Source organism: Amphiprion ocellaris, chromosome 16, assembly GCF_022539595.1.
Source record: "Amphiprion ocellaris isolate individual 3 ecotype Okinawa chromosome 16, ASM2253959v1, whole genome shotgun sequence".
In the NCBI taxonomy this organism is placed as follows: Eukaryota; Metazoa; Chordata; class Actinopteri; family Pomacentridae; genus Amphiprion; species Amphiprion ocellaris.
Window position 1 is genome coordinate 5,015,965 of NC_072781.1, and position 266,014 is coordinate 5,281,978.

Consider the following 266,014-nt stretch of genomic DNA (forward strand, 5'->3'; position numbering starts at 1 on the left):
CACCAGTGTTAGTCTCACTCCATTGGCTCCCAGTTCACGCTAGAGCTGATTTTAAGATACGTCTTTTAACATATGAAGCTGTAAATGGAATTGGGCCATCATATTTAAAGGAGCTCTTAGTCCCATATCAACCAACAAGATCCTTGCGCTCTAAGGGCCTGCTGACTGTCCTTAGAGTTAAAAAGAAGCTTTTTATTTCCGTGCACCGTCTGACATTAGGCAAGCTTGCTCAGTAGAGGTGTTCAAAGCAAAGCTAAAGACCCACTTATTCTCTGCTGCATATGAATCATAACTTGTGAGGAACTGTGTCTTCTTAGATATTGTTTTATCAGTTTGATCGTTGTTATTGTGTCTTCTCAGCCATTGTTTTTATCAGTTATCATTTTATTGTAATCTATCTGTTGCTTGCCCGGTAAAGTGCTTTGACTTGAAAGTGCTATTGTGACGACCCTCCACCTGGACACCAGGTGTGCCTGTTCAGAAGCTGAGGGTCATCAGCTGATTGAGCCACGCCTGGGATCAAGTGGCTCAAACTGCATCAAACCTCCCTCACTTCCAGTGTCTGTCTCTCTCTGACAGGAGCTGCTTCCTTCTGGAGCTCCAGCAGCCTGGGTTTGGTTTGGTTTGGTTTGGTTTGGTTTGGTTTGGTTTAGTTTAGTTTATAGCCTTCCGTGCACCTTGTTGGCTTGGTTTTGCATTACAATAAAACCTTTTTTTTAGTCGCCACCCTGTTGTCTCCCTGTTTTGTTGCAGCTTCAGAGCTGAGTTGCAACACTATACAAATAAAAGTTATTATTATTGCTATTATTACTACTGTCCAACACGCTGAACCGACAGTGTCACCAGGACAACATAACTTGTGCTTTGCAAAACCCTTAGGCCTCCAAGTCACTGTTAAAAGCCTATGTTGTACCAACGCTATTGCTGGGGTCTCGTTCAGTTTAGGCACAAAGACTACTTGGCTAGGTTTATGGAAAGCTCATGGTTCGGGTTAAAATGATCACTTTCAATGTGGTACATAGTCGTCATGGCAACAGTAAATATGTCAAAGCAGCAACATGACTTGAGGACAACGGGTAGCGTTGTCCAGATAACGGGTCATCAGGGCGTTTGTATTCTGCCTGTTGAAAGCTAGACCTAGACAGATGTTTCTTACCACACGCTGCTATGCATGTCATCCATCTCAATATCCTCCCACATTTCTCTCTTCTTGTTGGTCTGATTTCGCTGTTTCTGTGAATGGTCAATAGGCCTGTTGTGTATCGGCCTACTCCTGCATTTGCACCTAAAATGCTGTCAATAATTTCCACCACAACCTCCATAATTCTACTGGGAAAGAGGTAGAAAAAGGCGTGCAATAAAAAAAAAAAAAAACAACTAAAATACCCCCAAATCACTGAGATGCAGATTCACAAAGGAACTAGTATTGTCACAGGAGGTCGGTGTTTGGGCAAATATGGTAGTTAATCTGTGGTGGAGTTTCAACTTTACCAATCACAGACATGGTGCAATTGGCATGGGATTAAGATCAGACATCCTCTGCAGTTATTACAAATCACCATGTTAATCTAGTGCGAATAGGGCTTTATTTAACATCATTTGACCATTTATAGTTTGCAGCTTTTTAAAACTGTTCCCTCTCCAACATGTTGGTGAAGAGAGTTTTTTCCCCTCCCAAAGCCATTTCCCCTTGGCGATTGTTAAATATTTCTGATTCTGAATGCGATCCGGATTTTTAGCAGAGGGAATATGTAATATCTGCAAACCTGTTGAGTTGTAGGTTATTGTTCCCACTGAATGAGGCCGTGCAGCTACAGTAACTGGACTTGTATTGCCACGTTAACCTAAATGCATTCAGTTAGTGATGCATGAATATCGAAAATGCATAAATCTCTTTCTATGCTTGGTCCTGATTTGCTGCCAACACCGTTTTACACTAGTAGTGCTGCAGATAATAGAACACCGATCAGGGAATTGATTAGTCCACCACAGAGATTCAGTCTATACCATTAGTTTCACTTTGATTTGGACAAAAACTAATCTCCACATATCCTTCATTGTGGGACAGTGTCAGAGCTAAATGCACTTCAATATGTTTAAATGAATAAAAGGTTAAAGTCTAACAGCTCTAATGAGCAGCTGCTACATGAGAAACAAGCAGCTGCATTGAGAGCACACTTAGTGGTAAATTATATGTATTGACTTACATGATTAACTCTATTCTACCAGCATTCCTCTTTTGTATAATGCAAATAATTTTCATATTCATTATAGCAACCTGTTCCTCTTCACTGCAGTAGTAATCATGCCTTTTGTCCATTTTGTGCAGAAGAAAAGTCAAACAGCACATTAAATGCTCCTTTTTATGCACAAAACCTGGTAAAAAAGAAATTAAAAAATCTGGCTTAAAAGATGATAACCACCACAGTAATATCTCAGGTTGGGGTTTAGGTTTTGTTGAGTCAGCGAACACAAAGAAAGCCTGACGATGTCAAACTTGCTTCATAGTACGACTCTGGTGTGTTTATGTTGACGCAGCCATGTTGTATCTTTAATTACAGTTTATTAATGTCGTGGAACTTCAGTGAGGTTGTGAGAGGAGGAGGCAGACACAGTGGAAACTTAGACAGCTTAGTTTGTGAGTAACGTTTACTGACATCAGGAGAAGCAACACCGACAGAGCAGCAGTGCATATAAGCAATGCCAGCATCAGTTGTGAGGATTCTCTCTGATCGCTGGGTATGCGTTGTAGTTGGGAGAAGTCAAATTTAGACGACAGATCAATGGAGACAAGTCGTCTGCTTAGTCACGTCAGAATAGACAGCATCTAATCTCGACCAGAGCAGAGAGTCCTGGCATATTTCCCTCCTACAGCGTCTGCCTGTCTGACCTTAGAGTAATTTTTCCCTTCACAATTAAGAAAAAACAACGCATACAAATGATTGAATGTCAGAACAGCTAAGTTGTATTTTCACAGCACTGAAATCAGGAAATTAGAGACATACTTTCAGAAATAATCATCATTCAATAGTTGAAACTAAGTGCAACAAGGTTGTTCGATGTTAACTAAATGAGATTGAGAGCAAAATGGCTCTGAAAGTAGGTAATGCGGTATAATCCTATTACATGCAAAAAAAGTAGGACTTTGTTCAGACAAAAATTGGAGAAAATGTGTTTGCTGGGAGTGAGATGCATTTTTGTGCCACTCAAACAGCCACATAAGGACTCCAGTGTTCATGCTGTGACCCAAAATGAGAAATCTGCTGTTTTTTCTGAACACATCAGGGCACCATCTTCCAATACTGTGTCCAGTTGTCTTCAAACATTCATGGTTTTTAACCATAATGCTCCATTTTTTGTTTTGTTTTTTAGCAGGAAGAAGTTTAAAGCATCAGTTTCTAGTGGTTCTGCAGTATTTTATAGTAAAATTTATTTTTGGAAGTGATGATTTCATTCTACTCTTTTGTGCCAGGGAGCTTCAAAGCTGCTTTCAAGCCTCAGCAAGGATTTCAGAGTGTCCTACTACTGCTGAGTCAGACTAGGTGCCCTCTAATGAAGCGCGGTGCGTGATGTTTGCTCACATTTACGAGTCAGAATTGTCTTCTACCTGTAAATGGAAATATTACTCATCCTCCCCCTCCCTTTTGCATGTTTGATTTCACTCAAGAGTCTGGGCATAAAAAGATGAAAAGCAAAGGGCTGAAGAGATGCAGAGAATACTGAAAAGCATAAAAGCACCTCGACAGTGTTGACATGAATACAGAGAAGGATGGGTGAGGTAAGAGAGGGAATATTAGATGATGCTGGTGACAGAGATGAATGAATAAAGGAACAGTGAGATGGTGTAACACTATGTAACAGTGTCGAGAGAACAAGCGCAACAAGTTTTGCGTTTTTGGTTTCATTAAAGGATCTGTACAGCTGCTCTGTTGCTTTCTGTTCTCTCCATTCATCTATCAGTCTCTTGTTTTCTTGGACATTTATTGTACAGGTTTAGGTAATTTAGGATGCGAAGCACAATTTGTAGTGTGACTCATCTTAAAAAAAATTTTAAAAGTCTCATCCAGGCACAGAAAATTGAGGGTGGAATATAATTTATCAGTTTTGTAAATAGCAGTTACAGTGTAGAACTGGACCCAGAAGCAGAAACAGGAACAGGAGTGAAGCAAAAATGTTTTTCACTGGAAATGTGGAATTGATGAGGGAGGCTGGTTGGAAGCTTTGCATGACGTGACCCTTTTTAGAGATGTGGCACAAAGAAACAGCAACCATGAACAAAGCATGGCACAAAAAAGAGGGTTTTTATAATAGAATTTAGTGCCAGGCAGGAATAGCAGTACATCTGCCAGAGAGTGGCTGCAGAACTGGTGTTTTATACTGCAGGAGCTGAATGTAGGATTCAGTACAGAGCAGAGAGGAGAGGGAAGAGAGGCAAATTATTTGTCTATAAATGTATATGGACACCAGCTGGTTCAGAATATCTTTTTATTCCAACTTCTTTTCTGATTTTGCATGCATTTTGCAGAAATGTATTCAGTCCCTGATTATGCTCACTGTTTCTTTGACAACATGATTGCAAGCAAGTGTTGTAATTCAAGTTGTGGCACCGCAGTGTTTTCAGCTCAACGCTTATCCTCAAATTCCTCAATGGTTGAGGCCCTACAAACTCATCTGAGTACCAAAGTGACATATTTTCCCTTGAAAATGATCCCTTCCTGCCTTTAAAGTGTCAACAGTATTCGTCAATTTCAATGCCTCCCCCATTTATTGTCCATGTAAACTTCCCCACAATGCATTCTGGTAGTGTTGCATTGCATTCTGAGAGATGATGCATCGTGCTACCCGCTCTTCATTTGCATGAAGTTGAAGTCTTGACTACTTTATGCCAATGAGGTGCATTTAATGGGGTCCGACCTCTTGCAAAAACCTTTGGAAAACTTGGAACAAACTGTTGTTGGTCTAAAATCAGGACAGAGTCAGCAGCTGTACAGCTCATTTCTTGCCTCAGGTGTTTTTAGAACACATTTCAAACTGTTTTCATAATTTTAAAAAAAGAAGGTTTTGGAGCGATCCGCCATGTTGGTCCAGCTTAAAATCCATCTACCAAGTGAAATATCGTCCAGTCAGATGGAGGAAATATTTAAGTGACTGTAGGAGGATGAATCCTGTTGATGAGCTCCAATGTTGGGAATCTGTGCGATGCCTCACATGTAAAGATGCTTGATTTGATGTGACTCTAGATGGTTGCCTTCTTTAAAATTGTGTAAATGCATGACGTCTGACTTTCTCTCAATGCATCCCTCCACTGTTCACTGCAGCTTGTGCACACCAGCTCACCTACAGCTCTGCTCGAACCTTGTAAAGCTACTCTGCAGCACAATGCCAAGTTGTAATATTGTAGTGTTACGATCCAACCTCTAGGGTCAGCTGGATGTAACAAAATAACCATGTTATTGGCTCAGGTAAAGAAATTTATTGCTCAGTTGCAAATTCAGCATAAACATGATCAAATGAAGCAAAACAAGACTGGTGGGTGTTGCTAAAGCAAAGATCCAAACAAACCCAAACGAAGGCTAACAGTATGTAATCTAGCTAAGCACAAACAAAGCACCTAAACTCCTTAGCCAAAACCAAAACACAGTTTTTCTTTTCCTGATGCGTGTCTGCATTATTTTGGCTGACTTGGTACACTTCAGGTGTGGTGATGGATGCACCTGGTTGGCTGGAGGTGGAAGGAACTGGGTGGTGGCCCAGTCAGACCAGTCGGGAGGCGGGGAGAACAAGGCTGGAGTGCAGGTCGTTTACTCTGGACTCATCAGTTGAGATGATTAGCAGCTGGGGTTCCAGAGAGGCTCTGAAACCAGCCACAGCTGAACCCACACAGGCCATCTATCCAGACGAAAGTCCAAAAGGAATCCACCCCAGAAACAAGAAGGCCCACAATTACCTGTGGCTTTAACAGGAGTCATTCAATCATAGTTGTTCTGACAGATACAGGAAGCTGCAGGATGCAAGTAGGCAAGATTGGTTCCTTAAGTTTGTCACGTATGAAACCACAGGGAGTTTTTGAGACTGTCATCAGTAAACTCCAGTTTAAATGTAGGAATATTCAGCCGTGATTCTGACAGCTTATTCTGCTCATGATGTGTCTTTCGGTTTACACAAAACATCACATGAACATCAAGCAAAAAAACTGATTTTCATTGGAAAGCGACTTTCAAGTATTTTCTGAGAGAAATCTAAATTACCATAATTATAAAATATCACAACCATCTGCTCGGAATATTCTGTGTTAATTACAGTCTTTCATCTTGATTCATCAGTGACTAAAAAAGGTTGAATAACCAATTTTAAATATGAAGACAGAGAATCTAGTTTTAAAAAATTCACAAGTGTCTCCCTTCTCTCAGTACTTATTGATAACTGAAAGGGTCACTCTGCCCAACATTCACCCTGTTAAAAAAGGTATAAAACCCATAATACTGTAGAAGTCATGAACACTGGGTGAATACAACATGCCAGTTTTATCTACATCTTCTCTTTATTTTCCTTTCTCCACCCTCAGATTGCATCACCTGTTACTGACTGTACGAACCAACTCACCTGCTGCTCGTCATCCCATCAGCATGCAGAGCTGAGCTGCACTCTCCTCTCAGTTGTTGCCAGATTGTTCTGTCCGCTTGTGTAGAAATGCTCAAACCTCCTGGTCGTCCCTTGTGTATCTACTTTCACATCTCTCCTGTGGTTGGGGTTAACGTTTCGTCTGGTCTACCTGCTGCCCAGCTTTAATCTGCTCCATTTAACCAACCACACCAACTCTCTGCTTTCTACTCTTCAGCTCCCTGCCTTCCTGCCATCGACCACCTTCTCACCAATTTCATCTCCATTATGTAGCAATAAACCCTGTTCAGCTTTTTATCTAGCCTGGTCAAAAATCTCACTGCTTCTGAAATAAAACAAAACAAGGAGCAGTCTGAAGATAAGTTCAGTATTCTATTCTAAATATGTTTGCAGCTGCATATAAACATTATTCTAAGAGTCAAAATTATTCATGTTTACATTCCACAAATGTATCTGTAAAAATAACAACAGTGAGACCTCCGGTTCTGAACACACGATCTGCATACTAAACCAAGTATTCCTCTGTTTTTGTTGTACAGCAGGATGGAATTTCTTTTTCTGGACACAAAGGTGCATGCAGTTTATTAAATTAAGAACTGATTATTCATTGTTATGCAGGAGAGGGCTAATTGCAGAAGACTGACAGCACTGATGATGCTCGCTCAGTGCTAAAAGCTCATTCATACGTGACATTGACATGTGAATTAATTAAAATTGAACAGTTGCCTGAAGCCACTGTCAAAACTGTCAGATTGGGAATGAGAGCTCCAAAGCTACGTTGCTGTAATAGTGACACAAGGTCACAATACCTGCGAACACACTGTCAAAGGGCCTTAAAAGATGATGCCGTCATCACGTTACTACCTCGAGGCTGCTTCACAGCCACTCGCTGCTGAACCCACTCAGACAGCTTCTTTCACAACAAAGGACACATTTGTGGAATAGAACAGTGCGCACAAGCTTGTTGATGTAATTTTTCACACCCCTGCCTCTGCCATGTACCAAAACCATACACAAAATATGACAGGAATAGCAGTGTCCCCCCTCCCCCCTTTTAATTTATTTTATTTATCTTCAGGCGAGAGAGTGATAAAGGTTGCGAACCTCAAATGTTCCTTTTTAGCTTCAGTTTATCATTGTTTATGGCTCCTGCCTTTTTCATGTGAAGCCCAAAAAGTGCAGTGAGTTCACACAAATTATTAGACATGCTTTCATCTTTGTGTACGTGTGTGTGTGTGCGTGTGTGTGTGTGTGTGTGTGTGTGTGTGTGTGTGTGTGTGAAGGAGCCTCTTGTTAATAATGATTTACTGCGGGTGTGTGTTTGGTAGGGATGGGAGCTTTTACACCTAATAATCATGTGTTTCACCTGGATGCAGGAGCGTCTCAGGAACTGGGCAGCAGTTAATTTTGGCCGTCGTCGGTTTTCCAGCACAGAACTGCTTCCATTAACACGCTCAGTCAAATAAACTACAAAAGACAAAACTCAACATTAATGCACAGCAACAACCTCCACGATGAACAAACAGCACAGTAATATAAAAGTAACCGGGCCATGTTCATCCATTATACTGGAAACTACAGCAGCAACTGATTGGCTGATTTTTTTTTTTTTTTTTTTTTTGTCATTTCTGCACAGAATCTAAAGATGTGAGAGCAATAGTGAGCTACTAATTGTGTAAAGGACTTGACATTGCAGCCTGGCAGAGATTTAACAGATGCCCAGTGTTGTTTTTTTTTTAAAAATTTGTGTTTATTTTTATTACACCAGGAGAAATCCCGTTGAGATTAAGTACCTCTTTTTCAAGGGAGTTCTGGCCAAGATAGGCAGCAGCAAGTACAGAACACAATCATAAAATCACACAGTTAAAACATAATTAAAATACAAACAAAATAACAAAAAAATATATAAAATTTACAAGCAAGTTATGAAAAACAAGTGCATGTTGTTGAATCGGCCTTAAAAACTCGCATTAACTCGATTAACTCAGTTAATTTCCAGTGTTTCTGCAACATATTCCATGCAAAAGGTAGAGTAAACAAAGCATTTTTGCCCAGTTCAGTGTGAACATATGGAACAGAAAGCAACAAATGATCTTGTGAACAGAGCGAGTGAAGATGAGAACTTTTCTGTGCAGTGGTGCTACAGAGAAAAGTAGAAATCCTGAGTTACTAACTAGGACCTCAGTGCTGAAAAAGCTGTTGTATACATGGAAAGCAGATGCATTATTCTATTTAAGGGTGAGAAATCAAGTCTTCAGAGCAACAAACACTGAGGTATAACATTTATCAATCACAGCGTTTTCTCTGGTTCAACTTCAGATTCATAAACCAGATTAAATATTCTTTCGTAAAGCAAATTTTACGTTTAAGAGAAAGACAGACTGAGTAGCAATTGTAGTTGTGAGACTTTTTCATATTTCCACATTCGTATGCTGCATTTAAGTGCTACTGGAGAAAGTTCTGAGCCACATATACAACTTACAGATGAGAGAATAACAGGAAAGTGGGTGAATTGAACATTGAGACTTGTATTTTTCATGCAAAAATGTAATTATTGTCTAATCATAGTGACGATTTATTAAATCTTTTACAAGAAGAATATTTCTTACTTTGCAATTGTGCATGAAAGTCTGAAGTTTTCACTTGTACCTAAATGCAGCATATGTTTGTTGATCCCAATGTGTGAAAAATAGATACAATTTCTCAGATTGTTTGGTATTTGTTTGTGGATTGGACAGTGTATTCAATCAAACTTAAGTCTTTAAACACTCATCTGTTATCCTTACTGACATTAATGTCTATGCATATAGGAGTTGAGACACCGTCCTACCTGAATCTAATGGTTCCTACACTTTTCTGCACTTCTGTCTGCATTTTGTTTGGAATAATTTGTCCTAAACTCACAATTACCTCATGCTATAACAACACCAGGCGCTTTCATCAGAGGTTGTTTTGTGTTTTCTAATCAAACATCAACACAGACAGAAAAAGACACATAAATGATGAATTCGTATAGATATTTAGTGAGTTATTTAGCATTTAGGCAGGTCATAGGAAAGAAAGGAAGATGAACCAGCCTGAGAGAGGAATTGCATCTCATCACACATGTCTGGAGGCTCACATTTATAGAAATCCTGGCGTCTCTGTTCCATGAGCCACACCAGTGACAGACATTAAAGCGCTATAGAAAAACTCCTCTTCAGTGTGTGTGTGTGTGTGTGTGTGTGTGTGTGTGTGTGAAGCAGACTGACAACGCTCTACCGCCACCTGTTATTAAATCCACCTTCTGGAATTACAGCTGAGAGAGAGTCAGAGTCAGGTTCATCTCAAAGAACATTATAAAGGCATTTCCTGGGCTGAGAGGCAGCGACACTGAGAGGGAGGGAGAGAGAGGTGGTGATGGTGAGGAGATAAAGAACTTCTCTTTCTTTTTTTGCCAGAAACAGATAATTGAAGACCTTGCTCGGGGTTTGGGAAGCTAAAGGAGGGAAGACGGAGGCGTAGTCATCGAGGGCAAAGAGAAGAAAGAGAGAGAGAGAGAGGGAAGCCACGTCCACATGTAGGACTCACTCTGCCTCCCTCCTCCTGCTCTCTAACTCTTTGTCTACATCCCAGAGCAGCAGAAAATATCACCACTGGTGCTATTTAATGGGAGCACCTTGAGTAGAAGTGATAAACGTATCAATGCTCCCTGCAGCTGTAGGTTCAGTAGCAGTAAGTGCTTTATTTACAGTAGCAGTCACTGTATAAGTAGTAAAATGTCATAGGTGCACATAGACACACACACACACACACACACCAAATTGTTTGTTTTTGATGTGCCTGCCAAGGTAAACGCAGACAGACGTGAGGAGCACGTCTGGCATCTAAATATATGCCAAATGCTTTATGCTCCTCTGCTAACCACAAGACATAAGTGAACCATAAAACGATGACAGAAAATCAAAAGAGGTCAAAATCACGCTGGTGTGTATGTAAAGTGAAATGAAAGCACTACAAAGGCGGCTTCTAGGGGTATGTGGAGAAAGATTTTGCATTTTGTTGCAGTTTGCTTTTGGAAAAAGCAGCTGTATACACATCCATGTCAGCACACAAAGCTACAGATTTAAACTCAAAACAGCAGACTTACATGTATTTCTATACATTCTGCAGCACGTGTATTAGAAAACATGACTGAGGCCTCCTGGTAGCAATAAGAAGAGCTGCTTTGTTTATCATGTTTGGCTGGACAAGGTGAAAAAGACCAAAAGATAAAACAAGATTGAGGTCGAGGATGCAGAATGCAGAACAAAACATCTGGATCAAATGAATGACCTGCACATCAAGTGCACTGACTGCATATGCCAGAGGAGTAAACCAGACGCTTGTTTTTTTGCACCTTATACAGAATATGTCCTGTTTGTTTTGCATTTCACATCCTTGGACCTTCATGCATATGAACAGATGAGAAAATTTACAAGACTCTTGCAGACATGTTGATGCAGAACTGGCCTCAGTTGTACTCAGTCTAGCCTGGTGTTATTCATCTAACTGATGTCTGAACTCATGAGGAAGTCACATTCTATGGATAGAAATTAGCCTCAACAAGGAAGAACATTCATATTATATGATCTACAAATGAAAACCAGATTTACAAATACTGACAATAATTTATGAGTAATTTGTGCTCTAAAATGCATCCAAACATGCCAAACAATTATTGAGTTAATCACACCTTTAATACATATCAGTAGTCAGGTCTGTAGAGGTAAATATATACATTATAAATGCATAGAGTAAAATATCTCTCCTCAGGATTTGCAATGACAAGGACTGTTGACCACCCTGCAGCTACAACACACATAGAATCACACACATTCATCACCTCCAAACTCAAAAATACACAAAATGCAGATTATATTATGTACGCAATATTATACTGTTCCATGTGTGATTCTGTACCTACCATGTTAATTAACCCTTGGACTGTATTATTTATTGTTTACACTCTATCACAGATATTTACACCACCTTTCAGAAGTTTGGGGTCACTTAGAAATGTCCTTATTTTTGAAAGAAAAGCATTTTTTTTCAATGAGGATCACATTAAATGAATGATAAATCCAGTGTAGACATTGTTAATGTGGTAAATGACTATTGTAGCTGGAAACAGCTGATTTTTAATGGAATATCTCCATAGAGGTACAGAGGAACATTTCCAGCAACCATCACTCCTGTGTTCTAATGCTACATTGTGTTAGCTAATGGTGTTGAAAGGCTCATTGATGATTAGAAAACCCTTGTGCAGTTATGTTAGCACATGGAGAAAAGTGGGAGTTTTCATAGAAAACATGGAATTATCTGGATGACCCCAAACTTCTGAACAGTGGTGCATGTTCGCTACCATGTGTAACTGTCATTAACACTATACTGTATCTAATTAGCAAAATAACTCATCATTCAGGGCTCATGTACATAATACTGTGTATAATAACGGATTACTGCTGTTGCAATAATTTCACCGATTTCTCACCTAGTAGTGTGTCTGATGTATGCTTGTGTTTTTAGTTTGGTCTTTAAAAATTGCCTTATATTTATTCTTAGTTATTTAGCGTGCTAACACTTTGATTTCTGCACTGTGAATGGATGAGAGAAACGTCACTTTGTTTCACTGTGGACTACATGCATTGCAGAATGATAATAAAGCTGAAGTTGAAGTTATTGTCTTCTGCCAGTTTCTCCAGCATAAATTGTTAAGAGCCTCAAATTAAAGCTACTTCACATTAGGATCTGATGAATGTTTAGAAGCCTCCAAGCAGTTGATGATGATGGAGGAGAATCTGGCTCTTCTCCAAGAGCAAACCACAGATAGATAGACAGACAGACAGACAGACAGTTCCTGTACGTCAGCCATGGGAGACCCTCTGGTCACTAGTGACATCACCCAGCAGCAGCCAATCACATTCTCCCAGTAAGCGTTCAGAACGTCTGACTGTGAGGTGTGAAGCTGAGGGTCCAACACTAATGAGGCTTTTCTGGCAAACATACAAGTGAAGCATCCTTGTATAGAAAGAAGGAGGAGAGGAGAAATGATGAGGAAAAGAAGGATTAAAAGATGGAGCAGAGAGTGAAGTGTTAAATGGGTGAAGTGGGTTGGATTAAAGAGAGAACGAGGCCAGCTGAGAGTGAACGAATGGAAAAGTAGACCGAGGGGTGACTCAGTACAGCCAGAGAGAGAGAGAGAGAGAGGAATGCTTAACACACTTTATGTCTCTCTGTTACTTTCTCCGTTTCCCAACATGCAAACAGTATCAAACCCATCCCCCCTCAGAGTGCAGACGGGCTGAGGATGGAAACTATGAGCACCGAGCTGCTGCCAGACAGCAGAGAGAAATGATCAACAGGAGGAAAATATCCAGTAATGATCTGACTCAGGCTATTCTCTTCTTTTCTTTATCTATCAAGTGGATTTTGTATACTTGTTTTACTGGTAACTGGGAATACACAAAGGGCATTAAATTATACAGTTGCACATGAATTCCACAGACTGAACCTCAGGTGTTTACTGAACATCCATCTCATTGTGTCAGTCTGTGCAGTGGAAGTTGAGGGAGCATCCTGCTGCTGTCCAGCCATGCTCTGTTAAAAAGGATGAGAATGTGCAATACTTCAGTGTCGGCTAAATGTCATGCTGTATCTTCCAGCAGAGTGTGAAGGAATGGTAAGGGAAGTGTTAGTAACATACATCTGTATGCCTTTGTGGATCCCCTTCAGTAAAGGCAGCAGACACAGTTTCATCCTCTTTATCCTAGATGAGTGTGTTGTATGTTTCAGTGGGCTTAAAGTATTATTTGGCAAAATCTTTGGAGTATTGCATACTTACAGTTCCAAGGTGTGTTGTGGCATGAAGGGGCTCGAACAGGCAGACAGCACCATCAGAATCTGTTGGGCCAAAAGAAGAAAAAAAGACCCAAAAGAGAAGTAAATATTTGTATAAATATGCTTTTTAAACATACATACATATATATATATATATATATATATATGGAGAGAGAGAGTTGGGTGAGTAGAGGTCTGTTGGTTGAAATGGGGTTAATTCTTTAATGGAGCTTGATATGGATGCAGACATTTAGGGTGTGTTTGATAAAACCACTGTACAGGTCAACAGCCACTTAATATTCAGGCTATTTGACAATGTAAGGCATGATCAAAATGAGGTAGCTGTATGAGATTATTCTGATTTGTTAGTTTTATTAAATATGGTGTTATATGTTATCTTAAGGTCTTGTTATATGTGTTTCTGTACCATAGGATGGCAGTTAAAGGAAATAATGTAGTAGTCTGTCATTGAAACAGTTTTGTTCTGTAATATTATTGTGATTTAAAGTTACACAGTGAGCTGGGCAGCAGTGTTCTTTTATGTTTGTCTGTTTTGTGGCTGTAGTGGTGTATTTCATTTGAAAAAGGTGTTTAAGTGTTATGTAGATGCATTCAGATGTTCAATTGAAATGGTGCAGTCATTTGTTTTTCAATTGGTGTGGTGAGTGGTTGAATAGGAGTGCTGTTGATGCTGTGTTGTTGTAGTGCATGTTTAATTCTGGGTGAAACTGCTATGAGTTCATTAATGGAGCTGAGTACTAAGAGTTTGTGGTTAAATTCAGAGTCAGTTGAAATGGAGGTTTGTTTATGTGAGGTTAGTGTGATATTAAGGTGACTTAGGGAGATGTGTGTATGTCAGACATGGTTGGTATAGCCATTTGTTGTAGGAGGTAGTGTCATGTTGCTATCCAATGTGACAGCTAGTATAGTTATCTGTCTAGAGAGACGTGCCACAGGCAGATAGCACTGCTACAATAGTCAGTCCCGATAGATAGATGAGCAATAGACTGCAATGTGCTAAGCTGCCTAAAGATTTTAACAATATGATTGACTTGTCTATGTTCTTTAATATACTCTAATGTATCCAGTGTACATTACAGGAGAGTTTGATGGCCTTCTGCTGGGTGATAGAGGTTACCATGTCAAGCCAGAGTGATGATCTTCCAACTTGAGCCCCAACAGAACTTCAATCAGGCTCATTGTAGGACAAGAGCACAGGTGTAGATGATCATAGGTTTGGTGAAAGCTCATTTATAGTGTCTATGTCACCTCAGGGTCACTGTTGAGAGGGTCTGTGATATTCTTGTGTCCTGTGTTGTTTTTCCTTGTGTTGCTGCAATTAGAGGAGAGCAACACTTTGCTGTTTAATTTGAAGATGTGGGTGATGACTCTTTTCTTTATTTCATACAAATGAATGAGCTACTTTAGTTTGTTTTTCAATAGTTTACATAAGTTAACTGTGAACATGCAGTCATGTCTAAGTTGTGTTGCAGTATTTACATTTTTAGATCTGGCCTTGTAATATGGTGGTTGAAGTATTGCATATATTTATTTGTGTGATTTGTTTTCAGTAAGTGGTTTGTAAATTAGTGTTAGTGATAAGTCAAAATATATAGAGGAAATTAAAGTATGGAGTTGTACATAAATGTCACAGGATGAAGTAGTTTTCTGCAGTAACAAGGTCTTGATTAAAGGATATGGTTTATTTAGCTTTCAGGTCAACCTATGAGAACTGGGTTAAAGACAACAAATATATAATATTAAATCACATCTGTGTGTTAATGAAAGCTTCTGTGCATTTTCATATATTGTTCAGGTTTTGCTGTCTGTAAATATGATGTGCAGAAAACTTTGTCAATTATAGCTAGCTCTGATAGCTGTCTAGCTATCAGTGCCACAGGTAGATAGGCCGACACAATAGTTCAGATAGATAGATAGATAGATAGATAGATAGATAGATAGATAGATAGATAGATAGATAGATAGATAGATAGATAGATAGATAGATAGATAGATAGATAGATAGATAGATAGATAGATAGATAGATAGATAGATAGATAGATAGATAGATAGACCGACATGTCATCTCTCCTCGTTCCTGTCTCTTGCTCTCCCTGCTTCACCTGTCTGCACTCAGCTGATTACTGCAGGTGACTCACATTGCAGTAATCAGCTCACCTGCCCTCAATATCACCTGCTCACTATTTAAACTCTGCTTAGTCACTCTTTCCCTGTTTGACCATAAACTACTGGACACCTGCTTCCCTCCAGGCTCAGATTCCCACAAAGACTCACATGGCTTCACACGCTCTGCTCCCTCATGGACTCTGCTTCCCCACTTCTGGACTCCTTTTTCCCCGACCCTTTTTCTCCGTCTTGTGAGTATCCCTCCTTAGTTTACTTTTGTTAATCCAGTTTAGTATTGGTTCACTTCCGTTTCTGTATTGTAGTGTTTGCTGGGTTTTGAATAGTTGGGTTTAGTTTTGTTTCCCCAGTTCAGCTCTCCATTTATGTACTAGTTTCGTTATCTTTTTAAATGAAACTCTTTCCATTATTCACCTGTCTGGAAGTCTCTCTGTGTCTGTGCCTGTGTTGTCCAACTCAGGGCCCAAACCGTCCCTTAAATAACCCTGGGTCCGTTTCACGAAGCAGGTTCAACAAACTCTGTGTAACCCTGAACTCTGAGTTGATCTACTCTGAGATACGAAACTCTGAGTTTTCGGTTTAACAACGGCTGATTGGAGTTGGTTTAATCAACTCTGAGTAGTTTCACCCAGAGTGCACCGCAACTATAAAAAGACAGCATCAATGGAACCCCGATTCGACGACTCACCGTGGTGACGGGGGAGCGGAGAGCTACGTTTTTTACACCACTTGAACTGGACATCTTAATGCGTTCATATGGCGACTTCGAACACGTTTTTAGAAAGAAGTGCAGCAGTTGCAAAAGAGAGGGAGACGGCGTGGGAGAACATTGCTGCCCGAGTCAATGCGTAAGTTAAAATCACAATAATATTACAGGAAAACTGTTTAATAGTAGCCTATTAAGTTATTTTATTTAGGTGCAATCCCGCGGGGGAGAAGCACATGTGGCAGCAGCTGAAGATGAAATATAAAAACATTGTTCAAACAGGTTAGACGTCGGCATAATCTCATGGAGCTACCTCATTTTGATCATGTTTTACATTGTAAAGTAGCCTTAATATTAAGTGGCTGTTTGACTGTGTAGTGGTTTTATCCCACACACAGCCTAAATGTCTGCATCCATATCATGTTCTGTTAAACAATTAAGCCTATTTAAACTAACACAGACTTCTACTCAGCCAACAGAAAGAAAGGAGATGCCTGTAAAAAGGGAGGAGGCCCAGCACCACCACCTCTAACGGAGGCAGAGGAGCTGGTCCTAAGCCAGAATTTGGGAAGGCCAGTGGCTGAGGGAATCCTTGGAGGGAGCTCATCCTCTGAGACCACATCCCAAGACACAAGTGCTTTTATAAAATTGTGTGTAGGTGTGTGTTTGATCCCGTTTAGAGTTCTGTGATAATAAATGTCAACAATATAACTCTCTTGAACCGCTACTCTCATTTCTCTGGAGAACCATCTGAGCCACAGCAGCAGTGGATAAAAGAACCAATGGATGCAATTTAAATTTCATTAATTCAATATATTTTCATTTGTGTGGTAAACAAAAAATAAGATGACTAAAGGCAGTCTCAGAATGAAATTCAATACGTTTATCAAGGGAACAGGTTGTATCAGGAGGCCAATTACTTCAGCAGGAGAGCTGCAGAACAATGACACTTACTGTATGTGGAGTTTAATGACAGAAGAACCATAAAGCAGCTTCAAGGTGACCATTCATCCCTGAAGTTTTTTTTTCCATAGTAATTTAGTGAAGAGCTCTAAATCAGTTTCATGTCAAAAACCTGTTTTGCATTTCACAGCCTTTGTGTTATAGTCACGGATGTTCTTTTCTTTAGAGACAGGAAAAATCAAGCAATATTTGACCCTGAGGTGTTGGGAATGTAGAAGAACTAAAGAGTGACTGGAATTACAGCTTTGTGGTATTTTATACAGCACCAAGTCATTCAGTTTGCATCAGTATTTCTGTCCAACCAACAAACTGCATAAGCTACAGGAATTGGTGTTTCCAAGGTAAAATTGTCCAGACATGTTGGATAGAGGACAGAAGTTGAAATTCTAAACTCAAGGTGACAGAAAATCAAGCTATCAGGCTTTTTTTGTTTTTCTTTTTTAGTGGCCTCAATTTAAGTTTAGTTTTAAATTGACAAAATGCCCTTACATACTGTGTGATTTTCAGCCGTCCCAGACGAAAGATAACAATTGAGAGAATCGTGGTGATATCTTTGGTCGTGACTCTAAATCGGTGGTCCTCCGTCGCACCGTGACACAGGTTGATAAATTTGGAGTGATCATCTCACAGTGCAACTGCTGCTGCGACCTACGTCAACTAACCAATAGAAATGCAGTATGAAATGACGTAATGATCAGCTTGCCACAGTTTCGCGAAACCCAAATAGATGATTTGCGGCGACAACGGCAAAACACATCAAAACAAGCATGTGGGATTTAAACAAAGAAGACGGTCTAGTAGAGTTGTGGCAGCAGAAGCCTTTTGCAAAATTGGCATCCCAAATGGGCCTCTCTTTCTGAGCCACGGCTGCATCATATTCTCCTCCTCCTTTTGAATTTCTCTCCAAACACATAAATGTCACCAGCGTGAGGGCTCCGTTCATGTTTCGCTAGATTCACTGTGATTGTAGGTGCTGCGTTTGTGCTTCGGTTGTTTATTTTTCAGGGATGGAAGGTGCACGCTCATGACATTTTATTCTTGTGCATTCACATTGACTCAGGCACATCGTAGGCTGAGATTCAGCTGCGTTTTCATCCTGCAATCTGCACAGAGCAAACTTCACATTGTGCCCAAAGATTATTAGATTCATGTTGTACAGTGTAGCAGGCTGTGACCTTGTAAGATTGTTAAAATCGCACAGTGTGTAGAGGCCTTAAAGCAGATATTTGAGTTCCTATTACACACAATATTGTTGATGCAATAATGAACATTATTTAGTCTAGCCAAGCCATGAAAATAACATTTACAACTTTAAAGTTGGATCTAAATCAATAAAATTTAGATGTTCTATTTTGCAATCATGCATTTAAATGGTATAAATACGTCTCTTGAAACATTTAGAGGGCAGTAGGTATCACTACTAGATGTTACCATGGGTGATTCAGTACACTAAAAAACATTTAATACAATAAACGTTGACTTTCATTGTTTCTGTCTTTGTGTCCATATTAGTAGTCATTGCTGCATTAAGACTACATTAAACTGGCTGAACTTAAAGACTTCAAGGTTGAGACTTCCATAGCACACCAACAAAAAGTCCAGCATGTAGGAATGTCTTAACTTTATTTACAGTCATGCGACAACTTTCGCAAAAAAGTTGGTGACTAATACAAGCCCAAACGTTGACAAAGTGAAGTGAAATAAAATGCTGACAACCCATCTAACCTCTTGGTGATAGCCTGTATCATCCCTGATGCTAATGTTTGTTTACGTTCTGTGGTTGGTCCCTGGCACCTCCTTCCTGATTACATCATGCGGGTTGTAACAGACGAAACGCTGTGATTGGCCGGTAACCAATTGTTAGTTATTTATGGGCTTCAGCCAAGTCATAGGAAAAACATGATTTTCTGGTCTCCTACTGGCCACATAAATGATGTATGTATAGTCTGATCCCAGCATGAAGCTTTCAGACTAGCTGGTCCGAGTCAAAGACAACCTGTGGATAGTTGTGTTTACATTGTTGTGCACCATGAGGTGTGTAATTCATTGAACATTCCCAATGCTGCAAAACAAAACAGATGGACAGAAAAGCATTGGGCTTTATGAGATGAATAAAACACAACAGGGTGTATAAACAGCAGCGTATAGAGGCTGAAATAAGAGTGATGAGCTCACGTTTCTGGTTCTGGTTTAAAGCCTGCCAGCTGAATTCTGAACAGCTGATCAATAACTTCCTCTTAAAGCACACATGAGATTCTTGACTACAGGCTTAACATGATCTTAAAGACAACCAGTATATGTCAGAATATGTTTTGTGATGTGCTGTTATCAAAAAAATGAGAATCTTTTTTTTGTTTGTTTGAATTTCAGCTGAAGTAAATGACTTGACATCCAGTTTTTGACAATAGAAATGCAGTCAATGAGAGAACTCAGGTACATCTGTAAATACAGCTTATCTATGAAGAAAAGTTAAAAAGAAAACGGGCTTGGTCATTGACAGTGATCTATAGCAGCTTTAGTGGTTAACAACTCCAGTAAATGTTTTTTTGAAGGAGCAGTATGTGGTCTAAATGTAAATACAATATCCATATAGGAGAGAAACACTTATCAGCCACTTATCTCTTCAGTAACAACCAACCAAGTCCTTCGGCTGCCTGAATTCTTATAAATATAGGTAATTATGTATTTTTAGATTGTAATTTAGCCAGTGCAAAGACATGTGGTTGCAAACCATTGCCTTAAAGCAAACTGAATTGGAGCCAGTTCATATATCCCACAAATGAAAATCCATCATTTGCCTCAGGGGGTTTTATAGTCTGTTCAGGATGCAGTGAATGTCCTCAGAGCCCCAATTTGAAAGAGGAAAAGCCCAGTAATGAGGAAAATGGACGTTTAACCTAAAAGAAATAAGTGTTTTCCATTGAGGCGACCTGAAATTGAAACTGAATTCAACTGCAAATGAATGTATTAAAATGAAGAGTCAAGCCGTTTTGAACTAAGAATGAACAGGAAAGTGGAGAGAAAATGGGCTGCATGGGTTTATTTTACAGATTTACTGGAAGTGCTGCTCTTACAGAAAGAAAAGGAAGAGCAACTGGTAACCCCCCAGTCGCCCCTCCGGCAATCCTCGCTGTGTTTGACAATATTTACCCCACAGAAAGACAAAGATTGTACACAGGCTGATGTCAGCTGCTTCCTGATGGGAACAAATAAGTACCTGGATGTCGTTTGTTTACTTTTGCTAAAAGCATTTGTTAGGTGGTGTTCCTGAATGTGACGCTAGCAGTGCGAGCTCAGGAAATGATAAAAACGGGGTCCTGGCTTTCATGTTTGGCTAATCTTCTATGAGGCTGCTTGTGCAAGAGATGATGCAGAAATTGGAATAAAATTACTATGGTTGCTTATTTTTTGCTAATGTTGTGGATCTGAGGATGGAAAACTGATCTTGTTGGTCATTCATGGTCACCAGAGAATGGTCCCATCTGCATGTTGAGCCTTATATCCTGACAGAAATAGCCTGGTGAGCGACTATGAGAGACTTCAGGGGCTCTAAATGTTAGAAATAGAAATAATACATCACTTTGCTGCATATAAAATCACATTTATGACACCAAAACATGGTTCAGACTGTTGTGAGTTTGAAACTTTAAGTATTTTTAAGCTGCTTCATGGCCTGGTCACTTAAAGGAAGTGATATTTATAATTCATCATGATTCCATTACAATACAAACAGCAGCACACAGTTCTGGCTATGAACCACAAATGAGCTGTGTGTTTATACTCGCATGTAAACGTCTTCTTTTTTCTTGTCAAATTGGGATTGATTGCTTGTTTGACCTTTTTTTTTTTTTTAAACATTTCTGGGCTTGCCTGGTAACCTCCTGCTTAATATCACAACAAAGTCTGTAGATATACAAGCAAACTGCATTCTTAAAGTTTTAGAAGAAATGTTTGAGTGTTTCTGATGTACCACAAATGTTTTAAATCCACACGTCTTTAGCATTATTTTTATAGCTTTACCAACAGATGGTACTAGTATGTTATATGGGTTGGGGCTCGTCAGCCTGGAAATCCAGAAAATGAAGGAAAAGCTTCAAACATGTAGTAAAAAAACATTGGATTTTAACTAGGGCTGTCAAAATGAACGCATTAAGGCTGATTAATCCATCATCATGATTAATCTGATTAAAATTTTTAACGCAATTAATCCATCTGTAGTGCAGAATGACTCAAAATCCCTGAAACATCTCTGGCAACGCATTTCAAGCAGTTTGTCTGAGTAGACTTACCGTCGCACATGCTCAAATGGACAGTTGGTCAGTTAGTGGCAGAACCAAGCAACTTCAACTGGAAGACACTAAACAACATGTTTGCCATCTTGGTGAGAAATGTGAATGTTGTGTGTATTTATTCCCTGCTTTTTGAGTGTGTTTGCTAATGCAAAATGAAATACGATTAATATAGATTAAAAATGAATGATATTTAAATTGCAATTAATTGAAATTAATCCGTAGCAACCCTGTGATTAATCTGATTACAAATTTTAAGCTTTTGACAACACAAATTTTGACCCAAAGCATGATATTTTTCTAAACCTTACAAAGTAATTTGGTACCTAAATCGAACCAAACTCCCGACATGCACTTATTGTGAAAATGTTATACTACCAAAGGATTTATGAAACTAAACTTGTAGTTTTGGTGCCTAAACCAAACCATGTACCCAATGAGTGAAAACAAAACTTAGAATAATGGTTCAGGGTGAGAAGGTTAAAGTCCTCCACTGAGTTGCCTCCTTACAGGGACTTTCCTTCAAAATAAGAGCTTTTCCTCCATCATAAGCAATAAAATGTTTACTTTGGAACAAAATTAGGTTTCCAGTTTGGTTGTAGAGGAACGTAAGTGCGAAGACGTTATTGGCTGGACGACCATCATGCACCTTTTGACACTGAGACGGCTGTAAATCCTCTAAGTCTGATGCTGTGAATATGAAGATTGAGATTTGACCTATAAAGCTTTCAGACTTTATTGATCCACTGGTTTCTTCTTCCGGCGCCACCAGCAGGTCAAATTCCTGTGAAACACGTCAACCTTTACCGGATGGGTTGGTACAAACTTAAACATTCCTGCTTCCGTCAGGATAAATTACAACTTTGGTGACTCCTGGACTAAAATTAGCATTTCTGGAAGCCATTTAGATGAAGCATATCCTTTTGATTTGTCATTCACCTTTAACATTCAGCGTTCCTTTCTCTTGCATTCACACTCTTCTATCAGAGCCTTACTCATAGTGCTTTCCACCCCGTCAGTGTCTATCAATGTCAACATGTTTTGTCGCGCTCCATTTAAAGAGGTAATATATCGCATCAAAGTGACAACCCATAAATCTATTGGAGGAGAGGGAGGAGTAGTGAGGCAGGAAGAGCTTTAGAAAGGACTTTAACTTCAGGAGAAGAACTTATTTTAACAAATTTCCTTATCAGTAGAGAGATGCTACAACAGATCAACATGGCTGTTCAACCTGCTACTGTAAACTGAAATTAACCTGATTTGAAGACAATTTAGACTTAAATTAACTTTGTCGCCATTCAAGCTATACATGACTGTGCACGTTCCAATGATATTACATTGCATTTGCTCATTGTAGTATAATTAAGACCATATACTCTCCTACGATTAAGACAATTACATTTTCTGCAATGTGACAGGCGGTATGGGTGGGACTGTGTGGGTAAATGAAATGGGGGAGGGGGTTTCACATTTATTTGATTGTTGCAGTGAGACAGGAAAAACGGAAATGAGAGGTTCGGCCGAGTCGGGAATTGAATCTGAGACTCATTGTTTGAACGATATTTGCAATTATGTGGCATGAGCCCTAAAGACACAGCATTTGGATCAATGTTCTCTTTAATTTCACTGTGAAAGTTGGTTTGAAAGACTGAAAACAAACTTAATTTTCATCTAATTCAAATTGCTTTTGTACACAAAAGTGCAAAGCTAGCTTATAACCCTAAACTGCAGTCTATCAGACACCCCAGTCACATGGCGTTCACTACAGTCAGGTGGTTCCACACCATCCTTACTATTCAAACTTCAGCTTACAGATACAGCTTCAGTGACTCAACAGAAATCTCTACATACTCTGCAGCATCATTATTGTTTATTATCCAGATTAGAGCAGAGAGGAGCTGCTAAAAATCCCAGAACTCGTCTGGATCGCCTTCAGTTATTACTGTGGACTCACAACAATAATCTTTATGCGTCACTGCCAGCGTTTGTGGCTTTTCTTGCCCTTTTGTTTTGCATACAAGCTGACTAATTTGGCTTGTTGGCTGGAGCTGTATGAATCCTCAGAGGAAAGTCTGCAGTCTTTAGAAAAAAAAAACACTAATGACATCTGTTCTGCCTGCCCAGTTATTGTATCTGCAATAAACATGATCTTTCCCTAATGTAACCGCAGTCTCCATGCTGCCATTGAACATAATGTGGGCTTCTGCACAGTCGTCTGTTCGTAGTGTTTCCTCCGCATGATTTTAAGGTGATTTGTATAAATCTATAGTTCAGTTTAAAGCCATAAAATGATAATAAGGCAGTAAAGGATGACTTTATATGCAACAGTATGATATCAAAGCAGGTGTTTATTTTGTATTTCTTTTTTGTTAGATTATGATTCATACAACATGAAAACAGTTTCCTCCTCATGTGCTCTTTGTTTGTTATGAATGTGCCTCCGTATAAATGCTAGAAACAGCATTCACGTTGTTCTGCTACAGCTAATGTGACATATTACAGAGTTCTATGTTTTTCTAATTGCATGTTTCTGTATTTTACTGAGGGCTGCACAGTGGTGTGGTGGTTAGCACTTCTCACCTTGCAGCTACAAGATCCCCGGTTTGCATCCCGGCCTTCCCACTGTCTTTCTGCATGCAGTTTACATGTTCTCCCTGTGCATGTGTGGGTTTTCTCTGGGTACTCTGGCTTCCTCCCACAGTCAAAAAACATGCTGAGGTTAACTGATTATTCTAAATTGGCCGTAGGTATGAATGTAAGTGTGCTTGTTTGTGTCTTTGTGTAGCCCTGTGACAGACTGGTGACCTGTCCAGGGTGTCTCCTGCCTTCGCCTCAAGTCAGCTTTGATCGACTCCAGAACCCCGCGACCCTAATGAGGATTAAGCGGTGTGTGGATAATGGATGGAATGATGGATGGATGTATTTCACGGAGTAACGGGAAGTTGTCAATATCAGGAAGTAAGTCAGTATGCACTTGAAAATGGCTGTTCTGGTTGCTTTTGGGCTGATGCAGCATCGTGAGTATGTAGCGATTTATATTGCCTTTATGTACGGTTGCAAATGTTTATTTCTGGGACAGTGTTACATTTGGGAAGTTTGTTGTTAGAAACTTTCTCCAGCTACTAGCGTTAATGGTTGCTAATTGATATTCTACAATAAGTAACCCCTGGTCCAGGCTCTTGTAATATCAGGGATCGACTACTGTAAGTCATTACTGCACAGTCAAACCTTTGCAGAAGATCCAGAATCCAGCAGCACGTCTGGTTTTCAACCAGCCAAAACCAGCACGTCACCCCGCTGCTCAGATCGCTTCACTGGCTTCCAGTTGCTTCCCGCATTAAATTCAAATCTGTAATACTTGCATTCAAAACTCCAATGAAAACAGCTCCCTCCTACCTGAACTCTCTCATTCAGGTCTACACTCCCTCCTGTTCACTATGCTCAGCCAACAAAAGGCAGTTGATCCAACCACAGCAGAGCCGATCCATAGCTGGACTCTTCTCCTCTGTGGGTCCCCAGTAGTGGAACAAGTTACCAAACTCTGTTCGATCTGCAGAGTCACTTTCAGTCTTTCAGAAAAGACTAAAAGCCCAGCTCTTCACTGAACACCTTTGCACTTGACAGACTGCAAATATATATATTTTAAAAAAGACGCTACGGTCCTGTTATGACTCTTGTGAACTATTATGAACTTGTTTCATGGCTCTTATCCAGATTGTTTTCTCCTGACTAGATCCTTGCTTGAGTTGCATCTACTCTCAGATGTACATTGTATTGGATGAAAGTGCCTGCTAAATGAAATTGTAGAGTTGTAGAAGCTCCTATGAGAGTAATTACAAATAAATCGATCCAAAGACAAGTGATTTATGTTAAAACATGTTGCCGTATATTTCATTTTTAGGTTGAGAAAGATAGAGTTAGTACATACACCTTGTAATCTTAAAAAGTACATCTACTAATGGATTTCATTTATTTTAGATAAGTTGTGTTTACAGTGTATATTTGTACAAGTTAAAAGCCAGCATGGCATTTATCATGCCTTTGTCTTTCAGTTTCTCCCTTCTCTCAATGTCAATAAACCTGTGGACAAGGAGTTGAATGTCTTCAGAGTCTTGATGTTTGGAAGGCGTTTATCTGACTGTCAAGTTATATTCAGCACGTATACCGAGGACAGTAGCCATGTGCTTCCCTTGTTCACATGTTGTGATCATTTCTGTCCTTTGTCACATGCAATCATGATTTTCAATTCTATTCCTCTTGACCTACTAAATCAAAATGCAGTTTTTGACCCACTTTTTAGGCACAGATGAGACTCTGTTGTACTGATTGTCAAACTTTAAATGGCTGATAAATATTGCTAATAAGCAGTAACTAATGTTTTCTTCTGCATCCAAAAAGCTTCAGATTTTTAGTATTATCCATCCGCTTTCTCACAAAAAAGGAAAATCTACTCTTTAAACATCCATTAGGATGCTTTTGTAGTCACTTCCAGCAAACATATTTTAATTTGGGCCGTTGTTCTGGAAGCTGAAGTCACCGCTCAGTTGAGATAACATCACAGAAACCACGCAGTGTGCAGACTCATATGCCTTGAGATGGTTACATAAACTTCCCCGAATGAGACTTATTTCATCAAATTCAAAATGACAGATAGGTGTAGCCAGCTAGAATGAATAAATATTTGTCTTGTATAAATAGATATGAGTCTGAGCATCGTAAGAAGAAGTCTGACGAAACACTGGAGGCTCCTCAGAGAGAACTTCTGGCAAACCGATGATGCATGTGTCTGTTTCTGTGTTTCGTAACAGATACCAGTCGGAGGACGGCTGTGCTCTGCTCAGGAGTCTTATGTGGCCAGTTTAAGGTATTTAGGGACTACTTCACATCAATACATCTTCAGGAAACTACATGTAAAAGTTGCTGGATTTAATGCAGCTGTCTACATAGAAAAGGAGAGCTAGAATTGTCCAGAAAAATGAAAAATTTGTCTACATTTCCCTTTGAATAAACAAAGACATTGGAGTGGCTTAATGAACTGTGTATAGTTCATTGACTATATGCGTAATAACAGCAGCTTTAGAAGTCAGACTACTTGCTCAGTGTTTTCTCAAGGGGAATGAAACACAAAGACACAAAAGCAACACTAGGGAACATTAAGACTCTTGTCTTTGCATTGGCTGAATTTACAGTCACAACCGGTTTGAGGGTGGTTTCTCCAAATGTCCACTGGTAACCAAGACTGAAATGAAGGCCTGAGTTGGTCCAAGCATCTAACTGGGTCACGTAGGGTCTTATTGTGTCTGTTCTCTGTATGACGTCATGTTGAATATCAAAGTGGATCCTGAAGTGTCTCTTCACTGCAGGAACTCAGCACAAATATCGACAGGAACAGCTCCCTATTATTGGCCCTTCCACCCTCTCTGTTTCCATTGCAGTGTTGGATCCACCAGACTCATGAGGTGACGTTACAGTTTTGGAGGAAAGAGTTTTTGTAACCAGCTGTTTTATGGTGGCGTATGAGTTCCTGCAGTGTAAAAGCAAACTATGTTGTGTTAATATTGCAGCAGAAAGTGTTGCTTGTCAGGTGCGATGGAACATGTGAAGGAAATGGGGGAAAATATGTGGCTACTAATTCTGATTGTAGCTGTTTGTCTATTGTTGGTGGCAAATTTACCTGCAGTTTAAATGTCAGGGAATGTTTGAAGCTGGTTGATTGAGATAAACAGTTGGTGGTGCTGATTCTCCACTCAAATACCATTAAAAACAGCTGCAGAGACGTAGTGCACTATGAGATGATGTAATTAAGACAGCCTCTTTATTCTGAATTATGTTTGTCTCTTACATTAATGTCAGGAATGTTGCAGTTTTATTGTTGCTTTACACATCAGATTGTTTTATCTGCTGCTGAGGAAATCATGTGTCTGTCATCGTTTATTCAAAGTTCGCTTCTTTTGGTACTTTACTACACTTTCTTCTTATTGAAACAAACTTTATTACCTGAGCTAAATGCAGAAATTGAATTATTTCTGTAAGTTCTATAAGTTTTGTTAGTTTTAACCACAAATTGACAACAGGAATGGACACACTTGGGTATAATTATGCTCAGGTTCTTTTTAAGTTTGCTTTTTTAACCCCTTTTTTCATTTTAAAATGTTTTTGTGCGTTGTCTTGCAGGTTTTCTTTTCAGAAATCTTTTGTTGTCGTTTTTAATTTTTCTAGATTTGTGGTCATGGTTTGTGTGACAGCTCAGGGTTGAATTATTTTAACAATGGATAGCAAACTTCAGTTATTTTCTTGGATTTCCACCAAATCCTATGCTGTCCTTTGAAGGATGGCAGGAAGTGAGAGTAAAAAGAGTCGGGAACTGTCATTTACAGTAGAAACCTCTAACCCCTGAAGGCATCAGGACACCCCAGTCGCCTCTCTCTGTTCTCTTGTCGAGCTGAGTATTGATTTTCAGTTTTCTAAAGCATGTTCAACATCAGTTTGCCTGCTAGAGTGACTTAATGCACATTTCTACTGTCAGAGGATTACCGCCTCCAGCTTTCCCTCCTTAGAACAAATAGACTTATGCTTTCTCCTCTTAAATGGAGGCACTTGTTGCAGTTGGCTGTGCTTATAAAAAGCACAAATAGCAATAATTAGATCTCTTTGACTCGACACCTCCAGATGTCTTTCTGTTTAAGCAGGCAGGTAAAGTGCTGTGAATTTTATGTGTCACTAAAGGAAACTGGACATGCTGTGACCACCTGTAGCGCCGGCGAAGTTGTCGTGATCATCCTCACCATGGCAACAGGACGAAGCCCCCGTCTCCGAGCGCTTCAGCCGAGACACACGACGAGGTGGCATTGCTTCAGAGGACTTACAGCATTACAGAGTGAGAATTTTACAAACGGCTTCAACATCAACAGCGTCTCTCTTCAGATTCTTTAATCAAGTGTCTCTGAGGGAAGCGACGAGAGGCTGCACCTTGTAAATAATAGTTTATTTATGACGCTGAGCAGCAGAAGTAGAAATAGTCCTTGGAGTTTGTAGCAATTATACTGACAAAGACTGGAAATGTATTCTCATTCTTACTTTGCTGTTAAATCTTTATCTTTGAACAAAACTCACCATAAGTATTAGTGATCTCTAATCTTTTCTCCTTTGTAAACACTTGCTTTGAAACAGAACTGATTATGTATTTTTCTTCCCAGATAGTCTTTTTTTTTAACAAAGCAGCTCTTCTAGAACTCTCTAAACTGTTTGTAAAATCATCAAAAGTAACTAAACTCTGACTAAAATGCACTCAAAGACTTATTTTAGCATTTTATTGGAGGATAATTAACATTTTTATCTTTTAAAGATGATCTTTCTGTACTTCTTTATTCCAATCCCTATTACAGGTATTTATTATCAGATATTAAACCTTAATTTAACATTATAGTAGCATATTTTTTTTCAGTAAATCTTCCAGGGAACTTTCAGGTCCATGTGGTGTTACTCAGCAACTCTCCATATGAAGGTTCCATTGGATCCTGGTGGAAAAATACTGTGTCTAAAATCTGAAATCTTGATTAAAAATGCTAAGTTTATAAGATATTAACTCTACTCCAGATGCTTAAAAAAATTAATTCAGAGAAACTACTGAAGACATGAACTTGACATGTTTCCTTAAAAGCAACTGCAGCTTTTTATTATTATTATTATTATTATTATTTGATTCCTTCTTAAAATGACTCTAACATAAGCGATGGAGGGCAAAAGTGTAAAAATGCATGAAAAGTCTGAATTAGACGAATGACGTGGGCGTCTTTCAAAGTTTTGTGTCCTCTCTTCTATTTAGTTTGACTTGACAAATATGTGCTTATCTTTAAAACTTAGCCTCCATCTGTGCCCTGTTTATGCTAACAGAGCTCCTTCTGAAACACTTCTCCGTCTTGCACCGATGAATCAAATACCTATCAGCACCGAACACAGCCGGCATGAAAGTTGACCTTTTCCTAAAGGGTGCTCAGCCATAAACTAAAAAAAAAAAAAAAAAAAAAAAAAAAAAAAAGCTTTTAGCTAAAGAGGAAAATCTCTCAAAGTCAGAACTGAAGAACTGAAAGGCAGTATCTTTTTTTTATGTGAAACCAAGCAGTGGGACAGCAATGGCAATGCTTGGAATTCTCCAGGAATGTATATTAACATAATTTGCAGCAGTGGATTATGTTTTCAGCATACAGTAATTAGGAAATGTTGTTGCTGTACAATATCCCCTTGTGGCTGTAGAGTATAATTTTTTATTTGTTTATTTTTTAGTGTTTAGAGACTAACAGCTTATGGTTTTTGCTACAATAATGACATTTTATTGGCGATTGTCAAACAAATGACAACTATAGTGCTATGTCATTGTTATCTTCTGTTAATCTGATGCCTCTATTAGTTTTAAATGGTTGGTATTTGTCCCTATTGGCTGCAAATCTGTCTCCAAGTTATTGGCCCCCCCCCCCCCCCTTTTTTTTAATCAGAAAATCAAAAAGCGCCCACAATGTCATTGTCAATAGATGCTCATAGAGATTCAATCACTTGAAAAAAAGAAGTTAAGCACCTTCAGATAAACAGCCGGTGTCATTAAATCATAGAAGAAGAAAGGAATGCAACGGTGGAAAACACTGTGAAACGTGGCTTTTCTGTTTGTTTCATTCAAATGTTTTTTTTTTTTTTTTTTTTTACAGATGAATGAAAAGGATTGCAGCGATGATGGAAAAATTCTGACGGTCAGCTCAAATAATTGCAATCAGTAATCATGTAGTAGTTCTGACAGACCTATTTAATTTTAGAGAAAGATCATGGTCTGGTTTTAGGAAAAAATCCAGAGACAGGCTTGAGGAAGAACTTTTTTTCAAAAAGTTAACACAACCATGATCTTTCACTAACCTCAACTGAAGTGCTTTTGTTGACCAAACGTAAAAACTGATGGGATTCAAGATCTAGTCATTGGACTGTTAAAGTCATGTTCTTTGTACTTCCACCACTGACTCTGATCATCTCCTTTCGACTCCTCTGTAGTAAATAATTATAGCACTTCAGTAGTCACAAAATGGGAATCTCATTCTAGGAACATTCAGAATCGCAACTCTGCTTTTTGCAGATGACATTGTTCTGTTGGCTTCATTAGGCTACGACCTTCTGTGCACAGTTTGCATCTGAGTGTGAAGGTGAGAAGTTAAAGTATCTCGTGATCTGGTTCATGAGTGTTGGGAAAATAAAGCATGAGATGTACAGACACATAGGTGATGTACTGGACCATTGTGGAGACGAAGGAAGCTGAGCTGGAAGACGAAGTTCTTGACTGATGAGTTTCTCTTCGCTGCAGCTCTCACCTGTGGTCATGAGCTCTGGATACAGACCAAAAGAAAGAGATTATGAGATGGCTGAAATGGATTTCCTCTAATGAGTGACTGGGTTTAGCCTCAAAGATGGGCTGAAGAACATCTGGAGGGAGGTCGGAGTAGACTTGGAGGAACTTTGGGTTGATAGGAATCAGCTGAGGGCATCTGATTAGGATACTTTCAAGGTGTCTTTTTCTGGAAGTTTTGGGGCACGTTCAACTAGGAGACCCAGAACTCAGTAAAGAAATTACATATCTCAACTGGCCTGGGAACATCTTGAGATTCCTCAGGAGGAACGGCAAAGCATTGCTGAGGAGAAGGACATCTGGAATGACCTGCTGCTTTCAAGACCTGATCTTGTTTAAGCAGATATAAATGGATGGATGGACTTCATTCCTCATGATTTTTTTTTCTTCTTTATACACGCTGATGTAGGTAGAACTCCACGTTCTGCCTCTGAACAAAATCCAATGAGCAATTACATTTTTCTTCACAGTGCAATCAGGAAAACAATTAAGTAATAAACATAATTCGTACGACACTTGGTTGAATTTTTCACATCTCAGCTGATTGAGGTTTGAGTAGCAATAAAGCTTTTCTCCATGTTATTCAACTAACTCAAGGACATAATAAGGAAAGTTGTTTTTCTTTAATTATGTGGATTTTCTTGATTAAAGCAACTGCTAAAACCAAAATTACATCAGTGACTTTGAACACTAGTGATGCTGAAAAGTTTCACTCCAAACAAGCCTCCAGCACGTTCAGTAAATGATCTTTGCCCATTTTGTGCCTCTGTGAAACAGTAAAGAGACAAGCAGGGACATTATCTTGATTAAAATCAATCCCTATTGGATTACACGGCGCTGCATTCCCCTGCTTGGCTCAGCTCATTAGAATAGAGCAGAGAAAACAGAAATCAGAAGTGCGAAGCCTCATCAAAGCGTTACGTGTACATGCATGGAAGACTTGACAGATAATCCCTGGAGTCCTCCATTAGTGTCCTCAGCTGTTACTCAGACTACGTGTTGCTGTCGCTGTGTTTTACTGTCCAACAGCTTCTACATGATCTAACTTTACTGTATTTTTGGATTATTGGCTGTTTAAGAAATGGGTCGATATATAATTGAGGGACTTTTGAAGTCCATAGGATATATCTGGCATACATTTTTATTAAAAGTAAAAAAAAATGCTTTTTATGTTCATTATGATCATGTCTTTACAAATTCCATAATTATTTACTATGGAAACAATCACTTAATAAAAAATTACTGGATATCACTGTAATGTCAACCAAATAATCATCCAAATTTAGTAACAACTACCTTCTAATTAGCTAAACAATAATAAAATGATTTTATATGGAAAACAACAAATTGTATCTGTGTCGGAGAAATCACTTTCCACTAAGTTCCCCATTACAAAACACCTCTCAAGGAAGTGTGTTAATTCCAGATCACATGACCTGCTCCACATGATGTCATTTCCTCCTGAAGAAAAGACTGGCCAGACTCCAAGGCTTTCTGACTTATTTAATATAAAATAGTCAACAGGTTTACTACAACATCTTTAGAAATAACTTTCAATTTCAATTTTACTCAATTGTGTATATAATATTTAGAAGACCTTTCTGTAAAAATGCCATGTGGTGTTTGGTTATAGGCGGCCATGTTGATTTTGGGCCTGAAAACAGCAAAAATGTCAACTATGATACCTGTCAATTATGTTAGAAAAAGTCCCGCAATTATATATTGACCCATTTATGAGTATGTGTGTGCAACAAAACAAAAACAAATACACAGATATTAGAATCAACAATTGAAAGGAGGCATCACAAAAAGAGGCAAAGAAACAAATGAAAATGGATGAACGGATGTTAGACAAAGGGTCAGATGAACAATTTTTTAGAAGTAGAGAAAAGGGGGAGAAAGGAAGAAAATATGGAAAAGAGAGGAATGAATAAAGTTGAGCAAAAGCAAAAAAGAAAAAAGATAGACATGGGAAAAAGCATGAAGAAAAAGTAAGAAATGGAGAAAAGGCTGGGAAGAAGAGAAGATGGAAGGAATGAGAAAAGATAAGTGAGAATGAAAGTGTAAAGAAAAGGATGAGAAAGGAAACAAAGGAATGATGGAAACACGGAAAGAAAATGAACATGGACACAAAAGGAGAGGTGGAAGTATAGGGAAGAGGGGAGAAAGGACAGAAATTTAGAATACAGAGGAAAATGAAGGATTGGAAGAAGGAAGAGAAAAGGAACCAAGAATGAAAGATAAAGATGGAATAAACAAAAATTAAAGAAAGGATGGAGATGGATAAAAAAGGAGGGGAAATAGGGCCAAAAAGAAAGAAGGAAGCAGTGGAAGGAGAAAGGAAAATTGTGGAGGAAAGAACTAATAAAGTTGAACATAATCAAAGTAAAAAGAAATAGACTGGGAAGAGAAGAAGAAAAGGATGGAGATGGATGAGAGAAAGGAGACATTAAAGTTCAGAAAAGGGATGAAGAAAATCCTCAAAAGGCCAGAGGGATCGAATGAAGCAAAGGAAAGAGGAAAGGAATCAAGGATTGGGAAGAGAAAATGAAGGAAAGGTGGAATAAACAAAGATAAATAAAAGAAGGGAGGAAAGGAAGAAGTAAACAAACGTGAAGTGAAGGAGGGATGGAAGGAGAGGAAGAGAGGAAAGGGGAGGAAGAGGAGAGGAAGGACGAACTAATTCATTTTCACGCCGTCCCTTCTGTCCCGTGCAGGCTCGCCGCCGTGCGCCCTCCTCCATCACAGCAGCACATTCTTCAACACGGTCAGCGGCGTCGGTACCGGCGCTCAAAGCTCACCGAGCGACCGACACACAAGCAACCCAGCGGGGCTCCGCGGGCACCGAGTCCGCCGACAGACACCCAAAAAAAGGGCAGCGAGGGGGGAGAAAAACACACGCACCGACCGAGGACCATGGAGAGCGCCGGGAACGGCTCGGACGCGGAGCACCGGAGCCAGCTCCCGTTGTTTTACAACAACACCAGCTTCTGCCGGAACTTCACCGAAAACGCGAGCTTCTCGGAGCCGCTGCCGCCGTGTGACCTGCAGCGCGAACTGACCGGCAGCGGACTGGACGTGGACGCCAACCCGGTGATCATAGCGATCGTTATCACGGCTCTGTACTCCATCGTGTGCGTCGTGGGGCTGGTGGGCAACGTGCTGGTCATGTACATCATCGTCAGGTAGGACTGAGAGAACTCTAAGCCACACTGAGGCGAGCGGACGCGTGTCCTCAGCCTCGATGCGCATAATTAAACCGTTTTCACACCTTTTAAAACAAACCACACACGTGTGTAACCTGTTGATTTGTCGAGCAGAGTGGACGTGGAAGTGTGTTTGTGTGTTTTGAGGCCGAGTGAAGCCATGTGAATGTTGACAGCGCTGCATGCACAGCTGCCGTTCGTGCGTAAAATGCCTCCAATCTCGCTGCAAATTGCTCCAGAGGGGCAGGGAGGAAAGGAAAGCTGCTGCACTAAAAACCAGCCGATTATCTCCAAATCTGTTGCTGTTTTCATCCAGGTTGCATCATACACCTAAACTAATAAACCAGCTGATGTGGCCATATTATTCCCATGTGAGTGCAAAACACTGCGCGCCAATCAACCCCTCTGAAGCCACAGTGCACATGAAGGCAGCAGTTGTCCTCTCCCTGTGGACGTTATATTAGAGTCCATAAAGCACAGCAGATGAGTGCGGAAAGTTTGCCAGATGTGTTTCTCCAGACTCAGCTAACTATTTCTGATGTTATGCACAACATTTGGTTTGTAAGAGTCAAATTATATGTTCCAATGTAGAAATTTCTTCTTAAATCTTCACCTCTTTCACCTCTCATTAATATTTCAAACTTAGTTTCAAGCTAATGTCACACTGTCAAGATCTCATCACAGAATGAGCCTTTATCCTCTTCAATCACCGACCTAATAGGCTAATCACACATGACAAGCGGCCACTTGCTCTTCAATGGGTGAGATTTCAGTTGTTTCACACACTAAATGAACTTTGATCAGCTGGGCAGTCAGGCGAAGCACTCACACAGGCAGAAATCATGTCTTTTAGTCTCACACAAGCTGGATGTTTCCTGTTGACATTCACTGACTGAAAAACCTTGACACTCATCGAAGGAATCAATGAGAATCCATTTTTATTGTGCACAATCACCTCAAAATATCACCCATTATCCTGATATCTGCTCTCTGAATTGGATTTTCATTGTGAGAAGCTGGTCTTTGATTGCACACGAAGACCAGACACGTGTGTTGGTTAAACGGCTGATGTTTTGCCATTTCACACGAGGCTCTTTTAGGTATTAAAGGGCACTAGATTGGTGGAGGAGATGGGTCTGTGGAAGGGGAAAATGAGGATGAAACAAGTGCACTTAGAAAAGAGCCGGACAGCTGAGGGGTGAATCAGAGAGCTGAGATGTGAGGAGGATAAAAATGAGAGTTTTCCACCCAGTGATTACCCACTTTATTGGTCTGATAAAGTGGCCGGGTGCAGGATTTGCTGTGCTGAACTTGTGGGACAGGTGTTTTAATGGCGTTATAATTGAAATGCCACCTCTTTATTGGAGAAATTAAAGAGGAGACTTCTCGGTTGATTTACTTCTTTATTGCAACAATGATCTGCTGCGTGATTACTTTGTTATTCCTCTCACTTAGCTCACTGTTTCCAGGGCAGATAAATGTTCATTTGCCAGACTGAGCACATTATCCCACATTAATCCGAGTCTCAGTGCTTCCTGAAATGCATCTGTTTTGCTAAAGAATGCACATTTGGATGCAGGATGTTGTCGACCCTAAATTACTTGCAGTAGATCTGCTCCCCGGTAACTCCATAGCAACAAAATGAAGAGGAAGCACTGCAAAAAGAAATGAAAGTAAAATCACCAGCATCGATTTAACACATCCATGTTTGTCTGTTTATGATGCATGAGGCGGCTTGAATAATGTATTTTAAAGGGGGTTGTCTATAAAGCAGATGACGGATGGTGCAGGGATCTACTTGATCTTAAGCTTAGGGGAGTTTCATGGGTTTCGTGGGAGCACATTCAGGACAACCAACCATCCTCCTGCCTTTTGTCCGTGGTAATGAAGTGAGCATCAGGCTTTATAGTGACACACAGCCAGGAGTGTCTGAATGTTTTGGGCAACTTTTGGAACAAATGAGACTTTTGAGGCAATTAAAAAGAAGGTAAAGGATCTGTCTTGTTTCTCTGAAAAGCACAATCCATCAGGGTCATTAACATTCATCAGGATCTTTGTCTTTCTCTCTCAACAGTACCTCTCTTGGTCTTTTCTCTCTGTTGGCAGATTGAAAGTGAGCTGCCATTTAGCTAATGACACACTGTGGATATTCACTCGTAAATGGAAATGCAGTCTTGAACTGTCTGTCCCCGTTTTACAGTCGGGGCCTTGAATGCAGTTTGGCTAGATTAAACAGAGACAGCAGTGGATGAGAGCTGTTTTTTCCTCCCATACAGTCTGACTAATGATGACCTGAAAGCCATAAAACACTTCTCTCTCGCTCCTTATCTCTCCGGCCTTTCGCTGCCTCCCTCTGCCGCTCCGCAAAACTCTGCAAACATCCGCAAACTTCTTGTGAGCAAACACGGCCGGTGATCTGCACGCTCAATTGGAAAAAATGTATTGAACCGAAACCGCTTGGTTCCACGAGGAATATGCCATCGGTGCCAAATGCTTTCTGTTGCCATGGAAACACTGGGAGGTGTTTTGAGCCTGATGAGTGCAAAGCGGCTCCCCCACCTCCCCAAATCCAGCCAGACCAGCAGCTGCACCTAATTGGTCCGATTGAGGAGTTGAAGCGTTTTCTGAAACTTTGGATGTGTTTGTTTCAGGAGGTCAGGAAACATCTGCATCCGCTGACCTGCATCAACCCGCAGCCCCACAACTAATGTGATTGTGGACAATTCAGTTGTTTTCTGTTAAGCAGCTCCCTGAGGACAAAATAACTTCTAAACACGCCTGCAGTTCATACGAGTTTGAACCCAGTAACACAGAACATGAAGTCATGACGGCAATCCGCCTCACCAAACTGATGACACAGAGCCGAGCTAATGGGCTTCTTTAAAGCTTCTGACGGAGTTTCATGTTGTTTCAGATGACTAACCTGCAGTCACCTGGCCGCCAGGTGAACCCACTGAACCCCAACACGCACCAGCAGGTTTCAAAGATGTGTTGTCGTCTAAAACAAAATGCCAAAATGGCACAACGGATTATAGACAACTCTCAGATTTTCAAACGTTCTGACAGTCCTTGAACAACTCGCCCGTGGCATGCCATTCTGTATGAATAAATAACCAAATCTTAGCTCAAATTTGCTTTATTCTATATATTTCATTAAAATCGAGCCAAAAATAAACCGTTTGTACAAACTGCATTGTGTAAAAAAAAATAAAATACTGCACTTTGCGGTACAGTCAAAATGTTGATGACCAGCAGTCAAATGACAAAAAATTTAGAATTTTTCAGCTGAACTGCAGGATGTGTAAATGGGAAACAAATGCTGAAACAAACTTAAAATGTGAGTAGTAAAATATCTGTAGCTTGTCACCATTTTTTTTTTTCAAGCGCTGTTAACACCTGCGGGAACTTGGAAAATGTTGGATGTGTTGATTCCAGGTTTTTAAATTATCCTAACTTTGTCATACTGTACAAAAGTCATTTTTGACTTGTCTCTACCTCTGGTCATGGTTATACTGTTTCCATAGTGACGCAGCATTTCATATTGCAATGTGAAATGTGTCCATAGTGACTAAAAATGAGCAACAATAACAAATAACACTAAGGCTAAAATAAGTTCATCTTGCAACGTAAGAATCCTTGTGTTTTTTAAAGGACAGATTCCTATTTCTTCTGGTCCATCCTGACCTACCCATATGAATACTGAAAGGGTTATTACTCACTGTAAGTGACAGGGACGCTAAATCACTTCGTGTATATATGAAATTGGAGGTTCATCTTCAATTAATACGTTTTAACAGACTAAGCAGTCAAGTGGGTGCCTTTCAAAATTATGTCTTTCTGTTAATGACCCTGCAGAGAAAGAAGTGCTGAATTGAAAACACAAGTTCTGGAGGATCCCCGATTGATTTGTCTGGCTCAGACGGCACAAGCCTGATTAGGTTTCGCCTGATGTAACAGTGCATTCTTACGTGGAACAAGGATGGAGGATTTTGTCTTGGCTTCAATAGAGAGGTCTCTATAGATCCAATCAGTTGTGCCTGAATTAAAAGAGAAATGTTGGAGTTGGGCTCACGCAGAACTGAGTAACGTCAGATACCGGACATAAACCCAGTCGACTGAGATTCCACTGCTGATTTATACTAACAGGCTAATTGTGTTATGTCTAATGTAGCCGTCTCCCCTGTGGCCGGCCGTGCCACAGATAATCCATCCTCGTAGCCCAGAGAGTCGGTCACTTACATGCAGGTTTCCTTCAGTTACAAATATAATGTTGAACAGACCTGGAACCAGAGGTAATAGAACGGGACCCGACTGAAAGTATAAAATGTGGATCCAAACTCATAGAGGTCTCAGATGGAATAATTGTAACCCATTAATGTATACATATGCATACATATACGAGGATTGTTATTTAAAACAGCTATATTTTATTAAGCCTGCTACTAAACACTAATTTAATCTAAATGATTAGAAATTTTCATTGAAAAATGATCCCATTTAATGACTTTTCAGCTTCAGTGTGTATTTTGCAGCTACAAGGACATAAGATATTTAAAAACTGCCCCTACTAATGAACAGACAACACTTAAAGTGGTTTTACCTTTCCAAGCGGTGCCTTTGGTTCATTTAACTGTCATCTTTTTACATGTGTTTGCTGTTATTTGAAAGAAAATTTGTATATACTAGGAACTGAAAAACGCAACGTTTTTACAATTATTAATTTGTTCTCTTACAATATGTAACTGTTAAATTAGTTTTAATGTATTTATATTGGCTACAAAATATATTTTTAGAGACATTTACCGTTATTCAAAAGAAAAATCATGTATGCTAGGAACTGAAAATTGTGGAATGATTTTTTTTAAATGGTTATTTTACACATGTTCCTTGTTATGTTAAACTATGGATAGTATCAATTAGTATTACAGTTATTTTTTTAAATTTAGATGAAAAACTGTAAATAATGTGCAGATCAAACATTTGTATTTAAATCTGTCACTGTAAAAGTACACCGTTTTACTATATTTTAATCTGCTAGTAATTTAAAAAAATATGCCATTTAAAAAAAATATGTTTAGCAGATTTTTTTCCCAAATCCCCCCCCCTTTTTTTTTTTTACATTTTTTTTTTTTTTTTTTTTTTTACAGGTATCTTTTTTCCAGTGTGTTGATCTTAATGCATTTCCAGTTTTGTCAATGATGCAGACTAATTGCTGCAGCTCTACACTACAGGATCAGGAGTTTTGGACTGCCTGGATTTGAATTCTTGAAATTGTTCTGCAGACTACAGTTATCGACGGCAATAAACAGGAGGTGGGTTGTGTGGGATGAAAGAGAAATAATTTCCCCGCATTAAAACAAATTAGGTACGCGTGGTGGAGAAAAACAAAGCAAAAACACGAGCTCTCGGGATCATTCACTTCATTTTAAACCGTGCCTTTGATGTTGCTTGGGAAGCCTCTATACCTTTCATGTGAATTCATAGGTAGATGGTGGATGTGAGTCCTGCTCATGTGACCGTTCGGTGCAGAAACATCTGGACTGTCTCGTGGACATCCAGCTGCTTTGAACCTGCTCCCAGTTCACAGTAACATCTGTCATTCAGGCTTGTATTCCACGACAAAATACTTGACACAAACTTCATAGTTGAGATCCAAAAACCTGCTGCCCTCACCTCCGTTTTGTAACATCTCAACATGCAGTCATTGTGCACCATCTCAGTCACCGTTAATCAATGACGAGCTCGATAATTGCAGCTCGCATGAGGATTTCACACTGCAATTACCATGTTTGCTTTAGCGTACAGACAAACTCACCTGCCGCGAAATGAGTCAAGGCAAACGTATTCGTGCGCTAACCTCCGGACTCGGAAACAATAAAACTATCAGCTGCTAATGAAGCGTAATTGTTTGACTGCGTTTACGAGAAGCTACCAGCGATCATTACTAATATCAATATGACAGAGCCTGACAGCACAGTGACAGATAGGAAGAGAAGGGAACTCTGTGTCCAGCTTTTTACTACATTTGTGTTTCTGCACACAACAGGGGAGCACAGAGTCCTATTTTCTTGCTAAGTAGACAATTATGAGTAAAGAGTGCAGCGAGCTAATTAGAGTGTCCTTCCTGTTTGGTAGTAATGAGCTCTTTAACGTTACTGGACGCTGCTGGAGAATTACAGTCCGGTTTTAGCAGGAGGTCTTTCTGTTCAGCTCAAAGACAGAGTGAATCTGAGAAAACCAACATCGCAGAGGAAAGGGAAGTTCAAAATAAGGCTTTCTCCGACACACAACTGAGCTCAATTTAACACCAATATGTGATTTTGACCATTTTCTCTGGGTAAAAAACTTACTCTCATTTTAGCCTAATCCCCAATTTCACACCCTAAATGTCCCTTTTTGTCTCTCACTGCACTGATCTTTACTTGTTAAAATAATCTGCTCTGTAGAAAACCAAAAGAAAACTTGAAATATGAGCCTCCTCGTGTCAGAAATTTGTCTCCTTGACTGGATTCATGTCTCAACTCTGTTGCCACCTCAAAGATCAATGTATAAACTTAAGTTTTTCACTGATTTGTTAAAAATCTAACAGATAAATGAAGGAATCTTTGTCTTGTTGCATGTGTGTGTGTCTGTTTGTCGCATATCTCGACAACCGTACATTCAATCTTCTTCAAACTTGCAGAGTGTGTTGTCATCCACCCAAGAAAGAGCAGTGTCAGGTTTGAAGTTGTTTGGGTCGACAGTGGCCATTTTAGGACCATTTTAGGGCTGCTGACTGTGACATCTACCTTTACCGCTGTCAACTTAATTGTGACAACAGGATATCACTAGTTTTTTTAATTTTCTGTGTAAAATTGAAGCTTGTGTTTCATTTTGTCTGTCTGGATGTACGTTTTATTCAAATTTCATTAGAAATATTAAAGATTTTGTGTATTGTGATAGCTTCTCGGGTTAGCATGGTGATACAGCGGTTAGCACTGTCACGTCACAGCAAGAAGCTTGTGAGTTTGAAGCTCCTTGTTTGTGAGTGTGATTGACTGTCTGTCTCTTTGTGTTAGTCCTGTGATGGATTGGAAACCTCTCCAGGGTATTTCCTGCCTCTCGGCCACTTTCAGCTCGGATTTGTCTATTTATTGCCCCATAAGGTTGTAAAAAAAAAAAAAAAAAAAAAAAAAAAAAAGAGAAAACTCAGTGAAGCCTACAAGCACTGCAAAAGATCCCCAGCTTTACTTGTGTTTCTCATGTTATCCTCAAACTAGACAGGATAATTTCTTTTATTGATTAAATTTTTGCTCCATATTTCTCCTAAGAGGGGAAGTTCAGGAGAAAAATGTTAAGAAATCGCCAAATAATATGATGATTTATTCCTGATGAGATAGATAAAAGGCTGATGTGAGGGTAATATTTTGAGGGATTTAGTGACAGACGATGTTACTGTATGTGCTAAGAAAGAGTGGGAACAATGATTAATTAAACAGAAAGGAACAGAAGCCAGAGTTTTGTCTTTTTCTGCTCCATGATTGATGGCAGCTCTTGGCTCTTTTGTCCATCTGTCATTTACAGAGTGAGTCACACACTTACACTGATTCTGCTCTTTATGTTCGATGACAGGTGCTGTTAAACATTGTTTGTCTTCATCAGCGCCAGCATTTCAGAGTATCAACTAAGAGCTGCAGATCTTTCCGTCTTTTCACACTTGCTTTTTTCCCCTTTAGAATAGTTAATTGTCGCACATTTCTAAATATGAGCAAACCAAACATCCCAAAGAGGTCAAATGATGACCTCATCCGAAGTGAAATCCATCAGTTTGACAGCCGTCGCACCTTTTTCACTGCTAACACAGTTGCGTCTCCTCAACAGCAGAGTAAGGCTCTTTGCAGAAAGTCCTCTGTAAATTAAAAAAAATTGTTCCTAAGCAACAAAATGAAGATCTGTGTTTGACCTCAACCGGTTCTTTTTATTGCCGTTTGTCATATTTCCAGAGATTGAAAACCATTACAGGACTGAATCACATTGAAGTGGACAAACATTGTCAAACCCACGAGCAGAGCACAATACACTGGTTGCTGAATACATGCAGCATGTGTGATTTATGTTATTGCAGTCTAGATAACCCCATTTGCAAGTCTTTGCAAACTAAATTTGAGCATCTTTCATGTAGGCCAAATGGTTTTCACTGCAAGATCGGCAGCAGTGTTCTAAAAAACATGGGCTTTCCCCTGTAATTCCTCATATAATTGGCAAAATATCAAAATCTCACACTAATTTTCAGCTTAGCTACAATTTGACAACAATTTCAGCTATCTTAATTTGCTGTTTTCAGTGTTTTTGCCTGTTGTATTGAAATTGCACATATTTCCCATTACTGCTGCCAAGTTTCCACAGACTGATTTAGTCCTTGGTGTGATTTAATTTCCGAACGATGTGACAGTCAGCTTTCAGGGACAAGAAACTTTACTGCTTCTGCACTCAAGGTTGAGAGAAATCACATGAACACTATGAAACAAACAACACAAAGACTAGATGATGAGTCATGATTGCTTAAAGAATCACTGAGAGGTGATGCGTTGCAGTAAATCGTAAATGCTGTGAGTAGATTTTTTCTTTCAATGACATTTTCCACTGTTCGTGTGGTTGAAACTGAAGATGATTTGAATGTAAATGATTTACCAGCTGGAAGATTGGCTCAGTTGTACATCTGCTGAGCTTCCAAGCCCATGGGAGTTTGTCTTTGTGGGTTCGTGGATATTGATCTCTTTACATCACTTTCAGTTGATCCAATCAGGAGCGTTCCAATACCTCACCTCTCACAGTTGATGGATGCTTTTATTAAACGCTTTCGTCACTGAGCACAGGTCTGCAGAGGACACAGCGAGAAAGAACAAATCACATCACCTTGTGTTGTGTTTTATGCGGTAGGGCAACAATTTATGTTTTAGGACATTGAAAAAAGAAAGAGCCTTTCTGAGGATAGAGGTAGAGCCTGGCGGATACTGAACTTTTTTGGCCAATACAGATTTAAATATTCCAATATTGGTATAGCAGCCATACTGTTTATGTACAGGAATATGTGGTAGATTAGTACTGAGAAGGGACAGTAGTGGAGTCATTGTTGATGATTACCTTTCCAGCAATGTATCTGAGACAGTAATTAGCAGCTTACCGTGAGAACACCAGTTGACTCCGCACCACCGTCTGTGATACTCTGCTGCATGTGCTACAGACAGTGCTGGGAGTACTGTAAACAATGGAGCTGCTGCTGCTCTGCTGGACAAACTGTACGATGACACCATGTCTAAATAATCCAAAGCATTTTTTTCTACATTATGGTTTTTACCAAAAAAATCTTCCATATCGGACATAGATGCTCATACCGAGGATGTTCCTTTCAAGTTTTTTTTGCTCCCGATCTGATCTGAGTCATTTAAGTTTTAGTATCTTCCAATTCCATTATTCTGGAGTAAAAACGCTTCAAGTAATGTAGATTTGCTGTAGTGCCCGGTTATGCCACTAGGTGGAACCTGTTTACTTTTATAGCAACCAGAGAAGATGGGTCTCTATGCAGAGAACATTGTGGGAGTTTAGGCAGTAAAGGAACACCATGACAAAGTCTTCTCTGAGGCTCAATGACACCCAACCAGGTCACGAATTTTAAATAAAGCCATAATAAGCTAGGACAATGTACAGGGGCTCCTCGACTCATGTCAGAGTTCCGTTCCTACGGTATGACATAAGTCGATTTTTGCCGTAAATTGGAACTCTGGTGAAAATGTAAACAAAGCCGCTACATGCATCAAGATATCGATCAGGTTACGTATTTGTATAACTACAGTAATGAAAACAGTCATTAGCTAACACTGAAACACAACTCGGTAGGAAAATATCGATGGCAATTAATATGTAAGTCTGACTTACGCTTGGGAACCACAATGAATTTAGTGAATGTAGCATAATCCAATGTGGCAGCAAATGTAAACAAAGCTGTCTTATAGCTGCGTGACCCCTGTACATACAGTATTCATCCGCTCCAATCGCCAGCTAGTTCCACTGAACCAGTTACGATGTAATGATGAAACGCCGTAAGTCGAGGACGTCGTAAACCGAGGACCTCCTGTACTTGCGTACCAAGGGTAGAATGGCCTAAGTTTGCTGCTAAAGATGATTAGCATTAGCTGCATGTAGTGTCCATCCATTGACTGTCTGTACACGGCTTAATCCTCATTAGGGTCGTGGGGGGCTGGAGTCTATCCCAGCTGTCTTAGACTGACAATCTGTGCAGGGTGTCCCCTGCCTTCACCCTATCGCAGAGCTACATATAGAGACAAACAATCACATTCACATTCACACCTATAGACAATTTAGAATCACCAGTTAACCTCAGCATGTCTTTGAACTGTGGGAGGAAGCCAGAGAACCCAAAGAAAACCCACATATGCACAGGGAGACATGCAAACTCCATGCAGAAAGATCCCAGGCCGGGATGCAAACCAGGGATCTTCTAGCTGTAAGGTCACAGTGCTAACCACTGATCCACTGTGCAGCCATTACATGCAGTAATCTAACATAACATAATTTATTGACTGTACCAGCAGGTGTAGCCTAAACTCTACACACATGTCCACTTTGCCCTTGAAAATATTCCCAAATTCTTTGCTTTAGTGAAAATTATTTTTTAAAAGAGTCACTACTTACCTTGAAATGTCATTTATGTCATGTTTATTAGCCTACAGGCTCCCTAACACACAATCCTCAGCATCTCAAATTGTTCAGGGCTGTTTATATTCAAGCTAACGCTTGAGCTCCTGAACTGAAACTTGAGGGAAAAATGAAATTATCAGAAAGTCACAACTTAAATTTAGTTCTTAATCAACAAACAGTGAAATTTGAGTTTAAATTATGCACATTAAGTTGATGTGATTACCAACATTATTATGTCAAATCATCATCATAATAATGTTTGCAATCTAAAAAAGAAAAGAAGCGTATCTAAATCAGAAAATTTGAATTTGTATCATGTGATTATGCATTTATATAAGCAGTGGGGATAAATCCTGTGAATTATTTGCGTACTTCTGTCATTTTTCTGATTTGAAAATCGTACTAAACATCCGCAGGAAGTTTTTGGAAAGAATGTTTTGGAGTTCTTGCATCACATTGAGCCTCCGAGTGTCGACCCCCAGCTGGAACATCTGTCACCACGCCATCCATCCGTCTCTGACAGGCAGCTTGCTGAGCTGTTTGTCCCTCTGACTTATGGATCTCTGATCATTCATCTTTTCTATTCATCTCTCAGTTTTGTACGTGTGTGTGCGCATGTTTTCCCATCTGTTTATTTGTGTGTGTGTGTTGTAAATCAAAGCAGATGCTCTGTGACAGCTCAGGGAATGCGAGTTGTCGAGCAGAATCAAGGTTTTGTCAGTCAGTTTCAGAGTGGACTGTATGCTTCGTAGTGACAGGTCCACTGATACTCTGATCCACGCATGCACACAAACATCATCCCCTGCAAACCCATCGCCCTTTCTTCTTTTTATGAGTTAAGTTTATGAGTTTATTCAGTGGATTTATCTCATGTGTGCCTTGATATCACTGTTTGTCTGCTCTGTTAAGCTCAAAGGTGAAGAGCAGTGGAGACATGAAACTGGAGATAAAACAATCCAGGACAGAGAAACGTGACATTTTAAAAAATAATGCAACTGTTGCAACATAATAATAATGATGATATTTATACAGCACCTGTAAGAACAGCATTCTCTCTGCTTTGACAGTTAAACATGCAACACAGAGACAATCAAACAAGCTATAGAGACAAGTCAGAGCAGATTAAAATAAATAGTAAAAGTGATAATAAATTAAATGAATAATTAGCTAGATTAGCATTCATAACACACAAAGGCACTAGGCAGTTTTAAAAACTAAAGAATAAGATTGAGGGTTAAAGTTAGAGAGAATTAAAAATCAAACAGAAATTAGAGAGACGACATCACACCAAGGAACCAGGCAGCTAAAAGTCGAATAAAACAAGAGAGAACATCTAAAATAAACAGGACTACAGGAATACAAAAGGGAGCACTAAAACTAAGTAAAGCTAAAAGTAAACATAAAACATAAAAGCAAGTCTATAAAAGCAGGTTTTCAGAAGTGACTTTCCTGATCCTGGAATACACTTTGCCCGTAGCTTTGATCTTGGCTGAGACTAGAATAAATACCAACCCCCTCCTGTATTTGGGTCACTTCCACCAACCCTTGTGCACATTTCACTGGTGCTTGGCTACGCTCTCACTGAGTTTGCACATGTGATCTCCGGCTTTGTGTTGTATTTGTGATCGCTCTGCTAAAACAGACGCCGGCGAGATAAAGTCCTCAATCATTAAATGCCATCTTTCCCTCTTTGTGACAAAACCCCGGCGAAATAATTTCAAACAGCGGGTTCGGCATAATCATCATCGCCCATCGTGAGTTTCTATGACAACGCAGTGTTTGCCATGATAGAAGGTGAAAGTGTTTAATGAAGTGGCTAGCCCAGACGTGGAAGTGCTGCTTAATGACTGACAATCCATGAATCTCTCTGCATGTTTGTGTTCAATGTCGTGATTTAAAATTAAAAAAAGGACATCAGACTGATGATAGCACATCAGCAGCTACTCAGCGTGGTGTCTCAGCAACGCTTCCCACTTCAAATACTTAATTATGTGCTAATATTCCCATGCTCTCATTATTTTTCCTTTTATTCAAGACTATTCACTAACGCAGCATTTATCAAAAACAGAAAACCTGTGTTTAAAGATAGTAAAAACCCTATGAAGAAGAGGAGACAAATGAATCATCGTGCAGGACAGGAAGTGGTCTTTGATCATTTTTGGACAGTATTTCTTATTTTGACTACTGTTTCTTGATTCAAACTTAACGCAAATTGACCATGTGGCTCATTAGCATCACGGCTAACGCAGTAGAAGACATTTAGCAGCTTGTTGTGGACATCTAGCTCTTCTTCACTTCATGTCCTCCATCCTCCTTCCAATGAAATCGATCTTAGCGCAGCATCTTGAAGGACCTATCTATTACTGAAATGTATCTCAAGGAGTGAGAAGAAAGTGGGCTTGATGGAGGAGCTGTGAGGAGCGAAGACGCAAAAGGACATCCTTGTACTCCACTCCATTCGTAATGCATAAAACACCAAGCTGGAATATACAAACCACTGCAGGAAAAAGACTGACAAATGTGTGAATGCAAAATGTATCAGTCAGTAACATGCTATGTCATGTCATGTGCTGTCTGGTGCATCACTCATAGTTCATGGGATGTGTGTGTGACATCAATACTTTTTTTATGTTATTATACCATGTTGTGAATTGAATTGAAAGCAAATGTATACTGTAGGTTATCATGAACACTGGAGATCATAAATACAGTGCTAATGTTGTGGAGAGAGGATGCAGACCTGGAAGACATTGTGTTTGATTTCTGTTGCTTTAATCCTCCTGTTGTCTTCATTCATGGGCACCAAAAAAAATTGTTTCCTTGTCTGAAAAAATCCAAAAATTTTGCAAAAAAAATCCCCAAATTTCTGAAAATTCGCAAAACCTTCAGGAAGAAAATTTCAGTAATTCCTTAAAAATTTCCCTTAAAAGTTTATTTTTAAAAAATCCCCCAAATTTGGCAAGAAAATTCTGTGAATATTTTCAAAAAATGAGTAAAATCTTCCCAGAAAAATCCTAAAAATATCTAAAGTGATTACATATATATCAGTGGTTGATTTTTTTGTGAATGTTCTTAAGAAACATTTTTAACATTTCATTAGTTCCACCAAAAAATGTTCACAGATTTCCCAAAAATGTTGAAAATGTGGACATCTGAAGTTTCACTGTGAAAATATATATTTTTCCACATTTTCAAACTTTCAAACGGGTCAGTTTTGACCTGCAGGACAACATGAGGGTTAAAATGATGACTCCAAGTAAAGGATGTCTCATTTTGTCACATACTTGTTGCTTCAACTCTTCTCTCCTCGTGTTTCATCCTCGCCTTCTCCACCCGCATCTCAGGTGGGAGGAGAGGAGGTGAAGAAAGGAATCGAGGATGTACAAACTGAGAACATGATAAGAGTGGAGCCGCATCCTGTTAGAGTCCTCTTTACCATCCGTTATTGAATGTCATAAGAATAGAAACTGCTCCACTCGTACCAAGAACCATTGTGCGAACTTTGACGGACAAGCATAAAAACAAGCTTCTTCTGCCAGATAGTACTTTCCAGTGCTTCACAAACTGTCAGTGACCCTAGAGCTGCTTCACCTTGTGTACAGTTTCACTCAACTCCCAAAAGGTTGTTCCCTTCATTCACTCGTCCACTTTCTATTACTTTTCCTGTCAGAAACATCACTAATGTTTCACTTCCAGCCACTCCCATCGTCCCTGCAGTTTGTGTTTCCACCTCCTGCATCATCTGCAGCTCATTCCCTCATCACCTCTGGTGTATCTATAACCATCCCTTTGACGCTTGTCAGTTGCCAGACCATCTTTGCACTGATAGTGTTCCAGGGTTTTCGTGTTTCTTGCTCAGATGGATTCTGACCTTGGCTGAACCTCATTCTTGCCTGCTTGCTCCTCATCCATTTTGTCAACCTCTTCTGATTTATCACCAACCCGTTAAAAGCTGCTGGAATCGAGGGAAGAGCCTCTTTGACTTTGACTATTGCTTTTAGGTCTTCCTCTCCAGAATCCTAAAATGGAGCCATTAGTATCAATACTGAAATGACAGGCAGGTTCTTTTGTCCATTTAAAACTGATGGTCGATATGTCCAGATGTACAGTCATGGAAAAAATGATTAGACCGCCCTTGTTTTCTTCAATTTCTTGTTCATTTTAATGGCTGGTACAACTAAAGGTACATTTGTTTGGACAAATATAATGATATCAACAAAAATAGCTCATAAGAGTTTAATTTAAGAGCTGATATCAGACATTTTCCATGGTTTTCTTGATAATAACCTAAATCTCTTCAGCTCTTCCATCAGTAGCTATGGAATTGTTCTGCCAAAAACAGCTTTTAGGATTCCATGTTTTCTTTTCTGTCTGTTTTAGTCCCATGATCCACACAGGAGTTAGTACTGATTCATAACCATTGTTTCTGATGACTGCATCCATGCGTCTTGGCTGCTCTCCACCAGCTTCTGACATTGTTCTGCTTCACAGCAGCCCATTCCTGTTGCACTAATTCTAACCAATTTGCTTTGTTTTTTGGACTTGTGGTTCTCCATTTTCCATTTGATGATTTTCTACAGGTTTTCAGTTGAATTTAGATCCAGAGTTTAATTTAAGTTCAATTACTATTTGAATAAGATTAGAGGAGCTTTTTTCTCATAGTCGGCATAATATTTGTTGTAAAAGTGAAGAAACAATCGTGGTTATGCTGTAAAATGTGAAGCTTTTTTTTGGTTTGTTTGTTTTGATGCATGTATCCTGAGAGCAATGTAAGCCAAAAATAAAAGCAGGGACTTGAGCCTGAAAATTTGATAAAATCACTATAATAAACACACATTAGTTTTGAGTCCCAGAGCCTAAAACAAATGCTGCAGCTTTAATCGTTAAAGGCCTAATCCTGTTTGCGAACCACATTAACCCCTGTGACACAAACAGAATTGAAATACGCTCAAATCGTTGTTACTTTTTAAATTGTCTTGGAAGTAATTTTGGTAAATGGAAGCCATTATGTCACTGGATACATGCTGCAGCAGAAACACGTTCCAAAATAGCTTTAAGTGTTGGTAAATGTTCGTCCACAGGTAGTAAGTGGCCATGACAGGCTGAGTGAGGTGTAGCACTTATTCAGACACTGATATAATGGCTCCTGTAAAATGGTTGAGGAAAGCTAGAAGCAGTGAAAGGCTTGAATAGTGACATAAAAACACTAAAAACAGAGTTAATATGAAAGATAGATTACGCTTTTTTTCTTTCATACTAACACATAATATGAGTGGCTATGTAAAGGGCAGTCTGGGGCTGAAAGCTAGAATAAACAGCACCTTTTCACAGCTTTCAGACACTTTATTGTCCGTGTTATCAGAACCGACAAACCAAAACGATCTGGGCTTTATATGAAACTCAGGAGATGTGAAGGAGCCAGAGTGGACAGATGGCTCGAAAAAACTCTGAATCAAGAGTTGTAATGTGTTTTTATTAAGCTTTTTATTACATTTAATGTTATATAGAGCATAAACTACTTTATCTTTCATTAGATACCTTACGAGTTGTTTTATAGTGACAGTTTTTAAACTTTTCTGCACTGCTGTCGACCTCTTTGGTGTCCATACACGAGCTTAGTTTGCTTTAAATCTAATTATTGTGCAGCTCACTAAACCTTAATCGACCGATGCTAATAGAGCCAATACAGACGATTTGGCAACAAACACAGGACAGACACAAGTCACAGTGTTTGGTGGATTTCTGCTGGATGAATAGTGAGTTATATTGGATCATAAGGATGATTTAAAAACATACATAAACTACATTTTATTACAAGTACGCAACATTTTTATATGTATTTTGCCCTTTCCTAAAGTAATTGCTTCTAAATTAAACGGGAGGACACTGCTTGCCTGCACACCAGTGTTATTAATTCCGATATTCCAAGGTCTTGTGCCAGTTGAAATGATTTTTGATCATCAACATGATGCAGTGCTGCGACTCGTCAGAGATTTGAAGTTTATTACCAGAATATTTCAAGATGGCGTATTTCCCATTAAGGTTGCTCTATGTGTCATGCTAATGGGGAGTCGCATAAAAACATTGGGGCAACTTGGACAAGCTCTCTGCAGATTTCCCGAAAAACCTCAGATTTTTACATGAATCATTTTAAAAGGCTGTTTTCAAGCCTGACTAAGAGTAAATGTAGAAATTAGTCACCCGGATCAGGCTTTTAGCGGCTCTGTATATTAATCCCAGTTTGTTTACAAAATACAGTCGGTAGAAATATACTAGAACCATCCTTTTTAGGTCGAAAAACATATATTGCAGTCAGAGTATTTTCTTAGAGTTTGTATATTGATTTTCTATTATACAGTCATGGAAAAAATGATTAGACCACCCTTGTTTTCTTCGTGTTCATTGTATTACCTGAAGAATACAATAAACACAACAAAAAAAATGCAGCTGATTCCATAATACTTTATGTCCTATTTGACATGCTTCAGCTTCATTGTATTCCCAGGGTGTATAAGAGGACATTTCATGTCATCAGCAGCACATGTAAAGGCCTAGAGTGGTTTCCTGCTGACATTCAAGCCGTAGCACAACTCAGAAGCTGTCAGCTTTGACATAACGCCTAAAACTAAAGAATTATGTGAAGCCACAAAGGCAGCCATCATGAGTGAGAGACAAGTAGCGGAAAAACTGAAGATCTCCAAGACAGCCGTTTATTACACCAAGAAAAACAAGCCCAACATGGTTCTACCAAACTGCTAGCTGGTCAGTAAACGTCTTTCTACCCACCAGATGACCGTCACTCATCCATTCCTGTGTCAGGAATCATCATCAGACCTCCAGGAACCTTAAAAATGAGTGGACACTGTAGAGAAATGGGACTTGTTCGGCAAGAACAGTTGGAAAGCAACTTGTTGAAGCTGGTCTGAAGTCCCACAGTGCAGGAAGAAGCCCTTCATCAAGGAAAGGCAGAGGAAAGCCTGGTTACTCTTTGCTGGGATCACAAGGATTGAACTGTTGATGATTGGACTAAGGTTCTCTTCAGTGATGAGTCCAGTTTTCAGTTGATGCCCACTCCAGCCAACTTACTGGTTAGAAGGAAGCCTGGAGAAGCTACAAACCAGACTCTCTGCCCCTACAGTAAAACATGGGGGTGGATCAGTGACCATCTGGGGTAGTTTCAGTCTGGGTCGAACCGGACCAACGAACCAGGTCATGTTTGGGGCTACTCTGGAAAACAGTCTTCTTCCATCAGCTGGAAAACTCTTTCCTGCCTCCAATGACTGGATTTTCCAACAAGACAAGGTCAGTTAAAGCCTGGACAGAGAACCAGAACATTGGAACCATGCCTTGGCTGCTCAATCACCAGATCTAAATCCAACTGAAAACCTGTGGAAAATCATCAAACATAAAATGGAGAACCACAAGCCCAAAAACAAAGCAAACTTGTTTGAATTTGTCCCACAGGAATGGGCTGCTGTGACAGCAGAACAATGTCAGAAGCTGGTGGAGAGCAGCCAAGACGCATGGATGCAGTCAGCAGAAACAATGGTTATGAATCAGTACTGTGTGGATCATGTGACTAAAGCAGACAGAAAAGAAAAAGTGGAATCCTAAAAGCTGCTTTTGGCAGAACAGTGTCATAGGTATTGATGGAAGAGCTGAAGTGAATTTGGTTATTATCAAGGAAACCATGGAAAATGTCTAGATATCAGCTCTTAAATTAAACTCTTATGAGCTATTTTTGTTATCATTCCAAACAAATGTACCTTTAGTTGTACCAGTTCCTCTATTTTTATGCAGGAAGTGATATCTGAGGTTGTTTTTTCATCCAGTATTCTTTAATTTTCCTAACATGCACACATACAGTAGAAGCACAGGTAATTCTCAACATCCTCCCTCCACTCAGCACATGCCCAGCAGTCAGACAGTCCCTCCCTGTGCAGCCTCATCCGTCATGTTTCCTCACGGCGTGCATGGACAGTGTTACCGGTCTGAGCCAGAGGCACACAGATGTCTCTTCACATGAGCTGCCCCTGTTTCTGCAGCCGGGACTTAATGGTTTATCTGCAGCCAGCAGCAGCCCATGAATCATACACGAGGCTTCGAACATAGCGACCAGCTTCCCCGGCTCATGATGAATTATGTTTGGGTTGCTGTGTAGCAAAAGCCATAAACGGTTATCGGTTTCTGTTCCAAACTTGACTGTGAGTGTGTGGGTTTCATTGTGACATTTGTTGAAATATGGTGACAAGACTGTTGATTCGCCGCAGACTCGCTACAAATCAAAGCTCATACTGGAGCCGTAACTATCTGCCAAGTTATTAGTCTTTTAATATCTGTTACCAATCCAAAATAATCAGTTCGACACATCAAACACCAGGCATCCAAAACTCCCAGAAAACTGATGAGGTTTATTTTAATCCATCAAAATGTAACATTCTGTGAATTATAAATGAGTGGAGGTAAAATTCACTGAACCCAGAAACACATGAAGGCAGAAAAAAAGGCAAACAAACCTCCAACACATGCCACATGCTTTCTAGCCAGGAAGAAATAAAAGCTTTCTCTTGTTACTGCCTCGTTACATTTGAGCTGCTTTTTTTTCACATGGAAAATTAAAGTCAAGTAATGCTACAGAAAATGTCATGCTTCCTATTATGTAATTTATTTAAACAGTGTCTGCTGTAACGTTCTCCCATTCCTGGTCACAGCTGTTACCATGGTGAAGGCCGACCTTCACACGTGCAAACGCCCAGTTATTGACTAATTAACATACAGGAACATGTGAACGGCTCCATGCTGAGTACAATTTTCATGAACTGGGGACATGCTGCGGGGACAGAATGCATTTCTGTCCTGCCTCTTGGTCCCACATTTGCTCACATCTGTCAACACGGTGGTGCTTCTTTAATCTAAGCAGAAGGAAACGAGACTCAGACATTATTGGCGGTGCTCATCCCGTGTTATTGAACACCTGGGGTTAGCCTGATTTAGACCAATTACACAGCCGGCTACTGCAACAATTTTCGACACTAGTGGAAGGGTTTTGCATTGAAACAAACCCTTGCTTTGCACATTTCCTCATCTTTTCCTAGTTTTTTAGCCACACTTGCAACGACAGCAGTGTTGGTTTGGTCCAGAGTGAAATATCTAAAAAAAATATTGGAGCGATCGCTGCCATTAAATGTGTACAACGATCATAGACCAAGTCTTTCAATGCCATAAGGACACAAAACAAGAAAAAAAAATCCTCATTTAGAAGAATAATGAACAATTAAGTTGCTGTTGTGTTTCTACTTCACAGTTTGAGCAATAAATGAGGCTAATTAGGAAGCCAGGCTGGAGGTTATTCTCATTTTCTTTTAAATAATTTGTCATAAAACGCTCAGTAATTGTAGGTTATTCAGCCAGAGTCGGGCTAAAAATTGAAGTACTTTATTATACAAAAATATTTCAAATTGACCATATTATGCTCTATTGAATTTATGTATATTAAAGCAACTGATCCTCGACTGCCACCTGTTTAAGAGGCTTTTATGGAAAATTATTCAAATGAGGAACTCACCAGTTGAACTGACACAGCTGGATAGCTCCGTATTTGTCAAATGATTTGAGTGTTTCAATAATGAATCCTCAAGGGCAGCTGGCATAATGCTTTTTATGTGAATTGTCTTCAGGCATAATTTGCGATGATTATGAAATCAGCTTTTTCTCATGTAGGAAGAAGTAAAGATGGAAAAGGAACGGGAGAAATGAAATGATTTCCTTCCCCTCCAGGTGGGAACCACAGCTAATGTGTTGATGGAAGCCTATGAATTATACATTTTTCACTGAAAGGACCGCTTTAGCTCATTTTAAGGTCCATCTCTGCATCTTTTTGCTGTCTCTGGGCTTTAGTGGTCCAGGAAAATACCAAGTTAATGCAGTGAAGTGCTAGCTGGAAAACATCTGTTGCCAAGTGCTGTTTACTGACAGAATCAGCCTAATGAAGGTTTACTCTTCGCAGATAATTACTTCTGTCTGATCGCTCTGTGGCTTCACTGTCACATTGTCTTCCAGTCAATAATAGGCTGAATAATTACTGTAAACATTGTTATATGTGGGCTGTTTACTGACATTTAATGAGATGATCTTCTTATCGTCTGTTTGTGTGAGCTGTCAAAGTTTCCTTTCAAAATGAGGAACTATCAGCAGGACATCTGTATCAACTATGAATGATACTTATCAAATAATCAGTGCTGGGAAGAAAATAAATTTTAAAATGCATAAAATAATATGTAGTTTCCCTGGTAAATATCAATTTTGTGACTTTATGTTGCCAGTACAAAAGTCACACAGACAATGCACAACTACTGTCAGCCAGACATGTCAAGTAAATGACATTAATTATCTCATTACAGTGGCTCCTGTCAAGTGGTGCAACACATTAGGCAGCAAATGAATAGTTGGTTGTTGGAAGCAGGAAAACTGGGAAGCATGAGGATCTGAGTGACTTGACAAGGACCAGACTGTGATGGTTAGACGACAGTGTTGCCAGAATGGCAGGTCTTGTGGGGAGCTGCAGCTCGCTCCGGGGAGACACACTGCAACCGGACCAACATGCATCACAGTACATTATCAATGGGATGCGGGAAATTGCTGGATCTAGTGGATACGTACCTTAAGACCCCTTGATGGAAATCTAAGGCTGGCTTCTGTGGTGGATCAATCCTACAGGAGAACAGCTGTACCACAAACTCCTAAAAACCTCGACTTGCTTATGATAGAAAGGTACCAGAACATCTCAGTTTAAGTAGCTGCAGACTGATCAGAGTGCCCATGTTGACCCCTGTCCATCACTGAAAGTGTCTACATGAGCTTTGGAACTGTATTTAATGTTCATCTGGGGAAGAGATGGCGACAGGATGCACGATGGGAAGAAAGCAAGTCATCAGAGTGATGCTCTGATAAATGTTCTGAAACTTTGGGTTCTGGCATTCATATGGATCTTACTTTAACACATACCATCATTGCATACATTAGCTATATTCTGTAGTTTTCAAAATCCCCTTCACTATGGGAAACAACAATAACAACAATGTCGGAGCAGCAACCTGCCAAACTGGAAATTTCAAGTTTTGCTGTGGATTTAAGTCAAACAATAAGGCAGGTTTTTTTTTTGGTGAATTTTCCATTTTAATTACAGTGCACACCACTCCACATGCAAATGTTCCACCATAACTGTCACTATTTAGAGGGGAATACCATTGTTGCGTCCCGTTCTTAGCTCCACTCAAGACAATTGTGGTTGGTTTAAAGAAATACAAACACGTTAGAGCATTTTTTAGTAGAATGATAGTACGGTGCAGTCAGACCATTCTACACAGCACTGCTTCAGTACTGGAGAATGGTCTGATTATGAGAGACTAATTGAAATGTAATGGCAGTTTAATGACATTTTTAATCATCATAATGAGAAAACATCAACAGAGCATATTGCAGTCACACGATGATGACTATTAATTTTCTTTCAGTCATTTTAACTTAAGCCTGATTAGCAGTTCTTTTAATTATGTGTTTGAGTGCAATGTATTATACTGTAATTTGTCCAATTAAATTGCTTGAATACTAAGAGAGAAGGTAAACAGTGTGTAGTTTTATAATTCACAAATTGTTAGGAATAAATTAGAGAAAATCTGAACATCAACATCAAAACACTCACAATCCACCCATATGTTGGTTCATTTATGAGCGTCGAGCAATGAGCAGATTGTCAAAGATGAATTTGAAGTGAAACATGGAAAATATTTTTTTAAAATGTGGATAAAGGAGAGCGAGGGAAGATTGAAACAGCTGTGTGGTGGCTTGGCAGTGCTTGTGTGACAAGGCTGAGGTGAGGAGGGTTAAAGGAGACGCTGATGTATTGACCATCATCGCTTCAACTGACACATTTACAAGGTCACTTGGATGGATAGCGAAAACTTTCAGGGAACTAGGTGAAAGACTTATTGGCACCAGAGTAGATGCCAAGGAAATGTCAAGGAATGGTGCAAAACTAAAGTTAGTCAGTGTTGGTTTTAAGTTTTAAAGCCTGAAAAAAGCAAAACAAAAACATACATTTGTCTATTTTTGACATATTTGTAGAAGACAGGTAGATTCAAATGCTGAAGAAATTTCACTCTTAGTCCTTTGAAGTCTGCTGTAGTTTGGTGTTTATTGGTATTCCGGCATACGGTGGGTTTACCAACACAGAGCGTGAGTCTGTTGAGGTAAACCGACCCAGAGCAAATGCAGAGTACCCGATTTACAGAGATGGTCAGAGGGTAGGAAAGGAGTGTATGTAAATACCAAGGTGAATAGTAGTTAGTTTGCGTATGGTTGCTAATCAGTAACAGGGTAAGACAACAAAGAACAAAAGGTGGTTGAATCAAGAGGTCTGGCAGACAACAAAAGGCAGGAGATGAGGTCTGGCAAACAGCTGCAAATAGAAAAGGTGTAACAACAAAAGGTACTGGGGGTCTGACAGACAGTAAAAAAGAACAAATGATGAAAGAATTGTACGAATGAAGGAGTGACACGTGACACATCTCCAGCAAAAGGTGTGCTATTTTCTTCATCACAGGTTAACTGACCTCCATGGAGATCTATACAAGCATGAGAGCTGCAAAAACAGTTTTTATGCACGACTCGTGTCTTGTTTTTGAAGTCCGCATGATAAACACTCTGTGCAATCATGCAGTGTTATACAATAAAAGACCTATTGACGATAAATCGAGGCTCGGCGTGTCAAACCTCAAGGGCAGTGAATAAATTAAAGCTGAAACCTCATTAATAAAAAACCTCGTTCAGTTAATTTAGACGAGATGAAGCCGTTCACCTCCGTACACGAGCCTCAGCCACGGCAGACAGGAGAAACATGATGTGGTGGTGATGGTGTTCACGATTGTCTCAGAGTCAATAAGGGGATGTGTGAAATTACCTAAAGCTCCATCACACGTCTCAGTGTAGGGTGACAGCTTTAACTGCATCGTGAGGTGTCTCGACCGTCCCAGTGCAAATAAAGTCTGAGGTAACAACACGCTGAGCTGTCGGTGTTAAAGTTAATCAGGATTTAATGAACTAGCCGTCATCTCTGGTTGCTAAGAGGATTGGGGATTATCAAGGAGTGAACAGAACAGATGTAAATAATCTCTGCGGTACGTTGACAGTTGGGGTTTTATTAACGTGGAGGCCAGTGGGTGTAATGTATCTTTGTCACTTTGTGTATTCTGATTAATTCCACAACACCACAGCAGGGATGTGTCTAAGTGGTTTTTACATGGAGGAGTGCAGCAGTGAAATCCCTGTGGTGATTTGGATATGAAGTTGGTGGAATAATTGGACATTTTGGGGGAATTGTGCTTGTTAGCTTCGTTTCATGTCTGTCAGTTAAGACGGTTCAGAAATAAGAAAGAGTTCGATCTATAATCTGTTTTCGTTTTTATTTGGTATAGTGTTGTGTAACGTCATTTAAAGCCATTTTAGCCCCTTTCAGACACTGATTCTGGTAATCTGGCAACATCCACTGCTAAAACAGTAGTAAACCTAGTTTTCACATTTTACCTAAACAACAATACAAGTTTAAAATTTAAAGTATAATTTCATGTTGTTAGAATCCACAAAAGTAAACGGCCATCACAACAGCAAAAAGACAAATGAGATTCATTCAAAACAGTATTTTTATTCAACCACAGCTCAAATACACTTTTTACCTTTGATTAAAAGGATTGATTGTATCATCTAAATATATCTATATAAAAAAATCTGAATATGTCAAGAGCAAAGCTGATAAGCACCAGTAGAATTAAAGTGTCTTTTAGAGGCACAATCTCTTCATTCTTCGGTAGCTTCATTATATAGGTTGATGAGCTCTTTACTGTCGTAGCTCGCAGACATATAGACTCATTGGGGAACTCGGCAGTAGAAAGAACGCTCACATTTAGCATTGTCCTTCTGCTTCATTAAATGTCAGACTTCACTTGTCAAACGTTCAAATGTGGTCTCAAGCTGCAGGGTGAGGCTGAACTTTTCATGCCGTTTCCATCCATGAACATATATTTGATTTATCTTCAGTACATGAACACTTGATGTCACCTAGAAATCTTCAGTATATCACGAGAGTTGTCTTGTATTTCACTTCAGTCGTGGGCTAGTTTATGATTTTTTCTGATGGGATCCAGCACAACCCTTGGAGGACAGTAAATGCCAATCATAGTATATTTCTTTGCTGACAAGAGCTTCTAAACAGTCGAGCCACTTCAGTCATCTGTGTTCCATCCTCTCATCTCTGTGCTAATGGATCCATGTGCTTTCTTCTGCTTTCTACAAACACTCCACTACCGTCCTTCCTCTTTGTGCCGCCTTTCCTTGCTCAATTTTCCACCATTCTGACCGAGGGGAGATCTTTGGGAAAAACGGGAATAAAAAGGGAGCCTCCTTGAAATGCTATGATCAGTGGTAAATAACTGCTGCAGACTGAGGAGCAGGTTTACCTGATGGTGGTCTTTTTTGGTGGAATATTGTGGAAAGTGCACCTGACCTTCATATGCCTGTTTGAGTCTTTTCAGCAATTCTCAAAAATGTCTATTATTACTTTTCACTATTCTCATGTTTCCTTTTATTTGGAGGCTGTGACTGGGATACAAATACAACGAATATATCATGAAAAACACAAGAATTCAATTTAATATGAATTGGCTTGCACTGAAATGTGCACACAATCCTCTGTAAACAGTCTGAGATAAGTCATTTCTTTGTGGTATCTTTTAAAGCCTCAAGGACCGGGGCTTCGTTTGTAGGCAACTCATTAAACTGAACCATTAGAGCTGATTAAACAAGAATTCTGCTATCACAGAATGAGCTGGTAGCTAACACAGGGGACTTGAATTACTCACAAAATATTCCACAACACATGAAGTAGCTTCTGCTTGGATTGCAGCAGACTCTGAGACACGAGGAATCAATATCAGCTGTGCATTCAGCCTCAGCAAAGATGTTTAAAAGATCTTTACCCGAGGCTTTGTGGTGCCATTTTTATGTTTTTCTGCAAAGGATGCATCTTTGTTGGTGCTCTGGATAATTTCCACATTGTTCCAATACAGTGCAAATAGAGGTCATCTTTCAGAAAGAGAAGAAGACATTGATGGTGTTTTCTTATGCGATGTCACGTTTTGCAGGAAGTGGTGTGTATCTTCTGCAGTCAGAGAACTGGGCTGCTATCAGATATTTACATTTGAAGATGAGATAAAGCTGATTCTGTGAGTTTGAAATGTCATTAATGGATTAAAGAAGTCAGTAGATTCTGAGGCCCGAGCTGCTGTTAGAAGTGAGTTAAATAAAAAGTTCCCTGATCATGTCTTCTGCTTCAACAAAGAGACACAAAACGACTAGAAAGAGGTATGACGATGTGCAAAAATGCCCATTTTCTCATATTAAATCCGTGTTTCTGTGCAGATACACCAAGATGAAGACGGCCACCAACATCTACATCTTTAACCTGGCTCTGGCCGACGCCCTGGTCACCAGCACGCTGCCGTTCCAGAGCGTCAACTACCTGATGGGGACGTGGCCGTTCGGCGACATGCTCTGCAAGACGGTCATGTCCATCGACTACTACAACATGTTCACCTCCATCTTCACGCTCACCACCATGAGCATCGACCGCTACGTCGCCGTCTGCCACCCCGTCAAAGCGCTCGACTTCCGGACGCCTCGCAACGCCAAGATTGTCAACGTCTGCAACTGGATTCTGTCCTCGGCCATCGGGCTGCCGGTCATGTTCATGGCCTCCACCACAGTCACTCGTAAGCCTGAGCACACAGAAGTTTACTCTGAATAAAATAAATGCTTTTAATTGTCATTATACACACACCAATGTACAACAAAATTAAAAACAACTCTTGTGGTGCAAAGTACAAGCAAGACCAAATAGATAAAAGTGTAAATATATATACAAAAGGAGCCGATAAGACAGTGAGAAGAACAAGCATGACAACAAGAAACAGTAGAGATATATTGCACTGCTAACAATTGACTGAAAACTGTTACAATGTGTTCAGTCCCCATATTGGGTAAAATGTGGTGGTGAATGTGGAGGTGTGGGGCTGCATGGATCTGTAGCTCTTTTCTGAGAGCAACAGTGAGAACAAGCTGTGTCCTGGGTGTGAACTGTCAGATGTGATGCTTCTGGCCCTGCACAGACATCTGGTGTTATAGATGTCTGACAGAGAGGACAGCTGATGCTCTGTGCTCACTTCCTGACTCTTTCCAGAGCCATCTTGAGCCTGAGAGCTGCTCCTGTACCACACTAAGGTGTTGTTGGGTGAGGATGCTTTCTACAGAATATCTGTAGAAGCACAGCAGCAGAATGAAGGAACACCATCCATCCATTATCTATACACCTCTTAATCCTCATTAGGGTCGCGAAGGCAGGCCACACCCTGGACAGGTGTGACACTATGGACAATTTAGAATTATCAATTAACTGGAGCATGTTTTTAGACTGTGGCAGGAAGCTGGAGAACCCAGAGAAAACCCATGCATGCACAGGGAGAACATGCAGACTCCGTGTAGAAAGATCCTGGGAAGGTCGGGGCGTGAACCGGGGATCTTCTAGCTGCATCATCCGTTCATCCATCATATGTCTTAGTAAAGAGCTGAATAGAGAAAATGAAACCCTTCAAATTGCAGCAATGTGTAGAAGAAGATGTCGCTCTCTTTTTCTGAGCCCTCATAGGGTTCAACAGCAGTGCAGAAAGCATTAAGAAAAACTTCCAGTTCTATTTATTACAGCTTTAAAGAGCACTCAAACAGCCTCCAAAAGGGGAGACAAGCCAGAAGAGGTTTTTCTGCGTAATTGCACGGAGGATTATTTAAAGCTGTACGCCTGGCCACCGACTAGTATAACTGTTTGCACAGACAGGCCTCTCTGATAAGGTGTAGAGGTGATGAAAAGAACACTGCAGCTGAAATTACTGAGCTGTGATTCCACTCTGTTTGGAGGAAACAGCGAGGCCAGATTTGTAGACACCGTGAAGCTGTGAGGGAATCACAGCGCAGCAAGGTGTTGCAGTTTTCAGGAAAGAGTTTCTGTTATCACTGCACAGTTAGAAACATCTCAGTGATCCAGGATGAGGAGCTGCACAGACATCCGTTGTGTTGCTTGATGATAAAGCGAATAATGAGCTGTTATGTCTGACACCTTAATCACTGTCATAATTAAACACACAGACAGCACATTGATACATAGAGATCTCATGAACGGCAAAAGAAATCATCTCAAATATAAATCTAAATACACACCAGCCTACATAAAGTAAACTAAATGAGCATAGGAGGTACAATTGACCTTTTGTCCACTAGTGCTGCTCTGTTTCTGCTGGATGCATAAATATAACCTGCTGTTACATCACCTTAGAACATGGTAGTATGTAAATAATGAGACAACAACACCAAGTGGCCAAAAACCCATTATTACACATTAATGGATTTGGAAGGCATGTTATCTTTTTAAAAAATCGCCAAAATGACCCCATTTCTCAGAGCCAGAAACTTTAAAAACAGAAAGAATTGTCAGATGCTCAACAGTCTTTGAACTACTCATTGGGAAACTTAACCAAACCAAAGCTTACAATCATAATATTTTATCAGTCACTTTTTTCTACATTATTTATTATAAAATGACCGAAAAAATGACCTATTTTCTTTTGTAAAACCCAAAAAATTCTTTGCTCAGTGGTGAAACTGAGAAGTTATTAGTGATTCATTTGCAACTGGCAGTCATGTCACAAAATCCAGGGACGTTTATGTTGAACTGCAGGCTGTGGAGATAAGAAACAAGTATGAAAACAAACAAAAAATGCAAATAGTGAAATATCTGCATGCGTTTAGAGCCACTCATTTTTCTCCAGTATTTCTAACACCAGTGGGCATATATATATATATATATATATATATATATGTATGTATGTATGTATGTATGTATGTATGTATGTATGTATGTATGTATATATATATATATATATATATATATATAGATAGATAGATAGATAGATAGATAGATAGATAGATAGATAGATAGATAGATAGATATAGATATAGATATAGATATATATAGATATAGATATGTTGACCTTTTTTTTTTCACATTTTGTTAAACCATGTAAGAAATTCAACTTGTATTTGCTCTTTGTTTATGATTTATGACATTATAGGTCTGCCATGCTGACTAAATAATTCATAGCTGTGGTTGTTCTGTGTCCATAAAGGTGCAGGACTTTATATTGCTGTAAAAAATGAGCCCACAGTGAGTAAAAATGTGACAGGAGCAAAAAATCCACGCAACTGCAAAGAATTTAGACGGTTTTATTCATTTATGAAGCAATAATGACAAATATTTACTGATTCTAGATCTGCTTTTCTCCATTTTCATTGTCTCTTTGTATAGTTGGTTGAGCATTATAGAATAAGATTTTTTTTTCTTTAAATTTTCAAATTTTAATGGCTAAATGATTAATCAGTTAATCAAGGAAAAAGTTTTTAATAGCCTTTTTATGCTTGCACTTTCTGTTCAGGGTTTCATTTGGCTGCGTTGTGAGGAACCAGTTTAAAGGAACACATTTCACAGATTTGAAAATTCACAGTCAAAGTGGAAACTGGGTGAATAAAAATAGCTGCTGAGTGCATGTGGTGAAGGTTTGGGTTTCTTTTTACCAGTGAACATGCGGTTCATGCGTTTGTGTTTCCCGCTCAGCCTCCAGCATTGTGGACTGTAAGCTGATCTTCCCTCACCCCTCCTGGTACTGGGACACCCTGCTGAAGATCTGCGTCTTCATCTTCGCCTTCATCATGCCCGTCCTCATCATCACCGTCTGCTACGGCCTCATGATCCTGAGACTCAAGAGCGTTCGCATGCTGTCGGGCTCCCAGGTTAGAAACAGTCTGTTCACGTTTACAAACATCAGCCAAAATCGAAATAGATTTAGCACTAGGGAGCTTTTAATTACATGAAAACTGAGCATTTTCTGAAGTTTACTGGCTTGTTTTTGCCCACTACTTGGTCTATTGATTTGATATTTCCGAGTAATGAAGCACAATAGAGGACTGCCCAGAGCATGCTTGTAAATATGCTGCACTTACTGCTCTCAAGACAAAGCAATTAAGGAAAATCAACTTAAGCCTGAGGCTGCCGCGCAGTTTTAATTAACCCGTTAACACTCAACAGCTCAAATATGGGCAGAAGGAAACAAGTCTGCCACTGTATTTTGAAAGAATTGACCCATAATGAATCTAATTTGACAAATATACAGAGCACAGAGCTTCACAATTAAAACCGTGGCAACTATTTTAAGAAAACAATATTGTGACACAACAAAACTACAGAAAATACAATTTTTATGAGTCTTGTTTAGTAAAAACATGTCAAATGTTAAAGTGTTAAGTGGAGCAGAACATTATACATTCATTATTTGAGAATAATACCCAAACTATTTGCTGCAAAATGTGCACTTTGTAATAAAGATGTATTTTGACTGACTTTATTAATCCCCAGAAGGAAATGTTGTTACAGCAGCTGGATATTCAATTAATGGGGGGTAAACACTAAGACAACACAGAATATTAGGGTCATGTATGAAGTGAGGGTAACATAAAATAAAATAAAAATAAGATAAAATAAAAATAGAATAAAAGAAAATAAGATACGAATATGGAAAATGTAATATAGAAAGAAAAAAATAGCAAAATATACAAGAATATGCAAGAGTGATACAGAAATGTCCAAATGAGAGTGTGCTTAGATGTGCAAATGACATAAACAGGTGCAGATAAGTTTACAGATGTAATGAATAACATTTAGAATGTAAAGTGTCCAATATGTGCAGTGGTTTTAGAGCAGATATACACCACCGTTCAAAAGTTTGGGGCCAACCAGGCAATTTCATGTTTTCCATGAAAACTCATACTTTTATCCATGTGCTAACATAACTGCACAAGGGTTTTCTAATCATCAATGAGTCTTTCAACACCATTAGCTAACACAATGTAGCATTAGAACACAGGAGTGATGGTTGCTGGAAATGTTCCTCTGTACCCCTATGGAGATATTCCATTAAAAATCAGCTGTTTCCAGCTAGAATAGTCATTTACCACATTAACAATGTCTGGACTGTGTTTGTGATTCATTTAATATTGTCTTCATTGAAAAAAAAAGCTTTTCTTTCAAAAATAAGAACATTTCTAAGTGACCCCAAACTTGTAAATGAAAAAATCCAAGCTGTTGTAGGTTTGTTCCTCCTCATAATTCTGTAGCCACTGCTGGACTTCTTTCACTTCTGTCATCCTGTTTTATTAATTTCTGCCTTTTGATTTTCTCCCATTTTATTTGTATTTTCATCTTCTCCTCCCTTAATATTTTCTCTAATTTATCCGTCTTTTTCCTCAACACCCAAACGTTCTCCACCTTCCTTCTCTTAACCTCCACTGTCCATCGTTCTTTTCCCGTCATTATATTTATCTCATCTTCCTCCTCCGTCTTTTCTGCACATACATCCACTCACACAGGAGAAGGACAGAAACCTGCGTCGGATCACCCGCATGGTTCTGGTTGTCGTTGCTGTCTTCATCGTCTGCTGGACTCCGATCCACATCTTCGTCATCATCACGGCTCTGATCAACATCCCCAGCTCCACACTGCAAACCATCACCTGGCATTTCTGCATCGCTCTGGGCTACACCAACAGGTACACGCCCAGCAGAGGGGAATAAAAACACTGTAGTAGTTAAAAATGTTGGTCCCAAAACGTCTGGAACAGTAATTCAAATTAGTCTTCAGTTTTAATGTGAGTGTTTGCTTGATTTTTGCTACTATTTTAGTGAGAAAGGCTTAGTTATAAGAGGGTAGTATCAGAAAACTTATTTGTTTGTAATTTTTACTGCACACTCTACATAATACAGAATATGAAGGTGATTTTTGGACTGCTTTGGTACACGCCCAGCAGAGAAATAAATTTGACAATATGAAAATGTTAGTCCAGGAAAAATAATTCAAGTTTAATGGGAGAGTTAGGATGATTTTTGACTGAAAATTTCATTTTTCCTTATTATTTTGGCAAGAAATTCTTTGTTAAGTGTATATATCAGGATATTATTAAAAAAACTTGTGTGAGTAACAGACAAGAACAAGTGAACAACGGATTCAAGATGGTTTGTGGTTTTTAAACTCCACATAATACTGAATATAAAAGTGAAAAAAGATGTTGGTGAGTTTAGAATTAAGCTGATTTTTCTAGCGTTAAAACTTGACTTTGTTTTTGCCACCTGCAGTAGTCTGAACCCGGTTCTTTATGGCTACCTGGATGAGAACTTCAAGCGTTGTTTCCGTGAGTTCTGCACCCCGAGTCCTTCAGTGTTGGAGATGCAGAACTCATCCAGGACCGGAGCCACCAGCCGCAAAGTCCCACAGCGTGAACACATCACTGCAAACACAGGAGAAAGATCCAATCAGCAGGTAGTTGGTGTCTGTGTGTGCAAATATGTATCTAGTGTCATTCGCTCTGTTAGATGAGAACATCCATGTGACATCTGTACAGAAACTATGAAGCCCCGATAAGCAGCCGATTATCATAGCTTAGCATAAGACTTATAACCAGCAGAGACTGTATGGAAGTCACTGCGTCTGCCATTAACCTAAGTAAAAACAAAATAATGTTTTTACTCAGGCTACAACCCAGCTCAGTGGAAGAAAAAGAATTAATATTAAAACAACCAGATGGACGTTGCTGCACCAAGGTTGATTATATTCTAATTATTAGGGCTTTTTAAGTAAGAACGTAAACAAGAACAAAACACAAGATAAGACTTTATTAATCTGTCTTTGCTCAGAAAAGGCAGTACATAAAAGGAGGAAATGCAGCGCTTAGTAGAAAAGCAATAAGAAAGAAGCATGATGGATAATTAAAAAAAAACAAGTGAGCTAAAATATCTGGAATTGAAAAAGTCAGAACACTAATGATTCTGAGGTAGTAAAGTAATATCACGGGAGATAATGGAATATTGGACATGAAAATGAAATGTTACACCTGAAAAACTGAAATACTGCACATTACATCAACATACTGTACATGAAACTGAATATCACACATGATACGGAAAGTAAGGATGCACAAAGTACTGAGAGAGAAGTATTTTACATGACATTTGCATTGTGGTTCAGATTTAAGTGTCCATTGCTGTCAAGAAATAAATATCTGTACATAGACACATCTTGTCAAGACAAGAACTTAAATGAAATCTTCTGCTGACAGTTACTTACTCAAAGAAGAATTCCAACAGGGAGCAGCACGTCTGGACCTATTCAGGCTCGACTGTTGTAATTGCAACTATAATTTGCATGTAGAACCAGGACGAGGTTAATTACATTAGAATAAAACAGGAGCTGGGACACCTTTGTACAGAATTAAGCTAGTTGAAGTTCAATGCTAAGCTAAGATAACCTGCTTCTGGCTGCAGCGTCATATTCACCTCACAGACACGACTTATCTGACCTGCAGCAGGGAAGCAAGTATATTTCCCTAAATATCAAACTTTTAATTAATTAATTCAAGAATCAAGATTCAAAAACGTTATTGTCATACACACAGCAGAAACACAGTGGTTACTCTGAGTTCCCCTCAGACAACTGAAATAACAAATAAAACGAGATAAGATAAAAAATGAAATAATAATAATAATAATAATCAAATAGAATAAAATAAAATAAAATCCAAATAGTTACAAATAAATTCTATGTGCAAATGTTGGCAATATGCAATACTGTCATATGTAAACAGGCAGGGGATGTGTGCAAAATACTGCTATTTATAAGATATTGCAGGTGAGTCATTTTCTTTGTGGTCCAGTGAGGTAAATGTCCTGTAGAGGAGGGGAAAGCTGCTCCACAGATGGACTGTGACACGCTGGAGAGCCTTCCTGTCCTTAGCGCTGCAGTTCCATACAGTGATGGAAGTAGTCAGGGACACTCTCTGCTGAGCATCTGTAGAAGTTGCAGAGGAGTTTGGGGGATAATCCAAATTTCCTCAGCTTCGTTAGGAAGAAGAGTCTCTGTTGAGCCTTGTTGACGATCTGTTGCGTGTTGTGAGTCCAGGAGAGGTCCTCGCTGATGTGAGGTGGAGAGAGTGAAGACTTTCAAACTCCTCAGTACTGAGTCCCATTGATGTGCAATGAGGCATGTTGGTTAGTTACCGTAGTTAATGTTAGGTGTGTGGCTTCTGTGCAGAAATCATGTAACCTTACATTTAAGATCACTGTGTACTAGCACTGGACAAATAATTGATTTTAAGTCAAAATTGCAATTTGAAGCAATATACTGAGCAAATTGCTTCCAGCTGCCCATTTCCACCACTCTGCCAGCTATATATGTAGTATATTTAATGCCAGAGTCTTACACCATAACAGTAAACTTATGAATCAATTTCAATGTTAGCTTGTACTTTGTATGTACCATCCATCTTATCATACATGTTTCCAGCTGTGTGTTATATGTTCCTTGTTCCCCACCTCCCTCTTCTCCCATCCCTCCCCCTCTCCACCTCTCTACCTCTACCTCTCTACCCCTCTACCTCTCAACCCGCCTGGCCAGCAGGCAGATGGGTCCCCCACATAAAGAGCCGGGTTCCGCTCAAGGTTTTTTTCCTGTTAAAAGGGTATTTTTCTTGTCACTGTCGCCTTGGGACTTGCTCTGGGGGTTCAGACATATGGGTTCTATAAAGCGTCTTGAGACAATTTGACCTGTAATTGGCGCTATATAAATAAAATTGAAATGAAAATTGCAAAGGCTGCAGTTTAGGATATACAATATGCAGACCAAGAGTTTAAACTGTTCTATCAGTGGTTTCACCAATCCATGCTGCTTTCCATGTGTAACAGCATCTTATGTGGTAACGCTGCATCATGTTTTAAATCTATTACACAACTGAAGCTTGACTATTGCAGATCAAGCCCCAATATCCGTCAGAAAATGCTGCAGTTAAATGTGTTGTGTGTGCACATGAACCCACGTGGTCCTCTCTCTGCAGGTATGACTAGCCTTGGAGAGGTCGTCGGTGGACTCTCGCTGTTGCGGCGGCGTCGCCAACGACGATCTCAACTCAGAAGTCACGCAGGTCACCACGGGACTCTGACCACACACTCTGCATGTACACACAGCAAAGCCGGGACGCGATTCAGCAGCACAGAGCGTTTAAATGGCGTGTTGGAGGTTTAAATGTAGCGCTTCATCATGTCAGGCCATTAACCTGCCAGCTAGTGTAGCTAACTGTGTTATATGTGGCTAAGCTTTTACTCCTTAACTGAAACAGATACAGAACTGGGACTGGTTAGAATAAACAGAAAACCACAGCCTCTCATTGAAGTAGTTGCACTAAAGTGTAATTAAAAATTTAATGTTGTTTTGATTATTATTATTATTATTATTATTATTATTACAATACGGATTACATTTGTACAGTAAACACAGACGGATGTAGTGACACATCTATAAAAGCTGTTGCTCACCTCAGCTGTGCTCACAAAGGATTTAGTTTTCATTTCATGTCAGCAGGTTAGAGCAGCCTACAAATCAGCTTCTCAGCAAAAATATACAGTGAAAAGATCTGTTAAACTCCATATTGACTTCATACCAGTAACATTACATAACTGACACCTTTCATTGTTTTTAGAATTGATCAGAATATGTCACAGATGTAGAAAACAAATGGACCATTTTAGCAACTGCAAAACAGAAAATGCCATATTCAATTCAACTTTATTTATATGTCATTTCACAGTGCTTAGCATAGTGAGGTACACAATTATGAATAGAAAACCCAACCATACAGTATTTATTGACAATATGATAATAGCAGGAAGCCAGTGTAGGCTGTGGTTATATTATGTCATTAAATTAACAGAACATGAGGAGCAAGAGCAGGATTTCAGGATCTTTTCTTCTCAACAAGGGTAAACATAGATGACATCTTTAATGAAATCAAACATTCTATTAATGATGGCTATTATCGAAGTCAATCTCATTGCAGACATGTAGGTAAACACACAAACACACGAGGGCTGACATAATTTGCACAGGTGAGGTAAGCAGCGTGGCGACATCATTGATCCAAACCTTCTGTTCTTGCCCTCAGATAATGAAACCGATCAATTAATCGTCTTTGTAGATTTTATACGACTTCAGTCTGTCACTTTTCCTCCACATGTTTTCTTTCTAAACTGTTGGCCGTTGTATGAGGACTGCGTTGGAAATGCAGATTTATGGGATAAAAGGATCCAACCCAATTTTGCTACTGAGGGCTCAAAGGATCCATGACTCTTTCTCCATATGAAGACATCTCTGGGTCTTATTCAGAGTCATTTAGAGATTCAACCATCCTTCTCATCCTGAACTCGACAGGGGTCGACTTCACACTTCATTAACACCTTTTCTCCTCTGAATCATCTGCTCAGCACTGAGTTGGCTTCGGCCACTTCAGGAAGATGGACTGCGTTGCTATACAACCGCGCTCTCCCTTCTAAACCCATCCTTCCCCATAAAGATTTTACCATAAACTAGACTTATAGTGGAGCTTTGTCTCTACAAACTGCTGAATGTAGGGAAACCATGTGTTTATCGCCAACCAGCAAAGAAGATGCATCAGCATGTTTGCACAGCGCAGCGTGTGCTATTGTGGCATAAAGTGCAAACATACAGTTGTGCTAGTGTATGATTAACTGCAGCTTAACAGCCATTACACAAGGTTTGGGTTTAAACGGAGACTTTTCTCCTCTGACGGATTTAACAAGTGAGCCAAGCAGGATTGTACGTCTCTTGTAATCTTTGAATCGCTTGTGCTTACGTGTCGTGCCGTGTTGCTAAACTCGCCAGATGCCTTTTTAAGTCGCTCTATTCTGTGTACCAGTATTTTTTCTAAGGATCTATAAAGATGAAGAAGATGATTGTATTAATCTCTTGTGTAAAATACTGTAATTATGCTGTTGTTTTTTTTTATAAATGTGAAATCATGAAGATCGTTGTGCTCCTTAATGTACATTTTGTCATTTTACATCTGCCTTGTTGACTAAAGAGGTGTGTAAAAAAAAATCTGAAAACTGTGTGTAAAGTGTTAAATTGTGGATTTAAAAATTTATACTAAATATATCTTTGCAGACTGTTTTGCTTTATTTTATTTTACTAAAAAAAGATGCCCCATGCATACAGTTGGTTCATTGTTGGTATCACTGCTTTCAGTCTATTTTAAAAGAAAATACAGTGCATATTGACTTTTTTAGGCTTTCAGACCACGAGGTTTAATGTAAAATGCTTCTAGGATCACAGTAGTTTCCTGTATGGTGCGTGAGCTGTTACATGCTGTATTTCATGCACAACATTTTTATGTTTTTATGGTTTTGTTTGTCACAGAACACATCTTAATTGTCTAGGAGCCAAATGTCACCTTTCATGCTGTGAAATGTATTTCAAGCCAAGAATGAAGAGAAGGAAGAAAATGTTGCGAACAATGTTATCCAACAACAGGAAAGTGTTGGATGTGAGTCTGGCCTCGTTTCAACCCACAGTATAGAAGAATATGGACACTTTAAAGTGCCCAAAGCTGTGAGTCTGAATGTGTTGTTTGTGCACGTGTTAGCCATGTCATGGATCGATGAACTCTTTAGGGGTCTCTGTACACACCGAGGGCTAAAAACGTTTCAAACAAGGCGACTACAAAAACCAGGCTTTTTCTCCATGTACACAGTGGGATTCTCTGTACTTTAAGAGCCTGAAATGGTGCGCTTTTACAAAACACAATATAATATCTAGGAGTTAATCTGCCACCTTTACCTTTATTATAAGTGCACCAACAGAAACCTTGACCGGCATAGCAACAGTAACAAGGAGGCGGAGCTTAGCGGATGATAGAAAATCCTTACACCAACTAATGAAAATAGCATTTGCTTTATTTGCCAGCTTGCTACAGCTAATTAAATCCATCAGACGTGGCTGTGATTTTAGCCCACAAAGTTGAGATTCACTGTTCGATATTTTGTCTAAATCGGTGTGAAATCAAACCAACTAGGAGTTAATCTGCCACCTTTACCTTTAGCATAAGTGCAACAACAGAAAGCTTGACAGGCATAGCAACAGTAACCAAGGGGGCAGCAGATGACTGAAAATCCTTCTAATATACAATCTGAGGCACACAAGGTTATATTTGGCTTGACATGTGCACGACATGTTTTGCAACCGAGGCCACGACACAGGGGAAATTTATTTAATGCCATTCAATGCTCTGTTCTATTATCTGCTTATATGACTCAGTTATGACTCATTCTGCCATTTATTCTAGTCTTGAAATACACTTTCTTGTAATTTAATGTATAAACAACAATTTCTGGTTTGTGGTCGCAACTCTGTGACACCCTACATATAAGAATACAGTTAATCAGTGCATTGCCTATGGAATAAAATGTAATTCTGAATCTCACTGAATGCCTTCTTTCTTGTATCTGAATAAAGTATCATCAGCACTGTGTGGTCTGTGTTTCTTCAAATATTTTCCATTTATCAACCCTAAAACACAAGCAGCTTTTCCTTCTTCTAGAGGTAAAGAACACAAGTAACATAAAAATGAATTATGGGGGAACATGGATTGTGTTTCCGGAACATATTTTGTTGTGTGGCGCAGACATAAGTCATCATTCAGCAGCCTTTAGTGTGAGGCTGGAGATTTCTCCCTCTCATCAATCACCTTTACCTCCCAGAACTATAATTTATCTGAGGAGATCCAGACTAATCGTACAGAATATTACTGTGTGTGGATGCCTGTGTCCAAGCGGGGAAATGCAATCGCATGCTCTGAGAAGCACACAGGTGTATTTATGTCCACGTACAACCCCATCTTGTCATGTTTGGGTCTACTGACGTCGTCTTATCAGAGCTGGCAGCATGATTAGTCCTGTCATGGCAATTATTATCAAGCAGCTTCCTCCTGAGCTCCGAATCAGACCCGATGTGGCAAAGCTGCCCTTGAAGCATCAGCCAAACCAAAGCTAATCAACCAAATCTAACTTTAATGTCCTCAAACCCGAAAGGTCAAGTCTTTGTCTTGAGGAGAAAAAAACAAGTCTGAGCGAGAAGATTGAAAGAGAAATGCAGTGCTGAGGTGTAATTTTCCTGTCGGGAACTGTCTTGTCTGCAGGGAAGAGCTTATAGCCAGATAATGAACTAACTTTGGGTAAATGTTGTCCCTAAACTGGACTTATGGTATTTGTTGTGTCATTTACAGCTCATGTTAACCTGTTTTCAATCATTGCACAGATACACAAAACAGCATCCTGGACTTAATTTGAATGACAAAGAGAGAATGTGGGTATTTTTAAACGCAAGCTCAAGACCTAACTTTTCAGTTGGGCTTTTATTTTTAAAATTAATTTTATTTTGTCAGATTTTAAGCTACTTTATCTGTCTTGTAACACTTATTCTAACATTTTTTAACTTCTCCTGCCTTTGGTAGTTCCTCATTATTCCGTACTTTTAAAAACCCTGTGCAATCTCTATTTTTTCTGCATATACTAGCCCTATATTTGTATCAAATTTGATACATAAGTTTCTGAGACTTCGATCTCATCGACATGATAAACAGTTTCCGTATATAGGCTGATACATGTATTCTGCCCCCTTGTGGATCATCATTCCACTACAGGCAGCTGAAGTCGTATTTTGCCTCTTCAAAACGGCTGCTCTCATGAACTCGTAAACGCACGTTTGCTAATTTTCAAGAAGTAATGGTAAAAATAACATCTACATTCTTAAAAATAAGTATTTTCTGCATTGAAATGATGCATAGTTACTAAATAATTCATTGTATTTCAATGAACTTGTGATAAAATGTCTGTATCAAATTTGATACTCCAGGTTTATAATGTGCTTTTTTACTGAATCGTCATGCAACTTTTTTGCAATGTAATCTACATTATACCCAAGAAAATACAAACACACACTATTTTGATGATTTAATTCACTATTAATGAATGAAATACCATCTTCAAATACATTTTGAATACTTTTACAATAACAGTTCCTCTGAAATCATAATCACTATACTATATTGACCGATTTTTAGATGTCAAAAAGACTAGAGGAAGAAAAGGGAAAAAGAAAGTACATTGAAAATGTCATCAACAAGAGACTGGATGGCAACACAAGTGACATAGAGTGAGCAGAAGATGAGGATGAGGAGGAGATAGAGCAGATTCTAGGCATGTACATGTATATGGGATTAGTCCATATGTTCAGTGTGAGAGTCTACTGGGAGATGGAGACAAAGCTCCCCTCATTTTGTTGTCTTGTTCTTTCTTTTCATTTTATTTATTATTATATTACTTTTTTGTTCTGAAGTGTGTCAGCTCGCTCAATGCTAACGAGTAGGCTGGAGCAGGTGGAGTTTTGCTTTAGATTGTTGTGAGCAAAAAGTTGCCAAAACTGCCCAATGGATCAAATTTGTTACAGAAAATATATCATAAACAAAATGATATGGCATTTTTTTTCTTTTGGATTTTGCTAAAAGGGGTAATAAACATCTCAGTTCCAAAAAAATAGAATTTTCTGGCTATTTCTTGATGGGTCAGGCTTTACAGGGCTAGAACAAAGGCTGCATAGGTAGTTTCCTACCTATGTAAAAATCTGTGCAATACAGATAATAATCTGTGCAATATTAATACTTCTGTTAGTATTTCTATTCATGAAATAATCTGTGCATACCACTGGCAGGTGCAATAGTGTTATTTCTATAATTAGTACTTATTTATATTTTGGTTTCTTTCATTTCTATAGTAAATATCCTGAATGTTTACACTATCTTTGCTGCTGTAACACTGCAAACCTCCCCCCTGTGGGATTAATAATGGCTAATCTTATCGTATCACATTTATTTATGATAGCATATCCTCAGTTCCTCAATCTTTGTATTTATTGAGTCTGTAAATTATACTGTCTTGGTTTTTTTTGTTTGTTTGTTTGTTCTGCACTTTATGTAACATTGTATTTCCAAGAAAAGTGTTATATAAATAAATAAAATCTGGCTGATTGATATAAAGCGTAGAATATCATGAAATCTAATATGCAGCACCGTGTCCGTGTTTAGGAAATGTGGCTCCTATTTATTTGAGGAAATCCTGCACAGCTTCAGATCTTATCTGCTTCATTCTGTGCATTTCTGTTCTGCTCTGAAGTCTCCATGCAGGGAAAAAGCCGGAGTCTTGGTTTTTATCTGTGTTCATGCTACATGAGGCTGTTCTCAGGTCATAACCAAAAGCTTCACGCAAACAGGTTCTTAACTGATCAAACCGTGTGAGCAATGGAGAAAATAATGAGTTTTTTACAGAAAACAGATCCATTATGAAAGCCTGGACAGCAGCGGGAGTGAGAGGGAGTGAGATTGTGTGTTCAGAGCGGCGCCAAATCCGATTTAAGTCCCTCCTCGGCCTCGACACCCCAGAAACGATCACAGGGCAGTGGTTTCCTCAGGCTATTTCACACTCAGATGAATGGCTAACCGGCTCTCATCATCTCGCCGAGAGGAACATTGCATTTTGCTGGCGTGGTTCACGACACAGCAGGAAGGTAAAAGCTGCCGACTGCATCTCTGGTTCTGTGGGAGAATGAAAGTCACGGGCAGCAAAACAACCCAGCCAGCTGGTCGAGCTTAATGTATCAGTAAACAAACGAGTCCTGCAAACCTGCCACACACCTCATCAGTTTGACTGCCGTCCGGTAAAAACCCCACAGTTTGTCAGTTGACCAATAAGCAGCCTCGGTTTGTCAGGCAGCCAACCAGCCTCGGCTTTAACAACCCAACAGTGTACTTTGTTTTTACTTCCTCTCTCCATCTCCTCCCAAACGCCCGGTGCTTGGGAATGGACTCCGACTTTGGCCGCGGGTTTAAATCACTGGAAATATCGCTGACACCATTTTTACTAGGCTATCACTCAGCAGGACTGTGGGGCGCAGGAACCATCCAGTCAGGTAATATTCCCATCCATCCAGCTGATTTCATTACACCGTCCTCCTGCCAGTGCTTTGCTCTGCGGTTCCCACCTCTGCCCACTCAAAGATAGGTTATCAAAGTTTGATTATCGCACCTCTGTGACTGTTATTTAACCAAAGGTGTAGCTTCTGCAAAAATGAGATAAAACAGCATGTTTTTTTACTTCTGATCAATGTTCCCTGTAATTTTTCCTGAGTGTGAGCAAACACACAAACTCCCTGAGCGTCCCTTGGACCACTGTGAGCAACATCAGATGTGTGCACTGTGGTCACACCAGCATCACATCCATTCAAGTTACATGGTTCATTAAAAGAATCAAATTACAGCATTTACATTTCTGTTAAAACACTTTGTCAACAGGAGCCAGTTGAAGGCTGCAGTGATTTTAGTGACACTACAATGTATAAGAGTGAAGTTATTGAATATTTGTCTCTCTTTACTGTTGCAGCGGTTTTGCAAATTGCAGACGGACCCTGTTCACTCCATAGACACCAATGTTATTCCTGTAGCTTGAAAGACAGCTACTTTTGATAAAACTGGGCTTGTAGCACATTGTCTGCCTTGCAACAATGGGAAAGAGGCACCGTTTATGTTTTGACAACCTATATATAACACGGAACTAAAAATGTTGTATTGTTTTATTATCACAGGTTCTGTCTGAAAAGAGGTGGCATCATTTTAAACAGTGAAATCAAACTAATAAAATGTAATGACCAACCAGTGAGCAATACTGGATTCTGCAAAAACATAAACAACTTTTTTAAAAATCTAAATCTTATCTTAACACAGTTAATGTATTAACTTATTTTTGTGTGTATGCATGTATTTATTGATTTATTTAATACTGTTAACATATCAGAGTTCTGAGTGAATTTTTCTTAAGATAGGCAAAGGCCATTTATTGATTACATATAGGCTATTAAATGTTTATTAAAAACTAAAAAGCATTTAAAAAAAACAACTTAGGCATTTATTGAGTCACTAAATACTGTAGAGTACAGACCACATCAGCATGATTATAAACATCCTCTGGTAAATGAACAACCAGATACTGATGTCTCTCACCATATGGACTTCAGGAGATGACTGGGGGATGATAAACTGTGACCTACTGGTTGGGTTCTCTCTGTTCTCATGTTTCTTACATGTTTGTCCCCTGACAGCAGGGTCCTAATGTTTTTTGAGCAACACACCATACTATGACGTTTTTACAATGAGGTTCTACTATGGAACCAGTTTGACATGTTCAGGTGTTCTCTTTGTGTGAAAACTCAGAGATTTCAAGTATCAGAAGGTGGTTTTCAACTTTCTTTGTTAACTTTCTGCTTCAACTTTAAACTAAATTTCCTTGACTAAGCCAGCCCTCTGGACTTCCAGGAAGCTGTGTTCCTATTGGCTGTCCAGGTGGCTGCTTGGTGTTATCAGGAACACCTGAGCAGCTTGGTGTTATCAGGAACACCTGAGCAGCTCACTGTCTTCCTGCTTTATTTAGCTGCAGACAAACATTTCCTCTGCTTCTGTTCACCACTGAACTGGGTTTGGCCCTGTTGCTTTAGTTTGTTCTTTAGATGTTGGCTTGCAGCTTCCAGCAGTAAAATCGTCTTTAATGTGTTTCTTGGTGTGTTTTAGGGCTTTGTACTGGATAGTTGTCTTGGTAAATGTGGTTCTTTAGCCACAGTTAGAACATGGTGGTAATGTGTGCAGTGATTAGTGGATTTGATTCAGCTGAGTTGTGTCTTTATCTTGGCTGTAGTGAGTCTTCAGAGGTTTTTGGTCAGACACATTCTGAATTCTTGTTTGTGAACCAGCGTTGGTTGTCCAGAAGGTAAGAGTTCCTGTCCTGATTCTCTGTTCTCAGAGGTTCTCTGGTAGGCTGCAGGAGACTTTAGTGTTTGGGTTGTGCTAGTTTGGTTTTTGTACGGTTTCATTTGGACGACTATCTTGAGGCCCCTCCATGTGGTTTAGTGAGGTTTTCTGGAACAGTTCTACAAAGCAACCTGCAGCAGAAGAGACTTTGAGAGTTTTTAGGAAGTTCTGGAGACCAGACTTTAGAGCAGCAGAAACATTTGTCAGCAGTTTGAGCAGGAGAAGGTGAGCTTCAGAGTAGAAATGAGAAGGAAACCTTCTTGACCCGTGTGGTGAGGTCCTGTACCAAGAGTTTGAGCAGGTTGTGAAGAGTCTGTAGTTCTTTAGTCTGAAAGCACAAGAAGAGTCGACTCATTAAAGGAGAAAACAGGAGATATTGTTGCTTCTTCTGTCGCTCTGCAGTTTCCTTAGACTGAATATCAAGTTTATATTTTAAATGATTTACCATGTGAGCCCAAGAAGACTTCAATAAACTCCCTCCATCCCCTGAACACAACATATTTTATTACCATGTTAAATCTTTTTTTTTAATGTTTTTGAGTTTTAATCATAGTTTTAGCATAGTTTTTTTCTCTTTGCTTGTTTAGTTTTGTCATCTGTGTAAAAAGTGCTAAACAAATAAAGTTGAATTGATAAACTGAATAATTGACTAACTCATGATTGTGACAACAGAAGTGTTTTCATTGTGATTTAAGGGTTTATTTCGTTTTTAAGGTTGGGGTTAAAATCTTGAAAGAAAAAGAAGATTAAAGAAATAAACTACATAACAAAAAGCAATTAAATCAAAGGGAAAAAAATTTAATACAATAAAACTTTTAAAAAGGTTTATTATTAAAAAGTATTTTTTGAATGTTTATCGAAAATATTTTATCTGTAATTTTGAATATTTGTATTTGAAAAATTTTGTTTAATTTCATAGTGACATGTATTGTATCTTGTTGAATTATCTAATTCAATATTTTGTCTGTTTAATATAATTTAATTGTAATTAATGTTTAACTCTATTAAACAGACAAAATACAAATATTCAAAATTACAGATAAAATATTTTCCACAATTAAACATTCAAAAAATACAATTAAACAAGAAGAATATTAAACATTTAAAAAAATACAAAACATTTAATTAGATTATTAAACCTTTAAAAAGACAAAACATTTAATTAAAAAATTAAATGTTTAATTACATCTTAAAGACAATAAAACTTCAAATAGGAATTAAACAGAAAATACAATGAAGCATTTAAAAAGAAAATTAAACATTTAAAGGTGGTAAAACATTTAAAATGAAAAAATGAAAAACCTTCAAGATTTAATCGAAAAATTAAATATTGGGAAAGAAAAAAAACATTCAAACAAGCCGATAAAACATTTGAAAAAACTATTAAACATTAAAAAGACAAAACATTTGGAAATCAAATCAGACATCAGAAAAGAATAAAAGGTGAGAAAAAAGCAAAACTAAACATTTAAGAAGAATCAAACTAAAGGCAAAACATTTGAAAAGGCACCAGTTAAACTTTAGAAGATCAAATTAAACAGAAGAGACAAAACGATCAAAAAGAAAAAACATAAACGTCTTAAAGCGTTTTCTAGTCTGAAATGAAAACATCAAATTGTTTCTTCAAACGTTTCCTCTTTCTATGTTCTTGATTTGATTGTGGATAGGTTTACTAAGAACTCACTTCAGAAAACTGCTTTCCAGATAAAGTCTACTAGCAGTTGAAGGCATTGATCAAACTAATGTTACCTTCTGATCTCCACAAACTTTACTGTTCAGTGAAGAGAATCAAAGTTTGTTGGGGATTTCTAAAAAACCCACAGGTGAAGGTCTGAGAAGAACTCAGATGGATGATCTAAATGTGAAATCAAGACTCATGGTCACAAGTTTTAAGGCTTCTGTTAACCAGAAAGTTCAAACTAACAGAGAAGTACTGAGAAACTTTTAAGATTTCAGTCCTCAGACTGTCTAAAGGTTCAAACTAACAGAGAACTACTCAGGAACTTAGAGGATTTCAGTCCTTGGACTGTCTGAAGGTTCAATCTAACAGAGAACTACTGTGGGACTTAGAAAATTTCAGCCCTCAGACTGTGTGAAAGCTCAGGTCCTGAGGACTCGGAGGGTCTCGAGGCTTTGGAAAGTCTTGGAACTGAGGGTTCCACCCTCCAGCACAAAGGCTGAAGTCCAACCTCCTGAGAAAAACGGTCGAGTCGGGACTCGAGTTAAAAAAAAAACTCGAAAACAACAAAAAATAGATGATAAATGCGCAAAAAAAAGAAGAATTTGTATCTGAGCGAGTAGCTCAGGGGAAAAGAAGAGTGACTACAGACTGGAAGGTCGCAGGTTCAAGACCCGCCACTGGCCCTTTTCTTTCTTTGTCTTTGTCAGGATTTTGAGAAAATTTAAGAAGTGTCTGGTCTTGAACCAGCGACCTGCAGCTCCATAGGCAAATCCTTAACTCACTGAGCTACAGATCAGATACAAAGAAATAAATTCGTCGTCCCTTTGGCATCGTAGTTTCTGAAGTGACTACATGGGTGGAGCCAAGGCGGAGTCTGGGTGGAGTCAGGGCGGAGAGTAGGCGGGGAGGTGGGTGGCGGCCTCCCCCCTCTACTCCCCCACCTCCCCCCAACACCCACCACACCTTCCCCCGCCCGACGAGTTCTTCGAGTCTCCACGAGTTCTTCGAGTCTCGATGGGTTTTCCCCAGTTTCTGGAGTTTCCACCAGGTCGGAGGCAGAACAAGTTGTCATGAAGAGGTGTTGAAGTCGGCCAGGATGGACTGACTTTTTACAGCGACTAGAAGGAAGACGACTAGAAGAGCAGGTCTTTAACCACCATCCATAAAATCCATGGAGTCGCTCCAGAGAAGTGAAGGGAGGTCAACTTTTATCAACCTCCATCCAGATGTTCAACTTGATATCTTTACTTTGACATTTTTAGCACCACAAACCTTTAGTATCACACTTTGTTATCATTTATTAGGACTTTAATGGAATCCACCAGCAGATTTAGTTTTTGTTGACAAACTTTATTCTTGTCGTCGTGGGACTGCAGTATTTAAAACTGTTCTTTCTATTTGACCTCATGTTTATTAGTTTTAGTGGAGAAAGTTATTTTAGTTGTCGATTAGTCTCTTAAAAACCAAATAATAAATTGGATTAGTCAAGAGGTTTAAATTTCTTACGTTGTCATATTTTAAATATGACAAAAAGTATAAAAATAAAGTGTCTTGAGACAATTTGACCTGTATTTGGCGTTATATAAATAAATTTTAATTAAAATTGTATGTATCTTGTAATGTTGGAGTAATTCAGCCATATATGTTGGAAAACACATTTTCTTTGACCTGTAATCTGTTCATTGTTTTCTCCAGTAATTCATTTCTTGTTTTGGTTTATAAAATGTCAAATCCAAATATATTCAGTTTACTGTCATAAAAACCAAAAAGATTTACATTCATGATGCAGGAATCATGCAGTTTTTCACTTTTTATCTTAGTTTAGTCAGAAAGATAGTTGATAATGTGTGAATTGTTGCAGCTTGTGAGCCATAAAAGGTTTTAACCTTTGCGGCCGAGTGTCAAAAAACATTTAGAAACAAACATCAGCAAAGTACTCAAAGATTTGAACATCATTTGCATGACAATGTCAAATTGAAGGACATTTATTTCCAACGTAAATGTGTGATATTCATCCTCTGGAGCTTTCTCTTCACATCGTCTTCCACCTGGACTGGTTTGGTCGGGAGCATGTGCAACAAACATTTGAAAAACTGCACTTTAACATCAATGAATGACACTGAAGTTTAATCTCTACATAAATTAGACTGAGTCTGGATGTGCTGCTCTTTCATTAACTCCTAAGTTTAGGGAAAGTTAAAACAAAAGAAGACAGTTCAGATAAGACGTGAGAATGAGCTTATTTTCTAACAAACATCTCAGACTTTCTGAGCTTCAGCAAATCTAGCAAGATATTTTAACAACAAGCAACTCAAGAGATCCAGAAGTTGGAGAGAGTTAGCTTTAGCTGAGCCAAAGAACATGTGGGACGCTAACCTAGCAAATATTTCAGACTTTTCTCTATGAATTCTGAGAAATAATTTCGTATTTAATGACAGAGCTACACATCTTAACTCAGTATCATTAAAACAGACTCTAATTCAGTGTCATCCATCCATATTAAAGTGCAGTTACCCAAAATGTTTGTTGCATGAGCTCCAACAAAACCTGTCCAGGTAGAAGGCCACTTTGACAAACAGGAAGTGGAAGATTCCAAGCAGATTTATAGAAGGGGGAACCGGACTGTGCTAAGTGTGGCCGAGTATAAAGGGGTGTTTTGTGGGTTTTTAAGGCTGATAATGATTATTAGTGAGACATTTGGAGTATATTCATTTGGATATTCATTTGCAGTAAATGAAAGTATTTAAATCTTGGAGTTAAACCTACAAGAACACAAACTTTAACAGAAAACGTTGTTGATACGTTTTTGTTTTGTTTACAGATGTTAAGTTAAAGGAGTTTTATTCGTGACGTATAACCAATCAAATCACTCCAGAAGACAGAGCGACCACAGATAGATAAAGGTTCAGAGCCAAAATACCGCCATTTTTAAATTTATTTATTACCGTAAATCAGTAAAAAATAAAATACTGATAATCAGTAAATCAATCAGCCCACAATTACTACAATTCTACAATGTATGTCTCTTTCCTTTGACTTGTTATATGTACAATATACGATGTATATGATGGCGTTTTTTCATACCAAAGGATATACTATGATGTTTTCTAAGAGACATACGATGCTACTCTGGTTGTTCTGGCTCTGGGCTGCTGCACTCCTCCTCTGTTGTTTTCTGGATTGTACTCAGCTACATGCCTTCGTCCACCCGGCCTCCGTTGACTCGTCCCGCCTGCCGTCTCTGGAGCTGAAGCTGGATTGGAACAGACCAAAGTACAGTCCAATCACGATGCCAGCTGCCTCTCAAAAGGCTCCTTCATCTGGCAGGTGGCAGCACTTCTTCTGAGGGGAAGCTGAGCTGGTCCAGCAGAACTTTGGAGATGTGTTCCAGTGGTTGGTGGATGTGTGGGGAGATAGAGAGGGACCTTTGAATTGTTCAGAAAGGAAAACAGGGAACCCATTGGTAGTTTTAGTTTAGGGTGCTACTGCGGTGTGTTTTTGGGTTTTAAGAGGTGAACAGGAAGAGGTTTTTTTTCATATTGATTATCTTTTACTTTGTTCCTGGTTGGAATGTCCATCAATGTCAACATGAAGTTCACTTTTAGTTCTGTTGATTTATTTTTATTTTACTAACACCCATTTGTTTTTAACCCCCTCACATGTTGTGTTGTTGTAAACTTACTCTTTCAAATAAATTCTCGTCTAACCCTCTGGAAACCAGCGTTTGGACTGTTTTTGTGTTGCTCCTCACCTACTGACAGCTGTGGACTAAAGGCTATACTGTGACGTTTTTAGAGCCACATGCTGTACTATGATGTTTGTTGGGCGACACGCTAAACTATAAGCTTTTTTAATTTTCATATTACTGTGACATTTTTTGTTTTTGTTTTTTGTTTTTTTTAGCAACATATAAGAATTCGAACAGTTTTAAAAGTTACTATACTTTTACTTGTGCAATGAAATTATTATTCTATGGCATTGTTTAGATGACATATTATACTCTGATGTTTTCTTGAATTACATACTATTTTGACAATATACTGCACTATGACATTTTTGAACCACATATTATACATGACAATTTTAGGCAACATCCTATCATTTTGCGCTTTTTGAACCAGATAATAATCTATGTTTTGTTGTTTTTTCTTGCCAACATGCTGTACTATGAACTACAGGCCATACTATGTTATTCTTGAGTAAAGCATACTATACTTTGACGTTTTCTGAACTACATCCTATACTATGGTGTTATACACAGTGCTTTGGTTACATGTTGATTTATAATCTAGATTTTTTTCTGTTTTGTTTTTTGACGGGATTACCACAGACCTGACTGTGAACACTGTCGACACCCACCTGAGGGAGACGCTGTCTAAGATCTCAAGGCTGCTTGGTCGTGGTCTTTCTGGCACGTACTCTTCCAAGATGAGCCGGGAAGTTTAACACTGATGGAATGACACCAAGTCTAAGCCGACAAACTTCCACTTCCTCCTCAACCCATAGTCTCTGGGAAACCTACATGGAGTAAGAAAAGTAGACAGAGAAGTAATTAAGTCTGTACACAACATATTAAAAAGAAATCGTGCTAATAAATTAAGTACAAAGAACCCAATTCGCCAATATACTGGAGACCAGAGCTATTTAACTTGATAAGTATAACCTTGTTCAGTAACATTTCAATTATTTGAGAGCAGTCCTAAAGAACTGCCTGTAATCCCAATCATAAAATGGGTTTGGAGGAAGAACATAGATGGTAATCTGGATATACATGAGTTAGGCTTTATAACTACTATTGGTAGTATTGGTGGTAGTAATAGTAATGTGACTACTACTAGTAGTAGTGGTAGTACACATCACTGCTGCTGATACTGGCACTGCTACTACAACTTGTAATACTATTACAAATGCTGATACTACTTCCACGACTCTAACAGCTGTTTATACTACTACTGCTGCTTGTACTTTTAGTATTACTACTGCTTGTACAACTATACTACAGCTACTATTAATCGTCTGGTTTTGGTTGTCAAGCTGCTAGCTCGCCTTAGCATTTTGCTAGTGGCTAACTAGTTAGCTCTCATAGACTGGAAGCTCTCAACAAGATTTCATAATGAAAAAAGAAACAAAAACTATTCTTACCTATGAAAAGTCATTCCAAGTTTCCTTGTCTCAGTCGTATGATGTAGTGTGTAACTGTATGCAGCACAGTGAGCCGGCATACTTGTTTCCGTTTTCACGCTGTCTACATCAACGGAATGCACTGAAACTTTGCCCCCACTAGCTTAGCCTCGCTGTAGCACGCAGCTCAAAGGGGCGTGTCCTATCTCGGCTCGTCTCGGTTTAGTTGCTTTTCCATATAGCCTCATCGTGGGTGGAGTCGTCATAGCGCAGCGAGGCGAAAGTCCCTTAACGTCATTTGTGTGCGACACAAACGCAACATAACGGAGGCGATGGTTCACCTGTTGCTCGGTCTGTGGCTTTCTGTCAGATTCAAAGTAGTAGAAGAGTCGGAGAAAGCTGAGAGCGGCGAGTCGAAACACTCTGGAGACACACAGGAGAGTTTGGGAGGCGATGCAGCAGCATCAAGCCGAAGACAAGAGGATACGAACTAGTCGACATATGAGGGTAAGCTAATGCTAGTTCGCTAGCTATCGTGTATCAATCCTGTGAACGACCCTGTAATGGCTGCAGTTTATCGCTATTAGGTATTAAAATATGTATGCTGTGTATGTGTTTCAGATGGCTCTTATGAGACTTCATGGGATTTACCTGAAGCAGCAGCACAATGAGCCTGCAGTGGCACAAGGTGTAGAGGAGGAGGACAGAGATGTACAGGATGCACTGATGCACTACGTGTCATGCAAAAGTTAAGTTATTCTTCTCGTTATACTTCTGTTTTTCTGTCCCCGGACCGCTATTGTTTTCTTTAATGCAATTCTGACAATAAACTTTTGTACCTTCTGCAGATGTGTCTATGCTATTGTTTTATTTGTGAAGATTAGCAAGATTACATGACAAATTAAACACCAAAACATTAAAACAGCTGTTTTAAGAATATTCCAGTTTGATAAATCAGTATTGCTTTGGTGTAATTCAGTCAACGGAATTATTAACCATAAAGGAGTCTGTGTTAAAACATGTTAAATCCCATTAAACATAAATGCATTATTAGGGAATACAGAATTGTTTGGTTCAGACTGTTGACTCTTTTCCTACCAGTGTCTTAACAGACAAAATGAAAAGTTATGATGCAGTCACATAAGTCACAAAATAGTTTATTAGTCAGCAGCAAAATCAAAACTATTTACAATGTGCAAAGTACAAACTGTGGTGGGCCTCTCCTACAGTGGAGGGCTAAAACTATATACAACTAAATCTCAAGTCCCTGGGAGGTGGACTCTGGCTGCCCACTGCCTGCACCAGCTGCCCCAGCACACCCAGCACTGCCTGCCCCGGCTGCCCCAGTACACCCAGCACTGCCTGCACCAGCTGCCCCAGCACACCCAGCACTGCCTGCACCAGCTGCCCCAGCACACCCAGCACTGCCTGCACCAGCTGCCCCAGCACACCCAGCACTGCCTGCACCAGCTGCCCCAGTACACCCAGGAATGACTGGTTGAAGGCAGCATTCTGGACCATCTCCTCCCGCTGCAAGGCCGCTTCATTCTCTCTTGCCTTACTGAGGAGCAACCAGATGTTCTCATCATGCTGGCATTGACTCCATTCCTTCTCAGCCTGCATCTCCACAAGTACGCTTGGAACGTCCAATTTTCTGTGGCCCCTTTTCCTCTTGCCTAGACCAAAGACAGAAAAGTGATCAGAATCAGCTCTAATGGCCAAGTAAGTACACAACATACAAGGAATTTGGTTTCGGCTGTTGGTGTCACACTAGGAATATGAAAGAGAATAATAAAAAATATAACTATAGAAAGAGGAACAGGGAGGAAAAAAATAGTAGCAAAATTAAATAATATATACAGAAATTTACAGCTAGACTGAAATAAACACATTAGCAAAATGATAATTGCTATAAACACAATAGTGCAAAAGCAGAGAATGCTGTTCATGGTGAAAAAAAATGCTGTACATGTCCACAGGAATACTGACAATTGTACAGGTGTGTAGGAATGGCTCAGCTGTTTATTACAGTGATGGCAGTGGGGAAGAAACTGTTTTTGTGTCTGGTGATTTCTGTGTACAGGGATCTGTAGTGCCTACCAGAGGGGAGGGGGGAGACAGTTTAATGTCCAGGCTGAGTGGGGTCTCTGATGATGTTTTCTGCAGTCCGTACTATAGGCTGTAGTCTGTTTCTGTCCTGCTGTATGGCTGATCCAGAGGTGCACAGGACAGATCGGATGACTGCAGTGTAGAACTGGATCAGCAGCTCCTGCAGCAGTCCGTGTCTCATCAGCTGTTGTAGGAAATACATCCTCTGCTGAGCCTTTTTCAGGATGGAGTGGATGTTTGTCTCCCACTGCAGGTCCTGAAAGATTGTAGTCCCCAGAAGCTTGAAGGACTCCACAGCTATGATGTGATGTGTTTAGCCACCCATCCATTGATTTTCAATCATGATCATGTCTTTGGTAGCTTTACTTTAATAAATTTTTGGCACTCTTTACTTTAACTGAAGCACAAACAGTACCTCCTCCACCACAACTAAAAACAACGTGGTGTGAACTTCATTTCGTCTTGTTCACATTTTGGAGTTGCTAAGAACAGCTGTGTTTTCTTATTTCTATGTATATTTTCATTCAGTTTCACAGTTACCTAATGACTATAAGAAGAATGGTTGCAATACTACATTGCACGAGAAAGTAAATTAGAGTGACTTGCTTGTTAACTCAATGGAAAAAAATGCAGCTGCATGTGTTCTGTTTATGTGTCTCTGTAGCTACATGTAGCTTTCATCAGGCATTCCTGAGCTGGCATGCTGCACAGTTTGCATTTACACCTACCTGAATTCTTGGTCGTTGGTCTCGCTGTTCTGATCATGCTTGCAGGCATTTACACCTGTAGTAATAATAATAATAATGCGAAAATCAACCATGGTCTCTGTTTACCGTGTCTTACCAGTGATAAGACGTTGCTGTTACGTGCTGGAGGTTGATGTTGACAGGGTCGGTGTCCGAGTTGGTGCTGAAGCTGGTGCTGGAGAGGAGGCAGGGGAGCTGGAGGCTCCATGACGGAGGTGGAGCAGGCTTCGCACGTCGAAAGGGATTCTTGAACAGAAATAAACACTCACCCTAAGTACACGAAAAATACGACATTGTAACTTGTGAAAAAAATAAACCTTTAAGACCACTAGCTTAGTTCGTCATGCTGACTGATGTATTAGCTTCTGTGAATTAAACGTTAGAAACAGCAGCACGAAATATAAGCGGAGCACGGAGCTAGCGCTGATGGCTAACTAGCTAGCGCCGATGGCTAACTGGCTAACTTATTGTCTGCTACAGGAGACAACAACGTTACTTTATATAAATATACTTATTTGCTTAAAAGAAGCTTGCCATCAATGGGATAAATGATGTAAAAGTTTCTTGAAGTCACAAAACACTCACCATTCTTGAACGTCTCCAATAATGCAGCAGCTGAGTCTCCCTCCTGTTGCTCGCCGGTGCGGTGCCAGTAAATAGCTTCCATTAAACCTCTTCCAACACCTCCTGGTTGACCCACGCCGGCCGCTGTGGTCTTTGGTGGACCAATAGTCATTTTTGAGCTTTTTCAGCTTCTCCCTTCACTGCTTCTGTCCTCTTTATATACAGTCTACTGTATGTGTGGGCGGCCATCCGCTCAGAGACCTCCTGATAAACTTTCTCCGTCCAGCTCTCTCTGTATTCTTTGGTCCACCACCAAAGACAGAAAAGTCTCGACCTCTTCATTCACCCACGGTACAGGTCTGGCTGTCATATTAAAATTATGAAGAACAGAGAGTTCCGTGAAGAGCAATGCACACCGTCGCTGTTTAGTTTTTTTTAAATGCCGGTTTTGTTTTCGTGCTGGAGTCGCTCTCGTGTGTCGTCACTTCCTGTCCTATCAGTGGTCTGCACTCCTGTCCAATCAGTGGCCTGCACTATGTAGACGTCACATCTCGGCTCACTTCATCTCGCTTGGAACCTCAGCCGAGAAGATACGGAAAATCGTGCCTGATACCATGCACTAATCCGCTCGCAAACAAAGACGAGCCGAGCCGCACCGCGCCGAGTAGATGCTTGTGGAATCGCGGCTTATGAGAACAACGGTGGCTACACATAAGGACGCCTGACATTGATTAGCTGCGTAAATACTATTATATACAGTCTATGGTAAATACGTATGTGAATCGCATCATTGGCTGCAGCAGCCAGTCACCGGTCACTCACTGACTCACATTGAAAAATAGCACAGAATGAATTGTTACGTGATTATTTTATTTACAATTTAGGTTGGATTTTTTTTTTTTTTTGTGCGCAGCGCAGATTTTCTGTGCGCGGAGACCGTGTCAGCAGTGCGCAATTGCGCACGCACGCAGCTTAGAGGGAACAGTGCTTCTGACAGACAAGGAAAACAAAACTGAAGGAAAAGCGTGTCTACTCAATGATGTCTCACACACACAGTTATATCCACGTATTTCTTTAAGGGCTGAGTGCACTACACAAACACATGGGCTGTTTATTTCCAAAGACTAGGAGGCAGTTCCACTCTGGAAGGCCTTTCTTAAGAGCTCTCAAACACAATCTACGAAGAAACTGGCTCTCAGGCTCTCTATCAGTGGAGCTGCACTGATAAACATTTAACTCTAAGAGGAAACTTTCAAAGTTTAGTGGAACTCTTCACTGATTTTATATGTTAGATCCCAACAGTCTGTCTCAGACACACAAAATATTCATGTTTTCCCCCCAGCAGACTCTTTTTTTTTTTTGTGTTTTATGTTGGATTGCTGTACACTGTAAATAAAAGATGGACGTAGCATCTGGGCCTGAAAAGCAAAGCCAACACTAAGGCATAATTTTGTTGAATAACATCTAGAGTGCAAAATAGAACAGTACAGAAAATTACCTTGTGACACACTAGACTCAGAGAACTAATGGTTAAGTTCCTGAGCACTAAACTACACTGAATTTGGCAGCTCAGATTCTAAACCACCATTCTGAAATAAAGCATATAAAGAAAATGGTCCACATGGGCATTTAGACAGCAGGTAGAAGGTGTTTTTCATCATGGATCTGACAAAATGCTTGAAGTTGACAGTTAAAGTGTCACTGCCAAGGAGCTGCGGTAGTCGTGGTTGCTACTAGCAACAGAGCATTCAAGTGAAACCAACTGCCGGCAGCAGAATAATTAGCCTCAGCTCCTCTAACAGCTCACAGCCTCAGCAGCTCCACCACAATCTGGACCCAGCAAACGCTACAAAACTCGAAACTTCGCTGCTGTTTATGCGAACTCTGTGAGCAGAAACTCCAAAGCCGCTGAGACTGATGGACAGACACGGACAAATCTGGCAATTAACAGGAAACAGGGCAGAAAACAGCTTCAACGTCAACAGCAGACAATAGAGACAGATGAAGTCTTAATGATTTAACAGCTTATTTACCAGCAGAAAAACACATGCCCAGAAAACAAGAGCAAAATGGAGCATTAATTGTGTAATTACCTGAATTACCTGAAATTAATTTTTCATCACAGTATACAAATGTGCAAACAGTCAACCACATCTCAAAGCTCATTTTGCAGTCCAATTAAGTCATAATCATTGTAATTCAAATGTGTCTTTAGGATCCTGAAACATTGGATGCTTAGACCAGACCACAAATCTTTAGATACTTTAACCTCTTTATTGCATCATTTTGAAGAAAGTTCGGAATAAAATGAAGAATAGATATGAGACACTGTCCTCTATGCAAACTGAAGTCAATCCACTTTAATGCTCAAAGCGAATGCAGGCTAGCCAGGTGAGGGGTTCTCTAACTGTGTGCCTTCAAATTAGATTAATTTATGATTTACAGGTATGATCACATGTAAAGGTTGTACTATTTTTTTTTTTTAGCTCATATTGATAAGCTCTTATTGTTCCTCAATGCCTCCTCAGTTCCTCAATTCTTTTAAATCCTTAATTTGTAATATGATGTTTTGAGTGGGGTGATGTTAGAGGCATTGGTTGTATTGTTTTGTTGCTTTTTTAATCTTTATATGTGTAAATCATTTTGTGTTCCATTTCATTTGCATGAAAAGTGTTATATAAATAAAGTCTGATTGATTGATTGACTGATTGATTGATTAACAGTAATGTGACAACCCCTTAGTTAGTCCAGGAGAAGATAAAGATAAAGATAAAGTTCTTTATTTCTCCCCACTCCAGGGGAAATTTACGTTGTTACAGCAGCTTTATTTACAATATATACAAGGGTGAAAAAAAATTTTTTAACAGAAAAAATAAAAATAAAGTTTAAAAGTGCAAAGATGACATGACAGAAGACATGCAGGTGTTGGTGAGGGAAAAGTTCCATAACACAATGCCAAACAAATAACTGCTAATATTCAGAGCTAATCTTCAGGCAAGAGTTGATCAACTAAACTTAGTGGTGGTGGTTGTGTACAAGTTTTAACCCTTTGATGGCCAGAATGGGTCAAGAGATAGCCATTTTCCATTGAATATGGGTCGCTTTTGACCCATGTTTTGCATCAAAGGGTTAACTCTGATTGAAACTGATTTCACTGAAGCTGAACAAAATAAGATTTAAATTCATTTCTGACTTTGATTGATGGACATCTTTGTAGTTTCTTAATCATCCAGGTCATTGTAATCTTAATATTCAATACTCTTAGAAAAACAGTGGTTCTTCAGAAGACGCTCAGAAGACCAGTTGAAAAATCTGTTTATTTATGTCATGGTTCTTTATGTACTTTATGGGATTCTTTAAATTTGTTTGCAGTGGACCCTTTGTGGCCTCTGTATAGGGAGGTGGTTTGAGTGGACTCTTGATTACAGCTGGCTGAAGAGCTCCAGACCTCACCTGTCTGACATCTTGACTGACTGAACCGTCAACCAGTTTCCCCTCCAATAAAGCTGCAGCCATGTCCTACACCTGGTATAAAGCTGGAGCAGAACATACAGTCTGGTTGGCTGTGGTCTAATGTGAGCAGCTCACCTTGGTGCCTGTCTTTGATGTAGAATATGTAGCTACTGCTAACAGTGGCGCAACTGTGAATTAGGCATTACTCTGGTTTTTCTGTAGCCACAAATGGTTACTTGTAGCTCTTTTTAGTGAATTTAATTGGCTAGTTTAATTACTTTTGTGGGCCAGGAGTGTTGCTGCCTTGTCTTTTAGTTTGGGGAGGAGTTTCGTTGTTTTATTTTGTTAAAGGTAGTTTGCAACCGTTTTAGCCATCATTTGTTATTTATGTTTGTTGATTTGGCAGCACCCACCAGCTCTGTTTTCTTGTCACCTTTTTTCCATTAATTATGTCACTAAGCGATGAATTGCTTTACCAAACCAACAACACCTGGTTGTTCCTTTTGACTCTAGAAGAGCTGGGATGTAACAAAGTACTAAAGCTTCTTCTTTTCTTTTTTTGGAGTTATTTGATTGGAATTCAATTATTTTCATTACTGATTAATTATTTTGTCAGTGAAACATCAGAAAGCTGAAAATTGCATCACAGTTTCTAAAATTCCAAGCTGGTATCTTTTAATATGATGTTTTGTCTGCCCAATAGATCTGAACACAAAACAATAAATGCTTTATAATGGAAGGGGCCCAGAACTGCTGCAAATAGCTACACTTGATTTTTTTTTTTTTTTTTTTTGCTTAAAAATGACTTAAACAATTAAAGTAGAATCAGATGAATCCACAAAGAAATACTGGAAAATGGTTCAACGCCCAACCTTTGCTAAAGTTGTTTGAAATGCTTTTTAGGGTGTCTAAATGAACCATTTTTGATGGTTCTTTGTGGCATCTTTGGCATTTCTCCAAAAGGTTCTTTAGAGAACCCCTTGCTTAAAGGTTACATTTTGACCTAAAAATGGTTCTTTGATAGAAGAACCATGTATTTATTCTGATTTTCTTTTTTGCTTTATGTACTTTTCTTTTAGCCCCTCATTTTATTTTTGATTTTATATTAAATTGAACATATCTGCTTCCCCCTTAGTGACAATAAATACATCACAAATTGTTATGGCTTTAGTATCATCAAAACAATTCAATACTGCCATGAGATATGATTTCTTTATTTTTGTGTCATGCAGACAAGCTTGCCCAACCCTCATGGGTTTACAAGACACCAATATACTAACATTGCAGCAATACATCCAAAACACACATTATTCTGCTGCTCAGTTCTCAACCAAAATATCTTGCATTCTATCCCAGGCCTGGCAAAGAAATTCTACCATGAAAAAGATTCATTTTCTAAAACATAACTCTAGTTTCTCATGGTCATCCAACCAAAAGAAATCAAAATAAACAGAATAATTAAAATTTGTGAAGAGCAGCTATGAGATTTAACTGTCTTCTAAGGCAAAAAGAAAATTCAGGATTACTCCCAAAACACTTCAGGTTATAGATTCAGACACTCAGGCTGAACGACGCTGCTGGTACAGAGAAGTTAGATTGGAAAGAAAGATTCCGGCATTTGTTCCTCCCCGGTTCATTTTAGGCAGCGAACCAACCGGAAGAGTTCGTTTTTTCGTGTTGTGCCGAAGAGTGAACGGTCCTCGGTGATATTCACAGCTTCTGTCTGCCTCTTGACCTCTTTACATTTTATGTAAGTATCATTTTGTCTTAGAAAGTGTGTCTGTTCACTTTAAAACGGACATTTAGCCCAAAGTGCAGTTTAAGTCGCGGCTCGACGGGACGTTAAATGAGCTAATCGTTAGCTAGCCGTTAGCATTGTTAGCCGGCTAATAACAAAAGGGCTGCAAGGCAGTTTAAGTCGAGGGAACGTTTTACGTTTGTTTCAATGTCGTAATAGGTAAATGGCCATTTCAAGCGAGATAAAAATGGTTAATTTTCTTTTTACCGTTGGTGTTTTTAAATAAGATCGAATATAATAACGTGCACACCGAAAAGATCATCTCCATTTTTAGCTCAGTATACTAACAATAATAACTTTATTTATATAGCACCTTTAAAAGAACATTAACAAAGTGCTTTGACAGGTAGAACATAAAAAATGACACAAATGTACAGAATGGATAGCTAATTAAAGGCTGGTTAAAAGGATGATATCACAAGGAGGTTAAGAGAGAAGCTGAAGAGAAAATTAAAGAGAAATAGATTAAGATCAGGATAGAAAGAGGGAGGACAAGCAGTGGAAAAAAATTTAAAAGGGATAAAAGGCAGAGAGTGTTAAGTCTGTAAAAGTGAGTTTTAGTATGCCATATGTCTACTTGTGCATGAATACTGCAACATCTGATATATTCTATTTTCCCTCCCCGTCTAAAGCCTCCGGAACTCTCATCTCATCCAGAATGACGGACCGATACAACATCCACAGTCAGCTGGAGCATCTTCAGTCCAAGTACATCGGTACAGGACACGCTGACACCAGCAAATGGGAATGGCTGGTGAACCAGCACCGTGACTCTTACTGCTCCTACATGGGACACTTCGACTTGCTCAACTACTTCTCTGTCTCTGAGAATGAGAGCAAAGCTCGTGTTCGCTTCAACCTGATGGAGAAGATGCTTCAGCCGTGCGGACCGCCGGCAGACAAACCTGATGACGCCTGATGATGAACAGGAATGAGCTGTAGATGTTTTTTTTTTCTTTCTTTCTGGATATTTTCTGTTAAAGATTCTTGACCATAAAAGTAGAACTACAACATCCTTCCGTGATTTAGCCAACATTAACTGAACCAGATCTTTATATTATTTGCATGTGGAGCTTTCAGGACAACTGCCAACAAGGAAGAGACAACTGAGGGCTTCACAACCTCAACATTCACCAGAAAAGATGATAGAGAACATGTACAGTGGTGCACCGTCACCTGTCGAGTATTTGTATGAAGTGATGAAAATGTATTCTTGATAGAAAGTTCTGTTTTGATTCAATTAAAATTTGTCTTTTTCCATTCTGACATCTTCACATCATTTCTGGATGTCCATCCTCTTCCTGCACCCAGATGGGTAATAGATTGAAGTAAAACCAACAAAAAGTGATTTATTGCAGTGCCACTACAAGAGAGATGAACTTTGATTAATCTTACTTGGTGTAGTGATGCCAAGTTTCTGGTGCCACAGGAGGAGTTGGCAGCATTCGTCTAAGATATATTTCCTCATTTAGTGGGGAGCACAGGGCGTGTCAGTGCCAGACGTCTCACAGATGTTCTCTTTGATTGGGTCGGTCACACAGGCCTCATCATCAGCCGCTGACCTTAAATCCACGTCCTCTCATGGAACTTTGTGCATTTTCAACTCTAATTCAAGGAAAAGTTTAGATTGTTCACTTGTCTAAAGACTTATCAGTGTCATCATCTACAGGGTATTTGGCCTGTAGATGCCAGTTTATTAAATCTTGGACTGGAATTATTAACAGTAAACCAGACATCTGGTGTCTCGGCCTGAATGTGAGAGAAAAGTGGAATAAAAGACAAAGGAGGAAACATTTCAGACACTCTTAAAATTTTATACAATCTCAAATATTATCATGAAATATTGTGGAAAAGTCTTTTTTTGTGTTTCAACAGCTGCATTAGACAGACACAAATAAATACAAATGATTTTTTAATTTTTTTTTTCATTGTTTACAAGAAAAACTACCAAAACTAAATTCTACCAAAATGACCCAATACTCAAAATCTCTTATTTTTGTGGAACCAATCAATTTTAGTTTTTTTTTTTTTGTTTAAGAATTTGTTTACTATTTTGGCTGTGACTGTACTAAAAGAAATTGCACTTGAAGACCTGAAGAAAAAATATGAAAAACTCTGGTCACCATAAAAGCCAACATAGAATACAGGTTTGTAGCAAATACAGTCTGTACACAAGGAAGAAAACTAAAGTAATCAGACTGGCTAAAACTAATGAGTATTTGGACAGACATAATTTAATTCTATAGGTGCGCTCTTCGGCGCGTTTAATTAGAAATTAATAATTGATACTGTGTTCAAGAAAAAGTACCCAATCTTAGTTTTAATTTGAGCATGTCAAGTCTGAAAGAGCTGTATGGAAGATTTTTTTTTTTTTTTTTTTTTTTACACAAAGTACTGAAAATGCAAGGCCTCCAGAGTACTTGTCCACTCAGCTACTACATCTTTCTTCAGCGGCCATGTGTCATTTCAACATTAATTCACTACAGCGTTCATGCGTGGTGCAGATTTAATTAAGAGCTGTCTGCCAATATGAGAGATGAAGTGAATGAATAATGAGGATTTTAAAAAAAAGCACAAATATATCAGAATCTGAGAGATATAAAGAATAGAATGGAATATTACATTATTGATCTTAACAAGGGAATTATTTGTAACCGCAGCATTTGATAGACAACCTACAAACCCAACCAATGCCAACACAATAGTCTAAATATTGATCTAATAGTCATATATCTGTGAGTTAGAAAATAAATACATATAAAGTTAAAAACATTATTTAATAAGAACTACTGAGAATTGAAAAGTGTGATTGCGGCTGGTAGGAAGGACTTCCTTCCCTCAGACCTACACTGAGGAGGAGGTAATCTATAACTGAAGGTGCTCTCCCTAAACACCTCCACAAAGTGCACTGGGTGAGAAGCATTGTTCCTAACTCAGTTCAGTTTCCTGAGCATTCTCACCCCAGCCACCTGTTGTATTAATTCCAGCTCAGCACCCGTTGTGGAAAAGGGAAAGGTAAGAAAAAATGTCTGGGTACAGGGAAACTTGAAATTGTCAATCAAGTTCATAGATCAGGGAACAGAAGTTTTTCAGAAGACTGGAAAATCACTTGCATGGTGAAGAAACTTAGTTTCTATATTCACTCGAAGACTGTGCTCCAAGTTTGCTAACAGTGAAGAGAAGACTTCATAGCTGCAACTTCAGAGGATTTAAATACCAAAAGTCAACATTTGTCAAAATGACAGAAAAGGGGAGGAATATTAATAACTTTATTTGTATAGCACCTTTAAGAAGAACATTCACAAAGTGCTTTGACATGCAGAACATAAAAAATTACAAAAACGTACAGAATGGATAGCCAATTAAAAGCTGGTTAAATGTCTGACATCACACAAGGGGGTTAAGAGAGAAGCTGAAGAGAAAATAAAAGAAATGTGTTAAGATCAGGAGGTTACAAAGAGGGACCACAAGCAGTGAAAATTTTAAAAGGGATAAAAAGGTAGAGAGTGATAAAATACCTTTACTTGAATGTGAGTCTATAAAAATGGGTTTTAAGAGATGATTTAAAAGAAGTTACTGATTCAGTGAGCCTTGTCTCCTCAGGCAGGTCGTTCCAAGGAAGAGCTCGTGTTAAATATGGTTCTTCTGTTTTGGCTTGGGCATGTATGGCTGCCAACAGAACTGGCACACTGGTATTTGTTGATAGTTTCACCTCAGATGGAAGCAACAGGACTTTAACGCAGGGGAACTGGAGCATTTCTGTGTGCTCAGATTCAACTTAATGAATTAAAACTCATTGTCTGGCATGTCATCATTCAGCAGGGCGACCAAAGAGCTGCTGACGGCTGCAGTGAAAATGCTATAAAACTGATATCTGTGGGTCAAAGACTAAAATCTGTCCATAGCTCCATAAAGTTTTGGCTGCATGTTTTGAAATGGGTCAATATATAATTGAGGGATCACTACATATCCCACAGGATGCTCTCAATGCTGATTTAAATCTACTCAAATCAAAGCTGAGCTGTAGCCTATTAATGGTTACAACTGTATGAGAGTTCACAGTTCTCTTTTTAAGTTTTGGAACAGTTAAATTTTGTGCTGACAAAAAGGTTCCTGTAAGTTACACTGTAGATGATAACAACAGATTAGAAACTGGTGCAAACGGGAATCGAGAACATTTGCAACGTCCAAAACGGACACAAACAGCTGCACAACAGTAGATTTCAGCATTTGTTTGGCCTTGCGCGTTCTCCAATCAGTTGTCCACCCACACAGTCTCTCACATTAAGGCACACATACACATTCGTACCCAGCTGTCCACCCACACATGTGAGAGCATGAAGTTCATCATGACCTAGCCTTGCCTTGCTGTGCTGTATTTGGAAGATATCAGATGTTAATGGATGGCAGGGCTGAAACTGCCTGTTCCGGCACTTTACATTTGCATATTTGAATAAATTTATTAGCAATTAGATTTCAAAGAGCGAATTAACTTCTCAAGCACCGATTTTAAAACTGTCATTGAACACAGTTCGGGGTAGATGCGTGTAAAAATGACTCCAGTGTTGAATCTAAATCAGCCAGTTTGATCATGTGGGTGGGTTTGATATACAAAATAATGTTTTACAAAGCAAATTGCCTCGAGGCTGAGCGCTAAGGACGCTTGTTTGGACTGAAATGGGAGATGTGTGACCAGAAAAGAGCAGCAGGCACCGTCGATGCTGACTTAAGGTGATTTTTTTCGGAGTCTTGGTGGGAGAGGATCCTATGCATGAGTCATTGTTGGATTGAGAGACTTGCCAGTGGGCACCAAGGAAGTTCTTGTGTTGTGTGTCGTGGCTGGCTGTGTGCGTGTCGGAGGCTTTCTTAGTGGGGTAAGTCCTCGCCATCTGTCTTCACTGCGAGACTCGGTTGGACGGCGCTGCCAAGTGATGCAGGAGAGCAGCATGAGGCCGGTCGGTTTGCCGTCACGCACAAACATAAAACACTCGCATAAACTGCTCGACCTGCTCCTCTGAGGCCATAAATAGACGCCGACTCTGTGGTTTCGAGCTCCAACAGTTGAGACCGAGCCACTTTTGTTAAAGGTAATAAGGCTCACAGGTGGGTGTCATCTGATTACAGCCTCGCAAGAACAACTATAACAGCCCCTTTTAAGATTAAAAAAAAAACTCTACTGCACAGTTGTCCTTTTTAATCTACTGAAAAACCACCAGCATGTATCAGAAATTACAAGGATCACCTACAGTTTTCACCTCAAAAAAGTACTGTGAGTACATTATCAAAATTTTTTTTGCTCTAATATTATAGGTTATAAATGCAGTTCTGTGCAACATTTTACTTTCTAAAGCAGTTTTTTTTCAAAGTTTAAATAAAAGAATAAAGCAAAGGAGGGAAACAGCTTATTTGCTCCTGTTTATTCCTCCTGGAAGCTGTTACAATGACTATAAACATTATAAACACAGTGTCTCGCCTAGCAGCACAATACACTATAAAACCTTTATACTGCAAGGTCATAACAACAATATAGAACACACTCATATTTGCAGTAAAAACTGTTCGTAAGCTGTGGAATTGAATGGTTAGATATAAAATGAGGTAAATACAGATATCGAGTACCCTCTAGAGCCCCTAGCTGATGAATGGACCTTAATACTTCTGGAACAACATGTCTTTGGTCTTGTCTATGTGGAGATTTAACCTTGAAATGTTTTGTACTTGAACTTTATAAGAGTACAGTTTTGAATATTGACCTAAGTTCACGAAAATTAAAAGGGAAAAAACTTAAATTCTGAGACAAAATTGAGCACACATGCAAAAAATGATCATCCTTGTACACTTTAACCTGATGGATCAACTTAGTGTTTTTAGTGTAATGACCCAAAGATAGTATTGGGTCTGATAACTGATCTTGATCTTCTGCAAATATTGTCCATAACACCTAGCAGCAAGTTTCAGACAGATTGGAGCACGTAGAGGCTATTTAGACCGCACTTCCTGTTTCATGGCAAGCCATCCAAAATGGCCGCATCGCACTGGTTGCCATTTCCATGCCCTCAGGCTTTTGTGAACCATCTTGAAAACTTCTGATTACACATGCCTGGTCTACATCCTGGCCAAATCTGAGCTCTGTCAGGGTTGTTTGAGTTGATAGCTTTTGAAAATGTCCAAAAATGACACAAAATTGTCCAAAATATGAATCATAATTCAAAATGGCCGACTTCCTGTTGGGTTTTGGGTATTTGTGGAAGAGGCTTTTTTGTGTCCTGACGAGTTGCATATGCATGCTGAATTTTGTAGCTGTAGGTGAAACGTGGTTCAGGACTTGAATTTTCATAATAATGCAGGAGGCGCTGTTGAGCCATTTTAGCACACGTGTGCCATTCCCCTAAAATATAAAATTTTTCTCCAGTCCTGATATGCGTGTGCAAATTTTCACGCATTTGAGTATTTTTAGGGTCTTAAAAATGCATTTCTTTCGTCCAATGAAGAGAGTATAATAATAAGCCCAAGGGTTTCTTAGCACTTTTGGTGGTCAGACCCTAAAAATGAAAGTAAAACCTCACTAGTTAGATCTCAAAGTGCAGTCAAACAGCACTCCTGCTCCTAATGTCGCTATATAAAGGACTGCTGAGGGTGTGTAGATCACTTTTAGTGTCTACATTCAGGCCCCAGTCGGTAGTTAAGCAACTACCTCGATAGGAGGTTATCGTTGAAGCTATACATCAAGCCATAAGAAGACAAACTGCTCACGTTAAAGCAAAGCTGCTGAGTATGTGGAGCTGAGCAAATTGTTTTAAATCCTCCTAGTCCTCAGCTGCATCGGCTGAATCTCTGGAGAACTGGATCAGGTGCTGCTCCAACCAGTCCGATGGGTTGCAGCCAATCATGTGCAGATTTCACATCCCAATCTGCATACAAATGAAACACACTAGGAAGGATGGTTAGACATTAGAGGTCTGTACGAGCATCAAGTTCAACAAACTCAGGATGTCTTCCTGTTATCTTCCTGTAATTTTCTTCCTGAAGGTTTTGCAACAATATTTTTTGGGTGTCCATAAATGAAGACAACAGGAGGGATAAATGTAACGTGTGAACTACTGGATACCTTGAACTGAACACAGCTGTTCAGTTGTGCTGCTGCAGCCAAAGCCATGAAGGAAACCTGGCAGAACACTGCAAAAACTATGTCCACGTTAGTTAACAGGCTTATCAATATCCCTGCCTCTTATAGGTCATGATATCAGTGTAGCATCAATTGTAGATAAATTGCTTGGATGTAAGTTTCTTATTAAAAGTTTGATTTAAATATCATCATGCAACATAAGCTTGTGGAATGAAATAGTATAGATTGTATGCAGAGACACGTCGGCTTGCTGGTGGTAATATGTGAGAGCGTGTGACTCTTCTTTCAATCAAATTTCAATAAAACTCAGAGGCAACTTGAAACTTCTATTTTTTTTAACTTGTCACTAATCAAAGCATTGCAGTCTACAGACACCAGTCTTTTTCAGTTTCTACCACTGTTTCCTTTTCATGTATTGTTCTTCTGAGTGCCTTTTATATAGTACAGATGAATGCAGCCACTTAAAGTCCCGTATATGAAGCATGTTCAAAGGAAGGAAGAGGAGCGCTTTGATGGCTCATGTTCTCATCATTCACTAGTCAAGACTGAAGGTTTGAATAATTAAAACAGCTTCTTTGTTAGTTTTAATAGTCGGATAATTCTGCATCGGACTGATTTATTACAGTTAAATCAGTAATTTTAGAATTGTTTCACTTTTTTTGTTGTTTAAATCTCCAGTAACTGAGGCTGAAACCTGCAGAGAAATGAAGCTTCACAAAAACTCAATCATGGAATCTATTTAGATTCTAACGATGTAATCACATCGTTTCTCTCTTCTTGCTTCTAACTCATTAGATCAGATGACTGCAGACGTTCTCCTCATAGAAACCAATCTGATTTCTTGTCATTTCACTGCTGTCAATCTTAAAACAGACCATTTCACTGCAGCTGTGAGTCGTCATTTCAGTGTCAATCTTCCTCCACTTCATTCACTGTCGGTTTCCATCAGAGCCTTTATCTGAGCTCATCAAATCACATCCATCCAGTCGCCGAGGACTCCTCACTCCTCCTTATCAAGCAGACCTTGTCAAATCAAACATCAAATTACGATTTATATTCAGCTCCATTTGAAGCTGTTCAACTGTACTAAAGTCAATATATGTCTCCTGGAACAACTAAACACCCAATAAATCAATCCAATCTCGTGTGGCACTGTAGTCTCACCTCGTCTCTGTGGCCATTCAGAGCACCACAGAGTCTTGATGCTCCAGAAAATTATTTCTGTCTCCTCACTCTTCAAAACTATAATTAGACTGGAAATTGCATCAGCAGGAGGGGTGTGTTTGCATTTATAAGCGGTGCTGGAAACGCTGAATGGCACCTGTTAATAAGCACTTGGCCTTTCTGTGTTCGTGCTGATGCGACCACTCATCCACATCCGCCCTCTCCTCTGATTACACAGGAGCTCAGCCAAACGGTGCAAAGGTCCAGGAAGCACATTCACCCTCGTCAAATATAAAAGCTCCCCAAAATTCAATTATCGGCGCCCGTGGCCACCCACTTGTTTTATCCATCTATCTGTCTCAGCTCCTCCACTGTTCTTCTCCATTAAACTCTTCGCCCACGTCTTCTTTACTGCTTACACCCGCCCCTGTAGCCCATCGCTTCCTCCTGCTCTCCTGCTTTCTGCTTCAGTCTCAGTGGCTCAGATTGGCTCAGCAGTGGAGTGGAAACATCTGAGATAAAACACAAGAAGTAATGACTCTGCTGCAGGGAACAACACAGGAATATTTTGGGGGGGAAGAACGCATCATTTACTAGAACTAAACGAAACAGAAATTCTGGGGAATGCAGTAATAGGGTTTCAGTGAGCAGATACTGGTCCTTTATGACCAAATGAGTGCCTGGTCTGAATTGTTTTGAGCAATAAAAGTTCACCTTTAAATATTTTTATTTAACCCTCCTGTTGTCTTCATTTACAGGCACCAAAAAATATTGTTTCCTTGTCTGAAAAAATCCAAAAATTCAGAAAAAAATCCCCCAAATTTCTGAAAATTTGCAAAACCTTCAGGAGGAAAATTCCAATAATTCCTTAAATGTTCCCTTAAAAGATTTATTTTTTAATAATCTCCCAAATTTGGCAAGAAAATTCTTGTAAATATTTTCAAAAAATGAGTAAAAATCTTCCCAAAAAACCTAAAAATATCTAGTGATTACATATGTATCAGTAAAACTTAGAATATTTTCTTTAAGAACATTCACAATAAAAATGATATATTTTGTGAATGTTTAAAAATTTCCCAAAAATGTTGAAAATGTGGACATCAGCAGTTTCACTGTGAAAATATTTTTTTTCCACATTTTCAAACTTTAAAACGAGTTAATTTTGAACTGCAGGATGACAAGAGGGTTAAAGGTGAACTTTAAACTAAGATCAAGTATCTCGGGATCTTGTTCATGAGTGATGGGAAAAGGGAGCGTGAGATGGACAGGAGGATTGGTGCAGCAGCAGTAATACATTGTACGGAGCCCTCATGGTGAAGAGGGAGTTGATCCGTAAGGTGAAGCTCTTGATTTACCAGTCCATGTATGTTCCAACCCTCACCTCTGGTCATGAACTCTGGGTAGTGACCGAAAGAATGAGATCGCGGATACAAGCGGCCGAAATGAGTTTCCTCCTTAGGGTGTCTGGGCTCAGCCTTAGAGATAGGATGAGAAGCTCAGACATCAGGAGGGAGCTCGGAGTAGAGCCGCTGCTCCTTCGCGTCGAAAGGAGCCAGTTGAGGTGGTTTGGACATCTGATTCAGATCCTCTGGGGAGACTTCCTTTCCAAACACATCCGCCTAGGAGGAGACCCCGGGGTAGACCCAGAACTCGCTGGAGGGATTATGTATGGTCAAGTCAAACAATAGTCACCACTTTAAAAAAATCTGTCAAATTGAAGATGGCCAGACGTGGGGCATTCGGTGAATCGAGGCGGAATGACTCGTGTGTTGAAAATGACCCGCTGTGTTCAAATGTGGCGCCCAGTGGCCTGAGAAAGTGGCATTATGTGACAAACTGGATGCATGAAGAACCTATGTTGGTCACTACTTAAACATAAAAACACAAAAGCCCCTTTCCAGTGGTTGGTTTGCTCATTCGAGGACACCGTAGAAACATGGTGGACTCCATGCAAGAGGGAATGAAGGGCTAATGCTAATATAGTTAGATGCAATTATACACTGATGAAAACATAATTATGGATACAATATTCCAGTTCTGCAAGTAGATCCCCTTAAATTCTGCATTCTGATTCCTTCAAGACTGATTTTTATGCAGTCTCCCAAAAACTTTAACTCAGGAGTGGAATCACTGTAACCTATATGACATACTACAGTATGACAGGGCAGAAAAATACTTCCAATAATCACACTTTTTGAAACCGCAGGGAGCACCACTCTTTTCGAATCGTGCTGCATTACAGCCGAGACCTCCAGGCAGTGTGCCAGAGACAAAACTGCCTTCCCATCCTCGCCAGGAAACCTCATTAAAGCTTGAAGTTTGTGTGGATGTGTGTGTTTTACAGCTGGTTTGCCAAGAAAAGCAGAAAGACATCAGTTTAGATTAGAAGGTTCAGTTTAAAGTTGAGGTCGGAAAAATGCGGCTGCGGAGAGAGATGGAGTGAAGTTCAACATAAAGGTGAGGATTTAAGGTGGAAGTGTTGGCTGGGAAAAAGAGCGAGGGAGCAGGTTTATGATTGCTGTGCCCCAGAAGGGCATCTAATGAGCACCAGCTGCTGCAGTTATCTTACTGTTCCTCCTTGCTCTATAAAACCGATGATCACCACTGTCAGAATTATATACACATATATAGACATTACACCTTGTCCTGCCACTGAGGTCAAACTGGAGCACAGTAATTTCCCCAAACCAATCGTGAGGCCGGCAGGTTATAGGAGGCCTATAAAGTGGAAACTGAGGTCTCGCCAGTGATTCAAGTCTCTGACAGTCTCATTTCCTCCCATCTATGTCTCTGCAATCTCCTTCCACATCTCCTCGAGCCTTCTTCCATCTCGAGCTCATTTTCTTGTGCTCTCCTTCAGACTCCGACTCCATTACGCCCACATTGTCTTTAAAATCTTGAAAGCCCATTCTCTGGCGGGACTGAAATTTGACTTTAATGGTCATTCACATAGAAACCAACACATTTCACTTTCTCAGAGGTGTTTGTTCGGGTTGTGGCTGTTTTTCTGAGTGTTTTCAGTGAAGGACTGGTGGTTCTGGGTGTGGAGGCGTCCTCTCAGGAGTACAGCTGTTGCAGAGATGGAGCTCTCTGTTGTCGTAAATGCTCAGATGAAGGCTTAATGTTAAGATTTTGTCAATAAATTCACAATAAAGCGATTCTTTCTGCTGTTTTTTCTCCACCATGGAGTGCTGATAGTGCTCTGGAGTGAAGATCTACAACTACAAACCAAAAGTTTGACCTCGTAGTGTTTCTAAATCCAAATTTAAGGTCAAATTTTCATGGAGCTTCATCTAAAAGTTAACATTTCAATCAAGGTGGCGCTAGAGGAAGGTTCAGAGACTCACTAAACTCATTTGGATTCATCTTTTGGCAACCAAGAACGTTTGTTTTCATTACAAACTATGCAACAGATGTATCTTACAGTCGTACTTTGGACCCACGTTCCTTTGAGCCACGCAACTAGCACTAAAAATACATGCGTCACCTTTCTTTTTGCAGAATCATTTGTCCTTTTGTAACCTAAATATATACAAAGCCACAGTCAAACAGCACAGGGAAGTCCAATGAAAGCTTCTCTGAGTAATTATGCTGTCATCTGCGCCACTTTGGCACAAGGAAGGTGTTGAGCAAAGTCAAGTTAAAGCCATTCTATGTTTTTTCTAACATCCAAGAAACGGCCTAATTGGCACTAATTGCTACACTTTTCAGTTTCCAGACAGGCTGTAAATTTCTCTCATAGCCTCTTCTTGTAACTTCAATGGAAATTTGCAAAGAAAAAAAAAAGAGTGTTGGCGCAGTTTTTAATCAGTTCAGGGAATTTGCAAGGAATGAGGTAACGTGTTTAAAACCCCAGCGAGTGTTTAGCCGCTTCCTGCTCACATCTCTGAATGGTAGAATTAGGAAATATAGTCATCATGAGCTCTGAAATCTGCTTCCTAAAACTGACTCCAGGGAGTTCAGCAGGCAGTAATACAGCGATAGAAACGAGAGGAGGGGGAGCAATGAGATTTCACGTCCATTTTAGCTGTGCATGTGCACGTGCACCGAGCCTCATCCGGTAGGGAGCTTCATGCCCCTCAGGTGAACTGATCGTAATCCAGCAACTGCTGGCTTGACTGGAAGCAAGGAAGATGAACACCTGACCTGTTCTTCTTGTACAGTGGAAAGCATCACGAGGAAAATACAAGGCTTACCGCCAGTATCCATCGGAGGTTATAACTTAAATACCAAACGTTATGCAGATGTCACAGTGCTGATAGCGAACAGTGAAGAAAATCATAGTATCTATAATTAATACAGAGAGCCAAAAACTTGGTCTGTCTTTAAACAAAAAGAAAACAGAAGTAATGGTAATTTCAAAGATAAATATCATCAGTATTTCTTGGTGTAACATAGAATTACACCAAGAAATACTAAAGCATGTTCATCATTTCAGATATCTGGGTTCATGGATGATATCAGATGGGATGTGTGAAACAGACATCAAATGTAGGGCAGCAACAGCATTTTCAGCATTTGTGAAAATTAAAAACACACTGACAAATAAGAGGACTCTCAGCTGTTACATTCTACCAGTTCTGACGTACGGATGTGAATCTGGGAACATAAATAATAAATTGTCAAACAAAATCACTGCAGCAGAGATGTGGTTTTACATGCTACGTGTATCTTATATGGACAGAATAAACAATGAAGATGCTTTAAAATGACTAAACACAAATTATACACTATTGAACAAAATTAGGAAATGGCAAGCAACATTTTTTGGACACATCATAAGGAAAGAGACCCTGGAATATATTGTCACATCTGGAAAAATTAATGGGAAAATAAATGAAAATGATGGACGGACCGACATCATGGCTGCACATGGAACAGGCAACAGTCACAATTCAGAGAGCAAAAGATCGGATTAGATCAGGGGTGGGCAATTAATTTTCACACATGGCCACATGAGAAACTTTGACGATTGTTAAGGGCCGGACCAGTACACTTAAAAGCTCTGCTCAATATATATCTCAATAAAAACAGTAAATGAAACAATACAATGATATAATGAAAATGTGGAACACAGAACACAACTATTTAATGAAAGATTTTGTTTTTTCATTCAAACTATGACTGCTGCCTATTGAGTTGTACATATTTACTATCATAAAGACATACTTAAAATGTGAAACTGATTTTCCAAGTGCTTTAATTACTTTTCAGCAGTCACTGTTTTTACAAACGAAGTAAGTAAGTCATCACTCAGAATTTATTCTACAACAATATGACCATCAGCTGGCAGAGATTTGAAACTTGCCTTATCATGTCAGTTTTTGTTCATCATGAACGCTATGAGGTGTTGTCAGTTTTTCTAAATCTACATTAAGATGACTGTGAAGCATAAAGAAAGACAACAGCTCCCCACTACACTTACAGCAATGTTCAATATATCTCAATAAAAACAGTAAATTACACAACACAATGATGTACAATGTCCAACTCTTGAATCTCTGCTCTCAGATCCCAAACTCGTTTAAGCACCTTGTCCAGGCTGATCCATCTGACAGCTGTCTGGTAACCATGTTCACTATCATCTCCTCCAAAAAGACAACAAACTGTCTGTAATTCAATGCTCTTGCCCTGATGAAGTTAACTACTTTAGCTACAACATCAGTCACGTGGTTGATTTTTAGCACTGACTTACACAGCACCTCCTGATGTATAATACAGTGCAAATATATCCGTTTCTGCTCTGGGTTTATTTCAGTCACTTTATCTTGCATCCGTTTCAAAAGTCCAACATTTTTCCCTGTCAGATTTGGACAGCCATCAGTTGTAACACCAACGAAATTTCTCCCATTTTAGCCCCAGCTTGTTCATGCGTGTACTTACCTCAGTGAATAAATCACTCACCGTCGTGGTTCCTTCATTGGCTGCACAGCTGCCAGCTCCTCCGTCATCTCAAAGGTTTTTGTTAGTCCACGTACAAAGATGAGTAACTGGGCTGTGTCACGGACATCACAGCTCTCGTCCAGAGCCAAGGACAAAACGTCAAAGTCGTCCACTTTGTTGTGCAGCTGAAGCTCCAGATTCTCTGCGATGCTCTCCACCCGCCTCGTTACGGTTCGCCTCCAAAGGGGCACATTAACGAACACTCCTTTCTTCTCCGGGCATATAAACGCTGCAGAGTCCACCAGACATTCTTTTATAAACTCTCCATCAGAGAATGGCTTACTGTTTTTGGCGATTTTGTAGGATATTAGAAAACTCGTCTTGACTGCTGCATCCCTTGATGTGAGCTTTGGTAAAACAAAGTCATTGCTGCTTTAGCAGTTTAGCTAGCAAACCTTCAGACATCCTCCCCGCTCTGCATCAGTCAAATGTTTGTACTTCTCCGCCATGTTTGGTCTCTAATGTCGATTCAGATTATAATCCTTGAGCACCACGATCTGTTCGCCACAAACTAGGCCACAGCTTTACCTCTGACTTCAGTGAAGAAATACTTGGAAGTCCATGCTTTGTTAAAAACTCTGCATTCGGAATCAATCTTTCTTTTTTGCCGTTTGCTGACATCTTCCCGGGCTGAAGCTAACAAACAAACCAATCAGCGCATAAACCTTATGCTAAGTACGGAAAGCACGCGCGAAAAAACGTTAACTTAGCAGACCTTTCAAAATAAAAGCAGTGCAGGCGTATTGCTTGCATGTATTGTGATGATATATATTTGCATTGACTTTTAATATTTTCCAATGACCTCATACGGGCCAGTCAGGGTCGTCCGGCGGGCCACATGTGGCCCGCGGGCCGTAGGATGACCAGGTCTGGATTAGATGGAGGGAAATGATCACCTATGCTGAATGGAATGGCACTGGATTGATTGATTGGATGTGCAAAAGCATTATCATGATCTATAAAGTGAGGAAGAGAAAATTACGTTAAAATTTCTGTCCGTTTAAGTTTACTGTTTGTAACCACATTGTTTTTCACACATTCCTCCTTTAGATTCAATGCTGATAACATGTCAAGAAAAAATAGAATGACAAATAGGTGATTTTTCGGGACTCTTTATATACAAAAAAAACACTATACACAGTTTTAACAGTAGCTGTTCTGGAGATATAATGTGTAACATCATTGTATAGCTTGATGAATTGTTTATGTCAAACATACAGTAAAAGGTGTTTAGAGCTCATGTGAAAAGAAAAAAAAAATCCAGTTCTGGGTCTTTGCTGCTCTGAGCACAAAATGCATCCATTTTTTCTGACTGTTCCTACATTTAACATCAAAAGATTTACAGCGTGACACAATCTGCAGCAAATTACGGTGAATTTTACCACGATCAAGAGACGATTCAAGACGACAGCAGCATCAGACTGACTACGGCTCGAGTCTGAAGTTAGGGACTGTTTTTCAACTCCCAAGTGATTAAGGATCCTCGAGCACCTTTACAACAGCAGACCTTCTCAAATGTAAACATTATTATTACCTGGTAGAACTGGACAGCATCGTGAATTATTCCTAACGGGGCACATTTTATGACGCATCGACTGGAATCTCAGAGAAATACTTTTAGAAATTCGGTCTGAGCGATAATGTTGAGAAATGTGGGGCGGCTTTAAAGCTTCTTTGGGTCTTACTGTCTGAAGATTTACAGATTGGTTTGCATTTCCCATAACGATGAGATGAAACAGACTGCAGCCATTTATGTTGTTTTACAGGACCTGGTCTTTGTGATTGACTGGTTAAGACTAAACACTGACATACCTAGTTTGGGATTTAAAATATGGACTTATGCATCAGTGCCTCCAGTGTAAACATCGGAATGGGCCAGACCAGGACTGTAGGTGCACTATATTAGAAGAGAAAATACCAAGCTGCTGCCTGGAAAGCACCTAAAACTATTTCAACCTGACTATTTAGCACTGACAGGCAGTATATAAACATTTCATAAATGGTGTAGACCAATATAATGTAGATAGAAGCTGATGTAAAGACATTTCAAGTGTAATTATATCTTTTCCTTTGAAGCATCCATGGTGTTATCATAGTATTAGATTCACAAGGAGGTTTTAAAGTCTTTATAGCTTTATGAATGTGTTTTTTTACTTTGGTAATATCTCCATATGGTATTTATTTCAGGATTTTTTTTATGTTTAAAGGAAAAAATTCTGCCAGTTTTCAGGCTGTGTAACCTAGAGTCGATTTAAAGCGTTTTGAGCAGAGTGCTGGGCGAGCTGGTGTGCTCGAGCTACGAGAGGAGGGGACAAATTTTAGTGGTTTAGAGTTACATCTAAGTTTTTTTAAGGCAGAAAAGGAATATTGTCATTGAAAAAAAACACAAAATATATTATTTCGATAGACAGACATGACTTTCTTGGGGTTAAATCAACAACTGACTAAAAACTTTGTCATTATTTTAAATTGCAATCATGCTAAGAAGTATTCATTAATACAGCAGTTGTGGATGCTTCATAGAAGAGTTAAAGCTGTTAAGAAATACATTTAAAACACAGAAAATGTCTTTATATGTGCTTGTCTGCTCTGCCATGCCATTTATGAACCGCTCTGAAATACTAAATAGTGTTTTTAGCATGTCACCAGTTACGTATTTGTCATCTTCATAATGGTGCTCGGCTTTTACTGAGCCACTGAAAACTCAAAAGAGCTTTCTGGTCTGTTTTACGGTCGATCTTCAGCTACTACTTAATTACTGATGCAACTACATTTTGTGAAATGTGATTAAAATCGGACACATGTAGATACAGCAATTATAACAGAGTTTAGGACTATTATTTCTAGTTTGTACAGAGTGAACTATGGACATCTGGGGAAATAATTCTAACCTTGATGTCAAGATAGGAATTTAAATTGCTTTTAAACTGAATACAGAATGACCAGAGGGAGTTATCTCTACCTATACTATGTCTTGTCCGGGGTCTGCCGAGGAAACAGGGAGGTTTAGTGGAGGCTGTGCTTGATATGCTGTCCAGAAACAACACCTAAATGTGAGCTGCACTGCTTCTATCTTAATTAGTATCTGGGGATGATAAAAATCAAAATAAGAAATACCACTTAGAGCCTAAAACATTCACATCAAAGTTGTACTGTATCATATTGGTAGTAAAACTGATTTCAATGTATGCACATGCTTGATATACATTCTGTACAAAATAATCAATATATAACAACATCAACATGAATGAATACTGTTGGTTCTTTTCCTTCGCTGTACATCATTTCCTTTAACAGCCCACGCAACATTCAGAAGCAGAAAGACTTAATCTGCCCTTTTCAGCTACTATTTGCAGGAATGACGAGTGTTGTGGAGGTTGGGGCTCAATTATGAGAACGCAGGCTTTTGGAGGTCAGCGAGCTCGATCTGTCAATCACTCATCAACCAGCATCTCCGCTCTAGTGGAAGTGGGCCGGGGGATAAAAGATTACTAAAGTTCAGCCAAACAATCGGTCAATAACACAGACAGAGAACATTTTTACCTGATCCTCTTTACACTTTGCATTAACATGCATCCTGAGTATTTGGATTTTACCTTGACAAGCACTTAGAGGCAGAATACATATGAATGCACCAAAAATGAAAAGCAACCCAAACCACCTCAGCCACAAGAAGTTATAAACGCACACACAACAAATTTAAGTGTATCCACACATTTAACCCTCTGAAAGCCCAAATTCACAGAAGCCGGTTTGAAAGAAAACTGCCAAAATTACAGCATTTATCGCAGCGTGAAATTGTAAAACCAGACGGAAGCAAAAGATTTTCATCTTTCCCGTAAACTGCTCATTTGTGATGAGCTGTTCTGTCTGGAAAAAGAATAAAATCTAAGCTTAAAATCGTGTTTCATCAAAATCACTTTATTTAAAACATAAATAACTCCCTTGCTCTAAGCAGATTCTGTAAAAAACTAAAAAAATTCAGCATTTCTCAGCAGAACAGAAAAGCCAGAAGTAACTCACTGCGACCAATAGTCACAAGACAAAATATTCAGAGAATTGTTGTCTAAATTAGACTGAACTGAAGGCTGTGCTTAGAGTAGATAGGAGACAAATGGAAAAAAAAAAAAAAATTAACAAGTAAAATATCTCTAATGTGTAGTCACAATTTACATGTTGACGTGAGGAAATGTTATACGTGGTTTTTTTTATTTTCGATTTTTTTTAGGATTTATGGCAATGTGTCTATGTCATACTGCACAAAAGCCATGGCTGAGCTGTTTCAATAGAAGTGCAGGACTTTATATTGCACAAAAAAATGAGCCTACAGTGAGTCATGAAAAATGTGACAAGAGGAAAAAATGCCTTTAACCTGCCTGGGTTTCAGAGGGTTGAAATGAAATCCTCAGTTCAGGATTTTGAACCTATAAACATCTTTCTAAGAGTTAAAAAAAAACATATTTAATCAATTTAATTAAAACAGATTAAGTTGGTAAAAACAAACTGATATTGCTGGATTCAAGGCGCATGTTAAAGCAAGGTGTAAAAGCAGGTAGGAAGCCTCTTCTTATGTAACTGTGACAGGCTAAAAGATTAAAGCGCTCTGGTCAACATTTGTTGTTTTTAAATGTGCTCTATAAATACACCAACTTGACTAAATTGCGAAAGCATGTTCAAGGAAATGGAAAATGAGGTGAGTGGTTAAACTTTCCCTGCCTATTCTCTGTTCCTAAAACCTTTATATAAGAAGTCCACCCGACGGAATCCAAACTGTGAGCTTTCGGTTCAGAACGTACAATCAAATTCCTGCTTTTTCTTTGGCACCACTGTGTGAAGAGCCCCAGCCAAAAGCCTGAAATGAAAAACTGTAGCCAAAAAAAATAAAAGAAGGAGATCCTCTAAAGAGCAAGTCGAGCACTTTGTGATCAGAGGTTTGCACTTAATAAGTCAACACAGGATATGTGACGGTACACGATCATCATGTATCATCAGAGGTGTGCTGAGGGGTTAGAATTGGCTGGAATAGGGGTGATTTCCATTGCACTTAACTATCAAAGCCTCCCTCAGCAGTTATAAATGTAACACTTCTTCATCTCCACAACCATCATCATCCCCTTCTATAACTCTTGTGATATAACGCCCTCTTGTGGCAATATACTGTAAGCATGTCCAAAAATGAACTGCAGTATTTCCGATTCAACTTAGAGGCACATCGGAGCAGAACAAACCGCCTCTCCTGCCCTCCGATCGATGACATAGGCACTGACATCAGCGTGACACCGTCCAATCACCCCCACTTCCTGTTCTGAGGAGGATGACCATATATGGCCATTTGTCAGTTTAGGCATACTTTGGCAAGTACACAAACTCTAAAGTACTCTTGAGCCACATTCACTACCACAGGGGGAATTTTTGCCTCCCTGCAACCTCTCATTAGGCCTGGAGTGAACCGAAAAACAAAGAAACAAAAAACAAAACAAAAAAAAACACCAGCTGGTTCTGATACTCCACAATAAATAAATGTTTCTGATCAGAGCACTATACACACCACTGTTCTGACTATAGATATGTGCAAATGTTTCACCGGTGCCTTAAGACACACCTGTAGCTGTCGTTATAGACATAAATACATACCATCAGGAGAGGCAGAACATTTTCACAGGAGACATTTTGACTTCGGTTTCAGTTTCATGAAACGTCCCGCTAAGCTATACAAGCCTCTGTAACTGGCTTTACTAAATGTAACGCAGCCACGTTTAAGGTTATCAGGCTATGACAAGCCAAAATATCTGCTGGGAAAAAGGCTGATTCCAAAGCAAAGTGAACTGAGCTGTGGACTGGGGGTCTGGAGTGCCAGGAGACTGCTGGGAGCTGTGGACCAGAGAGCTTGTGCTGCTGACGTCCAGGTGGCAGTGACAGCCTTTAGGGCCGATGGAATCTGAAAAAAAAAAAAAAAAAAAACACAAACACACAGGTTTAGTTAATGGAAATGTTATACCCATTTACACAATTAGGGCTGCAAATAACTATTATTTTCATTGTGGGTTAATCTGTTGACAATTTTCCAGAGTAACTGACTAGTTTTTTAGTCTATGTAATGTCAGAACATTACAAAAAAATCCTGATTACTTTTTCCCAAAGCACTAGGTCATGTCTTTATATCAAGTTTCCTGTCACAGAGGAGGAAAGAAGCAAAAAAAATATCTACATCTAAGAAACTGGAATCAGAGAATTTAGACTTTTTTTTTCTCCCCTAAAAATATACTCAAACCAATTAATTGATGATGAAAATAGTTGATGATTGTTCAGTTATTCAGCTCTATGCACAATAAAACAGACAATATACAAATGAGTCTAAACTAGAGGTAGACCTTAGGGTAGATCACACACATTAGAGCTGCCATTTGTAGTTTAAAACTTGAGAAAAAAGAAAATTTTACTTCAAAATCAAGACTCTCAGAATTCAAAACTCATTATGAATAAGCCTAACAAGCCGTGGCTTCTACTTCAGTGGAGGTGTTTTTAAAATGTTTGTTCATCTGACTGATTACACACTGCTGTCCTGTCGGTAGACCACTGTAGACTATTCTTTTTGTCTTTTATAACACAAAATGTAAGGAGCTGTGCAGAAGAAGTGGTGTGAGGCACCGTTTTAGATATAAAAATGAAAAAAAACACTAGATTATGGAACAAGGCAATTGCTTTATAGTATTATTACCTTTCCACAGGAATAAGGCTGGAAGGCGGAGCACATCAATGAATCTATTTGACAACATATTATAGTTTTATACTGCATTCAGCTGTTTAGTTATACAGAAAATATATATAAGGACAAATCAGAACCTGACTGTTTTTACTGCCGCTACATTTTCATGTGATATGGAGCTTCACTAAACAAAAACACTCAGGAATGTTCACCTTGAGATGCAGCCCCTGGCTTTACAGAATGAAATAGTGCTGCTGAGTGTTTTTACATCTGATATAAATGATATATCAACAGTTAAAGGTGCTGCCAGTTTCATAAGTTATAATGAAGTACAAAATGGATTGTACATTAGACTAAAATTACATACCCACACAAGCTAAATTATGAGGGAAAATTATTTAATTTCTTGATTTTTAAAGTGAAAAGAAATAAATACAAGCCCGACAGCAACACCGTTGTTTCCATCTCCTACTTGACAGCTGACAAATTGTTATGATCTCTTTGGTGATTGAGGCTACAGAGCTCAGTTTGAACTTATCTGTCCAGAGCAGTTGTTTCCAAAACCACTCTGTTCTTATCCAGACATTGATGCCTGACATGAGGTTACAGGTTAAGTTTCCTCCTGATGACTTTTCCATGTTTGTGCATCAATGCTGCCCCGCAAAAACACTGCTTAGCTTTCGTACAGTTTTATATGAAACTTTTGTTGCTCTCTTAGATCTCGTCTTGACTCCTGCAGGTCCCCTTAAGTGCTTTTTTTTTAATGACATTTCAGACAATGGAAATTACAAGCTGGAAGCACTTTAATATCTTTTTATAGCCTTCCCCTGCGCCATAGTCATTCATTAACAACATTTTCAGAACTTCAATCAGGTGCTCAGTGGTGCCACTCATGAACCTGCTTTAGAAGTCAAGTTAACAAAGTTCTGAAACTTTACGAGTAGAAGAGGGGCCAAACTTTTTCACATTATACTAACAGTAATCACAATTACTGTTTTTATTTTCAAATTTGTGACATAAAAAGTAACAAGAAATGAAGAAGTTGTTCAAGATCTCTTTGCTGCAGGATTTGCATTAACTGCTTTTCAGTTCATCAGTGGATGTGAACAAATGCTGAGAAATTTCTTCTAAACCATTACGTAGCTGTCTTAGGAATATCAATTTACTATAAGGAGTGGTAGTTCTTTCTTGTAGAGTTCTCCATGCACTCTGTACAGTGATATAAACTCACATCACACAGATCTAATAAAGTATGAGAGTGAACCTAAAGTTTATTGGCAATCAGTGCCTGAGGCTAATGAACGGGAGCTGACCCAGGTGTACATCATGACTTTAATGTGGATGGTGGAAATGGCTTTAGGGGACCAGAACAATATAATATTGATCAATGTGAGCTAATAAACAGCAAGATTTAGTCTGATAAATTACTAATGAAGCCTCGGAGCCGTGTTAAATGGTGGAGGCCATCGACCGCTTGAGTACCTGGTGAACTGTTTGCTGTCTTCATGAACCTCCATCTCTCGGCTCTTGAACTCATTCAGCTCCTTACGGATAGCAGCCTGGAGGAACAGAACACACAGCGGTTAGAACATGCCTCTAACATCTTCTAGTGTACCGTGTCATTCCTCAACATCAAATCACAGCATAAACTCAGCTCTGATTTTTTTCTCTGTCCCAGTGACGAGGCTTCTGGCTTCCAACACAAGTTTAAAAGGGCTCCAGTTTGTTCCACTGTAAAATCTGAAGGTGCTTAAGGGCTCTCATTTACAGTTTTTCATCTATTTATGCATAATTGTGATAATTCTGCACAACTGCAGATTTTGCTTAAGGGAACTATTCACAATCTGAAATGCAGTTAAAAAATGACTAGCAAGGTACACAGTGGAACAAATGTGTTCTTTTGGGGCTTCATTATGTCTGTTATTATCAAAGAGCATTAATAATAAACTATGTATGAAAAATTAGTGAGGCCTGAAGCCTGTGAGTGTTTAATGTTTAACATTTAGAGCAGTGAGAGAAGCAAGGACGGAGGAGACAGAGCTGATAAAATGAGAAATCCTTCTTTCTACATAGTCCATCCTAAGTGACACCGTTTACTTATGATGTGCTGCACAGCTGTATCACTTGTCAATCAAACTCACAACACGTATTGTCATATGTGTCAGGTAAGTTGATAAGATCCACCTGTGTTTCCTCACTCTAAGCTCCTCCTGAAGCCTCCTCTCTCCTCAAGGTGCATTTACATAATTGGAAGATCCTCCGTGATGTTGGAGAGGAAATGATTTCCAGGTCACAGGAGTAAAGAGGACATGAGGAAGCATAAAGTAACCTCATGAAAAGCACCTACTGTGATTATGGTGTGTTACTTCTCTGCTGTGTAGTTCTGAACATCAACAGCAGAGGGCAGGCTTGATACAGACATTGCCATCCAGCACACCCTGAGGGTCTTTCTTAAGCTATGAGGAGTTTTTTTAAGACATGGAAGACATTTGTATAGTAGAACTGGTACATACAGGCACTTATCTTCATTATTTCACTTCATGTGAGGTGAATTTTATGTAGAAAAACATACAACACACACATCATATCGGTCTGGTTGTGTTTTTCATGGTTTAGCTTAGGTTTAACCACTGAATTTCAATTAGGAGAATATGATAACCCACCCTGGCACAAAGCAAGGCCCATAAAGTCATGATTTTCTGGGTTTGGTGTGGAAGAATTCAAAGAGTCTGCACAGAGCCCTGACCTCAATCCCATCCAACACCTTCGGGATGAACTGGAACACCGACTGCGAGCCAAGCACCATCAGTAATGCTCTTGTGGCTGAATGGGGCCAAATTCCGGCGGTTATGTTCCAAAATCTTTCATAAATCCTTCCAAGGTAAGCAGAGGCTGCTACTGGAGCAAATTATTGTTCCTTGTTTTGATATGAAATACAAATCAGACACATATGGAGCTACTCTTCAGGTGTCCATAGGCTGTACTTTGGTGTCCACATACAGTGTTGTTTTGAGGTCTGCCATTCACCTATTAATCTCCCTAATGTCACAAATCCATAGATTGTGCAGTAATGGGAAGAAGCCGATGAAACCGTGATCATATGATTAAACTAAAAATGAACATTGTACTGACAACAGTACCTTGTCAGCTGGAGTAAGCCGTGTCCAGGGTTTGTCCGCCCGTCGGTCATAATCCTTGGCGTCTGTTACCTCCACGTATTCATTAAAACGCAGGATCCTCCGAGCGACGAGCTCTGCCACTGTAGGCCTCACACTCAGCTACACAAACACAACGAGAAAGACAAGATAAATTAGGCTATAAACACAAAAGGTCGCTTTAGTTTTCTGTTATGTCAAAATTTTGATCAAAACAACCAACTTCTCAGCTGAAAAGAAGAGTCTCAGTTCCAGCTGCATCCACTAGATGGACTTATCTCTCTGCATAAAGCATCTTTCCTGTCTTCTACCGTGACTCACAAGGTGGAGCAAAACATATTAGCAGCTAAATATAGACTCGCTGTGTCCTTTCTGTTCCATCTTATGTGTCTGTGTGCGGTTGGTGTTTACGGTACCTTTCTGGAGAGCCTCCTTTTAATCTCTTGCTTGGCTTCTTTCTCCTCTGCTTCATTCTTTTCTGCATGTAGAGAATCAGTAGAGTTATTTCACACCTACTACGTCTGCAACAAGCTTCTGCGTCTATTTATAACTGCAAGATGTGGTTTGCTGTATTAAAGCACATTCATGGCTACGTAGCTGTGTGATTGCCCAAATATAAACTAGAAAAAAAGGTGGAAGTAGATAAATTATCTGATCTGTGCAAAATCTTTACAGCAAATATTCTTTCATACATAAATGTGTGTAAACAACTTGTGTGTGACTTGGCCTGGTGCACTCATAAACTCCTGATGCATCAGAGATTGAAACGTAATCTGTCTATGATTCATGGCACTAAAACCAATGTCCTAACTCCTCTTTCCATGTACCAGAACAGCCAAGTAGAGCTGCTTTATTCTTTCTGTTTCTTCCGAAATGAAAGGTCACACAATAAATGTCAGTTGTCTTGGTTCTTATGCTATAAACATCCGAGCCTTGCTTTATTTCTCCTGTGTTAGGACAAAGCTGACACTGTATTTTATAACCAGACATTTTTGAGCATCAGCATCTCCAGGTGGACGTCACACCCTGAAATTACAAACCGACTTACTGCAACATCTCAGTAGAAGTCACACAAATCCTTACCTTTCCTGCAGCCTTTTGACAAGTAGATCATTATCATGACACCTAATTACCACCTCAAACAAGCGTCTCTTTAAGGGAAAATTGTTGCCATGACAGGATGAACTTCAGAAGCAATGCTGAGGGCCACAGTTACTGTGGATTTAACACCTTTGTATTGGATGCTATCTGAGTTTATTTTTGATTTTAATTTCCTGTGCTGCACCCACTGGTCATAAACTGGCAATCATGGGCTGTTAGTTGTTATTTTCCACTTAAAATAAAGCGACAGATATTGCACAATGACCTTGTCAGGCAGGGAATAAACAGTTTGAATTAGCTCCGTTAGTCCAAGGGCAAAATTATTGCTTGAAATCATTCCTCAATGCCTCTTCAAGTCAGTATGAAGTACTAATGTGGCACAAAAAGCGAGCCTAAAAACCCTTGAGTGGATAGATTTATGTCCAAACAAATGCTACTGACTGCTTTAAAGAACAGATTTTTTAATATCAGAACTAGTATGCAGTTTGTGCTTAAAAGTACTGAACTAACCTTTATCAATGCAGGCGACTGCGACCAAAGAAAAAGAAATTTGAGGAAATTGTTGCTGAGGTCTTTACAGGAATAGATCTCAGTGTGGCTAAACACTCCAGTGTGAAAGACACGAAGCTGCTAATACACAGCCACACATTATTTAGACACACATATCTGTTTTATCCATCTGATTGATGAGACACGGTCATATCTGAAGATCTGAATGTGGAAGCAACACACTGCCACTGGGCAGCTGGAACCATATCAGTTTCCATGTGCTCACGCTGAATCCTCACGATATCATTATAGCTTGAAAATTACATGATTTTAGTTTCCAAACCTTATGATCATAAAAGTGGTGGATCAACTATCAGTTTAAGAGTGTTCTACAGAAACTTACGCTTGAGGATGTTTCTCTGCTCCAGCTCCTCTGTGGTGGGTCTTTGGCTCAGACGCCTAAAAAGAGGAAATGATTTAAACATTTCACTTCTACTGAGAAACAACATGAATATTTTTGTTTGACACCCTTTGTTGTTGACAATCCAAAACCTGTTTACCACCAGCCTGTCTGCTTCATCAAGGAGAAAAGGCCAAACTCCAGCACAGATTTTTACTGTGCATCATTGTACCAGTACACCACCCACAGCTACACCAAATGATAATTAACAGCCTCTCGTATTACCCCATGCCAAATCTATAATAAAAAGTAACACCTACCTACATTTTCACAGCATGCTTTATGTGTGTGATTGTGTGTGAGTGTGTACCTGACTAGTTTGCAGCCTATCTGCTGGCGTAGCTCGTGTCTCTCTGTCTCGGAGCTTCGTGGCAGAATATTTTTCTCCTCCAGCTCCTTCTTGCTGGGTCGGTTTCCCAGCTTAATGTTCAGGGTGTCTCGTCGGCGGATCTTCATTGCCAGAGAGCCTAAAGCAGACACACAACAGAGATAACTAGTATCAGACCTATATGGAGATCAGCCACAGTTAACAATGAATCAACAATGAAACAAATGAAGCCCCTAAAAATCTAAAATGTCAACATGGCATCTAGCTGATGTAGTACTTTAGTTACCAACATTACAACAAAGATGAGTCACGTTGGATGAAATGCGGATTAGAAGCACTGGTCAGTTTACAAGCTACAGTCGCTAACAAATAAGAGGCCAAATCATCTGTGCTAAAGCTGAGGCATCATTTGGCATTCATAACAGCATAACTTTTTCCAAGCACGAAATTCACACCAAGCGAAAAGGCGTCACAGTCACTGCATATTGGATAGTTTAAAAGTTTCCATTTCACTCTGATAGCAGGAAGATCTGGTACTGAGCAGAACGCAAAAGCAATGATAATGCTCTCTGTCCCTGCAACCATTCAGTGTCTTGTGACATTACGCATTATTTTACTGGAAATGTTTATTCAATAGTTATGAATATACAAACTCGGACATGACTAAAATGTAAAACCTATAATTAATAAACACACACATCTATTGCTGTCTAAATCAGAAACTTTTAGAATATTCAGCAACTTTTGCTGCTTTATCTTAAACATTTGGACTAACACACATTCGATTTGTTGGCAAAACCATTTCAACAATAACATTCACAAGTGATTTGCCACCACAGCAACGCTGCTTGTTTACATTTGCTGCCATTCCTGATTATTCCACTACTAAAGAACTGAAGTATGTTGATCAACTGTAAAAATCCCCAACCAGCTGCAGGGAGATTCCAGAACTCCCACACATTTGCAGAGCGATTGGCGATTTCTCCAAAAATCTAGAGGAACATTCTAGGACTCCCAAAAACTTGCAGAGACATTCCAGAATTCCCAAAAATCTGTGGGGTGACTTGAGAATTTCTAAAAATCTGTAGTGAGATTGTAGAATTCTCAAAACCTGTAGGGAGATCTTAGAACTACAGAAAATCTATAATTGTAGGAGTCCAAAAAAAAGACTACAAGGAAATTCTAGAGCTCTTTCAGATTCTAGGAATTCTCATAAATCTGCAAGGAGATTCCAGAACTCCCAAACATCTGTGGAAAAATGTGACAACTCATCAAACGCCCATGAGAACTCCCACGAGAATGATTCTAGAAGTGTTGAGAATCTGCTGTCAGGTCCCAGAAGTCTCAAAAATGAACAGATCAAAAATATGTGTTCAGGTTCTTGAACTGCCAAAAATTTGCTGAGATTTGAGAATAAAAATATGCAGGGAGATTCTTGAACTCCCAAAAGTTTGCATGAAGATTACAGAATTGTCAAAAAATTTGCAGGAAGAATGTACAGCTCCAAAAATTTGCAGGGAGATTGTATAATTCTCAAAAATCAGTCGGGAGATTCTTGAACTCCTAAAACTCTGCATTTACATTCTGGAAGTCTCAACAATCTGCAGGGAGATTCTTGAAGCCCCTGAAATCTGCTGGGATATCAACAGAATGTTTAAAAAGAACTTCTGGGTGAATCTAGAACTCCTGAAAGTCTGCAGCAAGATTCTAGAAGATTTGTCAAGTACCAAAGATTTGTGGAGATTTTAGAAGTCCAAAGTATCTGCTTGTAGATTCAAGAACTCTCTAACAATCTAGATTCTAGAAGCCTAACAAATCAGTAGGGAAATTCTACAACCCATCTGTTTGGCCTTAGCTATGATGATGCCATCTTAAAAGTAACTATGGAAACTTCTTCCTCTTTGAAAGCTGTCACGAAAACTCAAAGTGATTCTTAAAGCCCTGGTCTACCCAAATTACACCACAAACTGCAAGTGCACATGACTATGACTTGCAGGAATCTACAAATTGTGTGAAAGTACAGGAGGAAGAAGTCAGTGACCCGGTAAGCCACTGTCTACCAGTTTTTAGCCAGAATTTGAAACCATTTACAAAATAAATTGACACAAACAACCCGCGCATAGTTACATCACAGTTGAGTTGTGTAGTTGAGGAGCTTTTCTAAAAGGTTTATACAGTTTCTGCTGGTGGCATAGTGGCTTTTCATCCACTGTTGTGTGATGTATTATAAAATTTGAATCATACTGGTTGTGTACTCGTCCTCCTCCTCTTCATCCTCATCTCGGTATAGGATTGGTCCGTCAGAGTCCGAGTCACTAGTCTGGCTGTCTCTCGGCCTATCAGGGATCACTGTGACCTCAGCCTGCTCTGTATTCACGCTGAGGCCCTGCGGCTTTTCTGTTCCCTCTGCTGACCTGTAAGAAACAACAAGAAACTATGAGTACACATGTTTAGTGAAACAGAATATATTCTGAGACTTGCAAAACTTAGCCACCACAAATTCTTATTCTACACCATTGCATTATTAAGATTATAGATTTGTCGTCAATCAACTCATTCCTTTCATGTGAGTCCAATAAGACTACTGTAATGCACTCCATAAACTTAGATACTGAGAAGGAGGGGGTAAGGAATCAATAACTTTCATGTCCTAACTAGATTTTTACCTCGGGCTGTTCTCTCTACCACTCTCCACTTCTCTCTTCTTTCCATCTTCTCCTCCCTCTCCTTTCATCCTCTCCTGTTTCTCCTCCTGTGAGCTGCTGTTCGTCTCCCCTTTTGTGAAGGATGTGTCCTCGGTAGTGGTGTTGACATGAGAAGACTGCACTGTGGTTTCAGGAGACACACCTTTGGGGGTCTCCTCACTCGCGGTAGAAGCACCGGGAGTAGATTTAGTCTCTAGACCAGGTTTAGAAGCAGCCTGAGTTCCCTCTGTCTCATTGGCCGAGGCTGTAGGTGAGAGAGGCTTGGTGTCTGAAGACAGGGGAGAGGATTTGACCTCCCCAGGCTGGCTAGGAGTCTCTGCGGAGGCTTTCTGAAGTACAGAGGAAGAGGTGGGAGGATTTGATTTCCGGTTGACCTTTGCATCGGTCCCGTTAGACTGTGCTGCAGCGCCGGCGTCCTTAGACGCACGAGAACGGGGAGTGGAAGTGGAGGTTGGGGTGGTTTTTGTTGTGTTTCCCGTCTTCTTCGACGATTTGGCTATGGAGAAGTGGGAACAAGCAAATGTGAAAAGTGAGAAATAGAAAAATTGACTTTTCTTTACTCTAAGTACTCAGTCTTCTGAAGACATGCAAGACAAACAAAAAATGTCAACTGTCTAAAGTCATACATGTAGTTGCATTATAAAATTCTGAAATTACATTTAGTTAGGTATTGTCATTGTGTTTTAAAATATATACTTTATATTTTTGATTACTAAAAAGCAAAAAATGCATTTGAAGAAATATAAGTAATCTTCCTTTATGACTCAGTCAGCAGAAGAGGCACATCTTTGATTGACAGCCAGCAGGTTGTGAGAAAAAGTTAACACACTCGCGCTGTAGCTACCAAACTGTGGCCAGACAATGTGTTCTTGGCCGTGTTGAAGAGTAAGAATCACACAAACATCTACTGGCAGGTACGTGCACATGCTGTTCAATTAGCTAACAGACAATTTTCTGCAATGAATGTTTGTTTGGTTGCTTGTCCAACAAGCTAAAGTAGGACAAAACTACTGTTAATGTCTGTAAGATAGATAAGGAGCAGTTTGGTTAATGTGAGTTGCTGTTTAAACTCTTGGATCCAGTGAAGCTGCTGTCTGGATGTTAGCCAGTGTTTCCATCTACCTGTGATTGAACACCAGCATTACTGCTCGAACCAAATGCAGTTTAAATCAAGCATTTTGACTGGCTGTGCTGAAAAATTAATGGGGGTGCCATCATGGTGTATAAAATGTTCATTTGTTTTACCCCAAGTCGAAAAGATAAGATCGTCCTTTGTTGCACAGGACATTAGATTAGAACAAATCTTTATGCTGTAACAAAAATTACAACAACAAAAAAACAAAAAATGGTTTCATTTTTAACTCATGATTAATGTGTTTTTATTAACCATTTGTTTAGACTGTAAAATGTCAGGAAAATGAAAAAAATGATTATTAGAGTTAGTCGTTTTCACATGAGCTGTTTTACGTCACAGGCCTATTGATTAATAAAGCAGACAGTATATATAAGCATTTCACAATTTGTCTATCCTGAAACAGTAACTGCTCTATTATAACAAGCTGGCAGCAATAACATTTTAGGGCAGCAAATACAGAATACCTGAGGTAATACCGAATGAAGCAGCTTTTCAAGGGTCTATAAAGTGTCTTTGTTTGACAAAAGTAGCCTGAGGAAAGGTTTGTACCTAAAATTTTATTCAGTCTCTAATGAAATGACTTTTGTCTACACTCCTTAGAAAACACACAGAGGTCTACAGAAAAAAACTGCATGAACATCACATGCTGTATTCTGGGCTGTGTGTTACTTTATTGAGCCATGCTGTACATTAAACAACAACACACACATACAGTGGATAAAGGGTGATGATCATGTGCTAACATCATGCCATGAAAACCACACAAGCTTGTGAGAGCTCGTTATGGAGGCCATGCTACACTGACCGTACTTCCACGCATGCTCTGTCATACACAAACACACACAGTTGTACGGTAGAGGCATTTCCAGAGCAACACAAATGAATCTTCACTTCTGCTTTCTCAGAAAACAGAGATCATTAATGAAACCCTTCTACAGTTACTCACTTGACTGGAAATCCCTTTTAACGGGGAAAGGACACTATCAAAAGGGAGAAACAGGGAAACACCATTTTGCCACTTGACACTTTAAATACAGGTTGGTGTGTATATGAAGCCATGGTGGGCAGGTGTAGAAGGCTTTATAGTGAGTCCTGTTTTCCTTCAAACAGTGATACAAGCGCATTTTCCATGCAGGAAGGCAGGCAGGGAAGAACATCTACAGACCGACTGGCTTCAGTCCCAACTAGCTGAACTTACCAGTACCGCGACTGGTGGTGTTAGTGCTCCGAGGGTTAGCCTTAGTTTGTGTGGCTGAGCCAGTCTTGGCTGTGGTTTTAGCTGTCTTTTTAGTCCCCGTGGCACCATCTTTGTGCCTCGTGGCTGCGGAGCCACCGGCAGGTTTGGAAGAGGACGGCAGTGTGGCACTTTGCTGTTTTTTAGCCTGAACGTCTCGATGCCGCACCTGAGTAGCCCGGGTGGTTGGTTTAGTATCACACCTCTCTGAGCAGGTCAGAGGAAGCAGGAAGGAGAAATGCAGTATTTATAAGGTTAAAAGCAGGATGAAAATGCTCATCTGTGCAAACGAATGCACAACTGGACATGCAGACAAGCAGATAGAGACAGATGAGATGCTGAAAGATAGAGACAGCTGGACGGAGCTGATGATGATAAAGGAGTGCTGCACAGCTTTCCCATAAGATTGATGTACCCATTAACCTTCCCAACCTGCAGTGTCATGTGACGGTATGTGTGTCCTGCTGCTGGATTTGCAGTGTTTGTTGCCTATGCCTTGCTCACTATTGACAAATGAAAAACAAATGGCTACAAGTTCAATGCTAACAGGGTTGAGATGAAAACAGCACAACACTTAAGCAGCATCAGACACAAGACCGGCGGCATGTCTCCTGAGAGAGAGGGAGGCATTAGGAGAAGGAGATACTGCTCTGTTCAGACTGTGAATGCCTACTGCTGGCTGATATAATGGGAATATCTATTTGAACACATCAGACCCCCTCATAGATCCCACAGAGAATTCAATGTCAACCAGAAAACTGCTGCTGATAGAAATGCAGCCCACAGCTAGGAGAAAGAAGACTTCAAAGCATTTATAAAAAGCTGCTACATTTAGTTCGAGCGTATGAAACTGGAACTGCTAAAGGGGCTGTGAAATTCCCACATTCCTGAGTAACATGACATGTTTCAGACTGACTTAATACTTTGTTTGGAAGAGAGAAGCCATATGTATCAACAATTACAATCGAACACTTATAGTACATTACAGTATTTCTAGTATATGCTCATTAGCCCGCAAGTCATTCTACAGTGAACCACAACATAAACTGTTGCTCTCTCTCTTATGTAAATGTGAAAATCTTCACTTACTATAGCCCTTGCAGAATTTAGAAGCACAGCATTGTGGAAAACATCTGCTTACGAATAAGCACTGGAGAACATTTGCTTTGTGGTCTACTGTGTATAATAATATCACTGTGGATTCAAAATATCTCCATGTTTGAGGAAAAATATATAAACCTGTTGCATAACATACTCTATATAGGCTTGGCAGAAATATTTTCATGATCATTTATAATCAAACAATAGATAAAGAGGTTCTTGGAAACAAGGTTTCCATTTTTATTTTTTATTCTCCAATCTCATTCCTCCTTATTTTTCCTTTCTCTGTAGGTATCAGAATCTTTTCATTCAAGGAACAGCACAGATATATCTAATTCTCAATATATGCCACTGCAATATCATTACAGGTCTAAAGTCTCAACTTGTGCAGAAATCCTATTGTTAACAACTCCTATTAGCAATGGATTACAGGTCATAGTATTAGTTAAGTTACACAGTAACTGATCCAAAAGTTACCTGTTTTGTCCTCAGCGCTGACCGGCCCAGCGACTGGTTCCTCTGGCAGCGTTTCTGGAGATTCGATGTCCACTTTGACTTCCTCTGATGTCGAACTGGATGTGGCATGTCCATTCAGATTTTCACTGCTGATCGTTTCATCTAGGAGAGAAGAAATGCATACTTTTTGCATGCTTACTTGCAGACTTAGAAGTAAGCTGTAATCACAGCTCCCTCAAGGGTTATTTTTAATGGTTGACTGCACATTGTTTTCCTGTTGTTTTTTTAATTCAAAATAAAGGCAAACATCAATAAAAGACAGTGAAAATAAACTAGTAAACGCCAAAACATGTGAATGAACCATCAGACAGACCTTGCTCAGGAATGAGAACTCCTTTCTTGATCAGCTCTTCCCTCGTTTGTCTGGTAGAGATTTTCCTCTCTAGAACTAAAAGATGAACAAGATCAACGTCAATTTTAGGGCAGAATGATTTGAGGAAAAACTGCAATGATACTGACAACCATTGTGTTGCAATGTGATTAGCAACAACAAATTTCAAAGTCAGGTTTTAGTTTAACATTCCATTTGCGTAAAAACATATGATGGAGCATCTGACTTTGAAAAACCATTGACACAACAGCTTAAACCTTTGGGTCAGATGTGCTGCATAATCCTAAAATGCAGCCTTTGCAAATAGCTAATTAGACTGTTTTAAATTGTAATTTCAATTTGAAATCAATTATTTGTTCAGCCCTAGTCAATAAATGATTCAGTAGGGGAATCAAACTGTCTTCCTTTGACTTGTTCTCTAGCTCCAGAAATTAATTCACACAAGAGTCTATGAAAGCATTTCACAACAGCTATGTTCCCCTGCTTATTGCGAAAACGCCACTACAATCCCTCGCCCCACAACAGCAACACACTTCAAGTCACAGATGAGGAACTAAGCTAATTCTGTCACCCTGCTGCAACCGTCCTGCTGTTTTTCTCTGTAAACTCTTGAGAACAGGATCATGAGGAATAAACCTGCTTCATTCATAAAGAGGTCTGTCCACAGCTGAGCTACAGAACAAGCACACACAGAACTGATCTCTCAGTTAGAGCTGAAAAGATTAGTTAATCGATTGGTCCATCAACAAAAAATAATCTACAACTAACTTATTATTGCCAGAAGGCTGAATATTTCTGATGTCAGCATCTCAAATGTGGCAATTTGCTCCTTATCTTTTCTTTTCTTAATACCTTTACACTGTAGACAGATGGTTGGATAAAACAAGGAATCTGAAACCACCAACTTGATATTTGGAAAATAATAATGGCCATTTTCTGACACTTGCTAGACTGCCAGAAAGGAACAAAAATACCTTAGATTTTTGAAACAGCGCACTCCATAAATACAAACAGGACTGCACAATGGCCAAAATGCTCCAAGCTACACGTAAAACTATTTCAGTTTAGATTTCACTTCCAAATCTGTGTTTTATTCAAATTTAATGTTACAAGCCAATAGAGCAACAAGTTATTGGGACTCAAAATTAACAAGACATCTGGAATAACACCTGCAGAATGCATCAGAATCAAGAGGAGAAAGCACTGACATGAACTCCATGAGAAAACTAAACGTGCTTGACAAAAGAGGATGTTAACTTATTGACTATGAGAATAGAAAGGAGGAAACATTAAACACTCTCGATGTTCAGAGGTTTAAGCACTGAATCTCTGATGGCTTCATCTCTGGCTGCCCCTGACCTCAGATGTTCAAAAACTTGGTAAAATAATCACTAAACTAATAGCCAGTGCTGTGGGGCAATTTCTGCTTCTCTATGTGTAAATTGTCCAGAACACCCTGAAACCAAGCAGACAGACATGGAGATTGAAAACATACACACAGATATACAGCAAACAAAAGATAACAGCTGCCATCCAAGAAGAAAAAGAGTCTCTGGTTTTTGTATTTACCTCTGTTCCTATTTTTTTTTCCAAGTCAACACTTCAGAAATCAATCAGTGAGATCTACAAACAAACCGTTCATTCTTTTCCTTTTAAAGCTCCTCTGAAAGCAAAACTGCTCCTGTTCACACCTCATGTTCCACACAAATCCAAAACCACAAGCCATGATGCTGTCCAGACACTTGATTGAGGAGAACAAATCAGAAGCCAGCTATCACCTTGTTCATACAGTGTCACACACCGGCGTGCAACACGTCCTACCTTTGGAAAGATCCTGGAACTTGTCGCTGGTCTTCTTCTTCCTCCACTTCCAGGGTTTGAACAGTTTTCCCAGCGACGACAGCTTGCCTCGCTGCTGCCGCGATCCAGGGGCATTCTGGGTATTGGTGGCGCTGTCTACCACCACATCACAGCTGGCCAGAGATGATGATTTCTCCAGCCCATCAACTGCAACACACACATGCACAGTTGCATAAATGTAAACAGACACAAAAATCAGATCAGCATCGTTATACGACTAAAACATGAGCTCCACTGTTCTGCAGTTGCTATAGATGAAGGTCGATCTTGTGATACATGGAAATATTACCCATATTTGATGTTGATTTATACACTAAAGCCATTTCAGACATAGACCCTGGCCTATTTTCTGTAAAGCTGCAATGGCAATCTTACAAGGTTTGATCTAGAAAAATTTTAGTATCAGTTTTTACATAATACAAGTCAGGACTGCATGTCATTGCATTAACAAACAGGTCCACAAGCGACATATTTCATGCAGGGTTGTCTTTACACATTTCAGCACCAAAATTGTTTCAAAAACATCATAGAGTGGTAGTGGACAGCAAAATGTTTATAAAAATACATAATGTAATATGAGTTTTGGCAGATCATGAATAGAAACTGACGTTTAGTTTGTCGCGTCCTTTAACAGACCAAGGAAGCCAGCAATGTTACTTATTGGATGTCAGAAAAGGGCTTGATTTATACAGATAAGCAAGAAATGTAATGTCTGGTAACTCCGAATCTGGACATAAATATGTTATGGGAATAGTATGACCAGTTTTAAACAAACAAGGACATCTTTTCAACACAAACTGGTATCAATATTATCTTACTTGATGAAGTTAAAACGGTTTAAATTAATGGTTAATTCACAATACAACAGGACAGCAATATCTTGCCTACATTGACCCATCATGAGTGCACATCACAATTTAGGTGTGTGTAAGTTCTATGCCCCCAAGATTCAAGATTAACATCACAGGACACATTTTTAATAACGTTGTGCATACTGTTCTGGCTTTGTTCCAATCATTGTTTGTTTTTTTTTTGTCAAATTCCAATGACTTATATCTTTATGTACGTAAAATGACTCATCTGAACTCATATGACAATGTGAAGGCCTCTCTTTGTTCATGTAGCCACTGCAGCACTGAGTCTCATAATGTGAAAAACACTTGCATACACACACTTGTTCTTACAAGAAAGTACACTTTAGATGGTATTTTGCAAGAGCAGGATTATAGCAGTGTTTCCATTTTTTGACTAGTATGCAGTTCTTGCAAGAGTATCCTTTAATTTTTCTGCTTTTTTAAAAACTTTTACCCATTATACATAGATCTGGTTATTGATTGTTACTGTAAATTGTTAACTGAGTATTCCTGTCACAGCTGAACACAAATCAGCAAGTTGCTTTGAAAGACAAGATGGGAAAACAAATGCTAGGAAGTATTGTCATGCACTATATTGTTCTCATATATCTCACCCATTCTACAACTCAGCTTTCAACAGCCAAGGGGTAATATTCCTAACTCTGTACAGTATTTCCAGTGTGTGTCTTGGCGAGATCCCTGTCCTTCCACAACTCCTCCTCTTCCTGCTGAAAGATTAGAAGTGCTGTGAACCTTCTGGAAAACTGCAGACAGTGTGTGAATAGCGTGTGTGTTTATGTGCATGTGTACAGGAAGCTTACAGAGGAAAGAGAGGTGGTGTGTGATTCCTCAGGCTCAAGAAGAGGAAGGTTTTTGTTTTTTCAGCTACACAACACTGCTAAATCACTCCTGACCATATGGAGCCCAGCAGGGATCAAATGTTTAGAATTTCTGTGTACAAAATTTAAGTTTAAAAAAAAAAAAAAAAACATGCTCTGATAGAAATTTCAAGTTACTGCCCATCAGGATGGAGCATATACAGAGTCAACAGCAGGTGTCTTCAAGCGGCAAATGACACTTAACAGTCTCCTTATGTATCCCATCCATTCTTCTTCCTCCTTCTGTCACCTCCATTACCCACAATGCAACTCAGTCAAGGACAGATAAGTCGAAGACCGAGGTGTTATGCTGGTATTTGTTAATGTCACTTTAAACTGCCATCTTTGTCACTGACAGTTTCTTTTGCAGTGCTTTGCTAATTTATGCAGACAAATTATTCATTCACTTGCACAAATAACTAAAAACTCCTGCATATTGTGTTGAGAGGAAGTGGAGAATATTTATAAAACCTGTGTGTCGATATTGATTTGCAAAAGTTATCAACATTCATCAAAACTTTAAATGTATGGCTTTAAAATGTCATGTCCTCTTTGCAACATGTAAAAAAATCTACTAAAGCTGACCTGAATTCTTCAGAGTTTCAACTGTTGCAGTTATAATTGATGTCTAAATCAGTAGTATACATGCATTGCCACAAAAATCTCAAACACATGAAAGAGGAAATAGTAATTCAATATTATTCAGTATGCACCAACAAGAATTATTATCAGTTATCCTCAGACAGGAACATTTAGCCACAAGAAAAGCACTCAGAGAGTGCAGTACTCCAAGACTGTCCATTCCCCCATATGGTACTGTCAGAAATGCAGCATATTTTTGTACAAATGCAGCATTTTTTTTATTAGTTACTGATGATCAAAAATCACAGCAACATAGAATGTGACCATTTAATATAGATGTACCCACAAACAAAATGACCTTGTGCTGAGCACAGGCGTGTGTTATGCATGTGTACGTTATGTACGGATACTGAATCATGTGACTTAAACATGCAGCAGGCAGGGGAAATTGATGGGACTCAGAAACACCCCCACAATTTAATCAATCATTCCTTGTATCACTTCTGATGAATAAGTCCCAATAAGTCCGCAGGGGTGGATTTGTAGTAGGATCACAATCATGTGATCGTCAGCAGGCAGCTAACGTAGTGTTCACTTGTTGTCATAGTTACAGTGATGCCGTGCCGCAATCTGGCAATGATACAGAAATCTTTAACAAATCTGTGGATCCAGACTATAAGCTGCATCACTGCCAAAATCTAATGAGGTGGTCCTTGAGTCATTTCCTGAAAATTTCATCCAAATCTATTATTCCGTTGTTGAGTATTGTTGTGCACAGACGGAAGGATTCACATACGCCGATCGTCACATAACCCTGTGTTCCTTGGTGGAGTAATAATCACAGATCTTACCTTAGCAGCAATGACACTGGGCTGCGCTAGCAAGACGTCGAAAAAGTCAAGCATCTGAATACAGCCCAAATATTGAGTGCCACATATCAAAACTCTACAATGACCAGGACTGTGAGTAAAAGCTTAGCTATCTGCATGCTAACACAGTATGACATGATGTTACCAACCATGGCTAACTGTCACGTTGTCACATTACTGCCCAACGTGTCATTTGGCAGTTTTAACTAGTGCGAGAGGTTTGCTTAAAACATGAAGGAAAAGGGATTAAATAGCTGTTCTTTCAAAAAACTAGACCTCTGTTTTAATAAGGATGTGTTGTGCATAACTGTATTGTAAATGCATCATGCTGTTATCTTAGAGATAAGCTGAGCCGCTCTCATTTCATCTATTAACGCACATCATATCACACTCAAACACACACACACACACACACACACACACACACACACACACACACACACACACACACACACACACACACACACACACACACACGCACCTTTAAAAGCCCGGGAGGCAGGAAAAAGTACAAGACGTTCAGTTAAAAATCCAACAAAACGTGCAGATTATAAGACGTTCAGTGTGCCAGTGTAGCTGCTGAAGGATTTCAACAACACTGTCCAAATCAGCTCATGTCAATTTCAATACCTGCTGACAGAAACACAATAAAGTTTGTTTGAAAAGGCAGCAACAGTGGTTTTTCAATGCAATTTAAAATGCTTATGCAGCAACACAGTCAGCAAAAAAATCTGCTGTTCAGATCAAAGCTGAAACAACACTCAGCTAAGTTGGCCAGATGATCCAGATGTTCAGCACATTTGACAACAAAGAACTTATTATTTAGGCAGCTATTTGCCCAATGGCACTAAAACTATTGTCTGAAAAGTAAATATAAAGAATGCAGCTGAAATACAGGAAACCACGTTTTTTAACCCGTCTGTAATATCTTCTCTTTGAGCATATCTGCGGGGTCAAATCCATATCCTAACCTTCAGTTCACCTCAAAACAATCAATACTGTTGATTGGCTGGTTCTCCCCAGTGCTGACAGATTGTTGATGCCAATACTAGACATCGGTGGCCATCTGCAGCTCAATACACACTGATGGACATGAGCTGAAACTGATCATAAACTGTGTCTGACTGATGTTTACTGGTGATGATGTGTTTATTTGCTCATTTAGTCAATCACTGTAATGACAGTCTGTCAGTTTTGATCATTTCAAAGAGGTTTAAGTGTTTTTTTCCTGTGCTCTTATCACTTAGTTTGAAGTTAGAAAAGATGACGTCATATAACATTTGTTGTATCACTGTCAATCAAATCTGATCAAACCACATTCCCATCAAGTTTCTGACTGATAAACTCTTAATACCTAATTCCTTAACTCCTTATTTTATCATTAATATTTGAAATCTATGATTGTTGTTAGTCTTATCCTGGTTTTGATCATATTCAGGATGTGCCGTTTATGGTGTACTGAGAAATCTGGTGATTCATCTCCATGTAAAGATGACAAATATGAGCATCTTGGTTACTGTGTGCTGTTTGTGCAAGAGTCTGCGATGTTTCCAACACAAACTGGGAATGTAATCTGACATTCCTGTAATTGCTAACCTAACTATAAATTAATCTGACTGTGACTTTTGTAAAATTAGGCCATTTGGCTTTTGGTGGGTTTAAACACTGTCAAATGCCAACATCTCATTGCAAGTTTGGCTTATCGGCCTTATTGCCAGCAGTGGGAAACAAAAGCAATGGCAAATATTAATCATTTCCTCCACTTGGACTGGTGTCGGGTTGTCATTGTCACCACTTAGAACAAGACAGCAGTGGATGAAGAGAACCCAAGTGAAAATTCCATATCAGTTTGGTATTCATAGTCCAACAGCATGAACTCAGGTACCAATAAGAGAAACCCACCTAAACTGGCTGGCATATTCAGTTCCTTCATTATTGAGAGATAAAGTTCAATTTCTTTGTGAAAAACTTTTGCCGTCACTTTTGTTTGTTTCCTTTACATCACTTGGCTGAAGCCAGGCCTGTGAAAATCAGGCTAAGATGTATACTTGCAGCAGTATACTGTATTATTGTTTTCTGAGTGCTCCCACTAGCATAATTGGGTTTCTAAAAAACAGCGCAAGGCAGCATGTGCACATGTGCAACATAAAAACAGGATATTTAAAGTCCATGTAAATGCAGTTGTACTGAAATACGTGTTTTTATGGCATACTTAAAGCAAGAGTTACACTGCATAAAGTAGAATTATAATGACAGATGTCTCATTAGCCAAAACTGTAGAAAGGGGCTCCAACAGTAAAAAGCAATACGACCAGAGGATGTAATTACAGAAGTACTTTCCTTTTCATTAAATTACGCATTGTAAAAATCACAGGATTATTGCTCCCTACTGGATTTTGCTCACCTCATGACCGCGACTGCTCAAGGATATAGCGAAAAACAACATATGCAACAAAGCAATTAAGAGCACAAAAACCAAGAGTGAAGACATGGAAAAGCGCAGCAATGTTTGCCCTCCCTAGACACCAATTTAGTTCTCTCTCTGACATACACACACACAGTCACACATAAACATCCAAACACGCAGACACACACACACACACACTCATTTCCTGTTCCTGTGTTGATATCAAATCACAACAATAGGTGCATTTCAACAGCTGCTTTGTGCCTCTAATGATGGGAAAATCAGTAACAGCGATTATCATCACCATTAGGCCAACTATCAAACCTCTACTGGGAACCAAACGGGACAATGGATGGACTTATTATTCGCAGAACAGAGAAAAGAAAAGAAAGAGTAGAGGAGAGAAGTAAGGCTTATTGTTCAGTTTAGAGAAGGGGGAACAGAAAACAAGACCAGAGAGAGATCTGCTTTTTCTGTTTAAACTAATTCCTTCATTGGTGTGACAAACCGTTTAACTCAAACCAGGCAAAAGACTTTAAACTTCATTTTATTAGATACAAAATTATCATAAACGTCTAGTTGAAGAAAAACGGAAGATTTGACACTCATATGTGTTGTGTAGCAATTCAGGAAATCTACAGCCTACATTCCTATGACACATGCAGGACACACAGAGCAACATCAGCTTTTCTGATTCAATAAATCTGGGGACAACCAATTCACCATCCCCTGCTGCCATTCTACAGTGTTTGATACAACAGTATTTATTTTTCTTTTTTCTAAATGGAAAATCCAGTAATTGTGCCCACTAGACCAGTGGTTCTCAATGTGAAAGCCTTAGGGATAGACCTGGAAATGATAATTTCCATATTTTATACATATACAGGAGGTCCTCGGCTTACGACGTCCTCGACCTACGGCGTTTCGTCTTTGCGTTGGAACTCGTTGGGGGGAACTAGTTGGTGAGCGGACAAATACATCGTCATGTGGCGTAAGTCAGACTCTTCTGACGCTTCGAAGAAAAAGAAAGCCATCTCCATGGAAGTGAAATTAGATATAATAAAATGCTCAAGTTGTAAAAACAGTGCAACATATTCTGTTATCTTCTTGTAAAATGACTCATACATGCATGAAAGTCATTGGTATTCATGACATTTCCCAAGAACTGAATGGTATCGTGATGCACGTAACGGCTTTGTTTACATTTTTGCTGGAGTTCTGACTTAAGGTGAAAATTCACTTACGTTGATCCGTAGGAACCTCTGACATAAGTCAAGGACCCCCTGTACTCTCTGAACATTTCATCACATTCAAAAATAATGTAAAATTTACTGCTGCTACATTTATATGACATTTACATAAAAACTAAAATAGAAGCAACAAGCACACTGGATTAAATCAAGAGTAACAGACTAAAAGAAAACAGCAACCTGCACCTTTCCAGTTGATATCGCCAACATATTCATACATATCCAGGACAGAGCAAGTTAGCAATGACCACCTGATAAGTAAGTCATATCTACTTTAAAGACAAATTAAAGAAATCTGCTGCACTCTTCCACTCTGGAGGTCTCTATACTTTACGACCAGGCTGTGTCTGTTATTAAAAACATTTCTTTGAAAACTGTGAAGAATGACAGTTTCAGCAAACAGTCTGTCTAATATTACTTTGATTAAAACAGTTGTAGCATTTGTTACACTTAATTTGTGTTGTTTTACATTTGGCAGACTTGCAGGCTCATTATTAGAATGTGTAATTCGTTATAATTTACAGTTTTGATAAGGAAGTAAAAAAACGCCATTTGGTGATAAGGGTTGAGGACTTCATTTACTTTAAAAATCTTACAATCATCTCTTGTTCATAGAGCCCAATGCTGTTTGTGTAGGCCATACATTTGTGGAGGGGTTTCTGACTGAATTTAAGGATGTTTTTGCATGTGAAAATTGAAAAAAAAAAAAGCCTGGGGCATAAGGGGTTAGCCAATTAGCAATCCTAGTCTTATCAAATGTACAGAGGAGTGAGTTCAATCTTTATCTATTCATGTGGAAAATCCACACAGCAACAGAGCCGTAGGGGTTATGACCACTAAAGCACTTTTTACCAAAGTAGAGTGAGTAAAATGCTGTGCTTGTCATTATCACTTTTTCCCAGCTGTCCAAACACAGGTGTGAGAAAAACACTACTCCCCTCAACTTTTACATTCAACTTTTACAATCGCTGACCAACGGCTTACTAATGGAGAAATTAATACTACTGGTGTCTGAGAATCATGTTTCTACCAGGTGACATTCCTGGTTAGGGTATTACAAATAATGCTTGGAGGAACATTTTGTTCATCATGGGTCTAATCAGGTCAGCAACAATCAGCAAGGGCGACCAGCTGATCAGAATTTGCAACAATACTTTCACAGATATTCCATTTTATATCAAATGAAAGTGCTCACAGGGGCTCCCGGCTGGGCATTTTCAGCTGGCAAAAAAAACAAAACAACATACACACAGAGACACATAGCATTAAACGGCAGATTTGTTTTGTGACTGAACATTTATTGTGTTGCTACATAGAGGTGTAGCAGCTTTAATGTTGTTGGAAACCAGTGTTTAAACTCCTCTGAAACAAATTAGACTGTCATCCAAAGAACCAAGAGGAGCCGTAGTAATAATGACGGGAACCAAAGTGGAAGGCATGTGACGTAGACTCACACAGGGAGGAGCTGATGCTGATATTTTAGGTCACATATAGCAAACAGGAATTCCACCCTAGATCATCCTGGCTTGACTTAACAGTATGCACACCCGCTGGAGGTTTTAAAGCATCACAGAAGAACTTTGCCATGGTGCCCTTTCACTAGTTAAACCCCCACAATGCTCTCTGTTTGCTAACAAGACATTGTTTTGCATTATCTGTGAAAATGCGATCAGTTAGGACACGGTGTCGGCAGACAGTAAATATTAAATTATAGGATCAGTGGGAAAAAACTTGACTGACGCATCCCTACTTCTGAAATTAACTGTCAGCAATGAGAGAAGTGACAACATGAACCTCTATCAGCAAACAGACAGTCAAAGAATACAATACAAACCATGAGAAACTATGAAAACTATAAAGTACGCCTACTAAAAAATAGATATACTGTAAATTCTAAGATATCATTGATGGGGTGACAAGAAAAGATGAAATGAGGGTAAATCAGGCTAAGTCAGGGCTTCAGTTATGCTAAAGCAAATCTGACTCATTTAAGACAGATGTAATGAATTACAGCATTTAAATTACAACAATATGGCTCAAATCCACCTCAGCTGAACTCACGGATTGTGTTACACATTACAACTGCTGACTCGACTCCACAATTCCACAATGAATTTCACACTTAGGCATTTTATTTCTGAAACAGATGACTTGCAATGTCATGCTGGATGGGTGAGTCAGGATTTAGCAGCTGTGGAAATGGGTGGAATAATTAGAAACACAACTTGAGACACTACAGTCATCTGTATGAAGCAATCCCACACTGGATGCATTCAGGGCTACAATTACATTGCCAAGACACACAAGGCATTGATGTTTATGATATGAGTATGTATGATGCTAGCATATGTAAAACAAAATCTGTATTTTAGTATTCAAAACGTTAGGATTTCAGTCCCCAAGCTGTAGTTTTTGCTACATGGCATGGTATGGCATATGTGTGGTAAAACATTATTGCGTAAAAGCAGTGTACTGGGACAAAGACAGCCAGTTTTTTTCAGACGTTACAGCAGGAACATGTGTTGAAGAGGAGGGGAAAGGGAGAGGCTTCCTTCCTTCACTGCAAGTCACCCGGGAGGGAAGACGCAAACGTCATGAACAGAGGAAGAGGGATGGAGGGGAGAAAGAGGCAAAAAGAGACAAAAGAGAGCGAAGAGGAAAATCTGAGAAAAGAGGAGGCTGCAGAAAAGTGGGGCTGAAGAAAATGTGGGAAAGAAAAAGGCAGGAACAGGGGAAGGAAATATGAAGAATGCAAGGCAAAAAGAGGTGTTGGACGGGAGCGGAGGGAGGGGCGACGCTGGGCATTAGCAGCAGTTTCAACACTTGGGTCATTTCTTCCAACTCTTTTGCCAGTGAAGGCCGGAGATGCACAGCACAGCTTAACTCATGATACTCGCGACCATGCGGCTCAAACTAGGACTCACTTACCAAAAGGAAATCAAACCGGAAACTGCAGCTCACTTGTGTGTTAGTGTACACTCATAACTTCTGCAGGGAGGCCCAGAGCATATCAGTTTTATGTTAATGATCTTTCAATAAGACCCTGACAGAAATACTTCCCCTCCTGCTCTTAGTACTGTAGATTCAGCATTTAAAGCACACCACAACATCATTATATAACTCATAATGCAATCATGCAGAGCATATAGATCATCATTATGGCCTCAGGTTCCTATGCATTTTGACTTAAGTGCGCTACAAAACAATATGCGACTTACTTTAAATGCTGACAGCGTCATAAAAAAAGCCCAGTTTTGTTTTCATCCTGAGTCATGTGTCCCTTCCTGTACCTCGCTGCCTCAAAGAGTTCCCATAAACATGTGAATGAATGTGAACCGTTTACTTTTATGGCTTATGGTCAGCCCAATGACTACAGATGACATTAAAAAATATATTGTGACTTCAAAAAATGTTAAGATTTGATGTTTTTCTTTGTTGTATATGACAGGGGGAGTAAACTTGGGATTAGTCACAAAACAATACGAGTGAAGATCTTATCCTGAGACGACAGCAGACAAACAAATCTGACAGTTTCTGGCTAAAATGATTAACCAGTTGATTTAAATAAATAGTCAACAGTGTAATCGATGACGAGGACGAATCTGGCATGACAATGAAATCACAATGAGAGGGACAACATCCTTAAACAGTATTCATTTTTGACAGTTTGGTCAATATTTGTGCAATACTTCTGTCACTGAAATAGGAAATGCTCTTTTAAGATGCACTTTATAGATTTTTTTGCACAAGGTTACTTTTTTGATCTTGAATACAATCTTTTTAATAACCACAAGGGTGAAAATTAAAAAGATTGTATTCAACATTTAAAAAGCACCCTTTAATTTAATTTGTTGAGGGCCTGGTTGAAGAGTCACATATATCAACACTATTTTTTCTGTTTTTGACTGCGTACACAGTTATAAAGTTTGTTATGATGATTGTCAGTGAAGTTATCGATTGTCAACAAAGGCGGGTTTCTCTCTTTTTTCTCCGTTTATGTATTTTCACATCCCAAAACTGCATTATTGTCACCTTTTTCTGACACTTTATGAGCCAAATGATGGAAGAAATGAAATAAGTGCTAAATCTTTCAAGTGATTGTCCTAATAAACAAATAAAGTGTCATGGGCTTTGGGAAAATGAATAACAGAATAATCAACAATGACAATAATCACTAGTTTAGCAGCTCTTTGTGTGGCTAAAACAAGAATCTTGAGTTATAACTGAAGGATTTTCCTATAAATCCTTGACAAACTTGACCAGACCCACTTGTTGATTTAAGACATGATTTTGTGCTGCTTAATAAGTTCCTGATTGTGTATTAAATGTATATGCACCGAGGTTTCTCTGAGCCCACATAGTCCTCCAGTGGATCTGTGGTCTCCTGTAAGAAAAACTGTTAAAACAACAACTAATCTTCTCCCCCTGAGCTCATCTGGACTCGTGTCAAACTGGCTGCTAAATACATAAAGTCTTCAACAATGCAGCCTTATAAACAGCACTTTGGTTATACAACACTGTGGGGCTGCTCTAACAGTCGCTGTTTGACTACTTTTACAACAGCTGAGTAGCACAGCCAGCGATAAATTTAGCCGCACACACACACGCACGGACACACACGCGCGCACGGTGAGTATAATGATGCTGGAATTAATTTAACGCAGTTAGCTAACGTCCTATTAGCATAAAGCACTTAGCTTAGCGCTTTGTTAGTGAGTCGAAGTTGTCCGACTGAAAGGAGAGAAAATGACTTCCTGAATAAAGATAGCGGATTGTGTGAGAGAGAGACGCACACAAGAGGAAGGCAGACTGTATACACACATGTACAAACACACTCACCGCTCGTAGGCTGAGACACGGCAGACACGGCGGTCTGACCCATATTCTGCTCCCGGCACCGGGCCGGACCGGCGGCCCCCCCTCAACCCGTTACCACGGCCGTCTATCCCCGCATAAACCCCGTCCGCGGCCGGCGAGTCGGTTCATTTCAACACGCGCACGGAGAGAAAAGTTTCGCACCGTGATGGCTGAGTCGCTGGAAAGTTGGTTCACTCACTGACTGGGTCTCTACTACGTCGTAACTTCCCTCCCACCGCCTCCTGCTGCTCCTCCTGTGAGCCGCTCGAAAATGCCTCTCATTCCTCCAGGCAGATTAGAGGCGCTGTTGGGGTCAAAGGGTGAAGGGTCTGACACCTCCAGCCTCCAGTTTACACACGCAAAGACATCTAAATTAACTTTTTTGGTCAATGAAACACAGACATTTTTAATATATTTTCCTGTTTTTTATTACTTTCATTTCTCAGGGGTAATATTTAATTCCCCCCCCCCCCCCCAGGCGCTGTTGGCCTCAAAGGGTGAAGGGTCTGACACCTCAAGCCTCCAGTTTACACATGCAAAGATAACTAGACATTTTTTGTCAATTAAACAGACATTTTTTTATATATTTTCGTAAGTTTTCTACATTTTTTTTTTTTTTTTTACAATTACTTTCATTTCTCAGGGGTAATATTTCTGTTAATTTTCTTTCCAGGGGCTGCTGGGTCAAAGGGTGAAGGGTCTGACACCTCCTGCCTCCAGTTTACACATGGAAAGACAATTAAATGACGGAATTTAGCTGTAGAATTTAAAATAAATACATAAAAGTTAATATTTTTTAATCTCCTTCAAAAAACATGTAAAATTTTACTTACAGTGTTGTGTCTTTATAGCGAGAATCATTCCACTTCCTCACTTCCTCATCTCCCAACTACATACAAATCTATAAACATTAACCCCCTTTACTACATAATACAATACTGTAAAGAAATAAAGAATAATAAAACACAGACCTGATGACTCCATCTTAAGCATAAAATGTCCTGATACCACTTTTTTACAGACTCTGTCTGGTAAATTATTGTCAAGATGAGACATCATATATTCAGATATAAAAAGATAAAAACAGGGACTTACATAATAGACAGAATGTCTTTATCATTGAGAAAATTAAAAGTGAAAGTAAAAAACTACAGCTGAAAACAAACAGGTTTCTTGAAAGATGGTGACTAATACTACAGGTGATGCTAAAGTTTATTATCTCTGTTTCTCTTTTGATCTTGATTTAATTTGCTGTATTCCACATATTATCATTATCCGCTTTTATGCTTAAGCCACAAAGTATATTTGTACAATGCTGCTGCCACCATGATTTTACTTCATACATGGTACAAGGATTGCGGTTCTGAAGTGTGCTGTCTGTGCTATAACTAGTATGCAAAGTAGCTTTACCACAGAGAAATCACTTACTTTTATAAGTGTTAAGAACATCCAGGAAGTGAGCAACTGTAGAAAGTGTTTATGCATCTCCTCCATGTTATGTGCCCTTAGTCTAGAAAATCCAATAAAAATTAGGTAAAAAAGACAAGTTAAAGAATAAAAATCATGTCAACATGTCAATGTCTTTAAATAACTGTAGAATGAAAATACAGCAACATAATTCAAATACTTATGTGAACCACTGAAACAAAATTATGCATTTTCGTCCATTTTTCTTCATCTATCTTTTTTAAAAAAATTCAAACAGCTTTCAAAACAATTTTGACAATGGCTACTCACATATGTTTTGATATATTCAGCATCAGTCCAGTTCATGATCTCTTGTTTGTTGTTTGTTTGTCTCTCCTATCTTTTTCTTTCTGCTCTTCACCCTCACCCTGGCTGATAGAGGCAGATGCCTACCCTCCCTAAGCCTGGTTCTGCTGGAGGTTTCTTCTTCTTAAAAGTACAAATGAGGAAATAAAAATAAATAAATAAAAAGAAAGAAAGACAAAAGAAAGGAGAAAATAAAGGAAGAAAGCTCGCTCATACACCGTAAAATGTTATGAATGAATTTAGTCAAATCAACTATCTTTTCTGGTCTGTTTATTTGAATTATATGAGTTTAGGTAATTTTTTTCTAATCCAATTTAAAATGTCTATTTTTTTCTACTTTTTTTAATCTGAACCAGTTTAAATTAAAATATTGAGTTAAAAGAAAGAACAACTAATAGTTAACTCACTAAATTAAGTTAATAAGAAACAAAACTAGCATACACAGACTTTCCAGGATGCAATGTTGGTGAGTTATAACTCCCCATTTTAGTTTTTTTTAAGTTTGAGAAGACAGATATGGTGGAAACTGGCTACGTATCTCTGTCCAATGAAATTATGGTTGTTTCTTATTACTGTAATTGGGCACAGCTTCACAAACTGTCTTAGTGTTTTTGTCAGAAATGAAGATTTAGAAAACATGAAAGGAAAACTATATGCCTGTAACCTTTCCATCTTTACTCTGTCTTTTTGCTGTCACTATTTTTATAAAATGTAGTCTACTTTAAAGAATCAAGCCATTCATTGAAGGATGGATTTTCAGTGCTCATATAGTATTTGAGATGTAATCTGAGCACTGAAATAATTCCAATGTATACAGTTTTACATTCTACATTATTCAGCCCTTTAAAGTCGCTTTGATAAGCACTCTAATGCATCCATCAATATTATAAAAAATAGGCCACTTTGCGGAATGAGCAGTGTTACTTTTGCTCATTTTAAATATAATTTGACATTAATATCTTTGTACTTTTACCTAAAACAGAGCATTGATACATTTACTTAAGTCAAAAAGAAATCTGAGCATTTCTTCCACTACTGAGCCTTATTTTGATCATATCCAGTTTTTCTCTTTTACATTTCAGTGGGAAACACTGTTCACTTTACTCCACCGCATTTATTTGCCTGTTACAGTACTTTACAGATTACATAATGCTAAAAAAAAACACATGATGAGCTCATAAAACACATCAGGATTAAAATCAGCAGATCGCTGACATTTATCTTGTGACTGACTGTAAGACTTTAAATGATCGTAGAATATGTTTAATAATAAAAAGAGATTTTTATAGCTGGCCTTAGTATGTTTTTTCTTTTTCTTTCTTTTTTTTTTTTAACCCATTCATTATCTCACAGGAACTTACGTTTTTCAGGGGAACTTTATGAGGGCCTGACGCCTAGTTTGGAAACCACAAATGTTTTACCACAAAACAACTACTTCTACTTTTATGTAATTTTAAGTATAATTTTCATTTTGACTTAAAAAGGATTTTAAATGTGGGACTTATTTGTAAACGACAGTATTTTTTCTTTGTCTTAGTATTAAAGCAGTCACATTCTTCACTAGTAGTAAAGGATGCAGCTGCTTCTTCCACAACTGTAAATGAATTTGTCATAGCTTTTAGTACGTACAAATAAGCTTGTGTATGTGCTGACTAAAGACTGTACAATCTGTGGTGCAAACCTCCACATGGATATCACAGAGACCCAGAAATAGACCTCACAGATAATAACAGTGGGATGGTGGCTGTGATGGGGCATAAAGTAGTACTAAAACAATTCAGGTCAGTTAGAGCCACAGTTATGGATTAATCTGAAATTTCTCTCCTCAGTTAATGATTTGGTCTTAAAATTCCAGTATTAAGCTCAATGTGAGGCCAACAAATTGTTTGTTTCGATATGACAGCTATTCGGAGACCAAGATTTTTAGTTTTCTTATCACAGAAACCCAATTAAAAGCAGTTAAAATTTTACTGTTTGTGTCAAAAAGAAGTGACAGTGACAATCAGTTATAAAATATGATATGTAATATCTGGTGGTAGACATGATTTACAAATTCCAAGGTCCTCCTCAGCCACAAGTTTAGTCTCTGGCTCTAAATGTTAGTTTATAGACATTCCGCCAAGACAATAATACACTTTTGGAGTAAAAACAAAACATTTAACGATATCTGTGGGACAGGCTCGGGAATGGATAATATATTTAGCTTACAGTCTGTAATAAATAAATGAGTTCAGTGTCTGGACAGTGTCTGTGGCTCCAGAGGAGGGTCAGGACTATGAGCTCTGCCCTGGAGGCATTTTATTATGAAAAAAAGGAGATGACAGTGAACTCCGAAGCCAGCCGTGAGAGGGGTTAGAGCAGAAAATCAGTCAAGTGTGGTCAGCATGGCCATTAAGTGTGGACACAGAAGTAATAAGAGTTCACACCACTGCTCACTAAACCAAACCAAACCTCAGACTCTCAACACAGCAGGCAACTAGTGTGTGTTTGACGGCGAGCTTTAGCCGTCATCACTGTCCAAAGGGTGTCAGTTGAGACTTTGCAGAGCATGACTTGACAGAAATGACCCATTAGTACACACACACACGCACACACACACACACACGCAGCGTAACACGAGCAAACTTGGCTGATGGGGAAATGAAATGACTCTCCATTAAGGCCAAGCCTGCCACCTAGTGTTAACTACACATGTCAAGTAAACTCAGCTTAACTAGGAGACTGGAGATTTATCATGAAGTAAAACTTCTTCATAGCCGATATAAAGCTTTTATTTCCGCTCCTCTATGTCAGTTCTGTGGGCCCTCATCTACCTTTTCTCCCCTAAGTCATTAAAGAGTAAGAAGACATAAATAGTCTCAAAAATAGAGCACACTGCTGTAGAAGCAAGCCATAAACATTAAACAAAACAAATTTATCATGTTCTGACAGGAAAAATGGGGCAAACAAAGGGAAGCAGTATATTTGGATCCTGCAGCAGCAACGCAGACTGAACTTATTAAAATGTTTACAAAGCCTTAGCCACCGCCTCTTAATAGTAACCTGACTTGACTGTAGGCAGTCAATAATATCACATAATTAGCATGGCAGAGGCATGTTTTCAGTGTCGTTTGTAAGTTTGTTTGTTTGTTTGTGTCTGTCCGCAGGATTATGCAAAAACTTCCAAGTCAAATTTCATGCAGTTGAGTGCAGAGATGGAGCGTGACAAAGGAAGAACCTGTTAAATTTTGATGCATTGGCAGAGGACTGTGCCCTGAGAGAGCACTTCTAGTTGTACACGAGCCCTTTGACTGTGGCTGATTTGAACCTTGTTGTTCTATCTTGGCTCTTAAGATGGCATGATGTCACTAAACTTAAAGGTCCCATATGGTGAAAGTCCATTTTTATTGTCTTTTGTGGGTGCTATAAAATATAAATGTATGTGGTGTAAAGTGAAAGTGCACATTTGCTGCACTTTAATATAGCCAAATTTTAAAAAAAAAAGATTCTAATTTATATTTTTTCTGTTTCGCTTGTCAGACAACAGAAAAAGTATAAAACAGTGACTGAAACACAGCTGATTGAGACTACATGTTTACCAGCAGTCACCTTACAGCCATGTCCAAGCAGCTGCTCTGCACCACTAAAATACTGATTTTGTAAACACACACCCTGACCCTAGAGGTTGGATCCTAACAGTCAGCTACCATGTGGTCAAGTGTTTTGCGCTGTCAATCACAGATGCAGAGAGAGTCTTCTTCCTGAAGTGGGTGTGAACAGCTGCAACTCAGCTGCATTTAAAGCCACAGACACTGAAACAGCTCCTTGAGAATAGAACTAAAACATTATATAGTAAATTTAACCATCTTTTTGGTATTTTGAGCTGAAAATTGAAAAGATACATACCAGGAGCATCTGAAACTCCTTCATTAATTTGCTAAACAGGGGCACACATATGAGACCTCTGACCACATTTGAGCCACCAGTTTTGACAGAGCCTTTTCTAAACCTCCAAATTCAGTTTTGTTGTTCGTATACAATAATGGCATTCAGTACACATTCAACTTAGGAGCTGCCAAGACAACCACAGCCTTACGGGACTGTCATTAGTTAATAAGATCGAAGTGGATAATTGAACAGGAAGGAAGTCAGTGAAGAGGTGGGAGTAAAAGGACAGAACAGGAGAATGGAAGTACTTAGAGAGGTTAGCAGAGAAATATGACTGTGTTAGCATTGACTGGAAGGTAATATCATTTACTCTACAAATCAGCGATGCATACTGAATTTATTGGAGGCTGCATGTGTTAAAGGATGGAGGAAAATGTTACTGCGATCCACAAACTACTGACTCAGCATGGATGCTTAGTTACAAGGGGATTCCACAGTATAACTGGATTGCAATTCCTTCAAACTTCATGCCCTCAGCTTCTATCTCGGGTGTGTAAAATCCACCAGAACCAGAGATATGTGCTAATGTTTAAAAATCCAAAAGAGCTTTATTGATAATATGATCCAACCTTACGTGCACTTGACCCAAACAGACCCTCCAAAAAAATTAAGATTACCAAAGTCCACGTCTATCCGTTTAATGTATGCTTTTATGCATTTTATTACATTTTATGTTCATTTCAGCACGTGTTCTGTGTTCCACTGACTGCAGGACGTGTTTACTCCTGGTGCTGTTGAAGCTAAATCATTTTTCCTTACTTTACGCTTCATTCTCCATCTGCCTTAAAGAACACAATTTTCTCCTGTAATGTGATCACATATACACTCAGGTATTACACATATTGAACCACACACCCGAAACCCCACTTGACCCAGCCCGAGCACAAACATGGCATCATGGTGACACAGTTACAGTATTTTTTTCTCAATAAATCTCACCTCAGAGCCCCAGTAGACACATTATATTTGCTGACAGACCGTTGCTGTTGCCACCTTTAGTTCTTTAGCTTGTTGTGGGGTGTCTTTGCTTTTTCAGTTTGAGATCAGGTTCCTGACATGGCCAGCTGAGAATATTTTTCTCTGAGAAGCTCTTCGGTTGCTTTGACCTTGAAGTTGCCGAAATGTGTTTTGATGAATTTGGCTGAAACTGACCACAGACAATCCTTCTATATACCTTTGCATTTGCCCTGTTGCTTCTGTAAGCAGTGAAATCGTCAGTGTACCAGCTCCATTGCCTCAATCATAACACAAGCACCACCGATAAGATGCTATGAGGCTGATTTTAGATTCATCAGTCCATAGTTCTACTTTTTTACCAAATGACAACTGGACAAGTTGGCAGTCACCTTTGTTTTAGCACTTGGATATACTATGACCTGGATGATTGAGAATCTTCACAGATAACTCTACCATCAACCTCATTATTGCCAAGGAATCATATTTGAGAAATCTTGACTTGCTGTGCAGCCAAAAAGTTGTTTTTCTGCACCATGCAAATGATTTCCTGATTGGCTACCACAGCTTCAAACCTTTCCTGCTGTTCTAAACCTTTGTGACAATTACTGATCAAACATAAGGCAAAAGCTCCCTCCGGACTTTGCTTAGATCAATTTTATGCTTTTACTGTAAATCTGTGCAAAACGGGGATCTTTGGGAAACTATTCAAAGTCAAGAAGACGTCACTTTTGAGAATTTGTATGCCAGCGTAACATGGTTCTGGAAATGGGGCCCGTTTGTCCTGACAGAATGTAACAGAGATCAACTGAGAGAGCATGACCTTTCCATTGACCAGAACAGCAAAATGAGAGGCAGGAGAGGTGAGGGAGGAGAGGGGCCAGAAGGAAGGAAGAGAGTCATCAAATATTAAGTAGTAGCCTCAGCAGAACATGGATAATAATTGTTTAAGTGCTACTTTTCAGAGCCTTTCTGCCTTCCCCTTGATTTATTTATTAAACTCAGCTTCTTCCCAGGCACAGTCTCATAGTGTTGTCATAGTCAAGCATGATTTTGTACTTTGATGATTGTGAGACGGTGATCGTCTAAACAAATAAAGGAAAAACTTTCAAAGCTGACTACCTCTTACATGTGTATGACCCATGGATGCTCTGTGTTGTGGACCATCTAACCTTTTCAAAAGTGAGTTATGGGTCAGCTCTGTACCAGAGATCATGAATCAGATGGCAATCTGTCATAACAGTCCAGGGTGACTCAGTAAGGAACAAGTTCTGTTATAGAAGCTGAGCCAAGAGGAACTGTAGCTAAACTGTGTCCATACACAACCAATGCAATCTCATCATATTTGTGTAGAGCTACACTGGTTCAAGCAAGGGTCTCTCAAATGCATATGGGGCAATGTATAATTGTGGGACTTTTTCTAACATAGTTGACAGGTATAATAATTGACATTTTTGCTGTTTTCAGGTCTAAAATCAACATGGCCACCTGCAACCAAACACCACATGGCATTTTTATAGAAAGATTCTTCTAAATATTATATATACAGATATTGTAGTAAACCTGTTGACATGCCATAAATCCACACTTGACTCACACACTACTTTATATTAAATAAGTCAGAAAGCCTTGGAGTCTGGCCAGTCTTTTCTTCAGGAGGAAATGACATCATGTGGAGCAGGTCATGTGATCTGGAATTAACACACTTCCTTGAGAGGTGTTTTTGTAATGGGGAACTTAGTGGAAAGGGATTTCTGGGACACAGATACAATTTGTTATTTTTCATATAAAATTTGATATATTGCCAAAAAAGAAATATATGTCATGATTATCTCAACTTAGTAAAAAGAACACAATCGAAACAATTTCTGAATAACCTAATTTTATTACTGTTTAGCTAATTAGAAGCTGGTTGTTATTAAATTTGGATGGTTATTTAGTTGACATTTTAGTGATATCCAGTCATTTTTTAATAATAAGTGATTGTTTCCATAATAAATAATTATGAAATTTGTAAAGACATGATCATAATGAACAAAAAAACTTTTTAAACTTTCAATAAAAATGTATGCAAGATATATCCCATGAACTTCAAAAGTCCCTCAATTTTATATTGACTAAAATGATTATCAAAATCTGCAGTGTATTGTATGTCATTATTAAGGTTAATAATGTCCTGTAAAATTCACTCACCATAATGTGTGCATACATAAGGGTTCCCTATCAACGGCACATTTTTGATTAAATAGTAGCAGCAGTCCTGAAAATGTATTATCTCAATCAGCTTCTCAGTGCAAATTTAGTTCTAATTTTAGCAAATCTCCTGAAAATCTACAAAAAAGAAGACAAATTCATATGCAAACTCATCCATTGGTGTTATCAAAATTAGGGGTTGTGCACAAATTTTCCCGGCGAGTATCATTAAAGCATTGCACAAGTTGACAGCATAATAAGATTGTCATGTTATTGCTGATTACAAAGGTGCCAGTCAAACCTTGAACAAAGGCCAGCTGCTCTCAAATACACACTAACAAAAATAGTGCAAAAGAATTGGTGGAAGCATCTTTTGCTTCAAGCATAATTTGAGGAAAGTTACAGTCTCCTCTTTGCTTCTCACAGATCTGATGTTTTCGCCTGCTGCTATCCTCTATCGTCTTGAGTGGACATTTACATGTCATGCTTCATCTGTGCTGCAGTTTATATTTATAAAATCTGTTTCCATAGAACTTTGATGCATTTTGCTTCTATCAGTAAACCAACTCAAAAGGGATGTTATATGTTTTTGAGGTTTTCAGGGTCCAAACCTCCCTCTATTTTCGTTATTAGGTCTGGCTTTCATGGTGTTTTTGTATTGTAGCCACCAAATATAAGTCACTGGCTGACATTTACGGTGCACCGGTGCCGCCATGAAATTGCTTTGAGAATAAATTGCAATTCTAGTGGCTTCGGCTGCAAATCATAATCTAATATTGGAAAATTTGGTCCTGCACATGATCCAACTTTTAGTACTCGATCTTAGAAACACAGGTTCTCTTTTCTCACAACCTATGACTGCTTTAAAGAGCATTTTTACCTGATAATATCAACTGTAGAGTCTTATAATGTAACAATACAGTAGTGGTTCCTGTCATTTCTCTTCCTATTCCCATCCACCAGCCAGCTTGTCTGAAACCTGATCTCCTGTTTGTTGTATTCTGTTTGGCACAACCCATAAGCTGCCATCACTGCTAAAATGTTGCCCGTATAAATCAATAGTTGACATCCTGCCAGACAGGCAGCCAGAGAGCTTGAGAGAAAGGGAGCTTGAGAGAGACAGAGATGGGGACAACAGGAGCTGCAAGGGAGACTGAAACTGTACTGCAGGTTCTTTTAAAAATAAGGAAAGAAAAACAATCGCAGCAGCAGGAAAATGTAACAGTAACGACGCGTAAAGGAAACAGAAGGCATGACAGTGTTGTAGAAATGTGTGATATGAGTCCGTAAGAGGACACCACATGGGAGGAGGGAGCAAAACGCAGCCTGGATTTATTTTACACCTTCATATTATAGCTATATAAAGTCATATCCGCACAGATTTACTATATTAATTCTGAAAACAGCTGTCAGTCATGTTTGCTCAGACGTGTTTTGCGGCTGGACAGGACATTAAAACTCTTTTGGAGGCCCAGTATGGTTTGCAGACTGGTTGATGATGGTTGCTTTGGCCACTATCCAGGCAGCTTTTACTGACACTGTGTGGGTCTAAAGGTCTCAGTCGAGGTTTTAATCTGACACATTAATTACAGGTTTGCAGATACCAAGTCCCATAAAACAGACAGTGTGAGCAGATAATTTTGATTTAACAGCCGGGATAAAAGAAGAGGCCACTACTTAATCTCTTCTTGACTTTGAGACAAGTGATTCAGGGAGTAATTAGAGCAACCTGAGGATAGTTCTCTTTCTAGTTCTGTGTGTTAAATTAAATGATATTAATGTGTGAAACAAACACAGCAGCAGCATCCGTGGTTAAACTGAAGCAAGGAGTGGCTTCCTTTAAGACTTTAGTGGAAAAAGGGTGATGTGCTGTTAATAAATTTGAGGAGTTTCATTTGTAAAGAGTCTTCATATGGTGCAGTAGTAAATAGTTTTGTCATAAGTGCAAATCTTCATACTCAGGCACCCCTTATCTAAGCGCACACTGACGCAAAGTTGACACATATACTTTACATTCAACAACAAGCAGACGAAATACAGACAGTATTCTGACCAACCACAACGTCTTCTGCAAGCGCACTCGTGTCACACGTGCATATGCATGCGTGCACACTCACAGATGCTGCTTTGCCTTGCAAAACGCTGTTGAACAAATTCACAACAGCGCTGATTTCTCGTGTGTTCATTCAATCCTCAGACCACACTTTTGTCAACATGCAACGAAAACACACAAAAAGGATCAGGTAAAGGTGGATTTATTGCTGTGATGTGCAATAACAGGGTCTAAAGATCATCTCTGCCATAAATTTCAGCCGTTCTTCATTGATGCATGGCAGCAGGGGCTTCGTCTATTAGGCACCGTGACATGTTATGACAACCTCTGCAAACAGTAATTAAACTATATTATATAACATGGGCCTGATATAGCCCGCCTGCCCCCTCCGGCTCAGTGTGACACCGACTGATGCACCGACGTACTGTTGTCATTTACTCTAATGTACCCAACATGTTAGAGAATAACAAAGTTAAACCCATTAGATTAAGTTTTGTCTTAGTCATATGAGAAACCCTAATGCAATAATGCAACTGTAGGCAAACTTACAACACCGATAATTCCTTTTGTAAGTCAAGCACACAATTATGATTGCTTCATAAGTGCTGCCAAAGAATGTTTTAATACAAGTGTCATCAGCAAATCTGAGCCTCGCAGCAGAAGCCTGGTTAAGTGAGGGCATGGCAAACCTTAATGTCATTAAGTGTTCCACTTGCAGCATTAGCATCTTATCAATATTGCACGCAAGAGTTACTTCTGTCTCTTAAGTAGTGGTCCTTGTTTTTGATACATGCTATGCATTTGTTTTAGATTATGAAACATGTAGAAAAACCTGCTCCAGATGGATGACAGCTATTCAACCACACTTCTCTCTGCAAACAATTGGTCAAACAGTCATGGTGCTGAACAATCAAAGGCACAAATACTGCACATTTAAATGCATTATGAACCCCTCTTTTAATTTGTAAAGTGACTCCTCCTTAACAAACAAATCTTCAGACCAGCCAATGTGCTCAGGCTCAGGATTTACAGTCTGACATGCAGAGCTACCGCTGGCTAACAGGTGACAGCCGCAGCTAAGGACATGAGCATTTGCAAGAAAGAAAGAAAGAAAGAAGTGATGGAAAGAATCTGTTTCTGTGCCAAACATGGCTTCTGTTCCATTAACACAGACACACAAAGTCAGTGGACACATGCACAGTTAGAAAGGAGGAAGTACTTGTTATTATATAAGGAGGTAACTCACCGTCATGTTCCATGACTTGACCCAGGGAATATTATCAGCAATGTGAGCTGATCCTTGCCTCTTCCCGACACACAACCTCTCTGCCTCCCTCCCTCCCCCCAATAACTCCCCCTCCTCCCTTTCTCACTGTCTCCCTTCCTTTTCTATTCTCTCTCTCTCTCTCTCTCCCTCTCTGTCTATGTATCTCCCCTCCTTCATCACTCCTCCCTTCCTCCCTCCACCCCCCCCCCCCAGTCTGTCTCCACTGTCTGCTGCTCCCTGGCCCCTCCCTCCCCTCCCATCCTCACCCTCCTCCCTCCTGCATCACTTCGCTCCAATGAAGAAGCATTAAAAGTTAATGTTTGTTTCCATCTCAGGTCCTCGTTCTCCCTCCCAACCTGCGTCTCGTCCTAACGTTCATCTCCATCCCGCTGCCTGTCAAGTTTTTTCCTGCTTCTTCTGCCAACCGAGTCTGGCTCCGGTCTCATCCATTATGTTTTCTAAAAACTCTCCCCCCATGTGCCGAGGTCCCACAGTGACGTAGAAAATAAGAAGAGGAGGGGAGAGGAGAGGAGATTCACCGTCATGGATGAACGTAGAGAAAGAGAAGGAGAATAACAGGGAACTGTATCCACTAACAGGAGGTGTGTCATATTGTTATTGTTCTTTATTTATGTTTTTAGGCAGGTGTAAACAGACCTAACAGCAATATAATGGGAGACATCTTGATTATAAGTAAGGTTCTATCAGGAACAATAAAAGCAATTTTCAGCTCTTCAGTTCATTTAATTTTCAACAGACATTTATTCTGATTATCAATTCATGTAATTATATTATTTAACATTTTAGTAGGGAATAAAAATTTCTGAATAACAATGAGATCAATGCAGGAAACTGTCCCCTTTGCTAGACTGATATTTCTTTAAGAATTTCTCATTAACAATAACAATAACAATAATAATAATAATAATAATAATAATAATAATAATAATAATAATAATAATAATAATAATAATAATAATAATAATAATAATAATAATAATAACAATAAATAATAAAACTAATGATGAAAATGATCAAAAATAAAATGAGTAATGGGATTTTCCTTATCTTCCATTTGGTATTTATTATCAGGTTTTATTACATATATGTATTTTCCTCACTTTTATCTTTGTACTTTAATTTTTATATATATATATATATATATATATATATATATATATATATATATATATATATATATATATATATACACACACACAAATTTTATTTATTTTGAAAAATCACTAGTATCAATATAGCTAAATTACTGTTTAAAACTACTGTCTTTCCATTGCTTTATATTTTTACTTGACTTCATGGTCAATTATGTAGCTTTATATACATTTCTTGAAATAGTTATAACTCCTGTCTATGTGAAATTAGTCTCATCTATCTATCTATCTATCTATCTATCTATCTATCTATCTATCTATCTATCTATGTATCTATCTATCTATCTATCTATCTATCTATCTATCTATCTATCTATCTATCTATCTATCTATCTATCTATCTATCTATCTATGTATCTATCTATCTATCTATCTATCTATCTATCTATCTATCTATCTATCTATCTATCTATCTATCTATCTATCTATCTATCTATCTATCTATCTATCTATCACATTAGTTGGGTGTTACCTCTTAATGAACAACGTCTCTAATTTTTTGTGATTGTTGCTTAGTAACACATATTCCCCATAATTAAGACCACCTGAGGACCACGGCACCACAGCGACTGAAAAACAACACAGATATTAAACCTGTAACGTCACAACACAAGTATAAATGAATTTACACAGACTGAGACACAAGGAGAGACGGGAAGGAATCAAAGGGTGCAAGAAGGAGCAGACAGATGGTTGCTTTCTTTCTTTCTTTCTTTTTTTCTTTCTGTCACATGAAAACCCTCCAGTGTCGTGAAAAGCCAAGCAGCACAGTAAATATGTCATCTGTATGCCGACGGAGATTTTGATGCTGGATGTCGCCGTTCGCTGTATAGCAGCAGACAAATCTGACTGGCATTGTGTGTCCCCTTTGGATAAACACACACACACGCTGCTATATTTGTGCACGTGGGTGTATGTGTGTGTATCATATTAGAGTTGATTGTTTTAATTTCCTGCTCTTTATCAAGCATATTACAAATTCAACCTGTCAAAAGAGGAAGTGAAGCTGGTGATAAAATACACTGATAGACTAGAAGTAACAAATGCAAGTAAACTGGACTGAGAACAGACATAATGTTCACACTAACATTAGGTTAAAGTACAGACAGCGCAGTACTCCGCCAAGGCTGTCCATTCCCCCATATGGCTTTGTCAAAAATGCAGCATATTTTTGTAGAAATGCAACATTTTTTTCATTAGTTATTACAGAAATTACGGCAACATAGAATGTAGCTGTTTAATATAGATGTACCCACAAACAAAATGACTTCACAGACGGACAAACGTAAGCTTATCGTCATCTTTCCTTGGCAGAGCAATAAGAGCAGCTATGTCATAGCGCTGCTTTCCTCTGGTAAGTCAGTGTTACTGTATTATATATATGTTCTAGTTTTCCTTTTTATTCTTTTCATTTCGATTTCCTCTCCTGTCAATTCATCCTTCTTCTCATTTAACCCTCTCCTGACTGTCTAATATGTAAGAATCTTGAGCATGTCTCTCTGTTCTTGCTTTTTCTAAAAATTATCCCACTAAGAGATTATTAAATTTCCATTTCACACAAACACACATGCTCGCTGTATGTCATTAGAGGATGTGTGGACTAATGTTAACATCCTGTTAATATGCTGCCGAGGCGTTTCAACAAATATTAATAGAGTTAAAGGCTTAGTAAGTAACCACACAGAGTTATTGATAGACAGATGGAGGGGGAGAGAGACAGACAGAGTGAGACTTTGTCTTTTGATGCACGACGAGTGAGAAGAACAACAACAACTGGCTCATCAGCTCCAACAACACCCACCCACACAAAGACACACGTGATTGCACGCAAAACAAACTCATAGATGCAAAGCACAAAAGGTCAACTGGTACTTAAAAAAAAGTTTATATCATGTTTTTGCACGGTTAAATGTGTGAGCAGCAAAAACAGTCCACCCAAAAACAAGCAGAGACTCAGTGTGATTCTAAGAAAGGAGAGAAAGTCGGTTTTCAAAGGCTGTAAAATACACACAGGTTTATGAAGGTTTGAGGAAGTGCGGTGAACAAAAATATTTTCTGCATTAACTACCAAGACAACACAGCTGTGCATCATCAGTCAGTGTAATTACTGGATTACAGTCACTTCTTGTTTGTGAGGGAACAGCGGGCAATCAACAAGCCCAATCAATGAAACTTCAAAATACGTTTGTTACTAATCTGTAGAACGACACACAGTAGTGCTCTCAGAACCGACGTCTTCTAAAACCATCACACATCACTGTTGAAAATTAAACATGTTGATAGTCTGACAGCACTGTGGTTAAAATCTCCTAAAGTAAAATATTTAGTAGACCCATCCATCTTCCCCCAGCTCCTTCTACTTCAGACTTTATGTCTCTATAAGAGAGGAGCTCACACCAGCATCTGTTCCACATGCTCAACATAAAAACCAAAATTTAACTTTTCTTTCATCAGCCTTTGTGTTAAAGAAAATATATTCCTGGAGTTTTCTTTCCATATTCTAAGGCAATATTGGCATTCACAATACTTACTACTGTGTACGAGTATCACCTTGGTGATATCTGTGAACAAAATCAAACAATTTTGTGACCACAGAAAAGCTAACACCTTGAGTGGGAAAACAGTGTGGTAGAGCAGGTCCCTAAAAATGTGATTGGTGAACTTTCTAATTGTTTTACATCCGGTTCTACATTATTTAGTCTTCTCTGTCCTTCTGTTGCAGAAACTCACTCATGGAACACCCCTTTTCAGTAAAGCCTTGAGTTAATAAGTCAATAATAAGTTAGGTTATTTTTAAAAAAAACTACCAGCAGAAGGGACGATGCGGCTATTTTTGGTTATTTATCAACCTTTGGAGAGAGTTTTTTTAAAATGTATGGATCATAACCCAGAAGCCACAGTTTAATTTTGGCTGGTGTCTTTTTTTGCGCTGACAGTAAACAGTTATAATTATAAGGACCCATAGAGGTTGTTGTGACTTCAACATACAATGTGTCGTTTTTGAGGATATGCTGAAACGACATGTTTTTCTAGGGAAGACAGTCTCCCAGCAGAGTCTTCAAATTCAATCCTTAATGGTATTATCTAAAATATATGCCATTATTATTAGAGATGTAATTCCGAACCTAAAAATACAGTAAATACAGTAAATACAGTTGTTTTAAGCTACACTCTTGACCTGACGCACTATTCTCTGTGGTGATTCTCTGCTGTCTCCTGTTAAGTGGCATCATGAGGTTTTAATGAGGTTTGTTGACTGCTTAACTTTTCATTTAGTGCAATCATCAGATTAAGATTTAGATTTTTTTACTTTGTTGACCATGTACAGACTTCTGCATTTCCATCATCCTCCTTTTTACTTGATGTTAGTCTGCTAATTTATGATGACAAACAGCACAGTGAATCAAAAAACTGCAATGCTGTTGTTATTCTGAGAATGCAGTCTGAACATTAATATTTGGTTCAAAGCAACACTGGAAAAATGGGCTTTTTTCAACAGTTCTTAACTGTAATTCTTTGAGCAATTTACTATTCTGTTTATTTTTTTTGTTTGTTTTGTTTTACAGATTTTTCCACTAAAGTTAAGGATAATAACTATTAAATCACTTTATGTCATGTTAAAAATCAAGGCAAATCTGTACATATAATTCACAACAAAAATCCGTATTATAAATGTTAATTTGTTTCTTTACAACATTTGACCAAAGACAATGCAATGCTAAGAACAGATATTTGTCATTATTTTCAGAATCTTTTGAGTCTTTGAACATTTTTCTACCATTTTACCAGTATGTTTTCTGGCCCCTATGCTACCAGATTGTCAGCATAGTTTTTACACTGTAGCTATAGATTCTTTGTGCTCCCTGTTGAAATCTGCAGTTATTTTAAGTTTTAAAATATTCTTTAAAATTTCAGTTGACAAAGCAGAAATCCCAGGTCTGTAAACTGGGACATCTGTAAAATATACTGTATGTACTTCAATAATTAGACCTTCAGTTTGAGATCTTATTCCTGAAGCAGCAGCTGATAATATGTGAACATGTGACAGAATTAAAGTCACGCATTCACTGAAACAAACCTTAAGCATAACTTTTTCGGTAAGTCAGAGGCTGTTAGGGAGCCGCAGCGGTGGCTGTTAATAGACTGTGTGTGGGCAGCAAAGGAGGAAGGGCAGCTCTTTGCATTACGGTACATTTTAACAAGTGGTTATTGCAGACTAAAAGGGTCTCTAATCAATGTTATTTCAAGGAGAGTACCGGCAAGCAGCAGAGTGTACCAGAAGATGATGCTCCTCTCTTGTCCTTTTCTGTTCTTCAGTGCCCTCCACCTCCTTAATCATCCTGTCCTTGCATCTTTTTTTTTTTTTTTTGCCTCCGCTCCTCTTTGTAATCTGTTTTTAATTTTCACTTGTCTCCAACCAGCTTAACGCTCTTTGGCTTGCTTTTCTCTCCACTTTTTGTCTATTATTGTTCTCTTTTGTCTCATTATATCTTGTCCTCATGGTTAGTGGTCTATTTTTTCATCTGTCTTCTCTCTTTGTCATCCTCTTCTGTCATTTTATCTCTTCCTCCCCTTTACCCCCCCCTGTAATTACCAGTGAGACAGCGCCCATCTGGAGGACAGCATGCTATTTACAAAGAACAGCACGGACCATCTCAGCCTACACATTATCCCAAATTTTTTTTTCACAAACAAATACACAAGGCATCAAAAAATTTAAGATTGTTACCATCTTCCTAAACTTTTCCAGACATTTGGGAATTAAATAGGAAAATAAAGTCTTTCAAGCGGCAAGAAAAAAACATCTTGCAACTCCAACAAGGTCAATATATAATTGCGGGACTTTTTGTATCATAGCTGACATTTTTTTTTTGGTGTTTTCAGGTCTAAAATCAACATGGCTGCCCATAACCAAACACCACATGGCATTTTAGAGAAAGATTCTTATAAATATTATATATACAATTGAGTAGAATTGACATCGAAAGTTATTTCTAAAGATATTATAGTAAACCTGTTGACATGCAATAAATCCACACTTGACTCACACACTACTTTATATTAAATAAGTCAGAAAGCCTTGGAGTCTGGCCAGTCTTTTCTTCAGGAGGAAATGACATCATGTGGAGCAGGTCATGTGATCTGGAATTAACACACTTCCTTGAGAGGTGTTTTTGTAATGGGGAACTTAGTTGAAAGTGATTTCTCGGACACAGATACAATTTGTTATTTTCCATGTAAAATTTGATATATTGCCAAAAAACAAATATCTGTCATGATTATCTCAACTTAATGAAAAGAACACAATCCAAACAATTTTTGAATAAGCTAATTTTATTATTGTTTAGCTAATTAGAAGGTGGTTGTTATTAAATTCTGATGGTTATTTAGTTGACATTTTAGTGATATCCAGTCATTTTTTATTAACAAGTGATTGTTTCCATAATGAATAATTATGGAATTTGCAAAGACATGATCATAATGAACATAAAAAAACATTAGTTTTTTTTTTAAAAAAAAATTTTACTTTGACTAAAAATGTATGCAAGATATATCCCATGGACTTCAAAAGTCCTTCAATTATATAGTGACCCTGGGAATTAAACAGAACAACAATGTTCTTTCAAGCAACCCCAACAGCTGCTCTGGAGCTTTTGATTGTTTCACATGATGTTCAATTTGCAACAAAATCAAACAATATATATTTTAGCTTCTATGTACTACATCTTATATGGCAGGAATAAATCTGCACATTTCAAACAAGCAAGAGCTGCTTCTAAAAATCAACCAAATAACTTAACATGCTGTATATTGTGGGTACAGCAGAGATGATTGCTGCCACATCTGGGTTTATAAGCTTCAGGAAATGCACCAGCTTTCCAAAAGATACCATTTTTTATCTGTGAATTGACTTCACATCTGCCCGACAAGAACAGTCAAAGAGTAAAAACATTTAAAGTAGGGATAGATTGTAGATGCTCATGAGAGTCTTAATTTTTACCTAAAATGACCTACTTTATGTTTATTTGTGCTTCCTGTTGATTTCTCAAGTCTGTGTGTCGTATTTTCTTTTGAGTCTCATGTGAAGAAAAAATGAAATGAAAAAGTCGTCCCTCCCTTTAGCTATTATTTCTGGTTGTATTCCCCAGAGAGATCATTTTCCATGGGGAAGAGATATTTCTCATCAGCGCAGTCAACTTTATCCCACCTAGTTAAAAAAGAACACTCCTGAAATTCTGATGTTATTTAAGTGAGGCATACTGTCTGTCTTTTTCTTCAGATGTTCTCCCTCAGGCTGCATCTCGGTGCTTTTGAAGCTGAGCTGAAAATGTAACGTCATATGTGTGAGTTACTATTTTAAAATACATGAGGATCTCTGTTTAAAAAGTGAAACAGCTCCCCCTGTTGCTGAATTTACAGATCGTTCCGTTAACGGAGCATCACAGCATAAATTAAAGTGTATCTACATAGAATCTAGAATTATAGTCTCAATCCAGATGACAAAAAACTACATAAAACACATATTTAACAACAGAGAAAGGTGAGGATTCTGTTTGAGAGCATTGATCAAACAGTTAGTTCTTGTATTTTATTTTCATGCCAAGTTCAGATATTCTTAGACAAGCCATGAGGTCCAAAATCCAAACTGGCAGGAGACATAAATAACTCTAAATGTCCACTGTCCTCACTGCTGCACTCCACAATCATTTCCTGTAATTACAACATAACCATGAACACAGAACATTTCCTGTGGCAACCGAAGACAAGCAAAATAACCGAAACTTCAAGTACTACTGTAATTTGACGATAAATTTGTCAAACTAGTGGAATGTGACCACCCTCATGAAAAAGATGGGGTATTAATAAACTCCATGTCTTTGTCAGAGTAGGCGTAGGCGTGAGAGCCGGGCGGAGAGCAAAGCTGCAGGCTGAATTCACGGCTAAAACACAGAGGACGTCTGATAGGATGTGGTTCCAACCACTGAAACAAGCCTGTCGGTGCTCGGCAGCGAGGGGCTACAGGCAGCAAAAACTGTCACTCTGACATTTGAAAAAGATGCCGAAGACATATAGTTGGTTAACACGGTGGCCAAGGTCACACAGTGCCTGTATGTTTATTTAAAAAATCATTTACACCCTCCTCCTGGAAGCTGGTTTCATCGTTTTACACCTTCAGTTAATACACATAGATCTCTAGACACCTAGGTTTCCTACACAACTTATTGTATTTAACCTCAAATCCCTTGTCACGCTTTAATTACACACAAGTGATCTCCATTCAACTCACAGAAAAACCACCGAAGATGAATGAAGTGTCATAATAAAGCAGTTGTTGTTGGTGTAATTATTGTGTTGTATGATGAACTTTAATATAAAGGCAATATGGTTAAACAGCGATAAAAATTGAAAGAGGAAGAAAAGAGGTTTGTGTATTTACTCTTTGAGATATGAAGACCAAAAAGTGAGAGGAGGACTTCTTTGTGTAGGAGGACAGGAAGCCACTCTTGTGTTATTAGTCATTTGAAGATACTCTCTGGCAAGGAGCATCTGGTATAACTTGTAAAACCAAAAGCAAAGATGGCAAGTTTATATTGTCAGTGATAGACAAAGCAGATGTCATTACAATATACTGCAGGAGTGTATTCATTTAATATATGCAGCATCATAACTTACTAACGGTGAAGCTACTTTGGCTAGATTTCGGACACTATAAATAACTTTTCATGCAGTGTCTTCTCCTACCTGATCGAGCTCCCCGGAGCCTGAACAACACTCTGGAGCGAAATCCTGAGGTGTCACTGTGAGAGCGGAACCTGGGGAGAGCCCACAGCTGAGGAAAAGACCTCAGCTCTGGATGGGTGTCCTCCTCCTCTTCCATGGTCGCCAGCAGAGGAGTCACAGCAGAGTCACAGCGACGAGAAGATAAGAAACTTCACATGAACCTCATCAGAGCAGCCTGCCGTCCCTCCTCCTCCTCCTCCACTGCAAACTTTTCTTCTGCAGCAGAAGCATGCTGCATGTGTGTGTTCCTGTTGTTGTTGACGCCCATCGCCACTGAAAGGCAGGTTGAAATGTGATCTGACAAAGACTGTGACAAGCAGTGGCAGCAACATGTCCAATGTCTGGTTGACTGCTAAACCTGTTTCTAATATTTCTGGGAATATAAAGTGGGGTGTAAGCATCCATACTTGCAGAGACACCGCCTTATTAGTGCTGCAAAGCTCTGATTTAGCCTCAACTGCATATGATTTTGCATCACAGAGGCCTCGGCTGCAACTTCTGCTTTGCATGCAAAATGAATACCTTTAGTGAAACTTCAATAGAAATTCTAGATCTCTGATACAATGTTTTAGCAAGTTTTGTGCAGAAGTATCATCTTGAGGAAGTAAGAACTTTTGCAACAGTTCCCCTACACAAACAAAACATTTAATGCTGGGCATGTTGCCTGTATTTTGTCTAAGAACTCCCACCGTCAGTCCCCTAAAAAGTAGAAAGAAGCTACATATACCCAAAACCACATCAGAATAAAGTATGTAGCAGTTTATATATATATATATATATATATATATATATATATATATATATATATATATATATATATACATATGTTTATAATCAGAGTTAACCCTGCAAGACCCAAATATAGAAAAAAATAGCAAAAAATAAAATAAAATATAATATATAAAGTAAACTAAAGAATATAAATAATAATAACAATAATATTAATAATATATAAACCCAAATATAGAGGAAAATGAGCAACAACAAAAAACAAAAAACAAATATAGAAAAACATTTGCAAAAATATATATATATATATATATATATATATATATATATATATATATATATATAGTAGAAAATAATCTTTAAAAAAATAAACTGATGTACTTCTGCCACAGTGGGTTTTACAGGGTTAAACTGAATATTTGTCATGTTATAGACAGGTAGCAATCACAATATGATCTTGGTAATATATAAATAGGCAAAATAAGGTGCTTCCTTGAAGAAAGAGTTCTTTTGTTAGGTGGATTGCCAAATAAAAGTTACGCAATTACAAAATGTCAATGTCATAAGGTCAATGTAGCATCATGGAAAACAGACGGGCCTAAGTGGCTGCAGCTTTTAAACATTAGATGTCGCTAAATTACCACTCTGGCATGAATTTTCTGCTTTCCATCTTCTGTTGACACCAGGTTGACACCCAGCGCTCCTTTCATACTTTACACCTAGAGGGGATAAAATGAAAGAGATCTCACTCTGATCTCCTTTTCCAGGCAACAGAAGTATTTGGACAAATTTTTGAAATAGTAATGTTTGTTATGCTTCCGGAGCTATTAAAAGAAAAAGAAAAAACAAACTGGTTTGATCCGAACTAAATATCAGGATCAGGATCCATTGTGTTGGATCTTGCCACATCAAATATGTTGACAGGTTTTTTGCTTGTGGTGTCCATATTTAATAATGTGTGGTAATTAACAAAGCACTGCTTACTGTACTGTGCTTGTGCAGTTTTAAAGTAGATGTACTTTACTAGAGTATTTCCACTGCTACTTCTACACCACTATATTTTAGAAGAAAATGCTGTACTTTCTACTCCTTGTCTATGGGATAACTTACTAGTCAAATATTGTGTACAACATTTCCCATTACAGTATAAGAGTATTCACAGAGTATAATTAGAGTATCATCATAACATGAAAAGGTTTATAGTGAAATGCAGTGGTGGAAGAAATACTCTGACCTCGTACTTGTCCAAAATACTCTGATATAGGTAAAGGTACAGTAGTATTAGGATCAAAATATATAAGTGAAAAGTCAACATTAGGGACTGACCAGTTGTTGGATCCAATTGCCAGCATTTTCCTGATTATCGCTACATTTATTTTCTGTAATTACCTGCAGTAGTGAGGCCCTCAAGCTAGTTAGCTACGGTAAGCTACTACAGCCTAATGTTATTAGCTTAACATAAGATGGCTAAATTTCTGCCAAATAATTTAAAGTTTGTGGTTCTCCGATACAAGTTATAACTTCACTGTAACTTTGTTAAAATTCCTGACATAAACATAATGTGAAATTGCCAGGAATGATAGGCCTGCAGTAGTGAGGACTTCAGGCTAGCTAGCTAGTGCTACAAGCTAACACATCGTGACGTCATTACCTTAACATGTGACTTGATTATTGCCAACTAATTGAAAACATATGGTTCTAGGATCAAAGTTATAACTTTGTTATAACTCTATTTGAATTCCTGACATAAAAATCATGTGAAAGACTGCAGTAGTGAGAATTTCAAGCTAGCTAGCTAACGTGAAAGCAAGCTAATACAGCACAACGGTGTTAGCTTAATATAAAGTCAGCTAGTTAGACTTTTAGACAAACATACCTCGTTTTTTTCCCCAGCTGTCCAGTTATTATGTTATTGTACATCATTTATCAAAAGTCTGAAAATACTGTTGTCCATTGAGGGACTTCTATAAATTCTGTCAAAAGTCAGAATTTATTTATTTATTTAAATTTATTATATAAAATCACTGGTATAAATATATAGCTGAATTGCTATTTAAAACTACTGTCTTTTTATTGCTGTTTATTTTTACTTGACTTGATGGTCAATTAGATTATTATTTATATACATTTCTTGAAATAATTGTAACTACTGTCTATGCAAGTCATGTTTTTTGTATAACGTGTACTATCTTCTATCTAAATATTAATGTGAACGTGCATATTAAAATGTCTATCTATCTATCTATCTATCTGTCTGTCTGTCTGTCTGTCTGTCTGTCTGTCTGTCTGTCTGTCTGTCTATCTATCTATCTATCTATCTATCTATCTATCTAAATCGACCACTCTTTTCCGCTCAGAGTGATCATCTGGCGGATAGTGGATCTGCGGTGCGCCGAGCAGCAGCAGTCTGAGCTGCGTGTCCTGGATCAGAGGGGGAGATGGGCTGAGACACCGCGGACAGAACCGACAACACCGACACCGACGGCTGCTGATTAAAGCAGTTACAGGAGGGAAGACTCGGGTGAGCTGACCTTTAGCGTTGCACAGCATTAAATAAGTGACTAAGGCAGCTAACTTGGCCGTTTAGTACAGTTAAAGTTGCCTGTTAATATTTTACGAAGCTGGCTAACGGGAGTCGCCGCTGTTAGCTGGGTTCGGTTTATGTGTACGAGTGTTTGCTAAGACGGTTAGATATTAGCTATTTGTTCCTAACAGCGAAATAGGAATAGTGGTTTAACGTGGTGAATTAATGTAATGTTAGACGGTCGGTGAATCGTTTTTACAAGTTTGCGGTGTGCTAACAGTGAGCTAACCTGAGCCATGTCTCCCAGTGAAGTTGAGGCCACAGCTGCTGATGCTGCTAACACACAAATGTTGTGCTACTCTGTTAAGGTTCCCTCACTTTAGCCGTTTGTGTGTTTAGCGTTATTTTCCTGCTTGGATTACGAAAGCTGGCTGGCTTAGTCTTTTGTTTCAGTGTCAGGGCTCAGTCAGTAATCTAATACCTGGTGTGCATCTTCATTTTTTCTGTGCTCTGCAAATACATGAACCCACACTAGCTTACTGCTGTGGCAGACAGGACTATGTCTGACCAAAATGTAAAGGCCGAAGCCTGTCAAACCTGCTGGCCTGATGTGCTCCATTCAGACCCAGGCTCTGACCAAGAAGTGACTTTCATCTGAACTGGAATTGCCTGTCCCACTTTTGACCTGCAGAGTCAGTAAAGTCCCTGCCCTTTTCTTAGATTGCCTGTGCTCCAGTAACTTTTGTACCTTGGTGTCTTATATCATCTCACTTTTTTTATTGATGCGTCTGAAAAACCAAATGCACAACTACTGCAGTCTCCTTGACACCAAGTAGTGCTTTTCTGTGTGAGCATAGGCAGGGTTTAAAACAAATTCTGCTCAGCATCAGTGGTCACAGATCATCAAAAAAAGCAGTAAACCGGTATGTTTTTGTCAGGGCAGATTATTAGTAACCAAAGAGATCAATAACCAATACTTGGAACCTTATGTGAAAATCTTGGTGTCAAAATTCAGAATAACACAAAATTCAGTTGCAATGCCTTTCAGTATCTATATCTAACGTGTTCAATATAAAAGAGAACTTTCCAGCGTTTATTTGTCATTGTTAGGACATGTAACATATCATATTGTGTTGAGGGTGGGACATGGCTCAACACCAGACAGACGGAGGCAGCTGCATAAGAGCCAAAGTACCACTTTTTTAAATTGACTTTTTTAAAATTTGAAAATCAGTTTAATCCTCCTCTTACCTTCAAATTTACTAACATCTTTTATCCTTGGTGTCAGTTTGACTCCAGCAATTTAAACCTCCAGAAAATTCTCATTATTAAAATTGTTCACCGAGTTTATGTATCAGATTCTTTATGTGTGTTTGTTGACTACCTAAATAGCCCTTTCAATAAAACAACCCCCATCCACTCCCCTTACACATCCAGAATACCTGTTATGCGACTATGGAGACATTTGCAGATCACAATAAAATCCCACTGACTGACTTAAGTTGGAAGTAGATCTCTTTTTGATGTTTTAATGACTGTATATTATTTCAAAGTACATATTTTTGTTATCTGTAACATTTGGAATGAAAAACTATCTCTGTTATCAAGAATAGTAAGATGTATTATGCTCAGGGTTAATTTGACCCCAGGAAAAATAAACAAAATTTCAAAAAGTTTAGCGCCCTAAAGTTTTTTGAAGACTATAAAATTGCATGTTGTAGTGACCTCAGTATCATCCAAAACAACCAAAACCAAATTGTGTAAAATGTTGACATTTCTTATATGTTATCTACAGCTAAAAGCCTGGGGTCAAATTGACCCCAAAGAACACTGATGCAAAAAATATGTGTACAAGACATTGAAAACATATCATTACATTTATTTTATGTTTACCTAGTTGTCCTCATTAAATTAGCAAAAGTCATTAAATATGAAGCAAAAAAAATGATGTCACTCATTTATTTAGAGACTTTAAACATTGAAAGGTGTCAAATTGACCCCAAAGATAATAGGAGGGTTAAAAATGACAAAAAAGATAGATATCAATAATTGTAAAAATATTGGAAATTGAATCTGATAATTGACCAAACCAATAATCCATCAAACCCAAATGAAAATAAAATACAGACATTCAACACCTAAGGCAGGTAAGGCACTTTCTGCGGGTGTGAGGGTCTGCTAGGGGCTGGGTGACGTAAACTTTGCTGTCTTCCCAAGTCCCAAAACTGGTGTCCTGGTGGAGACTATGCTACAAGAGGACAACAGCACACATGTGGGTAAACATTCAGATACAAACCTACTGTACATGTAAGGAACAGAGCTGTCCAAGTGGACTCCTCGTGGATGAGAAAAGTAGTTCAGTAGCAACATCTAGATGCCTGTGGTCTCTCTAGGTGACTGTGTGTCCACAATGAAGAATAATCCAGACTTAACCACTGACTGATAACTTGCTAAGAGCCTTCCAGCAAATGTAAAGAGTGACTTTACCTGGGGAATCTTTGACCTTGTACAAAGATAACTAATATCGTGCAGCCTTATCTTGGAGTTCGACCTTTAAACTTGCTTGTCTTCTGGTTCTTGCCTCTCCTTTATTTGAAAATTGGTTCTGTCAGTGTATTCCTCTCACTTTCTCTTGTTGACTGTCTTTTTACAGTCATGTGCATTACATAGGAAACTTTGCTCAGTGAGCCCAGACAGAATTGCCAGTATCCTCACAATGATGTATTTTTTTGAAATATCCTGGTTATGTGTTTGACCATGTAAACCTCATATCCTGGCTACAGAAACCCAAATATGCCACCAGGAATTCTCAAATAGAAACTGGGATGCTGCGTCATATAAACGCCTTATGGTTCAGATGACTGTCTGCTATGTAAATTCTATTTTCACTTTATTTCTTTATATAGAGTGATAAGATGAAAACAAATCCAGCAGGGTAATAATGTCCATCAGCCCGACCTGTCAGCAAACTGTCTTTAACTTCTGAGATACCTGAGGAGATGACAATGAATCCAATTATCTCACTGATGGCAAAGTTTGCTTGTATGTGAAGGAGGTGGAGACTTGCCTGCAGTGACTGGAGCAGAGAGGTTGCATAAAGTTGTGATTGTGTATGCAGAGATGTGAAAAAGCAAGTTTTTCCATGTTCTGCATTATTATCATATCCAAAATATAACCAGAACTGGGAGTGGTGAGAATGTAAATCTTATATGTGCACATTTTCAAGAGTTAGAAGGAATTCAAAATGGATTAGACTTAGATACATGGGCCTGGACGTATATTCCTGCCAATATGAGCTAACTGCATGCGTAATGGTGTCCGTGAATAACAGCAGCTGCATTGTCATTCAGTTGGAGTCACTTTCCTGCCCGATGTCTAATATTCACTCATGTTTAGCTTTGCTTTCGTCTCCTGAGGGAAAATATGTGACACCTTTGCTAATAAGAGTTTTACTACATTCAGCATCTAGCTTCTAATTGTTTCTGTCTCTTTGGCTGAGCATAAAACAACTGCCTACTTTCATCAAAAATGACACAAAATGACCAAAACGATGGAGCTATGGGGTGGCAACTAAGCAATAAGCTGAAACTAAAGGCGAAGGAACCTGCAAAGTAGGCCTGAATAATATGCAGTTGTACTGTTACAATTAGTGCTGTCAAAATGAACGCGTTAATGCGAATTAATCGGTCATCATGATCAATCTGATTGAACATTTTAACGCAAACCCATTGCAGAATGACTCTAAATCCCTAAAACGTCTCTGGCAACGCATTTCGGGAAGTTTGTCCTAGTAGACTCACCGTCACGCATGTGCAAATGGGCAATTGATCCCATGGTGGCAGAACCAAGCACCTCGAAATGAAAGACACACACACACACACACACACACACACACACACACACACACACACACACATATATATATATATATTTTTTTTTTTCCCTTCTTTCTTGAGTCAGTTTGCTCATTTAAGATTTTTTTATTGTTTGACAGCACTAGTAACAATACAAACAGCATGTAAATGATGATTTTTGTTGCTGTCTGTACCCAGCAAGCATGTTCTTTTATGGTTGGAGAATATTATTTACAGACATATCTCGCGATTTGGACATTGCACTTGGCTATATTATGATTTTGATATTACTTTGATTATTTGTTGAGCCCTGCTGCAGAGGTGATAATTCTGTTAGTGTGTCATATTAGTACTGATACCTGAGTATAAAAAGCATAATTTATAGCTGCTTTAAATGTTCTTCAGAGTGCATATCTTGGTTACAATTTTTTTTCACATTTTTAAATAAATACTGGAGAATAGATTGACAGATTTTTAAAACTCAAGTGTCAGTATTGGTAACAGCTTCGACAGTCTGGTGGCAGTCTTGCTGTAGTTAGCACAAATGTTTTTAAGAACTTTAAAAGTAGGCCACCATTTTGCAGTGTGCTCAGCTTATTGCATTATCTCTGCGATCTACTGTGCATCCCTAAAATGCACGAACACGCTTGCAGCTGAACTCGTGCACAGTACCTCATTTACGGGATCGCTACACTCCACAGAGACTTCTCTCACATGACAATCAGTGTTTGTGTTGTGTCGAGATAGTCGCCTCTGACAGTGTTGGTCCTCTCTTGTGCCTGTGTGTCAAATGGGATGACTCGGGTAGATGCAGCGGCTAACTGAGCCGCTCTCAGCCCCAGAGTCCATGCACAACAACCGTGCCTTTTGTCCCTTCTTTGCCCCCGTCCGCCCACACAGTGCTCATAATGTTCTGGAGAAAGAGCGTCTTTATCTTTGCCTTCCACAGACTCATCTCACTCACATATTTTAGGCTCCGTCCAAAAAGACAGCAGCTTAAACAGGCTAATGCGACAATATGCCTACAGTAACGCTGCACCCACCCACGCAGGCTTTGACATTGAGACGCAAGCATTCACACACGTAGGACTGAACAGATGTACTCCAGACATGTACTTTTTTTTGTTGATTAACAGAGAGCAGTAGGTTCCAGGGACGTGTCAGAGCTCGGCAGGTTAAATATTGCACATTCTCTCCCACGCGGCTCCTTTTGGGTGTTTGTGTTTTCTCGTCGTGTCGAACATGGCCGAGCTCGGTGGTGTTTTTTTTTTTTTTTTTTGACAATGCCGAAGCGGGTGCTCAGCTGTGGTGGGAGGGAGGCAGGGAGGGAGGAGATAGAAGGGGCTGGCCAGAGGCTTGCCAAATCGGATGAGAGAGCGGTTGGGAGGAGATAGCTCAGAAAAGTGAGAGAGGAGAACACTGCAAGGCAAGAGGGAGAAGCAAAGAAAGAGAGCGAGGCAGGGTGGGTGGAGGAGGTAGAAGAGAGAGTGACAGTGTGGAGTATGTGTTACAGGAAAAAAAGAGGGAGAGAGAGTGGGTGAGGCTGATATAAAAGGATAAAGGCGGGGTTGTGGTTTGTGTCACATGATCCCCTCGCTGGCTGTAGCCTGGTGAGTTCCAGGTGGCAGAGAGACCACAGATACAGTAGATACAGAGAGAAAGGCAAAGAGGGAGCAAAGACAACTGAAATTCCTCACTTCCTCCCTCCCACCTCACACACCTCTCTTTCTGCTCTTTTATCTATGTCCTGAAGGAATTCTACCCCAGTCCCCACACGCCCCCCGCTCTTCTCCCTGCTCCTCTCGCTCCACTCCCGGCCTGAGCAGGCCAGGGAATGTCCCGGCGACGAGATGCCTTACGTGGACCGACAGAACCGCATCTGTGGCTTTCTGGACATCGAGGAGAACGAGAGCAGTGGCAAGTTCCTGCGTCGTTACTTCATACTGGACACACAGCAGGGGAGCTTGGTGTGGTTCATGGACAACCCGCAGGTAATTACACACAGTTAGCTGTGTTAGCTTAGCACTTACCTTTATTTTCCAGGTAGCTGCACATGCAAATGTTTAATTTGTTTTCTGGAAAACTGGCGAATCTACAGGCAGCTACATGCCGGCTAGTTATCATTCTAGATAATCAGCTTTCATGCAACTGTATGCTGACTGCAGGCCACTTCTAGCTAAGCTGTCTGCATTCATTATCACCACAAAATGAGGTACATTCTAAATGTTTCCACTGCCAGACAGGCTTCCAAGGATGGCTGAACCTGTATTACGTAATTCCAGTTGACAGAATTGGGAAACACATATTCCAGGCACAGGAGTATGTCAGAACAGTGTGTCTGTCTCGCAGCTACTGGCAGACATTGCTGTGAATCATTTAGAATGTTTTAACTCTAAACCTGGGATTAGCTGTTTGTCTGGATGAGCCTGTGACGTCACGGCGGCGGCGATATTTGCATCGACCACAGTGGCCATCATTGTCTGCTCTGTGACCCTTGGCGTCGCAGTTTTTGCAGCGTAACCGTCCTCCCGGTTTGTACATCGTGCTGCTTTGGTGAGGCTGCATTTGTAAGCGCGCTGTTACATGAAGTATTCATAAATGATGTAGTGGAGGAGAAATTTTAAATAATTCAGCGAGTCCCTTTCTTTTTATAGATTGGAAAAGGTTAAATTTTAATGACGTTAAATCTGGATCCCCTAGTTTCGGAAGCACAGCAAGGCACTGAAATTAACTATGATGGAGTGCAGCCAAAGTCTACTGTTCTTACTCTATAATATTGACTTGCTTTGTAGAACTTAACTTCAGTCCCCCAACAGAGCACAGTCAGTCTCCCACAGCTAAGGCGTAAGGGTCATTTGTATTGTGTAATTGTATCATTAGTTTTAGCTTTTTCTTTTTGCCATTCTCCCACAGAACCTGCCTATTGGTGCAGACTGTGTTGGTTCCCTGAAGCTCACGTACATCTCTAAGGTAAGCAGAATTACCACTGAAACCTATCTTTCTCAAACATGATTAGATTCTGTATTATTGGAATCATTTCCAGTATTTAGTTGAACCAGGAATCTAACAGCTTCAGGCTTTGTCCTCCTGCAGGTCAGCGATGCCACTAAGCTGAGGCCGAAAGCAGAATTCTGCTTTGGTAAGAAAACACTCCAATCTTACTGCCTGCTGTTTAATGACCCATTTGATGGTTTGTCAGAGCAGTATGGTCATAGAAAGTATAGACACATTCAGAAATAATTCACCTAGTTCTTGAGGTTTGGTTTCAGTACGTATATTTAATAGGTTTCTGACATGTCAGACGATCTTGCAACTTTTAAAAGAGTAGAACTTAACAAATGTCCGCAGTGCTCTGCAAACATCAGCAGTGATGCTGTGCTTAATCACATGTTGACTAAGCTGAGTACCCTGAATATAACCTAAGGGAGGAATGTTTGTTGTCCTTGTCTGCCCCCTAAACTTGGTCAAGCTCTGCTCTCCACATACTTTCTCCACCACTGGCCAGGCAGCCTCGTTCGATGCTGTGTGTTTAGTCAACACACAGAGATGCAGGAGGCTGCAGCAGTTAGTGACTCGGGTTTGTGATGACCTGGTTTAACTATTTAAGGATTGCTTGTGCATTTCAGATTTCCTTAATCATTGTGGTGGTTGTGTTGGCACCTGATAAGTTTTCTAGGATCATTTTCTTCACAAATCCAGAGTCTTGACAATTAGACATTTCTTTTAATGGTCTATTTTATAATTGTCCACCGTATTTCCTGCAGAGAAGCTGAGGTTTTCATCTCATCTGGCTAAATTTAAACAATACCTGATGGAGTTTTCACTGTAAACAAGCTGTTTTGCATTGTATACATCCTTAAGGCTCAGCACGACTGTTGGATTCGTTTTCCAGAAGTTTTAAACCTTCATTGTATACATGGGCAGCCGCTCTCTTGCTATGCTGGTATATTGACGACAGAAGACTTTAAGTTGAACCTTAAGAATATTTAAGTACCAAAGGATTTTAAGCAGTTGAGCCATTTTTGACCAATTCTGTGTTATTTTCAACAGTTTTTGAGTCATTTTGGACAATTTTTGTGAACTAAATTATCAAAGAAATGTAACTTTTGTACTTCTGTGATAGTTTAGTTTACAAAAATTGTCCAAAATGACTCAAGAACTGTTGAAAATAACTCAGAACTGGTCAAAAATGGCTCAAAACTATGCCTTTTGTGCACAGTTTCAAGGCCACGAACCATAGGAAAACTTAAGTCAAGTGATCAGAAGAAAAATTTTGCCAAATTCAGTTAATTTCTACTAACTGAGATCTGGATTGTATTATTTCTGTAGAAATAAAACAATTCTACATACCACAACAACTAGTGTCTCATTGAGTGTCATATAATTGTTACCAGTTAGCCTAGATGCATGTTATTTTAATCCTTATAGTTTACTATTTATAATGAGTCTATTTTCAGGAATATCTTTTTCTTTGTCTTCTCTGCCTGTGTGGTCAAAATGGAAATAAAAAGAAAGTTGCACAAATAGGAACCACATCAGTTTATTCAAGAATAAACCCCCATCGGCGTTATTATTTACTAGCCCCTCTCCTCGTCTTCCATCTAATTCAATAGCAGGAAACACTGGTGTGTGACGGGGAGCTGACTACTGCGACTGTATGTACGTCTGGCTGTGTGCACACCAGCTGCCTTGTTGAAGTTTCAACAGGATGCCGGCATCCTAATCGGAACCCGATTCAGAGATGTATGAGGTTATTTTTACTCGGCCGTTTTTGTGCCACGTGTTTTGCTGATATCTATGAATCCTGCCGCTGACCTTTTTCCTGCATCTAGAAAAGTGTTTAGAAAAGTTGGGTAATGGCCGCCACGCTTGCAGATTCTTTCATAGTATAAAAATGGAGACTTGGTTGTGTTCTGTGATAGATGATGGATTTGAGTATTTTCCTTGTGCTAGATAGTGAGAGAGATCAAGAGTGTTTGTGTGAACTTTGGTCATTGGCTGCATTTCCCAGCAGAATTCAGAGTTTTATTATGTGTAGCTATGAGTCACATCTGATACCCACTCTCCCAGCTCTGCCCAAGAGAATTCAGCCTTTTCCCCACTGCCAAAAAGTTTACCTCTTCCACATACAGCAGACACATTGGTAGGTTTATCCTGTTTGATTATGTTATGCTGAGTTAGACCAGACAGAGAGATTTATTTACAGGGAAGTGGAAAAAAGACACAGAGGTCCTAAATGTGTCTAAAAGCTGGACCTAAACACACAGAAGAAGGAAGAATGATCCTCATTGTGCCACAGAGTTTGACTTTTTACAGTTCGCCCCCGTCAGATTTACCAGTCCAGCTTTAATGTAATTTATGGCCATGGTGTCGAAAGGAAATAGAGGAGGCACAAGTACGATTTGAGCTGCAGAACTGAAGGATTTATGGTAGCGAGAGAGAACGAGAGCCTTTCTTTCAGCTCTGAAAACCGGATCCATAGCTAATCAGCATTTGACCCAGAAATTTCTTTATGATTGAAAACATTTCGCTCGTGTTCACACGGGTGTGAAAGTGTGTGAGAATATTTGGTGATTGGTGGCTGTGGGCTCTTTTTCCCCCCGTCATGGTTAGAAGTGGGTAGGTGGTGGCAGACTGTGGCAGCTGAATCTAGATGGGTCATTATCCTCATGGAGAGAAAATGCTGCTGGTGGTGTGTGGGAGAGTCACTTGGCTCGGTTGTTTTTGACTCCCTGAGAAATTTGTGGCGGCGGATGCGTTCTGACATTCATCATATTTTCTCTACAAGAAGGCTATGGATCATGTAGTCAACCCTTCATTGTGCATTTTTGTATTTGTAGTGTGATTCATATAAGACACAGAATCAATCAGATGGTGTAGAGTAGGAGTGTCAAACATGCGGCCCGCGGGTCAAAACTGGCCCACCAGAGGTCCAATCCGGCCCGTGGGATGACTTTGTAAAATGTAAAAGTTACAGAGAAGATACTAACTACAATTTGTAAATTTGTAAATCTATAAATTTGAAATAACTCGTAGACCATGACAAGTTGTTTTGATCATAAAGTAAAAATACTAGATCGCACATTGTTCATTTGTCATTTTGTCTCATTTGTATATTCTATCTTGTTTTTTTTGTCCGACCTTTATCGTTTGCCTCATATTTTTTGTTGTTTTATATATCGTTTTTGTCATTTTGTGTTTACTTTTGTCTTGCTTGTGTTTTTTGTCTCATTTTTGTCATTTTGTTCTGATTTATTCATTGTTTTATGTATCGTTTTTGTCGTATTTTTTCACGCTTTTGTCATTTTTTGTATCATTTGTTCATTTTTTGTGACTTTGTAACTTTTTTGCCTCATTTTTTTGTCACGTTTTTGTTTTGTGTTGTTTGTCTCATTTTTTGTCATTTTATTTCTCCCTTTTGTCATTTTGTGTCTCATTTTTGTAATTTGTAATTTTTGTCTTGCTTTTCTTGTTTTTTTTCTTTTTTAAAGCAAAATACTGTATTGTTCAGTTCCAGATACCTGTGACTAAATGTTTTGCTTCTTTGTAGACATTCTCTGATCTGGAAGTTGTAATGTGTAAAGGATAAACTGAGGCATAATGTTGTTGAGATTGAATTTTTTTTTCTTAACAAATTTCAGTTTGTTCATAATACTTTGTAGAAAGATAATTAAATGTGAATATTTTCATAATGTACTTTTTTGCACTAAAACAAAGGAAAAATTCAGAGTTGTCATTGTTTATCAGTTATTATGTTGTGATTTTACTGATCCGGCCCACTGGAAATCAAATTGGGCTGAATGTGGCCCCTGAACTAAGATGAATTTTCCACCCTGGTGTAGAGGATGTGATCTGACTGTATCAGAGGAGGTTTCATTGTACTTTCATTCTTACTGTTGTTCCCACTGCTGTATTTTTTTGTATGATCTGTTAGTCATCAATGCTGGGATGAGGAAGTTTTTCCTGCAGGCCAATGATCAGCAGGACCTTGTGGACTGGGTCAACGCTCTCAACAAAGCCACCAAGATCACTGTAAGACACAAACACACACAACATGCACAGATAAATACAAAACACACACTCCGTCTCTGATCTAACTGTCCTAATTGGTTCTTTTGGCTCATGTTTCATCAATCGGAAAAACTTTGATTTCTTCCTCCTCTGTTGAAATGAATAAGAAGACTATCAAGAAAGTAGATCGAAGTGAGTCAGAGCATGACTAACAGGATGTTGTATTGTTGCACTGAGTTCTGGAATAAAATGCTGATTCCATTGTTCGCCATGAAGCCTTAGCCATGCCAAGAGGAAATGGATATAAAATGTGTTACAGCTTTGTCAACTGCTGAATACATAAACTCCACTTTAACTACAGAGAAAAGGACTATTTTACAACCAGCAGAATTCCACGAAACATCTCATTCTGTATGTATTTTTAACCTTGAACAATTTCTGGGTTACTCATTTTTCACTATAATACAAAGTCCTGCACCTTTATGGACACAGCACAGCCATAACTGGAAGTGGAGAGAACTCAAAATGCCCCTGGTACAATATGAAAAATGTACAATAAAAAAAGAAAAAACAAAAGTAGATTTTTTTTTTTAATGATGTACTTTATTTATTAAAAAAAAAACCAAAAAAACAAAAAACTGTAAAGAGGTGTTACCAATACTTGCTATAGTGCATACCATGCTACCTTTATTTTACTACTTACATTTAAAAAAAAAGTCTAAATGAGACTGAATCTTTGGATCGTTTTTTAGACAAAATGGTCAGAAAGTTGAAAATCTGACAATTATTCCTGTTTTTACAGTTCCTTTTACTGACAAATTGTGTAATTTTGCTCTTTTTTTTCAAAGCTAACATGTTTTTCTAACTCACTGGCATTTTGTGGGATTTAAAGCAGCTCATTCAAAATTATCTTCCCGTTTTTCATATGTGTGTTTTATTTCTTTAGGTGCCAAAGTTGTCAGATGGCCAGCAGAATTCAGAAAACCAGAAGGCTTTGCCTGATGTCGCAGGGCCCAAGAAACAAGTCTCCTATAAGACAGAGATCATCGGAGGAGTTCCCATTGTCACCCAGACACAGGTAAGCATGACCTAAACACGTAATACATGTTCTACCACGTACTGTAACATGTTACATTTAAAGGTTAGCTGCGGGGGAACACCGATGACAAACTGTTGTTTAGTGGAAATAAATGATGTGGGCAGTACACAGTACAGTCTTTGGACCCACTGAGTAAAAAGTTAGCATTTTATATTAGTTTAAATACCATAATTTTAACTCTTATCACTCCCACATTCCCTTTGTACTATCATGAAACTAAGAGAAAAACCTTCAGATTGTTTTGATGCTTGATTTGTCAGTTATCTGTTAATAAGTGAGCTGCTTCCAGGTTCTCAGATGAATTTAAATGCGTTTTCTGCTTCTACAGCAATTTTTAAAAAAACTTTTAGACCACATATGGATGGGTTTTTGGACGAGCTGGTCAGATAAACAAAACAGTTTAAGGACTCCATTGTTGGCTCAGAGATATTGTGATATTTCACTAGTATATACTGCAATAAGTTCTATTAATGAATGCGATTAATATGAAAAGTAACAGATTGATTCCAAACAAAAATGATCCTTAGTTGCAGGTGTAGAAACTACTACTGTAGGCTGTATATCTTCATGATAACATCTAAGGAAGAACTTGTGTTTTTTATTTTTAGTAATGACTTTACACATGCCCTGCCAGGGTTCAATTTTGGTTGCACATGTGACCAAAACGCAGCACTTGGTGTTCTATTTTAGCTTAATGTTATATTGTCCACCAGCAAAGTTACTGCACAAATTAATGGGACTTTGTTTATGCCAGTTAAACTGAGACTTTCTGTGACATTTGCTTTATTAGAAGCATTATTGAAAACAACGTGTTTCTTTTTGGATGTTTTAATGTCCTTTATTCACTTTGTTGCTGTTCTGGTAATGTTTTTTTTTTTGCTAACTGGCAAATCTCTGCCTGTTTTCTGCTGTCACACACTATTATCCCATCTCATTTGAGATGTCAGTTGTTGGCATATCAAGTGCAAATTTATGAGAGCTTGCTCAGACATTGCTGATGTCATGTCTGAGCAAGTTCGTGTGGGTTATCAGGTCACTTTTGGTGCGAGGAGAGGTCAGCCAACTCTCTGATTCGAGAGAGAAAGGCCAATAGCCAGCAGCAATTATCAATTCATTTATTATCAGTCAGTAATAAACCCACCACTGCTTTCTGCTGCCAGGTGTACCCACATTGTACATGCAGATTTTCAGCTCTTTTGTACTATTTTTAGTTTTTTATTATTTGTTAATGTCAGGATAAACGGAGATCACCTCCAAGAGATCGCGGTGTATCATAGCATCATGCAAAAATTATGTGCCAGTGCACCCGCATTTAAAACTTAGGTCCCTCAATGCATTCAATGTAAAAAGTTCATCTTGAGCTCTGCCTGCCAAATTTCTTTACCTTCTTCATCATAGAATCAACAAAATCACGCGAAATCTGTTTTTAAGTATGACCTCGCGTTGACAATATTTCCGGTATCCTTCCCCCTCCAGCAAGAAGGTGGTGACGGTGCAGACAGAGCAGAGCGAGATGCCATGCAACGTTCCCACAGCCAGCTGCCCTACTTCCTGGGAAGACCAGCTCAGGAGCACACCGTCATCAAGTCGGGCTACTGCGTCAAGCAAGGAGCTGTGGTGAGTGTCTGGCATTTCCTGGATAACAGTTGGAGTCATTAAGTCAACTCGGTGACTCTTTCTAAAAATCTGCAACACTGTTATCTAGGGCTGCAGCTATCGATTAATTGAGTAATCGTCTGTCTCTGTCTCATGCACGTTACAGCATCAGAAGCGGAAGTGAGCGCACTGTGCAACAGAAATAACCGTCCGGGCGGAACAGGGACGGACAGCCGCACCGTATTGATATCATTAATCGATATAAAGATATTGATCAATGGAGCTTTAAAGGCTGTTGTGTTACATCGTCTCCTCTTGGACAGCTGCAGTAGTAAAGTTTTAGTCTTCTGTCATATCGTCTGTCACAGTCAGGTGACAGGTTTCGTTGCATCGTGGCAGCTGGGCTTCATCACTGCTTCATGAGCACAAGCTTTCCTGTTTTTTTTGTTTGTTACAGAAACTCATAAACTCACTGCTTTTATGAGAAAAAGGAAATGATAAATGTATAATATTTGCACGATACCGTGTGGACGACCACCTGTATTCCGCCCGGACAGTTATTTCTGTTGCACAGTGCGCTGACTTTCGCTTTTGATGCTGTAACGTGCATGAGACAGAGACAGACGATTAACCGATAGCTGCAGCCCTACTGTTTTCATTGACAAAGTTAGAATTAGAGCAACATCCTCAAAATCCATGGCATGTCCATGTTGGACAGAAGGCTTAGTTTTATGATTTGTGGAATGATAATATTTTTGCTTGATTATAGTAAATATTTTGGTTGTTTAAGAAAATGCAACTTCTGTTGTGTAAATGCACAAGGATAATGTGCTTGCCCTTATATGTGAAGAAAATGTAAAATTTAGAAGTACTGGGGGAAATTGTTTCTCTTTGCCTGGAAACCATACAGAAAATCTGAGCATCTTCATTTAAATCACTTCTTAAAACCCACTTTTATAGAACTACTTTTATGTGAGGTTTACGTTTAGCTTTAATTAATTTTAGTGTTTTATTCCATATTATGGCCTGTTTATTTTAGATGTTCTGTCTTGTTTTATTTTACTTTTACTACTGCCTGGTTCTTTGGTGTGATGTCGTCTCTCTAGTTCTTTAATTCTCCATTTTTTTTTACTTTTAATTTTAACGATCTTATTCTTTAATTTTCAAACTGTCTAGTTCCTTTGTTTGATATAATTGCTAATCTAGCTAATTATTCATTTGATTTATTAATTAATTTTTACTATTTTTACTATATTTTAATTGACTGCTCTGACTTGTCTCCTATAGCTTGTTTGATTGTCTCGTGTTTGCATTTTTTAACTGTCAAAGCACTTTGTGAATGCTGATCGTATGGGTGCGATAAAAAAAAAAAAAATTATTATTATCTTTTCCCCTTTCTCCCCAGATGAGGAACTGGAAACGTCGATATTTCCTCCTGGAAGAAAACTCAATGAGTTACTTCAAGTCCGATTTGGTAATGAACTGTGATTCATTTACTTGAAGCTTAATTTAAGGAATGATTTGTTGACAATACGTATGGATCTGATTCACCACCATATTCTGAGGCGAAGTGACTGAAAACACACCGTCACACGTTCCAGCATGTTGTATCCGCAGTGTGTGGAATTCAGTGCCTTCGCTCCACATGTCCCATCATGCCTTGTTCCCCCCTGGCCTTTGTTACATTCACACACACACAGACTGTCGTTAGGATAATGCTGCACGTCCCGTACCCCGTCCTTGTCAGGGTCTGCCCTTATTTGACAGCTTTATCTGTCTATTTGGCTATCAACAGGCCCCAAGGACATAGACTCTCTGTCTACTGTAACAAATAGCCGGGTCAAGAAAGTTACAACCATCAGGGTTTTTAGCTGAGTGTTTACAGTCTGCTACTACTACTAGGAGAGTTCTCTTTATTCCCTCCCTGTGAAACAGCAAACAAACTCAGCTACTCAGCCTCATTTGTCGCCAACGTGTACATACAGATAATAATATTTATCCTGTGTTGTGAACAGTTGTTTCCTTGCCTTTAGGAGAAAGAGCCTCTGAGAATGATCCCACTGAAGGAAGTTCACAAAGTCCAAGAGTGCAAACAGAGGTATTTAACATGTCCCGACATTTTCCTGTTGTACAAAAAAATGTCTTTGTCCAGGAGTATTGTGTTTACCTGTCCCGATAAAGATAGATTCAGATGAAGATACAGCTGAGATAAAATATGATCCAACTTGTTTTCTACTTTGTCCTAGTGACATTATGATGAGAGATAATCTGTTTGAAGTCGTCACCACATCAAGGACGTTTTACATCCAGGTATGCGGTGTTCTATGATGATGGGAATTTCTCATACAAACACTCAGAGCTTCCCCACATGTTTGTGCACTGCAATCTTAATACATTCTGGGCTTGAACCACTAATTGTGACTTCCACTTCTAATTGTCTCATTCTGTTCTCACTGTTCTTTTTCTGTGTATCCACCAGGCTGACAGTCCAGAGGAGATGCACAGCTGGATCAAGGCTGTCTCGGGGGCCATTGTGGCCCAGCGTGGACCCGGGAGGTCTGCAGCCACAGTATGTATCTTGACTGGAGTCACAAATGTAGCAGAGAAACAACTCTGACCTTATTGACTTTGTCTTGCATGAGCACAACCTGAGACTTTGTGAGTGACATCTGGTGGTTGGAAGAGTTGAGTCAGGCCCATACAGAAACATGTATAATTTGTTTCTCCCATGTCATCGTTCTGATTATTATTTGTCCTTTTTTTGGCTCTCACAGTGGCTCAATCAGCTGCAGTGAGAATCTTTTTTCATGCCAAGCTGATGCAGAATAGCAGAAACTGCAATTTGGCAGTGTGTTCCAGATAAATTGACCTTAAAATTGTATTTAAATAATATTAAATTGTGCTTGTATAGTCCAGAAACACGCCTACACTAGTTGTTCTCAACTCCCAACTTGGGATATGAGTTTTCAGGCTGCACAGAAACATAAACAAAAGGATGATTAGGACGAAAAAAACTAATTATGCATGTATGTTTGTATGTATGTATGTTTGTATTTTAATCGGATATTTGTGCAGTATTTACCTTGAACTTTGCACAGCCTATTCTGCATTTTCCTCATCCCTCCTCATCACCACCCACCAACAAAGTACTGATTTTCTTAGACCACCCTTTTGAACATGTTATGCATTTATTAGACAGAGAGTCCATAGATGTGAGTAAATGAGAAACATGCAACAAAGGCGTCCAGCTGGACACCAACTCAGGACTTTTTCCTCCACTCCAGACCTACCAGGATGCCCCTGTTTTTATTTTTAACTAAAGCAGGCTTCTGGTCTGCAGATAGCCTGTTCCATCATCACTAGCTTTCAGCATTCAGCAGCACATGACACTACCTGAGTTTTAGGACTTTATTAGTCTTGTAGAGAGTGGTAGCTAGACCTGCAGGTAAGAAGAGACATAAACTATAATCACGGCTGCAGAGGAAACATGGGCCTCTGCAGCAGCTGCTGCCTTCTGGTTAGACTGGATTCAATCTCTGCGCTACGTCTGTTTCTCTACAGTTCCCTTTCTTGCGTCCTGTGTCTTTCTTTCTTGCTTGTTTTTCTTCTCCTGTGCATCTTCTCTCTATTCTCTTTTTCTCTCTCAGTCTGTTACATTCTCTCCACCTCCTCCTCTCCCGGTGGCCAGACGGCCCATCTGCTCTAATCCTGCTTTGCACTGTGTTGTTGCAGATGCGGCAGGCCAGACGGCTGTCGAACCCCTGTATACAGAGGTATACGTCCCGAATCGGGGAGTGCAGCAGCACGTATGTCAGCTCGTCTAAATCCCCTTTTTAAACTATAAGTTCACCTTTTTAATACTTTTTTTCCCACTCACTGGCTGGCCCTTTTGGTTGTAGACGTGGGAGCAGATCAGATCTGACCGCACATCTGATGCTCTCTCTCTTTTTTTATTTTTTGCTAAGAACCAACCACACCCTAAGTATGGCTGTGATAACACAACAAGCGCTCCTCCCTTCATGCCCTCATCCTCGCTGCTTCTCTCATTCACCTCTTCTCCTTTTTTGCTTTTCTTTTGCTGCATTGTCACATTAAGCTCTGCTTAAATGTTAGGTCCATTGAATTCAGATAGATTGCAGCTAAACAGGTGCAAATCCTGGAATTTTCAGACTCAAGGTGTGCTTAATTCTCTTGCATGTGATGGCTGTCGCCAGAGGCATGGTAACTCAAATCAAGCACACCTCAAGTCTTTCAAGTGCTAAGGTTTTTGCTGAGCTACAGAATGAGTGTAAACAGCTGGAATATGACAGTCACTACCTGCCTCCCTGCGTTACAGCTTCACTTGCACAGCTTTCACCTGTTTCACCATTCCTGATGATGTTTCAGTGTAAAAATGGGATTCTACATGTACAGTCCATGCATAAACAGACATTGACTGCATGAACTAGCTGTCCAGCTTAGCTATGAATACCTTTAGCCTGGTTCTATCTTTGTCTTTATTACTGTCTTTCACACCTTCTGTTTCTCTTCCCTTCGTGCCCTGTTATCTCTGCAGTCTGCTGCAGCTGTGTACCTGTCTTAGATGTGTGACATCCTGCTTGTCTCTCCTCCTCCCTCCTGTTCGCTGCCTGTATGTTTTTTTTTCTCTCTTTGTCATACACACGATAATGAGATACTTGTTTTCATGTTGACTTCCTTATATCTCGGTGTGCTAAAGGTTAAATGGTGTAACGGCTTTGTAAATGAGAACTCACTGAAGCTGAATCCACACGTCCTGAGCTACACACTGAGCTGGGTTTTGTATGATGATAATTAGGTTTGTTTGAGCTATTAAAGATTGCAAAAGGCTAATGGGACATACCTGCACTTTGTGATAATATCCGCTACCAGAGCTGCAACGATATGCAGGCAATGTTCCAAGTGTTCTGTGGTAGATTATCTACATCTCTTTTGGACGTTTGAATTCAGCATAAAGCATCTGTTGGTACATGTGTGGCTCTCAGTCAGATTATTAGAAATATTAGTGCTACAATACTTCATTTGGATTTACTAGAAGTTGCAAAAACATGCAAAATCACGCCAAAGTAGCATCATGTTTGACAATAAAGACCTTTAAATGTGACAGGTAGTGCTATCGGAGTGTCTCGGGGCTTTCTTGCTGGGATGTTTGTCTAATCAACATTTCACCAACTGCAACCCCTTTTTGCTTCTACTACCTCTCCTGTGCTTTCTTCTTTCTTCTCATGCTTTTGTTTTTTTTCAGAGATTGAAATCTGACAATGAAAGGCTGTGAAATAATGAGCAACAACCAACCACTGCTTCCTAAGGCACTCTGTTTGAACTTCCACTGCAACCTATTGAGACTACCAAAACTAAAACCTGCTGACACTTCTATTCCTGCTACCTCTACTACTACTACTACTACTACTACTACTGCTACTACTACTGCTACCACTGCTACTACCACCATCTCTCCTCTCTAGCAATGCTACATTCTTCAGCACCTCCGACCTTCAAGCTACATCAAGCCCCAAATGCTGGTGCTAATTCCAAGTCTGTAACTCACTTTGGCTCGTCTCAAATACGCCACGCTTATCGGGGGTTGACTTTTCTCGCTAACAGCAACGCTTTCTTTTGCTTTTCTCCTCCCGCTGCAGGAACACGGCAGCCGTACCACTTTCTACCGCAGCCCCGCGGGCCCCCCCGTCCCTCGCTCGCCCATATCTGCCATGCCACCATGCTACCCAGAGTGGGGGGCTGCTGTCTCGTGCGGCCCACGCTCGCAGCCTGGCGTGGGACAGCGAGCACTTCATGAGCCTGCTGCCACGCCCCAGTCACAGCCACCCGCCAGCACGCCTGTCCCTGCAGGAGACGCGCCTGGCAAAGTGACCAGCGAGCCGCCGGCGACCACCATCGCTGACTCCGAGGAGGAGTCACCGTGGCGACGGCGGAGCAGCTTCGAGCCCCACACACCCGACCCACACCTGGACCTAGAAGACGCCGATCTGCCGGTGAGCGAGGTCTGACCCGCTTCAACTGGATGTTAAAACTCGCTTCTCTGGACGAAGATGACGAGGAAGCTGGCGTTGAAAAGGCAGGCTTTGGTTTTTCACATCAAAGCTCATCCATCAGTGTACAAGACAAACAGGACGGGTCACCTCTGAACTGCACTCGTGTGCCAAAGACGACCCGGTGTTCCCCCACGCCCCTCTGCCTGCCTGCTGTCTCAGTTCCAACGGCGTAGTTAATACCAAGAGTTGATTTTTTTGTCAAAGCAAAACTACATGTTTTACTTGTGCTGATTAGAATTCAACGACAGAGCTTTATTTTCACCTGTACAGGCACAACGACGCGTTCAACGGTATTTATGGGCAGAGGATTTTTTTTTGTAAACCACTTTGTGCCAAGAAAATAAGGGAGATTTTAAGGGTGAAACCTTTTTCCTCACGTCTGAAAAGAGTGTTCAGCTGAGGACTGGCTTTTTTTGTTTTTCGCCTCTCAAATCTATTAATACTAAACTGTGTGGTCCATTCATACACTCATTATTGTAACACTGGATCCAGCCTAGTCCGAGATCAAATCCTCAAATTTAGAGCAAACTGTAAAGTCAAAAATTTGGGACTGGGCTAGGACTAGACCGATAATATTTGTGTATGCAAGACCAAAATGTGTTGCAGCCACATTTTTTTAACAGTTGCCAAGCCACTGACTTGAATTTGTTTTTAAATATGCAGGACGGTGAGGGTCAGTTGTTCATAAAATGTTGTCCTCTGTGAGTTTTTAGTTGATCGAGTAGACTGTTAATGACCACAAGCTAAAGTACACATACATGTAAATCTACAACAAATAGCTTTTATAGTTGATCCACCTCTGGTAGTAAAGTACTGTGCAGAAGTGCAAAAAAAACATAAAGCTGTCATAGCATGCGCATCACATTTCAACCCGACTCGGCCTCTTTGCGAGCTTCATTTCAGTCCGTCTGACTTTGTGGACTCAATGACATGAGAAAGGAGTAACAGCATCTTACAGGAAGAATACAAAGAGTGCATTAATAAGGATTTTGTAATTTCTGTTAGTAAAGCTATAGATGGTCCTCATGTCCAGACAGACTGACAGGTTCAACCTAAACCCATAGTTTGAGTAGAATACTGTACAAACACAACATTTTGGATCTACGTTCAACAGAAAATAAACAAAAAACATTCAAGCTCAGACACTTCTGTTGCATGCTAACATTTAAATAACTCCTCAGACTGATTTTCTGTTTTTAGTTTATCTCCAGACGCTCTGGTTGTTGTGTATTTGCAGACTAGAAACAGATTTATTTTTTTATATGCTTTTAAACGTGTCCTGGTCCTGTTCTTATTGTATCTGTATTGCTAATCCAGTAGCAGGCAAAAAAAAAAAAAAATCCCACTGAAATTCTGCTAAATAATACACACTAATCTTTTTTTTTTTTTTTTTTTAAGTGCCTGCTTTATTTCAGCTCAGCAACGCCAAGCTTATTCACTTCGTTTTCTGTCTGGTGTAATTGGTTTGAATTGTCTCTATTTATTATGTGGATGACTTGAAAGAAATAAACACTGAAAATGTGCTCAGGTTTCAGTTTTGTTGCTTATCAGCCTCCAAAGAGTGTGATCACGCTGTGGTGAAATGTGAGAGGTTCGAAAGTCTGGAGGGGGAGAAAAAAAAAGACAATTTGAAGCTTTCATTCTGCTTGATTTGATTCTTCTGTGCTCAAAGCTTCCTCTGCCCCCTTGTGGCGAGAGAGAAGTTCACTGTGACAAATGATATATTCATCAACGAAGGGATGATTTAATTAGCAAATGGAACTTCTGTGAGTGAAAAACTCCACGCATGAGAAGGGAAACAGAGTAAAAGAGCAACAACTGAGCTGCAAACACAAGATCCATGGAACGTAAGTAGCACAGAGACTCTAAAGCTACAGATAGGTGACAAATTAAAGAGAAACCTGAACTCTTGACCCTTATGGTGAGGCAGAACGTTGGCTGTTAAACTGCAGGGGGCATTTTGCTGGGGTGGTTTGGGTTCACTTGTCTCCATAAATCATTACAAAGCTGTTCCAAATGATCGTTTTTATCCTATGATAGATGTCTAGATCCTTTACTCAGCCCTGTAAAACCCACTATTGCAAAAATACATCAGCTTTTTTATTTTCTATTACACACACACACACACACACACACACACATATAGGTTTTTTGCTAATTTTTTCTACAAAATGTAGAAAAAATATAGAACAAATGAGCAACGTATATATATATATATATATATATATGTATACTTTTAGCTGATTTTTTTCATATTTTTTGGTTTATATATTGAAGTATTTTTTTCAGTTTTTTTTTTATTCATTTTTTTCTATTTTTCTATACATTTTTTGTAGTTTTATTTATTCATTGCTCATTTTTCCCATATTTGGGTCTTACAGGGTTTAGGAAAAGCAGTATTTCAACACTGTAAATAAAAGCCTTTCCACTGAAAATACCACGTATATAAAAGTGTTATTAGCAAAATCTAATAAATGTAGAAGCATGTGGTGGTGGTCTAACTTTATGTTACACCATTTATACTACAGGTGCATTCAGTTTGTTCTGTTTGCTGCTGTAGTTTGCTGAGGTGAGGTTATTTTTTCTACACTGTTTCAAAGCAAACTGTAATGGTTCATCATACACTGTAAGAAGTAAATGATTAAAATTTTTTTCTGTTATTTTACTGATTTTTCCCCCTTTGTGAAATTACAGATAGCTAGTAAAATCACAGAAAAAAATATTAATTTACATTGTAACTGTAAAATAAACAGACCAAAGCTTATTTCTACTGTATTTAAATCACCAAAAACATGATTTTATAGATATTTGCCTTTTTTGGATTTACAAAATCGTGTATATTTTCTAAGTGTTATTTTAAAGATTTTCCTGTGTTTTTTTTTTTTTTAAATATTACTATAGATTGTGAGGGCTTGCAGGTGAGGTGAATTTAACACCAGGTTTTTATTTTACCCAAAAATGACAAAGAAAGTTCCAAACACAGTACTAAATTCAGGCCCACAAAAGAGGTCAGAAGAACAGAATTTACCTCCAGCTACAAGCAACAAATAACCAATCATACTGCTCTAACAGACTCTTACCAGTCCTGACTAACACTATACAGGTGATCTATATGCTGGCTGATCAGACCAGTTACACACAGTAGGGTAAATATAAAACACCTACAGTTAAATTAACAACAAAAAGCACAAAATGGTACAACTGGTCCGCTGAAGCAAAATAATAATAAGAAAGAAACCCAAAATATATATAATTACCCAGTGCAAATAAGGTAAATAAAGCAATATTTAAATCAAATAAACCTGATCTACCCCTCAAAGTGGCAGCACTTGGTATGATCTGATTGGCAGCTCTGGTATAAAAGCCTGCTGCTGCCCTGAATTCATCCAGATGACCACAGCTGCAGAAGACTGGAAACCACAGAACTGGTAAAAAGAAAAGAGTTAACTAAATGTGTGCTACAAATAGAACTAAAGTACTGATGATAAATGATATGTTTTTGTATGTGCAATATGAATGTGAAGAGTTTCAACTTAAGTGGTTACTGGGGTTACCAACACTCATGGTAGGGATGGCTACAAATGCGGCCAGATATTATCTAGTAAATTACAGAAAAGAATATTAATTTAGATGATAACTGTAAGAAAAACAGGCCAGAACCGTAAATAATATCCACATCAAAAATATGCATTTTTACAATTGGTGATTTGATCTGTTACAATGTGTGACTGTAAAATTTATTTATTATTGTTTTATTGTTTTAAGTCAGTAAAATATATTGTGATAATACAGATATATGACATTTTTGTAAGGAATTATGTATATTAAGGGTTGAAAAATAGTAAATCATTTTGGCAACTGTTATTTTACTGATTTTGCAGATAATATGTTGTAAAATTACAGGAAAAAAATACATTTACACAATGATTGTAAGATTTTTTCCATTCATATTTAATTTTTACATTTTTCTTCACATTTTTACAATGTGTGACTGTAAATTTACATAGTTTTACTGTCTTTAAATCAGCTAAAATATCACCATTTTACAGATTTTTTTTCCCCCCAGTTTTATCATTTTTACAACTTTTGAATATTACAACATTTTTATATATTTTTCTGGCACAGTTGCTGCTAGATTTTCATTCTTGTTTGTTTGTTTTTTTTTTTTACAGATTTTTCATTATTTTATATGTTCATGATATGTTTTCTAAGTAAAATCTGCACCACAGGAAGTTAAAAAAAAGAGAAAAATATTTCCATCTGGATTACAGTGGAGTATAAGTATAAAATCCTATGAAATGGACGACTCTGCAGTCCTTCTCCACATATAGCAGCACTCTGAATTCTCTGTTTAACACTGATGTTAAAGAGGAAAGAGGATGGTATGAGCGTCATTCATCACGTCCAGAAGAGCTGCTCTTTACATATTCAGCATTTGGCTTGATGCAGTGAGTGCAGATGGAATTACAGAGTGAGGTCATGGAGCTGCACTGAATATTTAAAGCTTTTTTAATCAGTCAAATAACGAGCTGCAGCATAAAAGCTTCAGGTTTTTGTGTGCAGAGTTCATTGTGGACACTATAGAAGTGTTGCAGAAAGAGAAAAAACAACATGCATTGGCTGCTGGTGTGCTGTTCAGGAGCTTGTAGCTCTTCCACATGGCTACTGTAACTCTCAGCTCCCTGTTGGAGCCTGCGGGGCTTTGGTGTGGCTTTAAACATGGAAATAAAGCCCCATTTTCGAGGGCCCCACTGGCAGCCGAGACCTCGCTGCAGACCGGAGAGGAGAGATCACACAGACCTCAGTGGCGTCCATCCTTGGCTACGTTCGCTGCCGTCGGTCGGAGAATTGGGTGTTCCTTATAGATGAGGTTGTTTTCATCTGCACATTTTCCCACCATTTCTCGCCTATGCATGGCCGCACAGTGGGGCTGCTGGAAGGTCTGGCTGCTTCTGTGGGAGTTTGGTTCATGTCTGCATCAGCCAGCAATGTGTGGATCAGAATTACACAGAGTTCATAAACAGGGTCAATATATAACTGAGGGACTTTTGAAGTCCATGGGATATATCTTGCATACATTTTTATTAAAAGTTAAAAAAAAAAAAAAGTTTTTTATGTTCATATGATCATGTCTCTTTACCAATTCCGTAATTATTTACTATGGATCAATCGCTTATTAATAAATGACTGGATATCACTAAAATGTCAAGTAAATAACCGTCCAAATTTAATAACAACCACCTTCTAATTAGCTAAACAATAATAAAATGAGCTTATTCAAAAACAGTTTTGATTGTGTTCTTTTTATTAAGTTGAGATAATCATGACAGATATTTCTTTTTTGGCAATATATCAAATTTTATATGCATCTGTCCGAGAAATCACTTTCTACTAAGTTCCCCATTACAAAAACACCTCTCAAGGAAGTGTGTTAATTCCAGATCACATGACCTGCTCCACATGATGTCATTTCCTCCTGAAGCAAAGACTGGCCAGACTCCAAGGCTTTCTGAGTTATTTAATATAAAGTAGTCAACAGGTTTACTACAATGTCTTTATAAATAACTTTCAATTTTACTCAGTTGTATATATAATATTTAGAAGAATCTTTCTATAAAAATGCCATGTGGTGTTTGGTTATAGGCAGCCATGTTGATTTTAGGCCTGAAAACAGCAAAAATGTCAACTATGTTACAAAAAGTCCCGCAATTATATATTGACCCAGTAAATAAACGCTCTTATTCAACCCAAACTAGTTCTGTGCTACAGTCTGCATTGTGTACACTCTCACTGTTTCCAGTATGTCTGCCCTCCATCCCTTTATGCCCCTGTCTAATTACCTTTTAGATACAGAGGCTTGTGTTACCCTGAGCCCTGCTTCACCACAGGGTGCCTCGTCCCTCCATTCCCAAGCAGCAGCTCAGAAAAAAAACAACAACTTTCGCCTCACAATCGATCACATTGTGTTGAGATGTTTTATGACCCTGATTTATCGCTGTAGAGTTTACTGGACTCTAACAGCTCACCACAGACATCTAACTGTTGCTCACCAACACTTGTTCCCTTAATACTGGAAATGGGTGTAATTTTTGAACAAACATTAAATGTCTCAGGCTATTTTATGGTGTTTTTAAGGGGAAAACCTTGAAGGATTTGATTGATTTACACTTAAATTTGGCAGGCAATGATTTCAGATTATTTAATCATCCTTATTAGATGCTGTTTATGCCCTGCTAGCTGGGTGCCTGCTACACTACATCATAAGAAGTGGATAAATCATGTTCTCTTGCGATCTTACATTTAGAACCAACATGGCTGTTTATGACAGCAACCCCAATGTGCAACATTAAACCCACCCAACCTCTTTTTTCCACTGTTTATTTTCCTAATTAACCACAAGGTTCCTGTTTATGCCAGGAGTGACTAATTCATAAGAGAGTAGTAAAAATAATAGTAAAAAAAAAAAAACAAAAAAAAAACAAATAAGGAAGCAGGCCTGCAGGGTGTGGGGGGCTGAGCAGCGTGTTAAACATCTGGGCTTTTTCCACTACTAGGGTTTAATTTGTTCTATTTTTGACTTGTTAAATTAAATCAGTGCCATTATCAGGAAAGACTTGCAGGGCTGAAGGTCTAACAAGCTCCAGAGAGGCAGTGTTGACCTCCTCAAAGCAACACAAAGGAAAAATTCACACGCTGCTTTCCAGTGGGAATATTTCAAGTTTTGTGCCACACTGACAGAAACCACCTCCCTCACATGCCCACTTTCTGCTCCCTCTGGAGTCAATAACTCAGCTCTTCCGTTCGGCACGTCACGTAAACGCACCCAATCCCCAGCCTTGTTGTGATTGTCCAGAAAGTGAGCTGCTGCTGTGATGCTGTGCCAGCGAAAAACGTAAAGTCGCGTAATTGGTTGCGCAGTGGAGTTTTTGTTAAATACCTCTCCAGCTGGAACGACTCCCCTCCCTCACCACTGAGCTCCCTCGTCCCACAACACTGCAAGCAGAGAGGCGATCTTCTGCAACTCCTTTAAACTTTCTCTGACTTTTCTTTTTTTGTTTTTTTTTTAATATAAACTTATTTTCTGTTTGAATCATGCTTTGGTCTCTGTGCGTAATCGTCGCCTTTACGTCCTTGCCGGCTGATGCGCAAATCTCCAGCCGGTACGCGATCGGATGTCCCGCTCGGTGCGACAAGTCGATGTGTCCCCGGCTTCCAGCGGACTGCCAGGCGGGTCAGACCCTCGACGCCTGCAACTGCTGCCCGGTGTGCGCCTCCGGTGAGGGCGAAGCGTGCGGCGGCAGCGGGAAGCTCGGGGACCCGGTGTGCGGTGAGGGGCTGGAGTGCTCGGTGTCCGGCGGGGTGGCGTACACGGTGACGGTGAGGAGGAGAAGCAAGAGCGGGATCTGCGTGTGCAAAGCCACCGAGCCGGTGTGCGGGAGCGATGGGGTGTCCTACCGGAATATCTGCGAGCTGAAGAGGGTCAGCCGCCGGGCGCAGAAGCTGCAGCAGCCACCTGTTCTGTTCATTCAGCGGGGAGCCTGCGGGAAAGGTAAGGCTCAGGTTGTCTAATTCAAATCAGTAAGACCCCAGAACAAACTGAAGACAGACGAAAAGTCATGAGTTGAACTATTGGGACACAAAAATTGCACTTTTATGGCCATCTTTTTTGGCACAAGTCGGTGCCATTTTCCCAAGTTGCTCTTGAGCGTGACCCTTAAACCCTCAAACTGGACATTTGTTGTCAAAACTTCACCCAGATGTTGTGTTGCGTTCACTGGCACACAATCCCCATGTGTCTGGGACAACAAGAGCCCCCATTCTAGTGGGTTTTCCCTCTTGTTCCTGCATTACAATTAGACGTGATCAGAGAACAGCTCTGACTCACTGAGGTCATGAGTTGATGTAAAGCTTGATGTGAGCCTTTAGGATTATCTCTGGCATGCTCCAGCAGCAGTCACATGGCTGTAATCTGCTGCTTGATTGTTTTATACAATGTGCCGGGGCAGTTTTTTCCCCCTGCATTTGTAAAGGAATTTTTAGTAGGCTGTTATTAAAAAAAAATGATGGTATATATCAATGTTTCAGTTTGGATCTGCACTTTGTCATATGTGACAAGTAATCAGCTCAGTTATAAACATTCTTTGTGCTTATTCTCCAGTGTGTCATTCATCATCATTAACTATATGTGTATCTTAAAGCATCATAGGTAACCTTTAAGAATGAAGAATGCTCCGGTTTCCACACTTGTTAGGCCACATGTGGTAAAGACATTGTGTGATTCCTCAGGGTTCGGTGTTCATGTATTTCACATCTGAGTTTGGGCAGCACGCGTGCACTCGAAAACTCCTCAATGAACAGAGCTTCAACACCTGTTGCCTCAAAGACCTAGAAGTTAACTCAAGGCTTGGAAACCTACTGCATCCTCCCCTTTCCAGCTGCTTCCTTCCTCTCTTCCTTTTCTCTCTCCTGCTTCTGTGTTTCTGTTGTCACTCATAAATCACACTTTAACAGTCGCATGAAGGAATTCCTGGCGCTGATTCAAAGCCACGGTTCCTCCTCTGCTGAAGACGCTTTTAAAACAGGCAGGAGACACCGAGGAAAACACGAAATTAGTAACCGGTGTTTTGGGGGGAAGGTTTACATGGACATCAAAAAGCGTGTGGGTGCCGTGGTGGGGCAGACTGCATCGCCACATTTGTTTGTCAGTCATGTAAGCAGCTTAAAGTCATTCCCAGGCAGTTCCCCATGTCTGAAACACAGCGAGACTGTGGTGAGGGCTATAGATTTTCCGAGGCACCCGAGGAAAATTTCCACCAATGCGATTTGGTACATGTGACTCCGTGCAAGCTGCTGCTGGTAGAAGCATCTTTTAGCTAAACTAACTTGAGCATAAATCGTGATCAAGGCTCTAGAAACTCAAACCCCTCTGAGTGCCTTGAACTCCCCTCCCTGCAATCCGGCCCCATGTTAAGAAAACATATGCAAGTCAAGTTGCATGATGTCATTTCGTGTCTGGACTGTAAAGACGTTGATTATGCAAGTCATTCATTTGGCAGAGAAAACTAGGTCAAATTATTGCTGTGACCTTTGGGGTCACCGGATTTTTTTGGGCTGTTTTAAAGCCTCCAATGGCAATTAAAGTGGAGATTAGTGCATCGACGAGGCACTAAGATCTAAACTCAGCTGTTAAGAGGCAGATCTGCTTGAATAAAGGTGTGAGAAATGAGATGATGCCTGCAGCACTTTCCTAATAATCTAGTTAGACTTTAATCCAGTTGAAAGCTCGGTACAGTTTGTAGCTGCTCCTTATTTCATCACTGACTGATGCTGCAGAATGCACTCGGTGACTCCAGCTGCTCACATTTGCTGAGTGTGCACATTCTCCCTCAACTCGTCTCGGCCACTTATAATATTAAAACATCACACACGTGGCTTTTTATTTTTTCTGTGCCATTCTATCAGTCCGTCTCTGCTCCTGAATGCCTGTCCGTCTGCTTTCCTCATCTAGTTTCCTTCCTGCCCGTAATTTTCCTGCGTCTTTCATTCCTCTTTTTTGATGCAGCCTGTTGCAAACTCTTGTATATCTCATTTAATCACAAAAACATGAAAACATTATGATTGTGTTTCCTCTCTCCAATCAGGAAAATGAACCCAATGTGACTTTCCGAGACCACCAAGCCTCCTTTCTTTTCCCTGCTCTTGTTTCTGCCAGTATTGAGTCGTGTAAACTCTTGTAAATGTCGCACTGAGTGTTGTTCGAACTTGATCTGTGCAGTTGTAGTTTTCAAACAAAATGTTGCATGCTTTGGGTTCGGGTTCTTCCTGCTGCTAAACATGTCACCTTTCGAACTCAGGTGTGTTTCTGATTGTTTCGTGGGCTTCGATCTGTGGCTGAATGGCTAAAATAGAACAAAATGAAACAAAATTAGGAATGAAAAAAATGGGGTTAGTTAGAGTTACTCACGCATCCACGAAGCTTGACTGTATATCTTTGTAGCTGCGGAAAAAACGAGCCTCATCAATGCTAAATGAGTCATTTTTTAGTGTCCCAACATTCATATCTGTTGAGTCACTGAAGATGTGTGCCGAGACAAAATCAATGACCGACTGGAAATTATTTTATAATAGCAAACACACCAGCCTAATTTCCTCTATAAAGCTATTTAAGGCCAAAAAGGAAGCAAAGGGAACCACAAGATATGCATTTTATGTACCCATTTTTAACCAACTTCCACATTTGTTGGGAAATAGAAGAAATTTTGAAAGATCTATGCAAGCCTGGCTCACAAAAAAGAGTAAATGTCAGTGCGTGAAGAATAGAAGCTGACTTTATTGTATTCACATCAAGATTTTTTTGAGGAAAAAAAAGCTGCAGGCGCCAATAAAGCAGCTACAGAGAAGTATGTATGGGAAAACTACGGAAGAAAAGAAGCTGAGATCTTGAGCCGGGACCCTTGTGGTGAAAGTCAATGTGCAGAGCAGGAAGGGATAATGAGTACATGGGGCAGTGAGGTTTAGTGTGTGTGTTAGAGAGAGAGTGCTTTTATATGAACCCTTTATTTAAATGTTGTGTTTGAATGGCTTTCACCACATTTAATACTTGATTTGACTTCAGAAACAATCTTTTAGACATCTGATTGTTGTTAACGGGATGTTTAACTTTATTAGGCTCTTTCATTAGCAGTTACCACACTTCTCAATGTCTTCCATGTGGATGAAATCATGATCAGAACACTGCAACATGGAGTCAATTCATAACTCTTCATGTCAGTTCAAACTCAGCAGAATGTCTAGGTTACTACTATTTCCTGCATAAGAAACATTGTACTTCTTCTAAAAACTGCAGTCTACACACTATTAGTCAGTAACTACTGCATGCACTTCTCTTGTTTCTTAATTGAAAAAACAAACCTTGAATCATCCGCCCTTCTCTACTATATATCCTCAAAATATTTGAAGCTGTGGTAGCTAAACGCCGTAAAATGTCTAGGAGACCCAATACATTTGATCAGTTCCAATCTGGTGTTCACTCAATATTTCTAAATGGTATTTTGATAGATACTCGTGCTGTAAAGTGTCCTGCATTAGAACGCATCTAAGGTGAAGTCTTGCGACTGGAACTCACCCACTCTGTGTACAAATAAACACGTACATCATTTCTGTTTACAAAAACCAAATGCGCTCTTGTTTTTAACAGGCAGGAGGCAACAATGCTCTTTCTGTGCCAAGTCTGCTGGATATTAAAAGAAGAAGAAATCACTATTTTGCCTGTTGTTGTTGCCTTTTGTTGCACTTTAATATTATATGAGCTTTGGACAACCTCTGAATTTGGTCTGAGTGATGGGATCGTATTTCGTCCTTGGTTCATTCACACCTCTACTTGTCCACTTGTGACTGGATATTCTAAGGTGCATTTTAATGTCAGGTGTGAACAGATGGTGCTGCATTATATGGGAAAACCTGTTTTCTTACCTACTTTAATTCAGAGTTAAGGTGCTTGTTGTCTAATATCTATCAGTCACTGATCAGCAATTAATATCTCCATTGGCTTGTGAATCCAGTGCAACTTACAACATTTGTATTGTCTAATTATAGATAGAGGTTTAAGCTGTCTAGTTACAGCAAACAGTGTCCAATGAGCAGCTGAAGCTGAGTCACACAACAGCTCAGTTACGGTTACAACTTGTATGCAGGAGTGAGTGGAAAAAGTTTCCAGAGCCATAGTGACCCACTGCACTAGTGGACATATTGTCTTGTTTGCCTTTACTTAAATAACTGACAGTTTGAGTTAATGTTTCACAGCTCAACAGAGCAGTTTGCTTTGTCAAAGTCACAGGAAAAATCTACTTTATGTGTTTACCTCTGCTTGAAACATTAGCGAAGGATCTTCTTGCCCTATCGTGCATATTTATGATACGATGGTCGCTGCAATCATAGATCTTCTTAGTCTCAATATAGCAACAGCTCAGCAGATGGAGAAATGTTGCAAAAGCTAAATATGGATTACACAAAATCCCTACTTTTCCCACAGATCAGTGCTATTCAGGGCTTCACAGTTAAGGATGAATCAGAACTTTTTGGTTGCTGTTCAGTTTGGCTCATAAGTCAACTTAATTCTACAACAGCAAAGCCTTCTAAGCTCAGTAAAGCAGTGAAATGAACTACCTCAGTATATAAATCAGGCGACAATGGCTTGGCCTGACCCTCTAATGAACATGAGCTGTGCGCAATGTTTTGATTCACGATTTCCCAACATAATCGTCACCAGCGGGCCTACTATCTCAGTAGTGGCAGTGGTGTGGTCTCCGGTAGTAAATTGTGTGCAGGGAGGCCTCAGGACTCATCATAACATGCTGAAGTGCAAGAGACTGGGAGCCTGCATGGACGCTCCAGAAACAACACAGGTTCTGGACACTGGGCCTGCTTTCTTTACCAGTAATCCTATCAGAGCCGACCAAGAAGCCTCCCCTCGGGTCTGCAGCTAGCTAGCATGGGGAAAATGACTCCAACATTTCCATCTCGTACTGTGGTGAGAAAGTTGTGTGGCATTTATCAGATTTAATGCTTGATTTAAAATTCAAGCAGGAAAATATACTGTACGTGGAGGTTTGGGGGGAAAAAAGGGTTCCATTTGCTTATGAGCAGCTTCTTTTTATCTGTTGGCTCTAATGATGACAGTACGTTCACCGTTTTGGCCCAAAGTATCTCTACAACCATTAGATGGATTAGTGTGACATTAATGCTTTCTAGATGAAGAAACTTACTGACTCTGGTGGTTCTCGTACATTTCCTCTAGTAGTAAAATATTTGGAATTTGGTACAGATATCCAGACACCGACTTTTCTTGTGTACCTTGATCAGGTCCAAGTTTTTTGTCAAAATCTACCACATGGATTGGTGAAAAATGTTATACAGACATTGAAAGTTCCCATGTTCTCTTGGCTTCCCTTCTTGTGCCACACCGAGGTTCACATTTATGACTTTGAGTGAAACGTCTCAACAACAATCGGATGGATTGTCATCAAGTTCAGTATCTGACAGTTGAGAGTCATCCAGGGATCATATAACACCAGAACTACCTCCCTGCGGGTTGACAAATGTTTTCACAGTGTATAATTTAGTGGTATTCGCTATGGCAAGATGGTGCTCCTTCCATGCCTGTGTTAGCTTAACTGCACCTCAAGTGGAAAGTCTGGTTCTCATTCCTTAACCCTTCACTGCAATCAGCAATATCCCAGGGCTTATGGGTGACTTTGACTTTCGCAAATTCTGTCCTCTGGGAGAAAGTAGCAGGAGGTACGTGGCAAAATAAAGGGTTTAAGAATGGAAGGATAAAACACTCCGAGAGGGAAATCTTGATTCATAGCTCTGGCTAAACTGTCATCTGGGTAGGACTTAATTACCAGGTAAATCAGTCAACATTTCCTGACTTGCCCAGCGCTGGATTGGGATTCAGTGAATTTGGCAGTCGTCATATATGCAGTGTCAGTGGTATTACGCTTGACAAAAGATCTGTTGTTAAAAAGTCTGCGTATTCTCCTAACAATGGGGTAAGATAAGGGTCATGGTCAAGAAAACGGATTTATCTGTAAAGTTTATGGTCGTAAATGAGTGTCTCTGAGACTGTCTCCACCGCAGATGAACTGTCATCTTTTCTTTCCCCTGTGTGTTATGATAAAGGGCAGTTTAATTTGTCGGTTTTCTATTCTCACACAGCTCTTACATCATGCAGTATTTCGGTGCATCCTTTGTTTGTTTTTACTCGTCTGACATACTGTGTGTGTGTGTGTTGTATTTCCAGCTCAGGACAACCCAGACAGCCCGAGGCACAAATACAACTTCATCGCCGACGTGGTGGAGAAAATTGCTCCGTCTGTGGTTCACATTGAACTTTACCGCAAGTAAGAGCCATGCACCTGCGTGTCTGTGTGTGTCTTTGTGTGTCTTTGTGTCTGTGTGTGTCTCTGGGGGAAAGGCCAGATTGAAACACACTCGAATTTACATCCCACCTGAGTACTTAACCAGACCACAGCAGTTGGTGGAGCCCCTTACCCTCCACTTCTCTCTTTCAACACCTTTTCTTTTCATCCTCTTACCATCTTTTCTGCTTTTTATCTCGGCTTCTTTGACACCTCGATTTTTCATCTGTGTCGTCTCCGGTCTGTCTGTCACTGTGGTTTTGTGAAGTGGCTCTTTGAATGTCTAGCTCTCTTTATTTCCACCTTTTTTGTTTCATCGTCGCCTCACTCTGATCCTTCTCTTGTTTCATGCATGCCTAATCTCTCTGGCTCACCTTTGAATACTCAACTGTTTGTATATTTGCCTCGTGTTCACAAAAACCACTACGCTTTAGTCTTACACTGCTGTTACATCATTGTTTGTTTTTCTAGAAGAAGCGACGTGTTGAAATAGAAGAGAAAGAATAGCAATATGTAATCCTTTCTTACTCCCGTCTTTTCTTTCCTTCCACAGGATGACCTATTCCAAGCGTGAGGTGGCAGTGGCCAGTGGTTCTGGTTTTGTTGTGTCAGAAGACGGCCAGATTGTGACCAATGCCCACGTGGTGGCCAATAAACACAGGGTGAAAGTGGAGCTGAAGAGCGGCGCCTCCTACGATGCCAAAATAAAAGACGTGGATGAGAAATCTGACATCGCCCTCATCAAGATCGAGGCACCGGTCAGTCAAAGTGCAAAACACAGTCAGAAGGCCTGAAGTTAGACAAAACTTGTGATAGTTAGAGGTGTCCTGATGCTAATTCCACAAGTTTTCTGCTTGCTTTTATTGTTGTAGCTGCCTATTTCAGCCAACTCTCCCTTGAAGAAATGGTTTGACATGTTGGTACCTGTGCTCATTCATCTTCCTGACAAGAGTGAAATAAGAGGATCAATACCACTATGAGTTTGTCTATATGTTAAAAAGTGCACTAAAGCACAAGTTGATTTACTCTTCTTTAGTGTAAAAAGGCTCACCAGATGTAGGATGTTGGTATAAACCTGTCACTGGCCATTCCTTTTAGGCAGCTTTGTACTTCCCTCTGCTATCTGGGTGCCACATAAACAACTACATACGGGCAGGAACCTACCACACTGAAAATATCAAGTTTAGCCCAGGATTTGGATCATGCAGTAGTTATTTGTTGAGTGGAATATCTAATTTAATGCCACTAATCATGTCCCTGTATGAAAATGTTCCACCCAAACAATTCTACCTGTCATTATTTTGAAGAAACACCAAAGTTATATCCTTCACTTAGCTCCACCCAAGATGATTGTGATTGGTTTAAGGTAAACTTTGTGACCTTTATTGATCCCTCACTAGGAAAATTCTCAAATTTACAAAATTACCCCCTCCTCCAATAGCAGAATGATACTGTTATGCAGCCAGACCATCATACACTACAGAATGGTCTGGCAAAACAAGATTACACCAAAGGAGACTCCAGGAAGTCAGTGCATCTGGTCCCTTGTCACCAAAAAGTAATTTGAGCATGGAACTTCTTGTGCACAACACAGATTGCCATCAGTGACAGGAAAGGATGAAAGTATTAGTTTTTTGGGTTGCCCGTCTGTTCATTCTGTCTTTATGATCATAATATCTCTTGGAATTCGGCACAAACATTCATTTGGACTCAAGGATGCACCAATTAGACTGGTGCTGCTTGTGCTGGTCGGCTGTGACTTTACAAAACACTTTTTTGATCTCAATTCAAGAGTTCGGATTATGCCAAAATTTGACACAAGTGTCCCATAGAATAAAAGATGATATTTTATATCCTAAAGGCCAAAGGTCAGGTATGGAAATACAGGAATAAACTGCTTAACTGGTTGTGGAGGAATGCAAATTTTAAGGCAGTCATTTCAGTTACATTTGCATTCATGAGTTGATTAAACAAATAAGATGGAGTGAGACTTTCTGTTTCCCTCTGTTTCCAGTCTTTCTGCAGATCTAAGCTAATTGGTTCCTGGCTTCAACTCCTTAGCTACCAGAGAGAAATGAAAGTAGAATTCATCTTCTAACACTGTCATCTCTTGGCCACAAAAGTGTTTTCCCAATTTTCACACAATTCCTTTTAAGAAGATACGCTGTGAAATGTGATTTGCTTAATTAAGCCCAGAGAAGCAGACTTACTAAGAGATAAATTTGATCTAATTTCCCACCAAACTTCTTCTATTGTTTCTCTCTTTGCTTGCTTCCAGTTTTGTTTTTGGCTCCAGTCCCAAAAAAGTTACAATTCATTCATGAAATCATTACCTTCAGTCCAGTTCAAGACAAAACTTCTACAAAACTTGACCATTGTTGGCAAAATAATGTTGCTTGTCAAGTTAAAGAGACCCAGCAATCGTCTACATGTACTTCATAGACCACTGGATTGCTTGGACTCCAGGGTAAGAACAGAACATGCGGACAAATTCTGGTTTCACACAGTTGTGTCAGAAGAGATGATGAGACTTTATGCAAAGATTTGCAAGTCAGTTGGAATAAAAAAGATGTGACAAAAGTTTCTACGCTCTCAGCCAATACAACAACATCAAAACATTAAGTCACTCTTTGGTAATACTCCAATTAAACTGCTGTTGTACCATTTGAAGGTTGAGAGATTCAAGTCTGGCATGAAAGTTGTAAATTTAACAGATTACTCAGAGTGAAAGTGCAGTAAAGTGAGAATGCAGGTGCAACCAGATGGGTCTTTAAAGGACAGCTGACTGGCAGTGAGTCCAGATCCTGCTGGTGTTCAGACACAACAAGCTGTAAAATAACTGACCGGTATTACACAACTCTTCTCTTCCAGAGACAATGTACAAACCTGTGGCCACTTCAAAGCCAGTGTTGATATTTAAATCACTTCACCTCACAGTTCGAATGTTTGCTGCGTTTTCCTTCTAGTTCCCTGCACAACCGCGTCTGTCTGTGTTTATTTGTCTGTCTACTGGACTACAGGGATCCACGTTGCATATTAATCACAGCCAGTCATGTGAAGGAATGCGTGGCAGAGAGCCAGGGCCGACTGACTGCGAGTCATAGCAGAGCTGAGCTGCATTGTGGCGCTGTCCCATGGCTGGGTGACACAGCTGAAAAGATGTTCATGACTGTAACACAAGGTGTGTTACAAAGACCTCCAATTCCGATGAGGCCTGAACCGTTTGGGTTTTGTTCGGCTGACAGTGTGAGCAAAGAGCTGAGAAAAGAGCGGTGACAGATGCTTTGTGTTTGTTCATCCTTTAATAAAAGCTGTGCCGTCTGTTGATGACAGGCTGCTCTTCTTTCGGGGGGCTTTCCCTGATTTGTTTGCCCCACATGCTCGGTGTGTACAGCCTGAGCAGAACTGGAGACACTTTATTATATTGCCCTGGTCAACCACACTTCATCACTGCAGAAGTCTTTGTTTGTGTAGAAAAAAAAAATTATGTGAAGCATTTCCCTGCACGACCTCATTATCTAACTGGGCGGTAAACAACAGGTGACTGTAATAAAGCAGGTTTGTTGTAATCAGATGACATCCAGATGTATCCAGGGTGTCACATTGGTAGGAAACACATTCAGCATCATGAGTATACTTGTTTTGAAAGAGAGTGTGGGTCATTGTGTGAAGTTTAAGCAGGTCATCCAGACCATGAGTCAGTGCTGCAGCCCCAGAAGACATGTGGTCATTTAAAAAAAAAGGCCTCATGATTTAAATGGAGCTGGCATTTCTACTAATGTGGGGTTTTTAAACTTGTGTGTGTGTGATATTTGGAACTAGTGAGAGTTAATACACGAGGAAATTAAAGGATGAGTGAGTTATAATGAGAGTGCAGGAGGGCAAGCAAAGTTGTCATTTTAGATTACTTTTAAAAGAAGTAATTATAGTCATCTGAACCTGTGGCTACAGGATATTTAATTTCGCTACCTGAAGAGTGATAACTGTGAATTTGAACTTTGAGACATTCTTTCTTCATTTAAGCACAGTTTGCTGAAGGTGTAGATAAAAGAAAGATGCCAATATACACTCTGGAGCCCCCAGGTTACACATCTTCATAAGAAAACTGCTAATCAGTCGTCCTCAAGTCTCCATATCACATTAAAATGACAGCATATTTTAATTTCAAAGCGCTTAATAATTGAATTTGACTCCCCAACCTTCTACTCAGGGCCCACTCACTCGCTTGTTGAGAAGCTTTTGATTGCAACTTCAAGGCAACGTCCTAAAAAGTGCTCCTAATAATTACAATGAACAGGTAAGAGTAACTAAGCCTCATCTGCTTGTGAAGGCTGTTTTCTAATGTGGAAAATTCCAGAATAAGACAGAATTAGAAGTTTTATTGTCATTATAGTGCTGTGAAAGACAAAAATTTGAATGCATAGCATTCTAAATAGTACATAGCATATATTACAGTATATAGTATATATAGTATATGGACTTTGACTGCATTAATAGTACATAGCTGAGACTACAGCTGCAAAAAGTTGTCAATTAATAGATAGTTCATCAGCACAAAAGTGTTTTGGCAATTAATCAAATATTAAAGTAAAGTTTTAAGTAAAAATATCAAAATGTTCTCACACTGAAGCTTCGCAATATGACATTTTCTCATTTTAACACATCTGTAAGTAGAAATTTGGGGGTTTTAGATAATATTTTCAGAAAAATTACAATTGACAGTTGATGTTATAGAGGCCAAATGATTAATAAGAATTGGGAAAATACTTGTAAATTAATAAATTCTGAAAATGTTTGTTTGGTGAAAGTTAAGTGGGCCCACAAATTTCAGTTTTGTTTATTTCTGCCAGCTTTTCAGATTAGAGTTTTCATAAAAATCTCTGTCCACAAACACGAACTTGACTATTCTGTAACAAAATTACTAAATGTGCTACTGACTGTATCTCTAAATTCATCTTCCAATCTCCTCTCCATCATTTGTTTGCCTCCACCCTCTGCTTCTTACTTTACTCCCTGTCGCCTTCTCTCAGCTAAATAAAAACTGCCAACGTCGGCAGAGACACAGCCAAAGATAATCAATAAAATTATCCAATGGCACAATTGTTTATGGGTGAGAAAGTTTGAAGTTAAGTTTCCCCGGACTTGCTTCTTCTCTCTTCTTTCTCTTTCCTCTTTCTATGAGAAACTGGAGTTTACTGGTAGCAAAGCCCAGTCGGTTCCTGAGGCTGTGGTCTACCCCTCAGCTCTGGGGAACACATTAGTCCGTCTACAGCAGCTGGAACTTCAGAAGGGGAAGGGAAGGGGGAAAAAGTGCTGTGCTCACTTGTTCCTGTGAAGAGAGTATGGGGGGGAAGAGAGAAAGAAAGTATAAAGGGGTGATGTGGTCAAGGCCTGGAAAATGGATCCATATGTCTGGAGGACTATGTGAGCTAATAAGCGAATGAGTCGCGGTGTGATGTGCCAACAGCACAATAAAGATGGAACTGCCGGTTTTTAAAGTCCCCTCGTCCTCATGTGAGACGTGCTCATGTTTATCTGGAAGGATTCACTCTGATTTAAAGGCCTGCTGCCTTGGAAGGAAGTTTATTTATTCATGCTGACTGATATTGAGCCCCGCAGACTTGGAAGCCACTGCATTGTCATGGATTGTCTTTAGTTTACTGTGCAGAGAATCTTCAGGGTCATTTCACGGATTCGCATATATCATTTTATGGCACTGGCCTGCACAGTCATATTACAGGGTTGGGTGCTTATTGATAATGCAGATGCAGCTTGGCTTTGTTCACCTGCAGCTTAACAGTTTTTCCATGTTTGGTAGTCCCGTAGATTTGATAAATGTAAATATTGCATACTTTACTTCACCCTGACATGGGTCCATTTGGAAGAGGGCACTGATCATACATACTTTGCTTAGATATGCACCAGGTATGAAAGTTAGCTCTACCAAAGTCAGGAAGTACCACTGATGATAACATGACAAGGCCAAAACTAAAGAATACGTCTGATTTCATGATGAAATTAAATGTTTGCTAGACATTTGGAAAGCATCAGAAGTCATTAATAGAGAGATGATGATTTGAGATGAACAAGCAACCCTGTCTCCTAAAAATGACCTTCCCATATAGCTAATCTGCATTCTCAGCTACATTTGGAAAAACATATTTTCTCCCAGTAAGGTGACAGTGTAACGTAGCAATGCCCATAAACAGTGTTGCCAACTCCTCGGTAAGACAAGTAGCTATTGACTGTCCTAAAAGTCGCTAGAAGTCGCTAGATAACGTCATCGCCTAATTTGCATATTTTCCTGTTTCCATTGTAATGAATGTTGTAGGAGAGAAGAATAACGTAGTGGGAGAGACAAAAAATTAGTATAAAACACCCAAAATATGTTTTTGAACTAGAGGCTAAATGCAGTGATTTATTTTAGTATGACAGTGAAGAAACATTTTAATTTAAGCCAGGATGGGAACTGCAGCGACTTCTGTTGTCTGACTGTGGAGTGATGTGGGTTTCCTCTAATCAGACAGTGGGATGCTGCAGGGTTACTGGACTGACCGCCTGTGCTTTGTGAAGGGGAGGAGCTCACAGCGCCACCTGCTGCTCGTTGAGGACAGTAACTGCAGAATGATCCGAGCTTTCATGTCACTACTCTTGATTTGTCACTAGTCGCTTTTGACAAAAAAAGTCGCCAGGAGACTTTGAAAAGTCGCCAGATTTAGCAAGAAAGTTGCCAAGTTGGCAACACTGCCCATAAAGTCCCACCTAAAACCTAATGATCCAATCCTTATTCTTCTTTAGAAATACAGGGGATTCTCGACTAACGCCGGAGTTCTGCTCCTACGTAAGTCAATTTTCGCTGTAAGTTGAAACTCCCGCGAAAATGTAAACAAAGCTGTTACTTGCATCATAATATCAATCAGTTCTTTGGAAAAGTCATGAATACCAATGACTTTCATGCACGTATGAATCATTTTACAAGAAGATAACAGAATATTGTAACGGACCGATATTGTTGTTAAGGTTTCAATGCTTATTGTTCAGTTCGATATTTACCTAATGTCAATGAACGTGTTATGTTTCGTTAGATCACCTCTAATTTTTTGATAATTTTTTTTATTATTATAAAAAAAAATTTACACCTAGAATCAACATGTACAATGTAATTCCTTGTGCCCACAGGTGTTACCGATACTGGGGCAAAATTGTGATTCTACATATTATTGATATTTTACTACTTATGTTTTTAATTGTTTCCTTACTTTTCTCCTATCTGCTCTTGATTAACACGGCCTGCAGTTCAGCCTATCGACAAAATATCACAATTTTAAGCTTAGATTCAGTGAAGTTTCCTGACCAAACAGGATGTCACAGATGAGTAGTTCAAAGACTATGTGTAAGTTGAAAATGTATTGATTTCTTTCAGGTTTTACACCTTCTGTTTGTAATTCTGGCAATTTTGTAAAGACGACATACCTTTCAAATCTGCCATTATGTTTTAGGGTTAAGAGTCAGTTGTTGTCCAGCATGTTTTCCTCTAGTAACCATTGAAACAGTGTTATTTTAGATTTAAATAATGATGTGAGAGCAGTCCTCCTCATAACACTGCATCGTATACTGTAGTGCAATACAAGACAGAGCTACGGTTTTATCTAAATGTCTTTTTCATAAATCATTAACTAGTGCCAGTTCTCATTTTTGCTTCAGACATGCAGATTTCGTGTGATATCATGTAGCTGTGAAATTGATGTTTTAGAACCTTTTGCATTTTTGTTTTATTGTAATCTCTTCATCTCATGAAGCCTTTGCGCCACACATAAGTTAGCAGCTTCTTAAATCTGCAAGTAACAGCAGTGATTTCATCTCGCAATTTGACATTTGCAGACTAAACGAGACGCTCCTTTTTTCTACTTCTGCCTAAAATCAAGGACTCACCGCTTCAAACATTCCTGCAAACGTTGAGTGGTAAATCTGCCATCATTATCACTGTAAATTGGATGCTGCGCTAAGATGGAAAGAAAGCAGTGTGAAGATAAGATGGCTCAAGAAAGACTTAAATACACCTAAAACTGTTAGATGCAACTCCAGTAAATGAGTCATTAACTTAACCCTCGTGCTAAAATCAGCTTTACAAATGTTGTGTTGTGGCAGGGGGAGCCTCATGTTTCCCATGTGGTCCCCCCCCCCCACTGAAACAATGGCACTGTTTGTGTTACCCATCACCTAGTATTAAGAGTCTTAAACCATTCTCTCTGGGAAATTTGCCTGGTTCTGGTTTGGACTGGACTATTATTGGAATATGTATGTATGTGTGTGTGTGTGTGTGTGTGTGTGTGTGTGTGTGTGTGTTTATGTGCAGAGCGGGAAGAGGAGGAATGTGCCTCCATGCAACCATGTGTTCAGGCATTTATCTCTCCATCAGCAACACTGACTAAATGTTTCCGCAGGAGACTTTTCATCTTTGATCCCAAATGAACATTATTGACCAACAAAACCAAATTTGCGATTAATTATTCAAATCTTGCGTGTGTTCAAGACGAAGAGACGTGGAAGACACGCTCCACTGTCGGTGGAAAGACGCTGCCTGTCGTCCTTCAGAGACACGCAGAGGGGAAATGAATCACATCCTCCTCCCTTCCTGACCTATCCTTTCTCCTTCATCTATTGCCCCTGCAACTAAAATGGCTCCCATGCTTAGCGATGCAGTCGGTTTGGAAACAAGCCAAAGAAAACAGGCTCACACACACACAGAGTTTCACACTGATATAGTTTCTCTTGGCCTATTTTTTGGCTGCATAATTGTTTTCCAGGCCCGCTGGACAGGCAGCTGCGTTGCCCGGAACTGTTGGTTTACCAGTCAGTGACGTTACTTTAGACGCATATGAGGAATGAAAGCAAACTTTCAGATCAACCACGGCTATAATCACATGGTTGATAAACAACAGCATATTTGAGATAACCCTGATTGTCTGTTATTTTCATTTTTGCCCGAAATGAGACAAGGTTATCATACGTCTTTTGGCTATGTAAGTCTGTGACAACTGCTGATGTAAGTTTGTGAAAACTGAGTCAGTGACATTAGATCAAAAGACACTATTTTATATTTTATTTGGCCTAGTTTGTGACACTCCATCATCAGCGTCAATATGTCTTTCCACAAAGAAGTTTACTGATCCAAAGATCTCACTGTGGCTGTTAGAAATACCCCCTACTTAAGAAATTATGTCTCTTAAAACTGTGGATGTTAAGGCTGAAAAAATATGTTGCTTTTGATCATTTGAACATGTTTGAAAGTCCTAGTAGCCATGAATTAAATTCTATTCATTTCTATTGTATTTTTAGAGGCTGATATCTCAAACCCTGTACAAATTCCTTCAAAACTTTCTCCATATGTAGACACTACTAGACTTAAATAAGCAAATGTTTAGTAATTATGTGAAAAGACACCCTTCAGCAAGCAGTGCCTTTTATTATCTACTAACTCCTTTATTGTCATGTATACCCCACAGTTTGGGTGTCGGCTTTAGGAAAGTGCAACACATACATGCAGGATTATAAACCTCTGGTTTCTAAACTGGAACACTGGTATTTGATTGAGGAGATTCCAGTGTGCTCCCCAACCATATAAAGAATAGTCTAGACCACATATTAGCTAGCCTAGACATATAAAACCTATAGGAGTTAGTATTACCTAGCACAGGTTTCACTTTTTGCCATGATTATGTCTGCAGGCACAGAGCAGCCGGTGAAAAATCTATCAATTTCAAACTAGATGGAAACTGTCCACCTAAGAAAAAATAATCATTTCAGCGAGTGCCTTAAAGCAACACCTTTATATTAAAGTAAAGGAGGGATCCAGCTGCTGTCTTATGATGAGAGCAAAGGAGGATGTAAGATGGTGTTGATAAAGTCTTTATAAGCAGGACATGTTCGTGGATGGATACAAGAAATACAAAGAAAATCTAACAACCTTTCCTGTTTCAAATCAATCCGTGTTCATTTATTTTAACTATGACCATTTCCATCCATCCATCCATCCATCCATCCATCCTGTTGTGATGATCCAGGATCACGTTTTGGTGGCAGCAGGCTAAGCAATCCATCATCCTTGTGGATTCCAAGGCATTCCCGGGCCAGATGAGATATATAATCCATCCAGTGAGTTCTTGGTTTAACATTTGGTCTTCTGCCAGTTGGACCTGCTCAGAAAACCTTCAAAGGAAGTCGCCCTGGAGTGACCCTAATCAGATACCTGAACGAGCTGTGACTACTTCAAGACTACTTGATGTCCGAGTTTCTTGTACTGTCTCTAAGGCTGAGTCCATCTATCCTACAGAGGAAACCCCTTTTGACTGCTTGCATCTGCATTCTAATTCTTTCGGTTGCTACGCAGAGCCCATGACCGTTGGTGAGAGTTGGAACAAAGACCGACTGGTAAATCTAGAGATTCAACTTCCAGCTTGGCACCCTCGTCACCACAATGGTCAAGTACAACGCCACCAACCCGTCTGACCGTCTCATGCTCCATTTTCCATCACTTGTGAAGATTTTCCAAGATACTAAAACTTGTACTTCAACTGACCATAGCCTCAGACTTGGAGGTGCTGATTCTCATCCATCATTTTCTCATCAATGTGCACTGAAGGTCACAGCCCAATCAAGCCAAAGAAAGCCACATCTGCAAAAAAAATTGTTATGAATTGACAAAGACGCTATTCATAAAGCACTTCTCCTAAACCTAACCAAGTCATTTTTTAACCGAACCCTAACCATGGAGCTCCCACAACATAAAGCTGAACATTGAAGTGCAACAGTTTTGGGGTACAGCCAGATTTTTCTGGTTATTACCAATGTACTTGTTGACTCGTTTTCTAAACCTTGTATGCTGAAAGCTTATCCCAACACACATCAGCCAAGAGGTTGGGTCAAACCTGAAGAGGTCACTGGCCCTTTCTGAGCACTGTTGAACATTTTTAGCACCATATAAATAAAAGCATGACCTAATACTTATGGTAAAAGAGAAATGAAGCCCATATAGTCTCCCTGAAGCAAATGAGACCTTTGGCAATTACACCTCATCTCCTCATCATTGTGATTTGTGCAGTTCAAAGTTTTGTGGTGTCTGGCCAGAACTGAGACGCCCTCGAGCCCTCGTGAGCTTTCATGCAAAGCTACACAGAGTGAAACGTAACACACGAAGCTCGCAGGCATATGTTTGCTCTTAGACAGACCAGAAAACCTTCTCAACAACATATGGAAGCCATAGTGGTTTCCCGTACTAGTGTCAGCAAGGATATGGTTTTACCCAGCGTGATTTGGACATCTACAAAGCGAGACATTCTTCATGCATTTGCTTTGATTTATGCATACCTCTGTGATATTTCCTGAAGTCATAGTTAAAACATTCACCTACATATTAAGATTTTTCATCATTCTAAACATGCACAAACAGGCAGTCATGCACACATGAATGAGTCCGTTACATGCCTTACAAGCATTCAGACAAACACAGTCGGAATCCCCTCTTTCCAACCCCCTCAGCCTGATCTTCTGATCCTCAGTCTTGATGTTATGTACTGCGTGCTGAATCCTGCCCCATTTTTTATCTGCATTAGCACAACCTCCAGGGCACAAGTTCAGACCTCAGCAGCAACACCCTATACCTTATTGTGCTTGTGAAATTTGCACGGTAGAACTGGTCTCCTGCTTTGAAGTCATTAAAGAAACACGCGAGCTTAAGCGACTGCACTTGCGCTTATATGCAGCGCTGACCCAACCAAAGCTTCTCTGTCTGAATTTGTGTATTTTAAAGTGGTCTGGCTGTATATCTAAGCAGTGCCAGGTGTGTGGGTTTTAATTTACAGACTTCAGTTTTCGGCCTCCTGCTTCCCTGTGTGTTCATGTGTGCCTCAGAAACTATGAAACCACCGTCCATCCCGGCTTTGACTGGAGTTAAAGTTTGCACCTGGTCCGGTCATAAAACAGTAGTTAGTGTAATGGCTTTTAAATGAGGCTCCAAACGGCCGAGGCTGTAACATTAAACAATGATAAATCTCTACAGTAACTCTGCGGCTATTTTCAAAGTGATCTGTTTGTCCGTTAGCTTATCCATCTGATTGTCCCTTCGCCACGTTGTTACAAAATCTGTCTGGAAGCTGAATTGAAATTAAGAAGGTAGAAAAAAGTTGGAATTTTTCTCAGCACGTGTCCCCTGACGTCTTTGGTCAAAGCAAACAAAGCTCTTCAGTCCTCGCTCCCTCTGTCAGTCCTTATCTTAAGAACGTGGTAAACATGGCTTCCTTCCAGACATGAAAGAGAATAATCTCCACTATCATCGATGTGAGGCCGTCTCCAGCCTAACAAAACAAGAACCTCTCATTTTCAGAAACAAGATGCTATCCTCACACTACATCAGATCAGACTTTTTCAAAAATACACAGGGGATGTGAGTTATTTTCTCTGATATGTTTTCAAACTGCTGCTTTTTTTTTTTTTTTTTTTTTAACTAAAAATACTTTTTGGGGTCATGAGCTGGTTTTCTGCATGCATCAACGTAACATCATATGTGAGTTATTCATCTCACATTCTCAGACGCTCTTCCTGTGGTTTGTGGTGTTTGCTTCACCTTGCCTCCTTCCTTTAAGTGTGCCTCCAGTATAGTGTCTTTGGGTGAAGCACCAGTGGATGTTAACCTTCCTCTGAAATAGCAGGATGAATCACTTTGGTGGTCAGGAAAGGCGTGTTCACATGGCGAGGTGATTTTCCACCAGTCATTCCAGATTGCTGACTAGTAAAAATTAGTAAGTGATATGTAAGCGCGGGGTCTTGCAAAATGTTGGGGAGTGTGCATGTTTAATGTTTGTTCTGCCCTCTCACCCAGACGCTGTTTGCTTGGCGGAGGATTGCTGCGTTTTGCGTGTCATGTGCACGGTTTTTCTGAATGCAGTGTGACTTTGTGTGGGTGAGTCGGGGTTACAAGCAGCTTTCCAACCGTGTGAGGATTCCTCAAACCTGGCATTTTCACCTGATAGCAACAGTCGCCATGGCACCACCAGTATCACTAACTGTTATCATAATCATGGTGACGGGCAGCGGCCGAGTCCCGAATGTCTTGGCAGAGACTCGCATCCACCTGACGTCCTCCCTCTCTCTCTCTCAGCTGCTTCCCCTCTCCATCTGGTTAGACTCTTATCTCGCATGGAGTGTGACGGGAGAAGGCGAGCGGGGCTGATTATACACACTGCTACTCCTGTGTCAGGTGTCTGTTTGTGTGTGAAAGCGTGTGCCAAATGCTTGTTTCCTGTATCCTCTGCCTGCCATGTTTCCCTTGCAACATCCCCGCAATGTTAATAAGAAGCCCGCAGGAATCAGGAACACGGCCTCAGACATTCGTGTCAGTTGCAGCCCAGTTTGTGTTTGCGTATCCGTGTTGGTGTGTGCATGTGAGGTAAAGGTTCTTATCCTCAGTTACTGGCTATCACTATCTTTGCCGTCTTCTAATAATAACTTCACCTCCGGGGTCAAGATCGTTCACAGCGACGTTCAACACACTGACGCTGAATCAGACGTATGCCCTAGATCAGGGGTGTCAAACATGCGGCCCGCGGGCCAAAACCGGCCCTCCAGAGGGTCCAATCCGGGCCTCAGGACGACTTTGTAAAGTGTAAAAATGACAGAAGACGCTAACTGCAGATTGTACATTTGTAAAATTATAAATTTAAAATAATTTCTAGACCATGACAAGTTGTTTTGATCAAAAAGTAAAATACTAGATTGTTCATTGTTCTTTTGTTGTTTTGTGTCTCATTTTTGTAATATTTTGCCTTGTTTTTGTCTTTTTTTTTGGTCTGATTTTTATCATTTGTCTCATGTTTTTGTCCTTTTGTTCCTTGTTTTTGTTGTTTGGTGTTTCTGTTTTGTCTTACTTGTGTTTTTTGTCTTATTTTTGTAATTTTGTGTTTTGCTTTATTCATTGTTTTGTACATCATTTTTGGCATTTTGTGGTTTTTTTTTGTCTCGCTTGTGTTGTTTGTCTACTTTTATTGTCATTTTGTAACTTTTTGTCCAATTTTTGTCTTTTTTGTTTGGTTTTGTATTGTTTGTCGCAATTTTTGTCATTTTGAGTTTAATTTTTGTAATATTTTGTCTTGTTTATGTCTTTTTGTCTGACTTTTGTCATTTTGATCATAAAGTAAAATACTATATCGTTCAGTTCCAGATACCTGAGACTAAATGTTTTGTTCCTTTGTAGAAACACTGTGATCTATACGTTGTAATGTGTAATGTGATAATCTGAGGCATAATGTTGTTAAAAATGAATTTATTTTTCTGAAGAAATTTCAGGTTGTTCATAATGTTTTGTAAAAAGATAATTCCTTAAATGGGAACATTTTCAGAATATATGTTTTTGCATCAAAGCAAAGGAAAAGAATTTGGAGTTGTGGTTATTTACAGGTTATTACGCAGTGATTTAACTGGTCCAGCCCACTTGAGATCAAATTGGGCTGAATGTGGCCCCTGAACTAGAATGAGTTTGACACCCCTGCCCTAGATGTTTCCCAATAAACCAATTTTCACTTCAAGTACTTAAAGAATCAGGCATCTACTGTCTGTTTATGGAGACTAAATCTGCCAACAGCCATAAATATGCAGCACAGGCAGCGTGATTTATGACTGAGAGTGATTTACTTTGTGATTGGACTACATGCTTCACATAGATCCTTTTGTCTGTGTGTGCCAACTTGTGTTGCTGTCTCGGTTACCTTGCAGCCTCCTCTGGCTCCTATTTATAACCCAGTGTAAACAAAATGGATACACAGCACTTGGGACAGATCCTCTTTTTTTTTTTTTTTTCCTTCAAAGATAGTGCTCGTGTGCCGTCTGGTCGTTGGGTACAGCCTGTGCACAGACTCAGCGTGATGTGGCGGTTTGTGAGCTTTGACTGTGGGCTGATGATTTCATTCAGAGAAGGAAACTGTCACTGCGGATGGATAAATATATCCTCTCTGTCTGTCTCAGTAGCCTGGTTTCCACTGCCCAGTGTAACATTCCCAACCAGAGCTTTAAGGTAGTCATTATTTACTGCATATCAGTCAGTTTTCCAGCATCTGTGGTCTGTTGGCTCCCATTCACCATTAGGAATGATTTGTCAGCTGGGCTACACTTTCAGTCCAACAAACATGCATTTGATCTTGATTATTAGTATTTGGAGTTGTTTGGCGTCGACGTCGCTTCTCCCTGCGGCCGTAAGGCAGTAATTGTTTTTGTGTGGGAGCCCTGCCATGCAGCATCGAGTGGGCGGTGTTTAAAAGAGCTGCGGTTTAGCTGTAATTATTTTCCTACTGTCCACTCATAAAACACATAATCACAAGAAGCCTGTAAAGCTCAGCAGAGTAAATGTAGCTGGAGCAACACTGAACTTGTGATTTTCTTTTAGAGGCCTGCTGGGTAGGAAAGTTGAAAAAACAGTATAACTTTTAATATTCAGTCCCCAAATTCCACATTTATATGAATCTGAAACAAAAGAGATGAACTGTATTAATAAATATAAAGCCAAATGTGGTCACTTATTTCCACACCAGTATCACATTTTATGTAGACCACATTGTACTAGCAGATGAAATATGATTTAATTTCAAAATGCTTGTGTTGAATTAACATGAAATGTCCACAGTAGTTTGCTTGTACCACTTTACATGTCGTTTTTCTATATACACCAACTATTCCGCTGGAAGTGTTGTAATGGTGGGGATTTCCGATAAATGCACGCTGTCATTGGAGTTATTCTTACTCTGAAATCCTTTGAGACTAAGCTAACATGTGCCAGTGTTCCTTAAGACATAATCATATTTACCTTGCCATACCATAATAACACCCTTTCGCTACTTGAAACATTCTTTGGAATATTGGGATGTAATTAAGCTTTTTTCAGACTTCAAACATTCAGTTGTAATTGTCCTTAGTTCACCTTTTCTCACATAGACTAGTGATTTATTATTCTGGTTTTTGCAGGTTTCTTCCATGAAATGTGTCACTTTACAAAAAATAGCTGGAAAATATCTGTATTTTTCTGGAACATTAATGAGAATAACAGCCTGCAGCCAAGCTAGCAGCTTTGTGAAGCAGCACATTGAATGTAAATGTTGCTGATGTGCTGATGTTTAAGAGGTTTGCAGCATTAACTCTTATGTCATCCTGCGGGTCAAAATTGACCCGTTCTAAAGTTTGAAAATGTGGAAAAAAAAAAAAAAAAAAAATCACAGTGAAACTTCTGATGTCCACATTTTCAACATTTTTGGGAAATCTTTGGACATTTTTTGGTGGGAAAAAAAGAAATGTTAAAAATGTTTCTTAAGAACATTCACACAAAAAAAATGAATGTTGATTTTTTTTGTGAATGTTCTTAAAGAAAATAATAGAAATTTTACTGATATATAAGGAATCACTAGATATTTTTAGGATTTTTTTTTGGAAGATTTTTACTCATTTTTTGAAAATATTTACAAGAATTTTCTTGCCAAATTCGGGGAATTAAAAAAAAAATTTAAGGGAAACTTTTAAGGAATTATTGGAATTTTCTTCCTGAAGGTTTTGCAAATTTTCAGAAATTTGGGGAATTTTTTGCAGATTTTTTGGATTGGAAACAATATTTTTTGGTGCCCATAAATGAGGACAACAGGAGGGTTAATTTAGCATGTTAGCATGGAGACAGCAAAGCACAGGCTGATGGGAAAGTCATTAGTTTTGCAGCATATTTGGTCATAAACTAAAAATATCTCAGAATGAAAAGCGACGGGATCACCCAAAGGAATACAAGTTGCCCTAATGTGGGAATGAAAGTGTGCACCAATGTTCAGGCCATGGTAGACCAAACACTGTTGCTATCCTTAAAGCTGCTTCTGGCAAAAATACACAAAAAATGACACATTCTTTACATACGAGATCGTAGTAACTTGAACGTGTTGTCCCTGTGTGTGTTGAACTTGCAGACCAAGCTTCCGGTTCTGTTGCTGGGCCGATCGTCAGACCTGAGACCAGGGGAGTTTGTGGTTGCCATCGGCAGCCCGTTTTCCCTCCAGAACACAGTTACTACAGGAATCGTCAGCACCACTCAGCGAGGGGGCAGAGAGCTCGGCCTTCGCAACTCCGACATGGACTACATCCAGACTGACGCCATCATCAATGTAAGTGAATGCAGATTCCTTCCCATTAGATTTTGGTTTCTTAAACACACAAATAACAAGTGATATGTCCTTCTGCTTCACAGTACGGCAACTCTGGAGGGCCTCTGGTCAATCTGGTGAGCCATTTTTTATCCTGACGGCAGACCAAACCCATTTTTATGTTCTCATGACATCTTAACATGCAGATGATGATTCACAGTTTGCTACCAGCCACTAAGCTGAGGTTTGTTGTTTTAGGACGGAGAAGTGATCGGCATCAACACCCTGAAAGTGACGGCCGGCATCTCCTTCGCAATTCCCTCCGACAAGATCCGACAGTTCCTGGCCGAGTCATACGACAGACAGTCCAGAGGTATGAGCTCTGACTGAAGCAGCTTCACATGTTTTCATTTTATTGCTTCTAATCAATCACCAAGACAAAGCGTTAAAGGCAAAAGACTTGGACCGAGATCCCATTTGGATGTGCAGCAAAGAAGCTATAATTCAGCGCTGGGCTTGTTATTTTTTTTCATCTCCATTTGCTGTCCTAATATATATTCTGCACATTTAAAGCTTTACGAATCTGCGCCCAGCATTACCTAACAGAACTTTGACATTGCAAATAAAGTGCACAGAAAAAGATGCCAGAACACATCAAGTTGTTTCTGTATTTTACAGCTTTTCACCCTTTACCTCACATTGTGTTCTAGTCCAGCGTATATGTGGATTTAAATGAAATGTCTGAATGATGAGTAGACTGGAAAACAAGATGGAACATGTAGATGAACATATGTGCAAACTATGCGGCGAGAAGTGCAAGATTAATGAGACAGTTTGATCGAAAGTCATATTTCTTTAGCATATACTGAAAGAAAAGCCAGCAGTTGAGAGGATGAATGATTGGACTGTGCTGCTGTGTGTCTGCAGGGAGAACAGATGCTAAGAAGAAGTATATCGGTGTGAGGATGATGACTCTCACCCCAGCGTGAGTTGCAAACTTTTATGTGGATTTTCAGTGAAATATCTGCAGAATTGCAACTCTGTATGACGCTTAGACGAGTGGAAATTGGAAATTGCAACTTCTCTCCTTTGTTTCACTGCTAGCTTAGCCAAAGAGCTGAAGACTCGACATCGTGACTTCCCTGACATCACCTCAGGAGCTTACGTTATGGAGGTCATCGCAAAGACACCAGCTGCAACGTAAGGAACACATTAGGCCCACAAGGTTTTGAAAGCTTTGGCTCCCTGCAAGCTAACTTGATTGTAACTTCATGACTTATAGAAAAGTGCAAATGGAAGTCGTCTCCTTAGGTGCTATGGGATATTGTGTTTGGCACTTAAAGCTACACATATGCCCTTAATTCACACACTCTGCATGCAGCCGCTGCTTCGCTCTCTCAATGCAAAGGGACAGTATATTTCATTTCCTTTCCTAATTTAATCCCTTGTCTAACTGTCACACACACACCCGGCCTCCTACACAACTTGTCCTACTAGGATGTAGATTCATGGCTCGCTCCGGCGTGCCTGGAGTGCCTTGCTCTCGAAAATATCCCCCCTCCTCCCACAATGGCAGCCCACTCCAATCAGCCGCTACCACAACTCCAGCAGAGGTGGGGTGGGGGAGACGCTGAGGTCAGCTATTTCCTTCAAACCTCATGCGGGGAGGTTACTCTCTGCGCTGTGGTTTTCCTGCGCCTGCTCACCCAGCCCACGCCGGATCGGTCGGCCTTTCTCCTGCTAGGCCTCATCAGAGTTTACTCATTGCTCAAATCGCTCGGCATTTTGCATAATAGCATTTCTGCGGTTCCTTTTATACTCCGTGTTATTTTCCAGGCTGCACTTTCACGCTTTTTGATCTGTGTTTGTTTACGGCCTTTGGAAACCTTGACCCTGCTGTAGAGAAACCTTCCATTTGCTGTGCTGGAGGTGTCACAGCAGCTGAGTGTAATGAGGGGGACGCTGGAGGTGAAGTGAAGGTGTGGTGGTCGGTGTTTACATGTGGCTCTGATTAAGACTCAGCTCTCGATATCGCTGCTGCTCACCGCTTCGCCCTGTGCATGATTTTGGCTTTATTAGTTTGTTTTTTCTGCATTGCGGGCGTGCAGTCGGCCGACGTGTTTTTATTTGCGTAGCACTCTGGATCATTATCGCTCCGTCATTAAAATTCTTACTGCAGATGTTAACATTAATTCTCAACGTGCTCGCAGACCTGGAAACAAACCTGACCAAAGTGCGAGTTAAATATGTTGTGGACATTACATCTGTAGGCCATTAAATAAACCTGCTGCTTTTATTCTTTCTACTAAAGCCTGAAGAGGAAATTATAGCAATACTTCATGTTAGGAGTGGAGGAAATTGTCATAAAAGTGAGACATTTGATGAAAAGAACTAAACCGACAAGACTGTCTGAAGCACACGTAAATTTTCAGACATCTTCATCTATTTGGAAAGTATAATAATTTCCTAAAAAGTTACTCAAACTGGAATAAATGAGTAAGTGAATGAGTGAATCTGCTGTTAACTGAAAATAAACTCCAGTGTCCGTGCAGTGGTTTGGGTCACTGGTGTGCTTTTAATTGTTTTTCTGACCACAGTGGAATAATAGAGGAGTAAGATGTATGACGTTCTAAATGCAGGAATAATACTTGCCATGGGATGAGTTCATTGCTGTTTTTCTTTTTATCTCAACCATTGGATTTGTTGACAATAAGATAAAGGTCTTTTTCTCCTTTTCTTTGAAGCTGTAAAGGCAAAGTGAAACCAACCAGCAAAATATTCTCTTTTCTTCCAAAGTTGGCCTTGAAGTCGATTTCTTGTTTGATTTCTTTGTGAAGTTGGTTCCCTTGTGGTGAGATTTTGATGGTAGTTTCTTCTGTATATCTATATTATGCATTTATACACTGGATAAAGGATGGAGCTAGCAGCCCTTTGCAGAAATAATGTATCAAAACTCTCAGATAGATCTTCAGAAAACTAACTACCAACTGAAAAGGTTTACAAAAAATAAGAAACAAAACTGATTTTTTGTAAAAGGGCAGTGTTGAATGGTCAGTCAGTCAAACTTTATTTACACGACACTTTCTATACAAATACAGTGCTTTACAATAAAAAAAAAAAAATACAATAAAACGGTACAAACAGTCCCCCACCCCCAGCAGAGTAATACAAAGGCATTAAGGAAGTGAGGAAACGCTAGCCTATTTATTATGTGTAATGAAGAAACACCAGATGAGATGAAATGAAATAAAAGAAGATAGATAAATAGATCAAATATAATTCAACAAAATGTCATAGAAATAGATAGAGATGGAAATAGAAGTCAAACATTACAAAAAAGAAAAGACAAAAATTAAGTAATAAACTGCACAATAAACTGACCAAAAATATGTAAATAGACGAATAAATAGAGAAATCAATGAATAAAATTAGTTCTAATAAGGGTAATCAATAAACAAAATCTATCAAATCAATCAAAAGCCTGACTAAAAAGGTAAAGGTATCGACTAAAAAGGGTCAACAAGTGAAGACTACATCTCCTCAATCAGAAATCCCTGTTTTAAGACACGACTTAAGTTCTTAAATAGTCCATACAGAACAGCATTTTGTTGTCCTTGTTGTTGTTGTTTGGGGCACTTTTGCATTTATTAGTTAGTATACAGAGTAGAACTGACAGGATCTGAGAGTAGAGAGTGATGGGAGGTGATATGCAACCGCTGGACTTCTTAACCCTCAAGTCAAGGTACCGTTCAGCCCCATGTTCCTCCTTAGAAACTAGAACTGCGGCAGAACTTTACATCACTCTGCTGAGATACACTAAATGTTGCAAGCCCTCAATCATTCTCTTCTTCTTCTGTCCTCCAGTGGTGGCCTCAAAGAGCACGACGTCATCATCTCGATCAACGGCCAGAGGATTTCCACGGCGACCGACGTCAGCGCCGCCATCAAGAAGGACAACACCTTGCGAGTAGTCGTTCGCCGTGGCAACGAGGACGCCATCCTCACCGTTGTTCCCATGGAGATCGACCCTTGACCCTCCACAAATCACCCCACAGGAGCTGGAGTTAGGTTTTACTTATCACCAGTGGACCTTATATCAGAGGAGGGAAGGATTCTACTGACACACCCTCCCCTAGTGGCCCAGAGGCCGGTGGCACCACACATCCAGGAAAAGTCTGGCTTTGCCTTGAAAGGAACGACTGTACAGAAGCTGTAAAAAGCAGCGCTGTGCTTTGTTTTCCGTGTGTGTCTTCACTTATAGTCTGTAATGCTTCGATCAATGCTACTACTGTTCGGTCACAAAAAAAAGTTGGCGTAGTGTTTTCATCTGCTTTCTCGTCTTATGTCTTCTTTTTAAGTATGGACTTTTGCTCAGTCAGGCCCTTCCACTGCAATTTTAAGCAATTTAGAGACTTACTGAGCAAATCTGATTTGTATAATTGTTGTTCCTAAACTCCTTTTAAAAGTACTGTAGAATGTTTTTGTTGATTATGTGATGTAAACTGAAAAGAAAATAAAGGGTTTACCTTCATTTGTCACTCAGCATGCTGGCTTTCTCATTTTCTTTCCGTCTCTTTTCAACAGACACACGTATTTCGAGAAGAACTGCACTCAGGCTGATATTACAATATTTTCTTTGTGTGTGCGCAGAGTTCGTGTAACCGTCACTCGTGCACATGCACACACAGTAAAGAGACGTAAAGCCAATGGGGATCTGGTTTAAATTAGATTTTACTGCCTTCATATGGACTTGATAGTGGTGTCGTGTGATTGTAGGGCCAGGGGCTGTGCAGGCTGACCTCAGAGACAGGAGTGTGAGCCAAGCAGAGATCCGACCCACCGTGCAGTGGCCACAGATGTGAGCCTCGCATACACTTAATGTTTTTGGTAGAGATTTTTGTTTACCACATGAATTTTGGATGAAGATGATGAAGTAGACCTCATGAGAACCACAGAAAACCACCACAATTTCAGAAACGGCTTCAAGATACACACAAAAAAAGAGGGTCTTTGACCAAGAACCTCTTTCAGTACATGTGAAATCAGCTGCGGTGAAACTGTGCAGAAACCTTTGTTTTTCTTTACTGTAACCCGCCATAGCTCAAATGTAAGGTTGCGAAATGAAATAGAGCTTCATAAGTATGTTGAAAGGACAGAGGAGCATATTTTGTCATCCAGCGGTTGGCTTTCCCATTTTTTTTTACATTTGAATTGCAAACCATTTCTTTAATAACCTCTGGATGTTTATCCTTCTCCCATTTTTCCATTCACATTCACCACATGGAGGCTCTATTACAGCAAAGTGTTTTCCCATGATGTTAAGCACAATCCCACAAGGATCCAGTGGATATTTTATATTTTGACTTTTGTTTTTGGTTAAATATCATCACACATGGAGACCCAGTTGATAGATATATGCGTATATTTGCAATCAAAGGCCAGATGGGAGACCGAAAAAAATTACCGAGACAGAAGTGCGACGGTAAGTGCTGCTGCCATCTCATGGTTCTGTCTCAGTGTTGCAGTCTGTCATCTTAATTTAAGCACCAAACTATGTAGCAAATATTTTGCACCAACATCCTACTCAAAGTCGATATTCTATGTTTTTTATTTAACTTGGCAATGCCATAGATGATTGAGTCATTTTCTCCAAGCCTGCAAAACATTCAGAGATTACAGTGTACATATGGAGCATTGTTCTCAGCTGCAAAGTTTGCCTGTTAATGAAGTCATGACTGCAAAACTGCCAAGACCTGTGCTCAGAACCATCAGTCAAACAGGGCACGGCCGTATTACCTCACCACCTCTGGGCCTTGATGTGGATTGACAGTCTCTCTCCCAACCCAAATACACACAAATGCCAGAAATCTGTATGTCTTACACTGAGTGGACGTGGTGTTATCATTGTCCAAATGTTGTATAATGATGACAGAGTGACTGACAAAACCCCTTCGGTCATTTGGTTAATTGTGATGTACGACTTGTGTGAGGAAAGACAGAAATATTTTCAAAACTGTGGCCACTTTACTGTTGATATCAGGGCAACTGTGACCCCATGACATGATTAAATGTCCAACTCTATAGAAGTTAATACATTTTCTTTAAGTGATATAAAGGCCAAAAAACACTTTAAAATCCTAAAAACACATTTCAAATGGGTCCCATGGCAAACTATTATCCCCTTGTTTCTGAACTGAGGCCAACCATTTCCACCAAGGACTTCCATGCTTTGAAGGAGGTGTTGTCATGTCTGAATGATGGCCATTTCAGTGTTGATACAGTTGAGACCCATTTTCCCTGCAGACCCAGGATGTTTAGAGCGTACTAGTCATTCATTTGACACCATCTGCTCCCCACACCGGTGCCAGTGCTGGTTTTTCTGCTCTCTGTTTACAGACCGCTGGAGGTGTTTGAACATTCGGTCCAGTGAGAAAACAAGAATTAAATTTGGCTGCACAGAACTGCATTTCTATTGATCAAATAGGATATTATCTTTTATTGAGATAACAGATAAAGTGGCACAGTTTGAATATTTGCTGTCTTTTTTTTTTTATAGAAATCGAGATAATAACACTGCAAATTAGAGTGATTATTTGCATGAAATAAATACTAATGGCTTCAGTAATTTGAAATAGCAAAAGAAGGTTTTTTTCCAAGGTTTTAAAAGGTTTTGATTTAATTTAGCCTGGTTTCAGTATACGTGTCTTCCATTACAATTTAGACAAGTGATAGTTTGTGGCCACAAACAACTTTAGAAAAAAAAAAAGAACACCCTGTATAACCAGATTAAAAGCCAGCAATGTGTGAACAGTTTTGCTGAACAAATAGTCCCTGCAAAAAACTGTTGCTGAGCATGATTTAGAATTTAAATGAACTGAGCACTTATTAACTAGCAATCAATTTATTATCTTTTTAAACCTTAGTTTAAGGTATATTGTTAACATTTTAAACAGCAATAATAGTATTTGTTTTGCCATATGAGCTACAAAATTTAAGTGATATACAGTATTTTTATTTAGAAATTACTAGACTTGCAGTTTCCAATTAAACCGTCGTGAGGCATGAGAGTAATATTCGTTTCACGCAATGCTTCGTTTGTTATTTTAACCATCTAATCAAAATCAGATTTAATGGCCAAGTATATACACAACCTACAAGAAATTTGGTTTCGGTTGTTGGTGTCGCCTTATGAATATGGAAAGAAAATAGTAGTAGTAATAATAATAATAATAATAATGAATATAACATAATATATACAGATATTTACAAGCTAGAGGGGAATATATAAACACAGTAGTGCAAAATGACAATTGCTACATGATGATACAGTGCAAAAAACAGAGAATGCTGTTCTTAGTGCAGACAGTACTGTACTGTAAAAACAAACAAAAACAAGACAAATGGTGAAAACAGGCGACACCACTATTCTCGTCTCTCATTGGCACGTTTTCAAGTTTAGTTTAAACCAACTAATGCGATCCTCCAACGCCCCCTATCGTTTATTATGGTTTCAGTTTTGGTCCAATCAGAATCTCGCTTGCTGACACAGTCCCAAGTGACATGAAACCCTCTCCGCTGCTGATTGGCTAATTCCGTCGCTTCAGCGCACTACATGGGGGTCTTGCCAAGCATCGAGGAGGGAGGGGATATTTTAATGGCCGTCAGCAGCACTACCAAATGCAAAAAGTCCGGATTATCCGTTACATTTAGACTGTTATAGCTACGGGTGCATTTGGGACACCTTTCTTTCGTAACAAGCATTGTTCTGGGGACATATTTGAGCTGCATATGTCTTTTTAATATTGTTTCTGCGGCGCTGAACGGACTTTACCCGCTTGATTTGTGCGCGAGTGGGAGCTCAGGCCTAGCCGGCTGGCTAAAAAACAAGCGGACGGTTAGCTAGTCGCTGGAGTTGAAAGGTAAGAGTGTGTGCTGCCATTCGTTTGTGCTCGCGACGAATTTTTAAATATCTACACTCAAACGTGAATGTTAAAATACTTGACCACATTTAAATTCAAGATTGCCGACATTTGATGCAGCCTGGTGATAAATGTAAACAGCAGCCATACGTTAGCTTAGTTAGCAATGTTGAAGCTAACGGCTAATGGCTAACTTTATAGTAGTTAACTTTACAAGCAGTAGCAAAGCAGGCTAGAGTTAACAGATGGTAGTAAGTCACATGTCCCGGCAACGTGTGATAATATATGTAACTCAAAGTTTTACTAAAGTTAATCAAATTCGATCTAGCTTTCTGTCGTGTTGCCCACACACGAGCGATAGTGTTTTTGAAAGCGATGCGAGCTAGCCATGCTAACTTTGTGTGCTATCCGACAACAGTTGACACACAACTTGGGACAGATTAATTTACCCAATCTTACAGAAGTCATTCTTGCAGAATGCATCCATAGTTATTCTAAAACATTGTTCTTCGTTTCATTTTGAGTAATGTTAACATTACTGCCAGGCACACGGCCGTTAAGCTGTTCGTTTGCTGACGGCTATTCGGTGTATTTAATGCGTGAATAGTATGTTGCATAGTGAATGGTTTCTACTTTTGTTCACAGGGAATATGTAACATAAAACAACCGACATGACATCCAGATTCGGTAAAACCTACAATCGCAAGGGAGGGGAGGCTAATTCGAAATTTGAAGAGGTATTCTCTAATAAAAAGCCCACTCTGACCACCAAATGGGGGGAGACCACCTACAAGGCTCAGCTGGGAGCCAAAAGGCCTCTGTTAAAACCTGATGTTTCTGAGGTCTCCAAGAGACCCAGGCTCGAGGACAGTGACAGCGAAGAAGATCCATTTGGGTTCGACAGTGATGATGAGTCCAAGACTGTATCTCCTCAAAGTGTGTCCCAGACAAAAGTCAGTGAAGGGGATGTGAAAAAGACGACCGCAGTGCGAAGTGATGGGGCAGCCACTTATGTGACTTCTGCACAGGCCTCTGCAAGTTTAACCACCACAGTCACAAGTAAGTAAACAAGATATAAACCAACATATCTGGACCTTAAATTCCTACCCTGATAGTCTAACAACATTTACTACATGAGCCTACATGTCAATTCATTATTTACTTTGTGATCATTCATAATAAATAGTTAATTAGTTGCAGTTTTTTTTTAACCTGAATCTAATTTCATTTTCTTTTCATAGGCAAGCAAACATCAGAAGTGAAGGCTGTTAAAAATAACCAGCCCTGGTACAAAAGTGTATCAGACAGCAACCAAAAACCTGTATGTGTGGCCTCGTTCTCAAACACACTCCCCTCTGGTGATCAGAACTTTTCAGCATCCCAGAAGCCCATCTCTTCCTCTGCTTATATAGACACCTCCCTTAAACCATCTGCTGATGCACCAGGTGGTAGCAAAGACTTCCAAACCTCTACTACTTATGATGGACTGCTATCGGAAGAGATGAAAAATGCGGAGCTGGAGCTTCCCACTGAACCCCCTCCAGAACCAGTGGACAACATTCCCCCTTCCCCATTTACTCTTAGGGCCTCAAATTGCAAGAAATACCAGCGGCCCAACCGGCCCAACCAGTTGTCATCTGAACCTGCCGAAAACAACAAGCCCACTGACACAGCGAGTGCCCAAGTTAAACCCAACAGCGTCCTTTCTGCTAGTGCAAGTAGTACTGCTGCCAGTGCTAAACCAGCAGCCAAGCCTGTGGGCAGGGGTGGTGGGAGGGTACGGGACTACACAGTTCTGCACCCTTCCTGTCTGTCGGTGTGCAATGTCACTATCCAGGACTCAATAGAGCGCAGCATTGATGAACTGGTCACGCCAGCTGCCCCTGCTGATCTTGGAGAGGCAGGCCAGATGAAGAAGAAGTCCGATGCGGCGCCACCCAAGCCCACAAGGCGAGTCTTTTATATTTCTATGTGTATCAATGGCCACATTGTGAATAACACTACTGAAGGGTTGTATTTGAAAGATAGTGGTCGCTTTGTCTTATTTAATTGTGAGGATGGCTGATATGGACAATAAAATTAACCCAGCATTTTGTGATAGTTTGACAAAATCGATACTTATATTTGTGAGCCTTTTTGGTGTCATTCAGGAAATTACTTACTTGGGATATTATTGAGTCAAAGTTTAGTACCATGCACGGACAATAGTTTAGTTTTTTTGATCTGAAATTATGAATACCAATATACAGTGTACCTTTGAATACCCTGTCTTTATTCTTCAGTTGATCAGAATCTGAAAAAGGATGGAATTGTAAGAATTATAACTAATATAGACAGCAAAATGCAAAGTGTGTTGCTGGTATAGGCCTCAGTATAGAAGCCACTAATGGTGTTATGTGTGTCATACTGTCTCTGCTAGGCTTTTATTCTTAAGGCATGTGCTTTATTTGGAAGAGTCTCCTACTGCAGAATGCTAAATTTTTGATAAGTTTGAAATCTGTACATGTTCTCGAGGTTTTTATTTTTTATTTCTGGCAGGCATGTCTGAATTAATAATTGGTTTAAAGACAGCAGGAGATGAGGCTTTGGTATGTTAGGTGAATGTTAAGTCCTTATCTGTAAAGATCCAAAACAAGCCAGACCGCATCACCTAGCCTTACTGAATGAACTTGAAGGATAATAAGAACAAGACAAGTGTTTTCAATTTAAGCTGTCCAGTTCAGCTGTTTGGAGACATTGCCATTAGTATGTCTAGTGTTGTGGTCCATTATAGGTCTATAATGTGCTGTGTTGTTGTGGTTTCTGAACAGTAATCTTGTTTCCTCTATTAACTGTTGTCTCTTTGAAAAGAAGTTCTCTATTAATTAAGTCAGATAAAAGTTTTGGTTGCCCAAATCATGTTTTCCATTAGTGCTTTACTGAAAAGGGTTGCTTTTTGTTCTGCTTGCTATACTCCAGTTTACATCTCTTCTTAATAGTATCATTAAAAACAACATCAATGCAAACACTAAAGAAATAACACATCCTCTTACTGTGTTTTATTTGCAGGTTCAGACCCACCCAGACAAAGACCAAGAAGACCAAGACTGAGACAAAGCTGGAGTTCTTTGGCTTTGAGGACAAAGAGGACCAGGAGGGCGAGGAAGGTTCAGAAGGAGGCATGGCAGGCAAGAGTAGCTACAAGATCAAGTACTTTGGCTTCGATGACTTGAGTGAGAGTGACAGCGATGATGAGAGCTCACAGGCCAAAGAGAAGAAGGCCAAGAAGGCGGCTGCAGCTTTAGCCGCTCTGAGCTCCAGTGTGGACAGCCCCCACACCAGTGACTCTCAGGACAGTCAGGCCAGCAGCAATACAGGTGAGAAACTCTTCATTTTATGCAGACAAAAACAGATTTGATGATGGTGTAGTTAGCAATTTGTTGTATGACCATAATTTATTACATAGGTTTCTAAAACCAGTTTATATCAGGAGTACTTGCATGATCCACTGTGGTGAATTTTCAGTCTATCTACATACTGATGCTTGTTTCCTGCCATCAACGATCTGCTTTATCCAACAGATGCTTTTGACTTCTCTGATGACTCCAGTCCTGGTGGCACTGAGGGACAGAAAGGACGCTCAGGGAAGACAAGTGACAAGTCCAAGGACATCGGCAGTGGACTGAAAAAGATTTTCAGTGGACCCAAAAAGGTATTTGAGCATCTCATAAATAATCAGTGTTTCTCTTTGCTTGCTTTCACTCCGGAGCCGTTTTTGTCCTTTAAATATGCAGTTTCTTTGAGTGACCTGCTGAACTTGGAAGTTTTTTACATAAGCTATGAAACTGAACATGCACAAATCTCTTGACCCATTCATTTCTGCTTAAATTTAACCAGAGTCAATCATCAATCTTAATGGGTCAGCATGGCTCTTCCAGCCTAGTTCATGATCTTCGTCCAGACCAAGGTTCAACCCTTTTCTGACTCTGCTTGGATTATTGATGTTTAAATGACATTTACATAACAGAATATATAGCTTGTCTATAATTAAACTGGGATAATTTGAGACAAGAGAGCATCAGGGAAAAGTATAGCTAGTGGGTGGGAAAGCAGAAAAACTGAAAAATAAATGTATTTGGTTGTTTTATATAATGTGATTCTGTGACTCAGCAGTAATGTAGGTGAGAACTACAGTTAAAGACTTGAGGCTTTGAGCGTTGATGCCCAGGGATTAACTAGTGACAGCAGTCTGACATGAATCCCTTAAATGTTTGTTTAGTAGCACGCACCCAATGTAGGTCTCCAGCGTTAAGATAGATTTGTTTGTTACCTCTGTGTCAGGCCAATATTTATTTAATAACTCTGCTCCAATTTGTGGTGTTTGGTGTAACACCCACATTTGCTCTGTTTTATCTAGATCATGTTTTGTAATGGCTATAGGTTATTTGTGAACTGCCTTCCTCATTCAGTGTGTATACTCTTTCTGCATCTTCGACAAAACTCCCTACATTGTCTTTGCAATATATAATTGAGTCACACAATGTGTCATTTTCAGGAAATGTTTTGTGCTGCTTGGGGACCGTCGTGCTCCACGCTGTGGCTGCTGTTGTCTGAGTCTATCAACTTGATTGCAGGATGCAATATTTACGAGTACCATTGAGTTAATTCATAACAGAAACTTATGCGTTGTGCCAGAATGTTTTTTGAAGATGAATATGACAGTTTTTCTATAAAGTGTTCTCTTTTTTTAAATTATTTTTGTGCTAGTATCATATCAGGCGTCATGCTATGCTTTTGATTAGCCAACTAATACCTAAATTCTTACTGTGTTCCAGTCACCTGCTAAAGCTGTGTACAACGCTCGCCACTGGAACCAACCTGAGCCAGAAGAGATTCCGGTGCCGCCACTTTCTCGATCCCAGACTGCTCCGGTAAGATACTGTTCTTGGCTTGTGTTTATTCCAGTGCAATAATTGTGGGCCACCTTGTCAGAAATTGGGCCCAAAAACATTTAGATACATAGAAAAGAGTGATTTTCTTTGATTTCAAATTCTCATTTGGAATGTATGCATTCATTTTCCACACAGCGTGGGGAAAACCCTAGTACAGAATTATGTAAAGCAAATGCTAATAACTAGTACCATTTGTTTACAGAATTCCCCAATCCCTACTGCCCACAATTCAGGATATTGTTTACTGGTCTCTTGTGTATCGATTGCTCTAATTAGTTTGTTGCCGTTCACATTCAGTCAACCAGGGTTTACTTGTATATTCTGTATCGAACTCTCCCCATGGAAGTGAATGTTTGCTCAGAGACAAGCTAATCAGAGTCTGGCAAGTGGGATTTAAAAGTTGTTAACTTTGCACTACCTCGTCTGACATCTGTTAACAGCACTTATTAAAGACTTGTGTGCTTAACAGACTGTTCAGCTGTGGTAAATCTTGTGGACATGTCATTAAACAGATTTTGTTGTTTTGGTATGAGCCCTGTTCCTGCGCTTCTTTTCATCCTTAGGGCATTTTATCGAGCAGCAGCAAGGACAGCAACTCTCATAAAGATGACGGCTTATTCAAAGCCCCTCCACCGCCACCCAAAGTCATTAAGTCGGAGACCATCCCCACACGACTCAACCAGGATATCGTCACAGCGCTCAAATGCAGGAAGGAAGATAAGGAGGTGAGTCCAGAGCATGGTTAGGAGGTTTTCTGCTGAGTAACAGCAGGTGAGGAGAAACTCTCTTTTGTAGATAGGCGCTTATTTGTGATCAGTTTTTAGTACATTTGTGTTCATGCTGTATATGAATTCATCTCTCTTTTTCATACTCAGCCAAGCAGCTTCCACCCATTTCATGCGGGTTAAAGAGCGAAGGGATATCAGGGTTTATTCCTACATAGAGGAATATCCCCCTCTCAAAAAAAGTTTTTAGGCACCCCTCAAAGAGCATTGTTTTAGTCAGTGGCAAAGGAAACAATTTCCCAAATGATAGAGATTAAAAATATGTATATTTTGTATCCACTTTGTTAATGGGTTTTCATTAATTCTAGTACAATAGACATTGTTGTTTATCAGCTGATCAGAAATAACAGAGCAATCCATTTATTTCTCTCGAGTAAGGTAGTGCAGACTCATTGCCTTTACTCATACTGATCATGCTCACTCTCATGTGTAGTACACCACCCAAAGGCCCATTCTGAGCACTATGAGTGTCATGGAGACATTTCACGTCTCGTTCAAAAAGCTTCCTCCATTATAAAAGCCAGTTTGTTCTTTCATGCGCACACACCAATATAGACTTAGAAAGTAGAGATTGGATGTGCACACAGTTCTAGTCATACAACAATATGCATGCAACCGACTGCTATGTAGATGGTTGCATTTCTATTTTTTACAGGATACAGCAGTGAGTAGCAGTGCCGCATTTTATATGTAAAAATCAAAGACCCTCCAAAGTCAAGGAGTGACTGCTTCAATTACACCTCATTATGTGATGAATTTTAAAGGTGTGGATGATGGAGAATATCCTCGTAAAGTCTCTCCTCATGACGAGCATTCGTTTTGAGTACCATTTGTTTCCCTGGAACATGTGCAGTCAGCTTGCTCACAGTACAGAAAGTCTGTGCAAGCAGACATCCACAGATGGATGGCCACATAGTTTGTCCCTTTCAAATGAATCTGCCTTGTCCTTTGGATGTAGGTAGGATGAGTCATGGCCTCAGGAGTTGTTTCTCCTGTGTTGTGCCATGCGTGTCTCAGGCGGTTGTTTTGCCCCTTAATGTACAGCTCTCTGTACACTACGCTCTGTTTATGTCTGGGCATTATGTCCTTGGGGTGCATAAGCTTCTCCCTCAGCGCTGGGCTTTAAGCGCACAGGGACGCAGTGTTTGTTGAGGATCCTCCTGACTTTTGTTGATACTCCTGTACCATAACGAATAGCAATGTTGTTGTATTGATTGGTCTTTTCCTGTCTGTCTGTTCTATGTCTTTTTGTGGTTTTGACAAAGGCCCAGTTTGGGTAACCACATGTTTTAAGTGCTTCTCTGATGTGCTTGTGCTCCTTCTCTTTCCTGTCTGACCTTGTGGGCACATCCTGAGCCTGATGGTGTAGAGTTCTGATAGCCCCTAGCTTGTGCTCCAGTGGGTTTTGAGAATCAAATTGTAAATATTGATTGATGTGCGTGTGTTAGTGTTGTGTATAATTTGATGTTAAGGATTCTGTCATCGTTGGCGCACACTGGAAGGCCAGACGATTTCCTCTGACATTTTCCCAGATGAAATGATGTTGCTGTCAGCTGCATTGATTTGTTCTGTGATGGCTTCCACTTCCTGTGTTTTGATTTTGACCCAGGTGTCATCCATGTATCTAAACCAGTGGGTGGCAGCAGTTCCTGCGAAGGAGGTGAGGGCTCTGCTCTCAACACCTTTCTCAGAGACACTGGCAAGCCTGTGCTTGTGCCTGGACCCGTTGTATTGGAAATCAGTGATGATTATGTGGAGGCCAAGTAGGGCACATATGTGGTCTGGAGTGGGGTCGGCTCTTTTGGACAGAGTTATGTCCTGTTTATTCACAGTCTTTGCTGCTTCTGGGCTGGAAATGTTTGTGAAGAATGTTTTGATATGTTAGGATCTCATGGTTTCACCTACATCAAGTTTTTTTTTTAATGTATTTGGCAAATGTCTTTGATTTTTTTTTTTGATGATTTTGTAAAGTGAAGGGGTACTGATGGTCGGTAGGTGTTTTGCAATGTTGTAGGTAACCAGTGGATCAGAGTGGGGCTCAGCCCGTAAATCCAAGGAGTGGCCTCCCTGGGGTACAAATGGTAATAAAATGGCTGGTCAGTGGCTTTGTCCTATTCCAGCTGTTGCAGGCAGTTTATTACCTTCTTACCCCGACCCTAATGGCTCACATGACCTCAATGACTCATCGTCCTCATGACCCGACAAGAGATTAAATGCCCAGAACTGAAGAAAACCTTTCGAATGAGAGTTGAAATGTCTTCAGACTGAAGCAAGTGCAGTTGCCTTTGTTTTAGCACATAAATATACCCTGACCTGGATGACTGTGGATCTTAACAGACACAGCAAAAGGAAAGCTTGTGATTGTTGAATGTCGAAAGCAGGACTTCTGCTATTAATTTAACCCCCTCTACAGTTGACATCATTTACAGTTATGCCTTCTGTCCCCAGATCAGACTTTTGGCTCTTGAGGTAAAATGGTTTCTGCTATGGTAAACTATCACCACACATTGTTGCCATCTGAAACTCAGGTCCTTGATTCATGTGTCAAGCTAAGTACACTCACACTATGACTTGCATTCAGAGCCAACTGCTGATCAAGCCCTAAGTCCATATGCTGAGCTGTTTTACATGAAGGGTGTTAGCACAGTCAGCTCTTGCTGCTAATGGAACCAACAGAGGACTTTACCAGTGAGAGCAGGTCTGCCAGTGTTTGTGGATGTTTGTGTAGGCTGATTGTGTCTCTGGACAGATGCACTGCTTCCCAATTAGCTGCAATTAACCCCATTCCCCTTCTGCCAGCTGTACACGGTGGTGCAGCATGTGAAACACTTCAACGACGTGGTGGAGTTCGGAGAGAATCAAGAGTTCACAGATGACTTTGAGTACCTGGAGACGGGGCTGAAGAGCAGTCAGCCGCTCAACACGAGATGCCTTAGGTAAGTGTGGGAAAACACAGCCTCTTTCTTTGTAGCACTCTGCAGAGGAGCACTTAGATGTTCTAAGTCTGTTCTGACATGGATTTTTTTCCCCAACGTCACAGGTACAGAGTACCAAGTAGCTCTCTGAGTTGATTGAATGGTACAAGCACTTGGCACTTCATGTTTATTCATAATATAATAATAATACTTATTATCCTAAGTGAGCACCAGGAGCTAGCAATTAAAAAAGAGAGCACATATTATAAATTGTGTTTTTTAAAGTAATACAAAAATAACCCTGATCCCCACAAGGAAAGGATGTGTACCTAAATTTCCCCCTTCCTCTCTGCTCTCTATCCTTTTCTGTTTATGTATCTTCCTTCTATTTCCACCGTCTGTTGGAGTAATATGCTGAGATAAAACATGTAGCCATTCTGTTGTGAAAATGGAATCCACTCAGGAGAGACAGCCTTAAGTTGAGAAAAAACTGCAAGGAGTCCAGCCTCCTATAAGATGTTCATCATTCTTTCTGCATGCAGGGAGAGGAGGGTAAAAAGACAGAATAAGATTACAAAACAAAAGATAAAAATCACAAATGATGAAACAGATTTTGTTAATAGTCTTGCATTTAAACTAAAATTAATTACACATAATGTGGCACCGACTATTTAATTGTTCTGTAACATTTCTGCCTTCTTTCCTCCCAGTATAATCAGCCTGGCTGCGCGGTGTGCCATGCCCAGCTTCAGGATGCACCTGCGGGCCCGAGGAAAAGTGGCGCAGGTCTTCAAAATGCTCAGCGACGCTCCACAACACCCGGTCAGTATAACGGTGTTTTTCAGTCACCTGCTTCTCTAATTTCTTTCTGGCATTTCCTTCAAAAGTACAAAAGTTGTAGCAGATGGTAGAAAGTTGCAACAGACGGTAACGTTTGCCACTTTGGAATAATTACTGCTTTTGTTGTTTATTTGCTGAACCTTCACATTTCCATCTAGGCTGAAGTTTTGAATCTTGAGCCTTAGCAGGTGCTTTTAGCTGCTGAATAATCTAAATATAGCACCCAAGAGTTAGATAAATAGCTAAACAGGAATACTGTTACTTTAGTAATTACCTGGATGTTTGTCAATATTTATTATTAGTTTATTAATTTTACAGTTTTAAAAAAATAGGGCTAAATGCTATAGATGAACATTTTGCATGATAAAATATATTTCATTCTATAGATAATACAGCTATTGATGACATATTTCTTATTAAAATCTAGAAGAAAAAAAGCTTTATTTTGAATTTAACTACCCTGCTCTGAACCAAGCACTTTAGCTGATTTTTCAGTGTATGTAGGTAATAATTTTGCACAAAATACACACATATAAATGCAAAAAATGTATACACAAATAAAAAAAGATTCGTCCTTTGCAATGTCACTGTGCTTTCATGGCGATTTACATCTAAACCACTATTTAAATTGAATGAATGAATTAATGTTTTTATTTCGAATGTGAGGGGGAAAAAAGCCACAAAAACTAATCAAAATACTCAAAACAAAATAAAACACAACAAAACAAACAAACACAACAGAACAAAGCAAAGCAAAACATAACAACCCAACATATCCAAAAAGGAGTAGAACGAAGCATAAGCTTATTTACTCCGACTCCTTCTCCATCTCGACCATCAGTCACTCAGTACCCCACTCCCACAGTTATTTATGTACATATTTACAAACAAAATAGAAAATAAATCATATAAATAAACAAATATTAAATGATCAGTGATATACCCGTATCAAATTGCCATTGGTATACATGTTTGCAGTTACATAAAAACTAGAATTTCTTTTAATTATTATGTTGCTTAACTTACAGTATCTGATTAAGTGTAGTTGCTGTCATTAGTAAAGTGTTACGTATTCTTGTTGTATACATTTTTGGTGAAAACGTAACTGATTCTTGTTTGATTTTCCAAACTTAGAGATTTCTGTTGTTCAAATCATTGGCCTCCTTGTCTCACCTCCATATTTTCTATATCACTTTGTAAACACTGGTGTCTATCGTCCCATCAGAACCTTGCTCTGTGCACGGCCGCCCTGATGTACATCCTGAGTCGGGATCGTCTTAACATGGATCTGGACAGGGCTTGTCTGGAGCTGATGATCAAACTGCTGGAGCTGGACCAGGACTACTCGGGCCACCAGGATCAGCTCACCGCCAAGGAGGTGGAGAAGGTCAAGGAGAAAATCAGGAAACTCTGTGAGACTGTGCACAACAAGCACCTTGACTTGGAAAACATCACGGTAGGTTGTCTATGAATAACCATGAGGAGTGAGCTTCATGCGTGGCTGTAACCTTCCCTCTGAGTTCTTCTGACATTTTCTTTAACAAGCAGTTGAATTCCTGGCAGGATAAACTTTCAATGCCATTCACCAGCTGTCTTTCCCTATTTTCTGTCTGTCTTCACTGTAAATTTAATCAAGGGACAAATGCCCAAAAAAATCTATAAAAAAAGAAGCTTCATTGGAGGCATTTTTAGTAAAAGCTTAAACCAATGCCAAATTTAATCTTGTTTGAATGGACCTCACTCTATTTTACCCTTGATTCTAGAACATTACAGTTGTATAATATGGAAATTGATGTGAAGAATGACAGAGGCTCCCATCAAGATATTTTTATTGTGCTCATATTTTTAGTCATGAATTAATTGATCTAATAAACACATTAGGTCCTTCGCGTGCCCTCGTTTAGTTGAACTGATGACGCTATTCGCATTTGGCGCTTTATTTTCCTTATCTGGCAGCTTAAATAAAGAAGTAATTAATATTTTAGGTGTAGATGATTATTCTGATTTATGAATACCAAACAGGTTATTTGTAATGCGAGCGTCCAGGGGAATATTATCCAACAGTTACTAAAAATGTTCTCATTGCTCAGATTTATTTCTGTTTTAATCTGTATTCTCTAATGAGAACAAGTTTTGAAAGATGCTCTGAGACAGATTTTGTAAGTTTTTGATTTTCTTTTTGAAGACGGGCCACCTCGCCATGGAGACATTGCTCTCGCTGACCTCCAAGAGGGCCGGGGATTGGTTCAAAGAAGAACTGCGGCTACTGGGAGGCCTGGACCACATTGTAGACAAAGGTAGGTCTGCTGGGTGCTGCCGTGCCAGTTTAAATTGTCTATTTACATGTTCACATTCACAGCTGTTTCACTTTCACTGTCTCGTAAAGGTGTTTAGTAATCACGTGTCCTGTTTGTGTTGCCACAGTGAAAGAGTGTGTGCAGAACCTGAGCCAAGAGGACGACAAGGAGAATCTCGTAGCATCTTTATGGGGAGCTGAGAGGTGTCTGAGAGTGCTTGAAAGTGTAAGTTCAGCCCTGTCAGCTTTCTCTTTCTCCAAAGTCATACAAGAGAGACGCACAAGGACAAGAGTAATTGAGTAGTAAGCTTGGAATTGTTGACTGGTAACCTTTTATTGCTACCTGATGAAAGGCTTTGTTTAAAACACTGAATGTCTCTTATCAGCTGTCTCTCTTAAAATGCCATTGACAACTTTAGCCCAACAGATGGGTCTCTCCCTATTTTCTGTTTCTCAACTCCTATTCGAGCCTTTCAGTGTACTTTACCCTCTATTGATTTAATTTTTCTTTCATTGTCTGTCAACAGGTGACAGTGCAGAACCCAGAAAACCAGAGTTACTTGATTGCCTACAAAGAATCACAACTCATTGTCTCTTCTGCCAGGTGAGCATCAGCTACTGCTCGGAGCTATTATTGATTTCACACAGACACATGCAGAGACACCTGCTACCATAACAACTTTTCATTCAGTTTCCTTTCATATTTTTTTTAAACTTCATTGTATCCATCAGATTGACTGGTGTTCTCAAGGGTATATTGGTGTTGAACTTTGTTGTCTGTTATTGAAACCATCTTCAGCCTGTTGAAGAAAGAAACAATCACTGTAGAATGGACTGTGGGTAAAATAAAATCCCCTGCTTACCAACATTGTTAGCATGTGATCATATAAAGATTTCCAACCCTCATTAATAGGAATTACTGGCCAAGTTGAATCTTATCTTTAGCGAATCATTCATGAATGCCAGTCAGAACTGTAATCTATGCTGTTGCTTTTCATCTGTTTATGTTTCTCTTCCCACTTTCTCTTTTGAATGTCCCTCATTGCTGCAGTTTCACTTTTCTGTTTACTGTCTCTCGTTAAAAAATGTTTTTCTTGCTTTCTTTAGAGCTTTGCGGTACTGTGAGGATATGATCCAGCGGTATAGCAGGGCATTAAACAACAGCTCTGTATCATCATCGGGTGCAGCGCTGCCGCACTGCAGCTTCAGTAATGTGGGCAAGGCGGTGGAGGACTGCATGAGGGCTGTTATAGGAGTGCTGCTCAACCTTACCCATGACAATGGTATCCTCATTTACAACTTTCTAACTTTTGCATTCCCTTTTCTCTGGGCTCTGGGCTCTGGGCAATAATTCAGAATTGTAGCTTATTGTTTGCAATGCTAATGTTGGAATGCATATTGATGAAGCTCAGCTCAGTGGCTCATAGGATTGTATTCTTTCCATTGTGGTCATTTTGACTTGGAGTGTCACTCAAGACTAGTAGGGTTAGATTTAATCCTGAAATGTAATGTTCAGTTGCTTCACAGGGAATCATGCCATGAGCACATGTTTAATAATGCTCTTATTTTTGTCTGCAGAGTGGGGAAGCACAAAGACAGGTGAGCAGGAACAGCTAATAGTGACTGCTCTCAATTGCGTCCTTCGAGTTCCACGTTACATCCCCCAGGAGCAACGCTTTGACTTGCGAGTACTGGTAAAGTTCAACAAAACAAAACGTTCCTACGACAGTACAGTTGTTGACAATATTCTAGAGACCCACGTTTGCTCCGTGCATGTCTATGGCTGTGTCTTATTTGTTTATTCTGCTGTGTGTCTACCAGGGTCTAGGTTTGCTAATTAACCTTGTGGAGTACAGCTCCAGAAACCGCCACTGTCTGGTGGACATGGAGTACCATGTGGATGACACCTGTCTGGAAGACAGCCTGATGCAGCCTGCTGACCCAACACAATCGGACACAGCGTCACAGTCTGCTGAGACTCAGGGAGACGAGGCTGACAAGCCTAAGCCCTCCGGTGCTTTGGCTGCCCTGGTGAAGGTAGGAACTATGCCAGAACTCATTAATAAATATTTTAGCAGTCAGTGTACGTGCTTCTTTTGTTTTGGTGACTGGAGAGTTTCTCATCGCTTCTTTTGTCTCAGCAATTTGTTTCAGAAAGTGATGAGCAGTGATGATGGAAAAAATCACTGTTTTACACGTCCAGTGTGTTTTATGAAACACTGGTTCATCTGTGAGCATGCATTTTTAGAGAGAATTCATCGTTTCACCACTGTGTACATAACCTGAAGCTGGTCCCTTTTAATGTTTTTTAGCTAAATGCAGAACTCTATCTAGAATGCATACTTCTGACAGCTTCAGCTTTAAGTAGCAAGTGTAAATCGATGCATGTTTGGTTGCGGATTTGAATTTCAAGCTGAAAATGTAACTTTATTAAGGCTTTGCTTTATTATTGATATTGCTTCAACTTAAGCCCTTGCCTGTTTTCTTAAAGTTTGAAAAGAAGCTTTGAGAATAAATTCGTGATTAACTTTGAAATTCCTTTTCATGGTCAAGACTTCAAGGCTTGTTTCACGGTGTTTGGCGTATTCAGTTACTTTCTGCCCTCACCATGAAAAAATACCTTTGCTGTCATACTTAACTGATATTTTTTTTATTCCCTGTGAGTTAACAAGTCTGCCATGTTATTGGCTCCACTTTCTTCAGTTTATGTTTGGAGTTCACATCTGTTTGTTTCTCTCTAAATCCTAGCTCTTCCTTGAGAGGGAGCGGGCTGCCATCCTGGCTGAGGCTAAGACTGATGACCTCATCAGCGAGGCCCCGAAGCCGGCACTGGACCAAAGTGGAGAGTGGCAAGAGACGTCGGGAGAGATCCAGTGGGTGGCAGCCGAAACCAACGACAGCCAAACCGAGAAGAAAGAGGAGGAGGATGAAGAGTTGGATCTAAATAAAGGTAGACGTTTGTGTGTGTGTTTAAAGTTGTTTGTGTACATGTGAGAGGAGCTGTTTTTAGCTTTGGCTAAAATCATAATCGGGATAAATGTGCTTAATGTTGTTGCAATGATTACTGTGTGGCAACAACTTAATTACCTTATTTGCTTCTCAACTAATTAGGGTTGGAGCAAGAAAAACTGCTTCGTGTTTTTTTGAGCCCATTAAAGTGCAGTATACAGTTGGACTCAAAAGTCTTCAAATGGACTCTAGCTAAAATGATAAATTTATTAGTGCTGGACAAAAAAAAAAAAGACTAATTTGATTAATAAAGTCATTTTTAAAGTAGAATATATCCACCATTATGTAGTTCCAGCTCACACTTTTCATCATTTTCAGTTAATTATAGACCAAACTGTTGATCAAGATAATAATAACAATAATATTAATCTTTATTTCTGTAACACCTTTGAAAAGTGGAGTTGCAAGGTGTTCTACAAAGCATTAAACTACACAAAGCATTGAACAGCAACAATAAAACATTAAAAGACAAAAAACATGAGAGAAGGCAGCGCAATCTTAAAAAGAGCACTCAGGGAGCATCAGAAAAGGAACAAAATGTCATACAGGTGGGCTTTTAAAAGATTTTTGTTTTCAAGTGAGGCACTGACTGAGCTGTTCCGGATTCTAAGTTATAGACAAAATAATCTGTATTGAACTTAGTTGTTAGATGCTCCTCTAACATCCAGTATTTCTGTTTAGCAGAATACTGCAGTTGGGCTGTTTTATGACGTGTAGGAAATTATGTGGGTACAGAAAGATGATTACATTGCAACCACCGGTGATGCACACTTTAAACGGTTAACCACTTATTTCACATTTAACTCCTTGAATGCTCATGAGGCAGAATTATAACGACACTTAGATTTGGTGATTTAAATCGGCAGTAAAAGTCAATTGGCCATAGATTGAGCCAGATGCCGACAGCTTGTGTGTTTGTCCAGTCGCTCCACTACTCATTGTCATTATGCATTAGGAGTATAATGATGAATTCACGGTTAAATAGCTCGCATACTGCATAGATAGGTTGTTTAGATGGCTGAACTGCAAGAAAAGAAATGCAAAGCTCTCTTTTTTTTTTGCTGTGTGTCAGTTCTTTGAATATAGACACCATAAACACAGAAAAATAGGACTATTAGTGACTTTCATTTAATCCTTCACCCTCAGTACACACTGTTCGGTGGGTCAATATATAATTGTGGGACTTTTTGTAACGTAGTTGACAGGTATCATAGTTGACATTTTTGCTGTTTTCAGGCCTAAAATCAACACGACCGCCTATAACCAAACACCACATGGGAAATTTCAGAAAAATATATTATATATACAATTGAGTAAAATGTAGTTATTTATGAAGATATTGTAGTAAAACTGTTGACATGCCATAAATCCACACTTGACTCTGGTCCCAGGTCTAAATACAAACACTGGGGTGACCAGGTGTTCTCTAGCTTCACCCAGGCTCTGGAACAAGTTCGCCCCCGACATGCGCACCATCACTGACCTAGGTCTTTTTAAATCAAAACTCAAAACCTTCCTGTTTGAAATAACTTTCAATACCTAGCAGCATGGGGACATTTTATTACTTTTATTTCTTTTAGATGCTCTATTTTAGTGCTGTTGTATTGCTGTTTATTTTATTGTCTTCTTGTATATTTTACGGGCTGCACAGTGGTGTAGTGGTTAGCACTTCTCGCCTTGCAGCTAGAAGATCCCTGGTTCGCATCCCAGCATTCCCGGCATCTTTCTGCATGGAGTTTGCATGTTCTCCCTGTGCATGTGTGGGTTTTCTCTGGGTACTCCAGTTTCCTCCAACAGTCCAAAAATATGCTGAGGTTAATTGATTATTTTAAATTTGCCTGTAGGTGTGAGTGTGATTGTTTGTCCTGCTTGAAGTTGCTGTATTGTTTTTAAGTTATTTTATTATTTTTTACTGTGAAGCACTTTGGTCATCCTTTGGGCTGTTGTAAAGGGCTATAGAAATAAACTTTGATTTGATTTGAATTAGAAGGTGGTTGTTATTAAATTCAGACGGTTATTTGGTTGGCATTTTAGTGATATCCAGTCATTTTTTTATTAATACGTGATTGTTTCCGTAATAAATGTTTATGGAATTTGTAAAGACATGATCAAAAAACTTTGTTTTTTTACTTTTCTTAAAAATTTATGCAAGATGTATCCCATGAACTTCAGAAGTCCCTCGACTATATATTGACCCGGCTAACTTTCAGAGATTTAACAGTTATGTACAGCATGGGAACATATCTCTAACTGTAACTGTGAACCTTGTTGTGTTTTGTTGTAGCTCTGCAGCATGCAGGCAAGCATATGGAGGACAGCATTGCTGCCTCCTACACCGCTCTGCTGCTGGGCTGCCTCTGCCAGGGCAGCCAGGTGAGAATACCACACACACAGATATACACAATATCATTGGAGAATTCTTTTTATACACAAAGTTCTCCATGTGGTTCATCACCCACCTTTCTGCCCTCCTCAGATAAATGTGACTACTGTGAGAGAGCATCTACCTAAAGGGGATTTCTCCATCATGACAGAAATGCTGAAGAAGTTCTTGAGTTTCATGAACCTCACTGTGAGTAGGATCAGTCCTCTGTTATCAGACACATTAGAGATTAATTGTGTTATAAGGAGCTACAGACATGCAGAAACATGCTGAATTGATTTTCTTCCTTGGAGATAAGTTACAGACGAGCCATCATTTTCAAGTGATAAAATGCTGACATCAGAGGTATTTTTTGTAAACGCATTCAAGTGTTGCTACAATCCTTAGCTCGAGGCAATTTGAATTGAAGATAGAAAAAAGCCATTTAATTGGACCCATTGAGCAAACGCACATTTTTGTGCAGTGGCGTGGCTTGGATCAAATAAACATTTTTGAAGGCCAGTGATTCTGTATCGTACCACATTTCCATTTAGTTTCAAATAATTGCAGTTTTATGCTTGTTTTCTGCACGTTCCATTGGCGCTTTTCTGAAAAAACGCTAGAAAATGGATAAAAAGGAAAAGATTTGTTTCTGTTTATTCCATTAATGAAAAGACTGAGGAATACAAAACGTGAAATGGCAGCAAAGACTAAAATATGAAAGGCTTTCTGATTTGTTGCTCATCTAAAATGTTTCTCAATAGCTTCTCAGTCGCTCTAAAATCACTTCCACGGCTCTTAGTAGCACTTAGCTTTTATGAAAACAATTATAATACAAAGTGGGATCAATAAATTGTTATCAATTAGATTCTTGTGTGTCCAAACAGCGTAATTCATAGTAGTGATATGAATTCGGAAAATGTCCTTTACAAATGATTGAGGAATTACTATAAACTGAGCAGTTAGGCTGTCACAGATGTGTGTTTTGCATCAGCTTTGATTGTGACTCATCCTGTCAGAACTGAAAACCGGAACCATCTGTTTCATTAATACTGCCTTTGAACAGACGCTCGAACATCCTCGAAAATCCTCACTGTCTGCGCCTCAAGACCTCACAAAGACAGCACCACGTGTTATCCCTCCCTTGTTTTTGTTTTTCTGTCTCCACACAGTGTGCAATGGGCACCACAGGACAGAAGTCCATCTCACGGGTCATCGACTACCTGGAGCACTGTTAACAGACGGCAAACTCATATCCTGACTGCACATAAAAGGGATACCTGGCTACTCCGGTCCCCCCCTCCCCTGCTCAACAGGAGCCACAGAGGGGCCATCGGAGTCCGAGCAGCATTCCCTCCACTTCACCTGATCTCCCAACGCTGCGATCACTCCGACATCTCAGACAAAGGCTGATGTGTGGGTAAACACTCACTCAGACACAAAGGTTTCACTCCCTTTCTGGAGCACAGCCCGAACCAAAGCCCTGGTAGCCGACAGACACGCAGATTTCTTCATTTTCTCTCAACATTTAGAGTCAGATTCATCCTCAGGTGGGGGGTCAGGCAGAGGCTAGGCTAAATCCCACAAGCTTCTCAATAATCTGTGGAATGTCAAATGAATCGGACTCAGAACAGACCTCTTCATGCATCGTCCCAAAAGCTCCGACAGTAACGGGCCACTGGGGAGGATTCTCCGGGCTGCTGTCGGGTTTTGATTTCTGGTCGCTCGGCTGGAGTGTAAGACCTCCGAATGAAATTTTATGGATCATTACGTTTTAATCTCCGCTTATCCACGTCCAAGCCAAGGGTGAAATCATTGATTAGCATGACAAACAATCATTTTCATGGATGTTAGAACGATGTCTCTATATGTAAAACTTTGTGTGGAATGATTTTTTTTGGAATGCATTCATCCATTTAGCTAAGTGTTTGCAGTTGGCTTGAATGTTTAAGGGAAAAAGAATTTTTCAGCTTTGATTTGTATGTTTTTATCGCTTCGTGTAGACATCCTGTCATTGTTTTTAGATTTTTCTTTTTTTAAAGCTTTTTTCCCCCAAAACTATGAATTACTGTTAAACAAATCAAGAGTGTGTGACATGCTATTACGAAATCTGTATTTCCTCCCCAGCCGTTGTCGGTTTGATCACATTTTTAGTTAGTTTAGATTATTTAAATTTCAGTTAATTCAACCGTGTGTAATTACACGATGCATTTAAACTCACAGGTATAGCAGATGTGATGAATTACTCCAATGATGGTCGTGCTTCCCTTTTAAAGTTTTTAATGAAGTTATTTTTTTAATGTATTTAATTTAATGCTTTCTCCTCCTGCGTAAATGCAAAGTCCTTTACTTAGCGAGATGCCATTTGTGTCAAACGTTTCACATCATGTTTCATTATAATCAACCCCACGTGACACAGCTCAGTGGCTGGACATAGTACAGGTATGCAAGGGGATTATGTTAAGTTGAAGTTTTGGTTTAAAGCTGCCCAAACTGTGTTCAGTATAATAGGAAAAGGGGGATGTTTCTATGTCCAGTCACAAGCAGCTTCATGTTTTTACCCTCATTATACCACGAGGTGTCTGCATTGGAAAACGTGCATTAAGCTCCCATTTATTTATTCTATTGTAGTGTCATTTAACCTGTGATGATACACCTGAAACCTTTGAAAAAGCCTCCGTCTTATACTGCTCACATGTACGATCACTGATTTGAATGACAGCCATACCTGTATAAACATTAGTTTTATCTGGTTTGTAGGACTGCGGTGAACAGAACTGTGTCTACTGTTAATTACTTTGCAAAAATTTTTGGTCTGAATGGAATTTTAGAGTGTAAATATTCCTGTACATAGCAGTTTAATGGACATTTAAAAATGCTTAGACTACTTTTTTCCCTGAAGCTGATATTTTTATTTTATACAATATTTCTGAGTTGTTTGGAAAAACAAAAATTGCAGCAAGAGAAAAAAAAATGTTTGTACCCCTTTCAAGGACACTGTCTTTGGTTACATGTAAATAGTTGTATCTCAAAAAGGCAAAAAAAGTTGCTACTTTCAGTACACTCCCTATGCGTTTTCTTTCTTCAGTTGTTTTCTTTCATTTTCCAGACTTCTGAGGTGAATGTTTTTATGCATTCCAAGCTACAGGAGGTGAACACTTTACCAAACACAAGTAGTGTTTTGTTCCCTTTTGGTATTCATGCGTGTCGTAGCCGCTGAATGCTTAACTTTGTATTCCAGCTCGTCTCCGTGTCTGTAACCCTACAAAGCTGTAAGTGAAAGTGTGTGCGGGGTTGTAGTGGGAGTGTGTGCCACCCTCCCGCTTCTTTCTCATCCCCGACTAACTGGCTGGGATGGAGTGAGTCCAGAGCGTGGTCGGTATACTTAACAGCACTCAGCGGTGACAGTTTGTGGACACGGCCCTTCAGCTTGACTGACTGCTGCATAATGGAAACAAAACATTCTTGTTGCAAGTTGCTAACCGAGAGTCAAACTTACAAATAGCTCGGGGAGCAAGGGGGGAATGTAGTGAAATGCTATCTGGCAGCACTGATTCCATGCAGGCGACAGCTGTGTCAACCGCAATACGACGAGCGGGGCGCAAGGGCAGCCTTTAAATCTCAAACGTCGGGAATTGACGAGACGAGGAAGCATGTTTAGCAAACATTACACGGATAACATGTAATTATGTCTCATTGCCCAACATGCAAATATATGATTAGACTCGGGCGGTGGCACCAATTTAAATTCCAAAGAGCAGGAATCTTGAATGTAGATGACAGGCACCTCTGCCTTTCATCCGCCTCCTATACATTATACATGGCAGTTCTTCAGTTGTGGGAAGTCAAAGGCACAGAGAGCGTCTCCCCTGCCATGATCAATGTGGCGAGGAAGTGGATGAGTAAACACAAAGGGGGGGAAAAACAGCGTTTCCAATAGTTTAACAAGATTGGAGGGATGTCCTCCACTGTTGGAGAATGTGCGGGAGGAACAAATGGGAGAGAAGAGGATGCAGGGCGCAGGGGATTAATGCTTCCCACCTGTCAATCAAACACCTCTCCATGAAGCTGCAGAGCTACAACTGATTTTTGCTGCCTTTCCCTGCATTCATCCTTTCATCTGCCTCCTTTTCTGGACACATTATTTTCCAGGATTTCTCTGTTTAGCTTTCCTGTTCTCTTGCACTTCTATTTTTTATATACACTACCGTTTAAAAGTTTAGGGTCCCGCAGACAATTTCATGTTTTCCATGAACTCAGGCTTTTATCCATGTGCTAACATAACTGCACAAGGGTTTTCTAATCATCAGTTAGCCTTTCAACACCATTAGCTAACACAATGTAGTATTGGAACACAGGAGTGATGGTTGCTAGAAATACACCCCTATATGCAGCATATAATATTATCAGTTTATTTAAAAAGGGACCATGTACAATATTACATAAATGTTGCCATTTAATGTATGGCACCAGAGTTAGCTTTAAGCTACTAATTTCCATCTGCAGTTCCTTGGCAGGTCACAATGAAAACATCACAATATTAAAATATCACAAAAAAGCTGGTCTATAAAGTACATGACACAGTGAAACAAAATATTCTACACACACAAATTAAAAAGATATTAGTGGTCGCAGTTCTGAGTGTCCTTAAGCAGGTTTTTCAGTTTGTTTTTAAAACTGGCGATAGAAACACAGTTCTTAATGTCATCAGGCAGAGCGTTCCACTGAGTTGTAGCTTTTACAGAAAAAGTTGACTAACCTACCTCTAATTTGCAGCAAGAAGAAGTACCAGACAAGATGTATTTCATAGCTTATTTATAGATTGACTCATTTTTTTAAGGTTATATAACTTCCCAGAGGTTTGATGCTTTATTGCATGTTTTTGTACTTGGAAATTCCTCTCTGTTGTAAAGTTAAATACCAAAGGACAAAGTATTGTAAAACAGTAAAATGTTCTGCCTGTAATTCATATCTTTGTTGTTGTAAGTGCTTAGGGACCAAAAAAGAAATTATTGTATTCATTGTGTATTTTTTAAATTAATCGGCCATTTAATCGGTTATCAGAATTTTTTTCTCCCAGATATCGGAATCGGCATCAGCATCAACAAATCCATATCGGTCAGGCTGTAGATATTCCATTAAAAATCAACCGTTTCCAGCTAGAATAGTCATTTAACACATTAGCAATGTATAGACTGTATTTCTTATTCATTTAATGTTATCTTCATTGAAAAAAAATGGTTTTCTTTCAAAAATAAGGACATTTCTAAGTGACTTTTGAATGGTAGTGCATATGTGGAGTCATTTTTACCCCAGGAGAACCTTATTTTCTGACATTCATCCCTTGCTTTGCTTTACATTGACACTGAATGGGTGATTAGCCAACAGGTGCACGTGTTGTTTTGTCTTCCCGTCCTCCTGGCAGACATGATACGTGGCCTGAATGCCACTAGGTGGTGTGAGCACTCAGCCTCTGACCGCGGCTCCTGAACAGCTGAAGTGAAGAGCACACAACCCTAACAATAACCCACACAAGTGTCTTCTAATCAGCAGTGTTGTCTGCTGATTTCTCCTCAAGCTGTAAGAACTCGACTGTCCTCCGAGAGACGAGTGTGCACGGCTCACTGATGCAGCCTCGTGCACGTGCTTGTGCATGCCTCTGAGAGCGGTGAAACATTTATGAAGATGCTCGATAGTTGCATTGCTGACCATTAGCACCCTCATTTACTTAAACGAAGCTGACGGAAACCTGAGTACCTGTTTACCAACATGTGAAGTGCAGACGTCTCTCAAATCTGCAGCTCTATTATGTGGGTTAAGATAAACACAAACAACAAAAATCAGTTTTTTTGCTTTCAGAGATGCTATATTTGTATCGCAGCATTTTGGATGTGTTTACAAGTAGATGTGGCTCTTTGAGGATGCACACTTTCTCAGAAAATGAAGCATTAAGACAATTTATTTGTACAGCAGAATTGCTGCATTCAGAAGTTAAGTATTGTAACAGAAGGCTGAATATATGTATTTATATTCTGCGCTCAGCTTGAATGGATTTGAAAGATTAACTTCACCTCGCAGGAGGAGTCAGTGCAGCTGAGCTAGTTGGTTGGAAGTTAAAGTTGAACTTTTGGTTTAATTGAAGGAGGCACTTTGGCTGATAGTTGTTTAAAAGTTCCAGTGTTTCAGTGCTTTGGAAAAATTCCAAGTCCTAATTACACCTCAGACCCTGACTAATCCTATTTTCAGTGATATGGAAAGAATGTGGCATTAATCGCAAAGCCAAAGATTCCTGGTAAGGATTTAAATAGACTGCCCGTCCAAAAAAAAGTTGCACACACTTATATTTCGTTGGACCACCTTTACCTCTGAGAATGACATTTGTCATGGCATCATTTCGATATGCTTCTGCAAAATCACAGCATTTATTTCTGTCCAGAGATGCATTCATTGTCTACCGAGATCTTATGGGAGCGTGTGGAAATGTTCTTACTTTCACATTAAACATAGCCGTGAGTTCTACTGTTGTTTTCCTACGATCATCTAAGAGCTTGTTCTGACCACATTTATTCCTCAAAGATGATTGTTCTCCACTATCCTTCAGGTTTTAATAATGCATTGAGCTGTTCTTAACCTGATTTTAGTAGTTTCAGAAATCCCCTCAGTTGTTTTCTTTGCTTGATGCAGGTCAATAATTTGACCTTTCTGAGGCAGATTAACATCCTTTCCATGACCACAGGATGTGTCTTCCTACATGGTTGTTTAAGAAATGAGAAGCTCCTCACTGCATCAGCTAGGGTTGAATAAGTTGTTGCAGCTGAAATGTATTCATCACTGCAGTAATTATCTAATGGAAAGTTCTTACCTATTTGCTGAGTTAAATCCAGGTGGCGACTTTTTTGGAGGGCAGGCAGTGTATTTAAATAGACTCGCAAATGTTTTCATTGAAACAAACAAAAAAAGTCCTCAGGAATTTTCTCACCAACCCGTGCAACCATCATTTATTGTCATACAGACCATAACCACTATTATGGGATTATGCTGCAGGGAAAATAAGATAAGATAAGCCTTTGTTAATCGCACAGTGGGGAAATTTGCAGTGTTATAGCAGCAAAAGATAGTGCAAACACTTAGGAAATGTAGTACAAAAATAAAAATAAACCAAGTACTAGTTATAGAAATAACAGTAATGCACATGTCAGTGGTATTGCACAGATTCTTTCATGAATAAAAATACTGAGAGAAGTATTAATATTGCACAGATTGTAGATATAAACCTATGTAGCATATGTTCTAGTATATAGGTTTGGCTCTTAGGAATATTTATAACAATTCAGAATTATTAAGTATTGTTGACATCATCCCAAGTTAAATGTTTTTATATAATTTTGAGAACATTGGAGCTCTGTGGAACATTTTGCAGATTTTTTTTTCTCAGATAGTCCATTTATCATAACGCATTAATATTTAATAACATCTGGTAAACAAACTTCTACTGGGACATTTAAAATATATATCATTTTTAGGGGCTGATCACATCTTAGTGAAAGAAACTAGTTAAAGTAGTTGTAAGATGTCATATTTTTCTCTGAAATGTAATAGAACAAAGTAGCAGTAAGCAGAAATACATGAGTACAAGTAAGCAGTTGTGTATTCCGTTACTTTCTAAAAGCCACAAACCGACTCTTCATCCCTCCAACTCTTCAATTTGTACGTCAACACAGATTAAGTCAGAGGCTAAACACTGAAGCTGAACTGAGCGTATTATCTTGCAGCTGCAGGGGAACCGAGAGCCAAACCCTGAGCATCACACTGTCAATGAAATGAACTTTGCACTGGAACAACAATGCCGAGGCGGCGCTGGATGATTTGTGTACAAGCCTTGGATTATCTTGCCGCTACTACAAAGCATTTATTCAAACAGTTTGTCCACCGCTGCTGCACTATTCTGCTGCACTATTCTGCTGCCACAGCACACTGTGCTCTGCAGCCTAAATGGATGCTTTCACTGGTGTCTTGTTTACTGACACACACACACAGCCAGCCAGCCAGGCAAAAAAAAAACAAAAACAAACTAGAAATAAATAAAAAATACACACACACACACACACACAGTCCTGCAAACACCTCCCAACATAAGCAGCGAACAAAGGCACAACAGTAGGTGTGGAACGTGTCAACACGCTGCCACAAACGTGTTTTAACCAAACAAAGGCGGCGCAGGCATCCCTCTCTGCTCAGCCGAGTGCAGGTAGCTCCTCTTGTTTAATCTCAGCCCTTAAATCATTGAGTGGCAGGGCAGAAAGACTCACCAGCCCATCTGTATTCGTGAGTGTGCGTGACCTGCACTCTAACGGATGGGCTTTGTCCACAGGCGAGCCAGATGAGGAGCAGAGCAGAGTGCTAGTATTACTACTCCTCTCTGCCTCTGCCTTTTGCTTATTCTCCACCTCAGGGCTTCTGTCTGTGTGTCTGTCTGCGGTGGTGGTGGCAGGGTGGAGCCTGATGCGAGCCGTGTGTGGGGTCGGAGGCATCCCTGTTTGTGTGTTTACTGCTGTCCATCTGTGGGTTTGCACTGAGCCAGGAGGCAGTTTGTGTGCATGTAAAAGAGGGCAGGAGGTTGATCTTGGTGGAAGTTCTTGCATCAGCTGCAAGCGGATTGTGTAATTTCAATTTGTTGTGCACTGACACACACACACACACACACACACAATTCTTCAATTCTGCATAAACGCACTCAAACGGAGATTCCCACAACACACCCAAACACCCTCAAAATACAATCAAGCTCTACCTTTAATCGCTGTTTTGGTCTATTTTGACTTTTTTAATTACACATCTGGTTCTGATGCTACAAAAGGAGGCTGAGTGTGTGGGTTATTTTGTAAGAACGTTTGTGCATCTATCTCGATCCCGATGCCATAAAGTCAAGAAAAAACATTTGTACAATGATGTCAAAGCGCAATTATCTGTTCTGTACTGCAAAACTGGAGTCAACCAAGCTGTCCATGCTTGCAAATGCTGGCATTTTGGATTTATTTGTAAAGACTGAAGATCACTGGCTGCTCAGCTTCTCACAATTTCCGTGTATCTTATCTCAGAAATGATTATCTTAGTGGTATCTTACATCCCTGGTGCTCTAAGCTGCCCTCCTGTACTTATAATTTATCCTGCTATGTACAGTAACACATCTATTTTCACAGTAGATCCTAGATAATAGGGGACATAATAGGGTGAGATTATTTCTGTCAGACAGGGCTTTGAAAGAGAGACTCACAGGGAGAGATTTTTTGAAAAAAGATGCAATGCTTCAAGCTACAAAAAGCACCACATGCTACACTTAAGAAAATGTAATTGTTGCAGCCAGAGACTCAGACAGACATTATAACTTCAACACACACTTCAACCAAAACAAAAAACAAAATCATTGCTTTGTGCCATCTGACAACAAGTTTTTCTCCTTAATACATCTATGGTGTTTCCACTGCTGCCACGCTGCTTTTTACTAACCTCTGCAATTTACAAAAAACAGAGACTTCTTCTACTCCTTTTGGTTCAAAACAGACTTGATTCAAAGTCGAAACATGGTGCAGCACATCCACAAATGCATGAAATGCTAAATTATGACAGTGGATCATATGTAAGGAAATGACACGATTGAATGACATTTGTAGATTAAAAATGTCACAGATGTTAGTTTGTAGGGTGAAAAAGTTGTTGCAGTGAATTCATTTGGGGTGTGAGTAAACACATTCTCAGCTGAGATGCTGTGAAGCCTGCAGTCATTTCAGTCAGTAACAAGGATTTGTGTGAGATAGTGTCTTTGATGAGCAGAGGGTTTGTCTGCTGTTTTTGTGAAAGCTAGTGCACTGCCAGCAGAACAGTTCACAGTTTTTTGTTGTAGTGATGCTGAATAAAAACCTGGAGCTGTCAATAACCAGAGTTTTATATTTTGTGTTTAAAAAAAAGAAGGAAAAAAACAGATTTTCAATCAACAAATGTATTGAAATTCCTATTCTTATTTTTCTAATTATTAAATTATCTTAATGTTTATAAAATATAGTTCTTATATTTTTCTTACGATACATATGATACTTCTGGGAATTACTCTATTTTTTGGACATCGCTGTTTCCATTAGTTTTATTTTTTGTGCCCCAGCTGCCACAAAATGACCACTTTTAAGTCAATTTTATTTTTAGAAAATATATATCACTTAAACCTGAGATAAACTAGAGAAAATGTTAGCTGTTTTCAGTGACCGTTTCTCACACCATTACTTTCTTTACCGTTTTTTCTGCACTACTTCCTCCCTTCTAGACTCTCTTGCTCCCACTGTTCTGTCTCATATTCTTTCCTGTCTCTTATATATTTCTTTCGCACTTTGCCTGGCTGGTTTTGTTGCTGGAGATCTAAGTGATTAACTGCCAGTGTGAAGCATGCCAGCAAAACTAGCAGAGACCCCAGTGGCTTCAAAAAAGCAAGCCAGAACATCCGCAGCACGAGCCTCTAAACGGAGTTTGAAGAGCTCCTTTTTTTCTAGTCTAATGGTCCCTGTGATGCTTCCCTGGAGGCTGGTGATCGGCAAGGCAGAACGTTCAATGCAGCACTGAGACACGACAAAAGAATTTCCGATACCGACGCTGCATTTGATGACAAACACTATAGTTGTATTATACATTAGCAGTGGCAGGATCTCCCAGATGTGATTACCCTGACACCCAGAGAGAAAGTTCACCCACTGAGGGTGCACATAAGCACAAAAAACTTGCTGTGTCAGACTCTGCAGCTTCAGGATCTTGACGTTTTTAATGTGTCAGAAGTAAAACAGACCTGAAAGAGTCAGTATTTGCATAATCTTGCATAACTGATCCCTGAGTAATTTGAAAAGAATTAATATTAATCCTTTCCCGTGGCAGGCTGCCCTCTAATGCCTGGGGGAAAGCGCTGCAGAGCCACACTGCAGAGAACATGCCAAGATCCTCTTCAAGTAAACCATTCAGCGTCTAGGAAAGGTGGCTAAACTATGCTTTGCAGGGTTTGACTCAAGAGCCCTCGAGACGCTCGACTTCATGGGGGGAGGTAATAAAGCAGAACTTCACACCATCCTTCAAATCCAGAACATTGTTAGGTTATGTTCACACAATGGACTCTTTTAAAAACAGCAGTGGTTAAGTGTGAGCTGCCACATGACAGGGAAGCCTGTATTTTGTTTTTCTGTAAAAGCTTGCACATGCAGTAGAGTCAGTTTGTTATGAATGCTGAACCGCTTCAAAGTCAAATTTGTAAAGGTAATGAGGGGGTGTCGTTACCAGCAGCCTGAGGGCTCAAAGCATATATTGCATGAGCCAAGAGTTAATGAATAGTTAATAACACAGTAGGACATGGTTGTAATCATGCTATTCACAGCTGTGTTTTCAAATCAAACTGACATGTTCAGGACAAGGTTTTACCAAACACCTTTTACCTTAAGGTCCACTTATTAAAGTTTCTGAAGCTCTCGGATGCATCTCAGATAGAATCAGAGACAGACTGCTATAAAGAATGATAATTTAATATTTTTAAACAAAGATATGACTAATATACACTACCAGTCAAATGTATGGACACACCTTCTCATTCAATGCTTTTTATTTCTTTGTATTATTGTCTACATTGTAGATTAATACTGAAGATTAGCACTTTTTTGTTTACAACATAATTCCATATGTATTTTTTTAAAAAAAAAGTTTTGGTGATTTCAGTATTAATTTACAAAGTATAAAATAATTAAATAAAAACCACTGAATGAGAAGGTGTGTCCAAACTTTGGACTGGTAGTGTATATGAAAAGCATCAGCTTGTTGACCAGGACTTCCCTGTAGTTTGCTGCATTCATTTTATCCCTCTGCCAAGAAGCATCCCCACATCATGATGCTGCCACCACCATGCTTCACAGTGGGGATGATGTGCTTGTGATGATGTTGGCCAAAAATAGTGTCTAGTCCAGTGGTCAGGAAGCTAAATTTTGGTCTCATCAGACCAAAGAACCTTCTTCCAGTTGACTTCAGAGTCTCCCATGTACTCTCTACTCTAGTCAAGATCTAGTATGAGCTTTTTTCAACATTGCTTTTCTCTTTGCTACTCTCCATGATACTTTGACTGGTGAAAAACAGGCAACAGCTGTATTCACAGTCTCTTCCATTTTGACCACCAAAATCAAATCAGTTTAACCTTGAGGATGAGTGCACATTTGTGCCAAATTTTTAACAAAAATTTCCTCCAGGCATTCCCGATGCTATTGCGAATAGAAAAATTAGATGGACAAAAGGTCACACTGACCTTTGACCTTAAACCATCACAATCTAATTAGTTCATTGTTTAGTCCAAGTGAACATTTGTACCAAAATTAAAGGAAGCTCCCTCCAGGCTTTCTAGAAATATCATGTTCACTAGAATAGGAGGGATGGACAAAACAATGTAACGCCTCCAGCCATGGTTTTTCCCATGGTGGAGGTATGAAAATATTGATTATAGGTGTCTCAAAATCCTGATAACAACAAGATTATTGATAAACCACTTCTCAAATGTTTGATTCAGCTTATAAATGATAAACTGGGGCACTTAAAGTAAGATATTTCCATGGAGTTCAGTGAATATCTGTCAATAACTCTATGTAAAAACGTATTAACAGTATGAAAAACTAGGTGAGCCTCCTTTGGAAACATAGGTATCCCTATTCCCTGCTGTTGGACGCCAGTGATGCTCCTGAGATGCATGTTGTCTGCTACAAAGGTAGAAGAACAAGGAAGAGTTAGGAATATGAAACTTTTTCATAGTTACAAACTAAAATAAGACCAGTTAAGACCCTCAGGGTGAGGAAAAGTTTGTGCTTCTGTTTATAACAAAGGAAAGCATCAATTTGGGAGTGTTTTGCCCTCCTCTGTTGCTAAGTGGAATATGTTTTGGATTCTATTTTCCCTGAATTGATTCGCTGCTGGACTGCTTAGGATTTTCTTAACACACTAAACTGAAGTAACCTACTAATAGCTTTTACTCAGGGAAACTTTTTCTTTCAGGATCTTGTTTTGGGTTTTGGATTTTCCTTTAAGCTTATGACACTCGCACACAAGCAGTTAATTCCCTGTGAGAGTGTTAACAGTTGAGAGAGAGGCAATATTTTAGGCTGGTGTCTCCCAAGTGGAGTTTCTTGCTTCAAGTCTTGTTGATCACAACTTCTGGCTGCATGAGACCGAGGACCAATTTCTACAGTATCTGAGCGTTAATACTGTATTTCAAGACCTGTTAACTTCTTTTATCTATTTGTATTCAGAATCAAAATCCAAAATGTCTTTCAGGTGTATAATGAGGGAGAAGGTGCAGTGATTTTTACATAAGCTCAGACTCATTGAGGTTTCTGTTTTACCGTGACGACACATGGAAGCTAATATAAAGTAAAAGACTGGTGTGTTCAGCGGAGCCTGAATGGAGTAAAGAGATGATAAACCCTCCAGGCATGTTATACTACTCAGTTCAGCATTGCTACCTCCTGTATCTTCAGGTAACTCATTTTGCAGTCTTCGCTGCTTGGTCAGGAGCACAATATGAGGAAATTTAAAATTCAACATTTGCTGGGGAGAGCTCCTCCACCATCAAAATTAAAGCGCATACTCCTAATAAATAGAAATGAGTCATGCTTATTTTATGACCTTGGGCAGCTGTAATTCAAATTTGTAAACATGACTTACTTACCTCAAGGCTACAAATCAAAGATTCAAAACTTCTAATCTGTGACGCAATTAGCACAAAGAGATAAAATTATGAATGCCCTCATTTCTGGAAATAATACACAGGATGTTTTATGCAGATTTGTGTTTTGTTTGGGAAAAAAAGTGCCATTATTTTAAGAAAATTACCCGAAAAGGTTCAGCACAAAAACAGCCCATGAGCAGGAAATGGCAAAACAAAAGGTACAGCATGTGTGTACTTACAGGAAAATCTTCCTATAATTATGTTAAAACGAAACTATTAACCATATATTTACAATTCTGAGTCTTTTCTCTGATTTAACTTGATTGTGGATGTGAGTCATGCGGTTTGCAGCCACAGGACTGATGAAAAAGCAACAAAATAATAAGGTTTTAGGGCTATTTAAACACAATTTTCTTTTTTGGCTCAACAGTTTGCACCAACGGTCAGCAATCATACAAAAAGAAATCTATCACAGCCACAGACTGTATATAATGGATCATAACAGAAGCAGAGATGCCAGTTTCTCCTCCAGCAGCAACAGCTTTAATAGACCATGATGCAATTGAGAAGACATGCAGTGTTCGAGTAAAACAAGTCTTCTCTTTATAGGAAAAAAAAACTGTCACTATCCTGGTCTCATTACACTGCTGTTACACCTGTCAGCATCACTAGTTCTCTCTCAGCTATAACCCACAGTTAAACTCAATGATTTCACACTTTTTTCCAACAAGTTGTTCAAAGTCATTTCAGGAAATGTAGGAGGCGACTATTTGAAGTAACTGTAGACAAGAAATTTTGGGGGAAAAGTGGGAAGAAAGTGAAGCAGAATATACTGAGCGTCACAAATTTGTGGCATGTGGTACATTTTGCTCGCTGTCATCCTCTGCAGTGGGAAGAGATAATTGAAATAATGTTCAGAAGTCGCTGTGGATAGTTGAGGTGAAGAATGACAGTGTATTTTGTAAAACCTATTTCCAGTTTGTTGACTGATTTGAGCACATTTTTGTATAAATAGCAAGTCAAATCCTGGTGCATGTTCTGGTTTTTGACTTCTTTAAATATAAACTGCTTTGCGTTCAGCTAAATGCTAACATCATCATAGATTGTGCACAGTGACAATGCTAACTAGCTGATGTTTTCCAGGTATAATGTTCGTCCTGTTTTGTATTCCCTGTTCCACCCCTACCTCATGTCAAACCAGATGTCCTGTCTGTCTACCAGCCTCATTCTTTCCCACCCACCTCCTCTCCACTTAATCCACCTATCATTCTCAGTTTATTTATGCCTGCTGTTCTCACATTGATCTTTGCCAGATAGATCATTCGTCATACACGCTCATATTAACTCCCGATAGTTGATCCGCAGTTGTTGTCTAGTTTATGGTTGTTCTTGTTCTCTGTTTTCTGACTGACTGCCTTTCAGTATCAACCTTGCATTTTAAAATGAACCGCTAAGGCCTAGTCCACACATACACAGGTATTGGATGGGATTTTGACACGTTTCTTCTCAATAAAATAAAATCCTATCCACACACTAACACAATTCAAATAATGTCAAGAGTATAATCCAACGATTGGTAATATAACCTCAATACTAAAGAGGTCAGAAATCCTATTAGCAAGGCTAGCAACAACTTTATTTTGAGCTTATCCATCCATCCATCCATCCATTCATCCGTTCATCCGTCCATCCATCCATCCATCCATCCATCCATCTATCCATCCATCCATTTTATTAAACTTATCCTAATCTAATCGTGATCAGATCATGGTGGGAGCAGGTGGAGCAGCTCATCCCTGATTTCCCTCTCCCCAGCAATGGTTTCCAGTTCCTCCTAAGAGATCTCAAGGCGTTCCCAGGCCAGATGAGATATTTAATCCCTCCAATAAGTTCTGGATCTACCCTGGGGTTTCTTCCCAGCTGGACATACCCAGAAGATCTCCCAAGGAAGGAGGCATGATGATCAGATGCCCAAACCACCTCAGCTGGTTCCTTTCAATGAGAAGAAGCAACGACTCTACTCTGCACTCCCTATAGATGTCCATGCTCTTCACTCTATCTCGAAGTTGGAGTCCAGTCGCCCCACAGAGCAGCACTACACAAAATCACCTCATGCAAACAAACGACACAATGTCACAACCTAGAATCTCAGTTTCCCCTGTTTACACGTCAGTTACAAATGTACTTCTTGAAGGACTTCACCCTGAAAGGATTTTTACAAAAAATCCACTTTTCAGCAACCTAAAACTGTGTTGACAAAAGGCCAAAATATATAGAAAAAGCTGTTTAAAAAAATACATGTGTTCTTGCAGAGAAGGCCTAAAACAATTTGTAACTGGTTCTTTCAGTGCTTGAGGCCTTCCTGCTCTTCTGGCTAGGACAGGGCATCTAGAGCATAACTACACAGTCTTTGGAGAGATTGTGCTCCCTCCAGCACTGATTAAATACCAATCTATCCTCTCCAGTATACAGCAGAAAATCTGTTGATTTTGTCCTCCTTTTATGAAGCCTGTCAATGGATCTGGCTGTTGTTATTTCCTATTTATTTTCAGCTTTTGCAGAGACATTGGTACACCTGCTGTTGCCCTGTTTGCTGCACCCAGCTAGCTGTGTCAGTCTTTCCTCTGACTTTAATAAATACCTGCAGCATCACACAGCTCAGAAACGATAAGTGCCCCTTTAAATTGAGAGTGATGTGCGCATTTACACGGCACAGCAGCAGTGACTTCATGAGCACAGGGTTTGACGGTAAATAGTGTCCCATGTTCCTCTACACATCTGACAGGTCGGCTGTTCCGCACAGATTCCAGGATCGTGTGGTGGAATTAATTCTATTAAAGCTTCTCTGGGTGAATCCTGAGCTCCATCAGAGCTGTCGGGACATTTTTAATGAGATAAATCTGGTATTTTGCACAAAATTCTGTGTTTTTATCGTGTCATGGGAGAGGAATTAAGGAGCAGCTCAAATAAACATCAATTCCCCCCAATGTCTAACTGAAGATTACAGCTCAAGCTGATGGCAATGTCATTAGCTCAAACCACTGGACAAACTGGAATTTTGACTTGATAATGGGACTGCATTGTGTGTTAAGCTCTTATAATTCGGTTGTCGACATTCCACTAAAAACCAGCGCTACAGGTCAAAGTCATTAGGATGCCTCCTCTGGGTACATTGAATGTCAGCACAAAACTGCATTGCAATCCATCTAATAGCTGTAATACACAGAGCAGCGTTGTCACTGAGCTTTGGTTCCAGTGTAGCTTAAAATTAGCTTTTCTTTTTCCTGGTCCAAAGCAACAGTGTCCAAGTGACCTTTATGCTTGTTGTCCTGCAAGCCACCATGAGCTGATGAATGATCATATTAAATACAGATGGCCCGCTCAACTCCAAACATTTGAAAGATGAAGTGTCGGCGCTCACAAAACATATTGCATTGTTTTTCTAATGCGCAGCAGCAGGGAAGAGAAACAAATGCGTTCAGAAGTGCTGACAAATGACTGAAACTAAAGGGCTGAAGCCTATTTGTTTTAGGTTGCTGCTGTGCATGAATTGTTACTACTGTTCTATTGTTGTTTTGTTCATATCACTACGTCTACTGTTGCATAGGCTGCTGTGACGATGTAAATTTCCCCTGGCGTGGGGAGAAATAAAGGACTTATCTTATCTTATCTTTACAAGTACATTGATGAACATCCAACCAAATAAAAATCAGAGTTCTGTAACTTTAATTGCCATCTACATTTTAAAGAAGGCCTTAGAAATGAGTAGTTATTAAGATTAGTGGTGAGTTTATGTTCACCTTATAGCAAGGAAAATATTAACTGGCTTTGCTTCGTTTTTCACACCAGTCCATGCAATGTTCCCTGTAATTTTTCCTGAGTCTGAGCAAACACAAACTCCCTGAGCGTCCCTTGGACCACTGTGAGCAACATCAGACGTGTGCACTGTGGTCACACCAGCATCACATCCATTCAAGTTACATGGTTCATTAAAAGAATCAAATTACAGCATTTACATTTCTGTTAAAACACTTTGACAACAGGAGCCAGTTGAAGGCTGCAGTGATTTTAGTGACACTACAATGTATAAGAGTGAAGTTATTGAATATTTGTCTCTCTTTACTGTTGCAGCGGTTTTGCAAATTGCAGACGGACCCTGTTCACTCCATAGACACCAATGTTATTTCTGTAGCTTGAAAGACAGCTACTTTTGATAAAACTGGGCTTGTAGCACATTGTCTGCCTTGCAACAATGGGAAAGAGGCACCGTTTATGTTTTGACAACCTATATCTAATGAGTTATTGATGCTGGAAGTCCGAATCTGTGAATATCTTTCCAGTTTTACTGAACTTGGGGCCACTACCACCTAAGGAGTGATATATTTAATTTTGAAAAAAGCTTTTAGCCATACTTAAAGCTTTAAGTGCTTTATTAACACGGAACTAAAAATTTTGTATTGTTTTATTATCACAGGTTCTGTCTGAAAAGAGGTGGCATCATTTTAAACAGTGAAATCAAACTAACAAAATGTAATGACCAACCAGTGAGCAATACTGGATTCTGCAAAAACATAAACAACTTTTTTAAAAATCTAAATCTTATCTTAACACAGTTAATGTATTAACTTATTTTTGTGTGTATGCATGTATTTATTGATTTATTTAATACTGTTAACATATCAGAGTTCTGTGTGAATTTTTCTTAAGATAGGCAAAGGCCATTTATTGATTACATAGAGGCTCTTAAATGTTTATTAAAAACTAAAAAGCATTTTAAAAAAAACAACTTAGGCATTTATTGAGTCACTAAATACTGTAGAGTACAGACCACATCAGCATGATTATAAGCATCCTCTGGTAAATTAACAACCAGATACTGATGTCTCTCACCATATGGACTTCAGGAGATGACTGGGGGATGATAAACTGTGACCTACTGGTTGGGTTCTCTCTGTTCTCATGTTTCTTACATGTTTGTCCCCTGACAGCCGGGTCATAATGTTCTTTGAGCAACACACCATACTATGACATTTTTACAATGATGGTTCTACTATGGAACCAGTTTGACATGTTCAGGTGTTCTTTGTGTGAAAACTTTGAGATTTCAAGTATCAGAAGGTGGTTTTCAACTTTCTTTGTTAACTTTCTGCTTCAACTTTAAACTAAATTTTCTTCACTAAGCCATCCCTCTGGACTTCCAGGAAGCTGTGTTCCTATTGGCTGTCCAGGTGGCTGTGTTCCTATTGGCTGTCCAGGTGGCTGCTTGGTGTTATCAGGAACACCTGAGCAGCTCAGTGTCTTCCTGCTTTATTTAGCTGCAGACAAACATTTCCTCTGCTTCTCTTCACCACTGAACTGGGTTTGGCTCCATTGCTTTAGTTTGTTGTTTAGGCGTTGGCTTGCAGCTTCCAGCAGTAAAATAGGCTTTAATGTGTTTCTTGGTGTGTTTTAGGGCTTTGTACTGGATAGTTGTCTTGGTAAATGTGGTTCTTTAGCCACAGTTAGCACATGGTGGTAATGTGTGCAGTGATTAATAGATTTGGTGCAGCTGTGTCTTTATCTTGGCTGTAGTGAGTCTTCAGAGGTTTTTGGTCAGACACATTCTGTGTTCTTGTTTGTGAACCAGCGTTGGTTGTCCAGAAGGTAAGAGTTCCTGTCCTGATTCTCTGTTCTCAGAGGTTCTCTGGTAGGCTGCAGGAGACTTTAGTGTTTGGGTTGTGCTAGTTTGGTTTTTGTACAGTTTCATTTGGACAACTATCTTGAGGCTCCTCCATGTGGTTTAATGAGGTTTTCTGGAACAGTTCTACAAAGCAACCTGCAGCAGAAGAGACTTTGAGAGTTTTTAGGAAGTTCTGGAGACCAGACTTTAGAGCAGCAGAAACATTTATCAGCAGTTTGAGCAGGAGAAGGTGAGCTTCAGAGTAGAAATGAGACAGAAACCTTCTTGACCTGTGTGGTGAGGTCCTGTACCAAGAGTTTGAGCAGGTTGTGAAGAGTCTGTAGTTCTTTGGTCTGAAAGCACAAGAAGAGTCGACTCATTAAAGGAGAAAACAGGAGATATTGTTGCTTCTTCTGTCGCTCTGCAGTTTCCTTAGACTGAATATCAAGTTTATATTTTAAATGATTTACCATGTGAGCCCAAGAAGACTTCAATAAATTCCCTCCATCCCCTGAACACAACATATTTTATTACCATGTTAAATCTTTTTTTTAAATGTTTTTGAGTTTTAATCCTAGTTTTAGCATAGTTTTTTCTCTTTGCTTCTTTAGTTTTGTCATCTGTGTGAAAGGTGCTAAGCAAATAAAGTTGAATTGATAAACTGAATAACTGACTAACTCATGATTGTGACAACAGAAGTATTTTCATTGTGATTTAAGGGTTTATTTCATTTTTAAAGTTGGGGTTAAAATCTTGACAGAAAAAGAAGATTAAAGAAATAAACTACATAACAAAAAGCAATTAAATCAAAGGAAAAAATATACAACAAAACTTTTAAAAAGTTTTATTAAAAAGATTTAAGAAATTTAAGATGTAATTTTCTAATTAAACATTTAATTTGTTAATTAAATGTTTTGTCTTTTTAAAGGTTTAATAATCTAATTAAGTGTTTTGCATTTTTTGAAATGTTTAATATTCTTCTTGTTTTATTTTTTAAATGTTTAATTATGGAAAATATTTTATCTGTAATTTTTAATATTTGTATTTTAAAAATTTTGTTTAATTTCATAATGACATGTATTGTATCGTGTTGAATTATCTAATTCAATATTTTGTCTGTTTAATAGAGTTAAACATTAAATACAATTAAATTCTATTAAACAGACAAAATATTGATTAGATAATTCAACAAGATACAATACGTGTCATTATGAAATTAAACAAAATTTTTAAAATACAAATATTAAAAATTACAGATAAAATATTTTCCATAATTAAACATTTAAAAAATACAATTAAACAAGAAGAATATTAAACATTTCAAAAAATGCAAAACACTTAGATTATTAAACCTTTAAAAAGACAAAACATTTAATTAAAAAACTATATGTTTAATTAGAAAATTACATCCTAAAGACAATAAAACTTCAAATAGGAATTAAACAGAAAATACAATGAAACATTTAAAAAGAAAATTAAACATTAAAAGGTGGTAAAACATTTAAAAAGAAAAACCTTCAAGATTTAATCGAAACATTAAATATTGGGAAAGGAAAAAAAACTCAAACAAGCCGATAAAACATTTGAAAAAACAATTAAACATTAAAAAGAGAAAACATTTGGAAATCAAATCAGACATTAGAAAAGAATAAAAGGTGAGAAAAGAGCAAAACTAAACATTTAAGAAGAATCAAACTAAAGACAAAACATTTGAAAAGACACCAGTTAGACTTTAGAAGATCAAATTAAACAGAAGAGACAATAAAACAATCAAAAAGAGCAAAAACAGATAAAGGTCTAAAGGCGTTTTCTAGTCTGAAATGAAAACATCAAGTTGTTTCTTCAAACATTTCCTCTTTCTATGTTCTTGGTTTGATTGTGGATAGATTTACTAAGAACTCATTTCAGAAAACTGCTTTCCAGATAAAGTCTACTAGTAGTTGAAGGCATTGATCAAACTAATGTTACCTTCTGATCTCCACAAACTTTACTGTTCAGCGAAGAGAATCAAAGTTTGTTGGGGATTTCTAAAAAACCCACAGGTGAAAGTCTGAGAAGAACTCAGATGGATGGTCTAAATGTGAAATCAAGACTCATGGTCACAAGTTTTAAGGCTTCTGTTAACCAGAAAGTTCAAACTAACAGAGAAGTACTGAGAAACTTTTAAGATTTCAGTCCTCAGACTGTCTAAAGGTTCAAACTAACAGAGAACTACTCGGGAACTTAGAGGATTTCAGTCCTTGGACTGTCTGAAGGTTCAAACTAACAGAGAACTACTGTGGGACTTAGAAAATTTCAGCCCTCAGACTGTGTGAAAGCTCAGGTCCTGAGGACTCGGAGGGTCTCGAGGCTTTGGAAAGTCTTGGAACTGAGGGTTCCACCCTCCAACACAAAGGCTGAAGTCCAACCTCCTGAGAAAAACGGTCGAGTCGAGACTCGAGTTAAAAAAAAACTCGAAAACAACAAAAAATAGATGATAAATGCGCAAAAAAAAGAAGAATTAGTATCTGAGCAAGTAGCTCAGGGGATAAGAAGAGTGACTACAGACTGGAAGGTCGCAGGTTCAAGACCCGCCACCGGCCTTTTTCTTTCTTTGTCTTTGTCAGGATTTTGAGAAAATTTAAGAAGTGTCTGGTCTTGAACCAGCGACCTGCAGCTCCATAGGCAAATCCTTAACTCACTGAGCTACAGATCAGATACAAAGAAATAAATTCGTCGTCCCTTTGGCATCGTAGTTCCTCAAGTGACCACATGGGTGGAGCCAAGGCGGAGTCTGGGTGGAGTCAGGGCGGAGAGTAGGCGGGGAGGTGGGTGGCGGCCTCCCCCCTCTACTCCCCCACCTCTCCCCACCACCCACCACACCTTCCCCCGCCCGACGAGTTCTTCGAGTCTCCACGAGTTCTTCGAGTCTCGACGGGTTTTCCCGAGTTTCTGGAGTTTCCACCAGGTCGGAGGCAGAACAAGCTGTCATGAAGAGGTGTTGAAGTCGGCCAGGATGGACTGACTTTTTACAGCGACTAGAAGGAAGACGACTAGAAGAGCAGGTCTTTAACCACCATCCATAAAATCCATGGAGTCGCTCCAGAGAAATGAAGGGAGGTAAACTTTTATCAACCTCCATCCAGATGTTCAACTTGATATCTTTACTTTGACATTTTTAGCACCACAAACCTTTAGTATCACACTTTGTTATCATTTATTAGGACTTTAATGGAATCCACCTGCAGATTTAATTTTTGTTGACAAACTTTATTCTTGTCATCGTGGGACTGCAGTATTTAAAACTGTTCTTTCTATTTGACCTCATGTTTATTAGTTTTAGGGGAGAAAGTTATTTTAGCTGTCGATTAGTCTCTTAAAAACCAAATAATAAATTGGATCAGTCAAGAGGTTTAAATTTCTTACTCTGTCACATTTTAAATATGACAAAAAATATAAAAATAAAGTGTCTTGAGACAATTTGACCTGTAACTGGTGTTATATGAATAAAATTGAATTCAAATTGTATGTATCTTGTAATGTTGGAGTAATTCAGCCATATATGTTGGAAAACACATTTTCTTTGTCCATTAATCTGTTGTTTTCTCCAGTAATTAATTTCTTGTTTTGGTTTATAAAATGTCAAACCCAAATATATTCAGTTTACTGTCATAAAAACCACAAAGAGGCAGTTTTTCACTTTTTATCTTAGTTTAGTCAGAAAGATATTTGATAATGTGTAAATTGTTGCAGCTTGTGAGCCGTAAAAGGTTTTAATCTTTGGGGCCAAGTGTCAGAAAACATTTAGAAACCAACATCAACAAAACACTCAACAAAGATTTGAACATCATTAAAGGGAAATCCAACTTTTGCATGACAATGTCTAATTAAAGGACATTTATTTCCAACGTAAATGTGTGATATTCATCCTCTGGAGCTTTCTCTTCACATCATCTTCCACCTGGACTGGTTTGGTCGGGAGCATGTGCAACAAACATTTGAAAAACTGCACTTTAACATCAATGAATGACACTGAAGTTTAATCTCTACATAAATGAGACTGAGTCTGGATGTGCTGCTCTGTCATTAACTCCTAAGTTTAGGGAAAGTTCAAACAAAAGAGGACAGTTCAGATCAGGCTTGAGAATGAGCTTATTTTGAACAAACATCTCAGACTTTCTGAGCTTCAGCACCTCTAGCAAGATATTTTAACAAGCAACTCAAGAGATCCAGAAGCTGGAGAGAGTTAGCTTTAGCTGAGCCAAAGAACATGTGGGACGCTAACCTAGCAAACATTTCAGACTTTTCTCTATGAATTCTGAGAAATAATTTCCTATTTAATGACAGAGCTACACATCTTAACTCAGTTTCATTAAAACAGACTCTAATTCAGTGTCATCCATCCATATTAAAGTGCAGTTACCCAAAATGTTTGTTGCATGAGCTCCAACAAAACCTGTCCAGGTAGAAGGCCACTTTGACAAACAGGAAGTGGAAGATTCCAAGCAGATTTATAGAAGGGGGAACCGGACTGTACTAAGTGTGGTCGAGTACAGAGGGGTGTTTTGTGGGTTTTTAAGGCTGATAATGATTATTAGTGAGACATTTGGAGTAGATATTCATTTGCAGTAAATGAAAGTATTTAAAATCTTGGAGTTAAACTTACAAGAACACAAACTCTAACAGAAAACTTTGTTGATACGTTTTTGTTTTGTTTACAGATGTTAAGTTAAAGGAGTTTTATTCGTGACGTATAACCAATCAAATCACTCCAGAAGACAGAGCGACCACAGGTAGATAAAGGTTCAGAGCCAAAGTAGCACCATTTTTAAATGTATTACCGTAAATCAGTAAAAAATAAAATACTGATAATCAGTAAATCAGTCAGCCCACAATTACTACAATTCTACAATGTATGTCTCTTTCCTTTGACTTGTTATATGTACAATATACAATGTATATGATGTCGTTTTTTCATACCAAAGGCTGTACTATGATGTACATACGATGCTACTCTGGTTGTTCTGGCTCTGCACTCCTCTTCTGTTGTTTTCTGGATTGTACTCAGCTGCATGCCTTCGTCCACCCGGCCTCCGTTGACTCGTCCTGCCTGCCGTCTCTGGAGCTGAAGCTGGATTGGAACAGACCAAAGTACAGTCCAATCACGATGCCAGCTGCCTCTCAAAAGGCTCCTTCATCTGGCAGGTGGCAGCACTTCTTCTGAGGGGAAGCTGAGCTGGTCCAGCAGAACTTTGGAGATGTGTTCCAGTGGTTGGTGGATGTGTGGGGAGATAGAGAGGGACCTTTGAATTGTTCACAAAGGAAAACAGGGAACCCATTGGTAGTTTTAGTTTAGGCTGCTACTGTGGTGTGTTTTTGGGTTTTAAGAGGGTGAACAGGAAGAAGTTTTTTTTGTATTGATTATCTTTTACTTTGTTCCTGGTTGGAATGCCCATCAATGTCAACATGAAGTTCACTTTTAGTTCTGTTGATTTATTTTTATTTTACTAACACCCATTTGCTTTTAACCCCCTCACATGTTGTGTTGTTGTAAACTTACTCTTTCAAATAAATTCTCATCTAACCCCTCTGGAAACCAGCGTTTGGACTGTTTTTGTGTTGCTCCTCACCTACTGACAGCTGTGGACTAAAGGCTATACTGTGACGTTTTTAGAGCCACATGCTGTACTATGATGTTTGTTGGGCGACATGCTATACTATAGGCTTTTTAATTGACATATTACTGACATTTTTTTGTTTTTTTTTGTTTTTTTTTAGCAACATATAAGAATTCGCACAGTTTTAAAAGTTACTATACTTTTACTTGTGCAATGAAATTATTATTCTATGGCATTTTTTAGATGACATGTTATACTCTGATGTTTTCTTGAATTACATACTATTTTGACAATATACTGCACTATGACATTTTTTGAACCACATATCATACATGACAATTTTAGGCAACATCCTATCATTTTGCGCTTTTTGAACCACATAATAATCTGTTTTGTTTTTTTTTTCTTGCCAACATGCTGTACTATGAACTACAGGCCATACTATGTTATTCTTGAGTAAAGCATACTATACTTTGACGTTTTCTGAACTACATCCTATACTATGGCGTTATACACAGAGTGCTTTGGTTACATGTTGATTATAAA

At 39.3% G+C, this 266,014-nt stretch overlaps 6 protein-coding genes across 17 annotated transcripts; 5 read left to right on the forward strand and 1 right to left on the reverse strand.

Moving 5' to 3' along the window:
• Positions 1-33,631: 33,631 nt before the first annotated feature.
• Positions 33,632-72,442, forward strand: oprm1 (opioid receptor, mu 1). The gene is made up of 6 exons (XM_023274680.3): positions 33,632-34,150; positions 60,341-60,690; positions 63,639-63,814; positions 65,447-65,625; positions 66,209-66,392; positions 68,959-72,442. The coding sequence occupies exons 1-6, from the start codon at positions 33,882-33,884 to the stop codon at positions 68,962-68,964; spliced, it is 1,164 nt and encodes a 387-aa protein (XP_023130448.3). The 5' UTR covers positions 33,632-33,881; the 3' UTR covers positions 68,965-72,442.
• A 20,671-nt stretch (positions 72,443-93,113) lies between these two features.
• sf3b5 (splicing factor 3b, subunit 5) lies at positions 93,114-94,561 on the forward strand. The gene is made up of 2 exons (XM_023274687.2): positions 93,114-93,247; positions 93,928-94,561. Exon 2 carries the CDS (start codon positions 93,954-93,956, stop codon positions 94,212-94,214), a length of 261 nt encoding a protein of 86 aa, XP_023130455.1. The 5' UTR covers positions 93,114-93,247; positions 93,928-93,953; the 3' UTR covers positions 94,215-94,561.
• Positions 94,562-108,624: 14,063 nt separating this feature from the next.
• Positions 108,625-161,652, reverse strand: phactr2 (phosphatase and actin regulator 2). Of its 4 annotated transcripts, none has more exons than XM_023274682.3 (13): positions 161,429-161,652; positions 128,611-128,796; positions 126,772-126,846; positions 126,420-126,560; positions 124,806-125,048; positions 122,434-122,968; positions 122,012-122,181; positions 119,750-119,906; positions 119,383-119,438; positions 117,806-117,867; positions 117,375-117,512; positions 115,717-115,793; positions 108,625-113,466 (listed from the first exon to the last, which is right to left on the reverse strand). In XM_023274682.3, exons 1-13 carry the CDS (start codon positions 161,562-161,564, stop codon positions 113,451-113,453), a joined length of 1,992 nt encoding a protein of 663 aa, XP_023130450.1. In that variant the 5' UTR covers positions 161,565-161,652; the 3' UTR covers positions 108,625-113,450. The 4 variants fall into 4 exon arrangements, with proteins under 4 accessions (XP_023130450.1, XP_023130453.1, XP_023130451.1 ...); XM_023274685.3 differs by lacking the exon at positions 161,429-161,652 and adding an exon at positions 152,493-152,589; XM_023274683.3 differs by lacking the exon at positions 161,429-161,652 and adding an exon at positions 140,329-140,557.
• A 2,918-nt stretch (positions 161,653-164,570) lies between these two features.
• Positions 164,571-185,874, forward strand: LOC111571501 (pleckstrin homology domain-containing family A member 1). 9 transcript variants are annotated; one of them, XR_002746382.3, is made up of 15 exons: positions 170,028-170,184; positions 170,328-170,565; positions 171,488-171,544; positions 171,668-171,713; positions 175,509-175,606; positions 176,532-176,663; positions 178,161-178,301; positions 179,686-179,754; positions 180,314-180,378; positions 180,527-180,590; positions 180,760-180,849; positions 182,013-182,086; positions 182,836-182,910; positions 183,544-183,833; positions 183,938-184,077. XR_002746382.3 is itself a non-coding variant. In XM_023274691.3 (14 exons), the coding sequence occupies exons 2-14, from the start codon at positions 170,425-170,427 to the stop codon at positions 184,167-184,169; spliced, it is 1,284 nt and encodes a 427-aa protein (XP_023130459.1). In that variant the 5' UTR covers positions 164,571-164,717; positions 170,328-170,424; the 3' UTR covers positions 184,170-185,874. The 9 variants fall into 9 exon arrangements, 5 of the variants coding, with proteins under 5 accessions (XP_023130459.1, XP_023130456.1, XP_023130458.1 ...); XM_023274691.3 differs by lacking the exons at positions 170,028-170,184; positions 183,544-183,833 and adding an exon at positions 164,571-164,717 and having other exon boundaries at positions 183,938-185,874; XM_023274688.3 differs by lacking the exon at positions 183,544-183,833 and having other exon boundaries at positions 183,938-185,874.
• Positions 185,875-191,200: 5,326 nt separating this feature from the next.
• Positions 191,201-219,972, forward strand: LOC111569397 (serine protease HTRA1A). The gene is made up of 9 exons (XM_023271484.3): positions 191,201-191,900; positions 198,153-198,252; positions 198,824-199,028; positions 215,256-215,450; positions 215,534-215,566; positions 215,688-215,802; positions 216,357-216,414; positions 216,534-216,629; positions 219,294-219,972. The coding sequence occupies exons 1-9, from the start codon at positions 191,444-191,446 to the stop codon at positions 219,460-219,462; spliced, it is 1,428 nt and encodes a 475-aa protein (XP_023127252.1). The 5' UTR covers positions 191,201-191,443; the 3' UTR covers positions 219,463-219,972.
• Positions 219,973-223,055: 3,083 nt separating this feature from the next.
• wapla (WAPL cohesin release factor a) lies at positions 223,056-243,549 on the forward strand. The gene is made up of 20 exons (XM_023271486.3): positions 223,056-223,348; positions 223,994-224,407; positions 224,590-225,298; positions 226,397-226,704; positions 226,909-227,039; positions 228,163-228,258; positions 228,843-229,004; positions 231,864-232,000; positions 232,690-232,801; positions 234,045-234,275; positions 235,005-235,116; positions 235,244-235,341; positions 235,643-235,719; positions 236,223-236,398; positions 236,694-236,809; positions 236,937-237,152; positions 237,864-238,065; positions 240,409-240,497; positions 240,601-240,696; positions 241,659-243,549. Exons 2-20 carry the CDS (start codon positions 224,020-224,022, stop codon positions 241,722-241,724), a joined length of 3,522 nt encoding a protein of 1,173 aa, XP_023127254.2. The 5' UTR covers positions 223,056-223,348; positions 223,994-224,019; the 3' UTR covers positions 241,725-243,549.
• The last annotated feature ends 22,465 nt before the right edge of the window (positions 243,550-266,014 follow it).

What these genes read in the sequence shown, in the direction of transcription:
- wapla (XM_023271486.3), top strand. Translation starts at nt 224,020, where the DNA reads ATGACATCCAGATTCGGTAAAACCTACAATCGCAAGGGAGGGGAGGCT. An exon ending in GGACCACATTGTAGACAAAG is followed by an intron (nt 235,117 to 235,243) that starts GTAGGTCTGCTG and finishes GTGTTGCCACAG; the next exon opens with TGAAAGAGTGTGTGCAGAAC. An exon ending in AGAGTTGGATCTAAATAAAG is followed by an intron (nt 238,066 to 240,408) that starts GTAGACGTTTGT and finishes GTTTTGTTGTAG; the next exon opens with CTCTGCAGCATGCAGGCAAG.
- sf3b5 (XM_023274687.2), top strand. Translation starts at nt 93,954, where the DNA reads ATGACGGACCGATACAACATCCACAGTCAGCTGGAGCATCTTCAGTCC.
- oprm1 (XM_023274680.3), top strand. Translation starts at nt 33,882, where the DNA reads ATGGAGAGCGCCGGGAACGGCTCGGACGCGGAGCACCGGAGCCAGCTC. An exon ending in GGCCTCCACCACAGTCACTC is followed by an intron (nt 60,691 to 63,638) that starts GTAAGCCTGAGC and finishes TTTCCCGCTCAG; the next exon opens with CCTCCAGCATTGTGGACTGT. An exon ending in GCATGCTGTCGGGCTCCCAG is followed by an intron (nt 63,815 to 65,446) that starts GTTAGAAACAGT and finishes CCACTCACACAG; the next exon opens with GAGAAGGACAGAAACCTGCG.
- LOC111569397 (XM_023271484.3), top strand. Translation starts at nt 191,444, where the DNA reads ATGCTTTGGTCTCTGTGCGTAATCGTCGCCTTTACGTCCTTGCCGGCT. An exon ending in CACATTGAACTTTACCGCAA is followed by an intron (nt 198,253 to 198,823) that starts GTAAGAGCCATG and finishes TTCCTTCCACAG; the next exon opens with GATGACCTATTCCAAGCGTG. An exon ending in GAGGGCCTCTGGTCAATCTG is followed by an intron (nt 215,567 to 215,687) that starts GTGAGCCATTTT and finishes TTGTTGTTTTAG; the next exon opens with GACGGAGAAGTGATCGGCAT.
- phactr2 (XM_023274682.3), bottom strand. Translation starts at nt 161,564, where the DNA reads ATGGAAGAGGAGGAGGACACCCATCCAGAGCTGAGGTCTTTTCCTCAG. An exon ending in GCTCCGGGGAGCTCGATCAG is followed by an intron (nt 128,797 to 161,428) that starts GTAGGAGAAGAC and finishes TGTGTGTTGCAG; the next exon opens with TTGATGGGCTGGAGAAATCA. An exon ending in GCAGAGAAACATCCTCAAGC is followed by an intron (nt 117,868 to 119,382) that starts GTAAGTTTCTGT and finishes CTCTACATGCAG; the next exon opens with AAAAGAATGAAGCAGAGGAG.
- LOC111571501 (XM_023274688.3), top strand. Translation starts at nt 170,159, where the DNA reads ATGATCCCCTCGCTGGCTGTAGCCTG. An exon ending in GGTTCATGGACAACCCGCAG is followed by an intron (nt 170,566 to 171,487) that starts GTAATTACACAC and finishes ATTCTCCCACAG; the next exon opens with AACCTGCCTATTGGTGCAGA. An exon ending in CTCCCTCCTGTTCGCTGCCT is followed by an intron (nt 182,911 to 183,937) that starts GTATGTTTTTTT and finishes CTCCCGCTGCAG; the next exon opens with GAACACGGCAGCCGTACCAC.